The following is a 288,358-nucleotide window of genomic DNA, read 5'->3' on the forward strand; positions in this document are numbered from 1 at the left end:
ATAGAGTCAGAATCAATAGGAAAGGTCTTATGATATAATCATTAAAATATTTTAGGGCTGGCCCCGTGGCCTAGTGGTTAAGTTTGGTGTGCTCCACTTCAGTGGCCCAGGTTTGGTTCCTGGGCACGGACCTACACCACTCGGCAGCAGCCATGCTGTGGCTGCAACCCACATACAAAATAGAGGAAGATTGGCACAGATATTAGCTCAGGGAGAATCTTCCTAAGCAAAAAAAATGTATATTTTAAATGAGGGAAAATAAGGGATGTGTACTGGCCTTCCTGATTTTTAGCTCATACTTTAATGATATACTATCAGTTTTGGATGAACCAAAAGTATATGCCTTTCTGCCATTGAGAACAGAAAGATAAGCACTCGCTTATATACATCCTTCACCAACAACATATTGGGTGGATATTGTGTGCTATGCTCTGTGGCAGATGCTGGGAATTTAGGTGCAAAAAAACGAACAAAGACTCTTCTCTCATGGAGCTTACATTCCAGTGAAAGGAGACAGAAAACAAATGAATAAGATAATCATAGATTCTGGTAAGTTCTATGAAAAAAATAAATATAGTTATTTGATAAAGAGTAACTTTATAAATGATGGGGAGTGGGGAGGTTATCTATTTTAAATAAGGTAGCTGGCAATCTCTCTGAGCAGATGGATATTTGAGTTGACATTTGAAGAAAAAGAGTCAGCCATACAGAAGAGCCATGGGAAGAGCATTTCAGGCAGAAGGCACAGCAGAGGCAAAAGCCTTGGGGTGGGAAAGAGTTTGATGTGTTTGAGGAACAGAAAGGAAGCCATGTGGGGAAAGGCATAGGATGTGGGGTTGGTGAGCAGGAGCCAGTAGGTCACATTAAGAAGTCTAAATTTTACTTTAAGGGTAAGGGGGAGCCATTAGAGTGCAAGAGTAACCAGATGCATTTTTTATACAAGTAATCCAGTAGTAGCTTCAACAGACACCTGACCCTGATCTCTAATTGCCAGAAAGAAGGACTAAGAACTGACAGCTGTTGGTAGATGTCCTCCAATATTCCATAGTATTTTAGTTAATAATCCCATATACCAAGACACCTCGTACATTTTGCAAGGATCCTGTTTACACGAGGGACCCAGGAGATAACTCATCCAAAGGAAAGATGAGGTCAGTCAGACGAGTTTGACTCAAAACAAGGCTTATATTTGGCTAGAGTTTGGATGGGTGATTTTTGAGGACAGTGGTGTACCTGTGACTCAGATTAAATCTCAGGACCAGTCCTTACGGACTTACCATGTGGCAGTTTTATGTGGCTATGGCTGTAAGTGAAAACTAAAGTGATTGTTTAATGAAAACCTTCTTTGGTCCCCAAGCAATGTTGTTCTGAAATCTCGTCCAAATGGCAGAAAAACAGGGTGGCTAGGAAGGATTCCCCTCTACTGAACATCATCATTGAACATCAAACAGCTTTGTACCTTGCACGAGTTGGTACCCAATAGGAGGCAGGAGTGACTGGTAGGTAAGGTGGTACCCAGTGATACAAGATGGACATGTCTCTTGAATAAAGCAGAAGTCAACTGAGAGAGTCATAAGCGGCAGAAACAGCAGCATGCCTGGTTGATGAAGGGGTGTCCAGAACAGGAGAGAAGGAGCAAAAAATCCACAAATGTGGTAGCTGACTAGACTTGTTTCTGAGCATATGTGATTGCCCCTGGGCACTCCCAGAAATTCTGACAGGGCGTGAACTTTGCAGGAGCCCAGAGTTCTACAGTAAGCAGCAGATGAGGGCGTGGTGGGCTGTCTGGGGTTGGATTCCCCAAGAAGCACATGCTGACACTAGCATTCAATGGCAGATGGTTCACTGGGAAGGTGATCCCAGGAAACAGCAGTGTGGGGAGCAGGAAGGAGAGACACGGAAAGGAAGGCACCCAATAAAGGGTGTGTGCCAAGCAAGTGCCTTGATGTGCAACCGGAGCTCAGCCCCCCGAGGAGTTCTGGGAGACTGCAGAGAACACGCCTCACGTTATCTCAGCGGAGGGAGAGCAAGCTGGGATATTCCCATCCATCACTGGTGGGGCTGCTTCTAGGGACATGAACTCTCTGGGACTTCCGGACTAGGACAAGCCTGCTTGCTGGCCAGGTGTGCATCCACAGCCAGAACAAAGCCCTCATTCAGAGAGTCGCAGGTACGGAGATGAGCATCCTTTAGTATATCGAGATGAGTATTGAGAGGCTCTGGGAAGGGCCCCAACAGCATCTATTACACCAGTGACTACACCAGGCTGTGAGCATAGAGGATTTATCATATTTATTTCTGTGTTAGCCTTATTTCTGGCCCCATTTCAGTCCTCACTCTTGTTTTCTTTTTCTTTTTTCCCATCTCTCCTACTTATAATTTATGCTATCTGGCTCCGTTTTATGTATCCTTGTAAGCCGCCTTAAATCTTTTTTGGAACACAGCAGGGTATACATAAATAAATACTAGTGAGGTTGAACATTTTCCCTTTATTTATTGACCATTTTCCTCCTTCTCTGAACTGCTTGGAACAGAGCCTTATTCACTTGTGCTTACCACTGTGCTGGGCACATCGAATGCATTTAATTATCGTTCTGTAGAGTGGCACATAGCACAAAGATACACAGACTGTTTATAAACCGACTTTGTGACCAGATGCAGACACAGAGGCACAAAACTCTCTGGCCCCTTCTTTCTTTCTTTCTTTCTTTCTTTCTTTTTTTTTTTTTGTGAGGAAGATCAGCCCTGAGCTAACATCCCTGATAATCCTCCTCTTTTTGCTGAGGAAGACCGGCTCTGAGCTAACAAAAATCTATTGCCAATCCTCCTCCTTTTTTTCTCCCCAAAGCCCCAGCAGATAGTTGTATGTCATAGTTGCACATCCTTCTAGTTGCTGTATGTGGGACGCGGCCTCAGCATGGCGGGAGAAGCGGTGCATCGGTGTGCGCCCGGGATCCGAACCTGGGCTGCCAGTAGCGGAGCATGCGCACTTAACCGCTAAGCCACGGGCCGGCCCCTGGCCCCTTCTTTCTTGAACCCAGTGCTCAGAACAGTGCCTGCCACATAGCAGGTGCTCAGTAAATATTCACTAAATGAATGAATGAGACTTATAAGACCTATATACAGTAAGGCTTCCCATAGACCACCAGTTAGAAATCCACCAACGTACAGGAATTGTGTGTTTCATAAAGTCAAGGTTGCCCTTGAAATATACCAAGGTACTTGTCTTCATGAGCACAAGCTGGGACATACGGACCAAAGATGGATCTAGAGATGGCGTCTTTAAAATGTATACCCAGCAGGCTATGTGCATCCAAGAACATCCAATGGTAATTCAAATGAAGCCTGTTTATGAACCTAATCTTTGCTTGTAGGTGTCCTGGCAAACTATTCTCAGTAACACCCCTATTGAGAAAAGAATTACCAGCAATGTCGGAAACTGGGCTCACCAGGAATCTCAGATGCTAGAAATTGAGTGACTGCTTTATATCCCATGAATCAGAAAAGAATTGTTGTTTAAGTGGTGGGTCACAGGCACATAAGCATCTGGGGTTTTGTGCTGTAACATTTTTCTCTCAAGAAGCAAGCACAGTAGTTTTATTTAATAAAACACTCACTAGAAACTAAAAAGTCTAGTCTTTGCAAGACAAATTCTTGCCATTCATTAGATCGGCATTATCCATAAGTAGGTTACTTCTAGAAAGTTCCATTTTCATGTAGATCTTAGCAAAGGAGAAGAGAGATGGTTTGGCGCTTTGCTATTTATGTGTTTTTTAATTAAGATGTAATTTACATAATTTAAAATTCATCCTTTTAAAGTGAAAAACCCAGTGGTTTTTAGTACATTCACTATGTTATGTAATCATCACCACTATCTAATTCCAAAACAGTTCTACCACTCCAAAAAGAAACTCTGTACCCATTAGCAGTCACTCCCCATTCCCTCATCCCAGCTCCCGGCAACCATTAATCTACGTTCTGTCTCTATGGATTTGCCTATTCTGGACATTTCACACAAATGGAATCATTCCATATGTGACCTTTTCTGTCTGGCTTCTTTACCTTACCATGATGATTTCAAGGTTCATCCATGTCGTAGCATGTATCAGTACTTCCTTTTTTATGGCTGAAGAATATTCCAACAGTGTATGGATACACCACATTTTGTTTATCCATTCATCTGTGGACAGATGCTTGGTTTGTTTCCACTTTTGGCTATTATAAATAATGTTGCAGTGAACATTGACACTCAAGTTTCTGTTCAAGTAGCTGCTTTCAATTCCTTTGGGTATGAGGGTATAAGGAATTCGTTTGGGATTTCACTCCACCTAGGAGTGGAATCACTGGGTCACACGTTCACTCTATGTTTAACTCTTTGAGGAATTGCCTAACTGTTTTCCAAAGTGGTTGCACCATTTTACATTCCCACCAGCAATGTATGGGAGCCAATTTCTCCACATCCTTGCTAACACTTGTTATTGTGTGTGTGTTTAAATTTTAGCCACCCTAATGAGTGTGAAGTGGTATCTTGTGAGTTACTTCTGCTATTTTTTTGAAAGCTTTAATTTCCTTCTTCTGTCCTGTCTGAGCCCAGATACATCTGTCCTGGAGCATCCCATCCATTGCTTTTTTTGTTGTTCCATTTTTCCTCTTTTACGTACTTTTTTGTTTTGTTTTGTTTTTAGAACAGTTTTAGGTTTACAGAAAATTGAACAGATAGTACTGAGAGTTGCCATATACCCCTTCTCTCTTCTGCTCAGTTTCCTCTCTTAGTAACATCATACATTATTGTGTATGTTTGTCACAATTGATGAACCTATATTGATACAGTATTATTAACTAACGTCCCTAGTTTACTTTAGGGTTTATTCTTTGTGCTGTACAGTTAGTTGTATGGATGTTGATAAATACATAGTATCATGTATCCACCATTATAGTATCATCCAGAATAGTTCCATTGTCCTAAAGATCTTCCGTGCTCCACTTATTTATCCCTTCCCCCCACCCCCAAACTGCTGGCAACCACTGATCTCTTACTGTCTCTTTTTACTACAATACTCTACCTTTTCTATAGTTTTGTCTTTTCCAGAATGTCATATAGTTGGAATCATAGAGTATTTAGCCTTTTCAGATCATCGTCTTTCACCTGTTTTTTCACCTTTTGAAGGATAACTTGGATGCTTTCAGTTTTTTGGCAACTATAAGTAAAGCTTCTACAGACATTCGGTGATTGAGTGACGACATGGAGAGGCCAAAGCCATTGCAAGATTTTTTATTACTCACTTCCTGAGAGAAGGGGTCACGCCGCGCCATGTATGGTCACAGAGGAGGCATCAGGTTTTGGTCAGGAGGCAGAAGCAGGAACGAAGGGAAACCCTAAGGCAGAGCCTTTATTAGGGTTTCCACAAGAAAGGCAAGGTAGGCCAGGACAACACAGGCTGGTTTGAATAATTCCAGTTGGCTTTGGGGCATAGGAGCTGTCCCTGGGTGTCTGGTACCTGATTCTGGGTTGATTTAGGGCAGGGGAGATATTGGCTTGGTATGGGAGAGTTACATAAGCAGGCGAGTGGGCGCACGGCACTGGATGGGGTGGTCTGCACATGACTAGGCGTGTTCTAGACACGGTGTCTAACACTTAGGAATTAGCTAGCTCTGGTAGGGGCAGTCTCTCCCCAGGTCTGAAAGATCCGCCAAGATGCCAAAACATTGTAAGATACAGAAAATTAAAAAACATGATTAATATACTGAGTTTCCCTAGAGGGATGGTTTTGGGTTAGGTTCTTGGGAAGCAGACACTTATTTGGAGTTTTGGATACAAAATGCTTATTAGGGATCAACCCCTCTGAAAGGAAAGGAAAAGTCTAGTTGCAATATAGGCTTGACAAAGGCTTGGCCAACCCAGAGGGAAGCCCTGGAGCAAAGACTGCCCATCAAAGTGTCCCACATCAGGTGGAAATGGCCAGCCAGTTATACCCTTGCCTTGTTTGGTTAGCAGGTGCAGGCTGCCCTGGGGAAGGGCATGACCTTGAGCGAGGCAGCTGTCTGTAGCTGAGGCAGACCCTGAAGGAGCTGACAGCTGGGGGCCATCTGCTGATTGCACTCCCTGCAGCTGGACAGCAAGTTCTTCCTCGAAGGGGGATGTGGGCAGCACATCTCTGTGACCAGCTCGGGGACCACATTCCTATTGCCCACAGCAGTAGCTGCCTTGATAATACATTCTTATTGGCTGTCTGTCTCTCCTTGTCTCACTTCCCCACTCTCCTACAGGCACTTCCTTCACCTCCCAAATAAACAACCTGCACATAAATCCTTGTCTTCGAGTCTGCTTCTGGGGGAACTGAAACCAAGACATAGCCAACTTGCTTTTAGAGTGATGTTCCTACAGGTCTGGTAGTTTCTAGTTATACAAATTTACTTTTCTTGAGTTACATACACTTAGGGTGACTCAAATCCTGGTTTGTTTAACACAATTCCTGTTTAATCTGTTGCCGTGATGTTCCACTCCATTGATGCCCTTTTTTCTCTTAAAAGTATCTTGGTTCGGATGAAACATCTTATGATCATCCAACAACTCTTTGAAGTGAGTGATCCTTGATAAGATGCATGGACAGGGAAAAGTGGTTAGTTTTGATCCTGAATGCAATCAACTCCATGTTTATTTTGGATGAATCATCAAATTTTAGAGCTGGAAGCAACTTCTAGGCCAGGCTAATCCATTGACTCTCAACCTTTTTCTGTTAGGGCGCACATCGTTGGGCATTCACTCCTGTGGGAATTCCCAATTTGCCAGCTGTGACTCCGCTTTTTTTTCTCCCACTGGGGAAAGCATATTGAATGCTGGTGAAAACTAGTTTGTTATAGGGATAATGTATTATTTTAAAAAAAGATGAATCATTCTCAAGCTTTGGTACTTTAACCATCAGTATCAAATCATTCATGACACGGTTCATGACTGATTGAATCTGAGAACTGCTCATCTTGTTCCAAACCCCTGCATTACATAAAAAAGTCATTTAGCCACATGGTGTCTCCATTTGCTCACCTGGACATAAGGATGCTAAAATCTCCTTCCCTGTCTGGTTGAGTTATGGTGGAAGGCAAATGAGATAATTAATGTGAAAGCTTTGGGAGGTATAAATCCTTTGAACCAATGGAAGCCATTGTGGTGGCTATCTGTACATGGCAAGAACCAGCCATTTCTGCTGTGAGTTTCTGAGAGCCACGCTGGGATTTACAAAATAGGCCCATAGGTGAATTTGCAACCACCTAGTTTACATAGAGATTCTTTCCTCAGGACATCTATGAGTCAAAATTTTATCAGTGCTCCTGATCTTTACATCTTTGCTAAGATGTATTAGTCAAAACCTAATGGTTGTAAGAGACAAAAATCCAACATGAATTAGCCTGAATAAATTGGCTTACAGAATGAAACTATGGGAATGTCCTGGTTGGAGCTGGCCAGAGGGATGGCTAGAGTTTGAGACTTGAATATCACAAGGATTCTCTGTGCCTCTCACCCATGTTGCTTTCTGTATAGTGGTTTCATTTTCTCAGGACAACTTCCTCACTGGGGTGGGGGGCATGGCTATTGAATGCTGGGCTCCCATCTTTACAGCCTTGTGACCAGAGAGGAAAGACACCCATTTTCCCCACCCTGCCCCCTCAGATCAGTTAGAGGAACCCTAGGGAAGTACTCAGGCTCACCCTTGGACGGACCACTGTAGTCCAGGCAATAATGTGTAGACTAAGCCAGTTAAGCCAGATGCCCACACCTCAGCTCATTTACCCCAGGGCTTCTCATGTACATGGTTGCATCAGAGATCGTTGGGAGCTGGCAGCCACTGGCTCTGTGTCAATCACTCAGGGAAATAAAGACTTATACTTTGTCAAACTTTTATTCCTAACGAATCTACTACATTTCCAGGGCTATAAATAGTAAATCCTTTCCCTTTTCTTCCAAATACAAATATTTTGAATATTGTAATGATTGCTTTCCAAAGCCTACTTTCCAAATCTCGCTTCAAAAGGTTCATGTATTCTCCCACAAACAGATGGTGGTGGGCATTCTTGAATTGTAAACTGTCATTGATCTATACTGTTTGTTCTCAATTGGGGGTGATTTTGCTTTCCCCGGGGGTAATGGCAACATCTGGAGTCATCTTTGATTGTCCCAACTGGGGCAATGCTACTGGCTTCTAGTGGGCAGGAGGACAGGATGCTGCTAGACATCCTCTAATGTCCAGATAGCAGCTCCCCACAACAAAGAATTATCTGGCCCAAAATCTCAATAGTGCTGAGGTCAAGAATCCCTCATCTATACAAACAGATGTGGTCTTTATTTTTGGATGCAACATAGTCTCAGCAAGAAGACTTGCCTGGACTGGAAGACTTTGGCAGCACCCTCTATGGCTGGTCTTGGTGTACGACGTGCACTTGAGCTCCTATTTTCCCTGTTTGGGAGGAGGGCATTGAACACGGCAGGTCAAAGTTTCCAAGCTGCCCAGCTGAACTGCTTAGAAAATTTACTCTTCCAAGCTCTGCTGGACTCTTTGTTTTAAGGGTAGTATTTAAAGTACTTTAGCAAAAGAGGGATAGTTCAGATTACAATCGAATGAGAATTACCAATGTTTGGTTTATTTCTATTCTGACCCTTGGAAAATAATAGTCACATACTATCATTAAGGAAATTTAATGCATGACGAAATAGAATGTAAGAAAACCCCACTAACAAGGTCTGGTCTCAGCAAATTATACAACAGAAAATAATTTATCTTTGACTTTCAGCTTCCTTACTTTGCATCTTTCTCCACACCACTCACTGACTCCCTCCACCCGTCGACCCCAACTAATGGTACCAAGTACTTCTTCTTTTCAGAAGTAATATAGATGAGGCAATAAAGAGCAGGAACTCTGGCACCAGCCTGCTTGGACTCAAATTCTGACTCTATTGATTACTATTGGTACAACTTTGGGCAAACTACTTAACTAACCTTTGTTTCCTCATCTGTAAAATGGAGCTGATGATGGTAGCTCCTCATAGGGCTATTGTGAGAATTAAATAGTTAATATACATAAAGAACTTAGAACACTGCCTGGAACATAAAAGCATTCTGTGTTAGTGATATTGTTTTCAATTATCTACTACTCTATCAAAAGCTAATGTCAGACCAATACCCAATTTGAAGGTTTAAATGAATGGTAACAGCTGAGTATGGAGGGGAGGTGAGGGTTTTTGGGTTTAAGAACCTGAGATCTCAACCAGAACAGTAAACACACTCAGCCAACATATCCTCAATACATACATACAGCTCCGCCAGGAATAGAAATATTTAAAGCAGAGTTGGCAAACTATGGCCTGCAGTCCAAATCCAACAAGTCTTTTTTCTTTGTAAATAAAGTTTTTTTTGGAACCCAGCCACATCCATTTTTATGTCTTCTCTAAGGCTGCTTTTATGTTGTAATGGCAGAATCAAGAATTCACAATGGTGGCCGGCCCCGTGGCTTAGCGGTTAAGTGCGTTCACTCCACTGCTGGCGGCCCGGGTTCGGATCCCGGGCGTGCACCGACGCACCGCTTCTCCGGCCATGCTGAGGCCGCGTCCCACATACAGCAACTGGAAGGATGTGCAGCTATGACGTATAACTATCTACTGGAGCTTTGGGGGGAAAAATAAATAAATAGATAAAATTATAATAAAAAAAAGAATTCACAATGGCAGAGCTGAGTAGTCACAACAGAGACTACGTGATTTGCAAAGCCTAAAATATCTGGTCCTTGACAGAGCAAGTTTGCTGACCCCTGCTCCAGACCTGGCTACTCAAAGTGTGGCACCTGCATCACGAGCATCGCCTGGGAGCTGGTTAGAAATGCAGAGTCTCAGGCCTCACCCCAGACCTGCTGCATCAGAAGCTGCATTTTAACACAATCCCCAGGAAGTATGTGTGCATAGTAAGATTGGAAAACACTGTGTAGAGGACACCGGTTTTGGAAGAAAGAGTCATTTATGTGACTTTCAGGGTTCCTTCCAATGCTGAACTTCAAGTGAAGAACTTAGTTGTTCACTTTTTTTAATTTTTTAACTTAATTAATTTATTTTTAAATGATATGTAATTGACATATAACATTGTATTAGTTTTAGGTGTACAACATAATTATTTGATATATGTACATATTGCAAAATGATTACCACAAGTTAACACCTATTACCACACACAATTACAATTTTTTTCTTGTGATGAGAACTTTTAAGTCTTATCAACTTGTGATGATAAGAACTTTCTACTCTCTTACCAACTTTCAAATATACAATACATTGTTGTTAACTATAGTCACCATGCTGTACATTACATCCCCAGGACTTATTTATCTTAGTGGATTCTTATTTGTCTCTCACTGATCTGAAATCTCAAAATTTGGGGATATTACTTGAAATCAATAAATTTAGAGCTGTAAAAAAAATTTAGAGATGCCAAATCTTCCTTCTCTCTCTTCTTGGTCCATTTACCTTTTCTTTGTCACCTTTCAGGGTCTACTTGCCTTCAGTGCTGGAGAACTTAGTATTTTTTTTTGGTCTTCTACCTCGAATAAAACAGAAGTAGTAATATCTGCTTTGTTGCAGTCTGCGAACTAGGAGTCAGATAACGTGGGTTCCAGCCTCACCTGAACTCTGCTCTTGAACAGCTGCAAGGCTCTGTGCAAGCCGAGCCTCGGTTTCTTCGTCTGCAAAATGGAAATAATTTTACCTGCTCAGGGCCTACCTCGCAGGGTTGCTATGAGGATGAGTTGCAATAATATATGTGAAAATGCTTCATAACTGGTAAAAGAACATGAAAACGTAGGAATTATTTATAGATTGCCTGGCACAGAGGTTTGAACACAGTAAGTGCCGCATAAATGTTGGGTGGAATTTTTTTCCTGTAGGAACTGCTCCAGTTACAGCCACCAGATGGCAGCAAAGAGCAAGCTTCCCTCAGAGGCTCCCTCTGGTCAGCCCGTGCGTTTTGCAGAGGGAGTAAAGTAACTGATGATTCTCACTGATTTCTATCAAGTTGATTCCCCTTCATTCACTAACCCCCTCCCCAACACTTCCCTACTCCAAACCCACCCACGTGTCCTTTTTTTCTTCTTTCTTCCAATGCCTACCATGCGAATGTTACCAAAAAAAAAAAAAAAAAAAAAATGCATTGAAGGGCAAATTGGAAGTGATAGCAATCTTAGTGGTCAGAGCCTGTAGTTAATTGAATTGGCAATGGGGATTAAATTTAGGGGATTTATGAAATAAATTTCAGGCAAAATGGGTGAAAATTGATTAGGCAATGGGAAAAATGAAACTATTTAAACAGATTACTTGTTCTCTAAGTTCCTGACCTAGATGGGTCATCCATCTACCCATCATACATTCAACATTTATTCCTGGCTTAGGAATACAGATGCAGTCCCAACCCTCACAGAGACAGGGGAGACAAATACTGGACAAGTAATTGATTACACACACAATGTGAGGTAAGCCATCTAAGGAACCCTGGAGATGTGTACTGGGGTGACCTAGGTTTTGGAGGAGTCAGGACAGGCCTCCCTGGGAAAGTGACACTTAAGCTGAGACCCAGGGATGAGTAAGAGTTGGCTCCTCAAAGAAGGAAGGGAGGGAGTGGATAAGAGCTCTCTGTTCAGAGGGAAGAGTGTACTTGATGGCCCAATGACTTCCATATAACTTTAGATCACTCTGGTAGAAAAAAATACATCAGGACCAAAAGCTACCAGGATTCAAGGGCACTTAATAGATTTCTATTTTATTTATTACAATATCATCTATGCATAATTGAAAAATTCTCATCCGTGTATGTAGGAGGCAACGTTTCTTCAGTCTGTAACTGGTCATGGGTTGCACTGATTCGTTGAGTCCTTATGACAACCCCAAGACTCCCCACCCTTGGGTTCCACAGGACACAATCCCTGTCCTCAAGGGGCTAATAGTTTATTTGGGACAATGGTTGCCTCCCCCCACACTCTCTGTGTCTTAACCCTTTAGGGCAGCTCGTATGAAACATTTCTACATTTTGTTCATGTCTTTCTTGGATCTGATCCTATTCCTCTCATCTCTCCCTGTTACCTCGCCCCCAACACTCATTAGACCGGGAGTTCCTAACTGGAATCTATGGACCCCTAGGAGGACTGTGGACGGAATTCAGGCATCCATGAACTTGGCTGGGGAGAAAATCACTTCTTAATTTTCACCACATTCTAACTGAAAGTCAGCATTTCTCCATCCATTATGAATGTAGGCAACAAAACCCAGGAGTGTTAGTGGTTTCTATGACTTTGTCACCAGCAGAAGTCACAAACATTTGCATATCACATGCACAGCTATTGCTGATATCTCAAAATTAATGCTCACCACTACTTCAAAATTATGGCAGTTCTTAAACCTGCTGCTGGACCTTATTATTTAGTGCATTAATAAAGACACACACATATTACTATATCTCAAATTAGTTTTTTATTTTATTTTATTTTTTTGTGAGGAGATCAGCCCTGTGCTAACATCTGCCAATCCTCCTCTTTTTTTTTTACCGAGGAAGACTGGCCGTGGGCTAACATCCGTGCCCATCTTCCTCCACTTTATGTGGGACACCGCCACAGCATGGCTTGCCAAGCATTGTGTTGATGTGTGCCCGGGATCCGAACTGGCGAACCCCGGGCCGCCGCAGCGGAGCGTGGGCACTTAACTGCTTGCGCCACCGGGCCGGCCCCCCAAATTAGTTTTTTAAAGTATTTTGATAACTGTATTTCAATGTAATTAGTTCCTTTGTAACCCTGTGTGTTTTATTTTAGGCATTTACAAACACTATTCTGAAAAACGTCCTTCAGATTCACAGGACTGCCCAAGAGACTCTATGCACAGGAAAGGAGAGAAACCTCTGCAAAATGTCAGAGTTCCTTGAGCCTGGCCTCGGCTCTCCTCTCTCTGGGTGGACTCAGGGCCACATTATGACTTTCATGGGCCCAAGCTACTTTTCTTCTGGGGGCCTCTCCTCCATAAAAGATATTAAAAATTATATTTTATGACCTTATACACGGGAGTAAAGATGAATATAATCCAGACTGGATTCATTATTATTATATTTATTTGTTTTCTTTTGCTTTCAAAAGCAAGTAAAACATTTTTGTGGGTCGTAGGCACCGGGCCTGCTGTGCCTGTTGGAGAAGTTGGCCGTAAGTGAACTCATCCATTTCCATTTCTTCAGCTATTGCCTGTGTCCCAATGACACTCAGGTCTCCATCTCCAGCCCCATCATCTTTCTTGATGGCAGACCTGACCATCCAGTCACTTGCTGAATATCCACACTAGCTGTCCCAGAGGCATCTCAAATGCATCAGGTCCCAAACTGAACACGCTGCATTTCTCTCCAAATTTGCTTTTCTTCCTATATCCTTATTTGCACCACCCTCCAACCAGCCATGAATGGAGAAACCTCGGGTCGTCTGTGACTCCTTCCTCTCCGTTCTCCATGTCCAATCAATTACCAAATCCTGCTATCACCACCTCCTATGTTTGTCCCAGGTCCAGCTCCTACCCTCCATTCTCAATGCCAATGACCAACTTCAGGCTGGAATCGCTTGCCTGGAATTCTCCCGCAGCTCCCTGACAAGTCTTCCTGTCTCTCTCCGCTCCAGTCATCTTACTGGGATCCTGATCTGATCTGATCATCTGACCATCACTGCTCAATCCTGGGACCATTCCCCACCATCTAAATTAACAGTGACTCTTGAACTGAGGAGTTTGTTAAAAGTACAGATGTATAGGTCCCACAGCAGAGACAAAACTGGCCGAATTATGATCTCTGGGTAGGAATCAGGACTCTGCATGCTTAATAAGTTTCCCCAAAGTGATTCCAATGCATGTTAAAGTTTAGGAACTGTTGGTTTAGATTCATGGATTCCAGACTTGGTTGCACATTAGAACTACCTGGACAGTTTAAAAAATACAGATTACTAGACCCCACCCCAAGCCACTTAAACCAGAGTCCCTGGGAGTGAGGTCCAGGCGTCTGTATTTTTCAAATCCTCCCTAGATGATTCTGATTTGCAGTCAGGATTAAGAACTACTGGTTTAGAAAATTCTTAAACTTGTTAAACAGTCTCCGAACAATGGAATTGAATGTTTACTGTAGTCAATGGATAATTTTCTCTCTGGAATCTGATCTTATATGTTGCTTTTTTATGTTGGGAAAGAGGAAAACTCCTTCCTATTTTGACTGCTGTCAGTGGGAAACTGCTTAGCAAGTCAAGTCATGCATTTCTATTCTGTGCGAGGCACGATGATTATTAAGGTCTTGAAATTGTCTTGAGTGTGGGCAGAGCTGGAGTCGGCTGACTTTCGTTGAGTGGCATCGTGTTAATCAGTGGGACAGATGGCTTTACTGCAATACTTGATGTCAGTGGATTGCTTTGCACAGTCCTCTTGTGAAATAATATACCTTTTTACCTCCTCAGTTCACAGGAGTAAAATAAGGCAGGGAGATTTAAGGGAGCTACTCAAGGCTGGATATCTTGCAAGTGTTAAAGTCAAGGACAGAGTCTCTGAAGCCAGGTTATACAACACAAAGTGATAATATTTGAGCTGATCATATTCTAGGCAACTGGGCATTTAGAATAAGTAGTTTGGATGACATAGGCCCTTGTCTTCACCTGTCACCCTTGTTCCCTCTCAAAATTTTCATAATACAAGCTGAACTCAGAGGCCATGGTCATCACTTAATGGTTTGTTGTCCACTTTGCTCACATAACCTAATCTACTTAATGGTTTGTTGTCCACTTTGCTCACATAACCTAATCTAACAGAAGTGGGTTAAGTTCTATCAGATGTAGGACCTGGACCTGAATTATACAGTCATTTCAACATTCATCCACGGCTGTGGTCAACTGGAGCCAGACCCTACCAGCCACCAAGAGCTAACTGTGTACATTTTTTCCTGCCTCCATGTTCAATGACATTGTGTTGATAATTTGAAATTGGCAGCCCCACAGAAACTGGCAAACCCAGCAAATCAGGGTTGTTTTTTTGTTGTTGTTGTTATTTTTAACCCCCAGAGAGCCAGTTGTTAAACATTTACCAGCACACCACTGGTGCTAGGTCAGCATAGAGATTTATCCAAACCTTTTAGGCTTTTACAAGTGGTGAATCAACCAGCTAACATGATGAAAAAGATGGATCTGAATGTCACCTTTGGTGTAGTCTACATTAGGTTTTCTTTTTAACACAGCCTACAAAATGTCAACTTCTAAATGTGATATCATTTCTCACCCATCAGATTTGTTTAAAAGGATAATGATAATATCCAGAATTTGCAAAGATGAGGGGGAGAGGACACTCTCAAGCACTGGCAATGGGAAAGTAAATAGTACAATCCTGAAGGAAAATGGACAAAATTGTGTCAAAAGTCTTAAGATGTGCAAACTTTCTGAGTTTATCCTAAGGAAATAATTAGAGAAGTGTGCATCAGTACATGCTTAAAAATGTTCACTACAGCATCATTTACACCAGTGGTTCTCAACTCTGCTTGCTTATTAGACTTGCTTCACGAGTTAAAAACAATACACTGGTGGTTCTCCACTGAGGGTGGGGTGGGGGGTGTGGGAAGGCAAGGGAGCATCTTGCACCCAGGGGACATTTGGCAATGTCTGGAGATGTTTTTGGTCGTCACAACAGGGAAGGAGTGTGTTACCATTACATCTAATGGGTAGAGGCCAGGGCTGCTGTTAAACATTCTACGGTGCACAGAAAAGCTCCTTGCAACAAAGATTATCTGTCCAAACATGTCAAAAGTGCTGAGGTTAAGTGTTCCTGCAGTATATTGATATCTGGGCTCCATCTCAGACCATTGCATTTGAATAACAACAACTACCTTTCAGGTGACTGTACTGTGCAACCAGAGCTGAGAAACTCCCAGATTTATTTTCAGAAAACTGGAAATAATTTATATAACTAATAACAAGATACTAGTTACATAAATTTGGCACTTTTATAATAACATATGATTTCCTTAGTAGGACCAAGAGGTTAGACATCAAAGAAAAAAACAAAAAACTGCGCAAAGGACATGAAAAGGCAATTTTCAGAAAAAAAGAAAAAAACAATGAATAAGCAATATATATCTATATCTATCATATATATATATATATTTCTCTCTGTCTCTCTCTATTAAATAAATACACTCACTAACAATAGGGAGATGCAGGTAAAAACAACCATGAAATATAATTTTTTACCTATCAGATTAACAACCATCTAAAAAATCGATAGTATCTGGTGTTGGATAGGGTAGAAAAAGGGTAGAGAAATAGATGCTTTCATAAATTCTTGGAGGAAGCAGAAGTTGGCACATCCTTTTGGAGGGCAATTTGGCAGCGTTTGACAAAATTTAAAATACATTATTAATTCTGTATCTTGTCCACTTATTAATTCTGTACCTAAAAATTTATAGATGTGCAAAGTATACAGAATTAATAAGTCAAAGGAGACATGCATTTTAAATTTGTTAGATGTTGCCAAATTGGCCTCATAGACACATACACATCCCCACACACACACATAGTATGTGTGGGCACTGTTCTAAGCAATTTACAAGATATAGATCGATCGATAGATATACATAGATATATCTATATATGTATACACCTAGATCTATCTATATCTGTATAGACATATATATATATGGAGAGAGAAACAGAGAGACAGAAAGTAATAAGAGAGAGCGTTTCATCACCATGTTTAATAGCAAAGAACTAAGAATCACAAAAGTGCCAAGTGGAGACTAGTTAAAAATTATCACATATTTATGCAACAGAACACCATGCCATAGAAAGATATCTAAAATATATTGTTACATTAGGTAATAAGTTGTGGAACAATAATATAGTGATTCCATTTGTGTATATCTGAACATAGAATTCTGGAAGGATACACAAGATACTTTTTACAGTGAAAACAGTATGAAATTGTTTTCTTTCCTACTCTTTACTATTTGGATTTTTTGCCAAGGGCATATATTTTTATATAATTAAAAATTATTTAAATACATTGTAATAGATAAAAATTTTTGTAGAAGAATATTACATGAACAATAACATCCATGATATACTACTAAGGGGAAAATTTTCCTCTAAAAACAGTTTTAATGGTAGGGACTCATTTTTAAAACATTCATAGAAAAAAGACTGGAAAGTAAATACATCAAAATGTTTCACTGTTTGGAAGATTGGTGTTTTCTTTGTGCCTTGTGCTTCTCTCTATTTTCCAAAATTTCTACAAAGAGCTTATGATTCTTCTGAAATTAGCAATTACCAAAAGCTACAATACTGCTATTTTTCTCCGCACAACTGCTAGGACATTGCGCATAGCTCTAGTGCAGTAACGTGCAAAAATAATTTGGCTGTGAGTACAATATTTTGCTGGGCATCTGCGGTGAGGCTGTGAGGTGGATCAGCTGGAACGGTGACCCTACGAGCCCTCTGTTAGAAACGGCACTTCCCCGACACATGGCTCCCAGACGCACTGCATTTCTGGATCCATTTATTGAATGCGAAAAATGTTTCTGCTGCAGAGATTCATTGTCATCTCAAGTTTAGAGAGAAGATATTTTCTTCTCAGAGGGCAGAGTGCCAATATCTCAAAAGGGAAGCAGAGCCCTGAGTCCTGCCTTCAACACACGTTTACAGGGCGCTGACTTGTGCTTCGGGCATTGTTTTAGAAGCTTAAGTTCCCATGGTGAAGGAGACATTGGAGGTCCGTCCCTGCCATTAAGAAGATGACATTATATAGGTGGTGAGAAAGATAAACTGGTTGAACGAGATGAACAAGATGGTTACAGAGAGTAAAAACGCCAGGGTGGTGGGAGAGAATAACTAAATAGCTAGGGGTGCTGATTTGGGATCGTGCGGTCACCCACTTAGGAGGGCACGTTTGAACCAAGAAATAAACTACAAGGTGGAGCTAACCATCTGCAGGGTGGGTGGAAGGGCCCAGGCAGAGAGAATGGCAAGTCCAAAGGCCCTGAGGCAGGAATAAGCTTGGTATATTTGAGAAAGAAAAGGCAGGTAAGGGGTACGTTAGTGAGGAGCAGTGGAGGAGATGGGGTGGAGAAGGTGGTTAATGCTCCAGCCGGGTCTGTGAGTTATTGGTAAAGAGGTTGGATTTTATTCTAGGTTTAAAACCAACAACAGGACAGTGGCTTACACTTAATTGTGTACCTACTATGTGCAGGTACTTGTTCTAAGAACTGTACAAGTATTATTTCATTTAATCATTACAACAACTCTGTGAAGCAGGCATTCTTATTATCCTTATTTGTCAGAGAAGAAAATAGAGTCATAGAGAGCTTAAATAATTTGCTTCAGGTTACATGGATAATAAGTGGCTGAGCTGGGATTTGAACTCTTGTTGGACTCCTAGCTCTACATAATGTCCAATGAGCCAGTCAGATGAACCCTACATCTAATTGACCAGCAACAAAAAGCTTGTTCCAAACAACCCAATCTTTGCAACTGTGAGATTGTACAAATAGCTGGAAAAATTACTTGTGTAACAAAAACACATCGAATACCTTCCATGTGCCAAGTTTGGTGTGGATCGTGTTTTTTTTTTTTTCTGAGGAGATCAGCCCTGTGCTAACATCTGCCAATCCTCCTCTTTTTTTCTTTTTTTGCTGAGGAAGACTGGCCCTGGGCTAACATCCATGCCCATCTTCCTCCACTTTATATGGGACGCCGCCACAACATGGCTTGCCAAGCGGTGCGTTGGTGCGCGCCCAGGATCCGAACCGGTGAACCCCAGGCCACCGCAGTGGAGCGCGCGCACTTAACCGCTTGCGCCACGGGGCCGGCCCCAGGATCGTGTTTTTTATACATTTCTCTCACTTTGTCTCCTCAAAGCCAGCGTCCTAAAAAAAGCTGATAAACTTATTATGAACTTAACCTTAGAGGTTGTGACTCCTGCTTTAGAACTCAACATCATCTTTCCGCCATTCTCAGCCATCACTTAACAACTGTAACAATGACCAAAACAGCCAGGGGGCAAAGCCTTTTATACCAAGAGTAGAAATAATAGAAATAATTTCTTACATTGGTGTAGCTTTTAACAGTTCTCAAAAGCCTTCCCTGTCTGCTATTTAATTTGATCCTCTCAACAATCCTACAAGTTGTGGGGCTCTTCCCTGCTCCTTGGGAGTTGGATGTGCCCACGTGACTTGCTTTAGACAATGAATTGTAAGCAGAAGTGACGTCACCTCTGCCAGTGCGTGATTTACCACTCCTTCTTTTTCCCTCTGTCATGACCACCAACAGCTTTCAAGATGGAGGATGCTCCATCAACCTGAATCCCTAGGGGACTAAGATGAACAGAGCCTCTTGTCAACCCAAGATGGGCATTTAGTGTGAGCAAGAAATAAACCATTGTTGTATTAAGCCTTTGAGATGATGAGTTTGTTGCTTGGTATAACCTAGCTCAGTGGTTCTCAAACTTGAGCCTGCATCAGGATCAGCAGAAGGGCTTGTTAAAACACAGAACGCTGAACACCACCTCTAGAGTTTTTGATTCAGCAGATCTGGAGTGAAGCCCAATAATATGCATGTCTAACAAGTTCCCAGATGCTGCTGCTGCTGCTGGTGCAGGAACTAAACTTTGGAAATCATTACCTCGCCTACCCTTACCAATTCAATATTATCCCAAGGAAACCCAAGCTCAGGCAAAGCTTGTTCATTCATTCACGTATTCAGGGAATATTTGCTAAAACCCTGCTATGTGCACGGCGTTATTCTAGGTTCTGCATAATCAGTGACAAGCAAAGCAGACATGATCCTTTCCCTCTAGTCTGGTAAACTAGTAATTTGCTCGAGGTTACACAGCTAGTGCTGGAGCTAGTACTTGAATCTGTGTCTTCTTACTCAAAATCCAGTACTCTTTCCGTTGTGCAATAAGCAACATTAACAAACACCTTGGTTGTTGTTTATTACTCCCTTCAGTATCATCTAAGGAAGTAACTCTTAGTTAGGGGTAGCTCTCAGACCCTTTCTTTGTGGATGGGTTTGCATCTGCAAGTTTGGAGAAAGAAGCTTCCATGGGGTTGAGGAATGTGAGCGTCCCCTCAGCACTGTGAGGAGACTGGAGAAAAAGGGAGCCCTCCCTGATGGCAGCTGCAGGAAGAGAGAAATGACTAAGAAGATGTGGTAGGCACTGGATGCACTGCTCAGATCACCCTTCAAGGATGAAGGACTTATTCCGCCAGCTGCTGGGAGCACTGCTGGTTGGCAATCCTCAGCTGTTAGCCCCCTATGGGGATTGCCTTTCCTAAAGAGAGCTGCGTCATTCAAGGTCACACCTCCTTCCTGAGAAGCCCACATCCAAATAATCGATGGGGACATAAAGGCTGTGAAGGGCCACCCCAGCTTCAGAGCTCTTGTAGGGTCAGCCTTTGATGTGGCTGCACCACAGCTCAACGTTTCCCAGTCTTGCTTTCTTCTCCTCCCTCTTGGGTTGGGATCCCAAGAGCACTCTCTCTCTCTCTCTTTTTTTTTTTTTTGTGAGGAAGATCAGCCCTGAGCTAACATCCATGCCAATCCTCTTCTTTTTTTTTTTTTGCTGAGGAAGACAGGCCCTGGGCTAACATCAGTGCCCATCTTCCTCTGCTTTTACATGGGACGCCGCCACAGCATGGCTTAACAAGCGGTGCATCAGTGTGCGCCCGGGATCCGAACCGGTGAAGCCCGGGCTAATAAAGCAGGGCGCGTGCACTTAACCGTTGAGCCGACGGGCCGGCCCCCCTAGAGCACTCTTTAATAAACATGCTTCAAACTAATCTCCATCTCAGAGTCTGCTTCCCAGGAGCCCAACCTGTGACGGAGGGATGTCAAGGTATCTTCTGTGAGGTGGGTAATCTAAACCTCCTCCTCCTCCCTTACACTGGTGAAATTGGCATTGGTCACTCGTGCTTTCGTGAGACAGCATTTATAATGGGTTGAATAGTTTTCCCCCTCCCCCAAATTCATGTCCACCCAGAACTTCAGAATGCGACTTTATTTGGAAATGAGGTCTTTGCCAATGTAATAGTTAAGGATCTCAAGATGAAATTATACGAGATTTAGGGTGGGTCCTAAATCCAATGACTGGTGTCTTTATAAGACGGGGAGAGAGGCCCGTACACAGGAGAAGTCCACATGAAAACAGAGGCTGAGACTGGAGTCGTGCAGCCACAGCCAAGGAACACCTGGAGCCACCAGAAGCTGGAAGAGGCAAGGAAGGAGTGTCCCCTGGAACCTTCAGAGGGAGCATGGCTCTGCAGACACCTCTGTTTGGGACTTCTAGCCTCCAGAACTGTGAGAGAAGAAAATTCTATTGTTTAAACCCCTCAGTGTGTGGTACTTTGTTATGGCAGCCTTAAGAAACTAATACAGTATTCTATTTGGAAGAGCTTAATGAGGAAAATGAGATGACAGCTGACCATCATATGAAAGGAAATGAAACGCCCAGCACTGGGCATAGAGTAGACATTCAATAAATATTCGTTGAACTAAACTGAACCGAATGCTAATAAAGGGAAAAGCCAAGTTTATTGAAAGTTATCTTAGGATAGCTCCTGGATTTATTTTCTTTAGACTCTGGGCATGCAGGCACCTGCTAATTTGCATACTTATTCATGGTATTTGATTCTATCTGTGGAACTGTGGAAGGATCAATATTCATTTTTGGACAATTCTAATAACTCTTTAAAAGTCTGTCACTAATGAGGTCTCTGCACTGTGTCCCTACAATGTGTGTCCTGATCATTTAATCTAGATTTATAATTTTAAAATGTCCCTAGCCTTTTTTCTGCTTTTCTGGGCTGCTCCTCCTGGCCCCTCAAGAGCCTCCAGTTCTATTTTTAGGTGTCTAGGCAGGTGGATGATAACGTGATTTACAAAGATGGTTTAAGAGCTCAGCATAGCATCAAATGTGAGCACTCCCCCTAATGCTTACAGCTGAGTCAATCACCACCATCTGTGCCTCAATTTGCCTTATCCATAAAATGGAGCTCACTTTTCCTTTTCATAAGTTAGCAGCAGTAAGAGAATAAAGTGAGTTATCTGATCAGCTCTCACAAGCTCAGCTGCCCTTCCGATCACTTTTGGAAGTCCCAAGTCATTTCTGAATCCTGCAGGTTGAGCCCTTGGGTCAACATTGCGCAGAGGAGAGTTGTGTTTGTCAATGACCAGACATGCGAAAAAATGAATTTCTGAGCTTTATGTGGGTTTTAAGAGCCCAGAATGATCCCCACGACACTTGCTCTGTTTGATCTTGCCTACTTCTTCAAATTCAGTGATCCAAACCTTAGGGATGATTTTCAATGACCAAATCAAAATGAAAATTTCTAGTCAATCTGCAAATTTATTGAGTTCTCACTTGCGTAGGGCATTCGAGTAGGTTCTATCGGAGGACTCAGACATTTGGTTCCTATAACTGCAGGGGCTCAAGGAGGATCTGTGAGTACCCTTTAAAGTGCCAAGAGAGCCTGCAGAGCTTGCTTTGGGCGTCAGGTCCTCTTCAATGGCACATGGCTTGAGGTTCTCCCATCTGTTACCTCTAAAGAAGGAGCAGGTTATGCTCATAAGAGATAGTTGTCAGTGAGGATGCTTTTGGTTGCAGCCTAACTCCAGACAGCCTAAATAATACACGGAATTTATTATCTATTTGCTCACATATCTGAAAGCCTGTAAGTAGTACTCCCTTCAGGTAAGGCTTGATCCAGTGGTTTGCAGAGTGTCACCAAGCACGTACTTTCTTTCCGCCTCTCCATTCTAACTCCTATAGTATTGGCATCATCTTCAGAGTCTACTCAGTTGTTCTATGGCTGCTCTAGACTCTGCTCCTTTTAGATCTCTTTTTACATCTCATATGTTCACACCACACCATCCAGGGGAAGAAAGAATATATCTTCCGACATCTCTTACATGAGTCCTGGAATTCACTCTCTCTTGTTGACCTAAATCCAGTCATTTGCTGATTCCTGAACCAATTGCTGTGGCCAGGAGACAAGAACCAGGGACTAGAAAGCTCTTAGGAATCAAACAGCTCTCAGGCTTTTTTTTTTTTCAGTTGCCACATGATCTCTCATCTCTCTCCTCCCAGCATCTCCGCTTCTTTCTTTGTGCACATCAACCTTCTCTATTTTTCTCTGCGTAGGGTGGAAGCTCACCATCCTCAGTCCTTTAGTTTACATGGCTTCCTTCAAGGCATAGAAGAGCCTGATGGAGTCTCATGTGCTGATTTCAAGCTCTGGGAGAAATCATTTGATGAGCTCAGTAGGGTCAGTTTCTACCTTTGGTCGCAACAAGTATGATCAAAGAGTTGAGATCACATTGTACAGACACGGACGAAGGGGGGCACTGCTGGAGTTGGGAGTGGGGAGAAGACAGTTCTCAGGTACTTGGTGTCTACCCCCTATAACCACCGCAGGAAAGTGAACATATGCCTTTATACAACCAAATCTGGGAAAGGTCTTCAACACAATAGACCTGATACAAGTATCATTAAGATTTCTTGGTTGCTATTGACAGAAATCAGTTCTGGCCAACCCAAGCCAGATACACACACACACACACACACACACACACACACACACACACACACACCTGGAGTCCCAGGAGATAGTATCCAATTGGAGTGACCTGGGTCACATACTGTGCTAAATCATTATATAATGACCCTCAGTGAATCACACTTTCCTCTCCCCACCTGCTTTTGTAATGTGATATTGCTGCTCCTCTCTTCAAGAGGGGAAGTCTATTTGTTCCAATCCCTTGAATTGGAGCTGGCGTTTTGACTTGCCATGACCAACAGAATGGGGCAGACATGATGTTGTGTGAGCTCCAGAGCCGAGGTCTTCAGAAACCTTGCAGCTTCTGCTCTCACACTCTTGGAGCCCTGAGACTAGCATGCTGTAGGGCTAGCCTACTGGAGGACAAGCGGTCACTAGCCTACTGGAGGACAAGCGGTCACTAGCCTACTGGAGGATAAGCGGTCACTAGCCTACTGGAGGATAAGCGGTCACTAGCCTACTGGAGGATAAGCGGTCACTAGCCTACTGGAGGACAAGCGGTCACTAGCCTACTGGAGGATAAGCGGTCACTAGCCTACTGGAGGATAAGCGGTCACTAGCCTACTGGAGGACAAGCGGTCACTAGCCTACTGGAGGACAAGCGGTCACTAGCCTACTGGAGGATAAGCGGTCACTAGCCTACTGGAGGACAAGCGGTCACTAGCCTACTGGAGGACAAGCGGTCACTAGCCTACTGGAGGACAAGCGGTCACTAGCCTACTGGAGGACAAGCGGTCACTAGCCTACTGGAGGACAAGCGGTCACTAGCCTACTGGAGGACAAGCGGTCACTAGCCTACTGGAGGACAAGCGGTCACTAGCCTACTGGAGGACAAGCGGTCACTAGCCTACTGGAGGACAAGCGGTCACTAGCCTACTGGAGGACAAGCGGTCACTAGCCTACTGGAGGACAAGCGGTCACTAGCCTACTGGAGGATAAGCGGTCACTAGCCTACTGGAGGACAAGCGGTCACTAGCCTACTGGAGGATAAGCGGTCACTAGCCTACTGGAGGATAAGCGGTCACTAGCCTACTGGAGGACAAGCGGTCACTAGCCTACTGGAGGACAAGCGGTCACTAGCCTACTGGAGGACAAGCGGTCACTAGCCTACTGGAGGACAAGCGGTCACTAGCCTACTGGAGGACAAGCGGTCACTAGCCTACTGGAGGACAAGCGGTCACTAGCCTACTGGAGGACAAGCGGTCACTAGCCTACTGGAGGATAAGCGGTCACTAGCCTACTGGAGGATAAGCGGTCACTAGCCTACTGGAGGATAAGCGGTCACTAGCCTACTGGAGGATAAGCGGTCACTAGCCTACTGGAGGACAAGCGGTCACTAGCCTACTGGAGGACAAGCGGTCACTAGCCTACTGGAGGACAAGCGGTCACTAGCCTACTGGAGGACAAGCGGTCACTAGCCTACTGGAGGACAAGCGGTCACTAGCCTACTGGAGGACAAGCGGTCACTAGCCTACTGGAGGACAAGCGGTCACTAGCCTACTGGAGGACAAGCGGTCACTAGCCTACTGGAGGATAAGCGGTCACTAGCCTACTGGAGGACAAGCGGTCACTAGCCTACTGGAGGATAAGCGGTCACTAGCCTACTGGAGGATAAGCGGTCACTAGCCTACTGGAGGACAAGCGGTCACTAGCCTACTGGAGGACAAGCGGTCACTAGCCTACTGGAGGACAAGCGGTCACTAGCCTACTGGAGGACAAGCGGTCACTAGCCTACTGGAGGATAAGCGGTCACTAGCCTACTGGAGGACAAGCGGTCACTAGCCTACTGGAGGACAAGCGGTCACTAGCCTACTGGAGGATAAGCGGTCACTAGCCTACTGGAGGACAAGCGGTCACTAGCCTACTGGAGGATAAGCGGTCACTAGCCTACTGGAGGATAAGCGGTCACTAGCCTACTGGAGGACAAGCGGTCACTAGCCTACTGGAGGACAAGCGGTCACTAGCCTACTGGAGGACAAGCGGTCACTAGCCTACTGGAGGACAAGCGGTCACTAGCCTACTGGAGGACAAGCGGTCACTAGCCTACTGGAGGACAAGCGGTCACTAGCCTACTGGAGGACAAGCGGTCACTAGCCTACTGGAGGATAAGCGGTCACTAGCCTACTGGAGGACAAGCGGTCACTAGCCTACTGGAGGATAAGCGGTCACTAGCCTACTGGAGGATAAGCGGTCACTAGCCTACTGGAGGATAAGCGGTCACTAGCCTACTGGAGGACAAGCGGTCACTAGCCTACTGGAGGATAAGCGGTCACTAGCCTACTGGAGGACAAGCGGTCACTAGCCTACTGGAGGACAAGCGGTCACTAGCCTACTGGAGGATAAGCGGTCACTAGCCTACTGGAGGATAAGCGGTCACTAGCCTACTGGAGGATAAGCGGTCACTAGCCTACTGGAGGATAAGCGGTCACTAGCCTACTGGAGGATAAGCGGTCACTAGCCTACTGGAGGATAAGCGGTCACTAGCCTACTGGAGGATAAGCGGTCACTAGCCTACTGGAGGATAAGCGGTCACTAGCCTACTGGAGGATAAGCGGTCACTAGCCTACTGGAGGACAAGCGGTCACTAGCCTACTGGAGGATAAGCGGTCACTAGCCTACTGGAGGATAAGCGGTCACTAGCCTACTGGAGGATAAGCGGTCACTAGCCTACTGGAGGATAAGCGGTCACTAGCCTACTGGAGGACAAGCGGTCACTAGCCTACTGGAGGACAAGCGGTCACTAGCCTACTGGAGGATAAGCGGTCACTAGCCTACTGGAGGATAAGCGGTCACTAGCCTACTGGAGGATAAGCGGTCACTAGCCTACTGGAGGACAAGCGGTCACTAGCCTACTGGAGGACAAGCGGTCACTAGCCTACTGGAGGACAAGCGGTCACTAGCCTACTGGAGGATAAGCGGTCACTAGCCTACTGGAGGATAAGCGGTCACTAGCCTACTGGAGGATAAGCGGTCACTAGCCTACTGGAGGATAAGCGGTCACTAGCCTACTGGAGGACAAGCGGTCACTAGCCTACTGGAGGACAAGCGGTCACTAGCCTACTGGAGGATAAGCGGTCACTAGCCTACTGGAGGACAAGCGGTCACTAGCCTACTGGAGGATAAGCGGTCACTAGCCTACTGGAGGATAAGCGGTCACTAGCCTACTGGAGGATAAGCGGTCACTAGCCTACTGGAGGATAAGCGGTCACTAGCCTACTGGAGGATAAGCGGTCACTAGCCTACTGGAGGATAAGCGGTCACTAGCCTACTGGAGGACAAGCGGTCACTAGCCTACTGGAGGACAAGCGGTCACTAGCCTACTGGAGGACAAGCGGTCACTAGCCTACTGGAGGATAAGCGGTCACTAGCCTACTGGAGGATAAGCGGTCACTAGCCTACTGGAGGATAAGCGGTCACTAGCCTACTGGAGGATAAGCGGTCACTAGCCTACTGGAGGATAAGAGGTCACTGGAGAACTGAGGCTCCCCAGACGACAGTTAGCACCCACTGCCAAATATTGAGTGAGACCATCTTGGATCTTCTAGCCCAGTCCAGCCAGCCTTCTAGCTGAAGGCAGCCACGTGGATGAGCGCAGGTGAGATCAGCAGATCTGTTCAGATGGCTAGCCCACAGAATCATAAGAAACTTTAAATCATTGTTGTTTTAAGCTTCTAAGTTTGGGATTGTTTGTTACACAGCAATAGATAACTGAAACACATGCCCACCCTCTGCAGCTGGAGAGGAGGGATCTTCCAGGAGGGGCCTCCTGGAACCCCTTTTGGCTTCCACAGCGCAAGGGCTGTATCCTGGATTTTCTGTTCTACCAACTGCCCACAGTCAGGGAGAAGTTCTTCAAAATGCAAGCAAGGTGCTGTTTGGAAGAGAGAAATGTATACCTGGCAGTCAAAAAACAACAAATATCCACTCAATTTTGCTTTGTGCTTCTTGTAAGCAGAGCTGTAGAAACACTCTGGGTACCTATTACATGTTATCTTAAACTCACACTTTCAGAATAAATTCCACCAGGACATCTTATCTGAATTAAATAGATAGAGACTACAGCCTGTGCCATCTGCAATCCTCCACTTCTTCTCTTGGCCCAATTTGAGAACAAAAGCATACATACCGAACCACAAGAGAACTACTGATTTAGAACAAATTAAATAAAGCAACATGTAGGATGTCAACACTGAGCGCTCCAAGACAGGACCCACATGCCTATTCTGAGTGTGGAAGACAGGACTGGCTATGTGCTCAACCACTAAATTCCCCAGGTCAGAAGCAGGATTACAACAACTTCCATCTATTAAGCAAACTGTAATACAATGATTCTCATCCAGGGGTGATTTGGCCCCCAGGGGACCCTTGGCAATGCCTGGAGACGATTTTGGTTATCACAACTGGGGCTGATGGTGGGGAGCATGATAGTGGCATCTAGTGGGTGGAGGCCAGGGATGCTGCTCAACAGCCTACAATGCACAGGACACCCCCTCACAACAAAGAATTATCTGGCCTAAAATACCAATAGTGCTGAGGCTGAGAAATCTTGACTTAATGGAAATAGAATTGTTGGACAGAACAGAAGTCCGAACCACATCCCTGGGCCTTAGACTAATCATAAATAACAACAAGGCCCTGTTATTTAACACAGCATCGTGTCTAACATTTTGCTGTGCTCTAAAACCTTACTGCTCACCAGTAATCCTGCTCTTAGGTATCTACCCAAGAAAAATGAAAGCATACTTCTGTGCAAAGACTTGCACAGGAATGTTCACAGCAGCATTAGTCACAATAGCCCAGACATGGAAGCAACTCAAAATCTAACACTAATGTGTTCACAAAATGTGTTCTGTCCATACTACTTCACAATAAAAAGGAGTGAAGTACTGACCCATGCTACACCATGGTTGACCCCAAAACATTATGCCCACCAAAAGAAGCCAGACGCAAAAGACCACATATTATATGATTCCATTTATATGAAATGTCCAGAAAAGGCAAATTATAAAGACAGAAGGTAGATTAGTGGTTGTCTGGGGCCAGGGGTGGGAACGGGGATTAATTATAAATGGTCATGAAAGATCTTATGGGTGTGATGAAAATGTTCCAACACTGGGTTATAGTCATGGTTGCACAACTTGATAAACTCACCAAAAAGTATTGAACTGTATCCTTAGAGTGGGTAAATTTCATGATCCATAATCATACCTCAATAAAACCTTGCTGTACAAAGTGTGTCCATGGGCCAGCAACACAGCATTACCTGGGAGCTGGTCAGGAAAGAAGTCTTAGGCCCCAGCCCAGACCCGTGGATTCAGAACCCGCATTTTTAACAAGATTCCTAGGTGACTCATATGCACGATAAAGTTTGAGAAGCACTGCTTTTACACTGGGACTTGGCTGAAATGTGCAGAACCCAAACCTATCCAAGCATAAATTTTGGCCCCAAAATGGCTCAGTCTGTATGTTAATAGGACCCAGGAGTATTGTTTGCTCGTCCCACCAATATCTGGAAAGACAGCGTCTCTGCAGCAACTTGAACTTAGATCAAAGAAGGGCTGGCCATTGTGTTTATACTTGGAAAATGATAACTACTATTATATAAAGAAGACTTTTAATGTACAGGCACTATGTTAACTTTACAAAGCATTTCATTTTCTCCTTACAACAGTACTGTGAGGTAGGTGCTATATATTAGCTCCATTTTATAGATGATGAAACTGAGGCACTGTGGGATGAACTGACTTGTTCGAAGTCACACAGCTTGTAAGAGCCACCTGTTTGCACAATCCTGGGGAAAGGGGAGGGGAAATCATTGGCATTGACTACAGTGCTGGAATTTTCCTCCAGGCAGCACAATTCAAATTGCATTCTATGTGTACATGGCAGTTGGTATCCAACCTCATGCTTTTTTACCCATTATTCTGCACTGACTACGATTGCCCCTTCTGGGTGCATAAATTAAGCCAACAGAACCTTTGAGAGATGGATACAGAGCAACGGTTTAGGCCTGGCAGTGACCTGACTTTGCAGAATAGCCTTGACATTAGCCATCAGTGCTGTGCTGGGGATCTGGAGTCTTGGAAGTCATCCACCGCCAGGGAGCTTAGGCAGTGGGTGGGAACCAGGTGGCAAGCATTAGATGGAAACCTGCAGCTGCAGCTGGGGACCTGGGCAAGACTGTGCCTCCAACTAGGGCAGCATGCAGAAACCAGAAGGGCAGAAACTTTAGAAGGCCAAAAGAAGGAAAGTGGTCAAGGCTGGGTGGCTGGTTGGAAGCTAGAAAATACACTGAGAGAGGCAGACAGCATCAAGTTCTTGTGCCTTTGCAGCACACTCGGGCACCCTCTCTCCCAGACTGCTATGAGGGGTGCCAGCCCCAAGGGTATCCATCACTGGGATCAGCTAAGAGGGTGAACTTGAGAAGTACCATGATGCTTCCTGGTGGGAGAGAATTGGAAGAATAAAGGCAGACACCGACATAAAGAAAGCAAGTACCCAAAGCCAGGAAATGTGCACCTATAGCTAGGTATAAAGATGTGTTTTCTCTCTCTCTCTCTCTCTCCCTCCCTCTCTCTCTGGCAGTTTCTTATTCCAGGCCCTGGACCTTGGCATTCCTACTTGAGCAGTAATAGGAAACCGTATTTATACCTCATTGGAGGAAGACGTCAGACACTTGAATGCTTCCCATCCAGGTTTCTAGTCCGGAGGGTCAGCACTATCTCAGGAATTTGAACCACAGGCAAATTTGCACCCATGTCTTCTCTTTATACAGCCAGTTTTTTTTTGGGGGGGGAGCTTATCAGTATATTTGAGGTTTCCAACAAAATGTAAACAGGTTCTGTCAAAAGTTTATAATAAAAGTACAATGGAAGGAAACAAGCAGTTTTAGGGAGCTTATTTTCTGTCTCAAAACATTCTCTTAAACAGACCCAACTGGTTGATAACCCATTCCAGGACTCGATTCCCTCCTTTAAGTGCAAAGGTCTCTACGCCATGTTCTACTGAGTGAGGAAAGAAAATAACTCTCTCAACTCCGTGTTCTTAGGTGCAGGTAACTCTTAAAAAAATATTTTTGCTGGTAACTCAAATAATGTACGCTCATTATTTAAAAAATCAAACATGACCGAAATACATCTATCCTAGATGTGGCAAGGCTCCCACAGCTCTGACCTGGGGTCCACTCTGAGGCTGCAGTCAGCACTTAGATGCAACCCTAGGAAACGAGTTCCAGTCTGCTATACATTCCTAAGTGATATAGTCTTACTGAAGATTTTTGGAGAAAGTGTGGAAGAAGGGTTACATCGCACACTACATGGCGAACTTCACAGCAATTCCCTTTAAATATCTTTATTCTGCTAAAAGTTCCTCTCTAAATGTCAGCCTCTGCCCCTCCCTCCTCATCCTCCTTCCCTGTCTGTCTTGGCTCCCCATCACAACCTAAATTCCCCTCAATTGTCTGGAACAACTCAGTTCTGGCTTTCAACTTGCCTATCCCACTCAAAAAGACAAAAGCTCAGTAGAAGGCTGATCTTACCCTGACCCTTCTTCTTCTTCTTCTTCTTTTTATTTTTTTAAAGAAAGCAGCTCAATATCCATCAATTATTTGTCAGGAATGGCTGGGAGTGGGCACTAGAGTGGGCTCTCTCAGTCTGGGAAGACCTATTTGCATGCCTCTCTTCCCAGTTCTGCATTCAATGGAATCATGTTGGTAGGTTGAAATGGGCTGTGGTTGGAGTATTTACACCACAGAAATTGGTAAACACTATAAATCAGGGATCTTCCTCACCCCAACAAGAGCTAGTTCTTAAACATTTACTGGCACCCAACTGGACCCACCCTGCAAGATGCATATAAAAATTTTTACCAAACAAAAATAGGTCTTGTTCTGCAGAACCCCTGCAGTGGCAGGGGTTGGGTGGGGGTGGGAAATAATTTTTGATGCAAAGAAAATAAGAGATTTTTCTCCATATTGTTACATATATAATGTACATAGAAAGTATCACTCTCATTTCTTTCTCTTCTCACAGCATGCATTTTCCTCAAGATAACCACTGTTAAGTTTTGCATATATTTCCCTCATTTTTTCCCATGCATATATCAACAGATATTCATGTTATTTGCATGGGATACATAGTATTCAATTGTGTGGATCTACCATAATTAATTTAACCATGTCCCAATTAATGGACATTTGTCTTTTTCAGTTATTATTATTATTTTCTGTTAGGTAAAGTTTTTTCTGTAGAGTAAATTCCTAGAGGAAGAATCGCTGGGACAAACGGTAAAAACATTTTTCATTTTTATAGATATTGCCAAATTGCCCTCCAAAAAAGGTTTGTGCTGATTTAGGCTTCCACTAACAGGGTATGATAGAATTTTTTAAAAAATTACTTTCCAGATGAAATTTAATGCTCTGATTGTTGTTGGCAGCCACAACTGAGACTTAGCAGTGATGACTTGATTGATTTCCTCCTGAGCCTTTTGTTTTCTCTCTCAGGTTCCTTCATTCATGTCATTGCCCCCACTGGAAATGCCTTTCCCACATAAACACATCCCACCTATTCTTCCAGGTTTATTACAAATTCCCCTTCTAGCTCAGCAGCTCTCAACTGGGCACATTTGGCAATATCTGGAGATTCTTTCGTTTGTCACAACTGGAGGTAGAGGGTGCTGCTGGCATTTAGAGGGTCCAGGCCAGGGATATTGTGAAGTATCCCACAATACACAGGACAGCCCCTCGCAATAAAGAATTATCCAGCCCTAAATGTCAAAAGTGCCCAGGTTGAGAAACCCTGCTGTCACCAAGTTGATTTATCCTATCTCTGAATGCTTTATGCTTACTATCCGTTCTTTGGTTTTGGCACATAACAGTTGTTTTATTTTATTAATTACTCTCTGTATCAGCTGAGATTCTTTTCTTTGGAAATGACAGAAGTTTCAACTTGAATAACTTTAAATAGTAAAGGGAACTTAGTGGCTCACATAACTGAAACGTTCTGAGGTTACACTGATTTCAAGTGATGCTTGATCAGGTGACCCAAATGATGTCACCAAAGACCCAGTTTATTTCCATTTCTCTTATTTCCTTAGATGTGGTCAGTTTCATCCTAAGCTCCCCCCTCAACATACTTGCATTATCAAAACTAGTACAGCGGATCTGGTTTCACATTCTCATATTGTCCAGGGTTCCCCTGTCTAAAACAGTAGCCATTAGCCACATGCAGCTCTTGAGAAATGTGGCTAGCTCGAATTGAAATGTGCTGGATCAAACACATACCTCAGATTTTAAAGACCTAGTATAAAAAAAAGTAAAATATCTACTAATAATTTTTATACTGATTACATATTAAAATGATAATATTTTGGATATAGTGGGTTAAATAAAATATATTATTAAAATTAATTTCACCTTTTTATTTTTAAAATGTGGCTATTAGAAGATTAACTAGAAAATTAAAAATTGCATACGAAGCTCACATTATATTTCTATTGGATTGCACTGGTATGGAGGAAGAGATTCTTCTGGAAACTTCCTTGAGAGAGGGGATTTTCTTCCAAAAGGACCACAGTAAGCTTCTCCTTATCTCTCATTGGCTTTGGTTGGGTTGCTGCCTCAATTGTGAGCCAGTCACTGTAGGGGAAAGGTATAGCATAAACTGATTGGCTGATGCCAGATATAGGCCCATCTCTGGAGGAGGGTTTGGATCAGTCCCACCCAAGGTTTGTGGTTGAGAAGATGTGGAACGGAGAGGGGTTTCACAGAGGATATTTGGGATTCTGTTTCCAGAAGGTAGGATAAGAAATGTCTGCTCTGAATTCCTGCATGCTCATTATATAAAAATTCAAACACAGTGGACAAGAGCTGTGCATTAGGCCTTTTAGGTTTATGGTCCCTTTATCCTTTCTTGGGTAGGACTGTAGAGCAGTTTTCACCTGGATTGTAAGTATCTTGAGATCATGCCTCATTATTCTTTGCATCACCATTCATGGCTAACACCGTGCTTTGCATGGTGGAGGCACTGAGCAACTGTGACAATGCTAGTGGTGATGATGGACACCTCCATGTACACGTAGGTACATTCCCAGAGACAGGTGCAGCCCCACTGGGGGGTATTCAAGAGGTGTATTCAGGGAGATGTGCCCAGTAGAGTAGCAGTGTGGACTCTCAGTATTTGGAGGGGAGGTAGACAGGAGAAAGAGAAAGAAGGAGCAGGTAAGAAGAGGAGAGAATCATCTGAGCTTGCCCTCAATTGTGTGGTAAAAGCTTTGCTTGAATGAAAGGATTCATGGCAGAGGATGGTCCATCTGCCACTCATGGGGATAGAGTCATCCCCATTTAAATCAAGTCGGCACCACTTAAACTAAGGTGATGTTGGCAGCCAGTTTGGACAACGTGGAGGACAGACTCTAAGGTGACTCTCAGGATCTCTGCCTCCTGGTGTTCATGTCCTAGTGTGATCCTCTCCCCTTGAATGTTGCCATAACCTGTGACTTGGTTCTAACTAATAAGATACGGCAAAAGTGATGGGCTGTCATGTCTGGGATTAAGTTACATAAGATTGTAAGGTCTGTCTTGCTGCAAGATTCTCTTCCTTGATGGTTTTGGGGAGGAAAGCCGCTGTCTTGTGAGTTTCTCTATGGACAGGGCCACATGACAAGAAATTGAGGGTGGCCTCCACTGATAGCCAGGAAGAAACTACAGCTACAGCTTCCAAGGAACTGAGTCTGCCGGCAACCACACGAGCTTAAAAGCAGATCCTTCCCCAGTCAAACCTTGATATGCGTCTGCTGCCTTGGCCAAAACCTTGACTGCAGCTTTGCAGAGGATCTGGCTCAGCCATGCCTGGACTCTCAACTCGTAGAAACTGTGAGATAATAAATGTGTGTTGTTTAATGTTGCTGAGTTTGTGGGGATATTATTACATGGCATCAGATAACTAACATAGACAGATCTGAGTGAAATGCTCCATTTAATTTGCAGCAGGCAGGAGCAGCATATAACAGGGTTGTTCTCATTTTATTTACTAGTAGTGAATAAAGAGACACTCCAGTAGCTCAAAAAACAAAAGACTATCTCCATAAGTTACCGTGGAGAGATAGATCTCAATTTCTGTCATTGATTGTCTGTGGTGAATACTTCCAATAAATTTCAAATCTTGATAATTTCTTGTTCCTTGAAGAATCTTAGCTCCACAGAGTAAAAAACTGGCAGAGGACCTCAGACCTATTACTCTTCTGTTAGTGCTAGAAACGGTTTTTACTTGGCAAAGGAAAGTGAGCTTGGGATTGTGCTCCTGAAGGCATAAAGCCTTTATTTTCAAAGTCTTTTTAGACCCCACTAATGGGGAAAAGAGAGAAAACTAGCTCAAAAGAGTGATCATCTTCAAACCACATCACCCCTTAACAAGAAATTTCAATTCTAAAAATATACCTCCAAGCACGCAAATCGAAAGAGAAATGTTTTAATGGTTGTGGAAAATCTTTATGCCCAGAAAAATTGGTCACATTAAGGCGCGGTCTTGCTTTTGTCTGCAATGAACACAAAGTGTGTTGATGCATCAATTCGTTGTTCTCTCTTTTCAAGCATTTCATGCTAAATAACAGCAAACCGTGGGAGTTTATAAAATCAATTCATCACTGTGCTCCTCTTTCCTGCTTAGTGTGTATTGGAATCTACCACGTGATGTTTGCACATTGCCTCTCTTAAATCCCTAGAATTTATTTGGGCTTACAGATGGCCCTTTTGTCTATGCATGAAATAACGTGTTCTTAGAGCTCTCCATGATAAAAGGAGCATCCTGAGGGAATTTGAACCTCTTGCTTGACTTTTGTAATAGGATGACTTTGGAGGAGACAACCAGGACTCAAAGCTGAGATCAAAAAACGCTCCATGGACCCCATGTTCCAAAGAAAGAAGAAAACAGTTGGGGTCCCCCTCTTCTATAAGAAGGGACCAAACTCCTTTGCTACCTGCAGCCTGACTTTAGCCCTCGACCTGCACCCCAGGCTGTATGGGGGGTGGAGTGGAGATAGGGTGAGGGCTGAGACTGTTCCTTCTCCTCCCTGTGGGGGAAACTTAGAGATGGGGGGATGGAGTGTGCCTGCCAGAAGGGAGGAACTAGAGGCATCTCATTCCCAGGGTGACCTATTTGGACAGTGGACTAGTTGATGGGCTCTCTGAGGTTATGCTTTTTTTCTTGGCTGGTCTCACGCATTTATTCTTCCCAAGCCCTTCCCCTAAATCCTAACGTTGGGGTTTTTTTGAATTGCATTTCAATTGTAATTGCATTTCATTTTTTCAACTTTATTGAAAATTGTTTTTAATTTACATACAATAAACACACCCTCTTAAGGATACATTTAGATGAGTTTTGCCAAATGCATACACATGTAACCACAAGCACAGTCAAGATATAGAACATTCTCATCAGCCTCCAAAAGGTCCCTCATGTCCCTTTGCAATTAATCCTCACCTCCACCCCCAGCTCCAGCTGCTATCAATTTTCCCTCTTTCTAGAGTTTTATATAAATGCAATCATACAGCATGTACTCTTTTGTCTGGCTTATTTCACTCAGCATAATGGTCTTGAGATTTATCCATGTGGTTGCATGTATCAATAGTTCATTCCTTCTTCTTGCTGAGTAGGATTCCATTGTATGGATGGACCACAATTTATTTATCCTGCTTCTCATTTTTATGTTAATTTGTGAGGAAAAAGCATTTTTACAATGTCGACGCTTTCTATTTAGGAACCTGCCATGTCTCTCCCTTTTCTTACTCAAGTCTTGTTTTTATGTCCACTGTCAAGCTTTATTGTTTTCTTTATGAGGCCTCTGCTCTTTTCCTGTTGAGTTTATTTCTAGGAACTTGATATTTTGTTGCTACTGGAATGGAATCTTTTCTCCTTAACATTAGCTCAATGGCTGTTGCTGGTATAATGGAAAGCTATTGATGTTTCTGTACATTCATCCTATATTGGGTTATCTTTTGGAACTCTTGTTGGTTCTAATAATTCCTTAGTTGAGTCTCTTGGGTTTTTTAGGTTTACAGTCTTATCTAATAACATTATCTCCTTTTCCAAGAGTGATACTTATTCCTTTTTCTTTTTTAATTTTTTATTTATTTTTATTTTTTTCCCCCAAAGCCCCAGTAGATAGTTGTATGTCATAGCTGCACATCCTTCTAGTTGCTGTATGTGGGACACCGCCTCAGCATGGCCAGAGAAGCAGTGTGTCTGTGCGTGCCTGGGATCCGAACACGGTCTGCCAGCAGCGGAGCGCGCGCACTTAACCGCTAAGCCACGGGGCCGGCCCTCCTTTTTCTTATTCTTGTGATCTCTGAGGAAAGGAAGAAAAATGGGAGGGAGATGGATGGAGCGTGCAGGCGGAGAGGCTGAGAGGGGGGCAACACGAAAAAGCTCGAGCTCTCCATGATGGGTGGGGTGCGAATGAAGCTACCTTGGCACTTAGCTAGAGGTGTGAGCTGAGGGGAGGGTCATTGTAGGGTGGGGCCCTTCTCCTTCATTTCTAATCTCTGCTCCAAACATTAGAGGAGTTTTAAAGGAAGAAGGTGGGGGGAGGGAACATCGTAAAAGAGCAGACCACTGCCCCTCTCTCCGCCACCCCAAAGCCCACCCTGTTGCGGGGAGGAGGCGGGTGAAGTATCAGCACTGCAAAGGACTTTAGGAAAGCTGAGGAAACCTGAAAGCTAGGGCGTTTGCTAGGGTGTCTTTAAAAGGTGGAAAAGGGAGATTCACTAGAGAGTGGCTGAAGGAAGAGATTGGAAGAAAATAAAATTGTTTCTTTTTTGGACAGATTGTTCAACAAACCAGCTGACATTTCAAACGTCAGCTGCACTTCTATTATTCCTATTTTTGGAAGGGGTGCAATTAATAGGACACTGGAGAAAGCAATGCATTTGGGGTGAAAGCCCATTTATATAATCTTTGTAAAAACATCTCTTTCTGAGTTGGATTTCACCTTTCATGGTATTACCAGAGGGGCATCACCAGGGAAATAAAATATCATCAAGGACTCCATACCTATTAGGACAGGCGCTAGTGAAAATGGGGGCTGCACCTGCACTTCCTCTATTAGGCCGCTAGATAGCGCTTCTGCTTCGGTGAGGCAAAATGCAAAGCAAACAACGGGTGCCTTAGGCGCTTTAAAGATAAGGAAACCACTGATGCAAGTAATTTTGCAGGCAGGAGCCTAAAGGCTGTTGGAAGTGAAGTACAGGTGTTCGTTGGACAGTGTGGAATGAGTGTAATCTGGAGAAATGCCTGCATTTCATGTGAAAATTTTCTATTACTAAACAAGGAAAGTAAAAATAAATAGGTACAATGGGATACCATTTGTTACCCATTAGGACGGCTATCATATAAAAAAAATCACAGAAAATAACAAGCATTGGTGAAGACGTGGAGAAATCGGAGCCCTGATGAATTGCTGGTGGGGATGTAAAATAGTGTCGCTGCTGTGGAAAACACTTTGGCAGTTCCTCAAAAAGTTCATTATAGCATTAGCATATGATCCAGCAATTCCACTCCTAAGTATATACCCAAAAGAATCGAAAGCAGGGACTCCAACAGATACTTGTATGCCAATGTGCACAGCATCATTATTCAGAATAGCCAAAAGGTAGAAACAACCCAAGGGTCCATCAACAGATGACTGGATAAACAGAATGTTGTATATCCATATGATGGAATAATAGTCATACAAATGAAGTTCTGATATATGCTACAATGTGGATGAACCTTGAAAATATTATGCTAAGTGAAATAAAGCAGACACAAAAGGATAACTATTTTATGATTGCACTTATATGAGGTACCTAGAATAGGCAAATTCATAGAGAGAGAAAGAATAGAGGTTACTAGGGGCTGGGAGGAGTGGGGAATGGGGAGTTATTGTGTAATGGATACAGAGTTTCAGTTTTGCAAGATTAAAAGAGTTCTGAAGATGAATGGTGGTGACAGTTGCACAATAATGTGAATGACTTAGTGCCACTAACTGTACACTTAAAAATGGTTAAGATGGTAAGTTTTATGTTATGTGTATTTTATCACAGTTAAAAAATAAATGAAAAAAAAAAGAGCTATGCAAGGCTGGACAGTGCCCTCCCCAGTACATAGCAGCCCCCAAATAGAGATCTTGGGCTTTTCTGCAAAGGGATGTTGGACAACAGAATACACTTGTTTCTACCCACCCCATGTTTTGTGTTTCCTTTCTTTTCAAAGTCCTCCTGGCTAGGTTTGCTTTTTGGGATCAGACAGCCTCTCTCAACGCCCACATATGGAGAGCTGAAATAATTTCTACTGCAGTCTCTCCAAGTGTTTTAACTTTATTAGAAGTTGGGGAATAAAGAGAACATTACAAAGGCGCTCTGACAGCAGAAGGAGTAGAAAAATGCAACCCAATATTATTTATTGTGGAAAAGGCTAACCTAGTTAGTTTTAAAGAATGAAATTGCAAAGACAATTCGTTTTAATGAATAAGCTTTTAGTCATTAAAAAGGACTATCTTTGACCTCATCTCCTACTGTTCTTGCCTGCACCAACTCTTCTTCAATCTTGCTGGTTGTGGTGGGCCCAGTAGTGGCTCCCCAAAGATGTCCACATCCTAATCCTCAGAACCTGTGAATATGTTCAAAAAGGGAAAATGGCAAAAAGGACTTTGCAGATGTGATTAAATGATGGATCTTGAGATGGGGAGATTATCCAGGTGGGCCCAATGTACGTACAAGGGTCCATATAAGACGGAGGCAGGAGGGTCAGAGAGAGAAGGAGTGCTGCAAATGAAGGGGGGAGAGAGAGGAGAGAGAGGGAAGAGAAGAGAAGACGCTAGATTGCTGGCTTTGAAGATGGAGATAGGAGCCATGAATCAAAGAATACAGGTGGCTTCTAAAAGCTGAAAAAGGCAAGGAAAAGGATTCTCCCCTGGAGCCTTCAGTAACAACCAGCCCTGCCAACATCTTGATCTTAGTACAGAGAGACCTTTGTTGGACTTCTGACCTCCAGAACTGTAAAAGAATAAACTTGTGTTGTTTTAAGTCATTAAGTTTGTCATCATTTGTTACAACAGTGATAGGAAATTCATACAGTGGCCTCCTGATGGTTTCTCAAATGTGCCAGGCCCCTTCCCACCTCAGGGCCTTTGCCCTTGCTGATCGTGCTGCCTGGAGAGCCCCTCCACCATTGTCGTCATGGCTTTCTCCCAAATTTGGAGTCTTTATTCAAGCGTCACTGTCTCAATGAAGCTGTTCCCGGTCACTTGATTTAAGATCACAACTCCTCCGCTATTCTCTGTGAGCCCGTCTTCTCAGTCATTCTTCTCCATAGCACATTTTACTTATTCATCTTGTTTATAATCTGTCTCCACCCACTAACATGAGCTCCACGAGGTCAAGGATTTTTGTTTAGTTTATCTCCTGCTAGCTCCCCAACACCTAAAATAGAGCTATAAATAGTAGGCACTCAATTAATGTTTGTTGAGTGACTGAATGAATGAAGTCTGATGAGGTCTTTCTCTTCCTCCTACTAAAGAAATAATCAAATTACTTCCTCCCCCAGCTTTATTGAGGTATAATCGACATATAAATCAAATTACTTTAATCCATGTATTTTCTATTTCTTTCTTTTTTTTTTTTGTGAGGAAGATCAGCCCTGAGCTAACATCCGTGCTAATCCTCCTTTTTTTGCTGAGGAAGACCGGCTCTGAGCTAACATCCATTGCCAATCGTCCTCCTTTTTTTTTTTTTCCCCAAAGACCCCCAGTAGATAGTTGTACATCATAGCTGCACATCCTTCTAGTTGCTGTATGTGGGACGCGGCCTCAGCATGGCCGGAGAAGCGGTGCGTCGGTGCGCGCCCGGGATCCGAACCCGGGCCGCCAGTAGCGGAGTGCGCGCACTTAACCGCTAAGCCACGGCGCCGGCCCTCTATTTATTTCTGAAATGGCTTTTATCGGTGTCTTGTTCTTCCAGGATGGCTGCTTTCATGTCCTGATTCAAATCCATCAACAGTCACAACATTTTCAAAAGTAAAACTTAAATCAGAGTAGCTTTTCCACCTGAACTTTAGATCTAGCACTTTACTGAATGCAGAGGTGCATTCGTTCATTTATTCACACACTAATTCAGAAAATATAAATTTATTGACGGCCTCCCAAGGGCCAGGCACTGTGCAAGATACTGAAGATTGTTGCTGGGACGATCCTTGCCCTGGTGCAAGCCGAGTGTGGGTGGACATAGGAGGGGGACTTAAAAACAATAAATATTAGGTTGACGAGAAAGGTAGAGAGTCAATTTAAAAATAAGGTTATTATTACATGCAGACCTAGGATAAACCCAAATGAAAGAATATGGGACATATTTAATCATATCCTAGGAGGAGGTATTTCTCTTCTTGGAGTTCAGCCAAGGCACAAGACACAGTTTATAATAAGTATATGCTTGCGTTAATTTTGAGAGATTGACATTCATCTAGTCTCTTTCAAGTACGGGTTTTCCAGTCCACTGTCAGTAATAATCATGTTAAATATCCAGAGAGAAGGGAACTGGACCACTGTAGGGAATTTTTTTAAGACTTTGTTTTGAGCGGTCAGGTTTATATCAAAATTGCAAGGAAGGTACAGAGAGTTCCCATATATCCCCTGCCCTCCCACATGTATAGCCTCCCCCATTATCAACCTCCCACACCAGAATGGTACATTTGTTGCAATTGATGAACCTACACTGACACATCATTATCACCCAAAGTTGATAGTTTACATTACTGTTCACTCTTAGTGTTGTACATTCTATGGGTTTGGACAAATGTAAGGTGACATGAATCCATCATTATGGTATGGTTCAGAGTATTTTCACTGCCCTAAAAATCCTCTGTTCTCTGCCTATTTATCTCCTCCCCCTAACTCCTAGCAACCACTGATCTTTTTACTGCCTCCATAGTTTTGCCTTTTCCAGAATGTCACAGAGTTGGAATCATATGTAGCCTTTTCAGATTGGCTTCTTTCACTTCATAATATGAATTTAAGGTTCTTCCATGTCTTTTCACCACTTGATAGCTCATTTCTTTTTATTGCTGAATAATATTCCATTGTCTGGTGTACCATAGTTTATTTATCCATTTGTCTACTGAAGGACATATTAGTTGCTTCCAAGTTTTGGCAATTATGAATGAAGCTGCTATAAATATCCATGTGCAAGTTATTGTGTGGACATGTGTTTGCAACTCCTTTGGGTAAATACCAAGGAGTGTGATTGCTGGATAGTATGGTAAAAGTGTTTAGTTTTTGTGTTTTGTTTTTTGTGGTTTTTTTTGGTGAGGAAGGTTAGCCCTGAGCTAACATCTGTTGCCAATTCCCCCCTTTTTGAGGAGGAAGATGGGCCCTGGGCTAACATCCGTGCCCATCTTCCTCTACTTTATGTGGGACACCTGCCACAGCACGGCTTGACAAGTGGTGCGTAGGTCTGCACCCGGGATCTGAACCTGCGAACCCTGGGGCACCGAAGCAGAGTGTGTGAACTTAACCACTATGCCACTGGGCCGGCCCCAAGAGTGTTTAGTTTTTTAAGAAACCATCAAGCTGTCTTCCAAAGTGGCTGTACCATTTTGCATTCCCACCAGCAATGAATGAGAGTTCTTGTTACTCCACATCCTCGTCAGCATTTAGTGCTGTCCGTGTTCCGGAGTTTGACCATTCTAACAGGTGTGTAGTGGTATCTCATTGTTGTTTTAATTAGCATTTCCCTGATGACATATGATGGGGAGCAGCTTTTCATACACTTGTTTGCCACCTGTGTACCTTCTTTGGCTAGGTGTCTATTAAGGTCTTTGCCCCATTTTTAAATTGGGTTGTTTGTTTTCTTATTTTTGAGTTTTAAGAGTTCTTTTATATTTTGCATAACATCCTTTATCAGATGTATCTTTTGCAAATATTTTTTCCCCATCTATGGCTTCTCTTCTCACTCTCTTGAACACTATAGGGATTTGATGACATTTTTTTTTTAGCTGTCCTTAGAAGACAGTTGTTTTGAGTCAGGTGCCTGAATTTCTTGTATTATATATGGATTGTGGATTATAAAACACTCCTGAAATCAGTGGGCTGAAGGATTAGAGGTATGTTCTACGGTTTATAACATTTTTGAAGAAACACAATTAACCGACATGCCCAAGCATCATAGAGAAATTGTCTAGAATCAAATGGCAGGAAGGCTAATTGCCATTTAATTGGATTCTGAAAATTTCTCTTTCCTTGTTACAAGCTTTGTCTAAGGTCAAAGAAGGAAAAATAGAACATGAACAGGAAATCCTTCATTCAGATTTGGAGAAAAACATTTGGAAAGTAATGTCATAATGAAAGTTCTAACAATCAGTTAAAAATTTTCATAACCTTTAAAATCTGGAAAATGTATTTTGGTTTGTTTGTGAGCCCTGTTGGTTTAAATAAAGAAAGTATATTTAATGTACTCATTGGAAATTTTCACATCATACCGTTACAACAGGTGGTTTTCAATTCAGGGCGATTTTGCCCCTCACGGGATATTTGGCAACATCCGGAGACATTTTGGGTTGAAACAACTGGGAATGTGTGCTGGTGGGTGGGGCATCTAGTGGGTGGAGGCCAAGATACTGCTAAACATCCTACAATACCTGGTTTGATGGACTAGCTATCATTTTTCCTAACACACAGTAAAATGTATAATTTAAAAAATAAGTGACATTTGTATGTGACCTGAAAGTGTCTCTCATACCAGTGGTGGGGACACATCTCTGGCAAACAGGTAATGCCTGGGACATGGCTTGCTCTTAGAAAGCACTCAGCTAATGGTAGTTATTTTCATTATTAAAAGTTACCAGTAGCTAAAATATCTTGAAGAACTCTTTCTTGCCAAAGGGACCAGAATAGATTTGTCTCTTTATATCTAGAATGGGGTTAGCTTCTCAGATACTTTGTCTGTCCTTTGGGGGGAGGTATATACAATTCTTAATGTTTCACTAAGTCTAGTTTGAATTTGCAGTCAATCCTCCAATCTCTTTAAGGTGCCTTGGAATATCTGCACTTGTGTTGTTTCCCAGTTGAATGCTCTGAGGGCAGTCACATACCTTTTAGTTTAAAGTTTTGGATATTTGCTATCATAAACCCCCTTCCCTCCTCTCCCTTGATTGCTACAGGAACTTACAGTGTTTCACAATTGTCTGCTTACAGCCCCATTTCCCCACCATACCTGGCTTTTCAAAAACAGACAAGGAGGGTGTCTTTTTCATTTTAGTACCCCCAGTGCTTGGCACAATAAATGTTTTTTGAATCAATGAATACTTGAATGCAAGAACATCATAATGTCATAAGTCATCATAACTGATGACTAAGTGATAATGATTTTCTTCCAGAATCCCCATCACAATAATCATCATGGATTTATGTTCAGAATAGAACTGGTCATTGTTTCATGTTTCAAGAACAAACATAAGGTCTCAGGTTTCCTCTCAGTCTAGTTTAATGACAGTTCATTCTACGTGGCAGCGTCTCATCCTTTTAGCATCAGCACAACCATTGTTGGTCCCTCCTTATTTCTCTTTCCTCATACACTTTCTGTGCTGTTACCACTCCTGATAGTTGGGGGATTAATGTAGTTTTTGCTTTATGTTTCTTTATTCATTGTATTTGTTGTTTATTCTCTGTCTTGTTTCACAAAGGATTTGCAGAGGCCAGTAATTGTTCTACTGGGAAATTAGAAGGATATCTAGGCAGGATTCAGGGCAGCGCAAAACGGCGCTGTTAATATTGCATTCTAATTTATGACGAACAAGCCCCAAGATTCTGCTAAAGCCTTCTATTTCTGATATCTAGAAACTAACAGGTTTGGTCAGACTAGAAAAATCAGCAGATGCATTGACTAGCTCCACATTCACAGCTTTTCTGAGATGCTTTATATCAAGTCAACAGCTGGCTACAACCCTTTTTGTGTCTCCCTCACCTTGCCATCCCCAAACTTTGGTTAACCCTCTCATGCCATTAGAAGCATTTCTTATTTTTATACATTTTTTTCTGCACTGAGTCACCCCTTGCAACATGACAAAAGCAGAGGCTGGGAGAATTTCTAATGTTGTCTGAGAAGCAGGTTTTGTGCAGAGGAAAGGATTTGCAGTTAGATAGTCCAGGAGCAGCTCCACCACCTAAAGGTGAATGACCCAAGATGAGTCACTCTACTTCTCTCAGCTCCCAGTTTTCCCATCTGGAAAATGTGGATTATAGTTCCTCCCTCTCAGGGTTGTGGAAAGGATTAAATGAGATAAAGTGCTTGATTAAAAAAAAGGAGAGAGCCAGTCCTGATGGCCTAGTGGTAAGTTCGGCACTCCCACTGCTTCAGTGGCCTGGGTTCAGTTCCCAGGCGTGGAACCACACCACTTGTCTGGTCAGTAGCCATGCTGTGGCGGCGGCTCACATAGAAGAACTAGATGGACTGACAACTAAAATATACAACCATGTACTGGAGCTTTGGGGAGGGGTAAAAGAAAAGAGGAAGATTGGCAACAGATGTTAGCTCAGGGCAAATCTTCCCCAGAATAAAAAAGAAAAAAAAATGGAGAAGGTGCTTGATAAATAGTAGCTATCATTATTGTCCCAGGAATGAATAGCAAGTTATGCTTGGGGAAAAATATATTAAGCATCAAAACTACACTAAGATATCACCTTACATCCGTTAGAATGACTATAATCGCCAAGACAAAAACCAACAAATGTTGGAGAGGCTGTGGAGAAATGGGAACCCTCATTCACTGCTGATGGGAATGCAAAGTGGTGCAGCCTCTATGGAAAACAGTAGGGAGATTCCTTAAAAAATTAAAAATAGAAATACCTTATGATCCAGCTATCCCACTTCTGGGTATTTATCAAAAGAACTTGAAATCAACAGTCCAAAGAGGCTTATGCACCCCTATCTTCATTGCAGCATTATTCACTATAGCCAAGAAGTGGAAGCAACCCAAGTATCTCTCCACTGATGATTGGATAAAGAAGATGTGGTATATATATACAATGGAATACTACTCAGCCATAAAAAAGACAAAATTGTCCCATTTGCAACAACATGGATGGACCTGGAGAGTATTATGTTAAGCGAAATAAGCCAGAGAGAGAAAGACAAACACTGCATGATTTCACTCATATGTGGAATATAAACCAACACACGGACAGAGAGAACTGTTTGGTGGTTACCAAGGGCAAGGGGGTTGGGGGTGGGCACAAGGGGTGAAGGGAGGCATTTATATGGTGATGGACAAATAATAATATACAACTAAAATTTCACAACGTTATAAACATTAAGACATCAATAAAAAATATATATATTAAGCAAGTCTGTACTTTGGTTTTGCAGTGATGTGTGTCTGTGTGTGTGCCTGTGTGTAATAAGACATCTTCAGTTCTATCTAGTGTAGGGATTGGAAAAATAGAAAATGGACTGCCTTCCCCTTAAAATTTTTTATACACATAAATAGAACATATATACATATATACACACAACTTACTAATGATAAAACATCCATATTATTACCACCCAGGTTAAGAATTAGATGGTAGCAGCACCCTGACACCCTGAAAGGCCACCATCCCACCCCCAGGTAACCACTATCTTGACTTTTGCTTTCTTTCTGGTTTTACCACCTCCCTAACAACATTATTTTGTTTTGTCCGTTTTTGAAATTTATACTAATGAAGTCATACTTTATTGTCTTGCTTCCTTCACTCAGTATTGTTTTGAAACTCATTATGTCATTGTGTTCAGCTGTAGTTTATTCTTTTTCATTGCTGAATGAAAACATTGCAATATAAGAAATCATCCTTTTTATTGCTGATGGACATTTGGGTCGCTTCCATTTTTTTTTTGTTATTATGTTGTACAATCCTATTTGTACATTCTTCTACACGTCTCCTGGTGTACATAATTAGGAGTTTCTCCAAGGCATACTATACCCAGGAGTGAGTCATAGAATGTGCCTATCATCAACTCGCGCAAATAGTGCCAAACTCTTTTTTCAAAGAGACTGTACTAATTTACACTCTCTCAGCTATGTATGAATGCACGTAGCTCCATATCTTCGCAAACAGTTAGACCTCGCCCCCGCCCCCGCGCCCAACCTGGGCACACGTTATTGCATCTCATTGTGATTGTAGTTTTATTTCCTGATTACGAATGACGCCGAGTACGTTTTCATACGTTTCTTGCCCTTTCGTCCTCTTTAGTGAAGTGACTGTTTTAAGTCCTCTGTCTTTATTTTAAGATCCTTTCAGACAGTCCCCATACCTTCACCTACTCGTTGCGGGACAATCATCGGGAAGATGCAGTCACCGAGGCAGGTGGAAGTTCAAACTCAAAACATCTGCTCTCTCAGCTGTAGCAGAGAACCAGTCGGTTTACCAAAGTAACAAGTACTTCGACTTGAGCCAGGCCTGAGGAACAAGACCAGGCAGAGCGGCCTGGCTGCCTTTCTCCTCGTAGGTGGCCGTGAAAGCAGGGGACACCGCCCCCGGCGAACTCTCCGGGGATCCTAGACACCAACAGACGCGTCTCTAAACAGCATCCCGCTTAACCGCCAATTTCAAACTTTCGAGACCTGCCCTGCGGGGTTTGCCCTTCCCGGTTTCCCATTGGACGCGAGTCAAAGGCAGAAACAATTTGATTGGCTCTCCCTTTCACATCCTCGGTCCCTTTAAGGACTTGGGCGGGACCTGACTGAGGTGCAGTTGTCCATCATAGAGCGGGCACTCTGATTGGTTCAGACACAGCTGGGCCCCGCCCGCGCCGTTCCCAGGATTCGAACGCGGCGGCGGGAGGCGCTGGGCGGAGGGGAGTGAAGACTGGCGGGGTCTGCTTGCTGAGCGTGAGTGTGATCCCCCCACCCTCAATTCTCCCTCACTCCAGTCTGCAAGGCCGGGGGGAGGGCCGCCTCCACCCCCACGAATCCCGGCTTTCCCTGCAGCTGCGGGGAGGGCGGGCCTCCCGCCCCCAGGGCTGCTGGGGGCCGGGAGGGTCTTCCCAGGCTGGCGGCGCGCGCGCCCACCTCCACGGGAGCGGAAGGGTCAGCCGGGGGAGGGGGGCGGAGGGGGCCGGGACAGGAGGAATTGTTCCTCTTCTAAACTGGGTGGGGTCCTGTGTCTATTCTGCCCTGCCTCATGTCAGCATTACCTGCGTTATTCTGTGCAGTGGAGCCCGGCAGCTCCTTATCATCCATGTGTGTGACGTTAACAGTTTACCGTGTCTTCGTACTCTCGGTGTCCACCCATCACCTCCTACTTCCTCCTCTTTCACTCTGCTCCAGCCCCTCTGGCCTCCCTGCTATTGTTAGAGAAGGCCAGGTCCTTAGCTCTGGCTGTTCCGCTAGCCTGAGATTCTTTTCTTTCCCCAGATATCGGCAAGACTTGCTGCTCATTCCCTTCAAGTCTTGATTCAAATGTTACCTTCTCGGTGAAGTCAACTCTGAGTACACTGATAAATTGCACACACACACACTAATGCCCCAGTTGCCCTCACCTTGCTAAATATTTTTTTTAACCCCATAGCACTTACCACCTTCCAACATATTATGCAATTTGCATATTCTCAGTCATTCATTCAATAACTGTTTATTAGCACCTACTATGTGCCAGGCTGTATGTGTCCCGGCTATGTGAGGATAAAATTCCCTGCCCTTGTGAAGGTTACATTCTAGGGGAGGCAGATGATAAACAAATTTGCAAGTAAGCGAGTATCAGATAAGTGTATCACCTCCTGTTAACAGTGAATAAAAATCTGGTTTTTAATCTCCATTGTGGGACTGAGCTTCCCAAGACCCCTGTGGTGGCTGATTTTTGCTTCCCCATCCCTGATGACTTGAGAGAGATCAGGATCTCCCAAGCCCTTCCTCCTCAAAGGGGCAGTACGCACTTGACCTTCTCCTGCCTCCCTTCTGCACCAGTGGGGAGATGTTGAAGTTCAAGTATGGAGCACGGAACCTGCTGGATGCTGGTGCTGCTGAACCTATTGCCAGCCGGGCCTCCAGGCTGCATCATTTCTTCCAGGTAACAGGCTGCCAGCTCTGCTCACCTGTGTTTGTTTTCTTGGAACCTCCTTGTCACTCACTTTTGCTTTTGTTATAGGACCGATGCTAATCTTCTAGGAGACATCCAATTTGGTATTTTATATGTGCTGATAGTATTGAAAAAAGGAGCTGCTGTGTAGACAGGAGTAGACAACTGAACTTGCCCTTGAAGGGAGATCTTTTCTATCTTTTCTCACACTTTACACTTCTGTACTCAAGTTTCTCCTTTTATTAAAGAAAGGAAAACAAAAAAAGGCACTCTTTTGACCAGATTTTCTATAGATGTAATCTTATTTCTTTTTCATTCAAGGGATGTTTATTTTCTAGATTTTTTTTTTAAAAACTGTCTTGATAAATACCACACTTATGAAACCCACATTCCGCTCAAGGTATAGAACATTTCCATCACTCCAGAAGTATTAAAATTTAATATCAGGAGATTATTTCCAGGTAGATTCTAATTCTTTTGTTTCTGATGTAGATGAAATATTGTGGATGTAGAAATCCTTGTTTGACTTATGTATTTGCAAGTCAGGGGGACAATATAGATAGTGTTGAAGATTTAGGTTTGAATCCTGGCCCCAGCACTTGTTAGCTGTGTTTCCTTTGGTGAGTCAGTTGCCTTCTCTGAATCCATTTGCCACTCTTTAAAATAGAGGTCATAGCACCTAATTCACAGGGTTATTGTGAGGATTAAATGAGATAATCCATGTAAAGCACTTAGCTCCTTGCCCAGCTTTTGGTAAGCCCTTTATAAATGGTAACTATTATTAATACTAAATATAGAAATAGTATCAGTTATAATAATAAATTTGTGTTCACTTAGCAGTAATTATAGTTAGGAAGGTATTTATGAGGATACCTGTATCCTCATACCTGTATACATATCATATATGATAAATACTAATATGTTCTTGATGGCATTTTTTTCAAAATATTGGTATTGAGGAATGTTCAGACAGATCAAAATGGAGACAGATTGAAAAGACAGACTGAAAGCTTAGATTGTTCCGTGGATCATCCCCATTGTCATTTTAAGTTGAGGTATTTTTCACAGATGAATAGCCTACCTCTAAAAAGTGCTGCCACTTTTTAGCTTTATCATTTTAATCCAAAACTTTTCCAACTTATTACAGAATAATCACTAATTTATTAAGGGCTTAAAATGTGCTGATTATGTAGTAACTGTGGTTTCCAATGTGCCAGGCACAGAGCCAGCATGTTCCTGATTATCTATCTTCAGGCTCATAACAGAGGTAGGGACTATTTTTATTTACATTTTAAATAGGAGGAGACAGATAGCAAGGGAGGCGAGGACTTGCCCAAGATCATGCAGCTTGTAAATGGCAGAGCCAGGCTCCGTTTTGCTCTCTCTGACTCCAGAGGCTGGTCATATAACCACTGGGCAACACTACCAGCATATGTCATAGCTTAAGTGTATCTTATATATAAATGTCATTATAACAGTAAGGATTGTGGGTAAGTCCTCAATTCATCTCTTTAATAAGTTCCTCCGTGTCCCCAGGAAAGCTATTATTTGCAGGTGTAGCATATGCGTAATCTGCCTTACGTAGACAGGTGAGGATACTGTTCTTTCCCCACATGGTGCTATCTTAATGAGCTTTAGATAGAGTAGTGAGTTTCTTTTCCATTCGGGGAAGTTCTTTAGGTTGAGTCTCAGTTTGTCTTTTTTCCTCCTGCTTAACACTACTTCCCAGTCAGTTCTAGGTCAGTGGTTAACAGACTTTTCGATTTTCCAGCCAGCAAAATTTCTCAAATTTGCTGGGCTGACCTAGGTTTGCCAACTTTTTATTTTGTCAAGTAAAGGATGTAAAAAAACAAACAGATAAAAGAAAAACCTATTATCTTCTGGTCCTTTTATTTCATAAAGAAAGGACATTTTAAGAAACACCAAGAGAGGAAGGACATCATTTCAGAATAAAGGGCCATTTTAAAATTTGAATACATTTAGCTTTATAAAAGAGTCGTCATGCTGTGTTCATTTTTTCTCATTTCACAGCAGACTTGAAAACTAAGAATCAGTACTGTATTTGAGAACGATTGCTCAAGTTAGTCTAAACTCATTAAAGAATAGAAGAAACAAAGAATCTTATTATTTTTCTGAGTTAGTGGCAGAACTATAAAGTCACATATATATTGGTCTTGCAACCCAATGCTTCACAAACCCAATTGAAGTTTGAATCTCTTGGGGGCTTGTTAATAAAACAGATTCTAAGCTACAAACTGGAAAATTCTAATTAAGTAGGTTGGGGATAGGACCAGAGAATCTGTTTGTTTTTTTTCTAAGTTAAGTTCTCCAGGTGATTCAAATGTAGCCAGTCTGGTTCTGTTATCCAGTGCTGTGTAACAAACCACTCACAAAGTTTAAAGCAACAATGATTTATTTTTTCTTATGATTCTCTGGGTTGGCTGGATTCAACCAGGTGGTTCTTCTGCTGCACCCTGTTACGTCAGCTGGGGTCACTCAAGGGGCCATATTGAGTTAGGAGCTTGGCTAAGACTGGAACATCTGGGTGCTGCCTGCTGGCGGGGGCACCTCAGAGTTGTTTCACCTGACCTCTCCTGTTTATGAGCTCTTTCATTGTTCAGTAAGTCTAATCCAGGGCTTGTAATTTTTTTCTGTAAATAATAAGTATTTTAGACTCTGTGGGCCATATGGTCAGTCTCTGTTGCAACTATTCAACTCTGCCATGGTAGCACAAAAGCAGACACAAGCAATATGTAAGTTAATGGATGTGGCTCTGTTCCAGTAAAGCTCTATTAAAATAGGTGGTGGGCTAGCTCTGGCCCATGGGCCGTAGTTTGCTGACCCCTGGTCTAGCCCATACTTCTTTACATGGCAGCTGGCTTCCAAAAGGAGCAAATGTAGAAGCTGCCAGACTTTTTAAGGGCTCTACCCTGAACTGGCACAGTGTCACTTGTATCATGTTCTATTGGTTGAACCAAGTCACAGAGACAGCGCAGATTCAAGGGGAGGGGAAACAGACTCCCCTTGATGATGGAGCAGCAGCACGTGCCTTCGGAGTTAGAAGAACTGTTGATGGCCATCTTTGCAGAGAGACCCCCACACAGTCCATGGCCTGGCACGTGGGAACCATTGCTCTAGACCAGGGGTTGCAAACTCATGTCTTTGGGGACCAGGCAGGGAGTATAAATGAGTCAAGTGGGCCAGATGGAAGACTGCAAGTCAGGGCTTTGGTGAAATGCAGGACACATTTGCTACCCAGTGGGCAGCGTTACTCAGCTTCAGCTCATCACCACCAGGCAGGAATGTGGGGCGATGTTGCTAGATCTGCCAGTGTTTCAAGAGGAGCCAGAAATCCCCCCCACCTTTTGGTGAAATCTCTTGATTTTTCAATATTGGCAGATAATGCAAATTATTTTAAATACTGCAGGCCAAACAAAGCATGTCTGTGGGCTAGATACAGTCTGCCAGCTTGCAACTGTTCCTCTAGAGCATAAATAAATTCAGCTTTAGTATAGTCGCTCCATCCTCTCTACTCTAGATTGTTCGAGTGAATTAAAGCAACTGAAGTCATAATAACAGACCTCTGGGCACGCATGAAAGAAGTGGCAATCATTGTTTCCTATTGTAGAGATATGGAGACATGTCAGGACCAGCAGGGTCCAGAGTAAATGTTTCCACGAGCCTCAAACCATTAAGAAAGAAGGGCCTTTTCTTATTAAGGGCATGCTTGTGAAGTTTTTCTTCCTAGGTGCTGGTGAAAGAAACCCACAGTAATGGAATCGTACAAGTGATAACTTAATGACTGTCAATTGATGTTGCTCTAAAGAATGAAGACACGGAATTGTGCTGTTAGCGTGTGTCGTGAGCAGTTAGTCGAGTTGGTGGTTTGTAATTTACTCTGTGTGGATGTTATTGATCAAAGCTTTTCATTATTGACAGTGTCTCCATCTGCTGTTTGCTGTTTTCAGGGGAAACCACCCTTTATGAGTCAACAGCAGATGTCTTCTCTTTCTCGAGAAGGAATATTAGATGCCCTCTTTGTTCTCTTTGAAGAATGCAGCCAGCCTGCTCTGATGAAGATTAAGCACGTGAGCAACTTTGTCCGGAAGTGTAAGTTGGGAGAACTTTTTCTTGAAAACACATGCTGGAGAAAACTGGAAGGATGCCTGAGGCAGAATGAGTGGTTGGTGGTAGTGGGTGAGAACTCTGTTCTTAGACAGACCCAGCTTCAAGGTCAGGCTCCACATGTTGCAGTTGGGAGACCAGATAAGTCAGACCTCTGGATTGCAAGCGACAGAAACTCAACTCAAACTAGCTTAGGCCAAAAAGTGAATTTATGGCTCATGAAACTGAGTAATCCAGGGATGGGTCAAATTCTACGCATGGCTCGTTCCAGGGACTTAAATGATATCCTCTGGCCCATCCTTTCACCCACTCAGGGCTGACTTATCCATTAGATATAGTAGGCACGGTGCTTAGGTCCCACAGTGTTTAATTCTAATTAATTTAATTTATTTTCATTGGTTTAATCTATTGTAAAATCATAAGAAAAATATGAATATACTAATGTATAGTCATTCTGGAATATATTCATCTTTATACCAATGTAGTCATAAAATACAGTTTTTGATTTTTGCTTTATGGATGAAGAGGCTGACAAGGCAAAAGTGCCTGGGGAGGCCTATGAAAGTCATAAATCAGCCCTGCCCACGCCCTGTTCTTGACTGTGCTTGATTTCCACGTGGTGGGGAAGTTGGCTGCTTTTTTTTACTTTATACCAGTGTTTTTTGACCAGTGGTGATTTTGCCCCCTAGGGATACCTGGCAATGTCTGGAGACATTTTTGGTTGTCAAAACTGGGGAGGAGGTTGCTACTGGCATCTAATGGGTGAGGCCAGAGATGCTGCTAAACATCCTACAATGCGCAGGACAGTCCCTCACAACACAGACTTATCTGCCCCAAATGTCAATAATGCTAAATTTGAGAAACCCTAGCATACACGGCTTTGTACTGTACCCTGAACTTTAGTGGCTTAAAATGATAATTATTGTATTATCTCTCCTGATTCTGTGGGTTAGCTAGGCTCAGCTGAGGATTCCTCTGCTCCATGAGACGTGGGCCATGATTGTAGCCATGGGGTGGGGGGCTGTCTCCTGGGCTGGAATGTACTGATGGCTCACCCAATGTCCGGCATGTTGGCTGGAAGGCTGGGCTCAGCTGGGACTCTGGGAATACTGGGCCTTTCTCTCTCTTTCTGAAGTCTCAGGGCCTCTTGCTCTCCGTGAGGCTCCCCTATGTGTTCTCTCCATAAGGAGTCAGCCAACTACAGCCTGGAATGCCTGCTTTGTAAACAAAGGTTTACCGAAACACAGCCACGCCCATTTGTTTATGCATTGCGCGGCTGCTGTCACATTACAAGGCATTTGAGTAGTTGGGACTGAGACCATGTGGCTTACAAAGCCTAAAATATTTTCTGTCTGGCCCTTTTAAGAAAGAGATTGCTGACCCCTGATCTACATGGTCTCTAGCAGAAATGTCTGGACTTCCTGCAGGGCAGCTCAGGGTTTCCAAAAGCACAAAAGTGGAAGCTGCCAGGCCTTCTTAGGGCTTAGTCCTGGAAGGAACATAGGATTTCTTTGGCCACATTTTATTGTTTGAAATGAGTCGTAGGGCTGCCCAGATTCCATGTGCCAGGGAGCTACACAAGGGCATGAATTGCAGGAGGCATGGTTCGTTAAACACCATCTTTGGAGACTGGCTAACACCCTGCCCAACGTTTATCTTCCACTATCTATATTAAAATAAACAATCCCAGGGAAGACTCTAATTGCCTCTGCCTTGAGTCATTTGCCCACCCATTGACTAGTCACTGGGCCGGGATGTGAAGTATTATGATCAGCCTCATCTGGGTGCCCAGGGGTTCACGGCACCATGATTACCAGGACCTCGTGGAATGGAGGATGTGCAAGTACCCAAAGGAGCCAGGAATGTTGAGTAGGTAACATCAATGTCTGTCCATTCCAGGGAACTTTGGTATTTATATATACCTTGTCTATTCTCAATTTCCTTCTCTGAACAATGCGTATCTAATAAGGCTGTGTGGGCGTTGAATGAGTTCGTCCACAGTCCAGGCTTGTCATGTTCCCAATAAATGTTACCCAATAAGGATAGCCGTAAACCTCACCAACGTTTAATATGTTGTGTCTCTTTAAAATGTACTTGGGAGTGTTTGTTCATTATTTTGTATTTGTTTGAATAAACTCCCACCTTATTTTCTTGAATATTTAAATTCTCAAACAGGGAGTGGGAAGGGAAATTATGTAACAGGCAAATTCACCGAGCCATCTACAGGCACCTTCATTAGTCTTGAGACTGCCCTCTGGTTACTTTAAAGCAGTGGATCTTCTCGACTCATTCAGTAATCAGGGGGCTAGGCATAGTGAAATGTAGATTTTTCTAATAGATTCTCTTCATATTTTTGAAGAGGCTTCCTGGAGAGTACGGTTGAGAGGCTATGACTGAAAAAGGTTGATTGCGTCAGTAATTTTTTTTTTCCCTTCTGAGTTTCTGTTTTGGAATGTAAGCTTTGTTTTTCCACGGGAAGAAGGATCCAACAGCTGCTATTGCCTAAGTTTCTTGAGTCTTGTCATAGAGATGGAGATTTCTTTGGGGACTGTTGGAGGAAATGAGACAGAGAGTATAGCTCTGAAGCGATGTCCCTAGCTTGGGCCAAGGGAGGGCAGGGAACCAGCATCTGAGAACCAGGGAAGAGATTTTTGTTTCTTAATTACTATTTTATCCCCAGTGCCTAAGACAGTATCTGGTACGTGGTCGATGCTTCATAAATATTGGTTGAATGATTCTATTGCTAAGTGAACAAAAGAAATGACAAAGCCTTAAGCATAGTATCCTATAATTTGTGTAAAAAATAAACAGCAAGTGTGATATTAAAACTTGCAAAGAAAAATGTTGATAGTTATCGAAGTTGGGCTGTTCTTGGTGGTTTGATAGTAGCTGAAATTCTACCCTCTTTCAGCTCTGTTCACTGTAGACAAAAGCTTCTGTATGTTCACAGCTTGAGTACTCATGGGCAAATTATAACTTTAAGGTTTTTTTCTAATTGTAAACATAATACAAAGTTAAACATAAAAGGTCAAAGTGAGAGAAAATCCCTCAAAATCTTACCTGTCTAATTAACCACTGTTAACAGTTTGGCGCATAGTATTGCAGATTTTTTTGTCCTTATAAAATATTTATTATGGAAATTTTCAAACATATCTAAAGGTAAAGAGAATAGCACAGTTGTCCCTTGGTATCCAAGGGGAGTTGGTTCCAGGACCCCCTCGAATACCAAAATCCATGGATGCTTAAGTCCCTTTATGTAAACTGGTGTAGTACTTGCATATAACTTATGCACATCCTCCCATATACGTTAAATCATCTCTAGATTAGTTATAATACCTAATACAATGTAAATGTTATGCAAATAGTTGTTATACTGTATTGCTTAGGGAACGATGACAAGAAGTACAGATGCAACCATTGTAGGCCTTTCAGTCCACGGTTGGTTGAACCCACAGGGCCGACTGTATAATGAATCCTTGTGTATCAGTCAGCTAGCTCTAGCAATTATCAACCCTTTTCCGTGCATGTTTTAACATCACTCTTGTTTAATTTTACGCAAAATGGATCATGTGTGTATAATGTTTTGCCACTAGCTCTGCTCGCTTAGCAATATATTTACTCAGCAGGTATTTGTGAAACACTTGCTATGTGCCAGGTTTTGTTTTAGGTACTAGGTATCCAGTAGTGATCAAAACAGACAAAAATCCCTGCCCTTAACGAATGTATATTCTGGTGGAGATTGAGCTACCTCATTCTTTTAAACAGGTGCCTAATATTTTTTTATGTGGGTAGACTTTTAGGTCCATTCCACTTTCCTGTTGATGGACCTTTAGGTTATTTCTGATTATTTTTCTGTTATAAGCAGTTCTCATCAGGAGCATCTTCTTTTTTTTTTTTTTTAAAGATTTTGTTTATTTTATTTTTTCCCCCCAAAGCCCCAGTGGATAGTTGTGTGTCGTAGCTGCACATCCTTCTAGTTGCTGTATGTGGGACTCGGCCTCAGGATGAACGGAGAAGTGGTGCCTCGATGCGCACCCGGGATCCGAACCCGGGCCACTAGCATCGCAGCGCGCGCACTTAACCACCAAGCCACAGGGCCGGCCCAGGAGCATCTTCTTATGTATCTTTTTCGAGCACATGTGCTAGTGTTTCTGTGAAGCGTGGTTTCCTAGAAGTTGAAATGTTGGATTACTAAATTTCAAAAAAAGGAAGCAATACCCTTAGCTGGGTTGGCTTTTGCCCTGTGGGTCCAAATGTTTATCTGACAGAGTCATTCTTTGGCTGCATTTTCATTACAGTGCTTTGGGTCTTTATCTCCACCTCAATATTCAGTACCAACTGGGCTCTTAAGTACTATAACTAACAATGTGCAGGGATGAAGGGAGATGTGGTTTTGGAGTCACAGAAGCTGCTGCTATGGAGAGAAGTTGTGAAGGGTTTTTTTTTTAATAGTCATAGACTTGAGTGTCTTACCTGTTCAATTTAATAATCCAAAGCCTTCGGAAAAAGACATTTTGATTTGGAATGGTGTCTCAGAATTCCGAGAGCATCGTGGTGTTTTTTCCTGTAAGCACTTTGTCTACTTGTGTGATTGAGGTGCCTGGTAGTTGCCAGTGACAGATCCAGAGTTATTAAGTTGGACAATGCTGAAAGCAACTTGGGGGCCCAAGGCCTAACAGAGAATCCAGAGAGACTGGCCTTGTGTGCGAGCAATAGCAAAATCAGGTTCAACCCAGAAAGTTCCAAGCCAGCATATTTGGGGGATTATAATTCAAACTCAAGGATTTGATCTGAAGGAAGCTTGGAAAAGGACAGGGAAGAAAGACGGGGCTTGGCAGTGATGTCAGGGCAAAAGGAAAATATCCTGCAGCTTTCAGTTTGCTTCTGCATGGAATTCTGTGTGTAGGCACTCTAGATTTATTTTTTACAATGGTCACGATGAATTAATGTGGATCTACCCACTACTCTTGCCTGATTCCCCAAGGGACCAAAGGAAGGTGTTTTCAGGATGACTAGCTGAAGTGAGAGGTGTGGTGTGTGGGTGGGAAGACACTCTGTGCAGTGGAGTTCATCATGTGTGCCTTTGATCCAAGTGAATGCAACTCCACCCAGGCAATAAAGAAAGGAGTGGGGAACAGCAATTTAAATTGCCTTGGCTAATTCATCAATATGCCACTCAATGACTGTGGGTATGAAATGGCTTTTCCCTTTGTTCAACTCAGTCCCTCTCATTGTGTGAACATCCTGCTGAGAGAATGCAGCTCCCAACTCCATCCGGTGCCCAAGGACAGAAATGACAACCTGCTCTGGTGCCTGGAGGACTCCAGTGTCCATATGGAATTTCAAGAGTGTCTTGGTCTTCAACAGGACACCTGTCTGAGGGATTCTCCAGGATAATTTTGGTTATGTGTTTCTCTTGTCTTGCTCTGGAGTGTAACCCCTGTATATGATGCAGTTTCCCTATAACATGCAGGACTGAATTTTTTGGTCAATCACAGCTACTCCCCTCCATTCTTATAGGTCCTTAGAGTCGTTGCCTATCCAGTGATGCACCAGCTTAGTGTTCTTAGAGGGTTAAAAAATGTATATTAGATTCCAAATCTGCCATCCATTTAGTCCATACTTCATACACTGAGGATCTCCAACTGTTATGAACTGAATATTTGTATCTCCGCCCATCTCATTTGTATGTTGAGGCTCTAACCCCCAATGTGGTGGTATTTGGAGGTGGAGCCTTTGGCAATTAGATTTAGATGAGTTCTTGAGAGTGGGCGCTCGTAATGAGATTAGCATCCTTATAAGAGGAAGAAGAGAGACCAGAGCTCCCCCTTTCCCTGCCATGTGAGGACACAGTGAGAAGGCAGCCCTCTGCAGACCAGAATCGGCCCTCACCAGGAAATGAATCTGCTGGCACCTGGATCTTAGATTTCCCAGTCTCCAGAACTCTGAGAATTAAGTGCCTGTTGTTTAAGCCACCTCATCTATGGTATTTTGTTATAGCAGCTCAAGCAGGCTAGCACACTGACTGAGAGATTGCACTAGGAAAAGGAATAAGAGTATATGTTAAGAAAAAGATAGTTGCAAACCCTTGCAGATGTGTGACATGTCAGCTCTGCAGAGCATATGTCAGAGCTCCATTTGGTTCCTTGGGCTAAGGTTTTTTATTTTATTTTATTTTTTGGTAGCACTACCACATGTTAAGGCAAGGAATACGTTACTCTTACTGACACAGTCCAAAGGAGATAAAACAGGCTAGTGGGAGAAAACTGAGCAGAACACGTGTAGTCTGAATGGAATGATCTGCAAGTCAACTCCAAAGTTGATTGAGATAGGAATCATGTTGCTTACGTCACATATAAACTGGTCTCAATGCTGATAAGCATGTCTGACCAAACACTGCCCTGCAGCCTTCAGAGAGGAGGAAGAAAAGCATGATTTGTGTTCTCCTATTTTCTAAGTCTACAGGATTCAAATTATAGCTACCATGGAAACTGTGCTTTGGAATTTTTGGAGCCCTTAATTTTAACTTAACATATAAAAACACTTTTGTGCTGATTTTATAATTATTCATGACGGATGAGAAAGTGACTAAATGTCTTTTGACAGTGAGGGAAGGCATAACCCTTTTTCTTTCTTTTTTTTTTTGGTTTTCATAAAGATGCAAGTATTGGCAGTGCTTTATTTACCTGGGAGTAACTCTTCGATCTTTTGCAGATTCTGACACCATAGCTGAGTTACAGGAGCTCCAGCCTTCCGCAAAGGACTTTGAAGTCAGAAGTCTCGTAGGTTGTGGTCACTTTGCTGAAGTGCAGGTGGTAAGAGAGAGAGCAACCGGGGACATCTTCGCCATGAAAGTCATGAAGAAGAAGGCCTTGTTGGCCCAGGAGCAGGTAGGAGCATTTTAACATCACACCCTTTCCCCTTTCTGTACCAGAATGTTCATTGCAGAGATGATAATCTGCCAAATTGACATCTGGGATGGAGCAAGTTTTCCTCTGTGCATCTGTAGTTAATTATGGTTGCCTGGGCAGAAAGGTCTCTCTCGCCTTCTTAGCTCTACTTGAACTGACATTGACTCATTTTGAAGGCTCACAAGCTCCCTTTTGTTTCTTTATCATGTTCTGTAGTTGTATTTTATTCAGAACCAACTTGGCTTTTTAACTAATGAATTTAAGATGATCTTTCATGACCATCAGCTGGGGATTCAGAAATATGCATATTGTGGGGTGAATCAGATAGCGGTTGCTTTTGTACACTTTTTTATATATTTGTGTTGTAGGCATGTGTGTTTGATTTTAAAACAGGCCTTTGAAGAAATTAAATAAAATTGTTATGTGGCTAGGGAGTTGCTTGTTTGAGAGCAGGTAAGAAGTTATTTTTTCGGTTGTGGTATTTTTCTTTCTTTTAAACAAGGCTGCTGCTCCAGACATATTGATTTATTTGCCGTGTTTCTAGAGAGACAGCCATCAGCCTTGGAGTTCAGAGAGTAATTTATTAGTTACAGACATTCGAGTGCACATCATGTGTCTGGTAATGTACCCGGCTCTGTGGGGAGCCTGCAAGAGGAATTGAAGCTCCGTGGCTGTTCGTTTCAGGGTTTAAAAACAACCTTGGAAAGCAGAGGAAAAATGCAAATACGTAAAGCAGGCGCTTAGGAACTAAAGCATCACAGAAGGGGAGAGCAGTTAGCAAATTCACAAACCATGGAGTGAGGAGAGATGTGGGTGAGCCAGGGACAGTTAGGGAAAGCTCACACTTCTGAGAGGAATGTAGGTTCTGAGCAGAGAGAAATGATGAGAATGTGCCAGATAGAAGTGTGGCGTGTGTGACATTCTGGAGGTTTGAGTACTAGAGTGCTATACAGATGTGTTTTGGGTTTTTTTTAGCGGTTTAGAACAAATAGACTGGGAAATGGGGAGAAATAAGGACATGTAGGTAGAGAGGGGGTAATTGGTGGGAAATCGCAAGAACCTTTTTTTTTTGATATCGTGATAAAATATGTGTAACAAAATTTACCATTTTAACCATTTTTACGGTACAATTCGTTGTTATTAAGTGCATTCACAGTGTTGTGCAACCATGACCACTATCCATTTCTGGAACTTTTTCATCATCCCAAACAGAAACTCTATACCCATTAAGCAATAACTCACCATTCCTCCAAGAACCGTTTTTTGGAATTGTAGTTTAATTTGTGAGGTGGTTGGGGATCATTTAGGCTTTTGGAAGAAGGAGTTTGGGATCAGAGTCTGAAGACTTCAGTGATTTCGTGGGGCCTCCCATCAAAGAAGCAGCAGAGGGCAGGAAGCTTCTTTTTTTTTTTTTTTTTTAAATTTTTTATTATTTATTTTCCCCCAAAGCCCCAGTAGATAGTTGTGTGTCATAGCTGCACGTCCTTCTAGTTGCTGTATGTGGGACGCGGCCTCAGCATGGCCGGAGAAGCGGTGCGTCGGTGCGAGCCCGGGATCCGAACCCGGGCCGCCAGCAGCGGAGCGCGCGCACTTAACCTCTAAGTCACGGGGCCGGCCCGGGAAACTTCTTGTCAGAGTCTAAGAATGATGCGTCCTGTCTTTAGGAATGAAACATGAGCAACTTCACAGAAAGGAGGAAGGACAGGATGTTGCGCATCATTTGCAAGAGGGGAGTGGAAGATGCTCACTCAACCTCCCAACACCTCGGAACCACCTGTCATCAGTATACACCTATCGAGCACCTGTTTGGTGTGTTTCTAGGTCCTTGGGAAGAGGCATTAGATGTAGCCCCGACCTTGCGATGTTTATGTTTTATATGGGAAATAGTGAATGTAAAAAGAAAATAATCCAACCTACCATACGGCAGGCAAGCAGTAGAGACGTTCAAATAGATGTGCCTTCCTCCAGGTGAATGGCTCGAGACGATCGGGTGTGAGGTGTGGGCTGAGGTTTTTAAAATCATACATATACAGGAGCAAATTAAAGCCACAAATCTATTCGTTAAGAGGGTGAATGTAAAAGAAAATAGGGTCCTTAGCTGAGCCATGGCAAGGCTTCAGAATTTAAGGGCATGAGAAGACAGAAGCCAGCATGGGGAGCAAGTGAAAGGAAATGCCAGAGAGGAGCTAGGGAGAGGTAGCGTCCTGTAAACAAGACCTGTCACCTCGGAGAGGCCAGCACACCCGCCCAAGCTCTGTGAGAGCCGGAAGAGGTCCTCAGAGACGGTTTATTTTAATGGAAGCTTCAGGGGGCAGACAAGGAGTCAGTGGTGAGCAAGCAAAGGTGTGTGGACTGTTCAGTACAGCCAGCCTTCCTTGAACACTTTTTATATGCCAGGAAAAAAGGAGGATCGGCAAATGGGGTGCAGGAGATTATGGGGGCTGGGTTGGTGTTTCCAAATGTGTTAGATATATCACTGGTGGCGTGCAAGGTGATTTTAGGTAGTACATGGATGAAATAATTTGAAAACATTTAATGGTTTAATATTAACTGGCATATTAAAACCTGGGACTTTCTCAGGTGTTATTGTTGGAACTGAACAGAAGAAGGTATATTTAAACTTAAATTATTTTTATTTTGAAACAATCACAAATTATAGAGAAGTTGCAACTTCAGTGTATCAGAGTTCTATAGTGTATATACACTATATATTATGTAACATATATACACATGTATACATTGAATATACATGTATATATACATATATATGTACATATATATATTTTATATATAAAATTTATTTATTTCAAGAAGTTGATATACCTGATTGAGGGGCTAGAAAGTGTGAAATCTGTAGGGCAGGCCAGTAGGCTGGAAATTCTTGGGCAGGAGCTGATGATGCACTCTTGAGACAGAATTTTTTTCTCAGAGAAACCTGTTTTGTTTTTAAGGCCTTTTGACTGATTGGATGAGGCCCACCCAGATCATCAAGGGTAATCTCCTTTGCTTAAAGTCAACTGATTGTAGATGTTAACCACATCCACAAAACACCTTTACAGCAACACCTAGATTTGATTGACTAACTGGGTTCTATAGCCTAGCCAAATTGACAGGTAAAACTATACATGTAGTATTAACAACTTTTTTTTCTTTAACCATTTGAAAATAAGTTGCCAACCTGATGCCCCATTACCTCCAAATACCTCAGTGGGCATTTCCTACAAGGACATTCTCCCATGATGTGGACATTTTCTGCAATCCAACCATCAAAATCAGGAAATTAACAATGATACATTATCACTGTCTAATCCTCAGACCCCATTCAAGTTTCACCAATTGTCCCATGGTCTTGTAGAACAAAAGGATCCAGTTCAGGATCACACGTGGCATTTAGTTGTCCTATCTCTTTAGTCTAATTCAATCTGGAACAGTTCCTGGACTCTCATGACCTTGGTGATTCTGAAGATTACAGGCCAGTTATTTTGTAAAATTTAGATTTGTCTGATATTGCTCATGTTTAGATTCAGGTTGTAGATCTTTGGCAGGAATGTCACAGACGAGATGCTCTGTTCTTCTCATTGCATCCCCACAGGTGACTCTCAATTTCAGTTTGTCACATTCATGATGATGTTCACTTTGATCACTTAAGATGGTGTCTGCATGCTTCTCCACTGTGGAGTTACTCCTTTCCTCTTTGTAATTACATAAGTATTTTGTGGGGAGGTGCTTTCAAACTGTGGAAATACTCAGTCCTCATAAAACTTCCAGTGTATTCATTTATATCTGTATGGACTTGCATTTTCATGTTTTAATCAATGAGTTACAATTCATTACTGTCATTATATGTTTTTATACTCAGATTGTCCCCAAGTTGGCTAATGAGAATCTCTTCAGGTTGGTCTCTGTGTCCTTTTGACGTATCCCCGTCTTTGACTACTGTCTTGCTTTCTGGTACACCAAGGTGTTCAGGCTCTTGTACTTTCACTTTACCTCCCCTAGTCCTGCCATCAGTCATTTCTCCAAGGAGCCCTGTTCCTTTTAGTGGAAAATGGTATTTAGAGGCCAAGAACACTAGGTGTTCTCATTGCTATTGGGTTGTCACTGCTCCCAGACCCCTTTCAGTGGACAGAGCTAGAGAATACATGAATATGTATACAATATACCTACCTACACACTCATACACACACACACACACATACACACACACGTTTTTATTTCTACATCTATCTGTATTACTGAAAACAGTGTGTTCACACCAGTACCTCCAAGTCCAGTCCAACTTCACAGACTTCATTCTAGTTTTTACCCTCCCCATGTTTGTAACTCTCTTCTCTGACAGTACCCTTAAAACTTTTACTTATTAAATGCATCCGTGTGCATCCAATCTGCTGCCTTTGCTGCTGCCCCCTCTCCAGGGCTCAGGTGCCCTGCTCCAGCCATCCCTACATGTGGGTGCCTTCCTCACCCTGTGTGGTCCCTCGGTACGTTACACTAGGCTGCCCCACACAGGGTTGCTGCCCTCCTCACCCTTCTTGGGCCTGGCACCCTGTTCTGGGTCACCATGGCTCTCTTTCCCTACCACCTGCTATGGATGCTTACCTCGTTCTGTTCCACCTAATGGCTGTAGGACTGAATTGTTCAGGAAGGGAAGGTGAAGAGAAAGAGAATGATTTATATTGAAAGGAAGTGAGTTGACTTTAAAGAAAGACATTAGGTAAATAATTAGACAGATATATATAGATCTGGCAAAAATTGTGAGCAAAGTAGGCGAACGAATGAGATTTGTGAAATGCTGGGCTAAGTGATGGCTTTTTTTTTTTTAAATGAAAGATGTTAATTAAGCCTTAAAGAGAGAGGAAAGACCCCCCCCACGTATTTAGTTCTTTATATTATAATTGTCTAAAGGGTTTATTTTTCCTGTAGGTTTCATTTTTCGAGGAAGAACGGAGCATATTATCTCAGAGCACAAGCCCTTGGATCCCCCAATTGCAGTATGCCTTTCAGGACAAAAATAACCTTTATCTGGTGAGTCTTTACATCCATCTCTCTGGAATTAGTCTGGTGCGATGATACTCAGATGTCGCAGTCATAGAATTGAATGTGGTTCTTTCCATGTGGTCCATGACACCTCTCATTCATTCAGTTGCCTTCCTGACTTGCAAGTTCTCCTTGTCCTAAAGAATGAGGGATAGCTCATTTAGAAACAGACCCATTTATTGTTAGGTATTGTAGCTATGGCTTAAAGGGCAATAATAAGAAGTCATATATTTGGGAATAGTCTCATATGACCTTTAAGAAAATCTTGCTTTATTTATTTATTTTTTTATTGAGGAATAATTGACATACAACATTGTATTAGGTTCAAGTCTACCACATAGTGATTCGATATTTGTATATATTGTGAAAAGATCACCACAATAAGTCTAGTTAACGTCATTAAAATTTTTAAGTTTTAAATACTGAGATAATAATGGTTATTAGAGGAAAATGCAAACACTGCAGAACTAGATGAAATAAAAGGGAAAGTTCTCTACCTTTCTTTCCAATCCCTTTCCCTAGAGAAACAAATATTAATGGGTATATATGTTCATTTTGACCCTTAACTATGCCTCGTGGAAAAAATATTTCTATATCTGTATTTACATTTATAACACATGTATATAGTCTGTTTTACAAAAATGGTATATTACCCTCTCCTCTGCTCTTCAGTTTGCTTTTTGCCTTTCAACAATTTATCCTGGATATCTTTCCATGTCAGTACATACAGATCTGCCTCATTCTTTTGAACAGTGCCATCATTTTCCCTAATGTACATGTAGCATAATTTTGGGGCCTTGTTTAGGTTCTTGGGGTTTTAAATTCCTAAATTAAAGAAGAGTATCCTAGAAACAATTTTTGTTCCGGATTCAGCCCTTGAAACAAGACTATTCTGTTACCTTGAATGGAGGTAAACTTTTGTAGAGGCTCATGTAAGACAAGAGGGTAAGAGAGAAATGGTCTCCTATTTATCTTGGATTTCCACTGGACATTTTTGGGGGATTTTACTGCCTTTATTTCTGACCTGGAATAAACCAAGTTTATTTGCACTGGTTTCATATTAGTTGAGAACCCCGTGCTGGTAGAGAGGTTCCCCCAGCCCCACCCAGCCTTCTGAGTGAGGACGTTCTCATACGAATGTGGTAGGAGACTGGCCTTGCACTGATCGTATGCTCCCTCAGAACCAACACCCACTGTTTTTATGGCCTGAAACTTCCTTTCCTTGAATACTGTCTTGGAAGCGTTCCTTCCTTGAGAGCTGGGGCATGGAGCCCTGACCTTCACGAATGACCTTGGTGTATTTCTAGGCTCACTGGTGTTCTAGGACATTTGCTGCATACACAACATTTGCCTCGTGCTCTCTGTATCTTGCAGAGCCCCACATGTTTGGGTGTGTGAACAGACTTCTTTATTGGCCCTCAGAAAAGACATTTTCTTGAAACAGCAGGGGTTTTTTTGTTTATTGTTGTTTTGGATATTTTTACTGGAACTCTGCAAATGATTTAGAACTACCAGCTTGTGAGGATAAGCTTCGTTTTTGAGGCAATGCAGAATGCAGGCAGTCCTAGAGCTAGGAAGGGCTCTGATTTTTGGCAAAAGTTGAGAGTCCACGGTTTTCGGGTCTTCCTTGCACTGCTCCGTAGGCTCATTTCTCTTCCTCTGGGTTGAAGAGTTCACCTTCTTGATGTCCAATCTCGCGCAGCTTCTTTTTAAAAGTAAGCATCCTTGGGGCTGGCCTGGTGGCATAGTGGTTAAGTTCGCGTGCTCCGCTACGGCGGCCTGGGATTTGTGGGTTCAGATCCCGGGTGCGGACCTACGCACCGCTTATCAAGCCATGCTGCGGTGGCATCCCATATATAAAGCAGAGGAAGATTGGCACAGATGTTAGCTCAGTGACAGTCTTCCTCAAGCAAAAAGAGGAGGATTGGCAACAGATGTTAGCTCAGGGCCAATATTCCTCACCCCCCCAAAAAAAAAAGTAGGCATTGTTCAGATGCTTTGGGACTTTCACACTGTCAAGGTCAGTTTTGGTAGAGGTGATGACAAAGTCTGAGTATTCTATGTAAAGGGATGAGTGAGGACTAGTGGTCCAGGCACATGTGGCAAGCTGCTTCAGGGAAACCACTGCTTGTCTCCATGGTGACCAGTGAGGATGATAAGGGCCCTGGGAATGACACTCATTCGTAGTTTTCTTCGTGTTGACTGTAGTGGTTTTTTTTTTCCCCCCACAACTCAAGAGTTTTCAAAGCACATGCAATAATACCTTCTTCACGAAGGTAATATTTGGGCAATTTGAGAATTTTAAACTTTCTGGTGTCACCATTCTTATCCCTACCAATTGGCTTTGTCACAGTGGTAAGAACCTTCCCTTTCTTTTTCTTTTTAATCATGGATTTAACTGCTGTGGTCTTCTGCTTGGACATAGCCTTTCTGGAATGTTCTGGAATACCTCGTGGATTGGGAATATCTGCCCTTCCTTTGCTAGAACAGGCTTCCAGCTGCAGGGGACTTCCTTTTTTGGGCCTTTGGCTGTGGGGCTTCCCTCTGGATCTTGGCACTGGCATCGGTATCCTTAGTTTAATGATGATCTTCTCAATTTTTCTACCTGCCATCTTGCAATATGGGGATGATCTCAAAACAGCTGTTTTCTGGAGTTCTGGTTGCCTCAGCACATTGGTATCTGGCCACAGCGACATTTTCACACCCTTCTTTTTTTTTTTTTTTGAGGCAGATTGGCCCTGAGCTAACATCTGTTGCCAATCTTCCTCCGTTTTTTTTTTCCTTTTTTCTCCCCAAAGCCCCAGTAGATAGTTGTATGTCATAGTTGTACATTCTTCTAGTTGCTCTTTGGGGGACGCTGCCTCAGCTTGGCTTGATGAGCGGTACATAGGTCCATGCCCAGGATCCAAACCGGCGAACCCCCGGCCGCCAAAGCAGAGTGCGTGAACTTAACTGCTGTGCCACTGGGCCGGCCTCCCACACCCTTCTTTAGCAGCTCAATTGGGTATTACTGATGGGATCTTTTTTTTTTTTTTTTTAAAGATTTTATTTATTTATTTTTCCCCCAAAGCCCCAGTACATAGTTGTCTGTCATAGCTGCACATCCTTCTAGTTGCTGTATGTGGGACGCGGCCTCAGCATGGCCGGAAGAGCGGTGCCTCGGTGCGCACCCGGGATCCGAACCCGGGCCGCCGGCAGCGGAGAGCACGCACTTAACCGCTAAGCCACGGGGCCGGCCCTACTGATGGGATCTTATAATTATTTCCTTGTCTGCATTCTCTTCTCAAGTACTTTGGTACTTTGGAGTAAAATGCTTGCTAAGGGTGCAGTTTTCATATAAAAATCCAAACTTAGCATAGGAATTGAGATGTGATTATAGATCCACCATCCCTTATCTGTAATTCTGAAATACCCAGAGCTCTGAATAACCTCAAGTTCTTTTGTTACTTATTTGGCAGCAAGACCTGACTTGAACTCTAGCAAAACCCGACCCAAACTCTCTTTTTTCATTCCCTTTAGTGTGACTATTCATACATTTTGCTGCAAATTATGAATACCTTCGATTACAGAGTCTTATCCCAGGCCCTACCTGAGGGTGTTACATAATATAAAGTATAGGCACCATTTTACCTTCCTAAAATCTTCCCATTTCTCAGTCTGGAAACACATTCTGCCACAAAATAAGGGGGCCATAGATCTATATTGGCATTGTAAAGTACTGCAATTCCATTGTACCTAGTGACCACTGATAGATCACTAAACCTTTGAAGTTTGGGGAAACATAGAAATCATAGTAAGCTCCCCTGGCAGTTGAATATTAATTTGTAATGCAAATGAGGTTTAATTAAAGATACATTTAAAATCAATGAAAAAAAAAAGGATTCTACTTCCTTTGTATTTCTCAGTCTTATCTCTTCTCTCCAGTCCAGTTTCACTGTGTGAGTTCAGGCCGCCATCTTCTTTTACCTGCATTACTGCAATCACCTCCTAAGTGTCCTCCCTGCTGTCTGTCTTGCTCTTCGCCCCAGGTCTTCTACACGCTGCAGCCAAGTTATCCCGCTGTTAAAACCCTTCAAGACTCCCTGCTGCTCTCTGGATGAGGTTCAGACTCTTCTTCGTGGTTTACAAGGCTTTTTTCTAGTATGCCTCCAGCCCTGTCACCTACCATTTCTCTCCTTTCACTTTATGTTCATCCTGAACTTCCTTTGGTTCTTTGAATGTGCCTCTGACCTTTCTCCATGCTGTTCCCTCTTTCCCTGGCTAACTCCTATTTCTCCTTCTGGGCTTGGACCAGATGTCACCTTTCCTGGACCCTCTGCTTCTGGGAGGGGTGCCCGTCTGCTGTGTGTTCATAGCACCCTGTACTTCCTCTTCATGAGTGGGTGTTGGTTGCCTCCACCAGGCTACTCCCTCCATGAGAGAAGTGATTATGTCTCCTTTGCTTCCAGTAGAGCTTCCTGAAGTAAATGCTTAAGAAATATTTATTGGATGAATGCATGATTAATTTCATAGAAATTTGATTTTCATACAAATTTACTTATTGTGTTATGGAAATCATATGATGTTAGCATTGTGAGTTTTGCTGTCTAAAGTATGTAATTGAAGATAGACCCAGTGAGAATTTCAAAGTTTGGAGTGCAGTGCAAGGAAATTGAACTTGGGTCCTTTTGAGTTTTGATGGTTAAAAATTTCCTATTTGTAGTTACATACCAATGAATGTGGCTTACCATTTTCTGGTATATAGAAAATTGTAGCAAAGTCCGTTGTAACATCTGGTTCTCTATAACAAAGCTAGTGCCATATTCTGGCAGGTGGCCCGTGGAAACTGTGCTTTGTTGATCAGTTTCATGATGAAATCTGTTCACTTCTGTATAAGAGATGCCTTCACCGGTGTCCTTCCGTGAAGGAGCTGATCTTTATAAAGAAAACATCATTTTACAGCTCACCACTTGTAGTGTTGTTGTATCTAAATTCTTTCTGAGATTCTTAATGCCTGCTGGCTTTGTATTGGTCTACATATCAGGTCTTTTCAGGTTGCCCTTGCTCAGGGCCTGTAACTGACCTGTGACTCTCCTTTCCCTACTGTGACCTTATGTAGACTTGCCTCTGTTCATTCCCGATATTTTTTTCCCGTTACGCATAGGGATGTATTAGTTAAGGTATAGGCTAAGCTACTGTAACAAAGAGACCCGAAAATACAGTCCAAGCTGGTGGAGCAGCTCTGTTGCGTGGGATAATTCAGGGACCCAGCTTCCTTCCATCTTGTGGCTCCTCCATCCCTTAGGATGTTATCCTCTTTGACATGCTTGAATTTGGGCCATTTCCTGTCTTTGTTCCGCCCGGCTGGTGAGAGAAAAGAGCAGAAAGGCAGAGCAAGAAAATTCCTTTTACATAGTATGATGTAGAAGTGGGACACATCATTTCCTCGCACATTTTGTTGACCAGAACTTCGTCACATGACTACACGTCTGTACTGTCTAGTTGTGTGGCCTCTATCCAGCTAATATTCATATTGGGGGACAATGAATAGTCTGCCACAGAGATTACAGCAGCTACTTTTGTAGGTAATAAGAGGTAGAACTGGAGTTTGAAGTCAGGCCCCCCAGCTCTACCCCCCCATACCCTCACTCATTACATTATACTGTCACCTCCAAAACCACTTCTCACACGACCCTGGTTCTATATCCCGCTTGAGATTAGTTCTTTGTATTTCCTCTCTTGCTTTCAACACACAGCTATGCAATTTGTGGACAGTGTTTCCTTCCTGTGTAGGAACAACTTGGAGGTGGGCTGTTTCTAGGCTGTGACCTTATGACCTGTATAAACACCAGCCTGTGCTGTCGTTGGGAGTCTGGAGAGAGTTAACGAATACAACTTCATCGTTTATTTTAGTGAAATGTGGCAGCTTATGATAGTTTTGACAGTGAGACATGTGCTGTTTTGATGTCTTGGGTAAGATTATCCAGTTTTCAGGCACGTCTCAGGGTGTTCAAATTCTCCGGGGTGTTCATGTGTTGCTGCTTCCGAAGCCAGGGTTTGGAAGCTGGCCGCCCATCAGAAGGAGGCTGTTACTTAGAATATAGGTTCTTGTTTTGTTATTGTTCCTTGTTTGGTCTCGCTGGAGTCATTGGCCCTTTTGGCTTCAATTTTCTAATTGATGAAATGAGATATTAATACCTCTTATTGACCCCAATTTAATTGCTGAGTGTGTTATTGCCTTGGGGGGTTCTTTCAGTTCTCAGTGCCTTGGAAATAGTTGTTTTATGTCCTGGTCTTTTGAGGCATATTTCAAGTGAATGTATTTAGAGTTTTACTGTTTTAGGAGCCACAGTTTAGTTATGTTGTCCCAGTTTGCCTGGCTTCACCTTCAGAGTTTCTGATTCAGTGGGTCTGGGATGGGGCCCAAGAACTTGCATTTCTAACTGGTTCCTAGGTGATACAGCTGCTGCTGGTCTGGGGACCCCACTTTGAGAACCCCTGTCCTATAGCTATAGCTATAGTTAGTGTCTGGTTACTGCTTCTTCCTTTCGTTCCTTCAGTAATAATGTACACATCTGAGATCCCTTCCCTTGTTCTTTCAGACCAAGAAATGGAACCTACTTCCCTACTGTTGCTAGCCCCAGGGTGCTTCACAGTCCCGTGTTTATTTCCTTTAACCTTACCCACACCTTTGTAAACAGCCCTTTCATTAATTAATGTCCTCAATTACCTAGTTTGAGTGTGCTGTCTGTTTCTTGCCAAGGCCCTGGATGATTCAGTGCTCAATGAGGATTTTTTGAATAGATGGATGAATCAGGCTGGGATTCATATTTTCTGGAATAAAGGGCCTTTTCTCTTGGTCACCTTGTCCTTCACGAAGAATAATTTAGGGTCTCTGCTAGAGGTCACTCTGCTTAGAGGATTCCTTCCCTCCTCCCCCATGCTGAAGATCAGGAACACTGGGCAGAGTGGATAACGATGCCACTAGCATCATTACATCTTCATGACACTTTCATTTATGCTGATTGTAGTGCAAGCATTTCAAGGACGCATTTCTAGGTGGCCAGCACAGCGTGCTTCTAATGACGCCCTATGCAAATTGGAATAGAGTACTAGAGGACTATTAAATATTCACACCCCCCCCACATATGCATGTGTGTGCATGCCAGCATGCACGTATGTGCATGTGCAAATGCGTGCATGCATGTGCACACACACACATTTGTCTGTTGTTTCAGACTCGACACAACGGATGGGAATTGCCATCCCAATACTTGGGGTATAGATGCAAACACCCACAGAGAAGCAGCCACTCCTTCCAAACCCAACACAAGTAAGATTTGCCCTTTAATTAGCATCTGCAGCTGCTGCCATCAGAAGGGTCTGTCGCTGTTGGCCTGAACATCTTTGCTTTAGAGAGCAAGTCCATTATAGCTCCAAGCCAGGCTCGTCTGTCAGCTGCTGTGCTTTCTCTGCCGTCCATAGGGCTGTCACACTGTTTAGGGCTGTTTCCCTGTAGGGCTCTTTTTCCTCCTCTCGTCTCCTGAGCCTTTGATTACCAGGCCTCGGTGATCACCATTTGGGTGACCTGCAGCTGTTCACTGTGTGCAGGGATGGGCGAGTTACTTTCCAGCCCTTGTCAGTGATCTTGTTTTGATATGCAAAAAGGCTCCAAGTCGTCATTAAAAAAATGTAAGCAGCAGAGGTGATGGCTGCATTAAGGCCAGGTTTCATACAAGGGCACCTCTGCTGTAGAAACTTTTCGTTTGGATGGAGTAGGGAGCCACATTGGCTCCAGAACCTCATCGGCAGTGGTTTTGATTCGACGCTGGGCTGGCTGCATCAGAATCACCACCATAGCTCCTTAAAAACGCAGATTCCTGCACCCCACCCATGGAGCTTGACCAGTGAAGTCTAGGTTTGGTCCCTGCAGCTTTGTAACAAGCTCTCTGAGTGGGTGGGATGGAAAGGAGACTTACTTTATCCTTTCATACTGCTTAATTTTTTTAAATTCTTTTTCGTTCCACTAGAATTCTAGCTCTATGAAGGCAGGGATTTTTGTCTGTTTTAGTCACTGCTGTTTTCCTAATCCAGAACAATGTATGGCACATAGTAGGGACTCAAATATTTATTTGGATGAATTTTAAAAAAGCGATTCCCCAGGTGATTCTGGTGGGCAGGCAGGTTTGAGAAGCCCCACCCTAGAGTCTAATTAGCTTAGAAGCCACATTTTTAGGGGATCAGAACCTCACTGGGCATCTCTGAGTAGTAAAAGTCAGGGACAGTGTTACATTTTTGGACAAAACCAGATTCTGTGAATGGACTGTCTGGCACAGCCTGGGTGGCGACATTGACCATAATCTGTTCATAGTGTTCTGCTGACCTTTGTCTTTGATTCACAGTAAGTCATCTGGTATGAAGACCTGAAGACTCTCAGTTTCTGACTTTTGATGATGCTTTCAGAACCTCTTGATTTGGTACCATTTTTAAAAGTCCAGAAGTGTTTTCTGAAAGTGCCCAAGTCCTAGTTCTTTATTGTATCTCTAAGCTCAACAGCAAGATGATTGATTAAGCTTGGGTTGGCCACACACAAGCCATCTTCCCCATGGGCCCCGTTCATACCAGAATGAGTGACTGTACCCCAGTAGGATAGTTTTAGGATAGGGGTAACATCTTGGGATAGCCAAATTTACTCAATAAATGTTCAAAGTAAGTTCTCCTAATGGTGCATAGTTGGATTTTTAGTACAGTAATCTGGAATCATGTTGGTAGGTCAAGTTTGATTAGTTTCTTTGATAAGGACCCAGTCTATTTAGAGGTTTGTCATTTCGTATGCCTGTTTTGGCCTCGTGTTGTGGAGCATGCTGCCTAGCAGCTGTAGTAATTTTTTTTTTTTTTTTTAAAGATTTTTTTTATTTATTCAGTTTTTTCCCCCCAAAGCCCCAGTAGATAGTTGTATGTCATAGGTTCACATCCTTCTAGTTGCTGTACGTGGGACTCGGCCTCGCATTGGACGGAGAAGTGGTGCCTCGGGGCGCTCCCGGGATCCGAACCCGGGCCGCCAGCATCAGAGCGCGCGCACTTAACCGCTAAGCCACGGAGCCGGCCAGCTGTTGTAATTTTTGTTGCTTGTCTTCTCAATCAACCCTGGTTTTGAAGAAATGAAAAGTTGTTTGACTCATAGAAAAGACTAATCTAGTTTGGGCGGTGATTTCCAGCTCAGGAAATTGGATCTTCTGAATAGGAGCAAACAATACCTATCTTTTTGCCTAAGAGATGATTCTTATTTTCTGAAGTATTTTACTGGTCATCACAAATAGAATCTTCAGGAGTAGCTGCTAAGTACTAAATAGTGGTCAGTTTGTGAGCTCTTAGAAGTTGCCAGCGGCTGCTATGTGTTTGATTTTCTTATCCGTAAACTTGCAAGCTGTTCTGTTTTTTCACATCTTTAATAGAGCCAGATTAGAAAATTTGTAACTGCGACATGTCGTCATAAATATGCATTGTTCTTATTTTAAGACATTTTGGTTCTAAAAGTGTGATTACTTCTGTTATTATCTGTGAATTTTTTTTGGATGTGTAAGACCTTTTTAATGGCAATATATATTTAAAACAGACATAAAAATTCGCATTCGCCCGCATACCCAAGGCCTGTGCAGAACCAGGTTGGGATGAGTGGGTGAGCGATAGGCTGCCAGGTGGCTCCTGTGGGCTCCTCTAGGACTGGGACAAGCAGCTTACGTCTGCTGCGAATTTGGGGGAAATAAAGTCTGCATTTTAGCTGCCATCCCTTCTAAGCGTTGCTGTTCTTGTTAGTTCATAAATCAATTTTTTCAGCAATTGGAGTGCAAATGGAACCATACTCTTCAAATTGTCCAGTATCTGGTTGAGTATCTGCTACGGGTAAGATGCCATGTGAACGAGGGAGACTCCCAAGTGACGCGGAGCCCTCCAGGAGACATGCAAGTCACTGGCTCCCCCAGGGGTCTCTGGTGGGGGGTTGACTTGGTGCTGGGCAGAGTCTTTACTAGACCAGCCTGTGGCCTCTGGGGGATATGTGCAGACACTCCATGTCTGACTTGACTAGAGCTTTCTTCTAATTGTGGACTAAAAGTAAACAGGAGTTTGGAGGAGGATGGAGAGAATTCACATCCCAGAGTTGGCTTCAGAATCCCTCTTTCCAGAAGGGATTTGCAACAACTTAAGACAAAAGACATTTATAGCATGGCTCATAAAATGGGAAATCAGAGCAAAGGACAGGAGGAGAATTCACTAAGGGTTGACATGATTGCAAAGATGGTCAGAATGGGTCCCAGCTTCTCCCAGCCAGAGTGGAGAGGGTCATGCAGTAAAGGGAGGGAAAGGAGAGGACTTAAAGGATAGTGAGGGACCTTGTTGGTGCCAGGCACAGTACTGTGAGGGAATTAGCCTTCTCCCTATTTTACAGAGGATGAAACTAAAGGCAAAGAGGTGAAGTCACCGGCCTGAAGTTTGAAACCACCCCGGAGAATTGGCCTCAAAGCTATGTGTTGACTCAAGAATATGACGCTTGGGGGCCTGGCCCTGTGGCCTAGTGGTTAAGTTCGGCATGCTCTGCTTCGAGGGCCCGGGTTCAGTTCCTGGGTGCAGACCTACACCACTTGTCAGTGGCCATGTTGTGGCAGCGACCCACATACAAAATAGAGGAAGATTGGCATAGATGTTAGCTCAGGGCGAATCTTCCTCAGCAAAGAAAGAAGAATATGACACTTGGTATCATCAAAAGGAGGAAGGAGTTTCAGTTCCTTGGGATGAAAGAAATTTTTTCTAATCAAACATTTTACCTGAGGCTGTACTTTTAATTCTTCTTCCAGATTTTTTTCCTATATATATATACTAATAAATGTAATAGTTTTTTTTTTTTTTGGTGAGGAAGATGAACTCTGAGCTAGCATCCGATGCCAGTCCTCCTCTTTTTTGCTGAAGAAGATTGGCCCTGCGCTAACATCCATGCCCATCTTCCTCTACTTTATTTGGGATGCTCCACTTGTCAAGCCACAGCATGGCTTGACAAGTGGAGCATTGGTGTGTGCCCGGGATCCGAACCTGTGAACCCTGGGCCGCCGAAGCGGAGCGTGCGCACTTAACCACTGTGCCACAGGGCTGGCCCAATATTTGTTTTTTTAATCCAAAAAAGGGGTTGTACTTTATCCTGTAGAGGATGTCACTTATATATATATATATATATATGTTTTTTTGTGTGTGAGGAAGATTAGCCCTGAGCTAACATCTGTTGCCCATCTTCCTCTACTTTATATGTTGCTGCCTGCCACAGCATGGCTTGATAAGCTGTGCGTAGCTCCACGCCTGGGGTCCGAACCTGCAAACCGCGGGCCGCTGAAGTGGAGCGCTCAAACTTAACCACTACACCACCGGGCCAGCTCTCACTTTATATTTTCATGGACGGTTTCCATGGCAGTATGAATAGATCGAGTCCATATTTTTTTAATATCTGCATCTTATCCCATTGTTTAGATATATCATATTTTAGCAGTCTCTTAATGATGGATATTTGAGTGATTTCCACGGTTTTTTTCCCATGTTACAAACAGTGCTGCAGTGGATCTATTTGTCTATCTACAAACTAGTATAAGTTCCTGTCAAATAAATGGTCAGAAGTGAATTACTAGGTCAAAGGGTATGTGTTCACATTTAAATTTGTAATAGAGATGGTCAGACTGCTTTCCACACTGACTGTTAAAGGAAAAGATTGTATCACATTTATTGCACACCTCCTATATTCTGCTGGGTGCTGAGGGGAATGCAAAAAGGATGCAAGAGGGTTTGTTGCCTCCAGGAATTTCCGTCTACGCTGTGTACCTAATCCCAGGGAATGTCTGGGGTGTGGACTTGGGTGGGTGGGTGAGTGGGTGGATTTAATTCAACTTTTCAAGCTTGCCTTGCAAACATTGGGCATGGTATCTGAGACTAGTCTTTGATTATATTGATTCTCTTGGGTAAGTTCTTTAGGGCAGAGACCTCATCCTACGTGACTTACAATACGTCTCACATCTTCATTGCTTTGTAGAGACACTGTAATTATAACACATCAGGCAGTATTTGAGGGTCTAATTGAGACATTCCCTTTTTTTTGGTGTATGAAGAATTAATACCTTTATATTCTATACAGGTCATGGAATATCAGCCTGGAGGGGACTTGCTGTCACTTTTGAATAGATATGAGGACCAATTAGATGAAAATATGATTCAATTTTACCTAGCTGAACTGATTTTGGCTGTTCACAGCATTCATCAGATGGGATATGTACATCGGTAAGTGAGATCCTCTGGTTGTATACTGAGAATTTATCTGTATCACTTAAGAGTTCCTACAATAGAGTGAATGGATGAATGATTTCAGCATCAAAATTATACTCCCTCCAATTTTTAGGCAGTCTTAACTATAACTGCCTGAAAGTAAATTTTCCAAAATGGCACACATTTCAGCTTACCCATTCAACAGTGAAATAGATCTAGAATTGTAACATTCTTAGGTTTGCTGGTAAGATCTGTTAACATAGCTAATGAGACCGGGAACTCTTGCATGGGTTTGTTGGTAGGAACACTGAATTTGGTTTGCAGAAGGAACTGGCATACTACATGGGAGTGGAAGACCATGGGGTTGCACTTCGGACCTCGCCTGTTAGTAATTTATGAAGGTATTCCACAGAATCCTCAGTTGAAAAGTGTTTCTTTACACCTCACTCATCTGATGTTTTATGTACATCTGAGAATGTTCTGGGAATGGAATAATAGTTAGACCAGGAATCACGAAATCTGGAATAGAGTCTCACTTTTTCCATTGACTAGCTCCATGACCTTGGGCAAGTCCCCTAGTTTCTTTTGGCCTTAGTTTACCTAATGTAAAATGTGTGTCTCTAGGAGAAATAATCCATCTAATAACATGTATTTATTCCCTTTCCTTCTCTTTCTTCCCTTACCCTCCCTCCCTTCCTCGCTTCCTTCCTTCCTGTCTCTCCCCTCCCTCCCTTCTTTACTTTCTTCTTCTTCTTTTTTTAAACTTGAATTTGTTTTGCAAAATGTTTGCTTATTATTTATGTCTATCAATAGGGAGGTCTGTATAGCAGAATACAGGCACTAAGATTCTTGGCTGAATCAGTATCCTAGGTAAGCGGTTGCTTGCTGATTGGCATGGAGAAGACAACACTAATTTGTGGACCTGATTTTCTTACAGAGACATCAAGCCCGAGAACGTTCTCATTGACCGAACGGGACACATCAAGCTGGTGGATTTTGGCTCAGCTGCTAAAATGAACTCAAATAAAATGGTAACAACATGTAATAAGATAGCTTAATAGAGATTATACTACAGAGTGTTCTATGGTTCTCATAAATTTGGAAACTATGGGATGACCTTGAGCGACATTTTGGAGCCTTCATCTGCTAGTATATGAAATGATTCCTCCAGGGGTGGGGATAGGGGTGGGGACACAGAGCTGTTTCCCAGACTTACTTGACCTTGGCACTCTTTTATGTATAATATCTGCTAATACCCTACAACATATTTTTAGGAATATTCTTGTAGTTTGGTTAAAAAGAAGGGAAAATGCTTATTTTGTTTTTCCCTTCATTTTCCTTGCTGGTTATAGATTGTCTTCTGTTACATTATCTTTTTTACTTTAAAATATTTTAGTGAAATGTAACCTTATTTATCTGAAATCCTCTATTTCCTATGCAGCAAAATTGAAATTAATCACTGGAGCATTTGAACCAAATATCCTTAAGTGTTAAGAACCAAGTGCTCAAAATGTCAATTCTAAGTCCTGGACCTTTGGTAAAAATTAAGCTGTATTCCGTGTGCTAATTAGGAAGGCAAGAGGGTAGCTATTGAGATCAAGAGTAAGAATACTTTAGGAAAAAGATGACAAAGTAAAAATCTAATAAAGTTGGTACATACTAAAATGTGAATTTGCAAGTCAACTATGCAAAAAATGGTAGGTCTAAGAGAAAATCGACTTAGATTTTAAGACTAATTTCACAATTGAATCACTTGGTGAACTGGACAAACCCTTAGGAACTTGGCCTTTTATCTTTCTCTAAAAAATACTGATTCTAGTTAAAATGCACAAATTAAGAATCTAGAGAGGCTGCTCTTCAAAATGCCCCCTGGCTCTGAGAGTTAAGTCCTTATAAAGGGCAATATGTAAAATTGCCTTTTATTCTCAAGTTCCTTGGAGGAAAGGTGCATATTATTAGGTTGATATTGGGAAAAGCCTTGGAGTTGGGTTAACTCTTTGCGCTTCAGGGTCCGGCCTCTGTGTTCTGCTGACCTGAGGCCTACTTGAGATAATTTACTTGGTGTTCAGGCTCCATGTGTTCCCCAAGGTCAGGGTTTCTCAACCTCAGCACTGCTTTTTTTTTCCACATTATTTTCTTTTAATCTATTCCACTTGATCATTACATTAAGAAATAGATTATAGAATCAAGGCATTTTATGTTTAACAATTATGTATAATTCAGGAACCAGCGTGAAAACTTAGGCATTGAATTTCGTGGAATAAAGCACAGAAAAAAAGTTAAATAATGCAAAAGTTTTATCACCTAGGGTTCAAAAACTTATACATTGCATTAGTGACCTTAATAAACTCATGTTTCTAGAAATAAATTGAAGCATGGGTCCATAGTCTGGTAATAACTGAAGTATAGGTACATAGCGCCATTGACATTTTGGTCTGGATAATTCTTTGTTTGGGGTGCTATCATGTGTATTATAAGATGTTTATCTGTGTCCCTGGCCTCTATCCACTGGATGCCAATAGCACCCTGCCCTCCAGTTGTGACAACCAAAGATGTCCCCTTGGGGACAAAATCACTCTTGGTTGAGAACCACTGCAGTAGATTGAGAAGAATCAGAAAGCTTGTTAATGAGAGCCAGCAATAGGTGTTTGCAATAAGAAAACCTACTCGGAGGACTAGATTATGATCCAAAGTCACTGCTTGGTAAATAAATGGGGATAAGGAGTAAGGCCCTCTCTCTGCATCTGGAGTCACTCTCTTCAGAGCCCTTAGTGGAGAGATGGAACTCCTGTTCATTTCAGATTTCTATTTTTCAGTGCTTCAGACTGCCCTTTTCAGTTCTTCTAACTGTAGTAACTTTCACTTCAGGCGGGGAGCCTCCTGGAGGCACTCAAATTTTACTTACAACTCAACACTCAACCCCTGATGATTTTGGTCAAGGAGATATGGCACTCAGTCCTGCACACTTGAGAATATTGCACCTCCTCTCCTGGTGGAGAGAGAATCGCCTTTCCAGAACTTTGTGCTTTTAGGGCCAGAATGTGACAAGCAGATAAGAAGGACTTTTTGGCATTGTTTTAAGTGCAAAGGCCCTTTTATTACAGAAGACCAATAACCTGTGATCTAGATCAAGTCAAATGTGGATATAGAATTATACATTTTTTGGGGTATTTTTGATCAATGGTGGTGGTTAAACATGTGTTTCTTTTAAACAGAATGTTTTATAGACCTAAAGTAGGTTCTAAATATTTTTTGTACTCAAAATTGAGTGTATAAAATATAATCCACATTTACTGAAATTAATGTATGTTACCCAAAATCAATCCTTTTCCCTACCACTCCCAAATATTATCTGTGTATTTTGGATATTTGTGAATCTTAGATCTGTTGAGTTTTCCATCTTCCATTGTCTGTATTTCAGGCTCCTTAGTCAGAATGTTGCTTTGGCATATTTTCCTTAGTAAACACAGGTGGACCCTACTGCCTAGAGGTTTGAGTGTGAGCTGAGACTTGCCATCAACCTGCTGTGTGACTTAGGTCACCCACTTCACCTTATTAGAATCTCAAAGAATGGCAAATAGCTAACAGTTCCAACCTGTCTCATTCAGCTCTCACAAAAACAATTGTAAGGGGATTGTAAATAAAGAGCATTTTAACATGTTATGTCATAATCAGCCCCATTTAGCAGTCGAAACCCGTAGGAGATAGCCTTTTTTGAGATTTATGTAGGAGTGAGAGATTTTCTTTCTTTGCCACAAGAGGAGCAACGTAGTGAGAATTCTTTTCCCCCTTGCTTCTGCAGGTGTGTGTTTATGCCCTGGGCAGCTAGATGGGGAAAGTTAGTCGACATAGTTTTATGTTCAAACATTTTATGGGAAGGGGATTGGGAGGGGGAAGACAGTGGTTTTTTTATTTTCTTCGCATCTGCTTTCTGCTTGTAAAAGAATCTTCTAAGTTAATTCTTTTCTTTCTTTCTCTTTTTTTAACTCCCCTATCTCCCAAAGTATGACTGACTGTTCTGTCTCTTTGTCATTTTCTTATTCTCTCCTGCTGAACTGGTGTATTTTCTTCCCTGCCGATACAGTGAAAGTTGACTAAAGTTTAGTACAACTTGTCAGATGGTGGACTGTGGGCAGGCTGGGCTCCTAGCACACAGTTCCACTTTTAACAGCTTACTCAGATTAGCTGGTTGTGAATTGTCACCAGAGGAGAGTGAAAGCATCTTGCAAAATCCTTATCCATGTGTGAGATTACATGTTGAACAGGTTTGATGTGCTTGGAGGTCAGTAACTCATGGAAACTTAGCATTCATTAAATTGTCAATAAAAACCTTTGTTAATTACTGTTAAGTACCATAGTAGGAGATACAAAAGCAAGCTAGGGAGGATTTTTCCTTAAAATTTAGAAAATTACAAAATGATGAGACATAAATGTGTATAATCACAGATCTGTTATGGGGCAAGAACTAGTTGGGGAGTTATCTGACTCGCTTTGAAAAGTCTAATCACTAGTTTGAAAATGAGGCATTGACAATTTATACCCTTTGCTGGGTCATGCTGATAAACATGACCCAGTCAGATTCCTTTCAAGGTTGTGAACAAGTGACCAGGCCCTGTGAGCTGCTAACAAGGAGAACTGAATATTCTCAAACAATCTAGTGTGGTGATAAAATCCAGCAAGTGCAAATGATGCATATTTGATGATTGTGTATTAATGGTTCTGCAAGGTAATTAGGCTTAAAGGATAAGCATGTAATCAACGATACAGTGGAATTACCAATACTTAGTCAAACCAAGATGTTACAGTTTTTCTTCTCTTATTTTGTTCTTTAAAAAATGTCTGTTGCTCATTGTCAGTATTGAGGGGTTTTTACCAAAACCCTGTAGTTTCATCTTAATCCTGTGCTGAGCTCATTAACATCTACGTACAGATGAAAAGACTGAAGTCTTGACTCAGACTTCCCAACATCAAGGCTTCCCTTTCACTAAAGCTGCTTTTAGTTTCTCAAGTTTAGACACCCTGTGGTTCTGTCTTAGACCAAATATTTTCTCCTTTCTCCCCACTTTTGTCCATCAACATAGACCTGCCTGTGGGTTTCTTGGGTGGTGTGACCGTCTAGCTTTCCCAAGTGGGAATCTGCAGTGGAAATCCTACTGGCCAAAGCAATGGATGACTGTTGTCAGGAGTAATAGTATCACCCTACTTTCTGGGTTTAGGGTTTGGAAAAACCTATGGTGGATGCGAAAAGAAAGGGAATAGGAAGTGAAGAGAGAGGGGTTAGGGAGAATTAGTTTGTTTCCTATAACAATGGTCTTTAGGGCAGAGGAATGGAAAAGATTGAAATTATAGACTGGAAGATCTTGGGTCTTCATCCCTGGGAAAGGGGACCTCATAGTGTTCTCTCTAAACATTCACTGTCTTCTCAATCCCCAATCAAATCAAAGCAAAACAATTTGACTTTCTTGATATAAAGCCCAGCCTTAAAAATGTGTGGCCATACCTATAAAACCTCTTGGCTCACTTAGGGTCATGTAACAGTCTTTAATGGGAAGAAAGTTCTTTTCTGACGTGAGAGGAGCCTTTTAAGGTGTAGGGTTATTGGACAACTGGTCAACACAGTATATGACTAACAGCAGGCCCTCTCTGTTCTGATGGGGAAGAAGTTAGAGAGGTGATCCTTAGACTTCAAATTTCATGGCTCAATGAAATTTCAAAACAATTTTGAAGACCAAAAGGGGTGGGGGGTGAGGGATGGAAAACCTACTTCCTTCATCAGCATCATTTTGAGAAATAAAGGACGTTCAAACACTAAAACAGCCAGAAGGACAAATTCTCAGGAAAAAAAGACACTTCTTTAAATGGAATATATTTAGCTTCATAAAAAGACCTCCTACACTGTCCTAATCTTTCTTTGTCAAGGTCAGGTGCTTGGGTGCCATTGGATTGGAGGGCCCTGGGTTTCTAAACAGTGAGGAGGGAACCACAGGAACAGGAGTGGGGGTGGTGAGGAAAATGAACTCTTTAACGTTTGGCCTTTGGTGGAAGTTATTTATCATGCCTTGCCTTGTGGATGGGCAGAAGTAGGAATGTTGATTCCAAATATTAAAGCTTGAGATATAACACGTTTGTAATATTGTGTTGCCAGCTAAGCTGCTAGATTTTCAATAATGGAATAGATTGATCTTATAGATTCATCTTTGGGATTTATTATCATTTTGCTGTTTTCATAAGTAAGACATGTTTTTTCATATCAGTAATGTATCAGGAAAGACACCTTCCATTCCAGGTGTATACACAGCTCTCATTTGTGTAAGCAAAGGGTGTATATCAGCAACAACGCTTGCCCCTTTGCCTTTGGATTATATTATGTACTTTTCTTTTTTTTAATTAGTAAATCGTTTGCATTTCCTGACAGTGTGCCACTTGACAGAAGGTTTAAGTGCCTGAAAGAATAGTAATCAGGGCAAATCAGCTTGTGTCTGAAATGGGGCTGTTGACAATCTATTTGAGGATAATTGAAAGTTTGCTCTGTTCATTTTATTTATGGGTTTCCAGGTGAATGCCAGACTCCCGATTGGGACCCCAGATTACATGGCCCCTGAAGTGCTGACTGTGATGAATGGGGATGGAAAAGGCCTCTACAGCCTAGACTGTGACTGGTGGTCAGTGGGAGTCATTGCTTATGAGATGGTTTATGGAAGGACCCCATTCACTGAGGGAACCTCAGCCAGAACCTTCAATAACATCATGAATTTCCAGGTAAAGAGCCATTAGTAGATTTTGAAGTAATACTGAGAAATGTCATTTAAAAATTGTGTAAATGAACGTTTGTAATGTCAACCAGCAGTACTGGATAATAACAATAGCAAATTCTTATATAGCACTTTGTACCAAAAACTGTTCTAAACATTTTATTAATTGAATTTCATTGACTCTCAGCTGCCAGTAATTGTAAGCTGTTGTTTTATGTACCATTAAAAAAATGCTGCCAATTAATCTAAGATATTTCATTGATTATAAAATGCATTTGATTTCAGAGCTGTTAAATGTGAATAAATGTGTGTCTTAGAACTGATGAAATATAGTTTATTAACAGTTAATCCTCAAACAACCCTGTGAGGTAGATATTATTATTATTATTTCCATTTTACAGATGAGGAAACCAAAGCACAGAGTGGTTAAGTAACTTGCCCAAAATAACATAGGCAGTCTCGCTTTGAAGTCCATGCTCTTGATATCATGGTATACTGCTTCTTAGTGCTAGAGGCTATGGAATATGGTAGTAAAATTGAATGAGGACATGAATTAGAAATACAATAATATATATATATAAAGTAGAATTAAAACTATTTTCTCATAACTGTATTCTACTATATTAAGCGCATTTCTTTTCTTTTTTTTTTTTTGTGAGGAAGATCAGCACTGAGTTAACATCCATGCCAATCCTCCTCTTTTTGCTGAGGAAGACTGGCCCTGAGCTAACATCCGTGCCTATTTTCCTCCACTTTATGTGGGACGCCACAATAGCTATGGCCTGACAAGCGGTGCATTGGTGCGCGCCTGGGATCCGAACCCAGGCTGCTAGCAGTGGAGCGCGAACACTTAACCACTACACCATGGGGCCAGCCCCTAAGCCCATTTCTTAAGGATATGATAAATATATATGTTTTAGTTTCACAAGGAAAAAGAGAACTTATTTCACAAGTTTTTTTTTTTTTTGTGAGGAAGATCAGCCCTGAGCTAACATCTATGATAATCCTCCTCTTTTTGCTGAGGAAGACTGGCCCTGAGCTAACGTCTGTTGCCAATCCTCCTCCTTTTTCTTCCCTTTTTCTCCCCAAAGCCCGAGTAGATAGTTGTATGTCATAGTTGCACATCCTTCTAGTTGCTGTATGTGGGATGCCGCCTCAGCATGGCCGGACAAGTGGTGCATCAGTGCGCGCCTGGGATCTGAACCCGCGCCGCCAGTAGCAGAGTGAGCGCACTTAACCGCTAAGCCACGGGGCTGGCCCCCCACAAGTTTTTTTTATCTCACCCAATTTCATCTTTATGGAATTCCTACTACATATTTTTATATGTATTATGCGTATTTTATATGCTTAATACATACATATAGTTTTTGTTATTCTTGAGTCTCCTCTTGAGTTAAAGCTTCCCCTTAGATGATTCTTGAGGCTAATTTATTTCCTTCACTTCAATCCACTCGTTCGATAATGAGTGAATTGCACCAGGTGCTATTAGGTACTAGGTTTATGGTGATGAGCAATAAGGAGAAGGCTCTCTGCTTTCTTTCTCCATCATCACACGGAAATCAAAATACATTGTTTACGTGGAAAAGTAGAGTATAGTCATGCGTTGCTTAACAATGGGGATACAGTCTAAGAAATGTGTTGCTAGGTAATTTGGTCATTGTGTGAGCATCATAGAGTACTTACACAAACCTAGATGGTATAGCCTACTACACACCTAGGCTAAATGGTACTAACCTTATGGGACCACCATCGTATATGGGGTCTATTGTTGACCGAAGCGTTGTTATGTGGCGCATGACTGTACAGAGAGAGCATGCAGGAGGGAGAGATAAGGTGGAAGAGGTAGGCGGAGAAGGCAAGGTGGGGGCTTGGGTTGGGGAGGGTGTTCTAGGCAGAGAGAACAGCGTGACTTGTTCAGGCAGCTTTAAATAGCTCATCATTGTTGGACAGCAAAGGGCAAGGTGGGGAGTGTAGCGAGATGAGATGGGAGAGGGGAACAAGGGTCAAGTCATGAAGAATATTGAACCCTTGCAAAGGAACTAGGCCTATTGATGTGAACAGGACATTTATTTTGGGAGCATGCCTTTGGTCCAAAGTTAAGAGGGCACAAAACTTCCTTCTTTAAAAATAAAAGAAACTTGCATATATGAGAAATACTTTCTTAACTTGTGGACATGAGAAGCTGTATTTACTAAGGAAATAATTATTTTATTTTTTGGAATAGCGGTTTTTGAAGTTTCCAGAAGACCCCAAAGTTAGCAGTGAATTACTTGATCTGATTCAGAGTTTATTGTGTGGCCAGAAAGAGAGACTGAAGTTTGAAGACCTTTGCTGCCATCCTTTCTTTTCTAAAATCGAGTGGATTAACATTCGTAACTGTAAGTAGAGCCGCATTTCTTAAATTCTGGTGTTGGATTAACAAACACGTAAGAACGATTTGAACTTATTCTGGCCCACAGAAGCTGGCATAAATTGTATAAATAAGGGCTTTAATTATCTACAGGAATAGAAAAGGCTAATGATGTTGCTGTCTTTGAGTAATAATTCCACTTTAAAATCGTTTGCATAGAACTGGGTCATTCATCAAACTCTGTTTATGTGGCCTTTAGAATATCATCCCTCGGTAAGTGAGAGGTACAGATTGATGGAGTTTGGAGGTTGTCATTTGGTTTGACAGAGTTTCTTCCCAAAGGAAAAGTGGACCTAGGTATTTCATTCACAGATTAGGAAAAAGACTCAGAGATTAGGAAAAGTGCCCCCCAGTTTGCTCTACTAATGGCTAACCCTGCAATAAAACCATAAATACCTTGCTGGGTTCATTCATTTCCCTCTAAAATATTTGTCGTTGCTCACAAGAGTGTAAAATCTATAACGTATATGCACAGTGGATTCGTTCATACCTCCCTTTGTCATCAACTAGTGCAAACAAAATTCATTAAAAACAAAGACTTGATTTATTATCAACAAAACCAAAATGCTTGCTTTTTTTCTTTTTTTACAAATTGGCGATTTTTGTAAACATTTTTTATTCTTGGATGTGTTGTTGATTGAATGTGCTCTAATGACCTGCCCCAATGATTAGCATAGATTAGAGCCAGTAGGAAAGCAATTGGCCTGTTTGTGTGTGTTAATTTTGGTGATGGGGGGAGGTGGGGAAATGGTACCCATTTCTAGGTGTCAAAACCAGGCTTCTAGTTGGAGCTGTGTTTGTAATTATAACCTCTTGCACCTTCAGCTGGAATGTATAAGTTGGGTTAAGATCCAAGACTGTCCAGTTGAAAGCCATTTTCATGGTTTCTGTAACCACTTGCCAAAATATTTAAGTAGGCCATATTTCCATAAATCTGTCTTGGCAATTTTTTTTTGCTTCTGGTAGCCACATCGCTTTATTTTTCTGATCTTTAGGCATCACCCTCCAAATCTCCAAGGTTCAGAGCTTTCAATCAGCCATATATTTTCAGTGCAGTCTTCCTTTTGCTTTTCGAAAGATTTGATACAATTTCTTTTAAATGCTGTTCAAGTACTTTATTTTTTCTTGCCTTGCCTCTTTGCCTCTGTAATCTTCTTGAATAAGCAGTTAATTTTTTCATGCATGCGCTTGCTGATTATGTCTAACAACATATCTCTACTCAAGTAAGTCAATGAATGGTGATTTAATTACCTGAGTAACTTTATTTTGTGTTTTGGTAAACGTTGATGTTGTTTTTGGTGTTGTGACAGAATTCTGATTTTGTTCTAGTCTTTTCCTTCCAGGATGTTTATAGGTTTTAGGCTTATTGGGCTTTGCAAGTATAACTACTGTTCTTTAAATTATATGGTGGTCGAGAGGATACATGTCAGTGTAGAACGTGGCCCGTGCTGTCCATCATGAGGCCCATTTTTTGGAAGTTCATGGTTATCTTTGGGATGACGTGACTTTGTGATGGATCTCTATGGTCTTGGTCATCTTCACACTTGTTGCCTCTGTACTTGACTCACCATGCCTTCCGTGGCTATCTGCTTAATTTTTCCATATCCTAATAAATATCCACTTAGTTTTTCCTTATATTTAACACATGCCCCCCACCCCCAGTTTGTATCAGGGAATTCTCACCCAACTGAATCCTGATTTGTTTTTTGTTTTAATTTTAAAAATAAAAATTGTATATAATTTAAGTGGTACAACATGATGATTTGATATACATATATGTAGTGAAATTATTACTACTGTCAAGCTAATTAACATATCCATCTCCTCACAGTTACTTTTTTTGTGTGTGTGGTGAGAGCACCTGAAATCTACTCTCTTGGCAAATTTCCAGTATCCAATACAGTATTGTTAACTGTAGTCATCTTGCTGTATATTAGATCTCTAGACTTATTCATCCTACATATTGCCACCTTTGATCAATATCTCCCCATTTCCCCCACCTTCCTGCCCCTGGTAACCACCATTTTACTCTGTGCTTCTATTCAACTTTTTGAGACTCCACATGTAAGTGAGATCATACAGTTTTTCTCTTTCTGTGCCTGTCTTATTTCGCTTAGTATATCCTCCGGGTTCATCCATGTTTTTGCAAATGGCAGGATTTCCTTCTTTTTAAAGACTGAATAATATTCCATTGTGTGGAATATTATGTATACACCACAACTTCTTTATCCGTTCTTCCATTGATGGACACTTAGGTTATTTCCATACCTTGGCTATTGTGAATAATTCTGCCATGAACATTGGAGCACAGATATCTCTTTGAGGTACTAATTTCATTTTCTTTGGGTGTATAACCAGAAGAGGATTGTTGGATCATACGGTAGTCCTATTTTTAGTTTTTTGAGGAACCTCCATACTGTTTTCCATAGTGGCTATACCAATTTATATTTCCACCAACAGTGCACAAGAATTCCCTTTTCTCCACATCCTTGCCAACGCTTATCTCCTGTCTTTTTGATAATAGCCATTCTAACAGGTGTGAACTGATATCTTGTTGTGGTTTTGACTTGCATTCCCTGGTGATTAGTGTTGTTCAGCACCTTTTCAAATACCCGTTGGCCATTTGTGTGTCTTATTTGGAAAAATGTCTTTTCGTGTCCTTTGCTGTGAACCAAGATTCTTAAAATTCTTGATGGTTTTTATTGACTCCCAACTCCCAGTAGAGTGCCTCTGAAGAGTCATGAAATATGTTTGCTTTAAAAAACTTTCTTTTAATTTTAATAAATGTTTTACTTTGGAATAATATTAGATTGATAGAAAAGTTGCAAAGATAGTACAGAGTTCTTGGATACCCTTCCAGTTTCCCCTAATGTCAACATTTTTCATAACTATGCCACATTTGTCGAAACAAAGATTAATATTGGTACATTACTATTAGTTAAACTTCAGACTTTATTTGGATTTCACCAGTTTCCCCACTCATGTCTTTTTCTGCTCCAGGAGTCAATCCAGGGTACCATATTGCAAGTAGAGTGTTCGTAGTTGATCGGACTAATCCTGACTGAGATACTTACTGTAGCTCAGCCAATGGGTGAGATCTTCATGCCCACTGAGGATTGGTAGTGCTTTTTCCTGGAGGCTCTGTGGGATCTCTGTGCAGAGAGCCATGGTATTCATTTCAGTGTCTCCTAGTCGATTTTCCTGTATTTTATTAACCTCCGATCCTTGCATATTTGCAATCAACTCAGGGTTTTGTGATTGAAAACATTGCTGGACTCCATGCCATTTGAGCTATTTTCTAACTAGGTAACTCTAACAGAAGTTATACCTTTGTCCAGTCCTGTTTTTCATAAACACATGTCGAGTGACTTGCATCAATCAAAACCCTTAAAGTCGTTAAATTTCTCCAGTTCATGGTTGCTGCTTAAATGCCTTGTGGTTCCAGGCTTTTGAATATTTCCACTTTCCACACACAAGATCATCCCTTGATGAAAGCAACATTAGCCTCTCTGCTGTTTCACCCCTAATTCTTCTTTTTCTTGTTGTAATCAATGAAAGGAAGTACTGCTTAACACAGCAAGGAATAATCTTTTAAAACTCATCATCACAAGAGGTGGTCCTGGCAGGATATATAAGTGCAATTTAAGAAGGGTCTGGGCAAATTTATGAATGACAGAGTTGGGAGTGGCTACTGAGAGAAACTAGGACATGCCTTGGCTTTGACACTGAGGTCAGACGGAGCATCTGCGCCCTCCCGGATCCTGCCTCTTGGGGTTGCTGTGGGCAACACTGATTGAACCAGGAATCTGACCCAGTTCAGGAATGCTTATTCTTCCAGTAAGTCAAAAGCTCTATGATGAGTTACTGCCATACTTATGGGTCACCAGACACCCATTACAATTTCCAGCATTTCAGTCCCAACCTCACACAGTCAGATGTAAGGTTGAGTTTTCAGCTGCTCATTATCATCATTATTTCAAGGCTGCCTTCCAGGTTTCAGTAGGGGTTTCTTAAGTGTATTAGCTGTCCTGGGCTATGCTTTTCCGGTGATGTTTCAGATATCGGGCAAGAGTCTGGTTGTACCCAGCCTGAGTTTTCCCACCTTCTGGAAAGCTGAAGCCAATCAGAGCTTCTCTTTCATGCCTTTGGGGTTATGCCTGCCTTTCCTGGCATCATGCACCTGGCGTTCCTGTCACTGGGAAGTTTTGCTGTCTGGTGCATTCTTCTAGTCCCATCTTTTTAAATATCTGAGGCATAGTGATGTCAATGGAACCAACTTGCTTGTGCCTTTCATCCAAGACCGCCATAATGCATAATGTGAGTATTGATTATGGATTATTTCCTAGAACATCTATGGCTAATGCTCTAGAGAACTTGTATTGTCTGTGACTTACGACATGAGCTGCTTCTCTTGAAGTGTCTTTCTTTCACTATTCTCAGAAAGGTACAGTTCTTGCAAAATTATTCTGAGTTTTCAGGTCCTTAGCATTTGTTAGCAGAGAGTACATTTTGTTTCGATCCGGTAGTGACTCAGTGGTGGTCCTGTGCTGATGAGCACTGCCATATTACACTGCCAATAGGTCTCCTTTTTGTTGTTGATGATCATTATTCACTACCTGGCCCTGAATGGCCATAGGGAAACTGCAGGTCCACAGTCCTGTGGTTGCTCAATAAACCTGAGAGATGACAGCCTCTGGTTTAAAGGAGAGGGATTCTATGGCTTCCTAGCCTCAGGTGAAATTCTTACATATTATCGTGTGCAGGAATATGCATGATGTAACTCACTGGATGTTTTACTCCAGTCCTTTAGTATAATAGGAAATATCGGTTAAGGAGCAGCTATTCTGTGCCAACTACTAGGTCTTTAATATATCACACTATATTCCTTCAAAACAATTCTGTCAGAGGTAAGGATTATTATACCCATTTCACAGATGTGGACACTGTGGTAACTTGTCCCACGTCATATAGCAAGTGAGAGAGAGAGTCTGGATTTGGGTTGAGGTCTGTATGATTCCAGAGCCCATGCTCTTTCTATAATACGGTGCATGTCTTAGCATAAGTAATTGTTATTTGTAATAACGTTTGTGATGATGACAAATAATAAACCATGTCATGCTAGAGAGTGGTTTAATCTCTGTGTCTGTTTACCTCATTTGGAATTGCAGTAATTTTTGAATCCACGAGATTCATCATGATATTTGAGTATCTACAATGTGCTAAATGCTACGTGAGGTGCTATAGCTCTGTTGATGAACAAATTTGGATACGGCCCTGCCTTCAGGAAGCTTATAATCTAAGCTATAGGTCCTTTGATTAAATAGAGCTGTGGTCCTGTTAAATTGCTGTACTTCAGAATGGTAGAAAGTTTAATGCTTAATAGATCACCTACTGACTTACTAAACCACATGGGCTTGATTTTAAACAAAATAGACTATGATCTGGTGACCCCTTCCCCACACATAGAATCCTGTTCTTTCTGCTAACCTGTTATCCTCCCCCCGCCTTAGCTCTAGCCTGGGAAAGGACAATGTTGGATCGATAATCCACTTCTGATATCGGGATTTATAGTCTTGGGGTGAATTGAGAGGACTTGATTCATGTTTTCTGTTTATTTAGAACAGGGTTTTTCAACCTTGGCTCTATTGACATTTGGGACCAGATAATTCTTTGTTGTGGGGGTTGTTGTGTGAATTGCATGGTGTATAGTGGCACCCTTGGCCTTTACCCATAGATTCCAGTAGCATTCTGCCCCCTCCAGTTGTGACAACCAAAAATGTCTCCAGACATTGCCTTGTGTCCTTTGGGGGCATAGTTGCTTCTAGTTGAGAACCATGGATTTGGAAGAATTGGCTGGGTTGTTACCAGGAGAGAAAATAATATTACGGTAATCAGAATCCCTCAAGATTGCCATTGCTAACAAGCAGTGGAACTGTTGCCTGGGGTGAGTAGGACCTTACTCCTCAGAGTATGGTCCATGGACCAGCAGCATCAGCAGCGTCGGCATCACCTGGGAGCTTGTTAGAGGTACAGAGACTCAGGCTCCACCCTAGACCTGCTGAGTCAGAAGCTGTATTTTAATAATATCCCCAGGAATAAGATTCCTGTGCATATTAGCATTTGTGAAGCCTTGCAAGAGGAGAAAATTAGATCTGTCAGCCTTAGAGTTTCTTGCTCGTCTTTGTGGGATCTTCCTCATTTTGTCCTCTGGGCTCAGGGTAAGGGGAGACTGATTTTTGGCTAAGGACTTCCATGGGTGGATTGAACTGTTTAGAAATGCCGGATTTTAGGCTCTGCTTTTGAGGAATCTAAAGCTTTTCTCTCAAATGGACTTTACATCCTTCATATCTTTCAAGATAGTGGTTTAACTTACTCTTCTGCGGATAGCAAATAGGTGGTTGCAAAATGGCATTTTTATGCCTCCCCACCCCCCCAGCTTACTATTGTCGCATATTTACTCTTAATTAAGGATGGATCAAGTTTTCTTCGTTAACACTTTTTCTGTGTGTATTAAATTGCCATGCCGTTTACTGAGCAGCTATTATGTGCCAGGGGCTCTGCACGGCACTTTTTGTCCCGTTTACTCCTTCCCAAACTCTGTGAGGCAGGCACTATAATCATTCCCCCAGTACAGATGATGAAGAGATGAATCCACTTGGCGAAGGTCACGGAGCCAGTAGTTGGCAGTTGCAAGGGTCAAACTCAGGTCTCCTTGACGCCAAGTTCTCTTAGCTTTTATTTATTTGAGAAAGTTGTACAGTCCATGGCAAAAAAAATTCAAGTGACACAGAAGGTTAAACAGAAAAATGTCTCCTTCCCACCACATGTCCTGTGCCTCTCCCTAAAGTGAACCATGGTTGTCAGTTTCTTGTGTAACTTTCCAGAATATTCTGTGGTAATAGTAACACCAGCACAGCCTGTACTCTTGACAACATTGTTATACTGCCTCTCAAGAATTCAAAAGTTTTTATTGTCAGGTTATTTTCCTGTATCATTGAAATAAATGAAGAAGTCTTTGTAAAACCCTGCTATGTTTATCCTTTGAATTTGTCACTCTGACATCGATTTCTGATGAGCAGTGCTCTCTTCTCAAGTGAAAACCCCTTATGGCTTTAACATGAATGTTTCAGTTATTTATTTCAGAGTTCTACTTCTAGAATAGCATTATCTCAATGGCTTGTGCACTGTGTGTGCGCGCGCGCATGTGTGTGCGTGTGTGTTTGTTTTGGGCCTTTGTAAGGTCAGTGTGTTTGGGAGTTCCTATCATTTGAGTAGGTCTCTGGCCATGTTTTGTTTTCTAAACTGGTTCGAGGAGGATGGTAGATGTACTTCTCTGTTGGCCTTGGTTGGCCTTTAAATGTATCAGACATCCACCCAGTCACTTCAGGGGCAGGAGGAAGTCAGGAAGAGGATCCGGGGCTGTTTGGGGAATTGGCATGAAGGAGAGGAGCATAGAAACAGGGGAGATGCTATAGTAGTGATGGCAGAAATGCAACTAGACCAGGAGCATGTGGGCAGCACCTGCTAAAATGTAAGAAAGGGCTAATGAAGACATGTAGTCAGTAGCTCTTACAGTCTTGTGGGATATACAGGAGAATATTTATGTGTCTCTTGGGGGCTGTTCTGTTTTTAGAGAGTAAGTTATTGGTAGGAGAAAATTTGCTAAAAAGAGCTAAATGCTTATGAATGAGGCTTAAAGGATTTCCCCCCTCTAGTCTGAAATTAGAAGCTACATCCAGAGATGTTAAAAATATGTAATATTTCACTTTCTTCCAAGATAAATTGAGACAGCTTATTTTAGATATAATTGCAATATTAAAAGGATAAAAATAAATAAACGTAGAAATCTGGGTGAAGGGAGGATCAGGATAAGGAAATAAAGTCTGTCAAGTTGCTAGACAAGGACAGAGTTGGGACTTTCAGCCTCCTACTGGCCAAAGCAAAAAGGAGAACATGAGAAAAAATCCAGAATTGTTTGCTCAGAAAAGATTCAATTTTCTGGATCCTGAGCCCTGAGGAATTTCATCTTTGGGTTCCTCATAAATGAGACCACTTGTGACATGGTGGACCACATCACTCTGGTACGTGCCCTGGGGATTTCCTTGTGACTGCGTATTATAGTGCCTCTTACTGTGAGCCAGTGGTGCAATGCTAAATTCCAGTGCGGTAAATCAATTCTAAATGAGGTAAATTAATGCCTTTCCTTAGAGAAGATGGGGAAACAGGGAATAGGTTTGTTAGAGAGCCCATAAATTGGAGTCCTCAACCCTTAAATTCTTCCTTGCCGGAAACCCTTTCACAATCAAGCAAACATGGAAATGATTTGGCCAAGGATTCAAAATTATATTAAACATCTGGGACTGTATTCAGCAGCCAACTTTCTAGTCAGTTCTTTGAAGTGTAGTGATTGCATTTACACTCATTTTCTGAGGGTGAAGTTTGGATAGAACTAAAAGGGTGGTTGGCAGGAGTCAGAAGAGATTAAAGCCGAAGGACAAAGAGTAGGAGGTCCAGGTGGTTCATAACTGATGGTTTGGAAATGATTTTCAGTGTCTCACTTCAGAGAAAATAAGTGTAGCCAACTCTGTTGGTCCCTAGTGATGGAAAGGAAAGGATAACGTTCAACTGCAGCATTGGTACTTTGGGGTCTAAGACTCACCCTTCCTGTCCTTCATAATTTTAACTAACAAAGGACACACACAAAGAACTGATAGCCAGATAGGGACCAAAATATCCACTTTGTTCTTGGCAAAGTGAGTGCTCGTTAACCTTTGATGCAGGGCTCTGGTCAATTCACCCATACTACTGAACAGAGAAGAATGGTGGGCCTTCCCTCATGGGCAGGGAGGCCTTGCCACAGTGGGCCTGATGGAAATAGGCAGGACAAGAGTGGTCATTTGGCTGAGTGCCTGTCAAGTCTGGATGGAGGCAGTAAAACAGGAAGTGTTAAGCCCAGTTCTTGCTTTTGCAGCACAATAACCCTGTCTTCCAATAAGACATGGCCCCGTGAATGTCCAGCTCTGACGAGTCAGATTAGCTCCTCCTCCTTTTGGGGAGAGTGAGTGAAAGAGTGAGACTAGATGTGTTTATTCGACACTTCTATCTCGTGGGGTGAAGGAGCCTGAGTGGAAGCTCCTTAGACTAGGAAAGGATTGGGGACAAAATATTCTCCCTTCCCAGCGACTGGAAACAGCTTTATTGAGGAGTAATAGACATACAATAAGTACATGTATTTTAAGTGTACAGTTTAAGTTTTGACATATATGTATACATCTGTGAAACCATCACCACACTCAAGATAATGAACATATTTATCACTCCCAGAAGTTTCTTCATGCCCCTTTGTAACCTTTCCTTACTACCCCTCGCCATCCCTTCCCTTGTCCCCAATGACTGATCTGCCTTCTCTCACTGTAGTTTAGTTTGTATTTTCTAAACTTTATATAAATTGAATCAAACAATATGTACTTATTTTGTCTGGCTTCTTTCATTCAACATATTTATTCTGAGATTCATTCATGATGTCGCATGTATTATAGTTCATTCCTTTTTATTACTAAGTAGTAGTTCATTGTATAGATATATCACAATTTGTTTATCCAGTCATCTGCTGATGGACATTTGGGTTGTTTCCAGTTTTTGGCTATTTGAAATAAAGCTTCTATGAACATTTGTGTACAAGGCTATGGATAGATGCATTCATTTCTCTTGGGTAAGTGTCTAAGAGTGGAATGGCTAGATCATATGGTAGGTGTGTGTTTGACTTTTTAAGAAACTGCCAAACTTTTTCAAAGTGGTTGTACCATTTTACATGCCCACTGACAGTGTATGAGAGATCCAGTTCTTCCACATCTGGATTTAAACTCTAACAGTTGGATTTAAAGTCACTGATATCTTGGCATATAGTCAGCTGTGGAGATGTGCTTGATTTTTTTTCTATTTTTGGTGAGGAAGATTAGCCCTGAGCTAACATCTGTTGCCAATCCTCCTCTTTTTGCTGAGGAAGATTGGCCCTTGGCTAATGCCCATGCCCATCTTCCACTATTTTGTATGTGGGATGCCTGCCACTGCATGGCTTGATAAGTGGTGCGTAGGTCAGTGCCTGGGATCTAAACCTGCGAACCCTGGGCTGCCGAAGTGGAGCGCATGACCTTAACCACTATGCCACCAGGCTGGCTCCTAGGCTTAAATTTTTTTAAATTAAAAAATTATGAACATTCATCTCTCTCTCTCTCTCTCTCTCTCTCTCTCTCTCTCTATATATATATATATATATATATATATATATTCATGCCATTGACTTGATGAAGAAGCTAGATTGTTGTCTTTTAGAGTATTTCTACATTCTGGATTTGTCTCTTTGCTTCCTTAGGGGTTGATGGTGGTGGTGGTTTTGTATTTGTTCTTCCAGTCCCTGTAAACTGCAAGGTAGCTCCAAAGACCAAAACAGGTTCTGATTTGACTTATTCTGGCAAGAATATCTAATAGAGGGGCTTCTCCTGGCCTGAGATGGTACTATATATATATCAAAAAGACTGCGGTGGCTTGAAACCCATCAAATACATAAAAATTCATGAGTTCATAATGATGACTGAAAAAGAAATCTCATTGGTCACTTCTGGCAGTTGCTAAGGCCCCCAACTAATTACTCTGAATGTTGCTAAATATAGGGAAAGAACCAAGAATTTATCCTGCCTTCCTATTTGAACTACATTCCAGGGTAACCAAATTGTTGATGTGCTAATAAATGTAAAAGGAATGATGGAATTAGAAAATCACCATTTTGGAGCCCTTAATGAAATAATGGCTCTAGGCCATGATCATCAATAGCTTCTAAAATCATTAAGTGAAAAATTGGAGGGAACTTTATGGCGGAAGGATCAGGCTGATATCATCAGACGCCATGGATCATTCTTAACATCACAAGAAGGGAGACAAGCAGACATTGTGTGCCCTCTAATGTCATGCGATAGTAAGTAGACCACACATCTTGGGAAGTATTCTTGCCAAGAGAATTGAATATGAATGGACAGAAGGCCCTGGATTTAACTGTCAGTTTATAGAAAAAAAGAGAATAGAGACACGTGGTAAATGATGTCACAAGGATACAGTAAACCAAGTTCAGGATGTCGGAAATTCTGTAGGGACATGTGATCCCGTTTCTTGAACAATAAATGGGCATTAAAAAAAAAAGCCAGTATTACAGATTAAGAGACATACCAACCAAATCAATGTGTGAACCTTGGTTAGGTCCTGATTCAAACAAACCAACTATAAAGAGATATTTTTGGGACAACTGGAGAAAATCAAACACAAACATGGTGTTAGATAATGTTAAGGAGTTACTATTAATTTTGTTGGGTGTGACGAAGGTATTGTGGTAATGGTTTTTTTTTTTTTTATTTTTTATTTTAAAGATTTTATTTATTTATTTTTTGCCCCCCAAAGCCCCAGTAGATAGTTGTATGTCACAGCTGCACATCCTTCTAGTTGCTGTATGTGGGACGCGGCCTCAGCATGGCCGGAGAAGTGGTGCGTCGGTGCGCGCCCAGGATCCGAACCCGGGCCGCCAGCAGCGGAGTGCGAGCACTTAACCGCTAAGCCACGGGGCCGGCCCTGAAGTATTATTAACTTGATCTTGCAAATCTTTTACAGCATCAAAGATAACATTAGATAAGGTAACACCTAGGCCTAACAAATTAGCTTGTAGAGGTCCAGACCAGTCTGCATCACGGAGGGTAGCAGAAGGCAGGGTAGAGAAATTATAATTAGTTTTGTGTGATTGATCAGATATAGGCTTATACTGAGAAGTTGCTTGATGTTTCTGAGATCAAACTTCTCAGCCATTTATAGTCCAGGTTACAGGCCCCACTGGTGTAGAGCAGTTGGTCCAGCAGTGCAGGGTCAAAGGTTGTCCTACGGAGACATTAGTTGGTGTGGAGGTCTGCAGCAGACGTGGAGTTGCAGCATAGCATAGCGAACACAGCAGGAATATCTTTCTATTCCTTTTCCAGTAGTCTTTCTTTGGAATAACAAACAGCTCGACCCAGGAACTAGATGAGATCAGTGTCAATCTGGAATTTGAGTTCTTCCTTATTGAGTGGAAAACATCTTAATCTATAGTTGTATTAAATATCTAATAGGCCCTGAGTGCATCTCGCTGAGAGGTGAGACCTCTCCAGGGACTGGAACACTGGCGGCAGCCATTGTTGTCTGGTAATGGTTTTTTAAAAGTCCTTATCTGTTAGAGCAGTGGTTCTCAACTGGGGGCAATTTTGCCCCCCAGGGGACATTTGGCAATGTCTGGAGGCATTTTTGGTTGTCATAACATGAGATGCTATTGGCATCTAGTGTGTAGAGGTCAGGGATACTGCCAAACACCCTACAATACATCTTACAGCCCCCTGCAACAAAGAATTCTCCACCCAAATGTCAGTAGTGCCACAGTTGAGAAACCCTGTGTTAGAGATCTCTATAGAAGTAATTATGGGTGAAATATGATGTCTGGGATTTTTTTTTTTTTTTGTGAGGAAGATTAGCCCTGAGCTAACATCTTTTGCCAATCCTCCTCTTTTTTTTCGCTGAGGAAGATTGGCCCTGGGCTAACATCTGTGCCCATCTTCCTCCAATATATATGTGGGATACCTGCCACAGCATGGCCTGACAAGTGGTACATAGGTCCGTGCCCGGGATCTAAGCCTGTGAACCCCAGGCTGCCGAAGTGGAGCGTGCTACGCCACCGGGCTGGCCCCTGGGATTTGCTTTTAATAATCAAAAGACATGCAAACAAGAGAGGGATGGGGGTGAGATGAAGTGAGAATGGGAGTTGCTAGCTGTTAAAGCTGGTTGATGGGCATGTGGGAGTTCATTTTACGACTTTACTACTTTTGCGTGTGTGAAAATTTTCATAATAAAAATTTAAAAATAAATTTACAAAATGTTAGAGAAAAGGATTCTACAGAGGTCTCGAGGGCAGCAAAGAATGAATCTAATTTGATGAGTTCTTGGGTGTAGGTAATTCAAGGGAGAAGGTGCTGAGAGGGAAAGTTGTTGGGGCCTGGAGTCAGCAGGTCCTAGCAATGGAAGCCGATGAACTAGCTCCTTTGCTGTTGTTTAAATATGTTCTGGGGGCCTCCACCTGGGTGAAAAACTGGATCTATCCAAACCCAACTTTGCAGAAAAATGCAGTCATGGCTAGTTGCAATTTGAAAAGATTCTCTCTTGAAATGTTTCCAGCCTATGTAGGTGTTTCATAGCTGAGTACCTAGACCGAGAAGGAGGGGAAAAGCAAAGTAAAGCTAAAATGTTAGAAGTCTGGTTCAAGTGCAATCCAGAATTGAGAGAAAGCATCTCTAAAAGTATAATTCTATGAGACAACATAAATTGTTTACCAAAAACTTGATATTAAGCAGCCTTGTAGGCACATGGCTTTTGAGAATGGCAAGATTCAGATACAGCACACAGCTCCATTGAGATCTTTTATCTGCCACCAGAGAGGAGCTCTGCTTAGCTGTTGGCAGGCAGACCCTAGCATCCCTGAGACTGATTGACTGAAGCATACTTTAGTCATCCTAACTTCCTTATTCATTTACTTTGAAGACACCATGGTAAAAATTTATCACTAGCCAAATCAACATTACATTAAAGTCTTTTTATGACTCTTTTGAGAAGCAAAGACATGGGATAATTTTTTATTTACTTAAGTCTGTTGGAAACTGGATCTGATTTGTCTTGTTTTTGAATTTCTTATACAATGTGTTGTTTCGATCAGTTATATCTGACCACTTCCTCACCAGAGGGGAGAAAGTAGGAGACTTGCCTGAGTGTCTCTAGGGAATAAACTCTGATCTCATAAATTACTTATGTATATTTAGGAACTAGCTCTATGTGCCTATCCCGTAACTCATTCTCTTAGTTCATTCCCATGAGATCCCCGATATTGGATATCTTGCTCTTCTTTCTATCGCAACCTTTTTCTCTCAGAGTTGATCAGAGGAGTTGGTCATTGATATTCCTAAAATCTCTGCTCTCGCATCAGTCGTCACATTTTCCCGCCTCTTTCTATAGCCTATCTCCTGTTAATCCACATCCTCTCTGTTTCTGCTATCTCTTCCTTAGTGTAGAATTTGTCATGTTGACTATTGTAGACTTGGCCTTTCTAGCATTGACTTCTTCCAACCATCACTATTGAAACGATGGTATCAGTCTCCGGGGCTGACATCAACCCAGCACTCTTAGACTCTCTCTAATAACCCCTTTTGTCAGTCCATTCCAGGGATTCCCCCCTTCAAGGTCCAGCCAAGATTTCACTTTCACTTACTTCTCAGCCTCATTACCCGCAGCTCTCTTGAGCTACTGTTCTGTGGCTTTTCTAAAGTAGCACTCTGCTGCTCTCCAGCCCACAAAGGTACACCTCCGTGACACTTTCTTGCAGGAACACACAAAACTCACTGTATCCCCGTCAGCAAAATTTGCCATCACTCCGTTTATGTATTCTCTCCTTTTCACACCCACATCTTGACCTGTAAATGACATAAATAGCCTGCTTTTCACTTATTTTGCAGTTCTGTCTTCATAACATAGATAAGTGCAATCACATTGGTGTCTCAGATTTTAAGGAACTGGAAGATAGCTAATTTTTTTGTAGTCTTCCTTTTAGTTTTGAACATAGCATCTAATTAATCAGTTACATACTTTTCTTTTGAAAGGTGCAGGACATCATGGTAGATAGAATAAAGTTGAAAATATTTTCGATTTAATGTTATTGAATGCCCACTGTGTTCCAGGCACAGTTCTGACTCATTATATCATTAAACAATATTTGTTTATGTGCCTTTGTCCTTTATGACACTTTGCTGGCTGTTATTCATCTTCTACTTCTGCCACACACAACTCAGCACCAGTGTCTATAACCCATAGTGATGATTAAAAGTCATAGGAGTTTTATGAGCTATATCAAAGCTCAGGTTTTTGTTTTTGTTTTTAACGTGCCAATCCTTCATGACTAAATTGTGTACTCTGGGTTTCTTAAAGTGGCATAGTCCTTGAAATAACCCATTAGGTCTAAGAAATTATCCCACATCTAAGGTTCTTGTTATTCATTCATTCCTTTAATGAAGGGGATATTAAACATTGAATAAGGACAGCCAGGTACTGTTCTGGGTGTTAGGTGTATAATGGTGAACACAACGTAGTCTTTCCCCTCCTGGAGCTTGTGTTCCAGTGGGGAAAGCAGACGATAAACACTATACCAAAATTAGAAAATCTTTTATGTTTTTAATATTAATGTTTATCTGGTATGCTAAAAAATTAAAGGTGGGAATGAGGTAAATGAAGCTCAATGGAACATGCTAGAAAGAAGTAGGGCCGAGAGGACAAATCCATTTGGTTCTCCTTTCCTTGTTTTTCTTTCAATATTTTTGAAGGCAATAAGTTTTTTTCCCCCAAAAGCTTCTAATGAATGTCAGGATTAAAAAAAAGAATTTATAGGAGAGAGATTAACTACAGCTCTTAAAATAGCTCTTTGTTTCTGAAAGCGCTGTTCTGCCATCTATCTTATAACTGAGGAGAAAAAAGCTCTCCAGAACTTAACTTGTATAGCCCCTGCCACTAAGGAGGATGTGCCCTGATGTGACCTCGAGCACAGGCTGATGTATTTAAAAAATGTATAGGGTAAGATTTTTTCCCTATTTTTCTTAATGGCTTTTACCAAAGAACAATAGATCTTAATATGTGACTCCTTATTTGTTGTTATTGAATGTGGTGAGTATGTGTGTGTGGGGGGTGAGATGATTTTATAATACTGTATTAGAAAATATTAATATAGGCACTCATTAACATATTTTTCAGACAGAATAATCTCCGCTTTTAAAGCCTCTTCATTTAACTCAAACACCAGATAACTTCTTCGTGGCCTGTATTATGCTGGGTGTTCTCTCTGCAAGAGCCATTTCTGGTCATTTAATTAAATATCTGTTCAGCGAATATTTATTGTGCACCAGCTGTGTGCCTGGCACTATGCTATGTTCTCAGGTGCAATGTGTACCTCCATCAACATAGGTGCAAATCTAATGATTTCAATGACTCATTAATACCTTTCTTTAAAGCAAAAAAATGGTGTTTTATGAGGATTGAAAAAGGGACATTTTCTATAAGATACAAGAAAGAGAGGAATTAGGCTCCCGAGATAGATGTGGTCACATACTTGGTAGTCTTTAGGCTACATAAGCCTTTAAAATGTAGCATCCAGATTTTGAGCTGGTTCTCTACTCTCTCTTTCTGGTGCTCCTATTAGATGTGTATTGAACCGTCTCATTCTTTGTCTCCTAGCCTCTCATGTCTTCTGTCTCTTTGTCCCTGTGTGTTGCGTTCTGTATAAGTACCTCTCCAGCTGTAGTGTGCTCATGATTCACTGGGGGTCTTGCTAGAAGGCAGGTTCTGAATCAGTGGGCCTGGAGTTGGGCCTGAGACTCTCCATTTCTTACCACCTCCCAGTGATACTGGTGCTGCCAGTCTACACATCACACTTTGAGGAGCATGGTTCTATGTGATTTTCTCAGATCTAACTGCTCATTCACTAATTTTATCTTCAGCTGTATCTAATCTGCTATTTAATGCATCCAGCGAGTTTTAAAGTTTAAATTCAATAACCATACTTTTCATTTTTAAAAGCTCCATTTGATTCCTTTCAAATGTGCTCAGTCCTTTTTCAGAGTGTCTTGTTCTTTTATTAGAACTTCTACTCACTTACCTTGATAATAAATTTTATGGTCCATTTTAGATTGTTCTTTTATCTACAACTTTTGGAGGGCTAATTTTCCCAATTCTTATATCTGCTGATGTTTCTTCTTGGTAGTTTGGGTGATTTCTTTTTCCTTGTTATGTGTAGTTGTTGGTTTTTACTTTTGTATGGTGAACTCGTTTCCAATAGGGATTGTGTGTGTGTGTGTGAGTGTGCGAGACAGAGCAAGAGACTCCTGTGTGCCCTGAGTTGTGCAAGTGCCGCTACAAATATGTCTGCCAGTACCCTAAGGGCTCAGTGATCCTGGACCAGTATTGATGTTAATTTCTGGGCTTGTAGTTCCCACACCATTCAGGATACTTTAAATGTACACACCCTACCTGGGGCTACAGTTTTAATAGCCACGCTATTTCTTTCCCCCTAAAGGGTCCTGGACAAGGGTGAGCATCCATCACTTTCTGGTAGGTAGAGAATTTCCATTTCCCCCACTTCTCTTTGGCTTGAGACTGTGGCTCTTTTCCCTGCCTAAATGTGGCCCTTAGAAGCCCTTCTTTTCAGAGTTTCCTGTTGGATTCCACTGACTACGTAGAGGTTTACGTCCCTAGCTTTTAATCTGTTCTGTGAATATCTCACCTGTTACGGCTGGTATATTTCATGTTGGTGTTACCTTCCTCTTATTGAAGATTATCTGGCTCTTTTTCTAATCTCGACCACATGGGTTAGCTTTCAGCATGATGGAGTTTTAAAGAGGAATCTTATTTTATGGTACGGAATTTCTAAATCATAATTATTTCACAGAGGGTGGCTCCTACCCCTATGTTAATCATACTCCTTACTCAGAAATGGAATTCAATTTTAGTCTCCTAAAGATAAATTAATATATAGTATAAAGGGAATTAAACTTTTGCTAGGAATGAAATGATATGATTAACACAAACATCCACAGGAATGTGTCTGTGCCTTGCGCAGGAAAGAAGAATATTCAATAGAGATTCTGCTGTATCTCACTAGCCTTTCAATAACTGCAGGGTCTGTCATAAACATGTATCTCATGTGAGCAATAATAATAATGGCAGGTAGTCTTTTTACAGTATGCTAAGAACTGTGCTAAGCACTTTATATAGATTTTTTTCATTTAAACCTCCCAACAGCCCTTTGAGGAAATTATGTATATGTTGAAACTGAGGCTCAGAGAGGTTAAGTGACTTTCCCAAGGTCACAGAGCTAGTAAGTGGTGGAGCTGGGATTTGAACCCATTCAGTCAGATTTCAAAGTATGTGCCATTAACCGTGATGCTGCCATGTTAGTATCATCTGCAAATCTCTCTCCATACATTTCTTCAGTCTTTATCTGTGTCTCCTTATTTTGGGACAGGAAACTTCTCTTTTTAAAATTTTTATGTATTTATTTATTTGTGAGGAAGATTAGCTCTGAGCTAACATCTTTTGCCAATCCTCCTCTTTTTGCTGAGGAAGATTGGCCCTGAGCTAACATCTGTGCCCATCTTCCTCTACTTTTCTATGTGGGACACCGCCACAGCACGGCTTGATGGCATAGGTCTGCACCTGGGATCCAAACCAGAAAACGCCGGGCTGCTGAAGCGGAGCGTGTGAACTTAACCGCTATGCCACCGGGCCAGCCTGGAAAACTTCTCTTTTTTATTTTTATAAAATGTAATTTCCATTAAAAAATTTTTTTTCGCTTAAAAAAAAAGGTATTGGGTGATTGAAATCAGATTGGATTGGAGCCTGTGTTGCTGGAAGTACACATGGGATGCGGGCTGAAGCAATGAAATTTTTCTCAGCTAATTTTTAAAGTGTTAAGCAGGTAGATTCTGACACTAACAGGGAAGATGTCAATTCTTGTGAGAGCTTGGAGGTGTTAAATAATCTTCTGGTCGTGCACATTTTACATTTTCAATCTCTCAACTCTTCTCAGTGCACCTGAAGCTCTGAGAATGTTCTTTTGCACTTCCTGGGAGCAGCCAGAAGCCTCCTTCTGGCTTCCACTCCTCTCCCCTCCACATCCCTTAACTACTCCATTTTCTTCCTAATGCTGCTTCGGATGTTGTCATCGGGGGAACTTTGGAAACAGCCAGATTCTTTTCAGTCTGTAAGCAGAAAACAGATTGCTGCTCATATCTGGCACACAGCTTTGTCCAGAAAGCAAGGGGTTAACAAAGAAGTCTGGACCGTGAACGGCTGTGACAGCTGTCCTAGGGGGCGCTCTAGCGAACTCCGGCAGTGACTCATGCTGCTCTGTCACTCAGATCAGCATTGGCCCCTGCCACGCAGGCGGCCAGGTGGGGTTACAGCCAGAGCACGCACAGAGTGGGGAGCATGAAGCCTGCACTGCGGGCGAGGTGATGCCCAGCTCGCCAACTCGCTCGGCTGGCCCGCCACAGACGCTTCAGCCCGCATCCATGGTAACGCTTCTGGCCGGCTACACCCCCGGGAGCCCACCACAATGGGCAGCCTCCTGGTGACTGACGGACGAGTGTCCACCTCCCTGACGACCGAGAGAGCATAGTAGGTCTGCAGGAAGTGGAGAAGATGTAAGATGCCCCTAGCTGGGAGGCATGCCTTAACGAGGTAGGACGCAGATGTCCATCGGTGCATTACCCCCATCACCGCGCAGGGGTGCTGTAAATCACCGCGAAGAACTTTATTGGGCTGGTGTTTCATTATGCTGATTAAACTGCGGTGGATTCAGGGGGCATGAGAGAGCTGGGGAGGAGGGATAATGAACTAAAAAAAAAGTGGTTAGTAAGAGCTCCGAGTATACTCATCTGGATATGAATGAGCTAGACTGCAGTGCTCTCCTAACACGAGTTACCTCCCTCCCAGATCGTCTTTCCTCCTCCTTCCTCTCATTCCGGTCAATCCATGAGATGTAGAAATTCCGTCTTCTTTCAGTGATTAGCACTAAATATTCATAATTTAGACGTGTCTGGAAGAGGAAATAAATAGGTTTAAGTCGTCTGGCATGCTGGCACCAGGCAGCTGATGCCCTGTAGAGAAGCATTGTGGAAGTATCAGGAACGAGCAGCTAGCTCAGATGAGTTCCCCGATGCTTTCGTTCCACCAAGTGACCTGTTTGAGTTTATCCTTCCGTTTACCCCAGCAGGGAAGGCAGCCTGTCTGCGGGTTGGTGGCCATGTTGGCAGAGCAGGGGTTAATCTCTTGTTGCTGTAAGAGCCGAGGCTGGGTCTGCCTGTGTGAGCTCGATTGAGAGCCGGCGCTGCAGTGCCTTCGCGAACGCGGAAGGAGTAAGACGATTTTCTCCGCAACAGTGTTGAATCCGTCTGAATTTCTCTCTCCCCCCCTTCTTGTTTTTCTTTAACCAGCTCCTCCCCCGTTCGTTCCCACCCTCAAGTCTGATGATGACACCTCCAATTTTGATGAACCAGAGAAGAATTCGTGGGTTTCCTCCTCTCCGTGCCAGCTGAACCCCTCAGGTTTCTCAGGCGAAGAACTGCCGTTTGTGGGGTTTTCGTACAGCAAGGCACTGGGGATTCTTGGTAGATCTGAGTAAGTGAAAATTTGACTTTCTAAGGGACCTGCATTGATGCAAGGCAGAGAGCCCGAAGGTGGTGGTGGTGGTGGTGGGGTGGGGGAGTGCAGTGGAGGGAAGCTGTTCATCAGCCTGCCTTTGGAAAGCAATTTACCTGTTTGGGCTTTGGTGGGGTAGACTGTGAATATTCTCATTTTACTGTTTAAGGTACCTCTTCCTGTCCGTAGCATCATAATCATCAATTGGGTACTTCGGGTTAGTTTTTCAGTCTTTGGTCTTCTTTAGAGGAGAGGAGATACTGGGAGGTATCCAGCAGTGCAGATCCTGGGTGGAAGGAGAATTGTGCAGTGTTAAGATGAGCTGTCCATCTATTTATCCATCTGTGTATCCATCTCTCTCTCAGATGAGTGGATGGAGGTTGCTATCTAGGCTGTATAGAAAGAATCCTGAAAACTGTACCTCACAAGCTAAAGGTTTCCTGATGGGTTTAGCTGAGCTGCAAGTGGCTGTACTGGAGCTCCAACAGATAGGTGGTGCTCAGCTCCGCTCGAAGTCTGCTGCAAGATCCGGGATCTGGCAGCTGAGCCGCTCTGAGCTGGCAGAGTGCTGGTGGACAGAGAAAGCCCCGTTACCGTGAGCCACCGAGAGGGAGTGTGATGTAGCCGAGTCATTGATTCTCAGAAACTGGGCTTCACAGGGGAAAAAAAAAAAAACCAAACAAACCAGGAGACCGGAAAATGGAAGTATAAATATCACTGTAAACCTCTTGACCTGATAAGTCCGTCTCCACTCTTATAAAAGCTAATGAAAAATGCATTAGCATGGCACTTGGGACCAGAGGGTCCTGGCTTCCAGCCTCCTGGAATTTCTTTAAAATGCATAGCCTCTGTGGGTGTGAGCTCAGTGTCTTGCTTCGTTCTCATGATCTGATGACATTCTGCGTTCAGAGGCGCAAGTTCCCCGGAAGGTCTTGGACGCTGTGTTATTCCCCCGATGCCCTGGCTCCCTTACTTGGAGGCTCTTGGGGAAATGTTGGGTAATCAGTCGCTGCCTACTTAGGAGATGAGCAGAATTTGATTTTCTCCTTGGCAGCATTCATTCTGGATTTATCGTGCTTGTAGCTTAGATATCGATTTGAAGGGATCTCATGTTGGTTCTTGGATGGTGTCTTCCCATGGGTGCTATTTTGACAGAAATGTTCCTGAAAAGATTTCAGACTATTGTGGGGAATTGGGCATTTGATATGAAATAGCGTTGTGGGATGTGATTGACTTGGAGAGAGATTTTTATATTGAAAGATGCTGAGGTGGTCCTTCTTTTCTCCCTCCCTGGGGGGCTGGGTTTAAAATTCAGGGTTCGATTTTGGTAGTGTCGGCTGTGTCTTTCTGGCTAATTTGCTCTGCAACCCCAAAGCAGTCTGGATGATGGGAAGAGAGGCAGAAAGCTAACTAGCTGTTGAATGTGCCGTTGGATGGATTTGAAATGGGCCGGCAGGGCTGGGAGGGTTTGCACTGGTCCCGAAGAGCAGGGCAGAAGTGGAGCCCTGATGTTAAAGATGCGTGGTTAGTGGGCAGCTTACCCTTGACACACAGCACACTGAAGGTCACAAATCGAACCGGAAGGTGGTGTGTGGAGAGTTCTAGCTCTGGTTAGTAGTGGGTCGGAATGAAAGCTTGCTGGGGGTGCATATTGATCTGGAAAACCAAGGAGGACTTGAGAGAATTAGATTTCAGGGGCCAAAGGCAGAATGATGTGGGGGATCTTAGGCATTGCAATTAGTCTGAGGCAGTGTGTGATTAATTGCTTATTTTTCAGGAAGACTGTAATTGCATCTTTCTGCTTCTCGCAGAAAACTCACTTAAGGGAGCTCTCCGACAGGGGCATCTCAGTGTTAAGGCCCAAGCACTCGATAAATATTTGTTGATTTAATTTACTCATGATCCTTTCCTCTAGATTGTGTTTATATTGCTTACTGTATTTGAAGATATGCTATTTCACCTTTGCTAGTTCAAAATATATCTCTAGAGCATAAAATGAGCTTCTGTTAATGCCCTAACAGCATGCTTAATATTCTCATGAAAAAAAGTCCATGCAAGCAAAACTGTGTATTTCTTATCTGAAAGATGAAATTGGAGTATTCCTGTCTTTGGGGGAACTTTAGTGCCTTTTCCATGGCAATCTGGGGCTGGAATCAGAAGGATTTTTTTCCGTCTTATGTCTTTTAATGTGATCTTGCTCTTGCGTTTGGCTATTCTGCCATGGACAGCCCTGTGGGTTGTCCTACAGCATCAATTTTAGAAATTCACTCCACCTGTTGGAGTAGGCCACCCTGGGCGTATTGGATTATCATTAGTTAGAAATTCAATAAAAGAGGTGGAGTGATGAAATTACTTAGAAGCCCCTGCAGTTTTGTTGACATATAGTTACAAAATTCATTTGGAGGTGGATGGAGGCAATTTCTGGGGGTACCACAGTTGCCACTAGGGACTTGGTGTTTCTTCCCGAGCTTCTCTTTCTCCCCTCCCTGTTTTCAGCATCACAGGTTTTTATTTACACACATTCGTTACTTGTGCTGTTACTCACTCTTCACACCACTGAGGAAATTGCAGATACTGCTGTACTGAGCTGGGTAAATTGACCCCAGAACTGTTACCAGTGAATTGAATGAAATGTTCAGAAGTGGTACTGAATGAACGAGGAATTGTCATGGAGACTCTGGCAGTGAGAATGATTTTAATTGTTGCGATAGCTCATCACTTTTTAGGATCCTTTTTTGGGACCCCAGACTGTTTCTAAGCCAACCACTGAATGCATCATTATTTTAGGTTTAACAAGAATCCTGATCTCAGCATTCTATGTTTGAGGCATAGTGGGAGTTCCTGGCAGCTTGAGTTGGAGGGAGCAGGAGAGATTCTTCAGAACTAGTTTTGATAGTCTTTGTGGTGGAATTTTGGTGAAGTTAGTGTTAGAGAATGAGTGAGTATCTATCTGGTGCCTCTTTTTCTTTTTAACCAATGATAACCCAAACAAAACCCCAAGCTCTCAATGCCTGGTTGTTCCTCTGAGCCTCTGTTTGCTTGGATTTTACAATAGTAGGGTAGTAACAGATATCAGTGTGTTAAAGGTTTAAAAATAAAATGGATCCTAGCTCTCCTGCCTCCCCTCTCAGGATGGGGTGTATTTATTTAGGTCCCTTCTCCTTCCTCCTAGATCTGAGGTACTGCCTCATTTAAGCTCTTGCGGAAACAGTGCATTTCTGCAAACCTTCAGTATAAACTGTAGAAGGCAAAAACCAATTGGTTTTATATTTTGTGTTAGTTTTACAGATGCTGATTTTATGCTTTTGGAGAACTTGGAAATCTTAGAGGAGCAATGGGATCTCGATGAGACTGACATCTGTAGGATGACAGTGTCTGAATAGGCTGTTTTTAGGAAGGGGGCTCTCTCTTCCTTTTGGCTCAGTGCTTTTTCCTTTCCTTTTGGGTGAATCTAAAAATTTCAGTTCGGATCCAGCCATCCAAACACTGTGGAGGAATGAAAAATGGCTGCCACCATTGCCTTATCAGATTTTCAGAGAACCAGTTTTTGATGCCTCTTCCTTGCTCTACTGGGGCTTCTTTGCATGTTAGTTTCCTCAGCTGCAAAGTCGGGTAATAATGACACCTGCCTCTGAGGGCTGCTGGGAGGATTATATGAGATGTATAAAGCGCTTGGTCTAGTACCTTGCACGTGGAAAAGTCTCAATCAACGTTTACTATTATTATTTTTGTTGTTACTAATGTGCTAGTCTATATATGCATAATGTCCTTCTTTTTATGCCAAGAGATTGTGGAAAGAACTCAGCAATAATTAAGTAGTCCAAAGTCACACCAGACCAGAAACCCAGCTTCCCAAGCCTTGGGAATTTTCTGCTAGAGAAGCTTAAACGTCCTGACGAACTACAAGTTAATATGCACTTGCTAAATACCTGTAGATAAAAGGTGACTGTTGCAGTGGAGTGGATTGGGGGACAAAATTAGAAGGCCCAGTCCCAGAATGGGTTCCTTTTCATCGAGTTGAACAAGCCATGTGTGTGAAACAATTCAGAGGAAACAAAGCAAATATCTTTGCTGCAGAATATTATGGTACAAATGGGATGTCTAACAGCTTTAGGAGAGTCAGGAGAGAAAGGCAAAATCCGATGCGGGGGACACTTAATGGATAATGCCAGTTCACAGTTCTTGCCAAATTACATGATGATCTTTGTTGGACTGTCTGTCCATCTCCCCAAGTCGACTGGTCTCAAGGGCAGGGCTGGGGCTGATTCATCCTGGTTTTGCTGGAGCACAGGACATGTAGACCCTGAGTAAATACCTGTGTTGAAACTGAGCTTTTAAGTGTACTAATGGAAGGTAAAATGTTTGGCTTGACTGTTTAAAAGACAGTGATTTGGATGAGTGGACAGGAATGTAGAAAGAATTTCACCTGAAGGTGGGCAGAGTGATAACAGCTCATCCTTACAGGCTCTGTTCCAAGTACTTGACACAGATTAACTCATTTAAACCTCAGTGCTTTACACAGATTAACTCATTTAAACTGCACCACAGCCAACAAAGAAGGTACCATCATCATTCCCATTTTACGTGTGAGGAGACTGAGGCATGGAGAGATTAAGCGACTTCCCCAAGGTCGCGCCGCTCTGAGTGGCTCAGCTGGGAGTTGAACCCGGGCAGGGTGGCTTCAGAGTCTCTTTGCCACTGTGCTCTGCTGTCAAGTATAAATGCCACAGACAGGAGAAGTTAGGAGATTTGTGTGGGGTCCCCAGGTTCACATGCTTGTCAAAAGTGGAAGCCCATTGTGGGCATTGACAAGCAATGGGATTGGGACAGCGTGGGATGAGAGCTGACAGGTCGTCTGAATGCTGGCTTTTGTTTTCAATCTCTGCGAGTTTATTGAGTAGGTAGACTGCATAGCTCTTGGAGTTTTCTGATTTATTCCTCTTTTCATTTAGAGACTCTTACTTGGTGTATGTGTGTATACATAAACACATGCATATATACTCTTTCCTGAGGGGTCTCATTTGCTTGAGTGTAAGCTTGGTGAGGACAGGGAATGCATTGACCTCTTCAGGCCGATCATATGCAAGTTGCTCAATAAACATTTGGTGAATCGATCCATACCATTTTTATGGCTGCAGTTCTCAATTTATTGATGGCTGTGATCCTTGTCTATTCAAATCTACCTTTTGTACTTCCAGCTACATCCTGTCATCTATCCTGGGATGGCTTATTCCGGTGGAAAACAGCCTAAATTCTCCAATCAGTCCCACTTCCTTTTTACTGAAATACTTGGGAGTGCGGAGGGTCTTCCTTTAAAAATTGTTTTCCTTTGCACACCCAGCCCAAGGCTGTTTGTCATTGTGTGTACTTCCTCCAGATCCCTATTGCGAAGAGCCTCATCTGTGTTTTGATTTTTTAGAATAGTCAGCAATAATAACAGAATTTGCTCTGGTACATGAAGTTATGTAGGCATCCCCTGTACTTCTCAAATAAGGTAAAAAACTTGAACTAACTCCTGCCTGTGGTTCCTTCCCTCAAGTGCCCTGTGTTGATTCCATTCCATCATTCAGCGGACCGGATATGTAACCTTCGCCTCTGGGTATTGTGTTGGGTTCTCTCCTTTTGTTCATTCAATTTCTTCTTTCTCTTAGTCAAGCACGTCTTGTTGTCCTGGCTTTATTCGATTCTCTATTTAGACTGTGCATGCTTGCTTTGCAGGCCTGGCAGGACCATCCTGCTGCCTTCTCATTTGTCTTAAAGATACCTTTAGGAAATCTAATCTAAATGATCCTAGCCCAATCCTGAAGATTAGGCTCCAAAATATCCGTCAAGTGTGTTTTTTGCTGGCCTACAACATGCTAATTTGCATGGTTGCCTCAGATCCCTTAAGAAGACAGTAATTGACTAAATGGTGCTATATGTTCCCAAGCTCTGTGCCAGTTTGGCAACTCTTCCTTCGCCTAAGTGAATTTCTCTCAGTTCTCTCTGTTTTACTTGTCTTTCTTCTGACCTCTCTCACCTTCCTTTCTCTGATGGACTTCCTGAAAGAATGGCCTACACTCAAGGCCGGTTTTTCAACCTCTACAATTCCATGGAAATTAGTCTCGGAAGCCACTGATTCCACCCAACCACCAAATCCAGTGATTTCCTCCTTGTCACGTGATACCATTAATTGCCATATGATATCGTTAATGACCACGTTTCTCTTGAAACTTTCTGCTTTCTTCTCTTCCATCTTATGGAAACCTGGTTTTCCTCCTCCCTCTCTGACTGCCATTCTCACTCTTTCGTGGCTATCATCTTCTGTTTCAGGCCCTTGAAATGTTGCACCAGCCCCCTAAAGTACCCTCGTCAGTTCTCTTTTTCAGCCTGTTCTTGATGATCTCATTCAGTTCCTTGACATTAATTCTGTCCCATGGCCTTCCTCTCAACGTACCTCATGTTCGTTATCGCCAGGATGTTCTACCCGTTTCTCACCCTCCCTGACCTCTGTTCCCTCCCAACACAGACAGACTCGCTCACTCAGTAAGCCACTAGGTGCTAGTTTTGGCTTCCTCATTTCTTTTGAGAAACTACCACTTTCCCTACTCTTCTAGGCAAGAAAACTGAGTCATCTTAAACTCTTTTCTCCCTCCCCCAGCATCCCTTCTGTTGCCAAGTCCTCTAAGTTGTGCCTCTAGGATGATACTTGCATCTGTGCTCATCTTTCTGTCCTCGTCGCCACCCCTGATTGACTTTTGCTTGGACTATTGCAGTAGCCTCCCAGCTGATTCCTCTGCCTCCAGTTTTCCTGGCTCTAGTCCATTCTCCACAGAGGGTGGAATTCTTCCAAAGCACAGGCTGGATGATGTCATTCTCCTGCTCAGACCTTCAATAGCATCACAGTGTGCACAGAATTAATGGCCGCTTCTGAACTTGGTATTCAAGACTGGTCTGCCAATACCCCAGCCTGCCTTTTCAGTCGTACCTCCTTCTTGTCCCCTGTGTTTGGCCAAGCTGCTCAACACTCATCGTGAACAGGGACCATGTCCTATCTTTTGCCTGAAACAGTGCCTTGCCCTGGCAGGTCTTCAATGAACGTTTGTCAAATTGAATTAGACTAAAGAGTCCAGGGATTATGCCAATTCTTTCTACACAGTTTATATAATTGCTAATGGAAGCTCTCATCTATTGAGTACTTCCTGTGTGCCCAGAACTAGGCTGAGTGGTTTACTTGTGTTATTTCATTATGTCCTTACAATCTCACCATAATTCTATGAGGTAGTTGGTTTATTATCCCTATTTTACAGGTCAGGACACTGAGGCTTAGCAAGGTTAAGTTATTTTCCTGAGGTTTTGCAGGAAGTAACAGATCTAAGACTTAGACCCATAGCTAGCTGCCTCCAGGACCACTGTACTACCCTGCCTCTAACAGTCATGGGTTTGTAGATTATGCAGTACCTATGGACTAGCCTATAATAAAGATGAATAATAACAATAAAGGTGAAAGAGCTGGGAATTCACTCTGACCCAGGTACTCTTCTAAGTGCTTGACAACCATTCTCATTTAATCCCAGCAACAACTCATTGTTTTACAGATAAGGCAACTGATGATCAAGAAGCTTGGGTCACTTCTTAAGTTCATGCACCTTGCACATGGCAGAGGATGGCCAACTTTTCCAACTTTTAACTTTAGAGCTGATAAAAGCATTCCCTACTTTTTGAGATGAACTCTTCCACACTCCTGAAAAGTCCAGGCTTTGGAGTCAGATGGATATGGGCTCAAATCTAGGCTCCACCCCTCGCTAGCTGTGCGAAGGAGGCATTTAACTTCTCTCATCCACAATTCCCTCATCTATGAAGTGGGGGCTGTAATAGTGCCCGTCTGCTAGGTTTGCTGTGGGGATGTGGAGAGCACGTAGTATCAGCGCCTGGAGCAGAGCGAGTGTTCATTTCATATTTGTTATTGTGATTTAAGGCTGAGGATGGGCCTAGGGATGCTTTCAACTCTCCTTTCTTTCCTGCTTCCACTAAGACATCTTGCTGGTTTCTGCCCATTGAGAGAATCAGGCTCCACGTGGGGTGCCTGACAGATGTCCTAATATCCCCATCCAATTTTTTACTCTGAATGGAGTCTGTGACATGTCAGCTAAACCTGTGCCTTCCAGAAAACATGCTCGAGGCTTCCGGTAAGATCTAGTTCCAGTGGCGTCTGAAACTCGGTGCTGGGGAAGGAGGAAGTACACTGTGCCCAACCTAGATGTCACACACTCCCACGTACCCTCAAGTGCTTGAGAGTCCCCTGGATGGGACAGTGTGTGTGTGTCATTGTGACCTTGCTGTCCCAAAACCAATGCTGGGCATCTCCTGTGTGAAGGCCAGAAAGCCTTCCTGTGCCAGCAACTTCTTGTTTTGAATTTCTTTGTCCCTGTGTGACCTTTAAACTGGGGCTGCCTGGGGCACAAAAGTGTTTGGCACACCAGTCATTCGTTCATCCACTCAACAAATATATTGTTCTAGGCGTTGTGGCATGTCTGAACAAGACAGATAAGGTCCCTGGCCTCAAGAAGCTAGCATCCCATGGGGGGAGATGGAGGATATGTGAGTACACAACTAAGAAAATTTCAGATGGTGGTAAGGGCTCTGAAGAAATCAGAAATGGGATGAGGAATGACTGGAGATGACCACTTTAGTCCCTGAGGCCGGGACTGGCCGGTGGGTGTCCAGTGAACAGAAAGCACTTTGGGGTAGCTGGAGCTTCAGGATGCGTGGGGAACATGGTACGAGTTGAGGTCGTCAGGACCTTAGGTTTGGGTTTTGCAAGAATTGCAATGAGCAGGGAGCCTTTGCAGGATTTTGAGTTGGGACATGGAATACCTGATTCTCATTTTACAAATGATCCTTCTGACCATTGTGTGGTAGATAGTAGGGCGACAAGAGTGGGATTCAGGGAGATAAGTTAGGTTACTGCAGCCATCCAGGCAAGAGGTGGAGGTATGTCAATGAAATTAACCCACAAAAGCTAGGCTCTGGCTTAGAGGTGGGGGCTCTATTAGAAATCACAGGAGTAGCATATTAATCATTGCAAAGCAAATGCTCTAATTCAACTGGAGACCAGTGCTGTGTGTGTGTGTGTGTGTGTGTGTGTGTGTGTCAATGTGTGTGTATGTATGAGTATGTGGTGTGTGTGGGGGTGGGTGGCGGGTGCCCCAAATCCAGCTAGACTCTGAAAGTCTTTAGAAGGGCAATATTTTTGGTATTTCCTAGTGTTCATGATGGACACCACTCTGTATTTTTAAATGGGTTTATAAAGTTAGTTCATAAATTTCAGAATGCTCAATCATAAAAGCCAATATATTTTTGGGATAGAATGCTGATGAGTTTTTTATTTTTTGCACCATGTTACATCTTGCAGTTGCATGTATTTTTAGGACTGTTGGCCAAATTAAGGTAGGGCCTTCAGCTGAGCTAATTTTGATTCTCTCGTTTTAGCCTCAAGTATCCATTCTTGGTTATCTCAAGAATATCTGTGGTTTGTGGTCTGTGTGATCTGTGATTTGGTGGCATCTTCTGCAGTCTTGGGATCCTCTTCCTAAGGAAATGAATGGATGCCTTGATGCTTAAACATGATCTTAATCATTACAGAAGTGATTAGAGAGTACTCAACACATTTATTTTCTTTTAGGATGGCAGTACAGGTTATATTCTCTTTTGATATGAAATATTCTGTTAATAGATCTTTTAGGGGTTTTCTTGTTATATGGATTATTTATAGACTTTGGGAAAACTGCATTTTTATCATTTTTACTTAAATGTGGAGGTTGCATGGAAAGCAATTTTTTGGTCACATCTCACACATTTTCAGAAAACATGTTGTTTCAGCTGCAGCAGTAACGACCATGCCTGACCTTCTCTCTGTGTCATATACCATTATCTCTATTAATACTCTTTGGGTCTCTGTAATTATAAAGCAGATGTATATATCAGGACGAGATGTTGATTTCAGAGTAAAATTTTCTAGAAAAGAGAAGCTGGAAAAAAAGGAAAACCCAAACTTGGCTTCGTGCTTGAAGAGACAGCACTGCTGTGTGTGGGTGGGTGGCTGCGTGCACCCGCTGCTCAGAAGTGCCTTTTCTCTCCATCGGGATAACTGCTGTGTATCAGAGATGTGGCCAGGAGGAGTAGGCAAGCAATGTGTGGGCAGGCTGCGTCGTCTTTTATTAGCATCCTCATTGTACTGCATCTCATCGAGCCCAGAGCATGAACCAGCCCGGGCCTCTAAAATCTGTACTGTTTCCTATTTAATTACCCTCCTGAGCCGCCAAGCAACGGAGGGAGAGTTGCTCTTATGTGTGGGTTGAGCTTTTCTGGGGGTGGCTGTGGACTGACCTGGCATATGGATGTTCTTTGGTATCTAGGCTGTCCTGGGCTCAGACTTGGAGTTGCCCTCCCAACATTGCATGCAGCCAGTCATGGGTGGAAGTCACCTCCCCTCAAGTGATCCATTGCCGTTTCCTTCATGACCTTGCTCCTCCAAACCTCTGTAGCACTTTTCTTGGGTTCCTCTTCTTGGGTTTCTCCAAGGCTGTCCACCCAAGAAGTAGCAGAGTTGGGATTTGAACCTGCGAGTGTTGGGGTGCAGAGTCCAACTTGGAACCCCCAGCTCTACTGCCCTGCACCCACACCCAAATCATCATAATGTGGTGGGAGAACATAGAGGCCGTAGGGTAAGCTATTCCTGAGCATCAGTGCCACGGGATAATAATACCCACCTCACAGGATTGTTGGGAGGATTCAGTGAGGTAACCTGCAAAGCACCAAGCATAGTGCCTGGTACATAGTCAGTGCTCAATAAATGTGCATGATTATTGATGATAAAAGGTGGCGGCATTCATTCTGTCTCCTACATTGCTACTTCCTTGAGGCAGGAATTGTGGCTTCTTTAACTGTAGCCTCTGCAGCAGGGTTTCTCAACTCGGCACAACTGACATTTTGGGCTGGATAATTCTTGTGGGAGGTTGTTTTGTGGATTGTAGGATGTTGAGCAGCCTCTACTCACTAAATGTTAATAACACTCCCACTCCCAGTCATGAGAATCAAAAAAGTCTCCAGACATAGCCAAGTGTCCCCTGGGCGACCGAATTGTCCCTGATTGAGAACCACTGGTTTACAGGTACTTCTCATGGGATCACAGGGCTTTTATATTCTTATATGTGTGTGGGTATATATATTTTCTTTCTTTCTCTGTCTGTCTGTCTGTCTACCTACCTACCTACCTACCTACCTAACACATGTACACACTCACTATATTATAGAAGATGGTCAAAAAACAATTGTTGAAGTTTGAGAATTTTGAGAACAAAGGAAAATTCTTGGAAGACTTTTTAGTTAGAAGGTAAACTCTGTCCCATTCCAGGGTCAGCAAGACTTCATGATTAGAAAGTTTCTTTACAGTGATTCTGTGCCTATCACCCGTAACTTTAGAGTTCCAACCAGTTACAGGATTTTTTGTAGACTTTCCTAAAAGCAGCAATAACATCAGCTCTTTCAGTAATACCACTCTTGATGAAATGGTACTTTTGAGGATGATTTTAGGCCAGCAGAGTTGCTACTTGAACAGGACAGGGCTGTATTTGGTAGTAGTGTGGTGGCTCTGAGGCCAGCTTTGGATCGAACCTCTCAAGCTATGATTTACGTTATGGTCAATTCTAGAATAATGCAGATGTCAGCAATACTTTGCCGTTGCTGTGCTTTGAAAGTCAGAAGGATGGCCAATGAAAATCCTAGAAAAAGAAAATAAGTTGTGAGAATATTTCATAATATCTATGAGGAGGAATCTATTTGTTAAAGAAATACTGAGAGTTCATCATTGGTGCTGGTGATTGAATTGGCCTAAGTGTCTACATGAAAAGTTAATAGAATATAAAAATGTTAAGTTGAGCCATATCTCTCTTTAGTATATTTCTTTTATAGAAATTTATGGAAATGGTATATTTTAGTTGACTTATTAAAACTGGGGAATAGGAATAGTCTTTGCTCATTGTCTGAAACCTGTACATTGTCTTGAAATTCATAGCCCACCATGATTAACTTCAGAATTGTGTTCCACTCAAAGAATGACCAAAAGGCACCAGTACCAAATGGTGTGGCCAAAATGCCACCTAGAACCAAATGCTGGGGACAGTCATACTATGATTTTAAATGCCTAGACCCTAATTAGTACCACGGTTCTCAATCCTGTTTGTACATTAGAATCACCTTGGAGCTTAATAAAAATGATGCTGCCCCGACCTACTCCCAGTCTGTCTGTCTCTGAATTAATTGGTCTGGTTGGGCCCTGGACATCAGTTTTGTTTTTTTTTCTTAAAGATTTTATTTTTTTACAGCAGTTTTTTTTTTTTTTTGTGAAGAAGATCAGCCCTGAGCTAACATCCATTGCCAATCTTCCTCTTTTTGCTGAAGAAGATTAGCCCTGAGCTGACATCTGTGCCCATCTTCCTCTATTTTGTATATGGGATGCCACCACAGCGTGGCTTGATGAGCAGTGCGTAGGTCCACTCCCGGGATCCTAGCCTGCGAACCCCGGCTGCTGAAGCAGAGTGTGCAAACTTAACTACTCTGCCACTGGGCGGGCCCTATAGTTTTAAGTTCACGGCAAAATTGAGAGGAAGGTACAGAGACATCCCATATACCCCTTGCCCCCACTATCAACATCCCCCACCAGAGTGGTACATTTGTTACAATGGATGAACCTACACTGACATGTCATTATTACCCAAAGTCCATAGTTTACCTTAGGGTTCACTCTTGGTGTTGTTCATTCTATGGGTTTGGACATTTGTGTAATGACATGTATCCACCATTATAGTATCACACAGAGTATTTTCATTGCCTGACATCCATGTTTTTTAAAACTCTCCAGGTGATTCTAATGTGCAGCTGGGTTGAAGACCAGGGAAGTTCTAGAAAGCTGTGACGGATGACCTTTCCCCCTCTATCCTCCAGCCTCATGCTCCAATCCCGTTATTGTTTATGGGATTTGTTGCTATAAGCCAAGTTAGTCACAGCATTCTTACCATAGCCTTTTTTAGATGTGATTTTTATTTATTCTAAAAAAAAATGATGTCTTTAGCACCTTTATTCTGAAGAGCTCTTAATTGCTGTACTTAGAACTTCTAAATGGTGAATGTTTGTCAAGCATCAAAATAGCAGAATGAGGGAGTTGGACCTTAGGTGACAAGAAGGGCTGTCACATCGTCTCCCGCAAGTGCCAGTGGTGGGGGCTGCACATCTCCTCGATTCTGTGCCCCATTAATGAGTGCCCTAGAAAAGCTTTTTTTTAAATTTATTTATGAATAAGCAATCAGTTTTTTATCCATAGCAGCACACTTTAAACATTAAACACTGTTGGAGTGTGCCCTCCATGTGTCATCAAGTTTTGGAAGCCACTTCTCACCTACCATCATGCACCCAGCTAATAGTTTTTTTAAAAGGGTGCTGGTTTTGAGCTTGGGCACAAAAAGCTGTGTCCTCTGTCGTCATCCCTAACTTATATCAGTGCTTGTGACTTAGTGACATGTGGATGACTCTTGATTACTGAAGGACCAATGACCCCGTCTGTGGATCGTCCCTCCCTGCCTGGGTGCTTTGGGTTGTCTTCTCTAGCTCACCCACTAGAGCAGAGTCAAGAATAGAGGAAGTAGCTGGGGCAGCTCAAGGCTATGCTGAGCAACCCATTTCATCTCGGAATAACACGGAGAAAAAAGTGTGTGTATGTATGTGTTTTGGCTAGATTTAGGTAGAAAACAGGCAATGAGAAGTATAGAAATTGGTTAAAATTTTTAGCCCAAAGTGAGATTTTAAAAAAGATTTATTTCTGGATTTCAATCCCTGTTGCCCATTTTTATGAATAATCAACATTTGTTGTAATGTGAATAATTACGCAGAGCAAATTCAGCCCCCTGAGTTTTCCTATTTCAAGCAACCGTTTTAGGCCTGTGAGGCATTGCTATTTACGCCATTGCATGGGGACTGATGATTAAAATGACAATAATAATAGTAATAGTTGATGTTTATTGAACCCTCGTGATGTGCCAGGCACTGTGCTAAGGGCTTTACTTGGGTTATCTCATTTAATCCTTGCAAGAACCTTTCGAAATAGGTTGAGAGTTATCCCCATTTTACGGATGAGGAAACCGAGGCTCAGAGAGGTCACAGAGATAGTGAGTGGCGGAGTCAGATTTTGAACGGAGCAGCCTGACTCTGGATGTCGACTCACTTGGCTGCCCTATAGTGTGTATGTAGGGAGCTGTCACTGGGTATCGCAAGCCAGCACTATCATGCCAGCCCTTGTCCCTGGGCTAGGAGCTGTGGGGAAAAAGGTGTTCTGAGTTGCTGCAGGAAACTGACCTCTTTTAGGCAGGGAAGTAGTTTGGGGCAGCAGAAAGCAGAACTTTCACATGCTGGTAAGACATGAATGCTAATTGACAACCAGCTCCTGCAGCTCTGTTACCAAGGCAACAAAGATGGGACTGTGGGGCAGTGGTGGGCTCGGCCACACATCCCTCCATGTGTAAGAACATTTGCAGGCTGCCCTTCACCAATCCCAGTGTTCATGCTGAGGGTGCTAGTCACTGAGAGAAGCTGCCCTGGATGAGAACTGTCATCTCCACCCATAAATAACTGCTTTTGGGATGAGGTGGAGGATGTGGGTTATATATACATGTGTGGGTAAGTACGTCCTTTTTGTGGAGAGAACATCCTTTAGCCCACTCTCAGGAGGCCACACTACAGTATTTTTGTGATATTTTTCTGAGAGTTATATCAGGTGCATCAAGTCAGTCTCTCTACTCCAGCTCTCTATTGAGACTAACAGAAGCCATTCATTTACTGGCAGGTTACTTCTCTCAATTTTCTCATCCATAAAATGAGGGTAAGAAATCGCATCTGCCTCATTGAGTTGTTGTGGGGAATAAAGAGTTAAAACATGTCTAGTGTTAGAACAGAACCAGGCATGTAGTCAGTGCTCGATAAGTGTACAAGTTTCCTGTTGCTGCTATAACAATTACCACATATTTAGGGGCTTAAAACAACACAAATTTATTATCTTAAGAGTCCTGGAGGTCAGAAGTCCGAGGTGGGTTTTACTGGGCTGAAATCAAGGTGTAGACAAGGCTGCACCCTCTGGAGCCTCTAGGAGAGCATCAGTTTCCTGGCCTTTTCCAGCTTCTACAGGCCTCCCAAGTTCCTTGGCTCATTGCCCCTTCCTTCATCTTCAAAGCCAGGAATGTAGCGTCTTCAAATCTCTCTCACGCTGACCCTCCTGTCATCACATTTCCTCCCTTCCTCTGCTTCCAACTTAAAAGGACCCTTGTGATTACATCGGGCCCACCCAGATAATCCAGGATAATCTCCCCATCTCAAAACCCTTACCTTAATCACATCTGCTAAATCCCTTTTGCCATGTCAGGTAACAGATTCACAGGTTCCGGAGATTAGGATGTGGACATCTTGGGGGTGGGTCACTATTCGGCCTACCATGGTAAACATTAGCTGTTTTTATAAAATGAAATAAAAGCAAACTGGCTATCTTGAGGATGGAATAAACAACAATTTGATCAGTATAGTAACTAATAACGTTTATGGGTACTTGCTATGTTTGCTCTGTCCTGCCTCAGGGCTTTTGCATCTGTTATCCCTCCTTTCTGGAGTTTGTTTCTTTCCAAAGCTTTGGATGGGCTGCACCTTCTTATCCTTCAGGCCTCAGCTCAAATGTCACCCCCTCAGAGAAGCCCTCCCTGATCACCCTTCCTTAAAGCAGGCCCCCGATCCATTTCCTCTGTCATATCACATCACTCTGTTTCCTTCTTTGATGAAGCTGTCATCATCTGTAACCTTTTTGTTTGTGTGTCTGCCTGATGCATTCTGTCTGCCCTCTATGAATGTCAGCTCTAGGAGGGCAGAGACCATGTCTGTCTTGTTCACTGCTGTTCCAGTGCCTGGAACAGTTTCTGGAACAGAGTAGGTGCACAGTACATATCTGTGGAGTGAGTTAGCGAATGAAGCCATGTAGGCACAATGCTCTGCGTTGAATGTTCACACTCTCCTGCGTGCTAGGTCCTTTTCTCATTCCACCTCACAGATATGGAAACTGAGGCTCAGAGAGGCTAAATCATTGCCTCAGGTCAGTGGTGGCTGAGTTTACAGCCAGGTCTGCCTCCTTCCCGAGTCCTTGCTTCTGTCCACCTCGCTGCCTCATGGCCTTGCTGTCATTAGAAGCTGCTTGAGCCAGCTCTGTGGAGGGCCACAGAGCTCTGGCAGGTCCGTCGTCTCTGCCGCAGCTTCTGAGTGCGGCTTTTCAGGCCCACCCACTGGCCACCTTGACACTGGTTTTCTTCTGTCTAGGTCTGTTGTCTCAAGTCTGGACTCCCCTGCCAAGACTAGCTCCATGGAAAAGAAACTTCTCATCAAAAGCAAAGAGCTGCAAGACTCCCAGGACAAGTGTCACAAGGTATTTATTTCCAAAGCCGGCCTCCCTCCTTGCTCCAGGATCCTCCCGTCAATATATGCCAAGGGATCCACCCGGGGCCGCTGCTGGCGCTGAGCCACCTGATCCATACCGAGCGAGCGAGGCGCTCCCTCCCTCGCTGAAGTCGAGCCTCCGGCAGCTCAGAGGGAGATGAATTCGGGCCTTGACGTTGCCGTAAATCCTTTAAATCTTAACCAGAGGAGGCCCTGGATTTAAAACGGCCCGTTCCTCAGCATGACCCAGCCAGATGTCTGCTTCTTCCGGCAGGTGGCGTGGGTCCTCACCTGTGGCCCAGATGCATCCCATCTGCTTTGAGTGATGTGAAGTCTCTCTTCCTAGTCTCTTAAAACATCTGCTTATGTAACTGCGGCCACTGTGTTGATTATGCTCTACGTCTCTTAACACTCACTGTTCCTGCCCAGGGGCAGCTCTCTGGAAGCTCATAAAAGTCACTACTTGCCTGGGACTCCTAAGAGTGCAGACGAATACATATCTCCTTGCCCCGTCCTGGATTTGTCCTCTAGATCTTTGCCAGGAGATGGGGGGGATCAAGATGGATTTGGGATAAAATTAAAGTGACGTCTGCAAAATCCAAACCAACCCAAAAAAGCAAACAGGTGAAAAATGATGCTTGTGGCTTCCTTGCTCATTGGGTTAGAGAAGTGATCAAGTGTGAACCGAGACTTGAATGAGAGGAGTGACTTAGCATTGGTGACTGTCCTTACGAAGAACTGTGTGCTCCTGGGCGAAGAAACAATGGTATTTGCATCCCAACCTTTGGCAAATTAGCGCCAGCCCAGACCACCAGGTGGTTTCGGAGGCTACTTGAGATTTGATTGCTCCTAGCGAACCTCCACGGGCCTTTTTAACATGTCGATGTGTTTATTTCAGATGGAGCAGGAAATGACCCGGTTACATCGGAGAGTGTCAGAGGTGGAGGCTGTGCTTAGTCAGAAGGAGGTGGAGCTGAAGGCCTCTGAGACTCAGAGATCCCTCCTGGAGCAGGACCTTGCTACCTACATCACAGAATGCAGTGTGAGCCTTCCCCAAAGTCCCCTTCCCTCGGAGGTGGCACTTCCTGTTGTGCGTGTCTCATCCTGTTTCATGATGGCTTCATGAGGCACATCACAGCCAATGGCAGAGAGCAGAGAGAGGGAGAGTACAAAAGCAAGATCTGTGATTTTCAGAGTAGCATGAGGTCCCAGAGAAATAAGATTGGACTCTAGAAAGTCCAGGTAGGCCATGGAGCCTGGAGATGGGCATAGTCATCATTGCAGTGAGTCGCAAAGGGTCCTAACATCTCCCATCCCAGCCTTTCTGTCTACATCATGTCCAACACAGTCAGCCTGGAGAATCAGGAAAATGTATTTTGAATCTGCCTGAAATCAGTTTTCCGTTGCCTAGAGCCAGTGTAGTGACAAGAAAGTTCAGCCTTTAAAACCCAGACCCTCTGTCATTATTTACCATGTGACTTTTTTTTCCTTCCTTCACAAGAGTAGACTGTCTTCTCCATTGTCTCGTTAAAATTTTCATTCAGGTGTTTTTAATGTGCTCAATTAAACAGTCTTGAGAAGTTGAATCACACATTTTTCAAGTTTTTTCCACAAGGGAGAGGAAATCTATAGAACGTGGCTGATTAAGAATAACTGCTATGTTTCCATTCCAGATTTGGCTGCCTTTCAGTGGTGGGTGAAGTTATTCAGCTATGAATTTCAGATATATATTTCAGTGCCACTGAAGCATTGAGGGAAACTTATGGATGAAAGGTGTCCAGGAAATATAAGCCAGGAGGTGGAAATAGACTGCTTGGAGTCTTAAATGACACCTGGGCAGAGAATGAAGTCATTGCTACTTTGAAAGAGGGATATATACTTGAAAGTCCTTGAATAACTGATATTCCAGAAAAGACTTTGTAGCCATCCCAATGGTGGCTTAACAGCTAAGGGATCGCATTCGTTTTTAGTCCTGAATATACAAGTAAGTATCTGCTAGGACAGGTGGATGGTGGTAGAAGACAGGCTGATGCAATTTCAGTCGGGATCCATAAGGTCACAAGGTTGAGATGATGTTTTCTGAACCAATGAGTTTTACAGGATGGAAACTGGAATCAGCAACCAACTGGAGGTTGTCAACTTTGGTTCGTCACCTGAAACCGTCTTGGTGTCTGCGAAGCAGCTTGCAGCTCCCTTAATGAATCTTTTCAACCCGAGCAGGATCCACAGGGCATCCCTATTAAAATTTTTGCTTTCCGCAGAGCTTAAAGCGAAGTTTGGAGCAAGCACGGATGGAGGTATCCCAGGAGGATGACAAAGCACTCCAGCTTCTCCATGATATCAGAGAGCAGAGCCGGAAGCTCCAAGAAATCAAAGAGCAGGTATGACAGCCTGTCTAGGAGCAGGGAGGCAACTTGGACCTCTAATTTCAGGAGAGGTGTGTTTGAGAGACAGACAGAGGGAAAGAGAAAGGGAGGTGGGAGGAGAGAGAGGTATGTAGGTCATTTGGAAACTTTGGATTCCCCATGATTTATATAAATATTAGAGTGCTTGTTCTGGTCCCTTTTGAAGTCTGCGCCCCCAAATGGCTACTCTGTTCAATAAAGGTGTAGGTTTAAAGCAAGAGCAAACTTTGGCCTCTGGGGCTAATCAGGCCCACCACCTGTTTTCCATGGCCACACACTAAGGATGGTTTTTGCATTTTTAAGTGGTTGGGAAAAACAAAAATCAAAAGAAGAATAATATTTCATGACGTGATAATTATATGGAATTCACATTTCAGTGTCCATAAATAAAGTTTTATTGGAACACAGCCATGCTCATTCATTTACATATTGTCCATGGCTGCTTATCATGCTGTAATGGCAGAGGTGAGTAGTTGTGACAAAGGCCATGTGGCTTGCAAAGCTGAAATTGCTTACTCTCTAGCTTTTTACAGAAAAAGTCTGCCAGCCTCTGCTTTGGACCATTAAAAAAAAATTAAATATTTTTATAGCTTTTCAGATGCACTTTAAGTTTTTGAGAGAAGCCAGGATAATTCATAATTTTACTTATATTAAGAAATATTTTAGAAGAGTTTGAGCAGTTAGGGCTGAGTCACAACACAGCAAATCTGAGTGCAGAAAGCCATCCCTGTGTGTTCAGAAAAAGAGAATTGAGATCTTTAAAAAGCATACTCTTTTTTTTTTTTCCTTTCTAAAAGCATTTTCTTTCTAGATGGTTCATTTTTATTTTGCTTCATTGTTTCCTTTTTAGCATGGATTTTTCTGTCCTTTGAAGAAACTGTAAATAGAAACTTTAATGAAGAGATGGCAATGAGCAATTGGAGAACTGAATTATCAGCTGCCAGGAAACTCTCATTCACTTCAGAAAATCTAATGGGAACAGTGATGAAAATGAACATTTTTGTCTCTGGGTAGCACAAACTTAGCCATCTGGGCAGTGATAATGAAAGAAACTCCTGCAAATACTTTGATCTGTTAACTGTTCTTTAAAGAAAGAATTATTTTGGGGGTTTTGTTGGCATAATCTATTTATCACTGTCATGTTTAAAATGGTTAATATCCTCTTGCTTGCCACAAATGTTATAAATAAACATGCATAGGAAACGTGGCAGTCTGGTATCAGGTTTCTGAACAACAATACTAATCTTAGAGATTGTGAAGGCCACACGTACAGTTTGAAAAATCTGCTTTGACGCTTGACTCATGCCCCTTTTATCAACATAGGTTTTCATCCTAAAAGTTTCAAGAGCTAGGAGTTTTTTTCTCCCATTAGTTCAGTGTGTTTGGAAATGGACGTTTGGTGATGTCCTGGGGAAATGAAAGCTGTGTTTGGCCACCAGAGGGAGCAGCTGGTGTCCATGAGTTCCATAGAAACAGAATTATCTGGACATTTTGAAAAGGTATATGTTGGTGGTTGAGTTCAAAGAAATGGCTTTTATGATTCATATCACAGTTGGCGTGCCTGTGGAGTTTCAGATTTAATGATTGCTAAAAGTTCCATTGGGGGGGAAGAAAACTTCTCGCTTTCAGATTTTATTTCTCATTGGAAGAAAGGTTTGTTAAAATGACTTTTCGTAAGTTTTGTGAGAGCAGGCAGGATGTTTGCAATCCAGGAAAAAACATTTAATACTTTCAGCAAACTCCTAGTGTATGGTTTGCAGCATGTTACTTCCTCCCAGATTCGACATTTATTCCCCATTCTTTCTCTCAAAAGCTAATTCCTGTACAGCTGATTATTTATTTATTTATTAATATTTTGCTTCTCCTTAGCTACCCCCATAGAGTATTTGGATTTGGTTCAAAATAAAAACACCTAAGAGACTAGTGTCATAGTTTGATTCATGCACCATTACTAGCAGTTGCGGACTCCCCTCGCCCCCTTCCCAGGAAGGGAAAGAGAAGTTTTGGTAACACAGAAGGCATTTGTGTTTTGGGTTTTCTGATTGAATAGGAGCATATCTGAGAATTCCTTCCCACAAAATTCTGAAGCTCCATTCAGAAGACCTCCTTTAGGTGACCTCGAAAGTTGTCCGTGGTCCCCGTTCTGATCCCGCTCGACTCTGACCTCCAGTTCAGTCCGTGCTGAGACACGACAGCTCTCTCAGCTGCCCGTGGAAACAGACCTGATTATCTGCTCTCAGATTTTTCCTGAAGCAGAGATTTGGTTAGCTGTTGGATTTATAGGATTTCCTTGAAGTATTCAGCATAATAACAGCGGCTCAACTTTTGATGCTTGGAGCAGGCTGGGTGCCCCAAGAGCTCAGAGAGCTGACAGAGATGTTGCCTGATTCTTGCCTTCCTCCCCCTGGGTGCTGACAGCTCAGGAAAGAGAGATGTTGGGGGGAAGGAACAGTGCTCTGTCCTCGCTCTTGACAAAACACAAAAATTACCTTCCTTTCTCGCTGACATAAGACAGAAAAGGGAGCTTGAGGATAAAAGATGCCCAAGATTTTCTCTCAGCTCTTTGCTTCCTCCACAGTTTGGTGTTTGTGCCTGTGGGCAGGGCCGACGGTACTTTTAGGGGCCGTTTCAAATTTTTTAAATCAGAAGAAAAAAATTGAGATTTTTAGGTCAAAGCAATTGTTTTCATAAGTGATATTAATGTTTTTGTCTTCATATGAATGCAGTTGTAAAATATAATTTTTAATATATATATATAGTTTTTTAATGGAGGACGGGGTCCAGGCAGGCGCAGTGCCCGGAGCCATGAAAGTCGTAATGCGACCCTGTCCGAGGGGTCTAGCAAAACCTCAAGTAAGGGATGTACCATTTCACATAATCGGCTCATGTTCCACTCAGTGAGTTCAGATAATTGTGAGCAGGTTATAAAAGACCTTTGTCTGAATAACCTAGCATCACCCACTTAGTGTACATCATCCAGAAAACCTAGTGCCCCATGACTTCTAGGATTAACCTTCAGTAACAGTATGCTTTTGGGTGGGAGGGAGTGAAATGAGACCATGCTCCACTCTGGGCTCATTTTTTTCCTTTTCCCTCTACCAATGATATAGAGAGGTGTGCTTGCGTGAAAACTATCCAACTTTCCTAAGATAACGTGCACTTTAATGTGCACTTGGGGGACTGCCTGCTACAATGGGATGAAAGGTTTATTTTATACCATTATTAAAACAAAAATCAGTGACATTTTATTGGTTAAAAACATATCCTTGTTCAATTGATACCTCTTCCATTATTTCTTGGGATCATGGATCTTAGAGGTGTTCACTGTATATTGTGAATGTCAAAGACAGTCTTAATTCAATTCCTTTTCATTTTATATCCCCTCCCACCTGCCAAAGACACTTTGGATTGGATTAATGCTCATTAATAATCCTTGTGTGTATAAGCTTTGATTTTGCTAACAAAGAATATTTTCACACTTTGCGCCAAAGTTTTCAAAACCATTGCCCGTTTCTTCTGGTAAATCCAATTTTGAAAAACCTTGATTCAAATGCTCTGTTTTGATTTTAGAAATTCATTTTGGAAAAGGTCGGGCAATTTGGATCACTTTAAAGCATTTGCTTGAGGGAACAAGATAATTCTTTCTTCAGAATTTTTCTCGCAAGTTATTTTGACCAGAGCCAGTGTTTTCTGACTCTTCCAAATTTCAGGGTGACTTGCATTCAAGAGCAATGTTAAGTTCATCATTCACTTTTGGGCCCAGAAAAATTAATGGTGAGAAACTGATATGATGAGTTTCACCTTCCAAGATTCTTTCCGCCGAGATTTCCAATTACCCCCTTGTGCCGTCTGAAAGGTTAATTTTAAAACTAGTACCATATCTAATTGTGTTAGGAGCACATGACTTCTAAAGGACAAATCCATGTAAATGATTACCCTTGGAGGGAAGCTACACATAAGCAGTTTATCCTGGTTGTTTAAAGAACGTCCCTTTCAGCTCTCCTGTGTTACAAATGCCTGAAGGTTCTGAGCCTCTTCTGCACTGTTATTTGCTCAAAGGATCTTATTCTGCATAGGCACATGTGTTCCAAATAGTGTTACGAATGACACATGATCTCCATTAAAACAGTTTAAAGATTTAATATTCTTTTCTCTCTCCCCTTCCTCCCCACACCTCTCCCTTTTGGCCGTCTTTCTACTCGTCTTCTCTCTGGGTCTGTTCTCTGTCAGTCTCTCTTCAATGTGCGTCTTTCCTTTGTGGTCCACGTTCTTCCATCTTCACTGCCTCTCCTTTCTTTTAGGAGTTCTAAAGTTCACCTTTCTTGCATTGCCTGCTCTTTAGGAGTACCAGGCTCAAGTGGAAGAAATGAGGTTGATGATGAATCAGTTGGAAGAGGATCTGGTTTCGGCAAGAAGACGGAGTGATCTCTACGAATCCGAGCTGAGAGAGTCTCGGCTCGCCGCCGAAGAGTTCAAGAGGAAAGCAACAGAATGTCAGCATAAACTGATGAAGGTAGCCAGCCACCTGCCAGGATGGGGTTTTGGGGGTAGAATCATGGATGACCTTAGTGAGAATAAAGGAAATACTAGCTTAATGAGTATACATTTGAGAAATAATGGGATACCTGCAAAGCTCCTGGTCTTTATTTATAGAAGATAACTTATTTATCATCATCGTCATCTTGGCCCCAGAGACCAGGAAACTTTTAGGTTCTTGTCTGTAAGACTTTTAGGTTCTTGAGATTTCCCAATATGTTGTATCTTTTAAATTACAGGCTAAGGATCAAGGGAAGCCTGAAGTGGGAGAATATTCCAAACTGGAGAAGGTATTTTCCATTATTGGTATTGTGACTTTTGGTAGATGATCTTTTAAATGTTACTATCAGTAGTCAGTCATTGGTTAAGAATACCCTTGCAGTGAATAGAGAACTTTCTTCCAGGTTTATTTGGATAGTCAACCTCTAGATGGCCACGTTTAGCTTCAGCTAGGGTTCTAAAAGGGATAAAAGACACCTCATTTTGTCATGCTCACAGCAACAAATAGACCCAGACTCTGAGTAAAACACATGTAAAAATTCTTATTGTTTTAAGGCACGACTTTGATTCTCTTTTTGCCATCTGTGTGTTGCTGGTTCTAGAGAAATAGTCAACATGGAGGTTTGCACTGGGACATTCAAAGGCTCCTCTGATAGGCCACTGTTCTTCCTCTCCATTAGTAGGTACTGGAAAACAAAACAAAAGACCCCACAGAAACTTCAAGAAAATAGGACTGCCGTACATGTAGCAAGACCTTAATGCCGATTTGCCTTTTGCTTTATTTCCTGGGATTTTAATTATAGATCAATGCTGAGCAGCAGCTCAAAATTCAGGATCTCCAAGAGAAGCTGGAAAAGGTAAGCCCAAGGTGATTTTTTGGAAACTTACCCCCCATTTCTATATACTTTTCTTTGCCTTGTCCTGGAGCATGAAAGATGAAAGAAACAGAATTAGTTCCCTAGCGCAGAGGAAAATGAAAGGGGAGTGAGCTATTACCTGAAAATATGAATTCTGAATTTACTTTTTCCTTTTGAGACGTGTCAGCAGTGTTTGTTTTTAAAAACCAAGCTGTGTGAGACTCTCAAGTAAAGTTCTAATTATATTACGACAGAACCCAAGAGGCCCGCTTCTCTCCTTCACGGGGCCAGGCTCCCCGTTTTGCACATTCGTAAGAGAAGCATGTGTTGTTCACGACCCAGACTGCTTTCAGTCAGAAACTCTGTGGGCAGCTTTCCTGCACATTGGAAGGCTGGAGGAGCCATGGAGTTATCTCGTAGTTGGGAGGGGGCGGCTTCGGTTTACAGCATCTTGCAAAGTTTGTGCTGGTGACTCTCCCTTTAGTTGAACACTAGAAATGCTTATGGAAGGGCCGGAATGAACGTGGTTCTGAGACATGCCTTTCACATCAAGAAAGTTTGTGAATGTGTTTACTGGCTTAGTTTAGTAGAGCCCCTTCTTACTTATTCTGTTTTTTTTTTTTTTTTTTTTTACTGTGGTAAAAAACACATAACATTAAATTTACTATCTTAACCATTTTAAGTGTACAGTTCAGTTGTGTTAAGTATATTCAAGTTGTGCTATGGATCTCTAGAACTTTTTCATCTTGCAAAACTGGTACTCTGTACCTGCTAAACTAATTTCTGTTCCCTCCTCCCCCCAGCCCTTGGTAACCACTTTTCTATCTTCTGTTTCTATAATTTGGACTACTCTAGATACAGTCATGCACCGCATAATGACGTTTCAGTCAATGGCGGACCGCATATACGACGGTGGTCCCATAAGATTAGTACCATATAGCCTAGGTGTGTAGTAGGCTATACCATCTAGGTTTGTGTAAGTATACTCTGTGATGTTCCTGCAATGACAAAATCGCCTAATGATGCATTTCTCAGAACGTGTTCCCAATGTTAAACAATGAATGACTGTACTTCATATGAGTAGGATCATACAGTATTTGTCCTGTTTGTGACTGGTTTATTTCACTTAACATAATGCCCTTGAGGTTCATCCATGTTGTAGCATGTGACAGGATTTCCTTCTTTTTTAAGGCTGCATAATATTCCATTGTATGGATATACCACATTTTCTTTATCCATTTATCTGTCCCCTTCTTACTGAATTCTTGAGCTCACTAATGAAAGCCTCTGCTGCCCTCTTTCAGCTAGAATTTTGTGTGAGGATTCATGTTTCCATTTAGGACTGTGCTTTCCAATAGAGTGTGATGTAAGCCGCACATGTCAGCCACAGATATAATTTTAAATTTTCTGGTAGCCTCATTAAAAAAAGCAAAAAGAAACAGGTGAAATTATTTGAATGACATAGTTTATTTAATCCAAGATATTCCAAAATATCATTGCAGCATGTATCAATATTACAACATTTACATTGCTTCAGTTTTTAAATGAATTAAACTTAAATAAAATTAAAAATTAATTTCCTAGTCACATCAGCCACATTTCAAGTGCTCAAGGGCCACATGTGGCTAGTGGCTCCCACGTTGGACAGTGCTGGTCTTGAAGTTGGAATTTTCTTGGGGCTGGCTGGTGGTGCAGTGGTTAAGTGCCTGAGCTCCACTTCAGCGGCCTGGGGTTTTCGGGTTCCGATCCTGGGTGTGCACTGACACACCGCTTGTCAGGCCACGCTGTGGTGGCGTCCCATATAAAGTAGAGGAAGATAGGCACGGATGTTAGCCCAGGGCCAGTCTTCCTCAGCAAAAAAAAAAAAAAAAAAAGAGGAATAATGGCATCAGATGTTAGCTCAGGACTGATCTTCCTCACAAAAAAAAAAACAAAAGAAGTTGGAGTTTTCTTGCAGTTTCTGCTTTTTAAAATTATAATTTAAAGCAAGTAAGTATGAGGTGGTTGGTCTTTTAAACTTAGATCTTTACTATGATGCTATAAGAGCTGCAATATAGTTAAGACCTAAATAAAAGTTAACTTCAAAAGATTTAGCTGTTTTTTTAAAACGTGGACTTGCAACCTGCCACAAATACTATGGTTGTTGTGCCCTTTGAAAGGCATTTATTTGAAAAAAAGTTTAAATTATAGTTTTTGTCTTGTTTTCTTGTAAAAGTACTACAAATTCCCCATAGGAAATTAGCAAATGGGATAATTAAATAAGGAGAAAATTAATGCCCCAGGGTAAGTACATTAATACATGGGTAGATAAATCCTTCCAGACCTTTTTGTTTGCATTTACTATGTTGCATTGAATCTAAGATACTAATGATTGTCAAATAACTATTATCTTATGTACCCCAAGATAGAAAAAATAGTGTCAATTTTAATCATAGGATGCATTCCAAAATCAGTGATGTTAAAATATATATAAGTGCACCTTAGTATAGACAAAATACACAATAAAATGAATGTTTATATGTTTTGAAAAATGGATATAATATATATAGGCAGTGTAACCTGATTTTTTCTGTTTAGGATATTGCCACCATCTTTTTACATGAATAAATTTGGCCGTCTGTCCTGTTCCTTCTTTCCTGGTAGGCTGTGAAAGCCAGCGCCGAGGCCACCGAGCTGCTGCAGAATATCCGCCAGGCAAAAGAGCGAGCTGAGCGTGAGCTGGAGAAGCTGCAGAACCGTGAGGATTCTTCTGAAGGCATAAAAAAGAAGCTGATTGAAGCCGAGGTGAGCAGGGGACCTCTAGCCCGTGGTGGACGGACCTGGGGTCCCAGTGTGGCTGTGTGTGAGCCACTGTGACCTGTACCACGGGAAAGAACGGGCAAACCATCCCTTGCTTATGTTTGACCAAACCTTTTTCCCTTCGGCGAATCCCTTTGAAACTTGAGAAGCTTGGAAATGTTTTCCCCAAAGGGGAGAAAGATTTGTCACAGCAGCTTCGAGTAGAAAGATGTTTTAATAAAAGCTTTTCCTTTCTATGTGTTTTCCTCTGACCTGCTGACTAATCTGGGAGGATTTATGTTTAGATAGATGAACTCTGCTGCCATTCCTGAGTTTTTCTTTTTCTTCCCTCTGTACCCTTGTTTTTCCTTGCCTTTTCCCCACAGTATTAATAACATATTAATTTTCAAGCCTTCAGCTATTACCCGTGTGTTGATGACTCCCCGATTTGTACTTTTGGGCCTCTTCTCTTCCTCAAATTCTTTGTTGTTGTTGTTGTTGTTGAAATCTTTTATATAATTATACAGGATATACATGAGTGTCTTCTCATTGTAAAAGACTTAAACAGTACTGAAGAAAATAGAATAAAAAGGGACACTTCCCCTTTACTCTGCGCCTCCCCCAGCACCTTGGTGATTGTTCCACGGAATGCTATAGCTGATTGAACCATCCCCCTGTTGCTGGGCCTTCTGCTTTCTCGATCACAGGCAGTGAACCTACTTGCACGTGTCTCTTTGGGGCCATCGTCACCCACGTTCCAGGCAGTATTTCCCACTGCTCCCCTGACATCTCGACTGGGTATCTGAACAGTGCATCAAATCTAGAATGAGCTCAGTGTCTTCCCTTCTCAATCTCCTCACGCTCCTCAGGGCCGCCATCATTCATCCGGTCACCCCAGGCTTGAAAACTTGACATCATCTGCTTCTCCTTGGACACTGCCATTCAGTGAATCACTCAGTCCTACAAATAAAGCCACACTGTCTCCCCCGTTCATCCCCTACCTGCCATTTTTGTAGGCCTCCTCATGGTCCAGGCCCTTTTCCTCTCAGCTGAGCAAATGTAGTGACTTCTTGGCCTTCTGCTTCCAGTTTCTCCTTCCTCCCAGCTCACTCACGTGATGTTAGACTCATGGTCCTCAAACACAAGGCTCGTCAGCATCCCCTGCCCCTTCCCAAACCTTTCAGAGCTCCCATGCATCTTAGGTGCACCCCTGAGCCTGGTACCTAAACTCAACCATTTGACCCACAAATGCTTCCCTTTCACCTTGTCTCCTGCTCCTTCCCCTAATGCATCTTATGCTGTAGCCACTCTACCTGGGGCCTGAACCGGCTCATATTTCTGCCGACGCACCTGCCCTTGTCTGAAAGGCCTTCCCCCTTCCTCTCCTGCTCTCCCCACTCCAGCCCCCCATATCCCAGCCCTCTCCACAGCTCACATCTCTGTGACTCCTCCCCTCACCTGTTCCCGTAAAAGCCCCCTTTCCTGCCTGCGACCTCCCACAGCGCTCTGTACTTCTTTGCTTTCTGGCTCTTCCTGCTCTTAACCTGTATTACGTTTCTTTGTGTTTGTCTTATCTTTTCCAAGGGCAGGAATCATGTTGGCTTCCTCTCTGTATTTTCTGTGATGCCTAGTGTGGTACTTTGCAGATAGTAGGTGCTTGGTAAATATTTGAATGAATGAATGCACTCTGGTAACCTCCACAACTGAGTAATTGAATTATAGAGTCTTCTTTCCTTCGCTGTTGCTTCGGGGTGCCTGAGACTTCTCTTCCTGCCTCGAGTGTATGCTTCTTGAAGGCTCTCTTTCTCGGTGCAGGCATTACACCCATAGCGGTTACTCCATTAAAACTCTCTGATTGATTCGTGATCTACAGGAACGCCGCCATTCTCTGGAGAACAAGGTAAAGAGGCTAGAGACCATGGAGCGTAGAGAAAACAGACTGAAGGATGACATCCAGACAAAATCCCAACAGATCCAGCAGATGGCTGATAAAATTCTGGTGAGCAGGAACAAAAGTTGAAAAGTTAAAAGATAACAGGTTAGAGGTTGCAGAGGGAAGGGGGTAAAGAGAATTAAACACCGTCACAGGGGAGGTATCGCCGTGTAGGTGAATTAAGAGAAGTGGTTTCAGTGTATGCCACGTCACAGAGTAGCACGAATAACCAAATGTTGGATGTTTCAGCGCTGGTAACAGATCCATCAATATTTTTTTCTCTGTTTGCTATACTGCCTGACGTTTTTTAATATGAACGTGCACGCTCGGTCGTTTCCGATACCCTCTTTCAGGAGCATTTATGTACTTCCATCAGCAGAGTTTTGTATGGCTGTTAACTTTGCAATGCCAACTTAAAAAGCTGTAGGGATTTAGAACAAAGACCAAAACCCAAGATTCTTGCTTTTGGAGAAGGAAGAAATTAGTCATGCAGAATTGTTTTTCTCAGAGTAGTGTTTGTCATAGACCCATGTTCACCCACTCACTCTCTCTGCTACAGTTCGTTATTATTATTATTTTTTTTTTCAATTTCCTTAGATGGAGCAGATCTTTTTTTAGGTGTGTAATCATCGTGATTCTGTTTTTGGCTCTGATGACCAAATTAACTTAATCAAGGAACGTTCGGGTGGTGCTTATAGATATGTTGAAGTTTTGCCCCTGCCAAAGTGGAAGGCAGGTGAACCTTTGAAGGACTCTCCTTGGATCTCAGTCCCAAAGCCAGGAATTTGACGCCACATTTGGGAGACTTAGTGATGACTCGGAGTCTGTTCACAGCCTCCTCTTCCCCCACCCCCAGGAGAGACTCTGGAGTAGTCGGCTGTTCCTCTCCACCATAAGGAGGCGAGGTGGTGAGCAGGTCACTTCATCTCTCTCTCTCTCTCTCTGCATCACTTCTGGGAAATGAGTCACCAGCAACTATATGAACTCAAGAATGGCCAACTTAGAGGCCTATACTTAGTACCAAAAGAAAAACCCTTCAAAACTTTACATTTATGTCTTTGTGTATATATATATTTTCATGAGTATATGGATGCTCTTGAGCAAACAAGTAAAAGAGAAATTGGTTAAATTGCTTTGCTTTGACACACAGTCTTCATATTTACGTCTGCACACAAAGGCAAATGTGACTGTTAGTCTGCCCTTTCTGTTCTCTTGTTCTATCATCAGAGTTCCTCTTGGCGATTGTCAAGTGTGTGAATTTTATTGTGAGTAAAATTAGATCCAACCACCGCTCTCCCTTGATTGGTGGGAACAAAGTGGTTAAGTCTCTTGTGGTTGCAAAGTGTTTCTCTGTTTAACGGTGATGTGTTCATTCATTCATTCAACAAATATTTAATGAGCTTCTACTATGTGCCAGGCACTGTTCTAGGAGCTGGAAACAGCAACAAACAACAGCGTTTGCATAACAGGACTGAAGAATTTGATCCAATATGTAGAGAAAAGATAATGTTGAAAAAAATGACAACAACAACAAAAAATGCCAAGTGGCCAAGACGTCAGATTTTAGAGTATCTACTTTTCCAAAGGTTCACTTACAATTACAATGTGGGAGTATAGCATTCCGCGTTCTTGGATTATGTGTTGTAAACTCCCATTTATATATAGACCAGAAATTCGGTCTTAAAGTCATCAGTCTCAGGTATCTGAGTTTTCGACCTGTTTTTAGATTCTGATTTCCATTCCTGTGCTGTCTTATGAGGAATGAACTAAGAAAAGATGATTATCAAGTGATTTTTCTTATCAAGTGTATCTTGCCACCTGCCTGAGTACCTTTGTGGTTATGACTTCATTTATCGAAGGTGCCTTTTGCTCAAGAACCCTGTGCTTAGGCAGCAAAGTATCTAGGACATGGGCAAAGGGTGGGTCCTTAATACTGTTATATGATGATGAAGCTTGGAAACAGATCTTATAATGTCATTTGCTTTAAAATATTTGCCATTCTGATAAGACCTTTCAAAACAGATAATTGGGGTTCTCATTACAGCAAAGTCTTTTGCTTTAATAAAAGAAGTCATCATAGGGGATCTTTTAGTGCTCATAAAGCCCTTAAAGTATGTTTTTATTAAGTAAAATCCTGTTTACATTCAACTTTTCAAGATCACATCTGTTAGCTTGCGATAGATCTTGTGCACCTGGTCTTAAAACTGAACACTTTACTGGCCCCCAAAGCACAGTTAATGCTTGTAAACTTGAGAATTGCAAAAGCTTAATCAGTAACATTTTATGTGCACGTGAATCTGAAAGTGTTCCCATTTTGTGGACATATCCTGTATAATTTCCTCATTCTTCAAAATTCTCATAATTACTTCCACTTCAGAGAAAAATTTCGTAATAATGTGAAGAGATGAAAACTTGGAGTAATGACTTTTGATATTAGTAATCAACTAATGGGTCTAGATTCATAAGAATTAATGTAGATGCAGATATCTGCGTTTAGAGAATGTTTCAGTGAATTGAATGCTGCCTTTTATAAGATGAGTTTATAATACATTGGCAAATGAGTTGGTACAATTTTCAAATGAATTACAATTTTGTTTAAAAGCAGAAATCTTAATACAAGAATGAAGAGAACCTTAAATTTGAGCTATTTATTACTCCCCATTCTCTTCCCGTCTTTAGTATAAATGCATACATATTTACGTCATTATCAGTGTATTTTATGTTATGCTTTGTTTCCATTAGCGTCGTATCCTATAAAAGTGATATCATATGAACATCTCCAGATGTTTGCATCCTCCACATACCAGTTAGTTAAAATAATCATTCAAAACTCAAAGTGTTTGAATCGTAACATTAGTTTTCATTCTTAGCTAGGGTTCTTGAGCAATCATTTTGTTGATGAGGAAAATACAAAATATTTTTTATCATCATAATAAATTAACTTGAAAATAAATTAAAATTCCTTTTCTCATTTAAGGCTCTCATAGCAGTGAAAATAGCCTGAGGCTCAAGTTAGTGGTCAGGGGCTTTGTGGTGTACTAAACTTTCCAATGTTGTTTTTGTTACTGTTATTTCTCTGTGCAGAGATGAAGAGCTGCCTTGGTGTGACCTGTCACACTGACAGATTTCTGGTCCCAGCCCACCAGCTGTGTGTGTGTATGTGTGTGAATACTTGGACTTGGAAAAACCCAGGGCCAAGGATCGGTGTTGGTTTCCTTCCCAAGAGCCTTAGGGCTGGTAATGAAGGAACAGATAGATGCCTGTTGCCTGTGGTGCCTGTGCCAAAGTCATGTTTCCTGTGAATGTCTAACATACACCGGCTGTGACTTTCCTTTTGCACACCTGACCGTCTGTTCTTTTGTGTCCAGGAGCTGGAGGAGAAGCACCGGGAGGCCCAGGTCTCAGCCCAGCACCTAGAGGTGCACCTGAAACAAAAGGAGCAGCACTACGAGGAAAAAATTAAAGTAAAGACACTTTCTGATCTTCCCTGACATTCTTCCTATAGCTCTACATAGCTTCTCTCTCTTTCTTGGCACTCTGGGCCACTTCTTGCTAGACCAAAGGACTGTCTGGGGTAAATGCTATCCTCAGGCCATGGTGGGAGGTTTTGAGGTGTTATCCATGTAGGGTTTTGGATATCAGAAGTTCAAAAAAAATTTTTTTTTTATTTGGTTGTGTGTCTCAATTCCATCTTTAAAATATTTTTTGACCCACTGGCATTCGATCCAAGATAATTTAGATTTAGCCACAGACTCACCACATTCTTTGCTTTTAATTTCCCTCCTGCAACTCAGACCTGGAATCCTTTTCCTTTTGTTTAAAGTATATCCGTGAGGACTTTCTTTAGTGAAGATCTGCTGGTGACAAGCTCTCTGTTTTGTTTGAAAATGTCTTTATTTCACCCTCATTCTTGAAAGTTGTTTTGACTGGGGATAGAATTCTAGGATGGCAGATCCTAGAATTCTAACACACTTTGAAGATATCGTTCCATTGATTTTTGGCTTTTTTTATTGCTTTTGCGAAGTCAGCTGTCAGTCTAACTGTTGCTTTCTTTGAAAGTAATCTTTTTTTTTCCCCTTTGGCTGCTTTTAAAATTTTGCTTTGTCTTTAATTTTCTGAAGTTTTACTGTGATGTGTCTAGATGTGGATTTATTTTTATTTATCCTGCTTGAGACATACTGGACTTTTGAATCTATTCGTTTTTTTTAAATCAATTCCGGAAAACTATTGGTTGTTATATCTCAAATATTGTCTCTTCCCCTTCTCTCTTTCCTTCCCTTTAGAGAATTTGATTAGGCATGTGTTAGATCACCTCCAATCTATCCTTTTTTCATATTTTCCATTTCTTTATCTCTTGGTGCTACATTCTGGGTAAGTTCTGACTGATTTACTAATTCTTACCTGTCTAATCTGCTGTTAAACCCATCCATTGAGTTTTAAATTTCAGTTATTATATTTTTTGTTTCTAGACAATGTTTGGTTCTTTCCCAAGTTTACTAGATTATGTAAGACAGTAATTTTCTATTCCCTGCTTTCATTTTTAAGCTTGTTTTTTATTTCCTTAAACCTATTAGCAGAGTTGTTTTATGCTCTGTATCTGATAATTCCAATATCGGAAGTGTCTGGAGGTCTGTTTCCGCTCTGTCGTTTCTCTTGCTTCTTTTTCATGGCACCTGTCTCCTTGTGCTGGCGCAGCTGCTCGTTTTCCTTGGGAAATTATTAATGGGAATTCTTTGAGGCCTTGGGTGAAAATGTGTCCACCTTAGGCAGTGGCCTTGGGCTTTGATTTCTCCGTCTTCTTACCCTTTGAGGCTATTAAGAGTGAAGCCCAAGTTTATTTGGTTCAGCAAATACCTCGAGTTCAAGACAGCTTTGTGCCCTTCTTACCTCTCTGGGTTTCTGCTTTCACTTAGATTTTAGTCTGTAATTTCTTACATTCTTGCCAACTTTTAGGTGCTTTTGGGAAAAAGTTTTGCATATTTTATCTAGCATTTTAAATCATTTTCCGTAGACGAGCTGGCCTAAATAATCTAGCCCACCATATAAAATAATAAATCTGATTATCATTTCAATTATTGAAATGATTATTTCAATTATTATTAATAAATTCAGTGATCAGAAATGGATGCCAATCTATTTCCTTTTAAGATCACATCACATTTTCATTATGATTTTGAACCACGCCTTTAACTCAATTCTTATGTTCTTGAGAATTAGACGTCAGTCATTTCATCTCAAACATTGTCTCTTCTCCTTCCAAATCAGACATCGACGGAGGCTTTTAATTTTTGTGATGATCCTGTTATCGATGTGGTTGGTGTTCTCAGAGAGTTGACTGTTCCTTTTTTGGAGAACGGAACACGTACATGCTCACACAGCATCTTCACCATCACCACCCTGGCACCTTCTTTCTTTTACCCCTGGTGTTACTCTTGGTTATTTTTCATTAAAAGAAATACAGGGAAATAACCCAGAAGTGACCTCAAAGTGTTTTAGCATGACCCCCTACTTAATGCATTTTAAATTTTATATACCAGTCCTTTTGGTTTGAATTCTTACTGGCTTCCAGACTTTTATCTTTGGAATAAACTAACTTTCAGAAAATTATGAGAATGTATACAGTAGTCCATTGGCACCTTTGCCTGATGGAAACAACCCTTTGCAAAATTCGTTCTGTGATTTGAGTGATTATATTGACTTTCCTGTCAAAAAGCCATGTTCTGTCTTAAATTGATATAAATGTCTACAGTGGAATCTCTCATTTGAAACAAATTCCTTGCTTCCGCTGCACACGTCTTCTTGTTCATCTTCTGCCAGATTAACCCTATTAAAGCTGAGATGCATACATTCTTGATAGAGGCTTGTTCCTTCTGGCCACACTTACCTCTCACTGCTATCCATCTCTGCCAAAGTTGAGTTCTTATTTTGAGCAGAGTCACCCTGAAGATGTGCTTCATTGCTTTAGCACCTCATAAAAAAGGAGCATACCTGGTCTAGGTATTATGTGGTCTCTGCTACCTTCTGGATGGAGAGAACTGTGCTTTATAGATCCTAGAGAGTGTTAGAGAAAGATCTGTTTTCTTCTGTCTTTCCTCCTGGAGTCTTCATGAAACCATTTCTTTTTAGCCTGCTCTGCTTTGTGTTTCCTGTTCTAGCTTCTATAAGGCAATTTTATTAATAATTATCATACCCTAGATTCTGTCCCTTTTCTTGTTCATAATTTTAGAATCACGCCCTGACATCCAAGAGAAAGGGCCACTTATCCTACTGAGCCTCTTCCCTCCTCCATGACCCTGTCTTCCACCTTTTGTTCTTCTCCACCAACTCTCATTCTATTTTTTTCATCAGTCGGTTCTAGTTTAAAGCGCTTTTTGAAATCTGTTCTTTCCTTTCTTTATCATGTGGATCCCCTCCCTGCTGACTGGCTCTTTTTAGGGACGATGTCCCCATGAGCTATGAAGGTCCCTTCACAATAGACATTGTGGGAAAGGCAGATTTCAATCCCATCTGTGACCCCAATTCTTTCAGCTTTCTTCCCAATATCAGAGACAGTTGGTGTCATTCAGAAAAGCAGAGTGGATTCTCTGTGAGGAGAAACACAGGGTTGTGGTCAAAGGCTTGGACAAATTATGATGTTGTCTTCCTTTTTTTCTTTCCTTTTTGCCTGTTGTTTTGGCGACTGGCCGGGCTGTGTGTGCCTCGCAGAACATTAGATCAAGCTGGTGGATGGTGACACCATTACTGTTTTATTTTATTTTTTCCTCTTGGGAACAGTAGGTGCTTACAGTGGTGTTCTCAGCACTGAGAACACATGATTTCTCATCCCCTGGGAAAGGTTTCTCATTCCAGTGACTTTTTTTCCAGCTGGATCAGAGGAAAGAACGGAGGACAGAGGCGTTTTTTTTCCGTTCTTTTATGTTGTCTTTTCAATCTGTTGACACTCCACCTACTTTATTGGTGGGCAGAATCCTCTTGTCCCTGGCTGTTTCTGAACATCAGCCTTGGTCACACAGTCTTCCTCGGTCTTCAGCTTTCTGTCCCTCCGTCCACAGCCCAGAGATATCTAGATTAATTTTGTATAAATTAAGAGCAAGCAGTGTTCTGAAAACTACTGGTGCATTGGCTCCGATAAAGTTGTCCCTAGGTAACATCTGCAAATTACAAGATGTGTAGAAAGATCTTTTTTTCCATCTCATTTTGGAGTCTACCTCTGTTTTGGATATACCTCTTGGGTCTTTTTGGCTGCTGATTTTAAAATAAGTTCTTAGTTCTTAAATAGAACTTAAAATAAGTTCTTACTTGCCATTTGATGGTAATACTTGATTTCTTGATCTCATCCTGGCTGATAAACAGACTCCCAGTTCCTCTCTTTGCCCCAGAGTTTGGAGGGCTTGGCTTCTCCACTGCTTTTCGCCTCCTCTCTTCCTTTCCCCACCTTTCTCAAGTGCTCCTGGTTTGTCTTCCCTGCTCAGCTTTACTACTCAGGACACTAACTTCTTCTTTTGTTTCCCGTAGGTGTTGGACAATCAGATAAAGAAAGACCTGGCTGATAAGGAGACTCTAGAGAACCTGATGCAGAGACACGAGGAGGAGGCCCATGAGAAGGGCAAAATTCTCAGCGAGCAGAAGGCGGTAGGTTTAAGGAATCATAAAGCCAGTTTTTAAAGGAGGGTTTGTGAAGCATGCCAGGAATCACAGACCTGAGAAGAGTCCATTCATCTGATGAATTAGTCTTTCTGTTTAATCCTGTGGAGTTTGTTGCTAACCTAAAGCTCTCTCTGCCACTCCTTCCTCTCCTAAAAGCAGAGTGGGTGGTGGCTCAGGGTGGCCAATTTTGCATTTCACGCTCTTTTTTAAGACTCATGCTGATCTGACATCAGCTAGAACATTGTCCTTCAAAATGACCCCTGACAAAATGCCAGGGCCCTAGGTCTCCCTCACGGGTCTTCTTTCTACTCACTCACTTCTTTCCTTTCTAATCCATGTAGGCAAATGTCTCAGAAACTTACTGCTCCTAAGGTTCACCTGTGGTGCTTGTTAATCTACATATCATCTCAGATCCTGCCGAGACTTTTCACATCAGAATCTCTAAAGGAAGGTCTTGGGAAGTTATATTTTTAACCAGCACCCCCCTGATTCTTATGATTTCATTAAGTTGGGGAAACTTTGATGTAGAGAATCTAGGACAGTAGTGGTTGAATGAAGGAATCACTCGAAAATGACAACCCCATGGTTGATGAGAAATATGAACTTGCAGATTCAAGTTAGAGGCTCCTGCAGGCTCAGGCCACACGCAGATGACACGGGGATTTAATGAGGCCTGCTTACTCGCAGAATGTCCTGTTCCTGAATAGGTCCTTCAGCATGTTTTTAATGCAAGCCACTTAGCTTGTGTGGGGACGTTTAGTCTCTGTTTGATAAAACAAGTGAGTGCCATCCTTTTGAGCAGTAAGATCTGTGATCCTCAGGGTACAGACTAGTTGAGTCCCTTGTTCCCTCTGGTCAAATTGCCTGCATTTCAGATGACACTTTCACCCCAGCCCACATGGCTTACATTACTTTCCTTCTGAGTAGAACTGTCTGTCTGTGAGGTTTCAAAGGTCCCCTGTGTTTCAGATGATCAATGCTATGGATTCCAAGATCAGATCTCTGGAACAGAGGATTGTGGAATTGTCGGAAGCCAATAAACTTGCGGCAAACAGCAGTCTTTTTACCCAGAGGAACATGTAAGTATTCACATTCTAACTGCGTGCGTGATTACACTTTGGTCTTCTCTACTGGGGCGTATACTCTGTTCTTCCATCTGATGGAGCTGGAACAGCTTTAATTACTTCTGTAGTTTGGCCCAGCCCCCCCATATTTATATAATGTTGCCCTCTCTTAAGTGGTCTCACTCGACCATGTCCTCTCTTTTGAGCTGGGTTTTCTTAAATGCTTCAAATTGCCGTCAGATTGCAGAGTGTTTTGCTCTCTCTAATGAGGCTATTCATAGTTTGCTTTGGGAAAGCTGCGTCCTCGTTCCCCACACTCGCCTCCTGTAATTGGCCAGAGGAGATCTTGTGGGCAGTTGGGCCCTCCATTTTGCTGTTGTTAACGTTAGACCCTGGGGGTTGGATGAAGTTTGGGCTTCAGCAAGGACTCTCTGTGTTCCAGGAGCACTTTGATCTTCATCTTTTCCCCTAAAGAATTATAGTCTCCAGGATTTTTTTTCCTTCTTAAATTTCATCTCCTAAAACATTCCATCTTAGTTCAAACCAGCTTGGTAGACTGCTTTTTGGTCTTTGAGTCCTTCCGGTTTCTGATACTTCTGAGCAGTCGGGTGGAGAGGTGAGCAGAGAAGTAGAAGGAATAGTGCTCTTTCTCCTCATTGCCCTTCCTTCCCCAGCACCCGCCTTGATGAGTTGTTGGGGTACACTTGTACTCTAAGGGGGCCCCTTTTGCTCTCTTATAGCCTCAAGAAAAAAATCTGCCAGAAGAATGAAATTTTAGTATCTCTTGCATCCCCCTTGATCATGCTTAATCCCACAGGTGAGGGATACTGAGCAGGGAGGATTAAATGGGCCCCAGGTCCCCATGCTGGGATCATGCACACGAGGCCTGGTCAGGACAGAGCTAATCTGGGGATGACCGTGAGGCCAGGACAGAGCTAACTGGGGATGACCGTGGTCCACTTACTAAGACAGCTCTCTTGCTCTGTTTCTGTCTGTCCTTCTGAGGGGACATGCTCACCTCTAATGAGACTATGATTTTGCTTGGCTCCCCCCACCACCCCCACCAGGAAGGCCCAGGAAGAGATGATTTCAGAACTCAGGCAACAGAAATTTTACCTGGAGACGCAGGCTGGGAAATTGGAGGCTCAGAACCGAAAGCTGGAGGAGCAGCTGGAAAAAATCAGCCACCAAGACCACAGTGACAAGAACCGTCTGCTGGAGCTGGAGACAAGGTTGAGGGAGGTGAGAGTGAGGGGTGATCGCCCGAGAGGGTTTGTTGGAGGATTTGGGCCCCAAACAGCCAGGTGTCAAGCGTAAATCAATACTTGCATGAGAGATGTTGTGCGTGGTGATGAGGAGCACAGACTGGACCACAGGGATCTGGGTTAGAATCCCATCTCTACTTCTTATGAGTTCTGCAACTGGGGCAGACTACCTTCTCTCTCTGCTTTGGTTTCCTCATCTGTCAAATGGCCATCAAAATGTATCCCCCTCATGGGGTCACGTGGGGATTATGTAAATTGGTGCATCTTCAAATGGGGGCAGGGTGATTCCTCCTTTATCCCAATTTAGTGAGGGTCACATGACCAAGTCTGAGTATGGAGTTTAGCACAGTGTTGAGTACATGATGTGGCAGAGGTCTTATAATGATAGTGGAAGATTAAAAGACAAATCGTACCTTTAGGCTTGTCTGATGGGAGGTGGCTCTCTTCAGAGGTATAAAGAAGCTGGGAAGGGCAGCCAGGTTTTTGGGAGAAAAATACAACACATTTGGTTGTAAACATCTTGAGGTTGATTGAAGCTGTGAAGTTCCATTCATGTACTCACTGACTATGTATTTATTAAATGCCTCCTGTGTGCTGGTTAGTAGCCTGGATATACAGTGGTGATAAGAAAGACCCAGTCCCTGATCTGGGGGGTGTCAGCCTAGCAGGCAGGGTTAGCTGGTCCTGGCAGAGTCAGGACTGGAGTTCAGGAGAATGGTCGTTGGAAGTGGGACATCCGGACTGGGAGTGAAGACACTGCTCAAATATTTATTTTATTTTATTTTATTTTTTGTTTATTGTGGTAACATTGGTTTATAACATTGTATAAATTTCAGGTGTACATCATTATACTTCTATTTCTGCGTGGATTACATCATGTTCTCATGTTCACCACCCAAATGCTAATTACAGTCCATCAGCACACACATGTGCCTAATTATCCCTTTTGCCCTCCTCCCTCCTCCCTTCCCCTCTGGTAACCACCAATCCAATCTCTGTCTCTATGTGTTTGTTTGTTGTTGTTATTATCTACTACTTAATGAGGGAGATCATACAGTATTTGACCTTTTCCCTCTGACTTATTTCACTTTGCGTAATACCCTCAATGTCCATCCATGTTGTCACAAATGGCTGGGTTTCATCGTTTCTTATGGCTGAGTAGTATTCCATTGTGTATATATACCACATCTTCTTTATCCATTTGTCCCTTGATGGGCATTTAGCTTGCTTCCAAGTCTTGGCTATTGTGAATAATGCTGCAGTAAACACAGGGGTGCATGTATCTTTATGCATTGGTGTTTTCATGTTCTTTGGATAGATACCCAGCAGTGGAATAGCTGGATCGTCTTCATTTTTTGAGGAATCTCCATACTGTTTTCCATAATGGCTGCACCAGGTTGCACTCCCACCAGCAGTCTATGAGAGTTCCCTTCTCTCCACATCCTCTCCAACACTTGTTGTTTCCCGTCTTGTTAATTATAGACAGTCTGACGGGCGTGAGGTGATATCTCATTGTAGTTTTAATTTGCATTTCCCTGATAGTTAATGATGTTGAATGTCTTTTCATGTGCCTGTTGGCCATCTGTATATCTTCTTTGGAGAAATGTCTGTTCAGGTCTTTTGTCCATTTTTTAATTGGGTTGTTAGTTTTTTTGTTGTTGAGATGCATGAGTTCTTTATATATTTTGGAGATTAACCCCTTATCAGATGTGTGGTTTGCACATATCTTCTCCCAATTGTTAGGTTGTCTTTTCGTTTTGTTGATGGTTTCCTTTGCTGTGCAGAAGCTTTTTAGTTTGATGTAGTCCCATTTGTTTATTTTTTTCTATTGTTTCTCTTGCTCAGTCAGACATGGTGCTTGAAAATATGTTGCTAAGACAGATGTCGAAGAGCGTACTGCCTATGTTTTCTTCTGGAAGTTTCATAGTTTTGGGTCTTACATTCAAGTCTTTAATCCATTTGGAGTTAATTTTTGTGTATGGTGTAAGGTAATGGTCTACTTTCATTTTTTTGCATGTGGCTGTCCAGTTTTCCCAACACCATTTGTTGAAGAGACTTTCCTTTCTCCATTGTATGCTCTTGGCTCCTTTGTCGAATCAAATATTTGTGATGGAATTCTTCAAACAGCAGATGATCTCTTAAGGAAAAGACTGAGGCAGACAGAGGTCTGAGGACTAAACCTTGAGGAACACTCATGTTTAGGTGTGCTACCCCACAAACTTGGGGTTCTTTGCCCCATGTGCATAAACAAGCCAATTAATTACAGCATCAGCTTTGGGAAAAGAATTCATCTTTATTCTGCGAGATTGATCGACAAGGAGAAAGGGGGCACATGCCCTCAGATCTGTCTCCCCGATTCAGGATTTGGGGTGAAATTTAAGAGGTTAGGGAGAACAGGCTGGCATGCGGAAATGCTGGTGGGACAGGTTTTGCTTGGTGAGCTTCAAGCATTTATGGTACGGTTTTAAACACTCATGACAGCGTTCTAAACGTTTATGATGAAGTGGGGAAGGAATTTTTACACTGGATCTTCCTGAATGAGGAATCTTCCTCTTGCTTCTGGTAAGAGTCCCACTTGCAAGTTCTGGTCTTGTCCTGCCCGGTCCTTAGGTTCTGTGGGAAGGAGGATCTTTGGTTCCACTATCATTTCAGGTCAAGATTTCTTCTTTTGCGCATGCCCTGGCTACATGACTTTGCAGATTTTCTGAAAGGTACTTCTTAATGACTCTGTTGATAAGAGATGGAGTCAGTTGAACTGGTCCTGGAGGGTCTGGAGTTACAGGCATGTCTCAGTTCATGCTGGAATGTTAAAATGAGGCCAATTCTCGGAAGGCCAGGAGTTGTTAAGGTGTGGACCCCTCCATTAGGACCACATGGCATGTCTTTTGGAATGCAGATTCCTTGGCATCTTCCTCCCTCAGCTTTTAGAATGGAATTGGGTCGGGGGGTGGGGAGCAGGGATCTGCATTTTTAGCAAGAGCCCTGGGGTGATTCTCATACTTTTGGAGTTTAAGAACCGTTTTTCTAAGTTGTCCAAAAGCCTTAGGGGGTGGTTTAACTTTTATTTTCCAGCTTATATTTTTACTCTTCAGTAGGTTGAACAACATTTCCCCATAGTGTCAGCCTTAAGAGTGTGAGTGTAAATAACTCAGATCGATTTCTTTGAGTGTGGGAAGATGGGCTGGCTGTTTTCTGCCTTCCCTTTCGACGAGTGTCTCTTGCCACGACTGCCCTGCAGCTGTAGGCCATCTGGACAGTTAATATGACCCAGGGGAAGTGTGTTGCTTTGTTCTCGAATCACTGTAGCTAGCCTCCCCACAAGGATGGTGGGAGAAACTTAGACTGCTTCATGAGAGGCTCAGGGCTGTATAGACTCTCTGGGAGTTCTGGAGCTTAGCTTTAAATATGACAAAGTGGGTCCATCTTCTCTTTGCCACCCATTGCTATTGAGATTGAGGGCAGAGGCCTCAGCCTTGGGTTTGATCCACCTTAAAGGGCCCTGGGCTTTCCCCCTACTGCCTGTGTGCAGTGTTAGCCCTTTTCTAGCATAGTGTGTGGAGTCGTGAAGGTGTAGGGCTCTTGGATTCTCCTGTCATTGTACAGCATCCTGCTCCCCAACCTCCACTTGACTCGCTGTCATCTGCCTCTCATGGTTTTGCCAAGTGGCATCAGGAGAATTTTCAGGCATGCTAGTGGGGTCGCAGCCTGCTCTGACTGCTGGCATTTTAATAAGATAAACAATAAGTCATGGACTCTTGAGCCAGACTTCCTGGGTTCAAAGCCAGTTCCTGCCATTTTTTGGCTATGTGACATTTGCTCAGTTACTTAATCTCTCAGTGCCATGGTTTGCTTATCTATAAAATGGAGATAATAGTAGTACCTGCCTCATTGGGTTGTTTTGAAGATGAAATGAGTTAAAACAGTGCCTAGCATGTTGAAGTGAGTGCTGCATTTGCTGCTGGCACGTCGTCATCATCCACCGCCATTATCCTCATCCTCACTAGAGAGAGATCACAGCCTTGGCTTCAGCTGCCACTGACTTGTTAGGGACTTCCAGATCTAGAGTACCAACCCAGACCTTTCTCTTGAATTTCTGACCCCTTGTCCCTGTAGACATTAGACATCTTCGCTTGGATGTCTCCCTTGTGGCTCGAGGTCAACACATCAAGACTGAATTTTGTGTCTGTCTTCTCATACTGGCTCTTCCTCTCATGTTCCCTGTCATAGCCAGTGGTCTCACTCTCTTGTAAGTCACCTGCCCAGAAATGCAGGTATCACCTTTGATTCCTCTCTGTCCTTTGTTCCCTGCCCCGCCTTGAATTACCCACTAAATCCTGTTGGTTCTCTAGGCTAAATCTTTTGTCTTTCTTCTCTTTACCCCCCTGGCTTTTGGGACTTTGATGTCACCTTTTCTGGGGAGCCTTCTCTGACCCTCTGGAGCTGGATGGGATGTCTCCTTTGTGTCCTCATGGCGTTCCGTGTTTAGCTCATCACCCTGTGTACCCCTTGGCAGTCCCCGTTAGAGAGTACGCTCTTATTTGCTTGGCATCCCCAATGTTTGACACGGTCTGGTCCCTAGGACAGCCTTGTCACTGTTTGTTAGGTCAATAGATGTGCCATGAGCTCCCTCATCTCCATGCCTTTGGACATTTTGCTTCCCTTGCTTAGAATTTTCTTTCCCCTCTTATATGTTCGTTTGGCTCTTGTATTCTTCAGTACACAGATCCAGTTACCTCCTCTACACCTCTGCTGTGTTCCCACTATATCCCTACATGTCCTGACCATTGCAGTTGACCACAATATATGATAATGGTTAGTTTTCATTTCTCCCCAACTTGGAGGCAGAGACTGTCTCTCATCTCCATAATCATTTTTACACAGAAGTTGCCGAGTAAATTTTTCTTAAATGAGTGAATGAAACATTGAATAGACAGATGGATAGATGGGAAGACGGAAGGAGGAATGATTAGTTCACAATGTGACATTAATGAGGGTTACCTAATGAGAACAAATAAGAGCAAGGATATTTAAAATAAATAGAATTCAGTCTATTGTTCCATTTGTATTCCAATTGTAAAGGTGTCCTGTTACTCATATGATCTTATTTATATCCATTTACTTTTAAATGTTTTTCTAATAAAGGTAATTGTCATAATTTTCATAGGGGATTCTTGCTGTGTGGTTTTTCTTTTGAAACCTTTCCAAGCATTTGAATATTTAGAAGTAAGGGATGGTTTGTGTATACATTGTATATGCTCTTACCTGTTCTCACTCCTGTTGATTTTTGAGACTTATACAAGTCAGACGTGTTTTATTGCATGTTTTCCCTCTCAATTGAATGCTGAGAATTTGATTCCATGACCAAGTTTAAGATGCAGGTTGAACAGTTCAGGTCTTGGCTTTCCAACTTGGCTCCAGTTGAGGTCAACGGAGCATTTTTCTCTTTCTCTCTCTCAGGTCAGCCTAGAGCATGAGGAGCAGAAACTGGAGCTAAAGCGTCAGCTCACAGAGCTGCAGCTCTCCCTGCAAGAGCGTGAGTCCCAGCTGACAGCCCTGCAGGCTGCCCGCGCGGCCCTGGAGAGCCAGCTTCGCCAGGCGAAGACGGAGCTGGAAGAGACGACAGCGGAAGCAGAAGAAGAGATCCAGGCGCTCACGGTAGGCCTGGGGCGTGGCACCTTCAGGTTGCTGAAGGCCTCAGCTAGGATAAATGTGGTGCTAGTGATATTTACTCACTCTTAGAAATTCCAAGAGAGAAAAAACCATTTATAGAGATGTTTATAAGGGCAGAAAATTGGCTTTACGTAGGCTTCTCCTGCATTGGAATTAGTATACTAGATTGATTGGTAGTATCTGAGCTTTCCTTAGTATCTTGAAAAGTTCCTCCTTTATTTATGTATCTTCCCTCTTTTTAAAATGATCATCATTATATTTTAAATTTGTTTCAGACAAAGTCCATTTACCTGGGTCTTCTACTTAGTTGTCAATAATCATTTAAATAATAATGATCTTATATCTTAAAGTAGTCTTTCTACCATATTTCTGTTTTTGTTTTGGTTAACCTCATTTCTGTTACTTTTCTTTTCAAAGCTTTAGATTCTGCTTCAAGTCTTATGCATGCATCTGGTATGTTCTGGATGGAAAAGATTCTTCTGAATGAGAGATTCTTCCTCTAAAAGGGACCTGGCTTCCCTTTTGTTTCTGAAAGACTAGGTTACTCAACTGAAGAGTTTTCTTAGGATGTAGAACTTGGAGTGGGGGTGGTCACTGGATTTAGACCGTGGTTCATTCTGGAAGTCTAAAAATGTGACTTTTGGGGCCAGTTTCCCACAGTTGATCCTTCTCACAGGGACTGACCCTGGCTAACAAAACTCACCAGAATCTTACATATAAAATGCCATCTTATCAACATACAGTGGGAAAAACAACTGCCAAGTTGACTAAGATACTGTGGGTGATTAATCTTCACATCTTTTCCCCTTCAGAGAAGTCTACTTAAAAACCCCATTACTCTTGGAAGGCTGCTTGGTAGACCTGGACTCTGGGCATAGAAAGCTGAATGAGTTTAATGGCTAGTGTCAACCAAGCACGTACATTTCTAGTAGTAACATACTGTACCTGCCAGACAGATGGGCGCACTCATGCCTGCTGGTCAGGGTACCCTGTTGGCAAGGCACAATGCAGCTGATTGGCTTTATGTTTTTTTTTTTTAATAAGGTACCTAAGTGGGTACCTTATTCATTCTGATTCATCTTGGATACTGTCCCCATCTCCATCAGCAAACATCTCTAAATATCTGTTAGAGTGGGGTTACTTCTACAGATGGCAACTCACATTTGTTGCTTGTGATTTACCCTGTTTAAAAGTAATGTGTGTATATATATTTTTAAACTAATTTCATTCTTAGATGTCGTCTCCCATTGTTGGGTTTAGGGAGCCCATTATCTGAACCAAATTGGGAACGTGATCTGACAGTGCCAGGGTCCTTATAGACCAGTCTGGGACATAGGGGCTTCCAGGATTCTAGGGGCACATATATAGAAGGTGCTTGTGCATCCTGGATTTTCCAAGGCTTACACCAAGTTCAGATATTGATTACAATCTTAATTTCCATTGTCTCTGAGAATGCTCATTAAATGATGCCATGGGCCTCCAGTATTTGGTTTGGAAAAAAATAGTCATGGTATCTCTTTATTTATTTATACTCTGCCTTGTTTCAAAATGGATTGAAAGCAGTTTGGAAAGATACAAAACAGTATAATGGGATAAAATAAGAAAGAGAAGGCGAAGAGAAAATAAGTCTATAAAAGAGAAAAATGGAGGTAGGAATGAGATGAATATATAAGAGTGCATGTCAGGAAGGCTTATATGCTTTCTGGAATTGGGTGGATGGGGAGGGAGACAGCTAGATAGCATTTCTTAGCTGCTAAAGGAGATATCTAAAAATCCAACCAGTATTATATTTAATACATTATATATTAATATGTTGCCCCTGTATGAACTCTCAACGTCTGAAAGAGAAGGAGACATCAGCAATTTAATCCATATTTAATGAGTCCTCACTGTGTGCCTAGTGCTGTGCTTTTAGCTTTTTCTCCCCAGGGGATTGGCCTGTAATTCCTCAAATCCTCTTACTTTGGAGCCGAGGAGAAGGACATGTTTATCTCAATGCTCTGTTGGAACTGGGAGGGAGGGTGGTGGCTGTGCATCTTATTCTGCCTGATTGGAAGGAGGAAGGTATAAAATAGAGCATGTGTCATTGCTGTTTATCTATGGGGAAATTAGCCTTTAAATCCTGTCTTGCTGCTGGTTGGAATGTGCTGTGCCTAATGGATGCTGGGAGCCTAGCACAGCAGCAAGTCATGACTTAATTTAGTTAGATGAGATCACTGCCTGGGAACATCTTTTTTTTTTGTTTTTTTTTTTAGAAAAAAGAAACAAACTTCCCTAGGTCTAGAAACTAGGGCTCTGCCACTCTCACAGATGAAGATGTTTTGGAAAATAAGGCTTGTTCAAAATGGTGGCAGAAGAGTGCCTTTGGTCAAACACCTGTTTGTAAGCCCACCATGCAGGAATCCAAACCCCATGTCAGTTTGCTTCGGTTCAGTTTTGAGGCTGAGGGTTTTTTCCCGCCCCTTGTCATAAACCTGGTTATGGACTGCGTGTGGTTATTGTCTGAATGGCTTTGTTGAATTTGTCCTGAAGAATGTATTTTCCAATGGAAAGAGAAAATGGTCACAAATGCAGTACTCTGACTCTGTCGCTCATTGTTCAGGCCCGAGTTCAGACCCAACGTTAAGCATCCGTCAAATTAAATCAGCTGGATCTAAAATGATCTCCTAGGAGGTTTGTGAGCTTCACAGCAGGCTGTTTTATCAATAAAAGCAAGTAGTCAAGTGGGCTGTTATTGTTAATTCTAAGATGCCTCCGTCTCCTAGCCTGGGAAGGGAGTAGTTGCTGTGTTTGGCCTCTGCTCTTGGGCCAAATTAGCTGGAGCACAGTTAAATTGAAGCTCTCCATTGAAGAAGCGTGGCAGGGGCCTCTGGGAAGCCATTGTTGGTCTTCCTCGTGCTTTCTTTTTTCCCCAGTCTCACTTTACCCATTCTGTCAATTGTATTTGCATTGAAATTCACTGGCCCTTAGAAGCTGAGGTTGAATCAAAGTAGAGACCAACAGGAGAGTCAAATTTAAACAAAAAGGTAGGCTTTTAAGATGCTTCAGTGCTTAATGGTGGAAGAGAGAATTTTCCGCCTGGACTTGGTTATTTAAGACACCATGGAATCCCTTCATCCAAGGAAGAGAATTTGAGCCTGCACACATTTGAGCACACGGGTGTGTGACGTGATGTAAGTGTTACTCTGGGCCCATGGGTAGGGATGTGGCGTGGGCTCTGTGTACACCAGCAAGGACCCATGGACACGTTTCATATCCCTGCCCTCACATTCTTTCACTGATTTGGTTAAATGACTAATGATGAATAATTAAGAGTCTAAAGCTAGAGACACTAATGAAAGGACTCCTTCCAGCATTGTGTGATTATGAGATCCCAGAGTCATCCTCTTTGATTTGTTAAAATCATTAGTCAATGCACTCTGTCATTTTTTTACATCAATATCAAACCCTTCATTTAATTAGCAAGTCATCAGCATGATAGCCAAGATGTGAAATTGGGGCATGGAAGGTAACAGTCTTGCTTGGTGCCTGCCTTCACAGGGAGAGGGATTGATGCGTGGAAGCCTGAGTGTTCTAGAATCCTAACGGTGGATCCCAGAAGGTGGTCAGACATCTAAACACTGGTTTTCTTTCCTCAGCTGTGCAGGTATCTTCTCTCATCAAGCCTGCATCATAATTCTCTTTTCTTTCTTTCTCTTGTAACTTCATAAAATTAATGAAGATATAAGTACTCTCAAAAGAGAGTGCCTCTCCGGTCTTCAGGCTGCAGCCTGTCTATTCTACCTTATTGCCACCCAGCCCCTAGGTCAGTGGTTCTCAAAGTGGGGTCTGTGGATCCCAGGGGGTCCCCAAGGTCAGATTATTTTTATAATAATACTGAGAGGTCATTTGGCATTTTTCATTGTGTTAACATTTGCACTGATGGTACAAAAGCAATGTTACTGTTATTTTAAAAGAAATTAAATATTAAAAAAAAAAATCTCAATTTTAATTTCTAACGTGGTAAATATAGTCACGTGCCGAATAATGATGTTTTGGTCAACGACAGACCACATATACGATGGTGGTCCCATAAGATTAGTACCATATAGCATAGGTGTGGAGAAGGCTATACCATCCAGGTTTGTGTAAGTACACTCTATGATGTTTGCACAACGACGAAATCGCCTAACAACACATTTCTCAGAACATATCCCTGTCATTAAGTGACGCATGACTGTATAGATAGATATAACCCATATAAACAAAAGCTCTTTGGGGTCCTCAATAATTTTTAAGAGTAAATATCTATTCCCTGTAGCACCTAATACCTAATTAATACTCAAATATTTCATTGAGAGAATCCAAAGCTTGTCTTATGTATTTTACTATCCTTATATATACTCTTGTGGTATACTCTTGCTTTTTTGCGCATTTGTTTTACAACTTATTTCAAAGAAACATAAAACATGTTTCTTGACATTTGCTCAGATCACTTCAATAATTGTTAAATGCTTATAGTATTTCTAGCAGTCACAGCAGAATTGGTTTTACATTTTGTGTTTATACTTCACAGTCAATAATAAATCAAAGCCATAATGATGGTAGTTTGTTACATTATACCCTCAGAGAGGATTGCCGTTAGATGTGTCTGAATGATCCAAAGGCCTCGTAGTGGTAAATTTTAATGGAAATGAAACAGTATTAGTGACTGAAATTTCAGACTATAATGGGGGCAGTTAAACAAGGTTTTTTTTTTTGTGAGGAAGATCAGCACTGAGCTAACATCTGATGCTAATCCTCCTCTTTTTGCTGAGGAACATTGGCCCTGAGCTAACATCCGTGCCCATCTTCCTCTACTTTATATGGGACGCTGCCACAGCACGGCTCTACAAGCAGTGCGTCGGTGCGCGCCTGGGATCTGAACCGGCAAACCCCGGGCCGCCGCAGCGGAGCGCATGCACTTAACCGCTTGCACCACCGGGCCGGCCCCTAAACAAGATTTTAATGGTGCAGTGTTATTTGCAAACTTTGCTATTAATGAGAAAATGGAATAGGGCTTCTATCCCTAAGTCCAGGCCAGTGAGGTTTTTTTATAATTACTGCTTAGGTTTTGAAAGAGTTAACTCCACCCTCAGCTTCCTGTTTCTGGCTTTGGGAGATTTCACACCAAAGAGTCATTTAGAGCAAGGGTCCGCAAGCTACAGAGAGTGGGCCAAATTCAGTCTGCTTCCTGTTTTCTGTAAACAGTTTTATTGGAATGCAGCCACGCCCATTTGTTTTCATATTGTGTATTGGTCGTTTTTGTGCTATGAGGGCGAGTAGTTGTTAGAGAGACTGAATGGCCCTCGAAGCCAAAAATACTTACTATCTGGTCCTTTTAAAGAAAAAATTTGCATACTCCTGCTCTGGAGTTTATTATCCTAAGGGCCGTATTCTTCCTCTAGGAAGAATCCTTGTCTTTTGTCCTTCGTGATCATGAAATGCACTCAAGGGGGTTGGGTGGTATTTGGGGCCAGGCTGCTGCTTGCTCACAGGTGAGATTTCAACAGTAGCGTAGATAGCCACGTTCCTACTTTGGATAAATAGTATTTTTGCCCAATTAAGTTAGTAAATCTCTTGTATTGTTGCTGGGCAAAAAGCAGATTGATTTTTGGAAAAAACGTTATAATGTATTAAATTAGTCCATAAAAATATGGGCTAATTATTTGGAAAGTTAATTTTAAATGATGACTTTATTTATGAATCTGTGAGTCTGTCTATGCAACTATCTATTTTTGTTTTATTTTACCATTTTTCCAGTGCTCTTCATTCTTTTGTGTAGATTTAAATTTCTGGTTGTCATTTTCCATCTGCCTGTAGGACTTCCTTTAACATTTCTTATAGTATAGGTGGGCAGGTGGCAGATTCCTTCAGCTTTCGTATGCCTGAAAAAGTCTTTATTTCACCTTCATTTTTGAAAGATATTTTTGCTGGGTATAGAATTCTAGGTAGGCAAGTTTTTGTTTTTTGTTTTTCCTTTCAGTCTTTTGAAGATGTTGTTCCACTGTCTTCTAGCTAGCTTCCCATCCTCACCTCCCCCAACCCCCCTTAGTGAGAAATCTCTTCTCTTTATTTCTCCATATGCAACTTGTCTTTTTCTCTGGCTGCTTTTAAGACTTTCTCTTTATTATTGGTTTTAAGCAGTTTGATTAAGATGTGATTTAGCTTAATTTGCTTGTTTCTTGTGCTCAGGATTCATTAAACGTTTGGCATCTGTGGGTTTATAGTTTTCATCAACTTTGGAAAATTTGTGGACATTATTTCTTCAAATATTTTTTCTGTGTCACCCCTACATTCCTTCAGGGACTCTAATTACATGTATATTAGGCTGCTCAGAGTTGTCTCACAGCTCATTGATGCTCTGTTTATTTTTTAAAGTCTTTCTTTTTCTTTGTGTGTTTCATTTTGGATAATTTCTATTATCTTCAAGTTTACTAATCTTTGTTTCTGCAGTGTCTAAGCTGCTGTTATAAACTTAATAATTTATGGCAAAATAGAGAATACATCACAGCTCTAAAATTTTTGACTTAGCTGTCTTCTAGACCTTCTGATGGAGACTGATTTTTTCTTTTTAAGAGAAAAAAAATTTTTTTTTCTCTTTTGCCTCTGCCTCAAACTGGATTCTTCTTTGGGCTTTCATAGCTAAGCAAATGGTGCCACAATCTGCCTTGTGTCTCAAATCAAAAATCTGTTAGGACACCCTTGAGTCCTCCTTTCCCTCGGCCCCCATGTCCATCAGCAGGTCTTACTACCTGTGCTTCCAAAAGGGATCTCAATTCCATCCACTTCTCTCCATGTTTTGCCACTGTCCTACTCCAAGGCACCATCCTCTCTTCCTTGAGTGACAGCAACAACCTCCTCAAGGGTTTCCCTGTTCCTTTCTACCTTTGTCCTATTTTGATTTATTCTTCCTACAGCATCCACAAAATGACAATCAGATCATGTTACTCCACTTCTTAGAACTTCTACTGGCTTTCAATTAATTGCATTTTGAATGAAATCCAAACTCTTTTCTGGGCCTTCAGGATTCTTGGTCCCTGCTTGTCTCTCTACCATCATCTTGGACCACTTTTTCTTTCTCTTGCTGTGCTTTAGCCGAGTGGTTTTCAAAAATCTTTTGGCCACAACCCACAGAAAATATATTTTACCTTGCAGTCTAATACAAGGGAACATATATACTGTATTTCACTGATTCTAAGGTATCTAAAGTCAGGATGCATCTTATAGTCAAAGCCTATATATGATTGTATAGTCATATAGATATAAACATGTCACAGTTTAGTTGACAGGACTTTTTTTCCTTAATGTTTCATAAAATTGTGATGTCTTACAATTGCTAGCAACTTAAACTTGATGAATTATAGTATCTGAAACAAGTTTCCTACAACAGTGCTTACCTTTACTATCCAAGGTACATTCTGATATTTTCTGTTCTATCCGGTTTATTCCATTTTATTGGATGAAACAAACCAAAGAAATCTCACTTGACAGGCTTGCTACTAGGTCACAGCTTGAAGTTTGAAAAACTGCTCTAGCCACTCAGGTCTGTTTTTTTCATCAAATGCACCAAACCCTTTCTTGCCTCAGGGTTTTTGCACATGCTATTTCCTCTGCTCTTTCCTGTTCTTTGCATGGCCCCCTCCTCATCATCCTGCAGGTTTCAGTTTAAATGTCACCTCTTCAGAGAAGCCCTCCTTGACCACCCCATCTAAGTAAGTTCCTGTCTCTCCTCCTCATTCTTTTTTCCTGGGCCCTGTTTGTTTCCTTCGTAGCATTTGTCACTGTTTATAATCATGCCCTTGTTTATTTTCTGTCTTCTTTCACCAGAATGAAGGCGTAGGCCATATATGCTCTTTCCAACAGTGTCTGGCATATAGTGTGCATTCAGAAAATCCTTGTCAGCTGAATGCGTGCTGCTGTTTTAGAGCAGCTCTGCCTTAGAGAAAGCCTTTATATTTACTTCGAGGTCACTGTGGGGTTTCTGAATCTCAGCAGCTTTTGATTAAAAAAAAAACCCCTACCTGGTCCTGGCTATTGTCCTGTGTGTGTCTCTGTGTGTGTGTGTGTGTGTCTCTCTTGGGAGTAGGCTTGAGGGGGTGGGTCAATTAGAGGGAAGAGGGAAAGGTTAAGAATAGGAAATAAGACAAATGAAGGAGAGTAAAAACTTCATCTTTTATTTTTTGTTCCACTAATCGCAAGGTGTTAATATGAATGTTAAATATATTTGTACATAGTCTCCATGTGTGGTCTAAATAGTTAATTGTTAATTAACACAGCATCGTGTATTCCTGTGACTTTATTTCTCACATTGGGGATGACTTGATTAATTAGTTCTTTGAAAAACAGATGCTGGGACAGCTGCAACAGCATTCTTGGCTCTCTAGGCAAATGCTGTTCTCTTTATTTGACCCGTAGCATGTAGAACTGTATTCTACCCTATGAAAAATTCATAATCAACTTCTTACCTTTTAGGCACATAGAGATGAAATCCAGCGCAAATTTGATGCCCTTCGTAACAGCTGTACTGTGAGTATTAACCAAAGATGATTAAAATAACATGAAACTAAAATCGAGAAGGAAGAGGGGACATCTCTTTATAATATCATTGACTCATTTTTGATACAGACTTTCAACTTGAAGCCATTAATGTGGTCAAACTGATTTGCAGTTTCTGAGCCCCAGATAACTTCAGTTTCTCGGGTTTCTGCCGGTTTTAAAAATTTAAAACCTTTCTTCATGTTTGAGGGAGGATAGGTGAAATGGTCAAAGTAATTCTTACAGCAGAACCACTAATAGGTTTCACTAGCTGCAATAAAAGTCCCAAGGCAGCTCCCTTTCCTTCCCCAATGTAGAAGGTTCCAGGGCCACCCAAGCCAGAGGCTGTCTGGACGGTAGCAGCAGTTATATCTGTGAGGCTTCTCCAGCCTGATGCCTCTGCAGAGAAGAAAGACGGACAAGTTCTTCCAAGGATCTAGAAATGTTAACTTCCCAACAGGCAAAATCTGGGTTCCTAACATGCAAATTGAAAACCTAAGACTCTTTGGGAAATGTTATTTATATTGAGAGAAGTAAATTCTATGAGCAGATAAGCATCATTCATAAGTTATATAATAAGGTAGGGTCAGTGGAAACTGGAAGTCTATTTTTGGTCAGAACGAAGGACTGAAATAGGCCCCTTTCAGAAGTTGGGGATGTTATCTTTATTCATGGTTCCAGTTTATTTGGTCCTTTCATCCCTTTATTCCCTCCTTAGTCAGTCCTCAGTGAGCTGTCTCCATTCGTATTTTTTACATCTGTAAATTTCCAGAAACATCCCTATCCCCCACATACCTATTTTATTTTCCTGTAATGAAACTCTCTCTTTCCTCTTTCCCTACTCTAAATGGGACAAGAAGTCCTGATGGTATATGCTTTTTTCCCCGTAATTTAGGTATCAAATGCATACAGTAAAGTGCATTAATCTTAAGTGCACAGCTCAATGAAATTTATATGTGTAGACAACTGTGTAACGACAACATAGATCAAGATGCCGAACATTTTCAGCCCCAGAAGGCCCCCTCATGTCTTCTTCTCATCTGCATCCTTTGCCCAAAGGGTAACTACTATTCTGACCTCTGATACCATAGATTAGTTTTGCCTGTTCTTGAACTTCATATAAATGGAATCATTTGGATGTGCTCTTTTGGGTTTAGCCTTGTTTGACTTGAATTATCTGTGAGGTTCATCCATGTTGTGGCATCTGTCAAGAATTTGTTCTTTTACATTATGGTGTAGTGTTTCCAGTGTATGAATAGAACTAAAGTTTGTTTATCCATTCTCCTGTTGATGGACACTTGGATTGTTTCTGTTATGAATAAAGCTATTAGAAAACATTCTTGTACAAGCCTTTTGGTGGCTATTGGCCCTTGTTTCTGATGAGCAGATCCCCAAGAGTGGAATAGCTGGGTCGTGAGATGTGCTTCTGTTTGACTCTAGTAGGTACCTGGCAGGTGGCTTTTTGGTCTGTATTTCCTGATGCCAATGGCTGGATTAGGGTGGGCCTGCCCTAGATGTGTCTGTTGATTTCCTCCATTCTTGCCTCCCTTTCTTGAGGAGTTGATGCATTCTGTTCATGTACTCTTTTGCCTACTTTTTTAGTTTCTTATCGTCTTGGTTTCTTATATTACGTAAGAGTTATTTTCTTATATTACACACATGCTCATAAATGATCATTGAATAAAATATAGATCATTTTATGACTGCGATTTTTTATATTACTATTTTTCCTAAAATAAACTTGGATATATTTTAAATGTGTACATCAGTAATCCTTTATCTGGAAATTTCTTTTCTCCTTTTTTAGTCTTTTGGCATAAGGACTTTTTTTAAGCGTTTTTTTATAGCTTTATAGAGATATAATTGGAGTACAATAACTTGATGAGTTTTGAAATGTATATACACCTGTGAAACAATTAAAATAATGAACATATTTATCACCTTTACAAGTTTCCTTGTGCCCCTTTGTAATCTACCCTCCCCCACATTTTTAAAATTGGAAGTTTAGTTTTTAGTAGGATATGCCAATGTGTAGAATGAATTTGGTTACTTTCTTAAGTTATGTAACTTTTATACTCTCTTTATCCCTCAAATTTGCTTTTTCTGGAACGGTGACTTCTAATCCTTACTTTACTTACTTCTGGCACTCTGTGGAGGAACCTCTGGGGGCTTCTCCAAGTGGAAAAGGGAACCTGAGAGAGTGGCCCCCACCCACACTTCAGCTAGAGCAGCTGGTTTGCTTAGTGGTCCAAACCATGTGGTCTGGAGTCAGGCCGACTGGGTTCAGATTCCAAACTGGCCTCTTGGTAACCTATGTGGTGTTAACCTCCCAAGCCTCCATTTCTTTATCTGTAAAATGGGGATGACATTGTAGATCCTCAATTCCAATATACCATCAATTGTAAGATGCATAATTCATTTAATAACTGCTCTTTGGGGGCTGGGTGAGGGAAGAGAGGCAGCTGCTTAGTTCCAGTATACATTCAAATTTCAGAAACAGTAAAGCTTGAGAAAGACTGAGTCATAGAATCAGAAACTTGGTAATAATACCTACCTCACAGGGTTCCTGCAAGAATTAAATGAGATGATGCGTCGAAGTGCTTGCACATGGCCTGTTCCATAGAAAGTGCTAAACAATGTTGGTTACTTTTATTGTTTTATTATGTGGATTTACGACATAATCTCTTGTTTAGAAAATGGTTCTGCTCCTTAAAAAAGTTTGAAAACCACTGCTTTAGAACAACGTTTGGCAGCAATAGTAGATCTCAGTTATACTTTTGCAAGTTCAAAGGCTGCTTTAAAGACACTTCAGAAGAGCATGATAGATGTTCCTTTCTTGCTGGCGCTGTCCGAGATTGTCTCCGCTAGGAAATGTCATCCTCGTTACTGGTGGGAACTCCTGTAATCACTCAGTTGATAGGAGCTCCCAGTTAGCAGCTTTTCTAAAGCTCATGAACAGCAAGATTTTCAAGCTCAGACCATTTCTATATTTTGAAGAGATTTAAAAAAAGGATTTGATTCAATCTGGCACCTAAAACCCTACCTAAGGCTGTTTTGGAGGGGAGTTGGTGGGCAAACATATGACACGGTTTTAATTATGAATCAATCTGTCAGCTATAAGATTAAAAATAAATAATATGCAAATAGCTGCCTTCAAGAAAGAACTAGGCATTAAAATAGGACTTCAGTCCTGTGTCTTTTTAGCTTGATGCTCGTCATCTGACTGGTTTCTTCACCCCCAACATGCCGCTGGACATTTACCTGGTAATGTTCCCTCTGCTGGTCTCCCAGAAGGTGGGAGAGGGTTAACATCTATTTCTCAGAACCGTGAGGTTTGCTTGAAAAGCAACAGATAACCCCAAATAGAGATCTTTTTATTTTTTGGACACTGAGAGAAGATCATTTTTTATATCCTTTTTTTCTCTTAGAACTGTACCACGATCTTTTATCTGCAAAAACAGCATATAAGAAAGCTCTGCTGGCCCCTGCATTATGAAACTGTCTCCCTTAGATTTTTTACTGCTAAGATGGAGTTGGCCTTTCAATTTATCTTTTTTACCCTCTATCCTTGGGGTTGAAAGGTTACCAGACTCTAATACAGTAAAAAGATCATTTGCCCTTGGTGTGGAGAGAATATACCCATGGCCATAAAGTAGACCTGAGAATTCTCCTTGCACATTACCTGGTTCAGAATCACGGATTTCCTATGATACTTTTTTTTTTTTTTTAACTATAGAGACCATTAATTTACTGCTTGTGTCTCAAGATGGTTCAATGTCTGCAAACTCAATAATGTGTGTGTGTGTGGGTGTGTCTAACACTTAATACCACAAGTCCAGCAACTTGAACAGGGTCACAAGCTAAACGTGGTATGGCTTGGGCAGAAAGAATATATAAAAAGTCTGAATGAGTTAAAAGGCTTTTATGAGGGCTTGGGTACTTCACACAAACACGTAATACTCTTCTTGTCAAACGGGTGAAATAGAGACGATGACAAAATATAGAACCAGCAATCACAAATTGTAAATAGAAATCAGAGACGTGAGACCCCTCGAAAACCAGATGACAACAGGGAAATGGAAGGACCCTTCTTACTCCAATGGGCCCGTCTCAATTGAAGTGAGAGTAATAATCTCGGCACCTCATTGACTTTTTTCAAGTGTTTCTTCTTTAGCACTTTATAATCTAATTTCGGGAGAGGGAGGTGGCAGAAATTGGCTCATATTAAATTGCATTATGAAAATAAATTTTTCATGAATCAAGGAAAGGAAGTGGATATCCAGAGGCTTAAATAGGTCTTTGAATGGCAGTACATTATTTTGGCCGTGTATATATTTTTATGTGAATAGATGTTCTGTAGTCTGTTTGCTCCTCAAGAGGCACCATTGTAATCTTTAAAATGAAGCATCATCTTGGTCATTAATTTTTGTCCCTTGTATTTCACATGATACATTAAGGTAGAATAGTATGCAAGAAAATTAAAAAAATAAAAACAGAGGAGGTAGTAAATAGTCTATACCTCCATGTCACAGATGGAGAAATCAACCCAACAAAGTTCCAGGTGGCTTATTTGGAGTTCCAGAATCCATTTTATAGTATAACTTCCAGGCCAGTTTGCCTCAGTCTTGTTTTTCTTTGGGAAAGAGTAGAAGGAAGCAAAATAGTTAAATGGAGACATTTGCAGTCTAGCATGAAGACTATCTTAAGGAATGGGTTTAATAGATATAAGAAGGAGACCAGTTGAACTGTTGGGCATTGTGTATTTATTGTTTCTGATTTTGGGAGATTTAACCATGTTACAGAGAGGGTGATACAGGGATTCCTGTGAGGCATAACTGCCTGCTAGGAATGACAAACTTGCAGTTTTTTCCTATTTTTTTCCTCTGATGAAGAAGGAGACCCAGCAAAGAACCTGACCAGATAACCTTTATTTTCCCTCTTGTAACTGACACTGTACCTCAAACCAGTGAATTAGGAATTAACATGGCTTTTGACATTAAAATACAAATTCCTAGACCACTTACTACATTACAAGCTTATCAGTTCAGTTACAAAATGAAAAGCCGTGTTTTCTGAGCCACATTGAACAAATGTACTTAATTGATGTTCTTTAATTCTATGAGCCTGGAAAGATTGTTTTTTAATTGATAATCAGAGGGGGTTAAAATAGGGAATTAGTCGTGGAAACAGTGGCAACATTTCATAAAGTAAATCTACTCTAGGTTTGATAATTGGAAACAATTAATAACTGTAGGCTTCAAGGCATTTCCTTTTAATTTACTTTTTTTTAAATAAAATTTAATTTACTGCCTGTGTGCCTCACTCTATTATTAGAAAATTGCCCTTAAACTTCTAAAGTATTATATATAAAAGCTCTCTGCAGCGCTGATACTAAACCTCAGCCAAGAGAATAAGAATGCTAAATGCACTGAAATTGAAGTCGTTCTGCCATTGCACAGGGAAATAATTTAGCAAAACTAGATTAAATCTCTCTCAATAAAATGACAATTTCATATACATGCCTTTCCATTTTCTGATAGCTCACTGTATAGTAAAAACCATTAAACTGATGCTATAGTACAATATTGTATTTTCAGGATTATTCTGAGCTTCTCTTAAGTTTTTCCTTTCTTTGTTGCATGAAATAAAATTTATTGCCTGAGATATTATTAAAATAACTCTCAGTGTCCTTCACTGTCAGTCTTCCTTGATAAGAACTTTATTTTGCCTTCTAAGATGATCTCCAATTGTAATGTCCTATAGATGGTGTCATGGGCGTTTTCTCTTAATTAGCTGATTGTGATACAAGTCTCTTTGTTATTCCTCTTTCCTTGATTTGCATTTTCCACGTTATATTATCGTCCATTAACTTGATCTCATTTAAAGTTGCCCCTTCCATATGGCAGTCACTTTTGATTGATTGGCTTTTGCCATATTTTCCTGGTGAATCCTGGGTTAGAAGGAATCAGAAACTTCTCTTTTTCTACCACAGCGTGTGTGTCTTAGTGCTAAGTGGGTGGGCATGGGGAGCTTGGGTTTGGCTCGTGGCTGGATAGGCAAATATGTGAGCTGCACATTGATTGTCAGTATCATGTAGGTTCAAAATCAATGGCTCGAGAAGCAATTTCTCATTTAAAATTGACTTGCTTGATGTGTAACTGGATTCCTTTCCTCTTTTAGGTAATCACAGACCTGGAGGAGCAACTGAACCAGCTGACTGAGGACAACGCTGAGCTCAACAACCAAAATTTCTACTTGTCCAAACAACTTGATGAGGCTTCTGGTGCCAACGATGAGATAGTACAGCTGCGAAGTGAAGTGGACCATCTCCGCCGAGAGATCACAGAGAGAGAGATGCAACTCACCAGCCAGAAGCAAGTAAGGGCAGTAAACAATGTCAGAGACCCCTGGAACCCTTTGATCCCTTTTAGATTTTAGAGTGAGTGCCTGGCTCATCTCTCCCAGGGGTTCCAGTACTGAGCCTTGTCCATTAAATGGGCTCTTTTTCGTAATCATGTCTGTGTTTCGAAGGCTTGGGAATTTTTAAAAATGGTCTTTAAAAGTATGCTGTTCTTCTTAATTTTGATTTAAAAAAAATTGAAAATAAAGTAGAATGTTCTGGGAGGCCAGTGTGAGCCACCTGACTTTTAAGCATGGTCTCTTCCCGCTAGCCTTGCTTTGGGTTCTGCCTATAAGATGGCAGCAGAAATGGCCCTTCATCCTATCTCATCTGGTCCCCTTTCTGGTAGAAGAAAAAGATAAGCTGTATTTCAGACCATAGTTAGAACTTGTGGTTTTCTGAAACTGATCTGACAAAAGTAACATCCAGGAAATCCTCATTTGATACAAGGCACAACTCAGTGGTACTGATTTGCAGACGATGGAGGCTCTGAAGACCACCTGCACGATGCTGGAAGAACAGGTCATGGATTTGGAGGCCCTGAACGATGAGCTGCTGGAAAAAGAGCGGCAGTGGGAGGCGTGGAGGAGCGTCCTTGGTGATGAGAAGTCCCAGTTTGAGTGTCGGGTTCGAGAGTTACAGAGGATGCTGGACACTGAGAAACAGAGCAGGTGGGACTTTCTGTTTGTAGAAAGCCGGTGACAGGCGACTATAGCAGGATCACCTGAAAGTTATGAACAGAGTGACCAACTGTCCCAGCTGGCCCAGGACTGAGCAGTTTCCTGAGACACAAGACTTTCAGTGCTGAAACTGGGAGACTCTTGGGCAAACCGGGATGGGTTGGTCATCCTCGTTGTAAATAGGGTGTCAGTTGAATTCTGTGGCAGTAGTTGGTGTTCATTTCCCCTGTGTAGAGGCCTCAGAGTAGAGCAAGGCAGATATCTCAGTGCTTTCCTTGCAGAAACTCTTTCCTCAGGTTTCTTATCGTTGTGACCATGTAGCAAGACCATCACCATTTTAATCCTGGTCACGTGTAATGCCAATCTTCTCTCTATACCAGAGTTCTCAACCTAAGCACTGTCGACAATTTGGGCCAGATAATCCTTTGTTGTGGGGGCTGTCTGTACATTTAGGATGTTGAACATCATCCCTGCTCTTTACCCACTAGATGCCAGTATCAGCCCCCTCCTCAAGTTGTGACACTAAAAATGTCTGCAGACATTGATGTCCCCTGGAGGGCACAATCGCCCCCAACTGAGAACAGCTGCTCTACAAGAATAGTTTTCTTTTCTTTTTCTTTTTTCTTGGTAGAATAGTAATAATAAGTTCAGGCAGTATCTTTCCTCTGCTTTTCCACTTTGGTTTTCACAGTTCCTCTCGCATAGAATTCCCTTCCTGCCGGGGCCGCGGAAGTGCAGGTTGTGTACTGTGTAGCTCTAGGCGGTGTCGTTCACACTGAAGACATCACAGATTTGAAGATTTATTATGACAGTTTCACAGCTCATAGCAGGAAAGTGTTTTGTTCTAACAAAATTGGTGTATTATGACAGTTTCCCAACAGATGGAAATAAATGGCCTTGAAGAACGGGTGCCTTTTTCCAGTTTGCACAAAGGCTCCCTATAAGCTAGAGTTAGCTCCTTCGTGTCCACACAACTGAATTGTGTCCCTCCTTCATAACCTTGCTAATGTCACCTTCCTCTGAAACATACCTTCCTGTGATGCTCTGAACTCTTTAAGCAAGATAAACTAGACATAGAAGTATCTATCATTTAGTTGGACTCTAGCAGACTCATTTTGGCATTTGCACATTGATGTGACCATAGTAGACTCATCAATGTGTTGGATGTTTAATCTATGCTAAGTCAGTTAAACTAGAAAAGATTGGAGGCAAAAGATGAGAACGCTTAAATTTCAAGAGAAACTGGTAGAAATATTCCTTTTTTGGGCATCCTCCCCCTCAGGGTATTTGCTGATGTGAGGGGCTGCTGGTTTAAGACCTCCTGCTCCTGCTTCCCCCCTGAACTCTTGGGTCCCCTGAGTCCTTACGGTCTGTTCTGGTTGCTTTCACACAGACCCCCTCCTTCTGCCCTCAAGTCCCGCTCCTATCCTAGCTGTTGCTAGAGTCCTTCACAGACAATTTTAGGGGTCAGAAGATGGCTTCAGCATCAAGAGATATACAACCACACATGGAAGGTATGATTATGGGCTGTGCCTAGGAAGACATTTCATGTATACTTTCAAGGGCAAGTGTGAAAGATCTTGGCTTTTCCCCCTTTTTTCCCACTATTTTGGTGTTATGTGGGATACTGAGATGAGTAAAATTTAATTCTTAATTCTTGTCCTCAAGAGGCTAAGAGTCTAGTGGAGGAGGTAAACTCTGCATTCAAATATTTATCACGTAAAACAGAGTGGGGTGTGCCAGGAGAGACGTACATTTATGCTTTGGATACAGAGCAAGGAGAGGTTACTTCTGGGAGGAGAAATTGGGAAAGGTTTTATGGAGGACATAGCCTTTGAGTTTATCCTTGAAGGCTGAGTAAGATTTGGGTTTGTAGGGTAGGGAAGGATAGTGTTGCCAGTAGAGGAGATTATACAAGGCCGGTATGCAGGTATCAAAAATAAGACCTAAGTGGGGGAAGGGAAGTGATTTTTCTAGTTTGCTTCTAGTTTTTCTGTTCTCTAACCTTATTTACAGATACATTCATCAGATTCAAGTTTCAGTTTCCTGATGAGCACCCAAAACACTTAACTTATTGCATATACTTTAAGGAGAAGAAATGTTTGCTCAAATGGCATCTCCCATGGTCCTCTGCACCCTGTAGTCCTTCAGTGGGACTTTATTCCACTTCTACTCCCATGGGAGGCTGTGATAGTCTTGACACATCCTATTCAGCCTAGTTGTATTAGGAAAATTGCCTTTTCCCCTTCAGGCTTTCCAAGTGAGTACTCCCAGGAACTTTACCTATTAAGAGTATTTTTACCCAAAGCCGAAAGTGGGTCACATCTTCACTCTGTAAGCAGTCAGAAAGCAGGACATAATTTGGAACTAGGAGCCAGGGTTGGGCATCTATCCAGCCTGCAGCCAGTTTGGTTGCTCATCAGGATTAGAGATGGGCCAGTTGCCTTTCTCTAGATCGGTGATGGTGTGTCTTCTGAAAGTGGGCCTGTGTTTTTCCGTTAGGGCAAGAGCTGACCAGCGGATCACCGAGTCACGCCAGGTGGTAGAGCTGGCAGTGAAGGAACACAAGGCGGAGATTCTCGCTCTGCAGCAGGCTCTCAAAGAACAGAAGCTGAAAGCTGAAAGCCTCTCCGACAAGGTCAGCGCCCATCCCTTCTGCCTTTTTGGAAAACGTATTCATTTCCTCCTTTTGGAAGGCATGCTTGACACAAATTCAAATGCAATCCATGGTCAACAGATTTCATACATACATTTACTTTACTTTCATACATACATTTACTGTAACCACTTACAGTAAATGTACGTTTACTCGGTAAACGTACATTTACTCCGTCTAGTAAAGTCACAGGGTTATGCTTTACCGTGGGACATCCTTGGTTGGCAAGAACGTGGGTGGGTGTGGTGGGTACTGGAGTATCACAGTCAGTTGGTGACTTCTTAATATCTGCCTGACTGGGCCCCTGAGGTGTGAATTTTGATCTGGGTACGCAACTCTCTTGTTTTCTGGCACTTGATTTCTAGAAGGCTTTATGGATTTAATGTTGAGCATCCTTGGGGAAGCGCTTGGTGGCAAGGACTAATGTTCACTGCATTGCTGCAGTAATAGGCAGCTCAGCCTCCCCGTGTTCCAAGTCCAGGAACATGATAGGGTCTGATGACAATACGAGTCCTCAGTATTTCACGTTGGAAATACATGTGTTCTGTCCATGTAGCACTCCATGGTATGTTTACAAAGTGATGTACTAGTGTTTTGGTGATTTCATCCAATAGTCTTGAAAAAGATTTGGAATAGGTACTTCGATGTTATAGATAACAAAAGTGAAGATCAGAGAAATTTTATGTATATACATAGCCTCACACAACACTTTTTCACACACAAACATACATATAAAGTAATAATCTGAATCTTGTATTTTGTCAACTCTTTGTTATTTCATGATTATAAAAGTAATTATTTGAAGTCATTGTGGAAGATATGGAAACTACAGAAAAATAAAGGGAAAAATGACTGGTAATTCATCACCACTGTTATATTGGTGAATTTGTTTGTAGTTTTTCTTTGCATGATATGTTTATGCCTATACGTAACACACATACACAACACATAAATATTTTTATAAATTTAGGTTCTTACTATATAAACAGCTTTATATCTTTTTTTAAAAACTATATAACTAGAGGCTTTTCCTGAGTTATTGAATATTTTTTGAACATGTAGTTCTAAAAACATTAATTGCACGGAAGTGCCTATTTTAATCATTTCACTTGTGTTGGAAATTTGAGCTTCTTCCAATTTTTTGCCATTATAAATAACACTGTGATCAACATAAATCTTTAGAGACATCCATGATTGTTTTCTTACCAGAATATCATAGAAATAAAGTGATTGGATTCAGGGGTAGAACTTGCCACTCAGGAACATTCCAGAGTTCCTTGATGCTGTCTTACTGTTTTTTTTTTCACAAGGAAAATAAATATATTATTTAGAGATAAATAAACTGTTTTGTGTTTAACTTGAAGAATTTTTTTTTCTATTTGACTGTTCTTAAAGTATTCTCTAGTAAAGTCCTACCTATCCTTTAAGTCTCTAGACATTCTGATACCATCTTTTCTTGATGACTGGTAATTCGGGATCAATTTCTCTTCTCCATATCAAAATTATCATGTGACAAAGCAGTCATTTTTTTGTTTGTATGTCTAGTTGTGGGCCACCCTCAGCTTGTGACTTCATGTAAGATCCTTGAGAGAGCTCGTCCATCCTTTTTTCCCAAAAGCCCCTGAGGTAATCCTGTGCAGGTAGTAAGCATTCAGCATATGATTATTTAATTAAATCCAGCCAAAGGAATCATTCTTTTAGAACTTGTCGCAGCTATTTATATGACCCATCCCTTAGAAATAATTCCTATCCTTACAGAATAACTTATATAAGGCTTGTCTATGACATGGACTTTTGTGATAAACTTTTAAAAAACAATATTTATATTCTGACCTTTAGAACTTGATTATTCTTCACATATGAAGGTTTGTGGATATTTGAAAAAGTCATTAGCATCTGACATTCCTAAATGTGGTATCATGGCCAATTTTTCCAAATGTCCAGCTCAATGACCTGGAGAAGAAACATGCCATGCTTGAAATGAATGCCCGAAGTTTACAACAGAAGCTGGAGACTGAACGAGAGCTCAAACAAAGGCTTCTGGAAGAGGTGAGTGTAAGACACCTGGTAAATAGAGCCAGGTGGAATTTCAAAAGTGAAAATTTATGTTCAGGTAGTCAGATCCAAATTAAACATTCAGATTTTGAAATTAGAATTTTTGAGGAAGGGGCCAGCCCTGTGGTGTAGTGGTTAAGTTTGGCACGCTCTGCTTTGGTGGCCTGGGTGTGTGGGTTCAGATCCCAGGCGTGGACCCACACCACTTGTCAGCCATGCCATGGCAGTGTCCCACGTATAAAATAGAGGAAGATTGGCGCAGATGTTAGCTCAGGGTAAATCTTCCTCAGCGAAAAAAAAAAAAATAATTAAAAAAAAAGAATTTTTGAGAAAGAGTAAGATGGTCACTTAATACTTTCTTGAAGGTATTTAACACATTAAAGAATGTGTCATGAAGGCCAGAGGGTCTCTGTCACTTGTGTTGTCTCACATTGTGCTTAATAGAGTATCAAGCGCATAGTGAGTATGTGCCAAGAGGAAGTTTATTAAATATACAGGTGAATGAATGTTGAGTTAAATTGTTCTTTAGAGTTAATATCCAGAGTATATTAAGTTACAAGCTGATAGCACATCCATGCAAATTAGCTTTATGCACAGGGCAGAGACTTGATCAGATTATGCTAAGTACCAAATTTCATGAAGACTTTTGAACATTCAGTTAGTTCAGTTAAAAAAAATTATGCCCTGCTTTTGAGACATAAAATGAAAAGCTCAAATGGATCTGCTAAACCCGTCCCTTCTGTTATTTCCTATACCTTTTAACAGAATTCTGAAAATTTCCATTTAAATTGATGACTACTCCCCACTCCCAAGCAAAGCCATATATGTTGAATCACTAATGATTCTGCTTTGTTTATTAGAATTGACCAACCAGGACAAACGTACTTGATAAAGATATTTAACAAGAAGTTGGACTCCAAGAGTGTTCTGTTTAATCCATAGGGAGCCTGACAGTTCAATTCACCAGATTACCTGTTTTAGTTAATTGAGATTTTATTGTATGATACCCATAACTCCCCAGGAGCTCTGTTAGTAGAAATAATATTGCTATGTTATTAAGTTTGGAAAGTGTGGTGAAAATTTTATAGGTGAGTATGAATGTTTTATAGAATGATACTTTAAAAAACATGGGTGGGAGTTTGGGAAAGTTTTGGAGATGATGGTTGTACAACAGTGTGAATGTACTTAGTGCCACTGAACTGTACACTTAAAAGTGGTTAAAATGGTAAGTTTTATGTGTATTTTACCACAATAAAAAATTTTAAAAATAAAATTAATTATATATATACATGGATGGGAAGTTCACCAAAGGCAGCACTAAGAACACTGTAATAGAAATTAAAAAACTACCTGGTGTTCAAAGAGAGAATTTTGGCCTTTTATCTGGAATGAATAGGCAGTGTCCCCACTTTGGACACTTGTTGGAAACAGAAAGAACAGACATAATCAATGATCTCGCCTGTCCTATTTTCCTTCCTCGGAAGGAGAGTTGGCCCTGATAGCTCAATACTTTGGTCCAAGGTTACATGGTGAGTCAGTGACAACGCTAGGAATAGAATGCTGGATTCAGTCCCCTCGTTCTCACTTCTAAACTGCGTGAGAACATTTCCAGTTTCTCAGTCTGTACCTCACAGATAGATTTTTGAGCACAGACATCTGGCTGACATTGAGTTTGAGGCAGATTTCGCTGACAGTTGAAACCATTATGAAACAAAGAATGATCTTCATTGTCCAAAATGTGGCTAGGATCCTTGGTTGTGGTGTGCACTTTATAAGCATGTGACCAAGGGCTTAACCTAGTGTCCTCTTCATGGGGTACAGAGACTTGAAAATGGGGCCAGAATCAGAGTCTCAGAGTTGGAAGTAATTTTTTTATGTCATCTAGTTCAAATTCCCAGCACTCGTGCCACTGTTCCCTTCATCCCTGCCCCTGGCCAACGTTACTAATGGGTCTTTCTCGCAAGTCTTTCCTCTTGGGCCTGAGATGGGCTCAGAAGCTTTTTCGACATGGCACTTTACGGCCACTATCAGTCCATTGGAAGTAACGCCAGAGATGAAAGTCCATTTGCTAATCCTGGTCAAATTAATCTCTTGTCCAAGATAGAGAATCCCTTCCCCAACATTCCTCACAGGTGAGCCTTCTTGAACCTTCGCCTCAGTACTTACAGTGACTTTCACATTCCAACCCATTTTTTTCAGCAACTCTAATTCTTAGAAAGTCCTTGCTTATTTTGAACTAAAGCCTGTAACGTCCACACATGGATTCTATTAGGTTGAAACGTTTGACAATTGAGAGTAGTCTGATATTTCCAACCAAAATAGGAGATTAATATTGATTAGTAATCAAATACTTGATTATTAATCAAAATAATTAACATTTAGTTAGAACTTAATATGTGCCAAGTGCCTTTCTGAGTACTTTATGTGAATTAACTCATATAGTCCTTGTGACAATTCTGTGAGATAATGACTTTTGTTATCTCCATGACAGTGGATTAGATATCAAGTAGCTCTCTCACTCCAAATCTCCTTCTCTTTTTTCAATGAAACGTTTTGGGTCCCTCCCAATTTGGGATGTTCTTTTCTGGTAGATTTATCTTTCCAAAGACAGTTTCTAGAGGGCCATGTGGTCTGAACGGCATGGAATACAGGGGGATATCTCCATCTCCATTCTGGGCTCTGTAGGCCTCTGCCAATGGCCCGGGCTCTTTGGGTAGCTTTATCACACTGTTGACACCCATTGATCTGTTAAGTCACCACCCACCCTTCCACAAGTGTGTGTGTGTTTTTCAACGTCTTTGCGTTCTGTATTTATTCAGTTCATGTTTTAAAGAATACCATCCTATTGAACTTTCTCTTGTTGGTTTTGATCCATATTTCCAGCCACCAGGGTTGTTTCATGCTCTCGTTATGTCATCCAACTCCTTCATGCTTCCTCCCAGTCTCCTGTCACCCTTGTAAAATTGTTGGACAGATCTAAGCACATAGCTAAAGCCTCCTTTCAGTCTAATGCTGACCCATGAATAGCCTCCATTTGCCTCTCTCTGGGAGATGGTTTTGAAAAACATTTCACTGAGCACGAATGTCACTTGTAGCTGCTTTTTATTATAGTAAATAAGCAGCCTATTTCTTGGAAAGCTAGTGGACAGTTGATGTGTTTATTCTAGAAAAATATTTTGGGCCTGGCTGTCACCAAACAGATTCTTGTCCCCGGCACTTGTTTCTCTGCCTCCTGCCTAGCAATTAACGTTGTCCTAAAATAGTGGGAAGAAACCAAAGAGGGTAATTTGTGGAAGAAATCACTTGTGCTGCAGGGGACTGATAGGTCCCTTTAAGAGGTTATCTTAGCTATTTTCTTTCTTTCTTTTTTTCCTGTGTTTTTGGGGGTTCTGTGGTTTGATTCAGAAATTCCAGGTTGGCACACGGGCCAGGGGGTCTCTGGCTAGTAACAGTATCTCTTGCTTGATGGAGGCCTGATAGGGAAGAGGCTGGCGGAGAAGGTTGGGATGGGAAAGGCAGATGGGAAGGGGAGAGGAGAGCACCTGAACTGGACAGAGGGAAGAAAGAAGGACAAAGGGGATAGCACTAAAATTCATTGAGCGCCTGCTGTATGCTGGGCACTGTGCTCAGGATGTCACCAGTGAGGGCAGGTATTATACCCTTTTTCAGAGGAAGATCATGAGGCCCCTGAAATTAGTTTGGTAATTGGAACAGAGGCCATGTGAGCATCCCATGGTCGTATGGCTGATACGTGTTAAAGTCAGGATTTAAACCAGGGTCTCTAACATTCTAAAGCCCAGGTTTGTTCCACTACACCATGAGCCTCAAGGAATCAGCTACCTCTGAAGAGGAAGGGCAGATGAGGAGTAGAAATGGAAAGAAAACTAAAACATAGGTGGAGGGAAACGAAGTTAAGACGGAGAGGGTCAGCAAGAGGTCGTCATGGCTCTCAGCCTGCTGGGGATGGAAGCACTGAGATTTGCCATTGCCTGTTGGGAAAGTCTTGTGGTAATGTTTATTGCTCTTCAGTAGCTCTCTGTCTTTAGGTCTGCAGAGGGTCTAGTCCACCAGGGAAGAGAGTATTTGGGCCACTGCTAGCGTGGTTAAGACTGTAAACCAGGGGTTGGATGAAATCAAGCAGCATCTTGTCAGATAGCTGCTGTCTCCTGCTTTGTAGAAACAGAAGCATTTTAGGAAAGAAAGCTATAAAATCAGTATCTTTATAACCTGCCCTATTTTCTTGTTGACTCCCATTATAAAAACTGGGGAGAGATTTCCAGCACAAAACTATTTCCAGTATACTAAATTGAAATTTTTTTTCTGGGTTTTGCCAACACTCGTACTGAATCTGGGATCTTCCTCTTCTTTCCTCCCCACACTGTAGAAGTATCTCCTACGACTGTGGCTATTTGTTTGCTTGTTGGGGTCCCTCTCCCTGATGGGGCACTCTTTCAGTTGGAGGTGATGTGATTCCCCTTATGTATTCCACACTGCCCATGCAAAGTGATTCCTCATAATAGCAATTGAGATATTAAAAACAAAAAATAAGGACAAATTGGAACTTAGTTGTCATGGTAGTAAGTCTCACTGCCTTAGATGTCAACTCAGATGGCCTAGACTCTTAAGTACCAAAATTAACTGCCAGCTCTGACTGGGAAGGCCAGACCCACCAGCCTGGACGTTCTGTTACAGTGGGCATCCTGTGACTTGCTGGCCATGCAAGATTTCTGTGCAAATTCTTTTTAACCATGCATGCATCATTTTGGAGTAGAAGACAATTGGCAATTCTGGAATGAGATGGTTTGAAAAGGCGAACTTTTGGTGCCATGCCTGAAATTAGTTTGGTAATTGGAACAGTGAGGGAACAAGATGTATTGTGTGTGATATCGAGCCTCTCTCCGGCCTTTCTCCCCACTAGCAAGCCAAATTACAGCAGCAGATGGACCTGCAGAAGAATCATATTTTCCGTCTGACTCAAGGGCTGCAGGAAGCTCTAGATCGGGCTGATCTGCTGAAGACAGAAAGGAGTGATCTGGAATATCAGCTGGAAAACATTCAGGTGAGAACCAGCAGAGGGAATTTACTTAAAAATGGTCTGCAGGGCCTGGCCCGGTGGCGTAGTGGTTAAGTTCATGAGCTCTGCTTCTGTGGCCAGGGGTTCAGGGGTTCAGATCCCGGGCGTGGACCTACACACCACTCATCAAGCTATGCTGTGGCGGCATCCCGCATACAAAATAGAGGAAGATTGGCACAGATGTTAGCTCAGGGCCAGTCTTCCTCACACACACACAAAAAATGTCTGCAGAGGCAAAGCATGATGGCTGAAAGCCATCTGGAGAAATGGTCAGTATCTTTATGTTGTGTACTGTTGTGTATTTTCTCCAATATTTCATTATAAAAATTTTCTAACATTCAGAGAAGTTGGAAAATTTCTATAATGACCACTCCCTAGATTTTAATATTAGTCATTTGCTATTTTTACTTTTTCACATATCTGTCCATCCATCCTCCGTCTTTGTTTTTTAGCAGTAAGATTAGGACTAAGTAAATAAATATTGATCCAGTGCATTTGTGTTGAATTTTCATATGCTAATATCCTAACGACTTTCTTTTTTATTTTCTTAAAGTACCAAATTTAAAAGTATCCTTCTTTCTGGGTCTGAGGTTATTTTTGTTTTCGTGAATTCTAGGTTCTTTATTCTCATGAAAAGGTGAAAATGGAAGGCACCATTTCTCAGCAAACCAAACTCATTGATTTTCTGCAAGCCAAAATGGACCAACCTGCTAAAAAGAAAAAGGTGGGTCAAAGTGTTTGAAAAGGGGAGAATTGACAGTTTGTCTCGATCCTATGATTCAGTGTATACTGTGGTTGATAGATCATCCTAGGAACATCGAAGAGAACAAAGTGCACATTTTTTTGTTTTGTTTGGGTTGAAAAATAGGTTTTGAGATGATCAGAATAGCCCTTAAAGAGAGGATATCATTATGAAGTCTGTAACAAACTATTTTCTGTTCATGGACTTTAAAATTGTGGTGTCTGTTAAGGCAGGATTTTTTTTCCCTAAGCAGCTGGAGCGGGGGTGGTATGCAGAGAGAAAGGTTGATACATAGGTAGGCGTCCAGGACTTCAGAGGGAGTAGCAGGTCCCATGTCTGGGACTTTAGGGAGAGAGGGATTCTCAGGTCATCTATATGGGACTCTAGAAAAGACTAGAAATCATCTGGCCCAGTCCTTTTGTTTGATTGGCTCACAAAGAGACTGGGAGCCAGATTGTTGAAATGACCCACATAAAGTGCCTGATTGATAGCTATACCCTCCACCAAGTACTGCTCCATCCCTTTAAAATTGTTACAGACAAACAGATTAAAAACCATGGCCCAAAAAAGAAAAAAACCACCGTGGACAGGGTTATATGTATATGCACGAGGGAAGATTTCTAATGAGCCCAAAACATGCTTCCCTAGACCACTGAAGCCCTCCTCCTGGGTTTGGCCAAGTGTTCGCAGTTCACAAGGGCCTCTAAGGAGCTCGCAGTTTCCTTCCAAAGGCATTTGTACACAGAGTAGCAGTGGCAGCGGTTTTGCAGGAAAGGCCTCTGATGACTTGGAATAGTGAGGAGTGGATGGAAGTGGGCAGTTGGTCCCAGTGGATCCCGATGCTCTTGTACTATAAGGAGACGAGAGCGACACTCAGAAGCAGCCTGCTACTAAGTGGTGGCTGTAGGGGAAGGATTTTCTTGTGTCTCGTGTGACTGTATGTGCTTGTTATGCTTATGAGATTTAATCTTTTTTATTTTTAGCAGTGGACTGTTATCTGATTATGTCACTTGATATAGTTAGGGTGTTTCCTTTTTTTTTTTCTGTTAATTTTTTTTCAGTTGCTTTTTTCTGTTTTTCTTTTTTCTTCATGTACAGTACATGTTCCATTTGCATTTTTTTAAGTATGCCCCTTGTTTTGACATCGTTTTAGTATTCAATTTTTTTGCTTCCTTTTTTTAAAACGCGCATCTCTGTGTCTTGTAACTAAGCATCATGAGACAAATTCAAGGCAAGAGTGATTTCTGAACCATCTCTCCTGACTCCATCCTCCACTTCCATTTTTTGAGGGTAAAGACTCAGGAAATGGCTCTCCTTGGAAATGCTAAAGGAAGAGGTGGTGGCAATTGAAGCGTCTTTAAGCCTCTTGGTGAAAACTCCGCACCCCTATTTTTTTCCAGCCGGCTGGAATGGCTGTGGCTCAGTCTCCCCCTCCCCCTTCACATGCCATTTTTACTAAATCGCTTCCAGTGAGTATGCTCCCGGCTTTCGTGGTTTGCTTGTCCCCGAGTCACAGTTCCTTTAGCTAGTTTAAAGTGCCAGTTTCCAGGAGTTAGGAGATATCTCTGTTTCCATTGCTAGGGTTTATTTAGTCGACGGAAAGAGGACCCTGCTTTGCCCACACAGGTTCCTCTGCAGTACAATGAGCTGAAGGTGGCTCTGGAGAAGGAGAAAGCTCGCTGTGCAGAGCTAGAGGAAGCCCTTCAGAAGACCCGCATCGAGCTCCGGTCCGCCCGGGAGGAAGGTAGGGGCACTCTCTACACAAAGGGCTGTGGAAAAGGCAGAGGACCGATCTCAAGGAGATTGGTCGTACTAGTTGAGCATCTGTATCTATGGCCCATGTGCTTTCAGTCCAGACGTCCCAAGTCTGAAAAATTCACAGCATCCTTGGCTTTGCCGATTTGGCATGATGTGTGTCCTTTTGGTCTCGGGTCCTTGAAAGACAGCCCAGGGGCGGTCCACTTGGTTTGGTCCTCCTGGTGACCCAGCTAACCAAAAGGCCTTGGACTGGTCTCTCTCCAGCTGCCCACCGGAAAGCCACAGACCACCCGCACCCATCTACGCCAGCCACCGCGAGGCAGCAGATCGCCATGTCTGCCATCGTGCGGTCACCCGAGCACCAGCCCAGTGCCATGAGCCTGCTCGCCCCGCCATCCAGCCGCAGAAAGGAGTCTTCAACTCCAGAGGGTACGTTCTCAAGGGGCCATTGGGGTTTTCTTGAAATTTTTTTTAATGCAGACATACGGTAAAAATAATAAGAAATAAAACTAAAGGATAAAAAGTAAGAAATAGGTCTTCTCCCCACACCCCATCCCAGTTCCCTTACTCAAAGTCAACAGTTATATTCTTCCTGCCTTAGTTCATGCATGTAACCACATGTTATTCATGTATCTGTTATTATACATGTATATTTAAAGAGTGAGAAAATATGCATATTTTTCTCAGCCCTTTTTTCTTTTATAAATATCATAGCACACTATGCTATACTCTGCAAAACACCTTTCCTCTTTTAGTTAAAATGTTATCTTAGAGTATTTCTTATTAACACATATGGATCCACTTCAAACTTTTAAAGGGCTGCATAATATTCCATGGTATGGATATATGATTCATCTGTTAAACCAGACCCCTGTTGATGGGCATTTAGGTTATTTCCAATTCCTCGTTACCATAAACACCCTGTAGTGAACATCCTGCACCTCTGTGGGCATTATGGCTATAGGATAAGTTCTTGGGAAATGAATTGTCAGGTTAAAGATTATGTGTGTTTTGAGTATTGGTAGTTTGTGCAAATTTATATTCCTACCAGCAGCTTAAGGAGTTTTCTTTGTGGTCTCAAAAGTAGTCTGTTGACCTAGAGATGAAAAAGACTTAAAAAAAAAAAGGCCAAGGAAGGTGGTTTGGAAAGTCTTAGAGAGATTGGGGTAGAGCTGTGGGTTAGCATCATGGTGTCACAGTCAAACCTACTTTAGTTGTATAGAGCAGCTACCGAGTCGTTCCTAATACTCCAGGCACCTCCCCTGGGTGTGTTGCATGTTAACAGTTTCAAAGCGCATATGTGTTCTTTATTCCTCACAACTTTCTGATAAAGGAGGGGGATGATGTTATATGGAGAACACAATTTGGATTCAGAAGTTTGGATCCTGAGCTTTTCTCTCTGTTTAAAGCTGCCTTTAACTAGTTCTAGCTCACTATTGAGAGGGGGCCTATTAAATAGAAAAAAAATCAATCTTGTTAATTTTAACAGCCTGGAATATAAATGTAAGACTCAATACTTGGAGGCTTAAAAGTTGAGTTTTTAACAAAAGGAGAATTTTCATGAAGGAACTGGACATGAAGGGAGAATTCTTCCATCAGTTTATATATTTCATAATTAGAAATTCTATAATTTATAATAGTGATTTTAAACTGCATTCTGAAAAGCTCTAGATAGAAGATTTCATTTGGAAAACAAAGCTTTCATGACTAAAATATTTATAAACATTTGGCTTAAAAGCATGTGTTTCTTTATGCCCACAAACATCTATGCTATCGTATAGCCAATCTCTTACCAGTAATATGTCCTTAAAAAAACCCTAATTCCTAATAACTTGATAATGGAGATTTTGAGTTAATTCATGTAAATCTAGATGCATCTGTTAGTGTTATAAATAGTTTCACAATCTGTAACTAACCTGCTCTAATGGTTTTTTAATAGCTTATTCAGATAAATTGACATACCATACAATTCACTCATTTGAAATGTAGAATTCATTGTTTTTTATTAAGTTCATAAGGTTGTGCCACCATCACATTCTAGTTTTTGAACATTTTTGGCCCCACCTTTCCCCTCTAAAAACGACTCTAATCCGTTAGCAGTCACTTCCCACTTCTCCCTCTGCCCAACCTCTGGCAACCACTGATCTGCTTTCTGTCTCTATGGATTTGCTATTCTTGACATTTCATATAAATGGAATCATACCATATGTAGTCTTTTGTGTCTGCCCCCTTCTTTCACTGAGCATCACATTTTTTGTTTTATTTTTTTTGTGAGGAAGATCAGCCCTGAGCTAATATCCAATACCAATCCTCCTCTTTTTTGCCGAGAAAGATTGGCCCTGGGCTAACATCTGTGCCCATCTTCCTCTACGTTATATGGGACGCGGCCACAGCATGGCTTGACAAGCGGCGCGTGGGTGCGCGCCTGGGATCCGAATCTGCGAACCCCGGGCCGCGAAGCAGAGTGCGCGCACTTAACCGCTATGCCAGCGGGCCGGCCCCAGAGCATCATGTTTTTGCGATTCATGTTGCAGCATGTAGCAGTACTTCTTTTTTTATGGCTGAATAATATTCTATTGTATGGAAATCACATCTTGTTTATCTGTTAATCCATTGATGGACATTTGGGTTGTTTCCATTTTTTTGGCTATCATAAATAATGCTGCTATGAATATTTGTGTACAAATTTTTGTGGCTACATATGTATTCAATTTTCTTGAGTATATACTTAGGAGTAGAAATTGCTGGGTCATATGGTAGTCCTATGTTTAGCTTTACGAGGGACTACCAAACTGGATTCCAGAGTGGCTGCAGCCGTTTATATTCCCACCAGCAATGTATGAGAATTCCATTTCTCGACACCCTCACCAACGCTTGTTGTCCATATTTTCGATTCTAGACAAGCTTGTGAGGGTGAACTAGTATCTCATTGTGGTTTTGATTTGCGTCTCCCTAATGACTAATGATGTTGAGCATCTTTTCATGTGCTTGTTGGCCATTTATTTATCTTCTTTGGAGAGATGTCTGTTCAAATCCTTTTTCCATTTTTCAATTGGGTTGTCTTTTTGTTATTGCATTGTAGGAGTTCTTTATAGATTCTGTCTACAAGTTGCTTGTCAGAGATATGATTTGCACATGTTTTTTCTCATTCTGTGGGTTGTCTTTTCACCTTCTTAATGGTGTCGTTCATAGCACTCTAACGATTTTTTAAAACATTTTCCTCCAGAATTCAGTCGGCGTCTTAAGGAGCGCATGCACCACAACATTCCTCACCGATTTAACGTAGGACTGAACATGCGAGCCACAAAGTGCGCTGTGTGTCTGGATACTGTGCACTTTGGACGCCAGGCATCCAAATGTCTTGGTAAGAGCAGCAGCTGTGCATTTGTGCGGTGGGCACATATGCATCTCCACCTAAAAAAATCTATCCGATGGAGGTGGTTTTTTTTTTCCTTTTTAAATTCCTCATCATATAGTGCATTCATTTTCAAGCTTTTCGTTTCAGTGGGAGGACGCCCTTTTTCCCCTGATAAATGAGTGCGTTTATACACGTTTTCAGCTCCTGTCTCCACCCCCCTTGCAAAATGCCCTGGGCCATGCTAATTTCCAGCCCTCTCTTCATCAGGCTGGTCTCTGCCTGCCTTTAGGCTGTGTGCTGGCTCCAAGTGAAACATGCAAATGTGTCCTTTACACACCTGTTTGTGGCAGCCTGGGAGAAGCCAGGAAAATTGGGTCCAGGGTGCTTGGCTCTCGTTTTCTCTCTGTAGGGGCCTGGCTCCTGGGAAAGCTTAGGGACTACCTGGATGGCAGGGCCAGACTGTCGGGCCCGGCAGGGGGTTGGCGGGCGGAGGAAGGGAATGGTCCAGGATCAGCCCAGCGTGTCTTCAGGTGGTTCACTGCTTTTCCCTAGAATGTCAGGTGATGTGTCATCCCAAGTGCTCCACGTGCTTGCCAGCTACCTGTGGCCTGCCAGCCGAATATGCCACGCACTTCACCGAGGCCTTCTGCCGTGACAAAATGAACTCCCCGGGCCTCCAGACCAAGGAGCCCAGCAGCAGCTTGCACCTGGAAGGGTGGATGAAGGTGCCCAGGTACCGTTGCAGGGTGGCCTGGGCCGGGGCAGGTGCTGGTGAAGCATGGCAGAATGTGCCACCCCAAAATATGCCAGTTGGGGTTAAAAATTACTTTGAGCTAAAGGCACTTGAAAAACGGCACGTACAAGAAGGACACTCTGACCTCCCCTTTATCTTCTTGAAAATAGGAGGTAAAACTCCCGTCTAAAAGCTGCCCTTCCTATACCAAGAGGAAAGAAGCATTCTTATCACCAGAGGCAGGGAGTCAAGGCCGGCCGAGAGAAATCTGTGCCAACAGACCTTGTTAAAGAGACTCTCGTCTTCCTTTAGCTTTCCCGTACATTTTAGTTACTTTTTCACAACTACTACTCTTTGTTCAACCTAGTATACAAACACTTGGGTCTTTATTTTCTTGTGGAGATGCCCATGTACATATAAAATAAAATTTGTAGGCTTTTCTCCAGTTCCTCTGCCTTAGATGGGTTGAATCCCTAGGCCAGCCACAGAACCTGGAAGAGTAGAAGGAGGCTTTTCCTCCCTGCTCTGGCACTTCCGTTCCTGATGCTTTCTAGGGAACCGTCTTTTCTAGGGAAGATTCCCTCCCCATCCCCTCCTTCCTCCCGCCTGATTCTTCTGAGTTCAAACATCTCTTCGTTGCCGTCTCTGTTTCCCAGGAATAACAAGCGAGGACAGCAAGGCTGGGACAGGAAGTACATCGTCCTGGAGGGATCCAAAGTCCTCATTTATGACAGCGAAGCCAGAGAAGGTAAATTCATGATTCAGGGGGAATTTCATTGCACGTGGTTGACCCAGGTCTCCCAGTCTCGGCGTGAAGGCTTGGTCTTTTGGACTGCGTTGCAAGCCTTCTACGATTTTCCATTTTTGAAAACTAAAACCCAGATGACTTCGCTAAAGGTTATTGGTACGATACTCACATCTATAGGTCTCCCCTCTGAAGAACCTGCAGGGTGCTGCCCTGAAGATTCTACCTGCTAATACACCTTCAGAGAACTTCTGCCTCAGTCAACTAACCCATAAATCCGCATCGTCATCCGAAATTTGACTGTGCTACTCATCTGACACACTTTATTTTTTTTTATCTTCCCTCTCCGCCTTCTCTGCACACCTCTTCCCTCCTCCTTTGTTCTCGTGCGCCTCTCTTTCCATGCATGCTGTCTCTTGCCCCCTCTCTCTCTCTCTCCCTCTCTTTTCCCCTTGTTCTCGTTCCTGTTCTTTTGTTTTTCTTTCTGTGCTGCCTCTTTGCACCAAGCTGGACAGAGGCCCGTGGAAGAATTTGAGCTGTGCCTTCCCGACGGGGACGTATCTATTCATGGCGCCGTTGGTGCTTCTGAACTCGCGAATACAGCCAAAGCAGGTGAGGAGAAGTGGGGGAGCCCCACTCTGGAGGTGGGCAGGGCTTGATAAATCAGCAAGGGCAGGAGGGGCACCTGGAGGACTGGCCTGCAGTGGAGGCCCAACTGCCTCAGCTCCCCCGTCTTAGCAGTAACTAGGACTCATGTGGCTTGGCACTGTCTCTGTATCTCAGGGCCGTCCCTCCCAGCGAGAGAGGGGGACCCCACACCCAACCCTCTGCTCTCTGTCAAATCTCCTAGATGTCCCATACGTACTGAAGATGGAATCTCACCCGCACACCACCTGCTGGCCCGGGAGAACCCTCTACTTGCTAGCGCCCAGCTTCCCCGACAAACAGCGCTGGGTCACCGCCTTAGAATCAGTTGTCGCAGGTGGGAGAGTGTCTAGGGAAAAAGCAGAAGCCGATGCTGTGAGTATACAAACGGGCGCAGGAGCTCGTCTTTCTAAAGGGGTCTGACTTGGTGCGACTCCCGTGGGCTGCCGTGATCTCCCTCGGGCTCCCTCTCTGAGGGGTGATGGCTGGAGACTGTCATGGCTGGGACTTTTGTGGTGATAGAGATACAGGCTCTGAGGTGGCTTGTCTGGCATCACGGGTCCTCCCCCCAGAGCCCTTTAGAACGGGGGAGTCAGCACCGTTAGCCAGCTCCTGGGGCGTGATAGATCTTGATTATGGCAACATAGCAGCAAACGTACTTATAAGGAAATCCTCTCTTGTTTACTCTCTTGAGTTTATTTGGTTTGAAGGCTTGCGTTAGAAGCATCTTGGCCACGAAGCAGCACAAAAGGCTACCGACAGCCACGTCTACTTCAGAAAGGCTTTTCATAACCTTCTCAGTTGCTTCCACACGATTTGTTCTTCCGTAGGCAGGTTTGAAATCCTACTCATCCTTAAGATGTTAGAAACGTAGGTGCCTTGATTGGCATCCCTCCTCCTAGAACATTCTAGGATACAAACAGCAGTCATCGCTCATTGGCGTTTTCTCCACCAAAGACCAAACAGCTCTTTTCAAACACTTAGGTCCTAATAAACACTTTAAGTGTTAACAATCGGAAAATTCTGAACCATGAGCCTCTTGATAGGAGCTTTGCTCACTGGGTAGACTTGTTTTGATGACCTGTTTTGTTGTCACCCATGGGAGCCTTTTACTGAAATCCACGTTCACATGTGTACAATAGGGCCATGACTGTGTTTTCTCCGAGCTTCTGCCTGCGTGGGTTCAGGTAAAGAGATTCAGAAGCTGTTGGTTTGCTGCTGACACTGTGCTTTGCACTTTCGCTGCAGCTTGGAGGGGAAGGAGCCTTCCATGTGGCTTATTAACTCTTTGCAGGTGACATCTCTTTAGCTTCAGCTTATTTCCTACCACAGAATGGCTCTCTACGTCTACGACGCTCAGTTATTTCTGAGTCCAAGCCGAGTTATAACTCCGATGCTAATTAACCACCATCCCAGAGATACTAATAACATTCACGTTTTGCCTTTTGAGCTCAGATCAAAAGACAGAGCGAGCCAAGAGCAGATGTGTGTTTCTGAGCATTTGCAGGAGTGACTTGTCTTTCTTCCCGGCATTAAACTTCTCTCGGGTCTTGTTTTTGTCTCTCTGGATGGTTTGGTCATGGACAGTTCAATCTTACCATGTACTCTTTTCTTTTTTTTCTTTCACGTATGCAAAGAAATTGCTTGGAAACTCCCTGCTAAAACTGGAAGGTGATGACCGTTTAGACATGAACTGCACACTGCCCTTCAGCGACCAGGTCAGGGTGTTTTTTGCACACTGTCAGCTAGTGTCTGGCCATTGTGACATGCAGTCAAGAAAGAGCCATGTCGGCTGTGTGGCTCTTACTGTTTGGGGTTGTGACAGTGACGTGATTCTGCTCACTTTCTGCCTTTGGACTTCTGCCCTTGCAGGTGGTATTGGTGGGCACCGAGGAAGGGCTCTATGCACTGAATGTCTTGAAGAATTCCCTCACCCACGTCCCAGGAATTGGAGCAGTCTTCCAGATTTACATCATCAAGGACCTGGAGAAGCTACTCATGATAGCAGGTGCGGGGCCAAGGACACGGCACTGTTTCTTCACTTTTAAGGGAAAGTATTTGAAAGCCAAATGTCATGCTTGTGAAACACAAAGGCAGGCCCTCCTGGTGGCAGGTTGGAGCAGAAGTGGCTCTTTCTTCTGTCTCCCTGTTGGTGCCCAAGCCGATGGCTCTCTGCTCAGATTCGGTTCCCTTGGTGTCCCATGTAGCGCAGTCTGACGCCCCTAAGAACATTGCACCGTTACGCTAGTGAAGAGTAGCGAGCCTCAGAGACTCGTTAACGGCAGACCCTTTGTCCTCATTGCGTCAGTGCCTCCGTGAGCCGTGACCTCTGAGAGCCTGCCTGCTCTGTTCATGCATTGTCTCTTATTTCTCTGTGACCTCTCAGAGACCCTTCGTCTAGAGTCACCACTGTTAACATTTTGCCACATTTTTTTCTCTCTCTCTTCCTACACATACATAGACACTAACTTTTTTTGAACTGTTTGAGAGTCATTTGCAGTGTGACCCCAAGTTCTGCAGCATATCGCTTAAGACCAGGGCATTCTCTCCCATAACCATGGCAAAAATTTTTTTCTCTCTCTTTATTGGTGGTACTATTTTTTTTTTCAAAGGAGAACAATCATTTATTGGCTCAGTGTTCAAAATATCCACAGTTAGGTCTTGTTTCAGGCACAGCTGGATGGATCCAGGGGCTGAAATAGTACGATCAGGAACTGGCTTTTCATGGTCTCTCAGCTCTTTTCTTCAGCTTCCTTACTTTGTTTCTTTCTTTCTTCTTGCTTGCTTTCCTTCCTTTCCTTCTTTCCTCCCTTCCTTCTTGACTTTATTCTTTAGATCAGTTTTAGGTTCAGAGCAAAATCGAGCAGAAAGTACAGCGAGTTCCCATACACCCTCTGCCCCCACACACGCACAGCCTTCCTGCTATCAACCTCCCTCACCAGAGTGCTACGTTGTTACAATCGAGGAACCTACACTGATGCCTCGTTATCTCCCAGAGTCCAGAGTTGACATTAGGGTTCACTCTTGGTGTTGTCCATTCTGTGGGTTTTGACAAATAGGGAATGACATGTATCTACCTTTATAGCATCATACAGAATAGTTTCACATGGTACAGTTTTTGAATTCAGGGAATTCAACCCTTGCTATAATATAATTTTCTGATATACTGCCCATAGTCAGATATTGACCTGTGGCTCTGATAATGTCCTTTGGAGTATTTTTTCCTGATTCACAATCCAGTTCAGGATCATCATTGCGTTTAGTCTTGTCTCCTTAGTCTCCTTTAATCTGGAATGGATCCTCAGCCTTTCTTTTGTCCTCCGTGACATCGACATATTGGCATAGTCCAAGCCTATTCTTTTATAAAATGTCCCCTGTTGTTGCCTAACACTTCTGTCTTTACTTTGGTGGGGAGCATGTTTGAAAGTACAGTTCACATTCTCTGATTTTACATCTGCAGAATTTTTTTTTCCTTCCAGAATCTTGACTAAGAGGGCAAGTATTTTCATGTTAGCCCTAAAAGTTGGACCTAAACTGTGGAACACTGTGGTCCAAACTGTTGGACCTTCCTAAATTTACAGGAATCTGTGGAAAACTCAGTCCATCTGTATGGCCTTGCTGGCTTTTATTTGTGAATAGAACTAGAACTGCCATCCTGTGTCTTTGCTTAATGGCCTCACACTGACCGAGAAGCTGTTCCTTTTCCCCTCAGGAGAAGAGCGGGCCCTGTGTCTTGTTGACGTGAAGAAGGTGAAACAGTCCCTAGCACAGTCCCACCTTCCCGCCCAGCCAGACATCTCGCCCAACATCTTCGAAGCTGTCAAGGGCTGCCACTTGTTTGCTGCTGGCAAGGTAAGCTCTCCTCAGGGCGGAATGTTCTTGAAATTGGCACTGCCCCTCTTTCCAGAGGGCTTATTGATTTGGCCTTGAAAATTGTATGTCCTCAAACTGGGTTAAATTTCAATTGCTTCCTTTAGGCACATGAAATAATTTGTGTAGCCATGAAACTTGCACAGGCTTTTAATCTAAAGGAAATATCAGAAAAATGAAAATAAAATTAACAAAACTAAAAGGATGATCCATAGTTAAAAAGAAAATGTGTGTATGTGTGTATGTATGTATGACAGAGTTTTTTTTTTTTTTTTGAAATCTAAAATGGAATCCCATGTCTGAACTGGATGAAAGGATGTTTTATTACTAGAAATTTGCAAGTTCTAATTTATGACATTTATATAACATAAAGTCAGTTCATGAGAACTGAAGTTAATTTTGGTAGTTAATAGCATTTGAAATTTGGCACATAAATACATTTGCTTGCCTGCCTCTTTAAAAAATTTTTTTCTCATTAAAACAGTTGAGTACTTATGAGTGTATACACACATACATGTATAACTTTAATGAAATCTGAATCAAGCATTTGTAGAACCTCTGAGGCTACTAGGGTTCTGCTCCTGAAAGCAAATGCCTTTCCCTTCTCAGAAGACTGCTCACTGGGCATTTGCTCATTTAGTTGCTCAGTCAACATTTACCGAGCACATCCTTGTACTTGACTGAGCCTTCAGAGTGTCTTTTCTGAGGGATGGAGGAGTCGTGGGGGGTGATGTGGTCAGCCACAGGAGCCTCTAGAGGGGGGACTTCGCCTTGGCCAACTGTTCTTTGAGGACTTGTGGTTTTAGGACCCTCTGGCCATGTGGGTCACTTACGTGAGTGTTGGGGTTAACTGTGGCAAATAATAAGAAGGGGACAGAATATAAAGTAAGAGAATGGCTGGCCTAGAGGTGTTAATTTGAAAAGATTTCTTGGAGGAGGTGAATCTTGAAGGGGCTGATAGAAGGTCCTTGCCAGAGGGAACTGGAAATTGCAGACAGGGACCAAGTAACATGAAACTCTGTACCCTTGTCAATTTTAACAAGTTTTTTTCTTTTTGAAGAGAATATTTCTTAATTTTCTTTTTTCTCCCTTTAGTTCTTTGTTATATTCTCTTATTAGTAGTTACCTTTTTCGCCCCTAATATTACCTGTGCCATATCTCTTATTTGTCTTCATTTCATCAAAGGTATTCTGATTTCATTAATTTTTATAAAGGAGTGGCTTTGGGCTTTGTTGATCTCTCTATTACAGTATTTTCCTTGTCATTAATTCTTTCATTTAACTTTGTTTTTTCTTTCCTTCAGTTTTCTCTGGCTTTTCTCTGTTATTCTTTTTCTAATTTCTTGTTTAGCTAAATTAATTTTTAAGGCCTTTTTTCTAATGCAAGCATTTTAGGGCTATTCCTTTTCCTCTAACTACAATTTTAGTGGCACCCTTTAATTTTTTATCATTCCACATATTTTTAAATTTCTTATGATTTCTTCTGTGAATGATGAGTTACTTAAAAATGTGCATTTTAGTTTCCAAAAATTCTAAATTAATTTCATTATAATGTTTGAAATACTCAAAAAAAGTATGGAATATATATGTAAATTATAAAATTATAACACCTAATAATGCTGTACACATCAACAAACTCACTCCTCAACCCAAGGAATAGAACATTACCAACAATTTCCATTTTCCTATGTTTTCCTTCCCTAGCCCATCCCCTCTCCCCAGCTCCCCTGACAGGGGCTGGCCTTCACAGCAGGACTGATTTGAGCAATAAGCTTCTTTTTGCCGTTAGTGAAATTACAAAGATCTAGTTGTGGGAGATGAAGTGAGGGATTCAGCTGTTCTAGAAAGAGAGTTTTGACATAGAACTGTACATATACAGATCTTAGCTAAGAACTTTTCTCTTTGGACCACTCTCATCTCTAAATTCTTATAGCAATTTCTACTGCCTTTCCTCTCCCTGAGGGTAAGATTGTCAAAAGAATCTGTCTCCAGCAAAAGGCACATACACACAAAATGTGTGTGGGGTCATGTGTGTGGGGACTTCCTGAGGCCTTCTCTGGATCTCTGTTAAATCAGTGGTTCTCATCTAGGAGTGATTCTGCCCCCTATGGGACACTGGGCCATGTCTGGAGACATTTTTGGTTGTCACAACTGGCAGTTGTACCATTGGCATCTAATGGGAGAGGCCAGGGTTACTGTTAAACATCCTATAATGCACAGAACAGCCCTTCACCACAGAGAATTATCTGGTCCAAAGTGTCCATAGTGCTAAGGTTGAGAGACCCTGCTCTGTTGATGTTCTTTTCCGAGTGTTGCTACGGAGCCAGTATACACACCAGTGATACTCTTTCTCTTTCTTTCTTTTTCCCCGACTGCTTTTCAGATTGAGAACGGGCTCTGCATCTGTGCAGCCATGCCCAGCAAAGTTGTCATTCTCCGCTACAATGAAAACCTCAGCAAGTACTGCATTCGGAAAGTAAGTCCCCGGCATTGCCTGTCCTGCGATCTCGGCGAGCTGGTGAGGAAAGCGTGCAGTCTCAGGAAACAGTGTGGTCCCTTCACCCTGCAGCCTGGGTGACCTGCTTAGAGAGAGAGAGACCTTGCCTTCCTGGAGGAAGCTCCAGAGCCACTAGGAGCTGCAGTTTCCCCTCTCACCTTCCCTCTCCTGTTTGTGAGCTGCCTCTCCGGCCAGCCCAGTGAGTTCAGCCTTTTGTTAATGGAGAAAGAAGCTGGCACTCGGAGGAGACACTCTTTGGAACCACCAGAAAAAAGGAAGGGGTTCTCTCTGAGAAGCCAGCAGTCCCTGGTGGCACTCACCAGAATCTTTCTCAGATCCTAGAAATTTCTATTAATAACCTTTGGAAAAGCTACTGCTAGCTGTGTTTTGATATGCAATTAGGGAGCTGGTCCTCCTTGGAGCAGAGTGAGCTGTGATGCTGACTGCAGTACGGACAGGGGACATATTAGATCATTACATTTGCCTTGCTCCCGGACGAGGCTATCTATTGTCTGTAGACTAAGAATGTTCCACTCATCATCAGCCTGATTTATTTCAGGTACTTTTATGATTAGTCTCAAAAGTGAAATGAGGGATGAATATATAAGGATCATTAGCTGTTAGAGAAATGGTTTCATCCTGGGGGCTGTTGTTAGTTTAGTTTGTATTTTTTTTTTTTTTCCTTTTGTAAGGAAAATCAGCCCTGGCTAACATCCATGCCAATCCTCCTCTTTTTGCTGAGGAAGACCGGCTCTGAGCTAACATCTATTGCCAGTCGTCCTCTTTTTTTCCCCCAAAGCCCCAGGAGATAGTTGCATGTCGTAGTTGCACATCCTTCTAGTTGCTGTATGTGGGACGCTGCCTCAGCATGGCCGGAGAAGTGGTGCGTCAGTGTGCGCCTGAGATCCGAACCCGGGCTGCCAGTAGTGGAGCGCGTGCACTTAACCTCTAAGCCACAGGGCCGGCCCCTAGTTTGTATTTTTAATGAGCACCTACTGGTACCAGAGGCTAAGTTGGCTATTTTACAAACACTTTTCGCAACAGTTCTGGAAAGCAGGAGTGCTAATCCCCAGTTTTCAGGTAAGACGACTGAGGCTGGCCGAGATCCTAAGTCACGAAGTTGGGACCCAAGCAGAAGTTTGATTTCCCTACCATTTCATGGTGTTATGCTGCCTGCAAGTTTCCTTGTACTTAGTAGGTGATCAGTACATTTTCAGTGATGATGATAATGCTGATTAGAGTTTGAACTGTTAGCTTCGGGAAAAGTCTCAGAAATCATCGCTTCTTTATAATTCCTGGCCACCATTTTGAATAAACATGCCTAGGTTTCTGAAGCCATTAGGATTGGCCTGAAAACAAGTGGAAGTAATTAGGAGGCAAATAATTCAGATAAATGACAACAGTGATGATGATAATTATATAGGTAATGTAAGTTCAAAATAGAAACTTCGCAGCCTCAAAGAGAAGGAAACTAAAACCACTCTCTCTAACCACCACTGTTAATAGTTGGTGTATTTTTCCAGGCTTTTTCCTCTGATAAAAATGTTGTATTGTTAAACCTCTCTCTTTTCATTGAATTGGTGTTTCTGACCCATTTTCGGCTGCAATTTGACCTCATTGGTCTAGGGTTGCATAGAACCCAGAGGTAGCAAAGGGATCATCGGTCCTTGTGAGGGATGTGAAAAGATTGAGTGTGCTTTGTGTGACCGACAACGTGAACAAGTCTGGTGGCGACCATCTGCAAGGCTTGGTTAGATGCTTAAGGCGGAAATAGTGACGCAGCTGCCCTGTGTCAACGCTCACAGTCTCCTCTTCTGCCCTGTCTCAGGAGATAGAGACCTCAGAGCCCTGCAGCTGTATCCACTTCACCAATTACAGTATCCTCATCGGAACCAATAAATTCTACGAAATTGACATGAAGCAGTACACGCTTGAGGGTAGGGCCCGAGTCCTCCTCCCCAGCCCACACTCTGCTCCGGCCCTGCCGCCAACCCGAGCTCATTCCTGAAGCCCTGCTTCTCGCCTGCCTTTCCAGAATTCCTGGATAAGAACGACCACTCCTTGGCCCCGGCTGTGTTTGCCGCCTCCTCCAGCAGTTTCCCTGTCTCCATCGCGCAGGTGAACGGCGCAGGGCAGCGGGAGGAGTACCTGCTCTGCTTGCACGGTGGGTCCGGGCTCGCTGCCCTCTGCTGCTGCCAGTGCTCCCGTGCACCAGGAGGCCCAGACTGGGTCCACGGGGGTCGGGTGCTCAGTGGGGCTCTGGGGCAGGGCGGGTCCTGCTAGGAGGGCAGAGCGCGTCATTCCAGCACTACCAAAGGCCCCTGGCCCCCAGGTCAGGGTCCCCTGTCCTGCCCCAGGGCACTGGCCTGGCCCAGCTCTGTCATATTCTCTCCCAAGAGTAGGCAGTTCTTTTCTTCCCTGTCCCTCACTTCTTTCTCTCCCTTTCCTCTCTCTCTGCCTTTCTTTCTTTCTCTCTTTTTTCTCTTGATGTTTCTTTTCTTCATTTTTTTTTTCAATCTCTCAGTCTTTGTGTCTCTTTCTTCCTGTCTCTGGGTCTCTGTTTCTCTTCCTTCCTCGGCGTCTCCCTTCCCCTCTCCCTGTCTCTTCTTCCTTCCATCTCCCTTTTCTTTTCCTATTTCTCCCTGCCTTTTACCTGACTCTTTTTTTTTTTGGTGAGGAAGATTAGCTCTGAGCTAACACCTGTTGCCAATCCTCCTCTTTTTGCTGAGTAAGATTGTCCCTGGGCTAACATGCGTGCCCATCTTCCTCTGCTTTTTATATGTGGGACGCCTGCCACAGTATGGCTTGATAAGCAGTGCATAGGTCCACACCTGGGATCCGAACCCATGAACCTTGGGCCACCGAAGCCGAGCCTGCAAACTTAACCACTACACCACTGAGCTGGCCCCCTGACCCTCTTATTTATTTTTTCTTTTTTTGCTGAGGAAGACTGGCTCTGAGCTAACATTTGTTGCCAATCCTCCTCCTTTTTTTGTTTTTTTTTTTGCTTGAGGAAGATTAGCCCTGAGCTAACATCTGTGCCAGTCTTCCTCTGTTTTGTATGTGGGTTGCTGCCACAGCATGGCTGGCGAGTGGTGTAGGTCCATGCCCAGGATCCAAACCCAAGAACCCTGGCCACCAAATCAGAGCATGCTGAACTTTAACCACTATGCCACAGGGCCGGTCCCTCTGACGCTCTTTCTTTAATAAATCACAGAGATGTGGCTCAGCAGAGGTTTTAATGATCCAGTTAAATATGGCTGGTGGTCCCCTGGGCTCCATTTCTTATTCTTCCATCAAAGTGTGTGTCATTGATCCCCCCTGCCTCTGGCTATGCTGATGCCCCCGGGCTCTGACTCTTTGCAGAATTTGGGGTGTTCGTGGATTCTTATGGAAGACGTAGCCGCACAGACGATCTCAAGTGGAGTCGCTTACCTTTGGCCTTCGGTAAGTGAGACAACGTATGGAGGGCCCTTTTCTGCCAGCAGCTGATGTCCTGGGAAAGAAGTACAGGTGGAATTGTTTTTGGCGCAAGCCCTGTGCTTGTGTATTCCATTAGAGAGCAAGTGCCGTATGTGATCGTCACCTGAATAAGTGTTCAGGGCAGAGATTCTGAGGCCTGATGCATAACTGCATAAGCCAAATCCACCAGCTTCACGAAATATTTGTTAGGCTCTCATGATAGAAAGGAGACCATTCCTTGTGAGTTTATTTGATCATTTCAAAGGCGCATGGTATCCCATGGCAGAGCTGAACACCTATCAATATACCCAGTTCTAAGTAGGCAGAGCACTTAGGTCATGCCTATTCTTTTTGTAAGTGTAAACAATGCTGTGATGATCATCTTGTACTAATCTTTGCACACTTGTCAAAAAGTACCCCCTGCTCATAAGTCCTAAAAGGGGAACTGCTGGGTTAAAGCATAAACACACACACACACACATACACACACACAAACACACACATACACACATAAACACACACATACATACAAATATGTATGTACACGTCTGTGTGAATGTTCTGAAATACCGTTATGGCCAAAATACCCTTCAAGGCTATTTCATTTATCTTTTGATGCATAACAAGTTCTGAAGCTTCGTGACCTAAAACAACAACTTATCATTGCCCAAGATTCTGTGGCTTTACGGGACAGTTCTACTTCATGTGGTGTCAGTGGGGGTACTGGGACAACTACAAAGCCCAAAACGGCCTCACAGAATGGTAGGCAGTTGGTGTAGTTGGTGGGAGTTCAGCTGGGGCTGGTGGAGGCCTCAGTCCTCTCTACATGGGCTTCTTCCAGGAGTGCAAAAGCAGAAGCTAGCAGGCCTTCTCGCTTCCACCACATTCTACTGATTAAAGCCAGGCCACAGGGTCAGCCCAGATTCAAGGCAAGGAGACTCCTCGGGGGCCTGAGTACTGGGAAGCAGGACTAATCGTTTAATACCCAAGTAGTTTACCACAAGGATCAATAGTGATAATGTCCTTTTTCGTTTAAGACAGAATGCAGCTCCTATCATATCCTAGAGTTTAAGTGACACTGTGATATAGATATATAATATTAAGACCAGAAATATCTGGGGGCTGGCCCAGTGGCGCAAGCGGTTGGGTGCGCGTGCTCCGCTGTGGTGGCCCAGGGTTCGCCGGTTCGGATCCCGGGCGCTCACCGACGCACCGCTTGTCAAGCTGTGCTGTGGCGGTGTCCCATGTAGAGTGGAGGAAGATGGGCATGGATGTTGGCCCAGGGCCAGTCTTCCTCAGCAAAAAGAGGAGGATTGGCAGATGTTAGCTCAGGGCCGATCTTCCTCACGTAAAAAAAAAAAAAAAGACCAGAAATATCTAATTATCTATGAACTTAGCCTTTTTTTAAATTTAATTTTTTTGAAGATGTATACATCAGACAGTCTAAAAAGGTATACAATAAAAGTCTCACCTATATTACCCAACTCCCAAATTCTGTCCCCATTCCCCCAAAGGAAAAAAAGTACTTTTAGGAGTTTCTTATCCTTCCAAACCTTTATGCAAATACAGACACAAAAAACAGATATATTCTTATCCTCCACCCCCCCTTCTTTTTTTATCAGTATGGTAGCACACTTTCTACATTATTCTGAACCTCACTTTATGCACCAAATAATACACCTCGGTTTTCTTCCCACATTGGTACATAGAGGGCTTCTTCATGCATTTTTATTTCTTTATTTTATTTTTTTTATAATTTTATTTATTTATTTTTTTTCCACCAAAGCCCCAGTAGATAGTTGTATGTCATAGCTGCACATCCTTCTAGTTGCTGTATGTGGGACGCGGCCTCAGCATGGCCGGAGAAGCGGTGCGTCGGTGCGCGCCCAGGATCCGAACCCGGGCCGCTAGCAGCGGAGTGCGTGCACTCAACCGCTAAGCCACGGGGCCAGCCCTTCATGCATTTTTAAAGCGGTGCAGAATTCCAGAGATGTACTATCATTTATTTGATTGATCCCCTAGAATGTGCACTTGAGTTGGTTTCCATCTCTTGCTCTAACAAACAACATGGCAGTGAATAAACCTGAATATGCCCCATTATGTTGGCACATGGATGTAGGTGTAGGATCAATTCCTTTAGGTGGGATTGCTGGGTCCAAGGATGCATTGCAGCCAGGTTTTGATTTTCTCTCTTTTAACCCTTCCTTGCCCCACGCTGTTCCTCCGTGGTGGCCACGCAGCCTACAGAGAACCCTATCTGTTTGTGACCCACTTCAACTCACTCGAAGTAATTGAGATCCAGGCACGCTCCTCTCTGGGGTAAGCATTGCCCTCTAGACTTTGAAAAGCTCAGGGGCTGGGGTTGGGTGTCGGGGCCGGGCACCTGTTTCTTCCTATCCCGCCTAGCAACGGAGGTAACCTGCATTCAAACTCTCGTCTGGAACTCTGCAGGACCCCCGCCCGAGCGTATTTGGAAATCCCGAACCCACGCTACCTGGGCCCTGCAATTTCCTCAGGAGCAATTTACCTGGCGTCCTCATACCAGGATAAATTAAGAGTCATTTGCTGCAAAGGAAACCTTGTGAAGGAGACCGGCACTGAGCACCACCGGGGCCCCTCCACCTCCCGCAGGTACCGCACTTCTCCTCTTCCTCGTTACAGGGAGCAAAGTGTTTTTATGCAAAGCAGAAGGAAATCTTGCTAAACTGGTTGGAGGTTTTTCAGTATTCCGGCTCAAGCTACTCACTTCTTTGAGATCTACAGCAATGACACAGTCCTTTACAAGTGTCAGGAGAATTTTAAATTGCCCCCTTGCAAAAGGCAGAAGGGAGCGTCTGGCCTTTCTCTGGTGGGTATTTTCAGTGGCTCTGTTTGGAATGGAGCATGAATTATGCATTCATTGCTTTAGCAGATATTCTCTCCTGCTAGTTGGGCTTGCTGAGGGAGATGTCGTGGTGAATAAACCAGATGCATCCTCTTCGTGATGAAGCCCAGTGGGAGAGAGAGACAAAATCAGGAGATTACAGCACAGCCTAGAAGGATGAAGCTTGAATTGGGGTAGTTTAAGGCACTGTGGGAGCTCAGAGGAGGGTCCCCAGCCTGGATTTGGGGCCAGGGAGGATTTCCCAGAAGAAATGAGGCCCTGAGTATTGGCTATAGCTTCTTTTTTCTTTGAATGTCGTGTAATTTTTTGTTGAAAACTGAACATTTCAAATAATGTAATGTGGCAGCTGTGGAAATCAGATCCCCCCCCAACCCCAGGTTTGTTGTTGTTGTTGTTGCTGTTTATTTAGTGACTCTCCTGGACTAATTCTGTAAAGTCTGAATTCTTTGTTATGTGGGGCCACTGAAGTTTCTGCTTCGTTAGATTAGTGGTCAGCTCTACTGGACGGCAATTTCCTTAAATTTATTGAACCAGTAAGTCTCCCAGCCTTTGCTGAGCAGCTCTCTATGTGTGTTGGGGGCGTACCTTCAACACTCCAAGTCAGCCAGAGCTGAGAGACTGAGGCCTTCTCAGGTTTTTCCTGGGCACGTGCACAGCCTTGCCTGTGCGTGCGGTCTTCTAGCTCCCTAGGAACATGCAGGACCATTTCAAACCACCACATAGACATCTTACTTTCAGATTTTCCTTTTGAGTGTTTTAACTAGCCTCTTGTTTTCCCCAACTGGTATTACTCTCTCAGGCATTTGCCATGTTAAACAGTTGCCGCTGATTGTTTTTGATGCATGTCTAGAGATAGGGCTTTTCTCATGAGCAAGTTCTAAGTCAGGTCAAATAAAAACAAGCTGTGAGAATGGTCTTTTCAAGGGAGTAGCCAGACAGGACAGATAGTGACAATTTTCCGGAGATGGGGCTTTTTGGGGAATTTTAATCCTGATCTGCTCCCTCCAGTGGCTGCCACGTTGCTGTTTTTCATGCTCTGTGGGTTACAAGGCTGTTGGTTTCAAAACTACTGCAGATCTGGGGAGAGAGGGGTGGGAATAGGTCAAGTTAAAAATGTCACAAAGCTTGTTGTTCTTAGTGAGATTCAGCTGTTTTTCTTGCACAAACGCTTTTCAAATTGTTGCAAATCTGTGGTTAATTTCCAGAGTTCTGAAAAGTTGATTTTGACAATTTTTGCCAGTGTTCTTGTTGCTTTTATGGAGGAACAAGTTTCCAGAGGTCTTTACCATTCTGGAATTGCTTTTTCCCTTCCTTTTAATACAGGTGATAGCACCCTGTGCATATACTTCTGTAACTTGATGTTTCTCGGAGATTGCTCCGTGTCAGTATATTGACGGACGACATCAGATGAGTGTTTCTAATTTTGAGAGATGTTGCTGAGTTTTCCTCCCTGGGGACTGTACCCTTTTATAATCCCACCAGCAGTGTGTGGAAGTGGGACCAGCCTTGTCTTGACACAGAGGGCTAGGAGCTAGATCCAGACTGATGTGTAGGTTTGAGATGTGTAAATTTAAGATCTTGGTCTGCAAAGGTCTAAGATTATTTAACTCAGGGGAATATTTAATTGACCTAGGATTTTAATTTTCTGGACTGATTTACCAACTCCACATGTCTACCCTATAAAGAGTTATGTGGACCCCCTACCATGTGCCAGATACAATGTCTGGCGCTGTGGATACACAGATGAAGAAGACACTGTATTCTCAAGGGACTCACAATTTGGGGAAGGAACCACATCTAATATTAAAAAATGCTTAGATCTTGAAAAAGAATGTCATCAATTTAATATTCTGGGACTATGTCCTAATGAATAATCCCTCTTTCTTTTGCGGAAATATAAGAATTAGTCTGAAATGTTTGGTCAGTGTGATTTTAATCCCAGGAACTTGGAAAACCAGACGTGCCAAATAACCAGCTGTTCCTAACTCTTTTGGCTTAACCCTGCCTGAAGAGTGACTGCTCAAAGGGCTATAGTCCTCCTCTGAAAATGTCTAGATTTTCTTTAAGTAGATTCCGTGTCATGCCAAGAACAAATCAAAGTACTGTAATTAGATTTTTTTCTCCATTGCTTTACTAATTAGATGGCCAGGCACCTTCCCTTTGAGACTATATGGTGTCTCTGTAAGGAGCTGATTATTCTGTGGTCGAAAATGGTTCCAGTTCCTGTGAACAAGGGGCAGAAATAATGCTGTTGCTTTCCTGCTGTTGCCAGGCATGTCTGGAAAATCGGCATTAGTCTTTAGTTGTCTCTTTGCTTATAAAATGGTCTTTTTATGCTGACTGCTTTGGGCAGGTCAGAATATAAAAGGCCAGCTTGGCTCAGTGTGATTCACTGCAGGCCTCATTGCCTTGTCTGTTTAGCAGAGCCGGAAATGTAACTCTTTGCAAAAAACATACAATTGATGTGGTAGATCATTGGTCATGAATGAGTGTGGAGATGGAAGGTGGCCCACTCGGCCTAGAATGATGGGTGTTTTCTGTCGTCCCATTAATCTAGGCTGACATCCTGAATGGCCTTCCTTGAGCCATCTTTCTTCCCCTGGGCAGTGAGCACCTTCTCACTTGCTTTATGATGGGCCTCTGTGGACACATTTTATTATCTCTCTCCCATTACAAGTAGGCTTAATTCTCCTACTTGGAATTTATTTTTTTTATTTGTCTTCCATATCTTAAAGCCACATGACTAGAGATGAATATAAACCTTGATTTCAAGATGTTGAAATTGGAGTTATCTCAAATTTTACTGCTGTACACATAACCCAGAGGGGTTCTGGCTTTTTGAGCATGTCTTCTGGAATCTTCACAGTTCGAGTTACATGGGGAAGCAAGAGGATGACATGAAACTATTCACGATGAACTGACCACTTATAAAATTCTCTCTGCTCACCAACCTGTTTCACTGTAGAGCAGGAAGTGACAAACTTTTTCTGTAAAGGTCCAGACAGTAAATATTTTTGGCTTTGCAGGCCATATGGTCTGTCTCAACTACTCAACTCTGTTGTTATAGTGCAAAAGCAGCCACAGACAGTGCATAACCAGATGGGCATGGCTGTGTTCCAATAAAACTTTACTTATAAAAACAGGCATCTGTCTGGATTTGGCCCTCAGGCTTGCTCTCGAGTCTCTCTTTCCCCAGTGGGTTAGTGTCTTTGCTGCCCAGTTGCTTTCAATTGTGGGGATTGACAAGAGATTCTGGCATTAGACCAATAATTGAAGAAAAAAATAAACAAGCTTGGTCCCTTCCAAAGAGAAGGATTTAAATATCAAGGATTAAGATAGACCTTTTGGAAAACCAATGAAATTCTTCTATATTTTTGAAGAAATGACTTTGGGATTTTAGTGCAGAAGTCCAACCTTGATGTAAAGGGTGTCATCTAGCATGTTAGCATACAATTTTGTTGAGAAAATTAGAGCAAAATAAATCAGTATGTGAGTCACACTCGGTTCATTCTTAGAATCAGCAGATAACTGCAATCGTAATTTAGATTTTAAAAATATCTAGGATAACATAAATTTCTTTTCCTGATTTCTACTTTTATTTTCCAAGATAAAGCCCCAATCAATCAAAATATGTCTTCAAGTAATATTCTCTGTAAAAGGTTGTTCCCATTTTAAGTAGGTTGCCTTTTCTCAACACTAATTATGCTCAGGTAATGAGGACTCAAGTACTTTTTCTGCTCCTTGTGGGTGGGAAGGAACTGACTCGGAAGGCCCCGTTTCACTTCTCTTTGTAATTCTGGATCTTGCTGCTTCACAGAGGTGGTTAAGGCCATGTCTGCTGAAATCTTCATTTGAAATATCCAGGCCAGGGCTGAGTGGAGGGTTGGATTGGTCATAAAAACGGCCCCAGTGTTTTCAGTTGTTTGGTTATTAATCATAAACCTTTGGGGCCAGGGACATTTTTTGAGCCAGCTGCACTGTTTTTGTCTTTCCTGCTCAGTTTCCTAATTATATCAGGCCTGATCCCTACAGCTCTCGCATCAGCAACAGGTGCCACAGACTCTTGGAAATCCACCTGGAAGGAGAGATGACCAAACACCAGGCCTAGGAGTGGGACAGATATGGCAGCTGACAGTGCTGAGTACAGGCTTTCTCAAAACTGCTCCCTTGCGGGGCCGGCCCGGTGGCGGCGCGGCGGTTAAGTGCATGTGCTCTGCTTTGGCAGCCCGGGGTTCGCAGGTTCGGATCCTGGGCGCGCACTGACGCACCACTTGTCAAGCCATACTGTGGTGGCGTCCCATATAAAGTAGAGGAAGATGAGCACAGATGTTAGCCCAGGGCCAATCTTCCTTGGCAAAAAGAGGAGGATTGGCATTGGATGTTAGCTCAGGGCTGATCTTCCTCACAAAACAAAAAAACAAAACTGCTCTTTTGCATCAAGGGCCTTTTAGCAGGCTTAACCCCTGAGTGAAGACTTCCTTTTGTGCCTTATAGTCTCTGGAAAATACTAGGTCAGTAGGATATAGTAAGGGGATTATCACGTCAAACTGACCTGTATTGGAATCCCAGCTCTGCTGCTCACTAGCTCGGGCCTGTCAGCAGCCTCTGTGTGTCTCCATTTTCTTGTCTGTACATGAGCATCATGCTTGTTTCTAGCTTGTAGAGCTGTTATGATAACTTAACGAGTTAAAGCACCTAAAGAGCTTAGCGCAGGGCCTGGCACACAGTAGGTGCTCAGTAAGAAGCCTGCACCGAGACCAGGAAGTTTGATTTTCTTTTGTCGTCATCTTTGCTTTCTTTCCTTGTCTTCACTACCAAATTAAAACAAACAAAAAGCGTGAAGAACTCCAGGTGGGATCTTTTTCTGTTTATCGGTGGTGGGGCATGGGGATCGCTCAGAAAAGGACAATGCCCCCTTGGGGTTGTGACTTCTCAGCTCCCCACCTCCCTCTCCTGTTGCCAGCAGCCCCAACAAGCGAGGCCCGCCGACGTACAACGAGCACATCACCAAGCGCGTGGCCTCCAGCCCGGCGCCACCCGAAGGCCCCAGCCACCCGAGAGAGCCAAGCACACCCCACCGCTACCGAGAGGGGCGGACGGAGCTGCGCAGGGACAAGTCCCCCGGCCGTCCCCTGGAGCGGGAGAAGTCCCCGGGCCGGATGCTCAGCACGCGGAGGGAGCGGTCCCCGGGGAGGCTGTTTGAAGACAGCAGCAGGGGCCGGCTGCCGGTGGGAGCCGTGAGGACCCCACTGTCCCAGGTCAACAAGGTGAGGTACCATCCTGAGGCCAGAAGAGTGAGTGACCTGGGGAGCTGAGGCCCCTGTTGTAAAAACGGGGACTCCATTACTGTAATTCAGATTTTGCAGGACATATAACAAGCTCAGGAAGAAAACGTACTTAATTTAAGAAGAAGCTTCCTAAGCAAATGGAAAATGTATATGTGTATACCTCCAAAGGTAATAGGCTACCAAAGGTGTATCGTTCCCTTCCCCAGAGGCAGCCCGTGTTCGCGGTTTCTAGAGATGTTCTATGCATACTGCAAGCAGAGATATATGTGTATTCTCCCTTCTTAAACACAAACGATAACATACTATACCAAATGTTCTGTGCCTTACTTTCTTCAGACACACACACACGGACATCGAGAGTTTTTCTGGTAATAGTGGTTGCCTTCTAGAACTTTGAACCTTTGGAAATTTTAAAACCATGTGCATGTATTTTCTCTGTAATTTTTAGGTTAGCGTTTGAGGAGATGGAGAGATGTGTTGAAGACAAGGGGCCCCCATGAGCAGGGGGAGGGCCCGAGTGCTTGGTGCCTCCTCGGCAGGCTAGCCGGTTCCAGGGCCCCCCTCTGGACAGCAGAGCCACCTTTCTGTCACCAGGAGCCGGTTTGCTGGATTGCATTCTCCTAATGCCATCTGCAGTTCACTCTTGGCACTGCTGCCATTAAAGAGAGGAGGAAAAGCCATCTAAACGTTTTTTCTTATCCCTTATGATTTACTGATAAAACGGTGTGTGTATGTGTAACAACAGAAATCCATATATAGCTTTGGGGACTTTTCAGTGAATTTCATTCCCTGACGGACCCTAAGCTTTGAGGTGCCACCCCGCAGAGCACAGAGCACTGTGCTCAAAGGAGAAACCAGGGGCTGCAAGCTTCCTGCTTGGATTATGCAAAGTGAGCAGGGCAATTTCTGGCCTCTGATGGCTAAAACCCCTCCTTCTCATTTTGCTCCTAGGTCTGGGACCAGTCTTCAGTATAATTCTCAGCCAGAAAACCAACTCCTCATCTTAATCTGCAGGAAAACACCCAACACACTATGGAACTCTGCTGAAGGGGACCCCAGCGCCCATCTGCTCAGCCACCCCATGGCACAGCTGGACCCAGACCCACCTCAGCACGGACACCCTGCGTCCGGCAGGAGCAAGGGGCTGAGGCTCTGAGGAGCTGTCGGCAGCTTCCTGCAGTCATCCTCTGTGCACTTTGTTACTCTTTCAAAGCATTCATAAACTTTTGTACCTAGCTCTAGCCTGTACCAGTTCATCCAAGGAAACCAACCGGGCGCTAACTAACACGTGGTTAGCATCCTAATTAATAGCTACTCTAAGATCCTAGGGTTGGTTGGTTTTTCTTTGGCTTTTGGTTTTTTTCTTTTGTTTCTTTTTTTTTAAAGACAGAATTCTTAATAGATTTGAATAGCAATGTATTTCCTGTTGTAGTCATTTTTAGCTAGATCACACCGTCAGGTCTTTGCTACTGAAACGTATCGTAGAAGAGTCCCTGCCAGTTAGCTAACCTCCTGCGCTCACGTAGGTTCATTCTCGTTCCAGTCCATCCTCGTAGATGGCCCTGTTTTAGCAGGGGGACATCTTAGCCAAATGTTTACTGTTCTCATTGCCTTTATGGCCTTGACGACTTCCCCTCCCACCAGCTGAGAATGTACGGAGGTCATCAGGCCTCAGCTCGGAGGCAGTGACTTGGGGCCAAGGGACCTCGAGGAGCTTACCCTCCCCGCCCCTCAGCGTCATCTCCCCAGCCTGCTGTCCCCGCTTTCCACGTAGCTTTGGCCAGGAAAGCATGCAATACACTCGCTCTGAGCCCAGTACTGATGAGTCTCTGGGTCCAGGAGGGGACCGGGAGCACCCACCTCCTGTCCTTGATGGCGCATTGATCCCCACCCTGGGACGGGAAGAGACCCATCCAGGAGTTCTGCATGGTGGTTCACTGCATGTGCTGCCCCCCAACCTGGCTGCCCCCCTTGGGTTGCTCTGCCAATGTACTAGTCCCATACCATAGCTCCCACCGAATCGAGACCCTCTGACGACTTGCCCACTCACTGGCCGCAACAAGCTGCAGTCTGTAGCACTGAACAAACAAACCAAACGCTCAAGCCTTACGACCAGAGAAGGATTTCAGCAGACCACCACCTCACACTTCCACGCTTCCCTGCCGACTCCCTCGCGGACGACTGTGTTCACACAAAACCCAGTAGGGTTCTACCCCACGAAACTGTGACTTCCCAAATGAGCCTTTCCCTAGGGCTAGACTAAGACCAGGGAGTTTGAGAAGAGAAGGGAGCCGCAGCTCAACGCTTCCACCTCTGCCGGGTCGGGAAGTCCTCCTTAGGTGCAGAGCGGCTCACGCTGCTTTTACCCTCTGTCGGAGTGCGGAATTCCTGGCAACTGGCAAAGAACCAACCTAGAGGCTTTGCAGTTGGCAAGCTAACTAGCGGCCTTACTTCTGCCTTTAATCTCCCACAAGGCATCTCTTGCTTCGGATTCTCCAGGACTCGTAGGCTCGCCTCCAACAACCAAGGCACATCCTAGGTAGGCTGACAGGTAGACCTGTTTCCACCGCAGCAGGTGAACATGACCATGTTTCAGCCCACGTGTCTAGTTCAGATCACTTTCCAGATTGCAACCTGGCCCAAATCCTGGCTCCTTCCTGCTCGTCTCTTAACCTAAGTGCTTTCTCGTTTGAAACGCCCACAACCCTCCTTCCATGTTGTTGCATCCTTGACAAGTGTCATGCTGTGGTGTTCTGTGTGTCGCTTGGAGCCTTTGGGATCATACTGCATCCCCACCCTCCCCTGGGGCAGATCTGACTGAATGTTTGCTGAAGTTTTTGTCTCTTGGTCCACAGTATTTGGAAAGGTCACTGAAAATTGGTCTTTCAGTCTTGGCATTTCATTTAGGATCTCCATGATCAATGGGCTTCTTGAGCCCTTAAAGTGTATATTGTGTGTCTCATTTGTGAAATGCTTCCTGCTATAGAACTAGCTCAAAAGACTGTACATATTTACAAGAAACTTTATATTCGTAAAAAAAAAAGGAAATTGAATTGGTTTCTACTTTTTTATTGTACAAGGTGCATTTTTCAACACTTACTTTTGGTTTCAACGGTGGTAGTTGTGGACAGCCATCTTCACTGGAGGGTGGGGAGCTCTGTGTGGCCACCAAGATGCCAGCAGGAAATATCGTGACACGAAATTGCAGTCAAAAGCTTATTAGCATAAATAAGATTCTAGGTCCAAAAGTAAAGGCTTTTTCTTCATTACCTTTTTTAATCAAAGCGAGGAAAAGAACACAAGGAACAATTCACGATCCACCTTGAGAGGAATGAACTTTGTTGTTGAACAATAGTGAAATAAAGCAATGATCGAAAATGTTTGCTTTAGTGCAATGACCTCTTCTTTTCTTGAGAGAGACCATAAAAAATCCTAAGTATCACCAGTGTCAGCGTAGGCTTGTTGCCATGGCACGGGACCTTCCTTTCTTTGCAGGGTGGCTTCTTCTCTGGGCCGGGATGGGGGAGCCACACAGTGGTTAGAGCATGCTGCTCTCCTGGAATCAAGAGATTGGTGAAATTCTCTTCCAAAAGTTTGACATTGTTGAAGTTTGGTCATTACTTCCAGTGAACCATGAACTGGCTATTAAGGTCACTTTATAGGATTGCAAAACCAGAAAGCTCCTTATGGAGTCAAATAGGCCATTTTGAAAGGATTACTCGAGAATGGATTACCCAGTTATCCTATAATGCAGCTAACCAGGAAAACAGGTCACCTTAAAATTTCTCTCATCTATTATAAGGCCACGGGGAATTTAATGATGTAGATTTCCTTGGAGGGAGGAGTTCACATCAAGGTAATTTAAAATGTAAATACTTCAACTAGATGAATTTTATATAGTCTGCGAGGTGAATTTTTTTCTGTGATTTTTTACTTGGTTAGTATAAACTTTGCTTGATCCAGACAAACATCAGTTTTGGCAAATGGTGATTTTCTCATAGCTCTTGTTGCTTTTAGTCTTCAGTGTTTATTTTCCAATGAAGTAATCCAACCACAGTCAAAATGTGACTTGCAGGGTCAAATTACCCAAGCTGTCACAGCTTGTGATGGGAACCATAGTTGCAATTCTGTTCTTTTCTATTTTACTGTTGTGGATAAAAACTTGCCAAAGGTCACAAATATAAGAATGAAAATAATTCAGAAGATGAACAGATAAAATGTTGGAGCCTTTCTTTCCTTTTAATATTAGAAAAAGTCCATTAATTATCAACCAACCATTTCAGTTATTGTCCTGAGGATTCTTCGCAGCCACAAAATACTTCAGAAGCATAAGTAAACATGGTTTGGTTCCAAAGGGAATATGCCAGAAAGCTTCTTTGGATCCTAAGGAATGACCTCAAAGAAACAACCAACAAATTACTCAGCCGCACCATAAAATGAGGCCCAACCTTCTGTGGTGCCACTCCTGTTTCTTAAGCACTAACTAGATGTCATGTTTTCTGTGCTTACAACTTAATTTTCATGAGACTAAAGACATTGACTGCACACCAAATTTCATAACCATGAAACTTTAGGATTTGGCGACTTAGGCCAAAAAGAGATGATTTGCTTAATAGGACTCAACGGCTAGTTTGTCTTCAGAACTGGGGTTCTTGAATGTGATTTGCTTTAGAAAACGTTCATGCAGATTTAAGTCTAAAGCGTGAAGGCTAGGCCCACAGGGGTGGGACCAGCTGAGCTTTCAGTTTCATAATACAACAGTTAAATAGACCTGTTCCAGTGGTTCTAAAGCAGGGGTGACTGCTCCCCTCCCCCGAGGACATTTGACAATGTCTGGAGACATTTTTGGGTGTCACAATTAGGGATACTTCTGGTACCTAGTGCGTAGAGGCCAGGGCTACTGCTAAGTATCCTACAATGCACACGATGGCCCCCACCCCCACCCCCCGGTAAGAACTATCTGGCCCAAAGTGTCAACAGTGCTGAGGTTGAGAAACTTTGGTCTGTTCTAGTCAGACTTCTTTTTTGGCAGTTTAAATATTGTTTATGATGTCTAAAGCATGGAGACCGTGGCTCTAGACACACAGTGTTTATATGAGAAAAATGTTTTATCATTTGCCTAATCAAATGTTGAAGCTTTATTTTTTCCGGAGCTGGGGAGGGTAGAGTTGGTGGAAATACAGTACAGCCTTGATCACTTTGCTTTCCCTTAAGTCTGTCAATGATTAGTGGAACTCTGTTTGCCTTGAGGAGGTTGTCAGAGGTAGAGGAAAGAACTTTGAAAGTGACTTTACTACCGTACACAACTCAGGCTGTCTTTCCGAGAACCACAAAAAGGGAAGAAGCTGACCCAGGGTACATACAGCTAGGGCTGTCTCTTGTATTCTTAACTTGCTATATTGAGTTTTCCAGATGAGATGGGAGAATTCGCTCCAGGGGGGTAGAAGGGGCAGCAGTTAGGGCTGCCATCCCCATCCAGGCAAAGGCCCTTTCAGAGGTGGCTGTGGGAGCCGACTCCGCAGGCAGAGCCCAGCGGTTCATCTCTGGAGACTGGGCTCCGGCTGCTCCAGCGTTTAGGATCCTCTCCAAGCTCTGACTCAGCAGTGACGACTTTCAGGAACGCCCTGTGGAGTTTTTACAAGTAGCTGGGCTGACTTGGGTTTTTAGAAGAAATGCATTTATGTTCATAACTTGTTTTCTGCTGAAGACTGGCGTTCCAGGGCAGAAGGCTCTAGTTTCTGTTTTTCCACAAACTGCTGATCGAGAGAGGTGCTAAGGAGGGAGTCCTCAGAAGCTGGAGATCTGAGTTTCCATAGACTTGGGTCTTCATTTCATTCAAATCGTTTGCAAACATTGATGGAGGATCAGGTATTGGGAGAACTGAGTACATGTTCAGAAAGGAAATCAGGCTCATCTAGAAGTAATTGAGTTAAAATGAAGTTTGGTTTTTCCCTGAAATGGCTTAGTCCCTGACCTCAGCCATGGACGGTAGCCCTTTGATGTGCTGGGTTTTCAGTCTTGGCCTTTGGAATCGGAGATTTCCTAATTGAGTGAGTTGAGGTGCTGGCACTTGTTTCTTTTCTGGCCCCTTGACTTCCTGTTTGTGGCCGTACCCATTCACGTTGTAAAGGCTTTTGTCCCCCAACGTGAAGCGACAACAGCCCTGGGGATCATCTAGTGCTAGTCCAAGACCTTTCCCTTTTCAGGGGAGGAAATCAGGCTGAGAGGCCGTGTGATTTGCCCAAGGTCACACAGCTAGTCAGCGGCCGAACTGGCCCGACATCCCTAATCTCAGTCCAGCGTCCACACTCTGGGAGAGATGGTGGAGAATGACCGACTCCAACGTGACGCCAGGCTTTGACCTGGTCTCAGAGTGGGGTGACTTCCCTCACATTGACACCCACAGGAAGTGGAGCCAGCGGGGAGGAAGTAGCCTTGCCTGGGTCCTTTGATCTCTGGTTCAATATTTTGATACATGGTTCTATTTACCCTGTAATACCATTTTACATCTTGCTAATTTAAAGGCCATACCTTTGGCTCTATAAATTCATTTGTATATAAATTTCTGGAGGTAAAAATATTATCTTCATTTAAAAGCAATTTGAGGAGCCAGCCCCGTGGCTCAGCGGTTAAGTACACGCACTCCACTACTGGCGACCCGGGTTCGGATCCCGCGCGCACTGATGCACCGCTTGTCGGCCATGCTGAGGCCGTGTCCCACATACAGCAACTAGAAGGATGTGCAGCTATGACCTACAACTATCTACTGGGGCTTTGGGGAGAAAAAGGGAAAAAAAGGAGGAGGATTGGTAATAGATGTTAGCTCAGGGCTGGTCTTCCTCAGCAAAAAGAGGAGGATTGGCATGGATGTCAGCTCAGGGCTTCCTCACACACACACACACACAAAATAAATAAAATAAACGCAATTTGAGTTAAACTTTAACTAACCATGTAACCAGTCCTCACCCATAATGGGAATCCTAATAGAGAAAACATTACCTAGGTCATAGGATACCTCGATTCTACATGTGGCTTTGCCCCTGCAATTTGGGCAAAGCAGGGTCTCCTTTTCCACATCCATGAAACAATCTCCATTACCTTGAGCTTCTTGGGTATAAAATGTCTTTCACTTGGGTCTGTGAGGAGTCTCCTGGACCACAGGGGACTTCCTTTTGTGTTGCTTTTTAAAGAAAACGAGGTCTTTTTAGATACACGAACAGCTGTGGAGAATGCTGACTCCTGTGTCCTCGGGTTCCGAGTCTGTGCCTCCACTCCTCCGCAGCAGTCATCTCCTCTGGGAGTCCCCTGTGGCCCCTGGGCTGCGCAGGACTCTTACAGGGTTTACTGGCCCCAAATGAGTTTTTACATTGGATTTTCAGCTTGGTTTTTTCTGCACGTCGTGGGTAGAGTTAATTTGCATGCTGGATTTTTCAATTTCTGGCTGTTTCCCCTGCAGCCGGGGGCTGATGGCTCCCTCTGAGACCTGACTCAGGCCAGCGGCCAAATTCTCTAATCCCTCTTACGGACAGGGCAGGGCTGTTCTGGGCTAACTCATGCAGGGAGCCTCTTGCCCAGGGCGTGGGTATTTAACCCCAGCCCTGGAAGCCCATCCCTGGGTCCTGGCCCCACCACCCTCCCCCAGTCCCCACCTTGGGGCTGGGGGCTGTGCTCACAGCTCACCAACATGGAGATGGGTTATTTATTTCTTGTGCTTGAGTATATGCCCCTTTTATACTTTTAAGCTCAGCTGTGTATTTTCAATTGTATTTAAAAAATATTTTATCTAGTTTTGGAAAGAGGATTTTTGCATCTGTTTCCTTAGTCTCCTTAGATAATCCCTCGAGTCCCTAAAATCCAGGGTTCCCACATCCCCTGGGTCTTTCAGGGTGAGAAGGCTATTTGCTCAGCTAGGAATGCTTTCTAGGGTACTCTCCACCTCAAGTGGACCAAATGACCCAGAGGTTCCCTTTCTCCTAAATATATTTAAATATTTCCTGATGCCTGGGAAGAAGAGGCTTATTAAAGGGATACCTATAATCTTCCATCTCTTTGGTAGAAAGGCCAGAGCCCCATTCAGCCCATGAGAACAGCTCTGACTCCAGAACATCCTGGTGTCTTCCAAACAGGTGTCATGATCCCCGGCTCTCCTGGAGTGCTTGCTGATGAGCAAGAGGAAGCGAAACCCCTGACCTGGGGATGCCACCAACCTGCCCAAACCAGGAAGCTTCACTGCTGCCTCTCCTCAGCTTCCCCGCAGGACTGAGCAGTTCAAAGGGGCTCAGTGTTACAGGCTCCTCAACACCTTCCAAACGCTGCACGCAGAACGGGCGGGTCAGGGAATAGCCCTCAGTCCTGGGGGTAGCTGAGGCAGCCCTGTCCCCTCACCCCGGAGTACCACAGGATAGTTCCATTTTCAGTGTGTGCTGAGACATGAAAAAGACTGAAGACCACAGCCCTGAATAAACCTCTAGAAGAGTTCCAGTGTCTTCTCCAAACGACTGAATAAAATCAAAGCTTCCTCCAAGTGCATGTCCTGTTATTTTTACAAAGCTTTATTGAAACCTGTGTATCAAGGTGACAGTAATTCAGTGTTTTGAAAATAGTAACAAAAAAGGGTTCTTTGGACTCAGGTTTACTAAATAAATACTGGAAACCAGGGAGCTCGGTCCCCCATCTCACAGCAGGAACGCAGGGCATGATGACAGCTTCTGCTGACTCGGGGACAGGAACCTACGCTAATGGGCATGTCTGCAGCATCTCCCTGGAAACTAGGCCGAGTGTAAAGAGGTTCGCTTTGGTCCAAAAGATGTCTTCCCAACACAAATTCAGAAGGCTACCGTCAAGTTCTAAGTTCCTTCCAGAATAAGCAACAGCAACTTGCTACAGCCTTCTTTGCTAAGTAGGGACAGAGGTCCTGAGCAAGGTGGCATAGGCTAGGGTGAGGTGCTTCTCCAGAGTTTTCATGGTAACACTGTCACCTCATTATGATCAGAATAAAAAACTGGACAATGTTCCAGCGAGCAGTAGTCAGTCCTCAGGATCACCCAGCTAAATGGAGAAATCCGGCAGCGGTTTTCAGTCTGCTCTGAGAACAGATTATTGCTGAGCACAGTTCACATGATCTACGGTCTAGTCGGGGTGATTAAAAATTGCCTTAGTAAGGGCTGTATAGCCAGCCACCTCTGGTTAAAAAAAAAAAAGTACTTAGTGTACATAAGTATAAGAAACAATTCTAAAACTTCATCTGGAAATCAGACGGGTTCTAATTTCTATAGAAATTACACCTCCTTGGAGCAGAGAATGGGAGAAAATCTATTGCTTTGATTTCAAAGGACAGGGAGACCAAGACTGTACTCGCTGTTAGCTCCACAGCCTGGCCTCAATAGGGTCAAATCCATGGCCTTAAAAACGCACATACAATTAACAATTTTGTGTGGCCTCGGTCACTGCTTCCCAGATTTTTACTCGCAAAGTGGCTAGTGTTTATTTTTGGCTTAAGAACAATCTCCACGACCAGTTGAGAGGATGTCTATTTAGAAGTGCACCCGCCTTCATGCACTGCAGTGTGGGGGCTGCAGACCTGCTTTCCCCCACTCTGTTCCTGGCACTGATGAGCCTGAGGCTCACAGTCACTGGGTGGTGAGAGAACTGTTAGAGACCAAGGTGCTTCAGGAGCTGCTGTGCCTGGAACAGACCTTCGAGGAGGACTGGGCAGGTATGAAACGTCTTACACAGAGTGTGAAATGAGAAATTTACAGTCCATTCCCTCTAGCGGAATACATGCACTCGCGAGCCTGGTGGTGCGAATTGTTCCGTGGGCCCACCGTTGCTCCCAGCTCTTCATATGGGTTTGTACAACAAGGTGGTGACATACTTTTTCTTGTATCGGTGGGTCGCGCTGAGCACCATCACTCCATCCTGAGGAAGAGGGTGGAAAGGATCAAAGGCAGGAGTAAGTCGGGGGCTCAAACCTTACAGTGCCTGAGAATCACCAGGGCTGCTTAATAAAAACACAGATTCCTGGGCCCGCCTCCAGAACCGGAGCCTGTGGGTCTGCATCAGGTCCTGGAAGCCACCCTTTAGAAAAGTATTCCAGGTAATTCTGTTGCTAGGGGGCGTCAGATATATAGTCAGCCACTTTGAGAAACACAGCTCCAACAGCAACAAACCTGTCATTACCTTGATAGAAAGCGCATAAAGGTGGTTCAGCATGACGTGGTTGGGCTCAGGGAGCAACGCGGGATCACACTGTGGGGGAACAAAAGCAGACGTGAGCGTTAAGGATTCGGAAATCAAGATTCTCCCTCTTATTTCACAGCACTAGATATCAGAGGAAAGGAAGCAGGCTCTTACACCTCTTTCTTCCTAAATCAGGCAGTGAAAGGGCTTGTCCCAGATGACAGGTGAGGGGAAGGGGTTGTGCCTTGTGCTCCAACTAAGGGGAGCTCCCTGCGTGCCTGCTGGGCACAGTGCTGGGTGTCTCTGGTCAGGCTCTACTTTGGCCTCTCAAGTGCGGACCATGGCTCTGTCGTTTTATTGATGGAGGGGCAGGAAGAAAGAGCTGTCCAATGAATGCGCTTTTAGAGAAAGCGGGAAGATACGACTATACTATACACTCCTGAGCAGCGGATGCCAACTCATGTCTGTAAGACGCAGACATGGAGCCTGAAGGATGAAATGGATAATTGGGGGTGGGGGAGGGGCAGAGGTGCTAGTACTCCGTAGAAGCTAACACAGGACTGGCACTTAATGTTCCCGCACCTTCCTATTTTTAAGAGAAGCCAGATGTCTGGATTTTTTTTTCAACATACACTCCCCCATTTTATAAATGCTAATTCATAAAAGGAAAAGTGTAGGGCAGAAGCCAGGTCAGCTGTCAGGCGTGTGCTTGGGGGCGCTCTCGATACGGGGTGGGGGTGGGAACCTAGTGCCCTGAGAACGGAGAGTAACTGGGCAACAAACCGCGACCGCTGCAGGGGACGCCTGCAAACGCATGCATTCAGCTCCTCATCTCAGCACACACGTACCCACTTCTATGTGGAGTCCAGGGCAGCAGCAAGGTTACTTTATCACCTTGTAAACACGTGCCGTTCAGGTGGTGGCTTGGACAAAGTGGAAGAACATCTAGATAGCCAAGAATTATGCCGTGTGTTCAAGAGCGGGGGGGGGATCTAGGCAATCCAGGTTAACGGAATGGAAAACTAACCACAAGGGAATAACAGGGTGCTCTTCAGGATCCAGCAGGATACACATTTCTTTTTGAGAGTAGTATCAATTGCTCAGAGGAAATGTGTTACTCAGATACCCCAAATTTTGATTCAGGAGCACTGATGTTTGTGAAAACAATTTACGATTAAAACTAGATTCTAAAATCTGGGCACCAGAGGAGGAATTCCATTACACAGCTTACTGAGAAGGGGTGGTTATATATTTTGTCATGAAATTTAAAAGGAATGGGGCTTGGCCTGAGGCAGACTGAAATCGAAGACAGACAAATTCAGAAAGGCTCGTGGGATGGGAAGGCCACACCCACAATCTGGGAACATCTTGCTACTAGCCGGTTCCCGTGTCAAAGGTGGACCCTGGCAGTTAAGACCAGTGGGCGACAGAGCTTTTTCACAAGCGGTGGACAGGAAGACAAGCACGGAGGATGGCCCGGCAGACGTCTGTGTACTCACAGAAATCCCCGTGTCCTTGTTCAGGATGACCTGGAGCAGATGTGGGGGGAGGATGGGTGGCGCTTTAAACCGTTCTTCTGGTTTGGAGACGTAGGGCTCCTGATGGTAGGGTCCCGGCGGGGAACTGGACAGCTCTGTTCGGGAGATGGTGACAGGACGTTTACTTTGAAAATGAGCAGTTCTAGGGGCAGTCTCATTTAATTCACGGCACTGCCTCGTTTTCCTTGTCTCTTATTCCCTCAATACAGATTTATATGCTTTTGGAGGATATACAGGCTCCAAGGGTGAAGAGCAGAGGCCATGAGAAAACCCTTTTGGAATGTGAGTGACTGGCACAAATTTCAGCAGTGAACTCCAGATGCCCTGGAGGAAGACAGAAGTCGTGGCAAAGCCGGTGAGTCTGGATCAGACTAACAAGGAAGCTGTTCACAATAGCCTAACCTCACATACCACCACAGGATAACGCTTCCTTCTCGCTTCAGGCCGGGCGGCAAATACCGCAGAAGCTCGAGGCTTAAGCGGCTAAGGTCAAGTTATGAGCATCACCAGCCAGAACAAAACAGAAGATAAAGCAGCCTGTTTATACAGAGGCAGTGCTGAAAACAGGTTATACGAGGCACCGGCACATCTCAAAACCAGGAAAAAATTTGAAACCCTGATCTCTAAAGGCTCTTTACCTCCATCACTTTCCGGTTCCTTTCAAATTCTTGCTTGAGTATCTAGATCATACCGATACATTAAGAAGCTTTTAGAAGCAGCTCACTTAGTGATGTTTGGCTAGCTGAGAGGGACTGAGCTGTATCCAAAGGACCCCTGGGGTGAGTCTGGTTGCTGAGCCTTGGGCTGTCCAGAAAAGACCTGACATGCCCTGGCTCTGCCAATTCTCTCATGTCCTAGGGGACATGACCCAACCATATCACAGCAGGAAACTGAGAAAAGTGTTAAGTGCAGAAAACGGAGCCATTAGGAGTCAACCTGTATTTGGGGAAAGCGAATGTCTAAATCTGAGAAGTCCACAGAGCATAAAGTTGGGTTAGCAGTAGCAGTGAGGGGTCAGTTTTCTTTCCCCAGGTGATCTATACTGCTGAAACTGGACTAAAAACTTTGGTATGTGGCCTAAAATTTTATTTATCAGTGAGTACGGATATTTGGGTATTTCCTCCAACCCCCAATTCCCACCTATCTGAAAAGAAATAATTTCTCTAAAAGATCGGTTAGCTTTCCACATGGAAGAATGCCATTTTTGCATTTCAAATTCCTGCTCAACAACCTGACTCGTCAGTCACAGCAAGCCCACCACGGTCAATTTGCCACTGTGATTTCTGAGCTGACAGGAATAAGAGATCCTGGTGGCAGAACCTCCAGGTCCAGCCAGGTGACAGTGAAGAATCACCCTGTAACCTGAACTGGATCCGTTTTCTTAGATTGCCAGACACAGTCCTGGGGAATCTTTCCACTGCCTCCCACAGGGGTCCAGGAATTGTTTAAACTCCTGCATGAAGGGGCAGGTGGTGTTGACACTTCAGATTACAACACATTCTTGCCCCTGAATTGTACAAATTATGTTTCCAGTTAGTTTCTTCCTGTGGGGTTTGGACGGAAAGCAATTTATTGAAAAGTCGATGACTGGACAATTCTTGGAAGACGGGCAAGTTTTACTAGGACTGTACTGAGCCGCCTGTGGAGAGCCTGTTTCCTGTGTGAGCCTCCCTCCCCGAAGGGATTCTGTCAAGGCGCTAACGCACCACACAAGTGACGGTCAAGGTCACTGAGGTGTCCATTTATCACCTGTCAGGCTGAAACTCTCCAGGCACCCCGAGGGGGCAGTGAGTGGGCAGGGAGCTGGCAGGCTTCCCCAGTGCAGGCTCATCACTGACCCAATGTGACTTGCATGGCCTCTTGGGCCCTGGCCCCGGGGCAAAATCAAGGTCTGGTTCTGTTTCCACTACTCTCTGCGGCGAAGCAGACCTACTGAATACCGGAGAAGACCAGGAAAATGACTCACAGCTCCCTTGGGGCTCAATTTCAGCAACCTGACCCAGCAGCTAGGAGTTAGTTTTGTGGCTCTTTAGGGAGGTACAAATGTCCACCCTACTGGGCAGCGTCAGCCCGAGAGTGAGAGGCAAGAGAAACAGGAGTATTCTAGACGGCACAGCCCCCTCCTGTACACACGTGGTATCAAATAACTGTTCATACCAGACACGTCGGAGCACTTTTGGGAATCCACCATTAAAGCATCAAATACTTCAAAGTCAGTTTTCTTCACTTGAATGATGTTGTTAACTGTGCCAAGCTGGCTGGTTACTATTGGCTGGGAAGAGACAGACAGGCAGAAATCATAACGTGGAAGGTCTCATCTCCTGGCTAGCCACCCTGTTCTTCTTGGTCAAGTGTGCCAACAGCCTGACAATTAGCACTGTTATCTAGCTCAGCCACACACAAGGACTTTTACCAGCAGGACAAAGGGACCTGGCAACAATCTAGAAGGGAAGGTGGTTTGTTTGGACTGTGCAGTCTGAGGCCCAAGGGCGGGAGGGAAGAGTACCTCAGAAGGGTCGTGTGTCCACTGGCCATCCACAAAGAACTTGTACTGATGCTCTCCTTCAGGCAGATCCAGGATGGCGACAAAGTTATTGTGGCTGCAAGGGAAAAGGATGCAGAGTATTTCAGCTGGGTGGGATTGCAGCTGCTCTCTTAGCTTACTTGCGAAGCAGCCATGGAACAAAACATTTCCATGTAGAACCAAGAGTTCAGCTGCAGAATAACCATTTTTAACCAACTCACACAATTCAGTATAATGATCTCAATCCAGACAAGCTATAAGGAAGCAGCAATGCAAAAGGTCTTCTTGAAAACTCACTCTGCTCAAATGCGAGGAAGCCACATTCCTACCGTCAAAAGGTCAACAAATAGGCATTTGTCTTCTCAGCTGGTATGCAAAATACCACCTGGCAGCCTGGATGCCAAGAAGGACGGCAACACAAGACAAACAGCATGCTGCCCAGTTCTACCCTTTGTCAGTCTGCCGGGGACAGGAGAGGGGATCGATTTAATAAGACGCACAAACTGCTCTCTAAAGAAACTTTGCATAACCACTAAAAAACGGTTCCGGGAAACCGCCTTCATTCGATTGTTTTGTTCCTCTGACTTAGTTCGACTTGTAACTGCACCCACTACCACTGGAAAAGCAGGCGGTCCCGAGAGTAACGAGGCCTGGCCCAGCAGGGCACGATTTCTCCCTTCATTTCATCAAGAGTACTTATTAGTGAAGATGCTTTTTCATTGACAATTTGAGACAGGAGTCCATGCTAGGATTCCTGATAAAGCGTTTTCCTATAGTCTTGCTAACGATGCCTACATAGCATGCACCTTTCAAACAAAAGTAATACACAGAGAGTCAAAGTTAGAAAAAACCTCAGAGATCATGTGGTCCAATATTCCTTTCTTACAGATCGGAATACTGAGGCTCAGGTGTTAATGACAGGTTAGCTCGGCCAACGTGGACTCAACTCCCAGTCTCGAAGATTCCCAGTCCAGTCCTCTCTCCACTGACTAGGAATAGATTTCTCTCTTTCTGAAGAAATTCTGCCTGAACAAACATAGCCGAATACGTGAAGTGAAAGATATCGGTGAAACAGAAATACTTGTAACCGAGAGATGTTTTCTTCTAAGAAAAGTGTCCTCTAAACCTAGGGACTACTGGGTGTGAGATTTGAACCCTAAGAATTATTAAGCAAGATTATTTTTCCATTCAGCATCCATTTAATAAAAACATTCTTTTCTATTCATCCACAGAAATCATTTGGAAACAAGAATATCGATGGGTTAAGACAAATACATGATGCATACTCCCCAGGCAATTACCTTCTTGTGAGGGGAAGTTTACTCCAGTTGTTGAAGGACCCAGATAAGTAAACTTCCTTTCCGCCCCCCGTCCATCGAAATACAGTTGGCCGAGCCTGGGCAGAGGCTTTATCATTCACTTCCAGATCATGCTGCCAGGCCAGGAATTCCTCCTTCTCTGGAGCCTAGAAACAGAACAGTTTACTCAGGGACAGGAAGCCATTAATGAGATCCCAACCATAGACAGTTACCCTAATATTGACAATTCATTCTAAAGAGGCAGTTGTTAGGACCTTGGTTCATATTTGGGCTCGTTAAATTATCAGCTGTGACTCAGCCTCCCCACTTGCAAAATGGAGATAATAAAAATACCCATTTCTTAAGGTTGTTGTGAAGACAGAGATAGCCCATGTAAAATGCTCTGCATACTATGACACATTCTAAGTGCTTAATAATTATTAGCTATTACTATTGTTATTAAAAAAGTCTACATCACAATTCTAGGAGAAACTATAAAACTGACTAGGAAGAAGGCTGCAGTGAATCCAAGACTAGCTTAATAAACATCATTCTCCTCCCTTAATTAAGCAAGATTTGAAGGACATGAAAATTTATTAGGGACAATTACAGAGATGTCAACCTGAAAACCAGCAAATCCAGATTTGGGGAAAGGAAAAACTATTCACTGAGTGCCGTCCAGGCACCGGGGAGAACAAGATAAATAAGACAAAGACTGACCCTCATTATGGTAAACAATAACTTCTAGTGTGGGAAGTGCTGTGTAACCAAGGTATTCCAGAATAAGAGAGAAATAAACACGTCCAACTCTGTCTGGGCGAAATATATGTGGTTCTGGATCTTTTACATTTTTCCTAATCAGAAGCCAAAGACTTTAAAAGAACAGGAGTTCCAGGCTGGGACAGACCCTTAAAGATGTCAGGCAGGCTTCTAGCACCTTCATTTCAAATATTGACCCAAGCTTATCTTAAAAGATGCTTGCATTCTTTGAGCTTTAACAAGATCTACAGATTAAAGAATAACCGATTTTCCAGAGTCACTTTGCACTGAGGACATGATAACTAACCATAGAATCTGTGGCGGTTTTTTTGGTATTGGGGGCATTCAATCCAGTGTGTCTGCTACATCATTTCAGTAACTTATGAGGATATGGAAATGGACACTATTTACAATCATTCTCCACAGATCATCTGTATGCTCAACATTTCTTACACGAGTTTTGGAACAGCAACAGAACAACAAAAACTTCTTGAAGAAAGTAGTTTGATTCTTATGGTGTCTGTCTTAGACAGCTGTCCTTGGCCAAAATTATTTCTGGGGGAAGGGATGCCAAGTCACAGAAGTATCTGGACTCCCAAGTTCACTTTGCACACAGCTTTTCAGAAATACAACAAATTCAGAAAGCAAGTTCAAATCACAGGATGTAGGGCCAAGTAAAAGCAGGCTCTATAGACTCAAAGCCAAGATCCAAGTGAGGATATAATAACAACATGATCACCCAGCCCAAGATGAGAAAAAATGTGAGTCAAGTTGGAATGAGTTGCCAGGCAATTAGCCTAATGGATAATGATGATTAATATGCAACTGGATACTACAGAGATTATGACTTAATATTTTAAATAGGCCAAAGCAAACATTTTCGCAGGCCAAAGTTGGGCAGGGGGGCACCTTCATCATTCCTAAACCTAGTTTGTTCCTTGTCCTTTAAGGAATTAGTTCTTTGTTGTTTAGGATCTACCACATACATAACAGCTGCCAGAATCACTGAGTGTCCTTGGACCAGGCCCCCAGCTGGAAACAGACCACATCAGGTGGTGAGCAGGAGTCAATAATTGTCTTCAGAGCTCCTGATGAATAAAGTGGACGGCAGCAGGAAGTCCAAATCTGGCCTGCAAAAATGTTTGCTTTGGCTTATTTAAAATATTAAGTCAAATTTAAACAACAGGGAAAGGTGAGTAGCACCTAGCTGCCTCCTTCAGAATGACACTTCACTCACCCCCTGACCTCCAGAAGCTGAATCATTTTTGTACGCCCACTCTAAAGGAGCAGGGTGAGTGAGCCCCAAGTTTCAGGCAGAACTAAACACCTTTGGCAACTGCCGTCAGCTGCTCCACTCTGCTTCCAGCTTACACGTGTGCCCTGGTTTATCTCCAAAATTGACAAGAAACTGCAAAAACAACTACTACAAAAAGCGCCAGCCTGCCTGAAGGCGAGGGAAGATTTCTCCAAGCTATGAAATTAATTACACCTAAGAGAAAAGCAGAGGCTGGGGCTCAATTACTGCTAACTCGACGATCTTAATTAATTAAGAATTCTAAACTCTGTCCCAGAGCTGCTTTCTCCTTAATGATGTTAAACAAAGTGAGTTCCTCCTCCTCCCTCAGGGTGACTTTCTCGCATCGGTAATTAGATACCGGTTCTTGGACTGCTAAGAGGGATCTTACGGAGTTTTAAGTGCACGGAGTCAAGTATCACCTCCCTCCCCCTTCTGATGATGAATTTTAGACGGGATGTGGCGGGGGAATCTAGGAGCGGGTTCCTCCCCTCAGCCTAGGTCAAGGGGAATCGACTCCCCACCCCTTCTCACCTTGATCTCCTCGGGATGGAAGAGGTCGGCGTCCTCGGGGCTGTCCATGAGGATCTTGGGCCTGTCCCCGTCCTTGGCGCCCCCCGAGCTATCCCTTCGCGGCGTCTTATGGCCACCCTGCCGCTCCAGCGCGGCGCGCTCGCTGCTCGTGTTGCCCATGGCGGGGGTCCGCGGGGACTCCGGGAAGGGACAGGGGACTCCCGGAGCCAGGGGGTCACAAGGACCCTAGGGAAAGAGTCGGAGCACCGGCCTGCACACCCCACGAGCTAGCGTTCGGAGCAGGGCTGGCGAGGTCTCCCAGCCGCGCTTTACCTGCCCCAGCAGCCCCGGCGCGAACTCTAGGAGCTCGAAGATAACCCCACACTTCCCCAACAACACCCCCCCCTCCCAGAACTTCCGCTTCCGGCGCTTCCGGAGGTCGGCCGGGCCCGCCAAGCGCGGGCGGCTGCGGCCAGCGAAGCGCGCGAGGCTACCTCGAGCTCACTTCCGCTTCCGGCTCGGGTTGGCGCAGTCGCAAGCGCAGTGAGGCGGCCTCCGCGGGCCTCGGTGCGCGCAGTCGCAGTCGGCCGCTCCGGCCTGCCCAGGACGAGGCCGCTGAAGGCCGGCAGGGGGCGCACCAGCGCGTCGGGCCTCTGGGCCGGTCTTCCCGCGCAGAGATGAGTGATGCTATTAGATGTCTTAGATATGATATCATTGCCGACTTCCAGTTGATTCTACACTCTACAGCCAAAGAGGTCGTTCTAAAGGGCAAATCTAATTAAGAGACTCCTCTTCTGAAAGCCCTTTAATTTGCTAACTCTCACGCCTTTGAGTGCCTTAGAATCACCTGGAGTGCCTGTTTAAAATGCAGATTCTCCTGGTCCTAATCCCCGGAAATTATGATTCGGAAGCTCTGGAGTGGGGTCTGCATTTTAATAAGCACTCCAGATGATTCTGATGCAGGTAGTCTTGTAGGTATTTGCGAAAATGACAGACCATAAGATCTCTGGAAATTTCTCAGGTCTGGTAGCTTGGGGGTTGTTAACCGTTGGAGTTAGTAGCATATTCTTCAAAAATTGAGTACACAGCCTTTTGATAGGTAATTTAACAAGATACTTTGTAGTCACTTTAGACTCATCATTCTGCATAAAATGCATTTATTTATTAAAAATGTGCCTTCATTTTGGTGCACAATTTTACTTCCAGGAAACTTGTACAGAAATATACATGTGAAAATTACATGCAAGCATATTCATTTGCAGCATTGTCTCTAATGCCATAATACGTTAATTCTAAGACGCACATTTTATTTTACGTTTTACTCTCTCTGAAGCTAGGTGCTTCTTACAATCAATAGAATCTTAGATTTGATGAAATAAGGAACTGAAAAACTGCAAAATCCTAAAAAGCTTGTCAGTAGGAGAATGGCTAAATGAATTAAATAGATTCATTTTATAGAATACTGAGCAACTTTTAAAAAGGAGAAAATAGAATTATGTGGGTAACTATGGAGAGGTGTCTGTGACATTCCAAATCCCAAAAGCAAATGGCAGAACAACAGGGGTTGAGATCATGAGCTCTAAAGTCAGCCTGCAGGAGTTCAAGTTCTGGCTTGACCACTTAGTAACTGTCCCCTTGTTCTCCTCTTTTGTGAAATGGGGAATAAAAACAACGCCTATCTTATAGGCTTGCTTTGTGATTTAATTGAGAACATGCATGAAAAGTGCTTAGCATAGCACGTGACTCTTAGTAAACATTCAGTAAACGTTAGCAATTTTATTGGCATCATTAGTCTTGCAAATGGAAAGTTCTGGAAAGAGCTACAACACGCTGCTAATAGTGGTCCCCTCTGGGGAGAGGAGCGGGATTGGAAACAGGAGCAGATAGAAAGGGAACTTTGACTTTTTAATTTATTGTTTGAAAATTTTTCTATTGTAAGGATGTACTACTTTTGTAATTTTTTTTTTTTTTGTGAAGATCAGCCCTGAGCTAACATCCATGCCAATCCTCCTCTTTTTGCTGAGGAAGACTGGCCCTGGGCTAACATCTGTGCCCATCTTCCTCCACTTTGTATGGGACACCGCCACAGCATGACCTGACAAGCGGTGCGTTGGTGCGTGCCCGGGATCTGAACCCGGGCCGCCAGCAGTGGAGCCCACGCACTTCACCGATACACCACCGGGTGGGCCCTACTTTTGTAATTTAAAAACAATTTTTAAAAGACAAAAATAAACAACACATGGTTCCAGCCCCAGAGGAATTCACAGAGTAGAGGTGGAAGCAGACTCACAAAAAGGCAATAATACATGCAGGCAAGGGGTTCTACGGGAGCCCAGAAGGGACTTCAGCCAGGCTAGCGGATAACCCAGAATACATTCTTTGAGCTGTTTTTCTTGCTCGCAATAGGCAGTGAGGAAGCCATGGACACGAAGATGTTGAGCTTTGGGTTTTCTCCCAAACAACTTGAGAGAGAAGGAAGAACACATGAGTTGTGGACCCCTAATCGGAGCTATGCAGATGCTCTCGCTCATGAAGAAATTTTCAAGACTTCTACTCTGGCTCAGATAAGTGATATCCTGAGGATGCTTTCAATGGTGTTCAGACAATGAGACAGCCCAGTAACTGGGATTGTACAGATGTGACCTGCCCAGGGGTGTCTGCTGGAGGAGGCAAGTAGGTCCTGAGATTCCACCTGCCCGGAGGAACAGGTGCCTTTTTCTAATTTGTACAAATATGCCATACAGACTAGCAGTGGCCCTGGCCTCTCTCCAACAGAAACATCTGAAGCTGAGAAGCAGAGTTAGCTGTGTAAGATCTTTTCTTATGTAGGGCGTGTGCCACACGACACAATAGGGACACACAATTATATTCTGGGAAACCACACTAAAATTTCAGAAAGGACCATTTTAGCTTTCATTGAGCTCACTTTTTTATTTTTGAATTTGTGTCTCTTTGTTATTGCATCATGTGAAAGCAGATGGATGGATTTACACCAAATTTGGAGGATATGTTTGGGACAGTCTGACTTATGATGCTACATTGTGTTCTCAAAACTGACTTGGGGGCACATTTGGGGAGATCTCAAAGAGATTGAGTATAACAAGGGGTCTGTGTATCTGCTGATGGGGGAGTCTTGCCATGTTGTATTAAGACTTCATGGACAGAGAAACTAACATTGGTATCAGCTATTGGCCCCATATTGAAAATCTGAAGTAGGGTAGACTCTGCAATTACAAGTGTCCACTTGGATCCCAGCTGTGTCCCTCACGGGTCACTTGTGTTACTTATCCTTATTTAACAATGGTTCACCATTCTCCCAAGCATCAGAAATGCCTCTTCTTTCCCTGATTCTTTGCTGGTGTGGGTGTCAGACCACTCTGTTCCAGGGGCCAGAAGGTGGGTGGAAGGGAGGGCAGGGATGTTCCAGGAGGTAGAAAAGTTAGGGCATCACTGTGTCAGAGGCATCCTCTGCTCTCTGGGCTCAGTCTGGAGTCAAGGCAGAGACAGAGGATAAGATATCATAAATTCTCCCCAAACCAGGGCAATTGCCAGGAGCCCAGCCTAACCCTGCCTTCAAAACCCTAAGTCCAGAGAGAAACAGATTTCCAAGTCCTTAAAAGTCTCATCTAGAGCCAGATAAAATCTGATTTATCCTTTACCTGTGACTAAAAGGGCTAAGGATAATGTTTTGAGGCTTCCTCCTGAGGACGGATTGGAATCAGCATGGTACTTATGGACCCACCAACCTGTTGGTTTTATATAAGGGGGAGTCTGAGGCCCAGAGGCCAAACCATTTGCACAGACCACTCAGATGATCACAGGCTGTGCTGAGACTGGACACTGGATCGCCTGGCTCATGGTCTGGCGACTTCCCACCAACCACATCATGGTCCTTCCACATGATGCCACTTTTCAGGTTGAATTAGAATCCTGTCATGACTCTCATCCAGGGCTGCTGGGAGTGTAATTCAGTCTAACCATAATGAAGGAAAGTTTGACAATTTCTAGGAAAATTTAAAAGGTCCTCACCCTTTGACCCAAACATTTTACTTCCAGGGATTTATCCTACAGATATACTCATGCACATGCAAAATGATGAATGGATAAAGTAATCCATTGCAATATTTGCAAGAGGAAACTGTTGGACACAGCCTACGTGTCCACCAGCAGAGGGCTGGTCAAATAAATCATGGCATATTCATGTAATGGCAAGCCATGCAGCCTTAAGAAATGAGGAAACTCTGTATGCTGACATGGAAGAATCTTCAAGGTACATCACTAAGAAGGACAAAAAGTAAGGTGCAGACCAGGGCCTCAAAGTATGCTAACATTTAGGGGGATGGAGAAAAAAAGAATACATATGTATTTGCTCGTAGAAGTATAGAAAATCTGAAGACTATATAGGAACCTGGAAATGTTGCCTGCTTCTAAGGAGGGCACCTGGGCTGCTGGGAGATTTTTCACTTTATTCCATTTTATAATTTTTGAATTTGGTACCATGTGAAAGTTAACTATTTAAGAAATAAATATAATCTAAAAAAAAAAGGAAATGAGAAGAGTCTAGCTCTGGAAAAGGAATCCCTGCCTCATTTCTGGACTATGCACTGCCCAGCATTGTAACCCTTTGATCGTTTTTTCTCTGTGAAATAGGAGAATAAAATCTGGACCCTCTTTCCTCACATCCCTTGCTAGGAAAATACATCTGGCTCAAGCCATGCTTGCTAAATGATCACCTTCCAAGGACTCCTGGGCAGGGGAGTTTGTAGAATCTTCCAGTACAATCCCTCGAATTTTGCCATTTGGGGGCAGAGGTTCCTGACTCAGTCAACCAGCTGGTGCTGAGGTTAGAGCTGCTGAAGAGATCTGGGGGAGAAAAGCACCCCTTGTTATGGGCTGAATGTTTGTGCCCCCCCCCCCCACTTCATACGTTGAAACCCTAACCCCCAATGTGACTGTATTTGGAGATAGGACCTTTAGGAGGTAATTAAGGTTAGACGAGGTCATAAAGGTGGGGCCTTGATCTGATAGGATTAGTGTCCTTATAAGAACAAGAGAGATATCAGATCTCTCTCTCTCTCTTTCTCTCTCTCATTTTCTCTCCCCACACACACTCAGAGGAAAGGCCATGTGAGGACAAAGTAACCATCTGCAAGCCAGGAAGAGGGCCCTCACCAGAAACCAAGCCCTGCCAGCACCTTGATCTTGGACTTCCAGCCTCCAGAATTGTGGAAAAATAAATTTCTGTTGTTTAAGCCACCCAGTCTGTGGTACATTTTTATGGCAGCCTGAGCTGACTAAGCGAGACTACACCATGTGTGAGCTATTGGGATAGAGTTATAAGCTTGCTTTTAGTTGGCCTGGCTGGATTTCCACCAGGCCTGCTGAAATTTGCCTAGCCGATGTAAATAACACTGACAAGGTCTGGCAGACTTGTCCATCCTTTCTTGCTAGACATCCCTGTGTTCTCTCCCCACTGAGATGCAAATGTCATTGTGACAGAGAGATGGTCACTGGCACAGAAGTAAAATGAGTTTGTTGTATGGTATTTGGTCCACAAATATTTATGGAGAAATGATATACACCAGGCTCTGTTTTGGGTGCTGGGGATAAAAGAGTAACAGACAATGTTTATCCTTTTGCGTAGCTGAAGGGCCCCATGTGGCAGACAGATAAATAAGCTGGATAATTTCAGAGTGATTACTACTGTGAAGGAAACAAAACAGGGGTACTACTTGAGATGAAGTGGTCGTGGAGGGCCTCCCTGAGGAGGTGACAGTTAAGCTGAGACCACAATGACAAGAAAGAGGTGGGAGAGGAGTTTGAAAGGAGCATTTCAAGCAGAGGGGAAAATGCATATGCAAAGGCCCTGAGGTGAGTGTGAGCTTCATGGGCTGGAGAAACACAGAGGCATATTGTATGGTGGCTGGAGTGTATTGGGAAGCAAAAGGAAAGACTTGATCCTTTTGGGCCCTGCTGTCACAGTGAACATTCTGGATTTTATTCCAGGTCAATGGGAATTCATGGGAGGGTTTATGTATGTTATCTGATTCATGTGATAATTGATATACATTTTATAATATCATAGAATTTGGGGGTAGGGCTGAATCTTAGAATTCTGCTGATTATAAAAATACAGACTTGTAAATTTCAGAAGTGTAGCCTCCCAGGGAAGAGACTTTAATTGGCAAATAGCCTCATTTTGTGACTTCTGGGATGTCTGACAAAATTCTATTTCTTGACCTGCATTGTGGTTATTAAAGCATTTGACTTAAAATAATTCACTAAGCCACACATTTCTTTTGTGTGGTTTCCTGTATCTTTGTTTTATTTTCAATAAAAAGATTTTTTAAAAAAGAAATAGCTTCACTTACAGTGTAAACAGAGAACCTAGAGAGGAGAAGCACCCAGCTCGAGGTAACACATCTGTCTTACTGAAGTGCACCCCGAATCTGTCCTCTTTCAAGAAGTTTTGAAGGAATAGAGGGGAAAAGGATGTACACCCCTGCCCAAGAGAATGACTGACAAACTAAAGCAGTATTCAGGTGAAAAAAATAAAAGGAAATTAAGGAAATTTGTATTTGTCTCATTTCTTTAAAATGTGAGCTCCCAGGGATCTGAGACCAGGCTTTGATAACCCCTCTAACATACACTGTTGGTGACCAGTGCACCCCTCTGCACACACCCTTCTGTGCATGCCCAAAGTTTCCTACTGTGAGCACCTGTGACTCTGTCTGAGGGCCTTCTGGAGCGTTCTTGGCCTGCACAAGTGGAGGCCAGAGGGGCCAGAGAGTGGACAGCCTGCGAGCAGCCCTTAGCCAGTGACAGACAGGAGTTGGTGGACAGATACCCCAGCTCCCTTGCGCCTTGAGTGGGACAGCTCTAAGATGTGTTCCAGACAGTGTCTCATGGGTCCCCAGTGGAAGTGATCCTAGTTGCCCATAGCAGTAACTTGATCATGAGTGTACACTGAATATGTTGGCTTCCTTCCTTTCTTTCCTTGATCACTTCTTGTGATCATCTCCCAAATAAATAGTTGGAATCACCTTACCAATGAATTACTTGTGCAAAAATCCTAGTTCTACCACTTAGTTTATAGCCGAGGAGGTGAAATGGCTTGCTGAATTATATAAGGAGTTAGTAGCTGTCGATCACCGTTTAGACCCTTTGTCCTGGTTTCCTATCCAGGGCACTGTGATATTTCATTCTTCATGATCTGACATACCATGGAGGCTTAATAAAACAAAATTGGACAGCAACAGCACCATTCATAGTACCCAAAAGGTGGAAATAACACAAATTACCATCAACGGATGAATGGATAAACAAAGTGTGGTACATCCACACAATGGAATATTATTCAGCCATGAAAAGGAATGAAGTACTCATACATGCTACGGTATGGATGAACCTCAAAAATATTATGCTTAATGAAAGAAGGCAGCCACAAAAGGCCACATGTTGTATGATTCCACTAACATGAAATATTCAGAATAAGTAAATCCATAGAAATAGAAAGCAGATTGGTGGTTGCCTGGGGCTGGAGAGAAGAGGGAATGGGGAGTGTCTGCTTAACGGGTACAAGGTTTTCTTTTGGGGTGATAAAAGTGTTTTAGAGCTTAATATAGATGGTAGCAGCATGACAGTGTGAATGTACTAAATATTGCTGAATTGTACACTTTAAAATGGTTAATTTTATGTTGTGTGAATTTCACCTCGATTAAAAAAAAACAGGGCTGGGCCTAGGACAAATGGTAGAGGGGTACAGTTTGTCCTTTTCCTCATTGATTTCATACACACTCTCTTGTAGGATGTTCCTTCCACCCTGGGCCTCCTGTGCTGTGTCTCATGACACAGGTCACCCAGCCCATCAGAACCTAACCAGTTCATGACATTTGTTCTAGTTAACATTTAATTTTTTAGAGGCCTTCAGTTTTCTAACTTCACTAATTCATTTCTTTATCAATAATTATGTATGGCACAACTACTGTCTGCCAGGAACCATGGTAGATGCTGGGGATAGAATGATGGGCAAAACCAGATCCAGGCTCTATGCTCATATCACTTATGATCTAGTTGGGAAGAGACGTTAATCAAATAATCATCCAACAGTCATCTGTGACAAATGCTAGAAAGGAAAAATGTGACTTAGTGAAAGGGATGTAACCTAGTCAGGAGGTCAGGGGAGGCTTCCTGGAGGAAGTGGCAATTAAATTGAGATTTGAAGGGGCTAGCCTGGTGGTGTAGTGGTTAAGTTCGCACACTCTGCTTCGGTGGTCCGGGTTCATGGGTTCGGATCTTAGGTGTGGACCTACACACTGCTCATCAAGCCATGTGTGTGGTGGCGTCCCATATACAAAATTGAGATTTGAAGACTGTAGGTATTAAGAGTGAAAATGTTTATCAAGCCCCATTATGTGCCTGGCATTGTGTATCAACTGATAATCCCCCCAAGACTCCTTTGAGGGATCTATTATTATTATCACTTGTATTTTACAGATGAAGAAACTGAAGCTCAGAGAGGTGAAGTGACTGGCTCAAGGTCACACAGCTAGGAAGTCATGGAACCAATATTCAAACACAGGCAACCAGACTGATGTTGAAATTTAGGCATCAGGGACAGATCATTGGGTAAGCGGTAAGATCATTTGGGGTGGGCCAATGGGTCAGGCTGATCAAGATTATAAATAGAAACTGGAATGGTCATTCAGTGAAAGAGATCAAACTAGATTTTTTATTTTTGTTTTTTTAACATCTATTGACTTTTATAACTATGGATCCATGTTTCTTATTGTTACCAAACTCATTAACATCTGAAAGTTGGAGGCCATGAATTGCTTGGTGTAACTGAATAAAGAAAGTGGGATCACTAATTAATAGTGAATAAGGTTACCACCAATGAGTGATCATGGCAGGCAATGCCCCCTGCATCCCCTAGGTGGCAATAAAGAGCAATGAGAAATATTCTCACCGTCTTCCAAAAAATTAAATATCTGTATTTTTAAGTATGAACAAACACGGTAAAAACTTCAGGTAGTATAAGAGGTATGCACTGAATAAAAAACAAAAGTCTCCCTCACACCTTCTCCTAGATCCTTATTTCCTTTCCCCCAGAATAACCTCCTGAGAATTTCTTGTATACTTTTTTGGGGATATATTTTGTTATATGGCATAATTTTTCCAGAAAAAGTATTTGTTTATATCTCTCTCCTTTAAAAAACTGATGCAAGTGTGACTTTTTTTCCCATTAGTGTATCTTTCCATGTCAGCACACACAGATTGCCCTCATTTTTCAAATGGCTGCAGACTCCATAACAATAATAGTTAACATTTATAGAGTGCTTACTGTATACTGAAGGGGAGGAAGACTGTCCTCTACCCACTCTGGATCCTTTCTGGCTGGGCTACAAATTAAATTGACATGAGACTGAATAACAGGAGAAAATCAAACAAAGCTTTATAACATGCATACATGAGAGAGACCAAGGAAAAGCTGGGTAACTTGACAAAATGGTGGAGGTTCTCATCTTAAATACTATCTTCAGCTAAAGACAAAGGAGGATGTTGGGGTGGGGGGAGTCAGCTATGGGAGATTACCAGAAAAGCACAGTAAACAAGAGTAAGGTTAATATGCAGATTTAAGTCCTTGCCTTCTGCACTGATAAGCATTTCTAGAGATAAGGTCATCCCCCCTTCTTCCTGGTACAGAGAGGGAGATACCTTTACAAATGGAGATTTCCGTTATAAATGTAAATGTCTCTTACAAAGGATAACTTCTACTTTTACTTGGTATTCAGAGCTTTGATAAGAATGGGCTTAGCAAGGACCCTCCCAGTCTATCCACACCCAGAGTTATCTATGGTGATGGCCTGTCCTGGGGACAGGCCTTCTATCTTAAATTCTTTTAGGCAGTTAGCGGCAGCGGCAGGGGGGAGATCAAAGTTTACTTCAGAGAAAATAATCAAGGTAAAGAGACATATTTTGAGGTGGCCAATTCTGATCCCCCATGATCTCTTACAGTGTCCTAAGCACTTTCCTTATTTTAACCCATTTAATCGTCACAAAGCCCTAAGAGGTTTGTTTTATATTATCCCCACCTTACATAGGAGAAAACTAAGGCACAGGCGGATAAGTAAGTTGCCCAACATCACAAAGCCAGTAAGTGGTGGAGCCAGGATGTAGATGCAGGAAATTTGACTCCCGAGTCTACACTCTTAATGACCACGCCAAACTACTGCAGCATAGATGTACCGCAATTGACTTCATCAATCTCTGTTTTCTCAATACTCTTTTTAAAAATTATTTATTTTTTAAAAATTGTGCTAAAATATACTGTTGTAAAATGTACCCAGGAGTTTGGTTTTATTCATGTATGGTAAGGCCAACAGGTCAGGAAACGATTGCCGTTGAAAAGACAGTTTGTTACTCTCAGTTCCCAAGACAAGGTGGGTACGCCATGCCGTGTGGGGCCACAAGAGAGAACCCTGAGGTTAGTCACAGGCAGAGTGAGGAAAAATCCTGTGTGAAAAGCCCTTATTGTGGTTTCAGAGAGAAGGAATGGGCCAGGCAAAGTAGGCAGTAGAGAAGGTTGACGATTGGGTAGTTTGAACAATTGGGCTCTGGGCTATAGGTGTGGTTCCTCTTGTCTGTACCTGGCCCTGGGATGATTAGGGCACAGGAATTTTGCCTCCTGGAGTGTAAACGCCAGAAAGAGGAGGCAGGTCAGAGTATGGGCTCTGGATTGGTTGGTTTGCATATTCCAGGCAAGTTGTTTACTATCACTAGGAATTAGTTAACCTTGAGAGGGGCAGTGTCTCCCCAGTCACTGAGGCTCAAGATGTCAAAGTGTCATAAAATATAGAAAAAAAAATGATTACTACACACACATAACATAAAACTTACCATTTTAACCCTTTTAAGTGTATAGTTCAATGGCATTAAATACATTCACATTGTTGTGCAACCATCACCACCCTCCATCTCCAGAACTCTTTTCATCCTACGAAACTGAAACTCTATGTCTATTAAACAATAACTCCTGATTTCCCCTTCCCTGAAGCCCCTGGCAACTACTATTCTACTTTCTGTCTCTATGAATTTGACTACTCTAAGTACCTCATATGAGTGGAATCACAGTATTTGTCTTTTTGTACTGGCTTGTTTCACGTAAACATAATGTCTTCAAGGTTCATCCATGTTGTAGCATGGGTCAGAATTTCCTTCCTTTGCAAGGCTGAATAATAGTTCATTGTGTGTCTATACCACATTTTGTTTATCCACTCATCTGTTGATGGACACTTGGGTTGCTTCCACCTTTTGGCTATTGTAAATAATGCTGCTATGAACATGAATGTACAAATATCTTTTTGAGTCCCTGCTTTCAATTCTTTTTGGTACGTACCCAGAAGCGGACTTGCTGGATCATATGGTAGTTCTATTTTTAATTGTTTGAGGAACTGCTATGCTGTTTTCATAATGACTGCACCAGTTTATGTCTCCACCAACAGTGCACAACTGTTCCAGTTTCTCCATATCCTCCTACATTTTCGTCAGAAGTTTTATCATTTCGGGTTTTACATTTAGATCTATGATCCATTTTGAGTCAATTTATATGTATGGTGTGAGGTATGTGTTAAGGTTCATTTTTTGGCATATGGATGTCTAATTGTTGCGGCATCGTCTATTGAAAACACTATTCTTTCCCCATTGGATTTCTTTTGCACCATGGTCAAAAGTTAATTGGCCATATTTGTGCGGGTCTATATTTGGACTCTATTTTGTTCCATTCATCTATGTGTCTATCTTATCACCAATATCACACTTTCTTGATAACTGTAGCTTTATAGTGAGTCTCAAGGTCAGGCAGTGTTATCTCCAACTTTGCTTTTCTTTTTCAAAATTGTTTCAGCTCTTCTAGGTCTTTTGCCTTTGCATATAAGTTTTAGACTCAGCTTATCAATTTCTGCAAGAGGTTCCGTGGAGATTTTGATTAGGATTATGGTCTTTGATATTTATTCCCATATTTAACATTTCCAGTACTTTTAATTTTTTTCCTGTAGATACTGTTTTCCATCTGATTTCACTTCCCTTCATCCCAAAGGACTTGCTTTAGCATTTCTTGTACTGCAGATCTGCTGGCAACCAACTCTCTAATCTTTAGCTGAAAACGTCTTCATTTCACTTTCATTTTTGAAGGATATTTTCACTGGAGCCTGACAGTTATTATTTTTTTTTATCTTGCAGCATTTTAAAGTTGTCATTCCACTGTACTCTGTATTCCACGGTTCCTGATGAGAAGCCAATTATTTTTACCATTGTCTCTATGTGTGCAATGTATCTTTTTTACCTCTGGCTGATAGATTTTTTTTCTTTATCTTTGGCTTCCAGCCGTTTGCCTACGTGTGTTTTCCTTTGAATTTACCTTGATTAGGCTTTTTTGAGCTTCTTGAATATGTGGGTTTATATATATATATATACACACATATATGTATATATATATACACATATACATACATATATATATATACATATATGTATATATATATTTTTTTTTGGTGAGGAAGATCAGCCCTGAGCTAACATCCATGCTAATCCTCCTCTTTTTGCTGAGGAAGACCAGCCCTGAGCTAACATCTATTGCCAATCCTCCTCCTTTCTTTCCCCAAAGCCCCAGTAGATAGCTGTATGTCATAGTTGCACATCCTTCTAGTTGCTGCATGTGGGACGCCACCCCAGCATGGCTAGAGATGTGGTGCATCCGTGCGCGCCCGGGATCCGAACCCGGAGCGCCAGCAGTGGAGTATGCGCACTCAACTGCCAAGCCATGAGGCTGGCCCCATCCCAGGCTGATAATTTTAATAAAATCTGGAAAAATTTAAATCAATATTTCTTAAAAAATTTTTTTAATGTTCCCTTGTCTCTCTCTCCTATTTTGAGAATCCGATTACATATGTAGTAGGATACTTGATACTCTCCCACAAGTCACTGAAGCTCTATTTTGTTTTTAAATAGTTTTTCTTGCTCTGCTTCAGTTTGAATAATTTTATTGACCTGTCTTCAAGTTCCTGATCCTTTCTTCTGCATTGTCCAATAGGCTGTTAATCCCATACAAAGAATTTATTTCCACATTTGCAATGTTCAGTTCTAGGATTTCTAGTTTTTCTTAGTTTCCATATCTCCCCTGAAATTCTCCAACTCTTCATTCATTATATTAATCTTTTCCTCTCGATGCTTGAATAGTTATTTTAAAGCATTTACCTACTTATTGCAACATCTGCTTTATCTTTGAGTCTGTTTCTATTTTTTCTCTTAATGATAACACTTTCCTGCTTCTTCATATGTTTAGTGATTTTTAAATTTTGTACTGAATATTGGGGGTGATATATTGTAGAGACCTTGGATTCTGTTATCTGCCTCAGAAAAGTGTTGGGTTGTGTTTTTCCTGGCAGTTAAATTACTGTTGACTCATCTTTATCCTATGGAGACATGGTTTTAGGCTTCTTTTGGGGGGGTCTATTTTGGTTTTGCACCTTCTAGACTTTAGTCCTTGGATGGTGTGTTTGCTACTAATGTGGGTACTCTGGGGTTTCAACAGAAAGACTGGGGGATGACTAAGCTCCTCTAACTTGGTGGAACTTGAACTCCAAACTCTTCTTCCTTAGCCCTGATTTGTTGCTGAAACCTCTGCTCAGCTTTTGTAGCTTTCCAGCTTTTATTTTTTTCCTCTTCTGCTGAGCTCCATAAATGCAGTTCAGGAGTCAGCCAAAGATTTGAGGTGAGTTTATATTCAGATTTTTGGCTCCCTTCTCAGTGGCTCTATCTTTTCTGGCATTTGCCCCCTCAATTTCCAACCATGCTGGGAACCCCTGACCCCAATCTGTGATTCCTCAGTCCAATAAGACTGTTGCTTTCTGCCCGAACTTTATTCTCTGTGTGCTATGCAGACTTGGAGACTCTTCAAAGGAAAATCCAGGTAAATGTGAATGATTCCATTCATTCAAGGATTCAATCCCCTCCAGTTTTTGCCTGCTATTGGTTGTTCTCAAGAGCCTCTATTTTTGTCCAGAGTTTGTAGCTGTTATTGGCAGGAGAGTTAGTCCAATATAAGCCACTCCACCACTACTGGAAGCCAGAAGCCTAATCAGTCTTTACTGATGGACAGTTTTATTTTTCACTTTGTACTTTCACGAATAACACTGCTGTTGTATACCCATACAACCTGACCAATTCACATACCCTAGGGTAGTTTTGTGAGTACAATTGTGGGAATAATTCCAAACACTAGAATCCCTAGATCTAAGTGTACATACCTTTAAAAATTTGCTAGAAATTGTCAAATTTATCTCCAAAAATGTTACTGCAACTCTGTTTGGGATGGCTGTTTCTCATACCCTCTTCAACATTGAGCACTATTAAATTTTTAATTTTTTTGGCAGTCTGACTAGTAAAAATGGTACCTCATTGTTTTTTTATGCGTGTGTTGATTTATGAGCGAGGTGGACCAACTTTTCATTATTAGTCATTCTACTTATGCTTTACCCGGGTGCAAAAAAATTTCATTTCTTATAATAATAAAATTAATAAGGGCTAATATTTACTGACTACTCCAGAGGCAAGTCCTGACTGGACAATCCCACCCCTCTTGCTACAGGAGTTGTTTCAGGGATGGGCATGTAACCCAGGCCTATGCCAACCTAGATTCAGGCATGGTCCAATGACCTAAGTGTTACAGTGAGAATGAAGAGTGGGGCTTTTGTCTGATGGTTTGAGGTAGAGAGGCCTTCCTTCTCCCAGGACATTGACAAGGAAGTTTCCAGCTTCAGACACTCCTGCCATGAGGGAAGCCAGTTTGAGAACAAAGAATATACACAAAGGAGAACAGAACTTAGAGACTCAAAGAGAAACAGAGGCATAGTCTGCTGACTTTGTGATCCATTGGATCACATGGACAACCTTGGAGTTTGTCCTCTGTCTGAAATTTCCCATTATGAGAACCAGTGACTTCTCTTACGGTTTAAGTCAATCGGATTTTCTGTTGCTTGCAACCGAAAGCATTCTAAATCATACAGATTAGCTCCTATTCTTAACAGGAATCTAGTTTTTTTCCCCTGTGGATATTAATTATTGTACATAGAAAATAAATTTTAGACATAGAGGTAAGACTTCAGAGCATCTTAATATCTGATAAGATTCCAAACAGAAAATGTAATTAATGCAAATCTGTCCCCAAAGTTCAGCCCACACATATTTATGTCAAACTTGCAACTAATTAGGGAAAATGGGTAACAGGCAATTAACTCATTTCATTCTGTTATGTGTGAAAGGTAGTTTATTATTTTTTCTTAGTTAAGAACTAAACTGTGAGAGTCAGTTTATGATTTATGGGAGTTAGTTGAGTGTAATGATTAAGAACACGCATTTTAGAATCAGACTGCCTGACTCAAATCCTAACACTTTGCAGTTGTGTGACCTTGAACAAGTTATTTGACTTCTCTGTGCCTCAGTTTCCTCAAAGGCAAAGATCAATTAATAGTAGTGCTTATATCTAGGGCTAATGACAATTGAGTGAAAGTAAATTTTAAGGGCTTAGCACAACACTTGGCAGATAGCAAGCTATAATGTTTGCCATAACATTATTATTATAGTTACTCACTTTTTAAAAAATCATTAAACAACTTCTTTGGGGCAAAAGAGCTAAATTTAGAACTGCAGAATATAGAGACTGGAGAACAAGCCCTACTGAGCCAGGCTTTGTCTTCCACAGTCACTGGGAAGTTTACTGTCTTATCTACCTTTGGTGTTTCTGAAGAACAGATATGTGAATACAATTATTCACATATTGTATCTACACTGCTTTTGAGAATTTTAAGGCCAGAACTAAGTCCTAGAGTGAGCTAGCCTGAAAATTACCCTGGAAATCAGCCAAAAATCTGGTTCAAAAGCAGCAGACTGTACTTTAGTGCTTCCAACTAGTGACTACTGGCAAGTGCTGTCATGGTTAGGATCCAAGGCTCTGGAGCCAGCCTACCCACATTCAAATCCTAGTTCTACTACTTTCTAGGTATGGGCTCTTTGGCAAGTTACTTAAACTTCCAATGCCTTAGTTTCTGGTCTTCTCTATCCATTCGTCTGTTGATGGGCAGTTAGGTGGCTTCCAAGTCTTGGCTATTGTGAATAATGCTGCGATGAACATAGGGGTGTTTTGAATTAGTGTTTTTGTGTTCTTTGGATAAATACCCAGAAGTGGAATAGTTGAATCATGTGATATGTCTATTTTCTATTTCTTAAGGAATCTCAATACTGTTTTCCATGTTGGCTGCACCAATTTACCTTCCCACCAGCCATTCTAAAGGGCATGAGGTGATGGCAACATCCATGTTGTCGCAAATGGCACAGTTTTGTCTTTTTTTTTGGTTGAGTAGTATTCCATTGTGTGTCACATCTTCTTTATCCATTCATCCGTTGATGGGCACTTGGGTTGTTTCCACGTCTTGGCTATTGTGAATAATGCTGCGATGAACATAGGGGTGCATAAATCTCTTTGAATTGTTGATTTCATGTTCTTTGGATAAATACCCAGTAGTGGGATAGCTGGATCATACAGTATTTCCATTTTTAATTGTTTTAGAAATCTCCGTACTGTTTTCCATAGAGGCTGCACCAGTTTGCATTCCCACCAGCAGCGTATGAGTGTTCCCTTTTCTCCACATCCTCTCCAACATTTGTTATTTCTTGTCTTGTTAATTAGAGCCATTCTGATGGGTGTAAGGTGATATCTCATTGTAGTTTTGATTTGCATTTCCGTAATAATTAGTGATGTTGAACATCTTTTCATGTGCCTGTTGGCCATCTGTATAGCTTCGTTGGAAAAATGTCTGTTCATATTCTCTGCCCATTTTTTGATCGGGTTGTTTTTTGGTTGTTGTTGAGTTGTATGAGTTCTTTATGTATTTTGGAAATTAAACCCTTGTGGGATATATGATTTGCAAATATTTTCTCCCAGTTGGTGGGTTGTCTTTTCATTTTGTTGATGGTTTCCTTTGTCTTGCAGAAGCTTTTTAGTCTGATGTAGTCCCATTTGTTTATTTGTTTGTTTGTTTGTTTCCTTGCCCTGAGTAGACATGGTATTCAAAAAGATGCTGCTAAGACCGATGCCAAAGAGTGTACTGCCTGTACCTTCTTGTAGGAGTTTTATGGCTTCAGGTCTTACATTCAAGTCTTTAATCCATTTTGAGTTAATTTTTATGTATGGTGTAAGATAATGGTCCACTTTCATTCTTTTACACGTGGCTGTCCAGTTTTCCCAACACCATTTATTGAAGAGACTTTCCCTTCTCCATCTATGTTCTTGGGTCCTTTGTCGAAGATTAGCTGTCCATAGTTGTGTGGTTTTACTTCTGGGCTTTCAATTCTGTTCCATAGATCTTTGTGTCTCTTTTTCTGCCAGTACCATGCTGTTTTGATTACTATATCTTTATAGTATATTTTGAAGTCAGGGATTGTGATGCCTCCAGCTTTGTTCTTTTTTCTCAGGATTGCTTTGGCTATTCAGGGTCTTTTGTTGTTCCATACAAATTTTAGGATTCTTTGTTGTATTTCTGTGGAGAATATCATTGGGATTCTGATTGGGATTGCATTGACTCTGTAGACTGCTTTAGGTTATATAGACATTTTAACTATGTGTATTCTTCCAATCCATGAGCATGGAATATCTTTCCATTTCTTTATGTCTTCTTCTATTTCTTTCATCAATGTCTTATAGTTTTCAGTGTATGGGTCTTTCACCTCCTTGGTTAAATTTATTCCTAGGTATTTTATTCTTTTTGTTGTGATTGTAAATAGGATTGTATTCTTGATTTCCTCTCTCTACTAGTTCATTGTTAGTGTATAGAAACAATTGATTTTTATATGTTGATTTTGTACTCTGCAACTTGACTGGTGCTTCTTTTCTTTATCAAAGTTGTGCAATTTCCCTCCAGTTTATTTCTGGATCCCGTTAACAAACACAGAGGGTTATAAAAGGCAAAAGAAATGTGCCATTCATCAAAGGGAACACCCTAAAGTGCCTTTCTCCATTGCTTCCACTAGGGGGCAGCCCAGCCTCATAGGAGGCTTGGGGAAAGGCCACCCACACAAGCTGGGGTTCACTTGGGTCCATATCTTCTTGAAACAACTTTTGGGTGTACGTGGATTTTCATAACTGCATTTTCCTAAACCATCATGGTAAGTGATAAAGGATTAAGTGAGAATGTTTTGGGACAGGACTTTGAACCAATTCCTTGGTTAATTACACCTTCCTTCAAAAATCAGCTTTAAATCTGCTAGATACTATAAAAATACGGCCAAGGTGATGGAGCAACTTTGGGTTCTGTTCTCTTTTTCCATTTCTCCCTGCTTATACACCCTCATTCATTATTTATTTATTCATTCTTATATTCAACAAATAATTACTGAAAACCTTCTATATGCTAGGCACCAGGAATGCAAAGGTGAAAAACATGAACAAGGTTCCTGCTCTCCTGGGGCTGATGATCTGCTGGGAAAGACAGATATTAAATGATCATCACACAATTGATTACTATATTTAACTACCATTGTGGTAAGACCTTGAAGTAAAACCATAGGGCCGTGTGAGCACACAAAACAGAGACTCTGATTCCTGAAGAGTTGGCATGTCGGAGAAAGCTTCCCTAAAGAAGAGGCATTTACTCTGAGGGAAAGGAGTGGACATTAGCCAGGGAAGGGCACAGGTGAAGAAGAATGTTGTACTCATTCAAGAAATATTTATGGAGTATCTGCCATGGGCTACATCCTTTTCTAGGTGTGGAGGAAATAAAACAGGGTGACATGATAGTGAGGGACTAGGGGTGGGGTGGCTGCCTTAGATAAGGGATGAGTCAGCCCTCTCTGAGAAGGCGAGACCTGGGGGAAGAAGATGAGCCAGCCATGTGGAAATCCGGGAAACAGTGTTATGGGTAGAGGAAACAGCACACACAAAGGCCGTGAGGCAGAAATGATCTTGGCATGTTTGAGGAAGAGTCCTTAAATGGGGAAGAGGAAGATAAAGGAGTCAGAACCAGAGAGACGTGATAGGAGAGAGTCCAGTGGCCACTGCTGACTTTGAGATGGAAGGGTGCCAGGAGCCAAGGAATGTGGGCAGCCTCTACAGGGCAGAAAAGGCAACGCAACAGATTCTCCCTTAGAGCCTCCAGAAAGGAATGCAACCCTGCCAGCATCTTGATTTTGGTCCACTGCAGACTTTTGACCTCCAAAAGTCTAAAATAATAAATGTGGGTTGTTTTCAAGTTGCTAGGTTTGTGGCATCTGATGCAGCATCAGTTGGAAAGTAATACGCAGGGAGACCTATAAGAAGGCTACGGTATGTAATTGTTTAGATGAGATTTGGTAAGGACTCCAGAAATATTTATTTACCTTACCTACTTAGGCATTGGGAGCTGTGTTAGCTCCTCTTTCGTCCTGGTCCTCAGGCCATTTGTCACCTCTACAGAGGCAGGATTTGGCCTTTCAACATACTCTCTCCGAAGCACAACTAGTCCCCATACATGGCATTCCATGTCACTCAGTGGAATCAACGCTTACTGGCGGTGCCAGGAGCAGACAGCTTGGGAGAACTAAATGACAGGGCAGCTCAATGAACCAGTGTATGAATGTGAACTGGGCAAGTCTACACCCAAACTGGGAGAGGGATGGAAGCTGTGACTGGACCATTGCATGTTTCATCTGGCTGCTTAGCCGAGATTTGGAACAAACACCCAAGATGAAACTCAGATGCCTGACACAAAAAATGTACAAAGGCGACTTTGTACTTCCGTCTCCTGACCGCTGATAAATAAATCTCTATTGCAGTAAATAAAGAGATAAACCAATCTCTATTGGGAAGGGAATTCCTTCTTTCTGTGGCTTCTTCAGGAATGATGGTGATGCTTGGGTAGTCTTTATGCCTTTCTTTGTATTTGTCAAAACCAGAATTCAAAGTGTCTTGGTCCAGAGACTGTTTTTATTGGGTAACTCCCCAGGCTTAAATATTCAACATCCATGAGGATTTTTTAATGATTGGTAGTAACTAATGAATGTGGACGCTGTCTTAGAATTTTTTTTTATGCAATTGGTGGCCCAAAACTGTCTCTTATATTTAGAAGCCCGGATCTAGGGTTACGTATCAAGATACATGCATAATGCTGTTTTGCTGAATGCAGCTGTCCTGGTGGAGGCCAAAGACAATTTGCTGATCCAGGAGCTGAGACCAGCGATTTTATGTCTGCATCTGCTTCTGCCCATAACTTGTGGGCAAAGACAGGGCAACTTCAAGAGCCGTAGCCATATCAGCCTTAGCAATGCATGGAGCGGTAGGGCAGGGACATTCGCTCTCCGAGGCTCCCCGCTCGGATACAGCCAGTGCTCCCTCCTGCAAAGTGACTGATAATACTGTTCATGCCTTTGTCTTAGCACTGTCACGGTTCCTTCTGATTGTGTATGTTCCTGTTCCCCTCCTAGCCTGTGAATCCTTCCTGGGGATCTCTCCTTATCATATCAGAATCTCCAAAGCCTAGTTTCTGCGGTCGAACAGGTGCTCTGTAGATAGCGGTCGAATGAGGAAATGGATGAGAGCGGCAACAGAACGGGGAAATTTTTTGAAAAGCTGGCAGATTACTTTTGGCCTGCTCGTGGCCGGCATAGTAAGAAGCAGCATGCTTAATGCAGACAGTGGTTGTTTTTTTCTGCTCAGCATCTGTCTCTCCTTCTTCTGATAAAAGCACTTTGGTCTCCTTTGGGAAATCACCCTTCCCACCCCCTCAATCCATAAAGTTTGGGTGGAACTGACCTCACCCTCAGTTCCACTGGCTGAATAGTCACCCAGGCATGGCCAAAGAGGGTGCCACACCCCCTTGCATTGAAAGAGTGGCTACACCTGTTTGTTAATGGCTGGTATCCTTTCTGATGGGTTGGTTTGTGCATTGTTTCATACTGAGCCTTTTTTTCCTGCAGCTATTACGGAGGAGACACTTAATTTCCACAGGCATTGCTAAACTGGTAGGAAGAAGCCTGAAGCTGTTGGCAGCCATCTTGCCACTATAAAACCAAAACAAAGGCAGGAAGTTGAATCTGAGCGGTGGAGAGGGATAAGTTCCTAATAACCCTGATCACCAAGATCCAGCCATGCCTGAAGCCATCTCTGGAATTTTCAGTTATGTGAGCCAGTACACTTTACTTTTTGCTCCAGCTAGCTTTTGTCACTGGCTGCTGAAAGAGTCCCCTCGTGGATGTACTTGGTCAATCCTTTTTCTAACTGTGTTTTTGGAGTGGAGCAGAGGCAATCTCAGGCTTTTGGGAGGCCCTGGAGAAGACCATCATCCCACTTTGTCAACATTAAAGCTCTCTGCCAGGCTCTGGGGACCCAACAAAAATCAGACCCCCTCTGGATTCTAGGGAACTCACTTAGTGACTGTAGTGGGACCAACATTTTCAGTGCCTCCTAGAAGGCATTTCAGGCCCTAAGTTAGTTCAGATGATGCCTCTCTAGCCACATCCCCTGCCTCTCTATGGTCTTTCCCACAGGCTGAGGCTGGTACCCATGAGCCCATTTTGGTCACGGGAGTCTCTAGAAGGTTGGGAACCCCAAGAAAACACAATTTACACACCATGGTAAACAGGCTTACTTCAAACCATTTTTATTCTGCCTCTCAGCAACACTTTTCATTTGATTTGGGTAAAAGATCGGGGACTCAAATACAAACAAACAAGAAACAAGATGTCAGAAACAGAAATCAGGATCCGATATACAGTACTGAAATGGTGCTCGGAGCTCCGTGTGCTGAGAATTCATGTCCCTGATTCAATGTCCTCCTGGGACGAGCTCTGGCTCGTGATGGACATCGGGGTGGAATGACAGGTGGAATCTGTTGTCCATCAATGGTTATGTTTTGCCAGGGTCCAGGATTTTGACAAACACCTGAGATTCATAATGATCTAAGAACAATTTGCACAGCACTTAGAATTTCCCTCCAGGGGCATTCATGTCTATTGTGGCCACTAACTCTCATAACTCTCTGAGGTAACTCTGCAGGTATTCTTGTCTCCATTTTCCAGATGAAGACATTTGAGGCACAGAGAGGTAAAGAAACTTGCCTAAAATCAGCTTGCATAGCTAGTTAGTGGCAGAAAAAGGCATTGGAACTCAGGTGTTCTGATTAGCAGCCTCCATTCATTCATTTAGAATAAGCTGCCTTTCCTCTTGCTTACGCAAGTCCATTATCACTGTTTCTAATATTAGTTCTTGAAGTTTTTTTTTGCCATATATACATATCACCTGTCGTGTTCATCACTTGATAGTTTTCTCTGAGTCCATTTAACATTTCTTAAGTAAATTTATTTGAACAGAAATGATATATCACTTCCCTAAGTGGAAAGCCATAAATGGAAGGTAATTAATAAACACAATGAAAACAAAACCACGTTATTTACTTCTATTTAGACTATTTACTTCTATCTAGACTTTGAGCCTGAGGCCTGCTCTTTCTTTGTTAAAAAGGGAAAAGAGCCAAAGCATCAGAAAGATGTTAAGGACCTGTGAGCACTAGGCAGAGACTTTCTCTTTGCTGTGATCAGGATTGAAAAAGAATAGAAAAGGGGAAGCATTTGTTGTGATTCGGTGTTACTTAGTGTTGTGGCTATAGAGGAGTTAAAAATTATCTTGTGTACCACCAGTGGTACGCCTTGCATTCTGTGAAACATGGGGTTAGCGTGTTCTGGCAGGCAGAATAATGGTGTCATTAAACCAGTGCATTCACACCTAAAGGGTTCACATGTGACAGAAAAGAAATACAATGGGTGGCATTTCCAGGTGGCATCCAGGAAAATCAAAGATCTTGCCTGAGACTTGCTAAAAAAAAAAGAGAGAGTTCGAAAAAGCACATTCCATAAACACAGCCAGTGTATTCCCGAAACTAGGTTGGAGAAGTTGCTTGGGTACCTAGAGTTGACCATTAAGTACGTTCTCAGAGTCTGTTGAAGCGAAAAGTGAGGTTGAGGTCAAGTTGACCAATGGTGGATGCAAGGAAGGGAGGGGGGCCATTAGGAAAAGTGAGACTAAGACAAATGGCCAGAAAGCTGCTCATTTGTGTCTTTGATGACGAGATGGGTGAACTCTGGGGGTGGCGTGGCTGATGGAGGAGGAGCTATTGAAGACTGAAGGGCAGCTGTGTGAAAATAAAAGGAAAAAATGCACAAATTCAACTCTATTAGACAACTCGAAACATGCTGCAAATGTCTGTGCTCGACATTGCAAATACCAGCATCCATTGCTCTTCCTAGAACCTCCCTCTCCTCCCAAATCTGGAACCCCTCCAGCTCCCCATTGAAAGTAAGGAGATTTCCTGAGGCTGATCTCTGGAGAAGAGGAATGGACACAATGGCTTTTGCTAAACTGGAACAATGAGACTTGATTTTTTTCTTTTTTAAAAAAATCAATGACTCTGGCTGATCTGGCTGTGCTGCTTGGTTTTCCTACATTTTGGACTTTTTTTAAGTTCTTTTGCCAGGGACCTGCCTCTGGAGAGTTCTGGAGGAAAAGATCTCACAGTCTGAAGTCAAGGATGGATTCCTTAGAGACTCCTTTGGGGTGTGTGTGGATGAGGTCCATCCTCCATGCTCGTGGCCGACTGCTGGCTGCTCAGCCCCTGTGTGATACAAACAGAGTGAGAAAGAGAAAGACAGTGGGCCTGAGCATTCCTGCCCGAGGGCTTCCTTCTTCCATGGCGAGTACTCTGATTAAACAAGTGCTAACATGCACGAGCAGATCTGCATGCTTTTGAGTCTAAGAACTGGCTTCCTTTTGAGAGACATATTTTATTTGGAAACATATTTTATATTACATTTGGCACATGCAAAAAACCAAATGATACAGATGTAGCAAAATGCCTCCTGAGCATTTCTGAACCTCATTCTCCTCCAGGGTTAGTAGCGCTGTTAGCATTTAGTGTGCAACCTCCAGGCATTTTTCTCTACATTTAAATCCATAAATATGCACTTAGAAATTCTAGTGTGTGTGTGTATGTGTTTACATAGATGGGATCATGATATATATATATATATATATATATATATATATATATATATACATATACTTATTTATTTATTTACTTAATAAATATTTACATGCCAGGCAGTGCTCTAGGTACTGGTGAGAATAACAATTCCCAACAGTCATATAGCGAGTGCCCTGTGCCAGGCACAGTGTTTACACAATTTAATCTTCACAGCCCTATGAGGTAGGTACTGTTTCATCCCCATTTTACAGACAGAGAACTGAGGCACAGATTGGTTAAAAGGTGTACCCAAGGGCACACAGCTACTTAGAGGTAGAACCTGGATTTAAACCCGAACAGTCTAGCTTCCAAGTAAGCACCCTTAAATGTTATGCTCTATTATTATGGAAAATGATAGAAATGAAGATGTTCCTGGAGTTTTCATTCCAGTAGGAAGAAACAGACCGTACAAAATATATATATGTGATTTTATATGTTAATATATTATATGATTATATGTTAATCTATAAATATATAATTTATATAATAATTATATATTGTATATATTTTTATATTAAATGTAAAATTTCTCAGGAAGTGGTAAGTACTAGGGGGAAAAGTAAAGTTGGATAAGGCCGCAGAGGGAAGCAGGGTGGGGCTGTGATGCTATTTTAGAGAAGATGGTCAAGGGTAACCTCTCTGCTAAGGTAACAGATAAGCCAGCATCTCAAAGAGAGATGGGAACAAGCCATATGGCTATCAGGGGGAAGAAACTTCTAGATGGTGGGACCAGCAAGTGCAAAGGTCCAGTGGCAGGAACATACTTGTGTTGCTCAAAAAAGAGAGAGGAATTCAGTGTCACTGAAGTGGAGGAGTGTGGGGGAGATGGCTGGGAGATGAGAATGGAGAAGCAGCAACCAGATCATGTGGGGCCTTATAAAGCCGTAGTAAGGGGGATATTGCCATCTTTAAACTGCAGAGTAGCATTACATCCTATGAATAAATCACAGTATATTTAACCATCTTCCCACGGATGAGCATTTAGGTTGTTTTGAGGTTTCCCTGATCTCAAACAGAGCTGCAGTGAACATTACTGCACATCCTTGGTTCTTACCCCTGCTGCATGTTAGAATCATTTAGAGGGCTCTTAAACCTACCAATGCCCGGCCCTTTGGATGGAGATTCTAACTTAATTGGTCCAGGGTGGGCCCTGCACACTGGTAGTTTTTAAAACTCCCCAGGTGATTCTAATGTATAGCTAGGGTGGAGAACTACTGTTTACGTGCCTTTTTGTGCACCTGTATCTAGAGTGGATCCTGAGAAGCAGATTTGCTGGGTGGGAGGACACTTGGATTTTAAAGTTTACCAGATACAGCCAAATTGGCCTCCCAGGCTGTCCCAATTTACTCTTCCGCCAACAGTGTTGCATCCAATTCTTCACACTCTGGCCAACTTGGATATTATCCATCTTTTTAACTGTTTCGATCTGATAGACAAAAAATCTACAGTATTTCATTGTTGCTTTAATTTGTGTTGCCCTGGTTACTGGTGAGATGGAACATCTTTTTCGTGTTTATTCTGATTTCTTTGTCAATGTCCACAAGTTTATATCCTTTCAAAGCAAAAATCTTTCCATTGCTGATGATGACTTAAGTGTGAATTGTCTTTACCTCAACTTATCTGAACCAACAAAGAAAGGCCCTTCTGGAAATAGGAAATGTTCCCCATTGTTCATCATGGAATCACAAAAATTCTCTGAAGACACACCTGTGCAAAACAATCTCCAGGAAGCCTTACTCCAGCCAGTAACATAGGGCAGAAGGCAGATCTGCTTTTACGTTTTTGCAAGAAGGCCAACTTCTTGCTTTTTGCTCACCTTGATATAAACGCTTTCTTCCAATCCTAATGCAGTGGGAGGATACTTTGAGGCCAGGAAAGGATTCATTCCAGTCTGTTTATAAGACAGAAGCTTTACCAGTGTGGAATGGGTTGATATCTGCTAAGTCTGAACTTGCTAATGGGAGACAGTCATGGGACCCTTAACCTTGTTAGAAATCAAGTTCTTCCTTAATAGAAACCTTGGAACATGAAGGCTCTTGTTTCTAAGAATGACAAACAAGCACTTTTAATACATGGTGGGGTGTTCCTGGCTGTTTAGACACCCAGAGATGTATGTTCAGTGGAGTTGCATTGTATGTGTATCTGACTTACAGCAAATCAACTATTCATGCTCCTCAAAAACAAAAAAGCAACTGTTTAAATGGAGCTGGAGAATCTGGCCGACACCTCGCTCAATGCTTATGAGCACGGATGGGTATATGACTCTTAATCCTTCTGTGTGAGCTTGGAGCATGGTTCCAGCATTTGAACATAGGACATGAGCCCTAAACAGCCAACTGCTTCAGCTGATGCTCAACTCAAGGAATGTCATCTCTTCCAACACTGGAGGGAACATTGGCTATATTGGGCTGATCAAGATACGGTACGTGAGTGTCTAATAGGGCGCCTTCCTATAGATGCTTCCGAGATTAATTTTGATTATATTCAAAGCTCATCTTATGCCCTGACATTATAACTTCACCGCCGAGTAAGATGAAGCCCCACTGAAGGTCATTTGTCATGTTTGTGGTAGACAACCCTTGTCTCCCTCGTACCCAGGCTTTGTCACGGTCAACTGGTTTTGCTGCTAAGGAAGTTCCACTGAATTCCACCAATCAAAAGATACGTGACCATGAGCCTGACCAGGAGGAAAGAAGGAAGAGGGAATTTGGGTGTGTGTAAACTTTATAGGGAGTGGGGGAAGCAGCATTCCCTGAAGCCCATTCCAGGTGTCTTAGGCATGTAAAAATGTCCTGTTTTGTGACATATGTCCACATAGGTAGAAATGTTCTCCACTAAATGCAAAGCCCCAAAACAGTGGTTCTACAACTTTAGAATACTCAGAACTATTTTTTGGGGGTGCTTGGGGGTACTTGTGTTCATGCATATTCCAGGGCCATTCAGGGTATCTTGAGGGGGCCCAGGAATCTGCATTTTTACAAGCATCTCAACTGAATCTGTCACAGGTGGCTCTGAAACACAGCTAGAATAACCTAGACTTGATTGAATCGCCAAGGCACCAGCAGAAAGTAAAAGCCTGCAGACAAGTTGATTTAGACTGGGGACTTGAATGATTAGGATTGATAAATAGATTGCTGTGATATTAAATGTTTCACCTCTGGGTGGTTTATTTCTCCACTTTCCTTAATAACCCTAGGGCCGGGAATTTTCTGACTTTGGGAGACTGCAAGTTTGATTCCGTGTGGACCAGAACACTTCTCTTCTGTCAGTGCAACATTCTAACCCAAGCTGTTAAATATTTTAGTTCAGTGATTCCCAGCTCTTATGGATTTGATGTCACAAAACTCTATCTTTGCTCCAACCACCACACGGCTTACATAGATATCCCATAAAATTAGGATGAATGAGACATTTTCACGTGTTTACATAAAGACTATCATGACCTAAGTCTATTCCAAGAAAGTAAACTATCTGGGATCTTGATCATTTGGGAGAGAAGAGACTGGTTATAGTTTTCTTGATAAGGATAAAGAATAATTTTTTAAAAGACAAGACTTCACAATTTTTAAAGGCATTAGTTTACTTCATACAGTTTTTTTCAATGAAATTCAGAAAACTCACATTTTCAAGATTTTTTTGTCTCATCTCCAGGCTCGGTCCCTTTTCAAGTCTGATTTTCCCAGGCCCCTCTGCGGAAGGCCTTGCTGCCTTCCAGATTGTTACATCTCCTAGGTGGTAACTTGACTCCCCTCCTTGGCAGTGAGTTAGGTGTAACACACTGGGATGATGCGTTTGCTGATGTAAATGAAAACTGACCACTCTATTAATGGCGGGCTACTGATAGTGTGTTCTTCCTTTTGGATTTGGGAGGGAGGAAGTTTGGCAAAGAGTGTTCTGCTGACCACCTGCATCTGAATCCCAGGGCGGGAGCTGGGAGCTGGAAAATGCAGATCCTTGGGCCTCACTTCTGACAGCGAGTTGGAATCCTATGAGGTGGGCCCTCAAGTCAACTTCTCTTAAACCTCCCCAGGTAACTCTTATGCAGCCCAAAGTTTGAGAACCTCTGCCTTAGTCATCCCACATTGCCAGTCAATTCCTCCAGTAAACTGGGCTGAGAAATTTTATTTCAAAGGATTATTGAGAAATTGGCCTTGTTATTGGTCTTAACAGAAAACAGAATTGATTTCATTCTCCAAGGGCTAGTTTCTTGCTCTTTCTTACACACACACACACACACACCCAAAGCTTTTAAATTTGAGTTTCTCCATGGGATTCTAACTCTGGAAAACATTTTTGTTTTCTTTGATAACATGGAGGGAAGGGTATCTAAAAGGAAACTGATTATACAGATGAGGCATATAATTCTATCCTCACGTTATAGATAGAGAAATTGAGGCACAGAGAGTTTAGTTGTAGATAGAGAAATTGAGGCACAGAGAGTTTAGTAAGTTGCCAGGGTGGTTTGGGTGGTAGAGCTAGGATTGGAATCTTGGTGAAACTGGTGGTGAAGGCTAGGCTCTAACCACTGTGAAACACTGTCTCTTATGAAGAAGTGATGGACAGACGACCCCCTCTCGTATCTTTTATCACTATGTACTAACAAAACCTCAATCACAAGCATATGCACATCAATGCTTCATCTCCAGACAGAAACATTTATATTAAGAATGGAGAAAGTCGCCATATATGAAGACTTCTGGGTCCCTTGTAAAACCTCTTGGATGGTGTCTAATGGGCAAACTGGTCTTTGAAAGCCAACTTGTCCCCCGGAGACTGCAAGTAGATAATGTCCAGGCCGCAGATGTGGTTTTTGTATGCTTTCTGTATTGTTTTGTTTGGCCCTCATTATGTGTTTAAACAATGTGAATTGATTGTCAATATCTAAGAATCAGAAGATTTTTACATAAAAACCCAGCTTTCTAATGTCTTTTGAAAAATGGGCCCCACGGGGTCTGCATTCGAGGTGGTAACAATTAGCTGGAGCAGAGTAGAAGCTGCTCTCTTTAAACTGTGCTCTCTAACTCACCACAGTCCCCACTGCTCCCTATTGTCCTACAACCAGGCTGCTTCATTTATGTATGTTCCCTGCCTCACTCCTGCAGTCTTTGATTTTGTTACCCTTGGCTCTGGCTCATCACGTTTTTTTTGTAGGTTGAAATCTCACCATACCACCACCATATAAATCAGTTCTGGAGCTAGCCACAAGGTGAGTGCCATCTACATGCCTTTGTTATTGCGTGTTCCAGAAAAGATATGTTGGCTTAGAGGCAGTGTGGCGTTGTGGTTGAGAACACAGTTTCCAGAACCGGATTATCCCAGGTTTAAACCTTGCCTTTACCACTAACTAGCTGTGAGATGTCAGGTGAGTCACTTCACTTCCCTAAGCCTCACCTGAGAAATGGGATAATAGTACCTACTTTGTGGGGTTGCTGTGAGGATTCACTGAGGATAATCCCCGTATGAGCTTAGACAGTACCTGGCATATGCTAAGTTCTATGTCATTATTAGCTGCTGTTATTATAACCCACTTAGCTCGAACACTGATCTGGGCACTATGTATTTTCACAAGTCCCTGGGAGATAGGCCAAGACTTGGCCTTGTCTCCTGGAACACCATCCTTTGAGTTTCAGTACAAAGCCTTGAACTCTATTTTGTGGCATCTCAAATTCTGAGGTCCTTTCCCAGTCATGCTGATAACAATAGTAATACTAAGATTAATAAATGATTTGCATTTTTTGTGCACCAACTAAGGAACAGACACCGAGCTATACACATCCTGTGGGTCATCTAATTAACCTTCACAACAGCTTTATTAAACGGGTACTGCTATAATCCTCTTTTACAGAGGAAGAAACTGAGGCTGAGGGAGGTTAAGCAGTTGGCTGAAGGTCTCACAGTAAGTAAGTGGGAGAGGGGGAACCTGAGCCCAGGAAGCTGGTGTCAAACCTGCACCATTAACCCCACACTCCACAGCCTCATGCCACCCCCCCACCTTTATGCTTTCCTAGAGAATAAAGTCGAGTGTGTTCACATCTATTCTCCAACCATCTTCTCCTTCAAGGCCAACATCATCAATTTGCCATCTTGCAGGCAAGAACCCTTGGGGTTCCTTGGATGTTTTAGTGTCTTTTTCTCCTCTCTGTGGCCAAAGACACCTATTCTTTCCTTTGTGACTCTGCCTGTTCTGACATCGTCTCCATCCAACTGCCCCTGATTGCCCGGGGATCTGGCCTGTCTGATAGGAAGTTGACCTACCATGACATCCTCTACCCTCTTGGTTGCCAAGGTTGGGCTGGCTGATCTGGCAGGCTAAAGAGTGGCCCCTTCCTTCCTCACCCACCTGGTGAGCCCTTCCTGAAACCAGGCCAAAGAGGCTGACCTTCTCAGCTCGAGGGAAATGGTGTAGGAGTAACTGTGCTGCTTTGGCAGAAGAGCTAAAGGATTTCTCGGAGTTCTTATCTGCCTTGCCAGGAGCTGCACAGTGAGACAGAGATGGATGTGGGCTTCTCACTCCTGGGTCTTGGTTGTCTATCACACCACCTTGCCCTCTGTCAAACCTCTGATGGAAAGAGTCGTTGATTCTAGCAGATGGAGCCCATCTCAGCCGGTTGGAGAAATCAGAATAAATTTGTCCAAATCAGAGAGAAACATCAACATCCTCCATCTCTACGTGAGATGAGAGCTCGTTGGCAATACCAGAAATGTGTGGTGACCCTTCTGTCCTTAAACTAAGAACTGTTTGGCTAGTTGGCTGCAAAATCATATAGGAAATAGTTTAGCAGATCAGATGGTAAGGCAGAGCAAGTAATAATCCTAAATATCCCGTCTACTCTCTCACATTTTCTACTCTCTTCCAGTTAGGTGGAACTATGGGACTGGTTTTAGCTAACAAATTATGAGCCTAAGTGACATTTGTCACTGCAGGCTGAGGCAGTGAAAACCTGTGTGGGACTCTCTGGTCTCCCTCTCCCCTGCCTTAGTCTGAGGAGGCCTCATGTTCTAGATCAGAGTTTGGAAAACTATGGCCCACGGGCCAACTACCTGTTTTTGTAAATAAAGTTTTATTGAACACAGCCACACCCATTCATTTACATATTGTATATGGCTGCTTTTGTGCTAAAATGGCAGAGTTATGTAGTTGCAACCGAGATGGTGATAGAGACCATATGGACTGCAAGGCCTAAAATATTTACTATTCGGCCCTTTATAGGAAAAGTTTGTTGACTCCTGTTCTAGATAGAGCAGTACAAGATGGTGGAGCTTCAGACAGCCTGGGACCCTGAATGACTGTGTGGAGGAGAGACTCTTCATGAACCTACATGGCCCATGTAACAACAGTGAGGAAAAAATGAAAACACTTTTGTCTGAGATTGTTACCAGAGCGTAACCTAAACTATACAAATAGACTCGAATGGACATTCCAGACCAGGCATTTTACATCAGGGCAGATTCAAAAAGCCTACTTACTTCCTTGTGAAGTGAACGGCACAAGAAATACCGATGATGAGAAGGCCAATAATGATGGAGGCAATGGCCACCCACTTGGCATTCCTCCCAAGCCGCTTGGATCCTTCGATGTCTCCATCGTTGTAGCTGTTCAGAGACTGGAGAACACAAGGGAGGAGCTGGTGATGGCAGACAACCCACAAGGAAAGACATGTACTTCTCAGGCTGATCTGAGCAGGCAACATGGTTATCACTTCCTCCAGGAAGACTTCCCTGAACTTCTAGGCTGAGTTAATTTCCCCCTATGTATTTCCTGATTACTTTCATCTTAGTATTTACCGTAGCACATTAAAGTGATTGATTTGGCCTCTCCTATTAGAGTGTAAGTGCTATGTGGGCAGAACCATTATCTGTCTTGTTCAGCACAGTATACCGGTACCCAGTGCAATATTTGTCACGTAGAAGATGCTTGATAAATATATGTAGAAGGAAAGGATGAATGGGTATGGCTGTCTCATCCACTAGAACAGGGGCTTGCAAACTACGGCCCATGGGCCACATCCATGGCCCTGCTGTTTTTGTAAATAAAGTTGGTTTGGAACACAGCCACACTCACTTGTTTACTATTATCTGTGGCTGCTTTTATGCTACAAGGACAGAGTTGAGTAGCTGGGACAGAGACCATACAGCCTACAAGACCTAAAGTATTTACTGTTTGGTCCATTACAGAAAAAGTTCTCCTAGAAGGTTGATCCATGAGGTCAGGGACCTTGGCTGAACTGTTCACCTCTATGCCCAAGCCAAGCTGTCATTCAACTGGTACCTACATATGGCTTTCCCAGCTGTTAAAATATCGAAATACTTTTGGACTGGCTGGTAAATAGCAGCTACCCTCCCCAATGTCCCAGCCATCCTGGCCTCTCCTCTGCATTCCCCCAGACTTCCCTTTGATCCAGACACTCAAGGGTCACCACTGGGCCCAGCAGAGCATCGTTTCTGATTCTGTACCTCTCCCAAACTTGTTAAATATTTTAAATATCGCCCCTGTTGCTAGTAGTTTGAGTAGTGTCTGGTACATTGTGGGAGCTCAAGAAATATGTATTGGCTGAACGAGTGAATGAATATGTCCACTTCCCTACCTAATGTGAGTTCACTGAGGGCATCTTGGAGTCCGCCTAGAACCTAGCCTGGTTCCAGGCAGAGTGGAGGCGCCCAGAGAATGCTTGCTGCTGAGCTGAAGGCCAGATGCCCTTCTTTTCTCTCTTTATCATAACTCCCACTGCCAAGAATCCCCTAAAAGTTGTGCTGCAGCCCAAAGAAGCCTGGAAATATGTATTCATAAATTATGGACAGAGGGACTCAATCAGTGTGGTGAATTGTAGATTTCAGTGGGAACCTCTATTCTTGATCCTGAAATCACAGCACTTCAGTAATAATTGCTCCTCTTCCTGGACTATTAAGGGGAATTAGGCATATGCAGACAATTACAAACCAGAGAAACACCCAGTATACCACAGAGCTTTCTGCTTCCGGAACTTTCCATTAATTCTTGGATCTCGGCCACTTTAGTCAGCAGCAGGCCGAGAGACATGGCAATGAAGAGGGCTTGCTTTCAGGCCTTTTGTATGAATGGGAAAGCAGAAAACAGCGATGACGTCAGGGGCTGCCAGCAGGGTGAGTTCCACAATTCTGAGCCCTGAATTCTGGAGTTCTCAACCACGGGTGCCCATTACAAACACATGGCTAAAATAGATATATTTTAATACAGATAGTTGGACCCTATCCTGGAAAGATTCTGATTTGACTGGTGTGGGGACCAGACACTAGCTTTTAAAAAAATTATGGTAAAATATACATCACATATCATTTACCGTTTTCACTCTTTTCGAGTGTACAATTCAGTGGCATTAAGTACATTCACATTGTTGTGCAACCATCTCCATCATCCATCATCTCGAACTAAAACTCTGTACCTATTAAACACTAGCTCCCCATTCTTCCCTCCCTCCAGTCCCTGGCAACCACCATCCTACTTTCTGTCTCTATGGATCTGACTACTCTAGCTACCTCATATAAGTAGAATCATACAATATTTGTCCTTTTGTGTCTGTCTTAGTTCACTTAGCATAATGTCTTCAAGGTTCATCCATGTTGCAGCGTGTGTCAGAATTTCCTTCCTTTTAAAGGCTGAATAATATTCCATCGCATCAATATACCACAATTTGTTTATCCATTCATCCACTGATGGACACTTAGATTGGTGCCACAATATATTTTTTTAAAAGCTTCTCATGATTGAAAACCTTTGGTTTAGGCAGCTATCCTTAATGTCCTGCATGGTCAAGATTCTTACCACCTTAAGATTTATTCCAAAGGAGTGTGTAACAGAGCATGGGCTCTAAACTCAGAGAGATTTGAGTTCAAATTCCATGTGTTAGCTGTGAAAATTAGAGCAAGTTATCAAGCTTTCTAAGCCTCAGTGTCCTTATCTGTAAATTGGAGGCAATAGTAAGAGAACCTCCTTCACACTGGAGGAGCCAATGAGTTAATGCATGCAAAGTGGTTAGTATTGGCCCAGCACATAGTATATGCTCAATAAATGTTAGCTTTTGTTGTGAATTGCTCCTATCTGAATTGTTCTTCCTCTAAAGCTGAGATCTTTGGGATGCAACAGAGTCATCTGGGCTACTTATCAGAATTACAGGTGATCAGGCTTTACCCCTTGCTGGAGCAGAATCTTTGGGGACCCAAGTTTGAAAAACTTTGTTTTAGAAGTTTCACAATCAAAGCCACTACATAGAATCTTAGAACCCCAAATTCTGAGCTCATAATCCAGTTTAAAATTATGTAGTTTCAGATGCTCCTAAACGGATCATTATTCTATTGTGCTACTTTGGAAAAACCAGTTCTGAGATTAGTCACGGCAATGCACTTGTGTTGCTGTAACCAGAGGAAAAATAATGAGACCTCCTCTCTCTCCAAACATTGTCAACTCCTGGCTGTTTGGATGAAAAACCAGTTTCATGCTCTCAGCAGCAGTGACTACAAAAGTGGGAAGAACAGTAAGCCTGTGCCATATTGAAGGGCACGTCTACATCTGGGCATTGCCCATGAGCACAGGTGGGATGGGGCTCCCTGGGCCACTTGAGTTGTTTGCTACAGGTTAGCAGAGCTTTGCTGGTGACCTGGCTGAGGGGGATTTGGGTGCAAGCCATGGCCAAATCCTGCCCAACCTTCATCACCTGCTGCCAGTCTGGCGTCTTGTATGTGAGCCTCCTCTCTGCAAACCACCATCTCTCTGGGGCTCATAGGAGCCAGCCCAGGAATGGGGCCATGATTGGCTTGAAAAAACAGATGAAAAGCCTCCGTCAGTATCAAGTGTGGACTCTCCTCTCCCCATGAATCCTCTTATGAATCCATTTCCTCTGCTGGTTCTTGGAGAAGGGGCTGCCCATGGGTAAATCTGATGGGTAAATATAAGGATAGGGAGGAAAGATGAGGGTGGGAGACTTTAGAACTCTCAGATTTCTCTCTGAAGAGCTTCCCTGGTTGAGGGGGGTGGTCTCAGGGTTCAGAGATCTGACAATAAAATGGGAAGGAATTAATTCCCCCATCCCTAATTTTTTGGCCGCAATTCTTTTCCTCTCCCAATTGGAATTACACACTAAAGGTCTCCTGGCAGATGCTCCAGACTTAAGTGGTGGAAATGGGTTTTAGAGAAAATGCATGGTTTATAAATCTTTTTCTGAAGAGCTTAGAAAGCAAATATCCCATGTGCTGTGGAAGAACTAGAAAGAAACAAGGGATGGCTTAGATATTTAAAATTTATATGATCTTATTAGTTCTTTTACAAATTAAAAATGTGATTTGTGAACATGTAAAGCATTCAAATGCTACAGAAACATACATAGTCAATAGTAAGCTATTTTCCAAATCCTATTTCCCAGAGATAACCATTATTAGCAGTTTAGTGTGTTTGCTTCTAGATTTTTTTCCCTCCAGAATAATATGAAAAGAAGACTGACACCTTCTCCTGCTTGCATTATGACCAAGCACATCATGTTTCACAGACAAGATAAAGAAACAGCAATTTGCACTTTGAGATAAACCGAGAATAACGGGGTCAGTCTGTCTAGCCCGCAGCCTTCCAATATTAAAACCTTGAGTATTTCCCATAAATCTTGACAAAGACAACTCCATCCATGCCTTTTGTGATGTTGGTGCCTAAACATAGGTCACTTCCTTTATGGATATTGGATATTGTCATCTCTTGAGAAAGATACTGTTTTACTGCTTTTTTTTTTTTTAATCATGAACAGACTACTGTAAAACTTGGTAACCTTGGCAATTTTGCATGTGTTTCCTTTAAATACTTGTGTTGTGCTTTTTATTTGGCTAGCTGGTCATTTTGAAGTTGGACTCCCTTGCATTTCTTCTCAAGTAAAATTTTTTCTTTTCTTTTCTAAATATTTTGGTCTCGGAGTCTTTCTTTGACAAAATAATAATGATGACAGATAACATTTATGGAGTATTTATTACGTGCCAGGCACTGTGTTAAATATTTTTCAAGAATTATCTCATTGGTTTTCGTATCGACCCTGTGAGGTAGATGCTTTATTATTTCCATTTTACTGATGGGAAAATAGAGGCACAGAGAAGTTAAAGCAATTTGCCCAAAGTCACATAGCTAGTTTGGTAAAGTGTGCATGTGTGTGTGTGTGTGTGTGTGTGTGTGTGTGTTTGTATATACATGCACACACACACACTCTCAGAGTTTTTTGTTATTGTTTTCTTTTTCTTCCAAAAATATGAGTAGTATTACACTAAACTTGCTGTTCTGCAACTCCGTTTTTCCACTAATCCAGGGTGGGCAAGTTTCCAAGCTAGTGCTTCGAGGTCTTTCATTCCTGTTTTGTTTCTCCAGTCACGATTTAAAATAATGAGTTATATGGATAGACTTCCTAATGTCACATTAGCCTTGCATTCTTGGGGTAAACTTAATTTGTCATGTTGCATTTTTTTGGGAACTTTTTGTTTTCAAATAGCTTCAAACTTACAGCAAAGTTGTGAGCAAAGTTGTCTCATTCTTTTTAATGGTGTCGTAGTAGTCACTTAAATGGTCCCACCTCACCAATAGACATTTCAGTTATTTAAAGTTTGTTACAATTACATAATATGCTATAGCGGACATCCTTATTCATATATTTTTGCACACGTGTGAGCCTATCCATAGAATGGATTCCTAGGAACGCAATTGCTGAGTCAAAGGGTAGATGTACCTGGAGAGATAGAGTCAAATTGCCCTGCAAATAAACTACACAAATTTACACTCCCACTAATAGTATTTAAGTCCCCTTTCCCCCACATCTTTGCCAACACTGTATATTATCCATCTATTTTTTGCCATTGTGATAGGTGAAAAAGAATCTCACAATAACATTTCTTTGATTAGTGGTGATATTGAGCTATTTTTACATCCTTCAGACCTCTGCTCAAATGTCTTCTCCTTACAGAGGCTTTCTCAGACCAGCATATCTAAAACTCTCCCTGGTAAGTAATACAGTGACTGAAACATAGAAGGAGATTAATAAATAATTATTGTATGGATGAATGTTTATTGGTCAAATGTATTTCTTCTTGGTGAACTTTATACTTATATCCTTTGTCCAGTTTTCTATTGGTTTGTCTTTTTCTTATTGATTTGCAGGAACTTTTTATATATTATAGATCAGCACTATGCAATAGAAATATAACAGGAGCCACATATGTAATTTTAAATTTTCTAGTAGCCATATTAAAAAAGTAAAAATAAATAGGAGAAATTAACTGTAACAATATATATTTTATTTAACCTAACATGTCCAAAATATTATCATTAAAACCTATGGTCACTAGCCATATTTCAAGTACTCAGTAGTCACATGTGGCTAGTGGCAACTGTACTGAATAGCACAACAGATAATATACCTTAATCTGTTATGTATGTTGCAAAATTTTCTCCCGGTTTCTCCTGGTCCATTGTCTTGTTTTTCCCCAAATTATAACTTCTATTTTTATATAGATTAAGGCTCACAAGAAGTTGCAAAGATAGTACCAAGAGTTCCCATGTACCCTTTACCGAGCTTCCCCTAATGATATCTTACATAACCACAGTACTTGGTCAAAACCGGAAGACTGATTGGATGTGATACTATTAGCTCAGGCACAGACACTATTCAGACTTCACCAGTTTTTACGTGTACTCTTTTTTTTTTGTATGTGTATAGTTCTATGAAATTTTGTCCCATGTAGATTGCAGGGACCATCACACCAAAGAAATTCTCTCACGTTACCCCTTATAAGTCCCATCCTTCCTCCATGTCCACGTCCATGGTCTTTTAACTTATATTTGTGGTTCTCGGACATTGCTCGGAGTTCCTTTCTGAGCTGTAGACCTCCTAATTTCATAAACTAACCTCCCTTATTTTAAGGTGCTAGGTAGCAAGTTGCTGCCTCTGTTCACCATGCAAAGTATGTTAAAAAGAAGGACCTTTAGTTTCTTTCCAGTTTTTCTTTTCCTCTGTGAGGCAAATGAACCTTTCTCAGAATGGAGAAGAAATGGAGTCCCCAGCGGTGCCTTTTGCCTTTTCTCTGAGCCTGGGCTTATGCTGGCAAAATGCAACAGTCGTCGCAAAATCTAATAAGAGAGTCCAGGTCTTGGTCAGCTGCCTCGAGCCAGCAAAGGTCACGCTTTGATAGAAAAGTGGGCAAGTTCCTTTCTCCTGTAGTAAATACTAACGACATCATGGTCACTGCATCTAGTTATTTCAAGCTTATTTATGCATCCTTTTCCCGGATGGATGCATGATACTCAAATACTCATGGAAAGAAGGTCGGTCAGGACCCAGAAATGAGGGTGACTGTCTCTGTGCTCAACCTCAAGAAAGCTGCAGCAAGAAGCAGAAAGACTGTGTCATGAGGCTGTGCAGCCAAGACTCCCAGCCACCTGTCAGAAGGTACAGGCAACTCCTGGCATCCACATTTCCAAGAAGGAAAAATCCAGAAAAACCCCATACATTTTGATAACTGGAGTTGAACACTGGTGGGTCCAAATGGTAAAGCTCCTCCACTGTCTTGAGCCAGAAAAATACGGAAAGTCCTTTGTCCTTTCTCTCTGGTCTCAGAGCAGAACTCTTGCTGCATCCCCCATGATGCTAGATGAGACAGCGTCACCTATGGGGTGGCCGCCAGGTACAGATCTGAGATGAAACTCTCCAAAGTTATACTTTTTGTATTCCCCTATGTTGATGGTCCCCAACTCTGGCTGCACCTTAGAATTACCCAAAGGGGTTTAAAAAATTCCTATGTCCAAGCCCCATCCCAGACCAATGGAATCAGGATCTCTGCGGATGAGATGCCAGCATCAGTATTTTTTGAAAGCTTCCCAGGTCATTCTGAGAAGAGCTGAGAACCACTATCCTAGATGAATAGCCATTCATTCATTCATCCATTCATTCAAAAACTATTTACTGAGCACCAACTATGTGCCAGGCACTGTTCCCTGTCCTCACAGAGCTTACATTCTGGTGAAGACCACAAATAAATAAGTAAACATGCAAAGAAACAAGATGATCACAGAAAATTATTAAGGCAAGAAATATGGGGCAGGGGGATGGAGCTCTCGCTGAGGTGGGGGCAGGTAGACTGAGACCTGGAGACTTGAGAAGAGACCAGACCTGCAAAATACAGGGAGAGGAGGATGCCAGGCAGAGGAAACAGCAAGTGCAGAGGTCTAGAAGTGGGAAACAATTTTTTTGTTAAAGGTACTCAAGAAAACCCAGTGTGGCTGAAACGTAGAAGAGAAGGAGGGAGGAGAGAGAGAGAGAGATGAGACAAGGCTGGAGGCGGAGCCAGGGTTATTTTAGTTATAATAATAAATTATCATGTTAAAATTGTAGTTAATATTTATGAAGTACCTATTCTGTGCCAGGCCTTGGACTAACCACTTTGTGTGCATCCTATAATCAAATCCTCAAAATAACCCTCAAGGGAGTAAAAAAAATTTATCCCCCATTTTACAGATGAGAAAACTGAGACTCAGAAAGAGGGAAGCAAATAACATTTCTGCTTTCAAAGGCAACTTGCTAAGGGGGCTACAGACTTAAGCAAAAGATAGTGAGTTCATCTACAAAGCCCTTACGATGACAACTTCATTATGTCCTGAAGAACCTAGGAGCTAGAGTTAACGCATTGTTGATAACCCAGCATTAGGTAGCTGACTTGATTCTAACTTAATAAGAATTTGGGCACTGATTAAAAAAATAGGGCAAATAGATCTCCAATCTGTGCTACTGATCTCCCTGCCAAAAATTCATTCATTTACTTTGTTCTTGTCTGCCACCAAATGTGCTCAGAATTTCCACATTCACCCTCAAGAAAAAATTAGCCCCCAAACACAAAATAATAACAATGGAAGACATCGTCAGTTATTTTGTATTTTGGCTTCCTGGATATTATGGAGTAAATGAGTTAATACACATAAAGTGTATTAGAACAGTGCTTTGGAAGTAGTATCAATGAGCTTTGGCTATTATATTATGATGTCATATGCTGACTGATGAAGATGAAAACACGTGAGCTAGTAAATATACTTTGGTGTGTTCCACTTAACCCTTGTTCAATTGCTTTTGCTTCTAACTGTATCCGGTGTCATTTCTGTTACCTGGGACAGGTAACAGAGTGAAGCCTTAGCAGCCAGTGACACCTCAGTGGGAAGTAGCTTTTCTGGAAAGCTTCTGAAATCTGATAATGCCCTATGAGAATAGAGCATAAGACACTTGTGTGGGTGGATGGGATGGGAGCCTCGAGTGGCCTTGGCTTGAAACCTGTCCTGGACTCCCTGTTGCCCTCAGAGAGGGAGTCACATTCTCTCTTTTTTTTTATTGAGGTCACATTGGTTTATAACATTATACAAATTTCAAGTGTACATCATTATATTTCAACTTCTGTATAGACTGCGTCATGTCCACCACCAAGAGTCTAGCTGCCCTCTGTCACTATACACACGTGCCCCTTTGCTCCTTTCACCCTCCCCCAACCCCATTTCCCTCTGGTAACCACAAATCTGTTCTCCTTTTCTATGTGTTTGTTTGTTTGTTTGTTTGTTTATCTTCCACATATGAGTGAAGTCATATAGTAATTGTCTTTCTCCATCTGACTTATTTTGCTCAGGATAATTCCCTCAAGGTCCACCCATGTTGTCAGAAATGGCAAGATTTTGTCTTTTTTTTGTGTGTGTGTGAGGAAGATCAGCCGTGAACTAACATCCATGCCAATCCTCCTCTTTTTGCTGAGGAAGACTGGCCCTGGGCTAACACCCATGCCCATCTTCCTCCACTTTATGTGGGATGCCGCCACAGCATGGCCTGACAAGCGGTACATCGGTGCGCACCGGGGATCCAAACCCTGGGATGCCAGCAGCAGAGCGCGTGCACTTAACCGCTCCGCCACAGGGCCAGCCCCAATATTTTGTCTTTTTTATGGCCGAGTAGTATTCCATTCTATATATATACCACATCTTCTTTATCGATAAGGGGTTAATATCCAAAATATATAAAGAACTCATACAACTCAACAACAAAAAAACAAACAACCCGATCAAACAATGGGCAGAGGATATGAACAGACATTTTTCCAAAGAAGATATACAGATGGCCAACAGGCATATGAAAAGATGTTCAACATCACTAATTATTAAGGAAGTGCAAATCAAAACTACAATGAGATATCACCTCACGCCCATCAGAACTGCTATTATTAAAAAGACAAGAAATAACAAGTGCTGGAGAGGATGTAGAGAAAAAGGAACTCTCATACACTGCTGGTAGTGCAGTACTGGTGCAGCCTCTATGGAAAACAGTATTAAAATTTCTCACAAAATTAAAAACAGAAATACCATGACCCAGCTATTCCACTCTGGGTATTTATCCAAAGAACACGAAAACACTAATTTGGAAAGATGCATGCACCCCTGTGTTCATTGCAGTGTTATTCACAATAGCCAAGACTTGCAAGCGACCTAAGTGCCCATCAACACGTGAGACTCACATTCTTAATCATGGCCGTCTGAGCCCGGTGGGGTCTGGCCCCAGTGTGCCTGTCCAGCCTCTTTCGGAGCCTTCCTCCTTGCTCACCACCGCCCTCTTTCCTGCCCCGGTCTTCATCAGGTCATTTCCTCTGCTTGGAGCCCTCTTCCCTCTCTGTCTCATGTGGCCAGTGCCTGCTCATTCTTCCGGTCTCGGCTTACAGGTCAGTTTCCTCAGGGCAGCCTTCTCAGGCCACATCACCGTAAGGTCCCCTGACCTGTGCTCTGACTCAGCTCTGGTTCATCTAGTTCATGTCTCTTGATGCGCCTCATCGTTATTTTACTCTGTCGCTTACTGACTTGAGTGTTTGTCTCCACCACCTGACTGTGAGCCCCATGGGGACAGACATTATGTCCCTTTTTACTCACCACTCTATTTCCAGTGCCTAACGCAGGGCCTGACACTTAGCATTCCCTTACTTCCCTTACATGAGGTTGGATCAACAGAAAACCAGACTAATACACAAACAAAACAAGCAAACAAACACTGAAATGAAACAATTGACCAGCTTAACTTTCTGACCAAGGCGACCAGTTATTTTGGTACTAATAGAAGAGAGGGTGAACTGAGTCACCTAACTTTCTGTCTCAGAGTTCTGAAGGGTGGAATTCTGCCTTAGAATGGCAGACACGGGTTTGCTGTCTGGATGACCAGAAGAAGGAATTTTTGGCTTGAGGTCAAGTGCTCATGAAGGAATTTCAGTCCTTTAGCCTTTATGTCATGAGCTAGAGTCACTGACAATTTTTCACTTAAATGGAATCCACCCTCCACCTCCCATATTTGTATATGTGTATGTGAATTGTGCTGTGCCCCATTTTATTACAGACAATGCTATACAATAGATATATGGATCTTTAATATGGTAGTAGCCAAACTCAAAGGATAATAAGGGTTTGTAGGAATGGCTCTGAATCTCATTTTCCTCATTTGGAAAACGGTGATAATAATATCCACAGCACAGGCTGGTTGTGAGGCTTAATAGAGATGAGTGTAAAAGGTCCCAGAACGATCTCATTTAATCTTGAAAACAATGTAGAGAGGTCTGCATTAACATTTCCATTGTATAGATGGGAAAACCTAGGCTCAGAGAAGTTAGACGAAGGGGCGAGCTGGGACTTGAACCCAGGAGTTGAGTGCAGAGCCTGAGCCGACACAGTGTATGCCTTTGAATCTGTTGCCAGCCCAGTGTTCATGTTGGGAGCCAAAGGAGAGAGACTACAAGCAAAAAAAGAAGGAATTGTTTCACTAAACTCTGTGACACATAGACTTCTCCAACAACGTTCACAAAGCAGAAAGAAGCAAGGCCCAGACATCCTGCTAAAGAGGAGAAAATATTTGTAAATTACACATCTGATAAGGGACTTGTATCCAGAATATATAAAGGATTCTTAAAACGTAACAATAAAAGGACAAACAACCCAATTAAAAATGGGCAAAGAATCTGAATAGACATTTCTCCAAAGAAGATATATAAATGGCCAATAGGCACATTAAAAGACGCTCAGTACTATGAGTCATTAGCAAAATGCAAATCTAAACCACAAGATACCCACTAGGATAGCTAGAATAAAAAAGATAGCTAGAACAAAAAAGACAGACACTGACAAGTGTTATTGAGGATATAGAGAAACTGGAACCCCCATACACTGCTGATGGGAGTGGAAAATGGCACAGCCACTTTGGAAACAGTCTGGAAGTTCCTTAAAAAGTTAAACATAGAGTTACCATATGACCCAATAATTCCACTCCTAGGACCATACTCAAGAAAACTGAAAACATATGTTCACACAAACTTGTACATGAATGTTCATGGCAACATTATGTATAATAGCCAAAAGAATGGAATTATCCCAAATGTCCATCAACAAATGAAAGGAAAAACAAAATGTAGTCTATCCACACAATGGAATATTATTCAGCCTTAAAAACGAGGAAGTACTGATACATGGTACGACATGGATGAACCTTGAAAACATTATGTGAGGTGAAAGAAGCCAAACGTGAAAGACCACATAATGTATGATTCCATTTATATGACGTGTCCAGAAGAGGTAAATTCATAGAGACAGAAAGCAGATTAGTGGTTGCCAGGGGCTGGGAGGACAGGCATGGGGGTGGTGGATGGGGAGTGACTGCTAATGGGTGTGGGATTTATTTTTGGGGTGATGAAAATTTATTGGAATTAAATAGTGGTGATGATTGCACAACCTTGAGGATATACTAAAAACCACTACGTTGTACACGGTTTTGTTTTTTTAAAGAAGCAAGACCCAGTGACAGAGCTTTTGCACCTTGAGGGCTCCAGTGGACCAGTGGTGGAGCCCAGAGAAGCCAGTGGGGTCTGGCAAGAGATGGTGGCAGGGCTTAGAAGCAGCCTGGGGGAGCCTGATGGTTACCCCAGTGCCCACTGGAAGCAGAAGCCAGGCCCTGGAGGTATCAACTGTTAGCAGATTAGACTTTTTGTGTGAGCATGTGAGAAACACCTCTTAGAAATATGGAAAGGAATTTTGTGGGGAGTTGACTTAGCAGGGAGGGACATGGTGGATATTACTTTTACCAAGGTGAACATTACTATCCCTTATTCACGGAAAAAGTTTTATTCTAAATGTTGTTTCTCATTAAGTATTAACAAAAAGGAGAAAAATTAATGTCCTAAACTTTTGAGATAGATTTGGCTGTAGTAAGTATTTAGACATATTCCCTGCATACCTGGGAGAAGAAATGAGACCATTATCAGTCCATTTCCAGCTAAAAAATTTAATTTTCTTACCTCTTATCAAGGGACTTACAATTTCTGTTTTATTACTAATAACTTGAGCTCCTTTAATGCAGAATTAACTCCTCTACCAGAAATTTAAGAATTTATGTTCTCACCTTGCTTATTTATAAAATATATCCCACAGATTTCTGATGTCTTTTTTTTTCTTTTTTAGGCTATATGCAATGAAGAAAATGTTGGGAAAATAAATAAGTTTAAATATTTTATGTTAAAATTACTGTGAAAAAAATATTCCAGTGACCTGGACTATTGTTTATTGATGTAAGTCCCGTTTAAATTCACAGGTCATTAATGTCTAGGGAAACTGGCACCAAGACAAAAACAGGTCTTGCTTCAGTGACCAAATTAGCTTCGAGTAATTTTTCTAGTTTGGAATGAATGTTGAAATAAGAGTAACCCAAAAATTGGCCCAAAATGTGGGAGCAGGTTGGCTGGAGACCAGGGCAAAGTAATGGTCTGTTAAGAGCTCTTCTGTGATGCCCCACTGGATAACAGAGCCCTAGCTTTTCATTTTGTGGCTTATTCTGGGATTCCTTCCTTGGGCAGTTAAATCCATTTTAAGTGGATGACATAGATGTCAGAGCTTATGCCTGGAACACACCAAGCTTATTCTATCCCAGGGCCTTTGCACTTCCTGGCTCTGCCCAGATCTTCCCCTGGCTGGCTTGTTCTCTTCCTTCAGCCTTTGCCAATCACTCTTTCTAAAGTAGAATCTCTTCTCCACCATCTGCCCCCACTAGTCCTTCTCTCTCATACTTCCCTGTTTATTCTCTTCACAGCGCTTATCACTCTGAAATGATCTCGTTTATGTGCTAACCTGTGTATGACCTGTCTTCCCTCACTCGTAGGTAAGTTCCTGGAGAGCCGAGACCTCGACTGTTTCATTTGACAGGCAGGGGAAGGCTGTGGTTGTCCTGTGCAGCCCATGGAGGACTGGGTAAGTCTGCCCAATCTGGGGGCGGAGTGGATCCCTTGGCTGTGGATCTGAAGCCACACTCTCCAAATAGCTCATCTGTTTGTTTCCAGTGTCTTATTTCTTAATTGGTTCAGAATTCTTGAGGGGAAGAATTCTTCGCTGACCCGACAGGTAGGCTGCTCCTATTCACTGAGAACCAGTTGGCTCAGATGCCTAAAATGTCAGCGTATAAAGCTGGCATTCATCTACAGGGTCGCCATGGTGTCTGGCACACAGTAAGTTTCAAAAATTGTTGAATGAACGAATGAATGTGGGAGAACCCCCCCTCCCTGCTTTCTACCTCTGAGAAATGGTGGCAGAAAGTCTCTCAGGTGCTGTGGTGCCTTCTCTGAGGGGACCAAGCACACTCAAGAGATGTTTCTTTGTGTTGGCTGAAAGCTCTCCTCCCTCATCTGAATTCCCTCTCCCAGCTTTTCTCTTTGAACTTCAGAGCTAACTGCCACCCAACTAGCTTCCTATCATGGCGGCAGGGGCCAGGGACAGCCATAACTGGAAGAGGAGGCTGGAGACCCAGGCTTTCTCTGTCTTTGCCCATGCAGATGTCTATTTGCTATACCCTCTGCCTCCTCTGTTTTCCTTCTCATTGAAAATGGGCCTTGGACTTTGCCACAATCAAACACAAATGTGGAAGAGATTTTGGGCAGCTCACAGGATGTTTGAAGTGATGGAGATATTCTTTCTGGTGTCTGTCATTTCCTTCTGTTGGAGGATACTGAGGAGCTAGTGTGGCCCAAGGGAAGAGATTAGGAACCACATGTCCTTCAAAAGCATGAAGATCTTATCTCAGTAGCATCAGGTGCCCTCTATGTGGTTGAGAGACAGAACAAAAAAGTGGGCTTAACTACGGAAAAAAGTATGGAGGGTCCTCAAAAAATTAAAAATAGATCTACCACATGATCCAGCCATTCCACTTCTGGATATATATATCCAAAGGAAATGAAAACAGGATCTTGAAGAGATATATGCTCTCCCATGTTTATTGCAGCATTATTCACAGTATGGATGAATGGATAAACAAGTTGTGGTATATAGATACAATGGAATATTATTCAGCCACGAGAAAGAAGGAAATCTTGCCATTTGGGACACCTTGGTGGACCTTGAGGACACTATGCTATGTGAGATAAGTTAGACAGAGAAAGACAAATGCTGTATGATATCACTTATGTGTGAAATCTAAAAAAGTTGAACTCATAAAAACAGAGTGGAATGGTGGTTACCAGGGGCTAGGGGGCTGCAGAATAGGAGAGATGTTGTTTAAGGGTACAAACTTGCAACTAGTAGATAAAGAAATGGAGATCTAATGCACAGCACAGTGATTATTATAGACAACGATACTGTATTATAAGCTTCAAACTTGCTAAGAGACTAGATCTTAATTATTCCCACCACAAAAAAGAAGTGCTAATTGTGTGACATGATAGAGATGTTGGTTAATGCTCCAATGGCAATCATATTGTGATATATAAATATATCAAATCAACATGCTGTACATCTTGAACTTACACAGCATTACATAGTCAATTATATCTCAAAAAAAAATGTGGGCTTATATTAGTGGAGGTGAGCCTCTGCTTAGGTAAAAACTCAGTAAAATTGGAACGAAAACAACAAAACTGCTGATATTTTCCAAGCAAATATCAGAATAAAACAGCATTTGTCTTGGGTTAACCATAGAGCCGACCATTTCAGCTTGTTAAGAACATATGATTTAGAGCAAGAATCACCTTTCGAGACGGAGAAGTATTCACTATTTTTTTTTTTACCAACCCCTTTCTCCTTCTTTTTGAAGATTTTTTCTTTTTATCGTCTTCAGAACAATTCTTATTTCTGACTAGAAGTGAGGTCTATAACTATCCATAATCCTGCCACTTAGAGAAAATGATTGTAGACATTTTGGGATATTTTCCAGCCATTTTTCCCCCCTTGCATGTGAGTGCATGTATACAGTTATGTGAATACCTTTAATTGATAAAGAATGTGGAATCTCATTGCACATACAACTTTATATTCTGTCTTCTTTTTTGTTTTCTTGATCTTTTACCTTAAACATTTCCCTGCATTGTAAAAATTCTTCAAAAGCATGATTCTCATAGTTATGTAACATTCCACATTATAAATGGATGTATTATAATTTACATAGTCAATCTCCTATGTTGGAATCAAATTAATATCCATCTCTAATTTTTCCCATTTAAACCATCACAGCAATGACAAATATTAATTAAACAGTTACTCTGTGCCAGACACCCATGCTTCATGTTTATTAAGTCATTTTATAATTCACTTCATAACTAATGCTGGGACGAGCATCTAATAGGTAAGGTTATGCCTCTCCATTTAGTTAAATTTTTTTTTTTTAATTTTAATCTCTTGGGGAAGATTTCTTTGTATAGCTCTTGCATGTTTCCTAGGTTTATTTCTGGTGTTTTTTATTTTTGTTTGCTATTGTGACTATGCCACTATTTTGATCTATTGAGTTGCCAATACTGAAATCCTAATTTTAGAATGTGTTCCCTTTTCTTTAAAACATCTCTTCTCTCTTTCAAAACCATCCTCATCTCCATCATCCCTTTATCTCTAGTACATATTTGGCCAGTGGGAAGTAAGTGAGATTTTCTCTCTTTCTCCCTCTCTCTCTGTCTCTCTCTCTCTGCCACTCTGTTTCTGTCTCTGTCTCTCTCCCTTTCTCTCTCTCTCACACACACACATACTCACACCTGTGTAGACTTTACATCCATGCCTGAAGATAGTCTGAGATACTTTTGTCCAGTGTAAGAACTTTCTTTATATAGATCAGTATTGTCTTAGATCCCAAACTTCTAGATCGCACCCTCCATCAAAACAGCTTGATGCCCGTGGGCACTTGGTAAATATTTTTAGTAATAATGTCTGAGTTTTCAGATGACTTTGGGATTTCTTGTTTAGAATTTGCTTACGCCTAAGTTTCTGTGCCTAAAGGTAGTGTTGGGAATTCAGAGACCAGGCTTGCAGATCACAAGGCCCATTTCCTCGTCATCACCATTCATTCATGCTTGTCGGTCTCCTTTTTGGGCTCCCAGGCTATATCTCTCCATAAATACGGAGGACAAGTGAAAATTTTTGCCTATTGTTAAAACCAAAAAGCTGGAGAAGAATTATGCCAGGCTTGATTGAAAGTATTATATGATGCTTCTTATACTGATGGGGCAAGTCTGTGAAAAGAGAAAGCTTTCGGAACATCCAAGCTGTGTTCCAATCAAAGGGTAAGGCATAGCCATCTGATTATAACGCTTCAAGAGGCTAGACTGCAAACTCCATGGGGGCAAGGACTGTCGTGTTTGATTCTGGCCACTAGTGTCACCTTTCTGAGGCTTGTTTCCTCGTGAAGAACATGGATAACAGCTTTCTTGCATACCTTGCTGGGATTTTGCAAGAAACAAGTGAAATTGTGTCCATATGAAAATGCTTTGAGAAGTAAAGGCATATGGTCAAATGTAATAATAATAATAATAATAATAATAATAAATGATAATAATAGCAATACCACACTATCAAAATTATCCAGAACAAAGAACAGATGAAGTTATCAGAAGAAAGAGTTGAACGCGGGAGGTATAACGGAGAGTAAAGGAAACAGAAAGACAAATTCCTGAATTTCACCCGTAGAAAAGAGAATGAGGGAGGAATAATATAAGCAAAAGTCTGGCTAGGGAGACCCATTAAAAATACCTGTTTTGGAAGAAAGGAGCACAGGTGGGTCTACAGGGCAAGAACGTTAGGGATGGAATACCCTGCGGTACTCCCATGTCAACAGTGGCTCAACTCATTAAAAGTGGAACCAATGTATCATTAAGAACAGTATTTCCCAAAGTGTGTTCTGTGGCTTATTAGCCTTAGATCAAAGGATCCTGGACAATATGCTTAGCAAGTGGTCCATGCTATGCTGTTCCATTAAAGAGCCACCAGGCACAGTGGTTGGCCAAAGGCTTCAAGACACCCCAAAGGAAAAGAAACAGTTCACTTCTGCTTAACTTAGCATTTACCTTCTCAATTTCATCCTCCTATTCCCTGCCCTCTTTTTGGGTCAAACTTTTTAACATGAGGCAGAACCAGTTGTCTGAGAAGCACGGGTTTGGAAAGTCTGGCTTAATTCTTGAACTTGCAGAACCGGAGGTTTTCAGATATGTTCAGGCTCATGCTCTGAAGGCATCGCACTTCTGGATGAGGATATTTGAACTGAAGTGTCGTGCCCTGGACTAGCAAGTTGAGAATAGAGATCAGTTTCCAAACGTGGACCCACTGATCTGCAGGGTGAGGATGTCGGTGAGCTCCAGACCAGCTGGGAAAACTATCCTTGGGAACCAAGCCTTGGCCAACCTCTCAGCAACTCTTGGCATTAGCCTGGGTCTCCTGGACATTTTCCAAAAAAGTTTTGGCAGAAATGCAGAATACAGCTGGGGAAGGGAAGGGAATCCTCACAGATAAAACTAGGAGCAAACTTAGGTCTCTGTAACCATTCATTCATTCATTCATTCATTCATCAAACGTGTATGACATGTTGACCATGTTCCTGGCATTGTGCTGAGTGCTGGGGCTAACAGTGCTATCTCAGGGGGCTCACATACACGAATAGGTGCAAGGGAATAAAGGTGCTCTGAGAGAAATCTGTTCAGAGTATAGTGGGGTACAGCCTCGGGGGGGCAATCAAGAAAGGCTTCATGGAGGAGGTGATTTGAAAGAGCAATGGAATCTACATTTTAACACAATCCTCAAGTGGTTAAAGTTTGAGAAGCACTGTTCTAGGATGTGAGTCCTCCTACCTGGCCTCTCCTTGATGATGATTTGAAGGTGTCCTCTGAAGCTATTACTGAAATTCACACATTATAAGTCAGAAATTGTTTGCTTATTAATTAATGACGAACCACACCTCAACCATGGTCTGTTTTGCCAACTCATTTAAATAGCTGCTGCTTTGTTATCTGGGCAGTGTTTAATGACTTTGGGAGGGAGGTTCTGGCTAGACTTCTTTTTCCTTTCTTTTTATTATGGACATCTTCACACATATTAAAAAATTGACAGGGCCGGCCCCGTGGCTTAGCGGTTAAGTGTGCACGCTCCGCTACTGGCGGCCCGGGTTCGGATCCCGGGCACGCACCGATACACCGCTTCTCCAGCCATGCTGAGGCCGCATCCCACATACAGCAACTAGAAGGATGTGCAACTATGACATACAACTATCTACCGGGGCTTTGGGGAAAAAAAAGGAGGAGGATTGGCAATAGATGTTAGCTCAGAGCCGATCTTCCTCAGCAAAAAGAGGAGGATTAGCACGGATGTTAGCTCAGGGCTGATCTTTCTCACAAAAAAAACAAAACAAAAAACAATTGACAGAATAATGTAATGAATCCCCATGTTCCCATAACCCAGCTTCAACAACCATCCAGTAGTGGTCAATCTTGTTTGATCTCTGTCTCCCGTATTATGTTATGACAAAGCCATGATATCATTTTATCAGTAAATTAAAACGGCATTTAAGATGCATTTTCTTTTATAGGAACACACAGATTAACATCTTGAAATAGATGCAGTCTGTACCTCCAATAACCTAAGATTGAAAGGACTTCAACATCAGTTTATATTCTAGATTCCCAAATACTAAATATCAGTGGCCACCCTCTGCCACATAGTGGGGAAACTTACGAAAGTAGCTGACGAGGCAGGGGCTGCTTGGGCAACATGCATATCTGTAAAATCTATAAAATCTGTATCTATAACACAGCTGTCCAACAATGACACACTTTAGGTAAGGTCTTTATCATCTGGGACCATCTTAAGGCTCTAGAGAGCTTCAAGTGAAGGAATTCATAATAAATAAGTCACAGGGGTCCATAATATTAACACCCATTTCTCAGCTGACAATCTTGTGGAAAGAGCTGGAGAGGGTTGAGAGAAGTCACACCGAGAGACTCAGTGAACTACAATATTTAGAGCTCCAATTTGTGAGCAGTGTTAAGCCTCCTAGGTCAGCAGCCTGGACCAAGACTTACTATTTCCAAGTTCTGCCCTGGTCACCAAAAAAAAAAAAAAAAAAAAAAAAAAAAAATCTCCCTTCTAAACCTAATTGAAGTCCACTTGAAACATAGCTTTGAAGGATAAGCAGTCCCTGGTGGAGCCTGGGTCAGATGGAAAGAACATCTAGTTTGGTTTGTCTTTCATCCTGTGGGTATTTACTTTCTTTTTGACCACAGGCTTGTCTTCTAGAGCAGGTGTGGTCAGGCTCGGGGCAGGGCTGTGGCTTATGGTGCCAGCCCATGACCAGATAATGGATTTTGACAATGGCTTCAGAGCAACCATCCATTAGCAACTGCATCTTCTGCGGGATTATGAGATCCATTGCCTTGTTTTAAGGAGGATTTCTCTTTGCCTCTTTTCTATGTTAGATTCCTTTTTCTGGATCCTATGTCTTTCTCTTTCTTGATTTACTCCCTTGTTTGAGGGGAGCACATCCTCCCATAGCTTTCTGAGAAAAGGTGTATGGCAGGTAATATTTTTTTGAGATCTCGAATGTCTGAAAATGTCTTCATTCTTTTCTCTCCCTTGAATGATTGTTTGGGTGGGTCTAGAATCAAGGTTGAAAATAATTTTCCTTCAGGATTTTGTTAGTAAACAAAACTAAACAATGTTAGTCATTGTTTCACTACTGTTTAGCTGTCAGCCCTACTGATGTGAATTCCAAAGTCATTATGAATCTATACCTGGCATGTTTCTTCTTCTTGAAGGTTTGCAGGATTGGAGACAAATTTTATCCTTAAATATATGAAATATCACCTTGATGTGCTTTGGTGCACATCTCATTTCATTTATTTTATTGGGTAGTGGGGGACCTTTTTAATCTGGAAACACATGGGTTCAATTCTGGAAACTTTCCCTATACTATTTATTCAATAATTTCCTTTCTTCAATTTTCTTTGTTCTTTTTTTTTTGTTTTTGAACTTTCTGATTAGATGTTGGATTTCTAGGAATGATTCTCAAATTTTCTTATATTTTCTTGACTATTTCCGTCTTTTTTAGAGAATATTTCCTTCCTCTGTTTTTTATTATGGTAAATATACATAACATAAAATTTACCATTTTAACCATTTTTAAGTGTACAGTTCAGTGGCATTAAATATATTCACTTTGTTGTGCAACCATCACCACCGTCCACCTCCAGAATTTTCCCATCTTCCCAAATTGAGACTCTGTATCTGTTAAATAATAATTCCCCATTCCCCTCTCCCTCCAGCCCCTGACAAGCACCTTTCTACTTTCTGTATCTATGAATTTGACTACTCTACGTACCTCATATAAGTGGAATCATACAATATTTGTCCTTTTGTGATTGGCTTATTTCCCTTAGCATAGTGTCTTCAAGGTTCATCTATGTTGTAACATGTGTCAGAATTTCCTTTCTTTTAAAGACTGAATAATATTCCATTGTATGTATATATCACATTTTATTTCTCCATTCATCTGTCGATGGACATTTGAGTTGTTTCCATATTTTCCATCTTTTTGATTTTTGTATTACTTCTTTGAGGTTCCCTTGACTTTAACTACTAATCTTTCCATTGATTTTTTTTAAAATATCTATCCTCATATTTTTAATTCCCAAGAGCTCTGTTTTACTTCTCTGTTTTATTTTTTTCCAACCTGTTCTTGTTTTGTGGACACAACACAGTTTCTTATTTCTCTGAGGATGTTAATCATCTATTCTTGAAGTTTTCTTCTACTTTTTGCATTATTTATTTCCTTACACTTCATTTCTTCATAAACCACAGGTCTCTTTTTTTGTGTGTGTGTGAGGAAGATCAGACCTGAGCTAACATCCATGCCAATCCTCCTCTTTTTCTTTTTTTTTTTTGCTGAGGAAGACCGGCCCTGAGCTAACATCTATTGCCAATCCTCCTTCTTTTTTTTTTTTCCCTTTTCTCCCCAAAGCCCCAGTAGATAGTTGTATGTTATAGTTGCACATCCTTCTAGTTGCTGTATGTGGGACGCCGCCTCAGCATGGCCGGACCAGCGGTGCGTCGGTGCGCGCCCGGGATCCGAACCCAGGCCACCAGTAGTGGAGCGTGTGCACTTAACTGCTGAGACAGGGGGCCGGCCCGTACAGGTCTCTTAATTCAGAAGAATTTCCTGAATGCCTGATAATCTTTGACTGCCTGTTCATATTTGATAGTGAGACACTGAAAAACTTCTTGGAAGTTTTGTGTATGAGGACGGGACTTGTCGATGAGTGGGCATCCTGGGATGACTGGGTGGGAATTTCGTCATTTCTCTGGAGCACTTCTAAATGTTTGTATGTGTAGGTTTTTTCTTTTGTTATGGTCACATCCTTGGAGAAAAGTTCTCCAATCTCCTGCCTGGATGCCAGAGTAAGGGTGCCAAGTTGGGGCAGGGCATGAGGCTTCCTTGTTCAATACGCAGACTTTCCATTAATCCTCTGTTTTCAGTATGGCACCTCAACTTTACTCTCAGCTATGCCTGGTGTCTAGGGCCATTCTGTTTGCCTGGAACCTGTCTTCTTCCAGAGCCAGGAGGGCAGAGACCTTGCTGATCTTATTTACCACTTGATAGAGGCAAAGGAATAGACCGATGCCTGGAATAGAGCTTGACATATAATAGGTGCTCAACAAATATTTGTTGAATTCCATTTAATCTCACCAGAGAGCAAATCTCCCATCTTCTGTCATGGTTGTTGAGGAAGAAGGTGCCTACTGCATGGAGGGGTAGATGATCTCTGGTAGTTTAATGACTTTTTAAATGGACTTGCAAACATTCCTCCTCTCTTCAGCCCTAATCTTTTTTTTTTTATAATTTTTATTTATTTATTTTTTCCCCCAAAGCCCCAGTAGATAGTTGTATGTCATAGCTGCACATCCTTCTAGTTGCTGTATGTGGGACGCGGCCTCAGCATGGCTGGAGAAGCGGTGTGTCGGTGCGTGCCTGGGATCTGAACCCGGGCCGCCAGCAGCGGAGCGTGTGCACTTAACCGCTAAGCCACGGGGCCGACCCTCAGCCCTAATCTTTATTCCTACCTTCAAAGGTGAGATCTTCACTTGGTACCTCCAATTTCTGAGCCTTTCTAGAGTTTTGCAGGGCAAATTGACTTCATTCTTCTTGGCTCCTTTTTCTGCAGGATTTAGATTTCAGTGTTATCTATTCTGTAAAGTTAGTCAATGCTCAACTAACCATTTTCCATCTTCTAAACTTTTGTCACCTCTCTCCCCTCTTTTCCTGTTCTAATTTGTTCTTGGGTGTTTGTACCCTTTTAAATTCACTTACTATCATTTTAGGTGGTTTCAGAAGGGAGTGGAGAGAAACAGGTGTGTTCAGTACTCCATGCTTAACCAAAAGTCTTCCTTGTTTATTTGTATGCGTTTCACTTTCGCATTAATATTTACCTTTAGGCTGCAACAATGATTTATTCCAATGACATATTTACTGGTCATTGCTTTTATTCTTATCAAATTTGCTAGTCTCACTAAAAACGGAAAAACTGCTACTGGAAAAGGCAATGGCTTGTATCCCTAAAATATACACATCATCATCTTCTTCTTCATCATCATCATCATCATCACCACCACCACCACCACCACCATCATCATCATCACCATCACCATCATCATCATCATCATCATCACCATCATCATCACCACCACCATCACCACCATCATCATCATCACCATCACCATCATCATCATCATCACCCTCATCATCACCACCACCACCATCATCATCATCACCATCACCATCACCATCATCATCATCACCACCATCATCATCACCACCACCACCACCACCACTATCATCATCATCATCATCATCATCATCACCACCACCACCACCATCATCATCATCACCATCACCATCACCATCATCATCATCATCACCATCATCATCACCACCATCACCATCACCATCACCACCACCACCACCACCACCATCATGATCATCATCATCAATATTTATTGAGTTCTGGGCAATGAGATGAAAACATTTAACTTCTACCATTTAATCTCCACAACAGCACTTGAGGAGGTACTATCACAACTCTCACTTTACAGGGTTGAAAAACCATGCCTCAGAAAGATTGAGACAGTTGCAGGAAATCACAAATGTCGTAAATAGAAGAAAAGGATTTGAACCTCAATGGTTGGTCTCTAGACAGGTTCTGTAGGTGGGAGGGAGAAGACGTTCTGATAAAAGAAGGCTTATAAATCACCCAATCAAAAGTCATTGGCTATTTTATATCCACACTTAGAGCGATCCAGTTGGTTCAGCTGTGCAAATGATTGTCTCATGACATCATGAAGAATGGAGGCTCGGCATGGACTCAAGTCCAGTCTCTTCAGTTAGGCAGCAAATTCCAGCTACAAAACCAACAGATGGTGAACTCAACCGATAATTGCCATTGCTCCTGCAACTTGCCTGGAACCTGTCTTCTTCCAGATCCAGGAGGGCAGAGACCTTGCTGATCTTATTTACCACTTGATGGAGGTAAAGGAGTAGACTGATGCCCGGACTAGAGCCTGGCATATAAGAGGTGCTCAACAAATACTTGTTGAATGAACATTCTTTCTCCAGGGTCAAAAGCCATGTGGAAATTATGGGGTTCCTTTCAGATGGAATAAACAGAGATAACCAGAGATGAGCAGGGGTATGATGAATGAGGCCTGACAGCCAGCCTGGGATCCACTTTCCAAGCTGTGCCCTGGTGCAGGGCTGCATCTGCATGGAGGAGGGGTGCCATTTTCACATTCAAAGGAACATGCAATATGTGTAGCAGTGGCCTAGTCTAGGGGGAAATTCTTAAGGTATGTGTCTCCGAAATTGAGAATAGGTTAAGTGCACTTTTAACAGATAGACTTTCAATACATGGAGAAGCAAAGACTTCTGTGTCCCTGCCACTGGCAATGCTTGATCCACCAATGTTCTGATACAACCAGCTGTATTGTACTGATGGTGGTGCACTGCCTCACAACCCCCAGGATTTCCCCAGCTTCCGCACGGGGTGGTGGAAAGATCACAGATGCCCACAGCTTGAAGAACACTCTTCTCAAATGTATATTTTTCGAAGTAGTTTCATTATTCCCCAGCACCCACCCCAACTTTGTAATTTTGTAGAAGACTTCTCAGGCTTGGTTTAATAAAGATATCGATTGATTTTTGATTGCTGATTCTTTTTACAGTCCTGGGAACTAGTTATTTTGAGCCTTGTCAATATTTTCCTTACGTCCACGCTTATGTTAATTTGCATTATCTTACAGTGTTTCTTGATTGGGGTGCTACTGACATTTAGGGTAGCTCAGTTCTTCTTTGGGGGACATCTCCAGCACTGCAAGACATTAGTATGCTTAGCCCTTTCCAACAAACGCCAAGAGTGCCCCAAATCACTGAGACACCATAGCCGCTCCCCAACATTTCCAAATGCCTCCAGGGGGAATGGCACCACTCTCAGCAATGGTGTGCCTGCATTTACCACAAGTTACAGAGAAGCGAGATTTGAAACTAGCCAGGACTGAACATCACAAGATATCCTAGGGAAACTACGCACCTGGCAGAGTTGATCAGCTGCCTTCCCCCTGCACACCCTTCGTCTTCCTCTTTATCCTTGGACTTTGGAGTCTTTATCATGAAACTTGTCAAGCCCAGATCTGCACTGTTTCAATGGGAAAAGACGTCCAGTACCTTAGAGGGAGTGCAAGGGGGAGGGTGTAGGAAGCTCTTTTTACAATTTGGGTTTCACTTATTTGATGTTATGTTTGTTTTCATATGTGACAAATGATGTTTCCAGGCTCCAAGCTATCCATCCGTCTGACAATTATTGCACGTACCTAGCACAATGCTGGGGGCTTGACATGCCTTATTCTGTTTAATCCTTACAACAGTTTTGCTCAACTTAAAACACTTTCACATTCCCCTTTTCTAGATGAAGAAACCAAGGCTTTAAAAAGGTATGAAATTTGCCCATAGTCAACTTTTCGACTAAAGTCTGTGTTCTGACAGTAGAATGGTCTCTTGCTATAAAACTATTGAAAAAAGTTTGGGGGAGGGAATGGGGATGAGGGGTCAGAAAAAGGGGTTTCTATTCGAAGCATGTACACATCTTATCCCCTAGGACACACCAAATGGCATCACTAGTATCCAACCTGTCACCACCAGCTGGAGCCTTAGCTCATCTCAGACCAATGGGGAAAAAGGCTCTGCAGGCAGTTTTCTAAGTGGCTCTGGGAAAGGGGTGAATTGGCTGCTGATTCATTAACAAACTAAGATAGAATGTGGGCACCAATGCCGGCCAGAGAGTCTGTTGCTGTCTGGAGAATTCGGCTGCCCATCCTCCCCCGCTTCCTCCAGACCGGGTATCTCTGGAGAGGAAGGAAGAGAGGAAACTGGCTGGTTGGTCCTAAGGAACCTGATATGGTGGCTTCCTTCCGGGGCTCCAGTATGGGAAAGAAGCAGCAGTAAAGCAGACATCGTGATCCATTAACACCATTCATTCATTCATACATGAATTCATTTCATTGTGTTTATTGAGCATCTACCACCCACCAGATTCTCTTCTAGGTGCTGAAGATACGACAATAAACACCTACAAATAGCCCTGTCCCCTAGACCTTATATTCTAATGAGGAGACACAGACACTAAGCATCTTAATAAGTAAAATAAAATACCAGATGGAGAGAAGTGGTTTGGGTGAAAAGCAGCAGGGAAGAGGGAATACAGCTTGTGGGGAGCAGAGACAGCCTCAGGAAGGGACATTTGAGTAAAATCTAATAATGACATCATGCTGGGCACTGTTCAAAGGTTTTGCAATTATTATCTCATTAATACTCACAACAACCCCAAGAACTATGGCTATGATTATTCCCATTTTACAGAGACTGAGGTTAAGAGAGATGCAGTGATTTCTGGAGATCATACAGGTGGTGTGTGGTGGAACTAGGATTTGAACCCGGGCAGTTGGAACTTCAGTGGCTGCACAGTGGAATTTTGGTGCAGATAGCCTACAAATGGAGCTTGGGAAAGGGCAACTTGTGGGCGCAAATGAGACCTCTGTGGGTACCCACGAAGCGAATAGGGTGCCACCCTTGGACAAGTGTGGGCGGACTTGCATGGGGGGAGGGGCAGTGGCTCTAGATCTTCACTGAGCTGAACCTGGACACTCCCGATCTGTAGTTGGGGTGTTCCGTCGCCCAGCTGCAGGCGAAGAGGGCTGGTGGGGGCGGGAGCTCACTGCAGGGTTGTCCCGGAACAGACGGAACCTCACCCCGCCGCCACCCCCGGGCCAGCTGCTCCAGTCAATAAGGCCGGCGCTCGTCGCCCTCCTGGTGGGGTTCGTCTGGGAATTCCTAGGAGGGCTGAAGAGGGCCGCGGAGGCGAGCTCCGGAAAGGCGGACTGGAAGCACCAGCTGCCTCTCCTCGAGAGAGGCGCGCAGTTCGTGAGGCTGGCGCGCAAAGGGCGCGCGGAGCCGCACAGAGCACAGAGTCCACAATGCATTCCCGGGAGCGCCCGGGGCACAGGACAGAGCGGTGGAGGGGTGCCTGGGAGCCCTTGGGGGACGCCAAGAAAGGCGAGGTTAGGGTCTAAGCGCAGCAAAGGAGGGAGGGACTAAGACGTGCGGCGGTAGAAAGAGTAGAAGAGAGGCGAGCGCGCACATTGCTGGCGAGAGACGCATAGGGGGCGCTCAAGAAAGGCCTGGAGAGAGACCGGGCGCGCTGGAAAAAGGGGCCAAGCGGGTGAAGGAGAGAGCCAAGGAGAGGGAGCTGCGTAGGAAGAAGCGGCAAGGAACTGTTGCCCCAGAGAGAGCGTGCCAAAGCGCAGGGCCAGGGGTCAAGGAGAGGGCGTCGGGAATAGCTAGGGAATCCTCAGAAAGTGGCTGAGGGGGCGCCCTGGGCGCAGCAAAGAGAAAAAGGACTGTAGTACGCTCAAAGACAGAGACGGGCCTGGGCGCTGGAAAGCAGGAACATCCGGCGCGACAGGGAGGGGGACGTAAAGCCTGCGCGCTCAGAGAATGGGGCGTGCTGTTGCCTGCAAGAGTGGTGCGCTTTGAGGCTCTAGAAAAGCGGGTTGAAAAGAACCAGACGAGTGCCCAGGAATGTCGGAGGAGGAAGAGATAGAAGATGCAAAGTCCACGGAAGAACTTCCCCGGGTTGGAGAGAGAGTACACCATGGGCGCACTGGAAAGCCGGCCCGGGGAGGTTTGGTCAGGGCTCTGAGCGCCACAAGCAGCGCAGAGGAAGCGCTGATGGTTGTGGGGAGAGTTCCGAGAGCCTGAGAAAGGTGAGGAGAAGGCGCGGAAGACAGAAAACCCCGGGCGCGCGGAGCAGTGAGGAAGGGAGCCGTGGAGAGCGCGCGGGGTCCGCAGGAGGAGCGCAACGCCGCCCACGTCTCCCCTCCCTGGCTGCTCCTGGTCCTAACCCACTCACCATGATGGAGAAGACTAAAGCCACGATGTTGATGGGGTACGCGGGGCAAAAACACGAGACGATGGCGAGCCACAGGTAGTTCTTGGGCATGGGCACGTCCTCCTCGGTCTTGTCATCCTCAGTGTTGGCCTCGGGACTGCTGTCCAAAGCCCTCTTGAAGTCCGAGCTGGGGGCGTACTGAGACATGGGCGAGGCCAGCGGCGCAGGGAGGGCGCAGGAGCGCACGGTCGGCGCGGTCTGGGACTCTGGCCGCCGGCTCGTGGCGAGGCTTTGAAAAGCCAGCGGCGCGGGGCTCAAGGGAGACGTGACCTCACCCCTCCTGCGTCTTCCGCTTGCACCCGCCCGGACTCAGAGACCTGGGCCAAGAGCCTCCGCACAAGAGGGCGGGAGGGAGCAAGGGAGTGAGGGGAGGCGGCGGGGAGGGAGAGGGAGCCTGCCAGCCTGAGAAACAGGGGAAGGGCACTCTGATGGACACACCCAGAGACCATCAGACAGACTCACAGACTCCGGAATAAAAGGAGCCTCAGGGAAGGGGAAAGCAAAGGCCCTTTAAGTTGCAAACTGGCCAGCCTTCGGGCTGAAGATGACCAGCTCATTTTTTTAAGCCACTGAATTTGAATACATTCAGCGTGACAGGAGGAGACCCAACCCTATCCAGTTGGCGACCCAACCCTCTGCAGGTGGCAACAGACTTACTACTTCCTCTCGACTTCAACAATTTGCTTCCCCTGTCCCCATCTCTTCTTCTTATCAGACCTTGAACATTGAGCCACAGTGATTTCTCTTCCCCGACGGGTGGGCAGGGAGCAAGGTGCTCGGCTCTGGGCCCGACCCTTCACACACTGCACGGGGGGCCTCGGGAGACTGGTGTCAGTATAGCCCGGCATTGGGCATCGCCCAGTCAGGGCCTGCCCTGGTGCCCTCCACTTTTTCCCAAGTGTGGAAACAAGGAATCCTTCTCCTCTTTACTTTTCCACCTACAGGGCCCCTGGAGAGAGAAGCGGGTAGATCTGGATGGTGTAGACAACCCAGGCAGTTAATTGGGATGGGGAGAAGAGAGAGGGATCCCCTTTGGGAACTGGGATGAGGATAGCAATTGCATCTGTATTTAAGCGATTTATGAAAGGGGGTATGGACCAGAACTGAGGCTCCAAACCCAGACAGAGCTGGGAAATTGTCACATCCGAGTTGAATGACCTCAGGAAAGTCCCTTCACCTTGCTGAGCTTCAATTTCTTCATCTGAAAAAAGTGGAATAATAAGAGTCCTTGCCTCATAGGGAGGTTGTGAAGACTATGACATTGCATGTTAAGCCAGGTGAATCTAAGTGCTCGATAAATGTTAGCTGTTATTAGGATGCTACTTCCCCCAAATGTATAGTCATTATACAGTATCTCAGACCCAATATCCATTGTTGCCAATATTTCACCAAAAATCCAGATATTCTGGGCTGGCGGGACCACAAAGAAATGCAAATAATTTTATTGTGCACAGTCTCAAAATCAGTTACGTCATCATACTCGAAAGTATTAATCATCTGCTTGACTTTCTCAGAACATGCGCTGATTATCTGGGATGCTCTCAGTTACCTCACGAGGCCGTACTGATTTGGTTATCTGCCTCCCTCATTGGACCGAAATCTCCCCGAGAGAGGAGACCATCCTGCTCATCTTTGTGGCACAGTGTCTGGTACAAAGTATGTGCTTAGTGTAGCTTGCTGGATGAACACATAAAAATGAAATAGTACCTTCTTTACCATGCCTTCTCCCCCATTTTGGTTGGTTAATCAGGTGGGAATAAACCAAAGTATTAGATCTACTGAGTTCTCAACCAGGGCTTTGCATTGGCTGTTCCCTCTGCTGGAAATGCTGTTCCCTCAGACTGTCACATGGCTGCTCTTTTTTATTTCTCAGCTGTGAACTCAAATGTCACTTCCTCGGAGAGAGATCTTCTCTTTAGATTTATCTAGTGTAGGTCCCCATAATTATTCTATGTTTTACCAGGTTTTTGGTGGCATGTATCACTGTGGTAATTTATTTGTTTGCTGTCTGTTCTTTCTCTAGACCATAAGCTCTGTAATCTGTTCAGAGCTGTATCTCCAGCACCTAGAATTGTGCTGGTACATAGTAGGAATGCAAGAAATATTTCTTTTTTTTTTTTTTGAGGGAGATTTGCCCTGAGCTAACATTTGTGCCAATCTTCTTCTATTTTGTTTGTGGGTCACCACCACAGCATGGCTGACGAATGGTGTAGGTCTGCGCCAGGGATCCAAACCCACGAACCTGGGCCCCTGAAGCAGAGTGCACGGAACATAACTACTACGTCATGGGCCGGCCTCAAGAAGTATTTCTTGAATGAATGGATCAGCATTACCTGAGGGTATTGAAAAAATGATTTCCAGATCTTGACCAAGACCTACCTGAATTAGAATTTCCCAGGGTGGTACCCCAGAAATCTGTATTTATTTTGCTGAGGAAGATTGGCCCTGAGCTAACATCTGTGCCCATCTTCCTCTATTTTGTATATGGGATGCCACGACAGCATGGCTTAATGAGTGGTATGTATGTCCGTGCCCAGGATCCGAACCCACAAACCTCGGGCCGCTGAAGTGGGGCACATGAAGTCAACCACTATGCCACCGGGTCGACCCCCAGACATCTGTATTTTTAATGCCTGAGAATCTGTGTTTTTAGAACACTTCCCAGTGATTTTGATGCAATTGAACATTTTCTCAAATCCCAATACTGCCTCTAGTTCTTAGGACGTAGTCCTGGACCTTTAGTTTGGAGATCCTGTCTCGTGCCTCAAACTCAGCATGTCAAAGGTGAAAGTGTCTTCCCCAAGAACTTGCTTTTCAAGGCTCAGTCCCTGGCTAATGGGTCCTGCCCACTTCTCTAACTTTCTGTCCTGCCAATCCTCTTCTCTTACTATGCTCCAGTTACATAGCCCCCTTTTTTCTCTTTCTCAAATATACCTAGTCTTTTCCTACCCTAAGGTCTTACAGCCACTGCTCTTCTTTCTGGAATGCTTCCCCTCCTCTCTTCACCTGTGGGCTCCTTCTCATCTTTCAGGACCTATCACCTCTTATATTACCTCCTGAGAGAGTCCTTCCCTGACCATCATCTCTAAAGTTGCCTTCCATCCTCTTATTCTCCATCCCATTACTCTGTTTATTACTTCAACCCACAGCACAATCAGAAATTGTCTTATTTGTTTATTATTTATTGTCTGTCTGCACCACTAGAAGGTAAACTCACAAGGGCAGAGATTTTTTTTTCTGTTTGGTTCACTGTAGTGTCCCCTGTGCCCAGAACAGTTCCTGGCCCTTAGTAGGTACTCAGTAAATACTCGTCAAATCAATAAACTGTGCATTTAGTCATCTGAGTTAAGAACTTGAGGGCATTATTCTCTTTCCCTCAGCCTCTACATGGAGGACTCATCGAACCCTATCATGAGATTCCATCTCAAACATGACTCTTCACTCCATCCTCTTTTTCCCATCCCCATGGCCATTGTTCCCACTGCCGCTCTTATCAACAGTGGAAAGGCTCAGTGGGTGCTGTCTGAGTCATATTTGTGATATGAGGCTGGTAAATTTAGTTGGTGTGACTAAGCCCAGGGTTTGGATACCAAATGGAATTTTGCTGTTTCAAGGTCAAGAACTATAGTGTCCACTCCAACCCACTTATATCATCCAGGGAAACACAAAAGAAGGGGTCATTTATTCAGCATAGCCCATCTCCTCTGTAAGGAAAACAGCTGTTCAACACTGGTCCAACACTCCGGATTATCACACATTTACTGAGTACCTACTGTGTGCACTCAATGCATTTCCTGGATGCATCATCTCATTTAATTCCTACGGCACCACTTTTGAGGTAGGTGGAGAGGTTTCCTTTTTACAAATGAGGAGACTCAGCATCAGATAGGTAAGGGGACTTGTGTAAGATCATATAGCTAAGCGGTAGTCAGGATTTGAACCAGGGCTAAGATACTTGTTCAGCTAGTAGGTCCAGGCAAGAGAGTTAGATGGGCATCTGTGAAGTTTGCTGGAGTTATCACATTCTGCTCAGGAAAGATGGATTAATAGCTTGTTGACTGGCCTAAAATGTAGCAGTGACATTGCAATCACTTGAAATATTTACAATTAAATTGAAAAGAAAGTGCCCACCAGAAAGTGTAATGTATATGGTGCTGGTTCTAGAAGGATGCATTAGACCACTCAGTAGGGATTTCAGCTCTAATTTCCTGAGCATCGCTAATTTTCTCTTGAGAGGTCAGTTTATTGCTCTTGAATGAACCCTACTGGCTGATTGCTTGTAATGTGGCAATACCTTCCCTCTTTTAACATGAGAGGAGATAGTAACTTCCTAATAGCCTGTCCAGGAGAGGCAAAAGACTTACTGTAGCTTTCTGGATCCTGATGTAGCAATTTACCTTTTTTGACCTTTGAAAAAAGTTTTATTTCCAAATGTAAAAGTAATATATATTCATTTTGGAAAAGTTGGAAAATGAATACAAGCACAAATAAGAAGAGATATCACCTATATCCTCCATCCAGTGGTAACCACCACAAAAATAAGGGAACATTTCCTTCTAGTTCTCTTTCTACATGTGTATATTTTTGTTCAATAAAATGGGATTATATACAATTTTGTCTCCTGTTTTTCTCACTCAACGTTATAGCGCTATTAACATTCTTTGCAGATATTTTCATAGTCTGCATAATTTTCTATTGATTAGATGGATTATTATTTATGTAACTGTTCCCTGATCATTAGGTATTTAGGTTATTTTTAGTGGGTTTTTGTTGTTAAACAAACCATGAAAAATGCTGTGATGGACATCTTTTGTACCCAATTATCAGCATTTGTGATCATTTCTTTGTGACTCATGATCTCACAGCATAGATGTCTGTCTTTGAAAGGGCAGAGAAAACTCAGATTGTATTATGAGCTACGTGCCAAAGGTAAAATTAAAATTTAGGCCAAAGAAACAATCACAGATTCAGAGGACTGCAGAAATGAGATGATTCAAATGAGATAAAATGAGATAGATTCCAAGAATAACTTCTCAATGCCAAATGGATCCTTAGCTCTATAGTATTCAATGAGGTGATGTTGAATCTATGCTTTTCAATCTTAGCTATGTCAAGGATTTCAGAATAGAAGGAGGGAGGAAGGCAGAGCGAGTGGGATGGAGGGAGGGAGACAAAGAAAGAGAGAGAGAGAGATTGATTCTGCTGACCTGTGAAAATGCAAGAGACAGGTTCCAGATCTTTAGGAATGGTAAGAAGCTGGATGCATTTGCTGCCAAATTTTACATTAGTCTCAAGTACCAGCCTTTAGCAGTCATGAAGTGACTGCTGTGGTCCCAGGGGTTTGCTACAAAAGAAGTGTCTTTTTAGCTAATATTATTAGAAAACCACTTACCTTTCCAGTTTCCAACAATTTTTATCCTCTCACAAGGAGGAAAAAGAAGCAAAACAGGGGTGAGGGAGTATGAGGGAGAAACAGATTCTTGTACTGTTAATTTTTTAAACCATGCGTTTTAATGAAACCACTTCAGGACAGACAGGCATTAAACACAAACTCTCTCAGACTTAGAATGCGATCCTTTCCCCATTCGCCCTCCATTGTACCAGAGAACAACAGTATACATCCTGTCACTTTTCTTGCAGATTGGATGATATATACAAAAATACATTGACAATATATAACAATTGATAATATATAATAATGATAATGCTGTGTTTTGGACTACACTCTGCAACTCATGGATGAACCACTCAATAATTAGCAATTTTTTTAATGAAGTATAATTGACACACAATATTATGTTAGTTTCAGGTGTACAACATAGTGATTCAGTATTTTTATACAATAATTAGAAAATATTATAAGTGATCATAGAAATCAGAAAGAAATCACTCATACCCCAATTTATTAGCCATTGACATTTTTTCATGCTCCCTTCTAGTCCTCGTGTAGATCCAGGTACATTTCACACACTTGCAGTGAAAGTGTATGCATAATTTTGTGTCTTGATTTTTTAAAACTTGATGCTCTACACGAAACCCTTCCCGCATTGTGATCCTCTGCTAACTCATTTTTGATGATTTTAATAATTTTATGGTAATTTAACTGTTTTTCTCTTGTTGGATAATTTTGGAGCTCTGTCATTTTTTGTGTTAAAAATAAGGAAGAAGGGAATTTTAGAGAAGCTCACAACCCCTATTCTGTTTCTTCCTTCTCTCGCCGTCCTACCCAGGAAAGTAGCTTGGCCTCATTGGATGAAATGGAGACATTCAAAGCAGGTCTTCCCCAGCTGACTGAGCTGGAGGTGGAGGAGAGGTATCCTGAAGGAAAATCATTTCCAAAGAATCTGGACTGCAAACCTCTTAGAGTCTGAAAGGCTGAAAGTTGAAACTTGGAGTAAGGGGGTGGTGGAAGTACTGGGAGTGGTAGATGAGCAGGCTTGGTCTGGAGAGGGTGTTAGGGAGACTGAAATGGAGGAGACAAGAATTACACATATGTGTGGACTAGAAAGGGAGAGCTGAGTTCCTATGCTTGGAGTGTATCATTGGGTGCGCTTGAGTTAAGGAGACCAGATATTCTGGTCTTGTCAACCTGTATCAACTCTATTAGTTAAGTCTTTCTATTCATTCAAAAATATTTATTTGAGAAGCTACCATGTGTCAGGCACTATTTTGGGTGCTGGAGATATAGTGGCAAATAAAAGAGCCATAATCCCTACTCTATGAACAAACAAATAGGATACTTAGAATCTATGATGAAGGAAATAAAACAGGACAGTGTAATATGATTTGGAGAAGTGGAGTACATTAGATGGAATGGCCGGGGATGGGATGCTAAATATGTTTTGTTGAACCCTAGAGCCACAGTCCACCTTTCTCCATCCTGTCCTCTGACCCAGCAGACTATCTTGAATGTTCTACATCCAGACCCAGCAAACTGTGGCCCACTGCCTGTTTTATTTAAGTTCGTTTTTTTTTATTGGTGTCATAATACCTCCTAACTGCTTTTTGCCATTATTTGTACACTGTCAAGGTTTATAACATTTACATTTTATTCTCTATCATATAGAGAAATTAATTCTTTTGCACTTTGTCCAAAGGTTAAATTGAAACCATTAACTGAAACCCACAGCTAATATCCTCAATGGTGAAAAACTGAAAGCTATCCCTCTAAGAACAGGAACCAGACAAGGATACCCACTGTCACCACTCCTATTTAACATAGTACTGGAAGTCCTAGCCAGAGCAATCAGGCAAGAGAAAGAAATAAAAGGGATCCAAATTGGAAAGGAAGAAGTGAAACTGTCACTATTTGCAGATGACATGATTTTATATATAGAAAACCCTAAAGAATCCACCAGAAAACTTTTAGAAGTAATAAACGAATACAGTAAAGTTGCAGGATACAAAATCAACATACAAAAATCAGTTGCATTTCTATACACTAATAACGAAGTAGCAGAAAGAGAAATTAAGAATACAATCCCATCTACAATTGCAACAAAAAGAATAAAATACCTAGGAATAAACTTAACCAAAGAGGTGAAAGATCTGTACACGGAAAACTATAAAACATTGCTGAAAGAAATTGAGGAAGACACAAAGAAATGGAAAGATATTCCATGCTCTTCGATTGGAAGAATTAACATGGTTAAGATGTCCATACTTCCTAAAGCAATCTATAGATTAAATGCAATCCCTATCAAAGTTCCAACAAGACTTTTCACAGAAATAGAACAAAGAATCCTAAAATTTATATGGAACAACAAAA

General features: G+C 42.7%; 3 protein-coding genes across 17 annotated transcripts; 1 reads left to right on the forward strand and 2 right to left on the reverse strand.

Annotated features, from left to right (window-relative positions):
* The first annotated feature begins 47,449 nt into the window (after window positions 1–47,449).
* Window positions 47,450–205,946, forward strand: CIT (citron rho-interacting serine/threonine kinase). 13 transcript variants are annotated; one of them, XM_087424126.1, is made up of 48 exons: window positions 47,450–47,518; window positions 48,593–48,695; window positions 52,673–52,814; window positions 59,544–59,719; window positions 64,664–64,765; window positions 76,926–77,068; window positions 77,991–78,084; window positions 83,609–83,812; window positions 86,030–86,183; window positions 106,303–106,486; window positions 122,891–122,996; window positions 123,906–124,049; window positions 125,269–125,388; window positions 129,755–129,925; window positions 130,188–130,238; window positions 130,752–130,805; window positions 133,449–133,589; window positions 135,457–135,582; window positions 138,885–138,980; window positions 143,032–143,148; window positions 144,133–144,242; window positions 145,295–145,469; window positions 150,950–151,147; window positions 159,656–159,709; window positions 165,899–166,096; window positions 166,569–166,789; window positions 169,301–169,436; window positions 171,399–171,503; window positions 176,428–176,568; window positions 177,200–177,307; window positions 178,907–179,069; window positions 179,348–179,512; window positions 182,310–182,447; window positions 182,994–183,174; window positions 183,831–183,922; window positions 184,427–184,531; window positions 184,770–184,939; window positions 186,202–186,282; window positions 186,437–186,572; window positions 188,277–188,416; window positions 190,817–190,909; window positions 192,759–192,867; window positions 192,966–193,094; window positions 194,297–194,377; window positions 196,633–196,711; window positions 196,844–197,023; window positions 202,240–202,543; window positions 203,516–205,946. In XM_087424126.1, exons 2-48 carry the CDS (start codon window positions 48,600–48,602, stop codon window positions 203,537–203,539), a joined length of 6,237 nt encoding a protein of 2,078 aa, XP_087280252.1. In that variant the 5' UTR covers window positions 47,450–47,518; window positions 48,593–48,599; the 3' UTR covers window positions 203,540–205,946. The 13 variants fall into 13 exon arrangements, with proteins under 13 accessions (XP_087280252.1, XP_087280251.1, XP_087280253.1 ...); XM_087424125.1 differs by lacking the exon at window positions 47,450–47,518 and having other exon boundaries at window positions 47,861–48,695; XM_087424127.1 differs by lacking the exon at window positions 47,450–47,518 and having other exon boundaries at window positions 48,044–48,695; window positions 202,243–202,543.
* Window positions 205,947–211,100: 5,154 nt separating this feature from the next.
* On the reverse strand, window positions 211,101–221,049 carry PRKAB1 (protein kinase AMP-activated non-catalytic subunit beta 1). The gene is made up of 7 exons (XM_014787072.2): window positions 220,691–221,049; window positions 218,107–218,270; window positions 216,788–216,881; window positions 216,439–216,553; window positions 214,243–214,376; window positions 212,744–212,812; window positions 211,101–212,482 (listed from the first exon to the last, which is right to left on the reverse strand). Exons 1-7 carry the CDS (start codon window positions 220,847–220,849, stop codon window positions 212,405–212,407), a joined length of 813 nt encoding a protein of 270 aa, XP_014642558.1. The 5' UTR covers window positions 220,850–221,049; the 3' UTR covers window positions 211,101–212,404.
* Window positions 221,050–242,339: 21,290 nt separating this feature from the next.
* On the reverse strand, window positions 242,340–280,913 carry TMEM233 (transmembrane protein 233). Of its 3 annotated transcripts, XR_015549978.1 has the most exons (4): window positions 280,552–280,913; window positions 252,238–252,374; window positions 246,587–246,661; window positions 242,340–244,362 (listed from the first exon to the last, which is right to left on the reverse strand). XR_015549978.1 is itself a non-coding variant. In XM_004429926.3 (3 exons), exons 1-3 carry the CDS (start codon window positions 280,735–280,737, stop codon window positions 244,356–244,358), a joined length of 330 nt encoding a protein of 109 aa, XP_004429983.1. In that variant the 5' UTR covers window positions 280,738–280,913; the 3' UTR covers window positions 242,340–244,355. The 3 variants fall into 3 exon arrangements, 2 of the variants coding, with proteins under 2 accessions (XP_004429983.1, XP_014642559.2); XM_004429926.3 differs by lacking the exon at window positions 246,587–246,661; XM_014787073.2 differs by lacking the exons at window positions 242,340–244,362; window positions 246,587–246,661 and having other exon boundaries at window positions 252,234–252,374.
* Window positions 280,914–288,358: the final 7,445 nt, after the last annotated feature.

Source organism: Ceratotherium simum, chromosome 35, assembly GCF_057802395.1.
Source record: "Ceratotherium simum simum isolate JZ-2026a chromosome 35, ASM5780239v1, whole genome shotgun sequence".
Classification (NCBI taxonomy): Eukaryota; Metazoa; Chordata; class Mammalia; order Perissodactyla; family Rhinocerotidae; genus Ceratotherium; species Ceratotherium simum.

Bases quoted from the DNA above. Each gene is read 5' to 3' on its own strand.
- CIT (XM_087424126.1), top strand. From the start codon at position 48,600: ATGTTGAAGTTCAAGTATGGAGCACGGAACCTGCTGGATGCTGGTGCT. The intron at 144,243-145,294 runs GTAAGTATTCAC...CACCCCCACCAG, and splicing joins CTTTTTACCCAGAGGAACAT to GAAGGCCCAGGAAGAGATGA. The intron at 196,712-196,843 runs GTAAGCATTGCC...GGAACTCTGCAG, and splicing joins CAGGCACGCTCCTCTCTGGG to GACCCCCGCCCGAGCGTATT.
- TMEM233 (XM_004429926.3), bottom strand. From the start codon at position 280,737: ATGTCTCAGTACGCCCCCAGCTCGGACTTCAAGAGGGCTTTGGACAGC. The intron at 252,375-280,551 runs GTGAGTGGGTTA...TGTGTTCTCCAG, and splicing joins CTTTAGTCTTCTCCATCATG to TCTCTGAACAGCTACAACGA.
- PRKAB1 (XM_014787072.2), bottom strand. From the start codon at position 220,849: ATGGGCAACACGAGCAGCGAGCGCGCCGCGCTGGAGCGGCAGGGTGGC. The intron at 218,271-220,690 runs GTGAGAAGGGGT...TTCTGTTTCTAG, and splicing joins TCCATCCCGAGGAGATCAAG to GCTCCAGAGAAGGAGGAATT. The intron at 212,813-214,242 runs GTGAGTACACAG...GTTCCCCCACAG, and splicing joins ACAAGGACACGGGGATTTCT to TGTGATCCCGCGTTGCTCCC.